Source organism: Notolabrus celidotus, chromosome 6, assembly GCF_009762535.1.
Source record: "Notolabrus celidotus isolate fNotCel1 chromosome 6, fNotCel1.pri, whole genome shotgun sequence".
NCBI lineage: Eukaryota > Metazoa > Chordata > Actinopteri > Labriformes > Labridae > Notolabrus > Notolabrus celidotus.
The window spans coordinates 13,941,260-14,229,617 of NC_048277.1; the positions used below are offsets into that span (position 1 = coordinate 13,941,260).

Consider the following 288,358-nt stretch of genomic DNA (forward strand, 5'->3'; position numbering starts at 1 on the left):
AAAATATTTAACACATCGCCCCTTAGAAATGTATCATAACCTGATTTACAGGCACATTAACAGACTCATCATGTCGATCTGCTTAATGGTTCAGCTATCCTACAACACCTGACCCTACATTCAGTACATTACATACTAATAGAGGACCTGCTCTTACAAGCAGTGACCTATCTGTGCCGTAGAGCTGTCAGTTTAAGAGTCCCACACTCAGGGTGAGACATATAGCACCCTTCACTGTAAAGACACCACCCTGGAGTTGGATGATGTCATTGACTGGCACTGGCAGCTGCCACTTCTATGTGTGCGAGTGTAGGTGTAATCTGTGTGTCACAGGGTATCTGTTGTACTGCTATACTTATGAGGACCAAATACAAAAGCACTAAAGTTTGTGTTTTGGTTGAAACTGTGGGTTTACTATAAACATTTATATTGCAGCTTGAGGTTTGTAGAGTTCATTTATTAAAGGAAATATTTTACTTTGGGTTCATGTGTGTGCTTGTGTGTTTCACACAAGGATGTGACTATGTGGCATAGTGGTGAAAGTCCCTGATGCCTCTGTGCATGTGCAGTGAGGTCATCGCTGATCATTTTAGAGATGTGGTCACCTGATCTGCTCACACCCTTATTTCCTTCAATATCAGTGGACCTTAAACACACACACACACACACACACACACACACACACACACACACACACACACACACACACACACACACACACACACACACACACACACACACACACACACACACACACAAACACGCACACATTATGACATTTCTCTGTCCATCTGCTGGTCTGTCCATGTAACACACAAGTAACTGTTGTCTATAAAAAGGACACACATGCCGTAAATCCAGTTAAACCACGTCATTCCCCTCACTCTGTATATAATGAAAGCCATATTTCATATCTGAAAATAATCTATGAATCATACCCTCCATCTTTCATTTAAGTCAATAAATTATAAGTTCATTTCTACATAAACTCCTGCCTCCCAAAGCAGGCCTGTAACTACATACAGCCTGTGACTGTGTGTCTATGTCAAACAGTAGGATCTTTAAAGCAAACAGTGATTCATGCCATGACCTCATCAAGGCAAACACATGACATATCCGGCTCTGCAGAAAACCACTGCCGGCTACAATGTCTTTGTTTTAACTTGGCAAAGGAAAAAATGTGAATGAAACATAGAAGAAAAATCCCTGAGTTGCCCTCTGGGTAATCTGGGAAACAATCCACGCAGTGAGTCATCAGTGAAGTTCTCAGCTCTGCTGCTACTGTCAAGGCAGATGACACTCATGTGTTGCCCCACAATTTGAAATATTGTGCTGAAGTTACTGGAAACCTCTGCGTCCAGAACAATACCATTATGATAACTGCTGGGGGTTTTCCAAATACATGATAAACTGTGTCTCTGCTCTGTGTCTGACACTAAAATAAGCAGCGCATCAGTTTGCCTTTCGTTTTTACAGGAATTCCTGCCCAGGATTCTTCAAAATTATTAATGAATCACACGTCATGTATCATAATTGCCTTCCAAGGAGGGATTCACAGCATGTGGTGCCTCATGAGTGGAACTGATGGGGATCTTCTTCATTGCATAAATGCATTAACTGGTCACGTGCAGTCTCCCCCTGTGCTACGCAGCAAGGCACTCAGCCAGTCCGACCAATTAAGATCACAGACGAGATCACAGAGCCAGCGCCTGGATCTCTCTGCTGCTACATGTCCATTACACTGAACCAAACAACAAGCACAGGGAACTGTATATAAACTGTTCATGAACAGGACTAGTATACTGGTAAAGTACAGCAATAGAAATATCTTTTTGGCAGTTAATAAAGCCATAAGTTTGAACAACTTAAGTATGCGTTTAACACTAAAACTAAACAGAATCAACTTTAGAATGAGGAACAGATCCCTAAAGCACACATACTTCATTTTACCCAAATGGAAACATATATTTCACAACATTGGAACATTGTCATCATTGTTTTTTTAGCAGACACAGTATGTCCATAGGGACACTATTCTGAAGGTTTGATTGTGGATCACACTGAAAACCAGAGCCACTTATTTTGTGTCATTATACTAATTTAACAATTTTGAGTTCATATCAAAAAAGCCAAATCACTGTCATATTTATGACTTTTTGATGTTCTCTACCATGAAAATAATTTACAAAGCTAATGCCTCTAGGATCTGAACCAAGCTCATGGTTATAAATATTTAACATCCACTGACAGCTTGTAAGAGTGATGTCAGTAACTAGGCTGCTGGATCTCATTCATCAGAGCTCTGGCAGGACGGTGCTTCCCCTGGCTAGTTTCTGGTAGTGAAAACCTCTGGTCCATCTGTCAGGCCCGCCCGGCCGGCTGGCCCTACCACAGCAGCAGGGATTAGCCGGGCTTAAGCCAAGAAACCAGTCGCCTGCCCTCCAGCCTGTCAGAAAAGGCATGAGGAAGCCCTGTTTCCCAACTAAGCCTGTGCCATCGCTCTCCCAGCAGAGGTCCACAACCAGCTAACCTACTGTATCCAGCTCCATCTGACCTACATTAATAGAGAGCTTTAATAAAGAGGTTATGATGGGATGGAATGTGAAAGAGAGAAGAAAGAGGACACCATTTTGATTGTTGCAGCGCTGGTCATGGATGTTCATTCAGCTCTGCTAACTGAAGCATTAGAAGCTACTATGAAAGAGGGTGAGCGCAGCGCCTTGGGGGATGCAGGCTATTAGTGCTCAATGGGATGTGAGGCGTGAGGCAGTCAGGGAGGAGGCGGTGGAGGCAGCCCATCCATGAATACCCTTAGCTCTGCTCTCCCGCTTCCTGCATTCACTTCCCCAACAAAGAGCCACAATAGTGTCCTTTGCTGTCTTGGCTTGGCTGAGGCAGCTCCTGGTGATGCTCAGAGCCATGTGGGGGGTAGATGATGTATATGTGTGTATCTGTGCGTGTGTGTGAAGGGTGAGGTGAGGGAGGGGGAACTATTGGAAGCCGGCTTTAACACCACACAGCCAGTCTGCACGTGCCCAGCCTGCGGCCTGCCAGTGGACGCACAAAAAGGATGATGTCATGCTTAGCCAATAACAAAGGAGTCTGGGTTTGTCAGGCCCTCCTCCCTCACACGGCTGGTTCGAGCTTTATCCAGCCTAGCATTAATCGCAAGCCTTATCCTCTTTACTTGGGGTGGGGAATGGATAATAACAAACCAGCAATGGGGCAACACCAGATATAGGGAGAGGAAGAAAAAAGAAAAAATGAATAAATGAAGAAGGAACGGCTGCATGGTGGGAAGCTGGAGGCGCTGGTTCTGGAGGACGTACAGACGGATGGACAAAGCTGTCAGGAGATAGAAAGTGAGAGGAATCAGGAGGTAACACGGCTCTATGGGGGGCCACAGTGTGAGATCTGCCAACCTCAGGACCCCACACAGAGATGGATCCAATAGACCTAGCATAAAACACACTCAGACCGGCTGCACTGAATAAAATAACGAAACTGGAAGTCTTTGGAAGACCTCCTCAGATTTCACAGTTGCTTATTCAGCCTCTTCCACTTCAATTGAGGTCTGTTTTTAACAGATTTTTTTACCCTGTCTAAATCTGTAGACTGCAATAGTAGGTCATGCATCATCATAACATCCTAAAAATAAAACCATTATCCGAGGATAACTGGAACTTTTGGTCGGGATGAGTCATGAGATGCAGGATCTCCTGTGTGCCCTTCAGACTGGTGGAACGCACCAACACAAGAGGTGTTATACAAGATCCTTGTCCAGTTAATAGAAGTTCATTTTGAGTGAGAAGAAAAGCATGTGGGTTTGACTGCCAGAAGGCCTTGCAATGAAGCTGAATTTGAACTAATTGGTGTAACAGAGTGTCGGTGAGAAACTGCACAAGCACAGAGACTCTCTGCCAACGTAGCAATTACACAGACGCTATTAGCTGAACTGAAGGTCATTTTACATGAGAAAGTAACAATAATACACAGTTCTCCTTCATTTACCATAGGGCCATAAGGAGAGTGTCAGTCACCTACAAGTTTCAGCTGTTGTAAACCAACAAGAGCCGCAAAGCAATAATCCAAAGCAATGATGTGTAATTATCTCTAATTTAGTGGGCAGGGCAGGTTTTTCATTGAATCATGTTCTCTTAATGAGCATCATATGGAAATATAGAGCCAGTATGTTTCTCTAGAACCAGATCTGATGCAGTCACTATATGGGGCATACTATGGAAGCAGGCAATACATCACATTCACACATACAGGTTCAACAGAGTGAGATGTGTCACAGGTCAGACTGACTTACATGCCCCTGGTAACAAGGAAGTAAAAGAAGAAAAACAGAAACAACAGCATTTTATGGACAGCCATCTAAACCCCATGTGTCACACCTAAGAAAAAATTCCAGTCACCTGTTACGTGTCATCAGCCTTTGTGAATCAGCGGTTTAGTGCCCTGGTTGTACCAGGCTAAAGAGTTAAATTAAGACCTAAAAATAACATTCTGAGAAAGAGAGCAACCAGGAAATGGAATTTCATGTGTCATCTCTACCGCTTTATTAATGTGTTGCTGTTAGGCGATGAATGCACATAACTACAGTACAGGAGGGCACAAACCAACTCCCACACACTGAAACGCACAACCCCCTGCCCTACTGCTTAGGTTTCCCCTCTCAGAGTTCCTTAAGTTTCACACAGTGACTAAAAATACAGGAGTCAGCATGCCGCGAGTGGATGGGCCATGGAAAAAAGGCTGTCATATTCACAGGAGAAGTCATGGAAAACGCAAGGATCCAATTTCAGGGCCACTGATAAGCAACAAACATACAGTACGGCTGCATGCCCTCCAATTATAGCACCCACTGATGTGCTGCAGGCTCAGTGTAGCACTGAGGAGGCCAGCAAAGATTCACAGTGGTGCAAGGGTCAGACTGTCTGAAGTGCTTGGGGACACCCATGAAGATGTCAGGGAGTAAGTGCCATGCTCATGGACGCTTCAGCAGGATGATTAACTGCTGAAAGGGAAACCTGAATCTGAGTCCTCAGGTTTGGGGGAAGTTCTTGCTCCCACTTGCTCTGACGGCTGCCTGGAAGAGGCAGAGTACTGTTCCCTTACACTTCATCTCTAAATCATAGAGCTGCAGACCATCATATTGCCTCCGTCTCTTTACACAAGGAAGTTCTCCACAGGATAGTTTGACAGAAAAGTCCCTGTTGAAAACATATTTTTCATTCTTATTAAACAAGTTAGATAATGCTGACTTGTCCAACTGCAATACAGCACAAATGATCTGTTTCAAATCACGGCCAAGGTATCCAAGAAGACCAATTAAAAACATTTATATTTGTATGGAAAGGAAAATCTTGCACAATAAATAGCAGTTTTGTTGTTATTGCAAAATGAGCATTCGCAAATAATATAAATATCTGAATTTATCAATTAAATAAATAAATTGGAGAAAAAAGAAAGCTATCAAATGAAATAGGCCTGAGTTTAATGGCTATGCTTTCACACCAATTTGATGTAGTCAGATAAAGCATGAGCTAGCTATCAGCTACCCTATGATTACTGTAAGATTTGGTGTATAAGACACCCATTCAATATCTTTCTTGTCAAATAAAAAGTGAGCTGTGTTCCATACACTGGTGTCACCAACGCACCAGAATAAAATGCAGAGAGGTATTTAATGTGTAATAGTATTTTACATGAAGCTGTTGCTCGAAGAAGCAAGCAGCAAAGCATTCTGGATGTGTGGGGCAGTCCAGTCTAGCCATGCCACTTTTTAATGCTTTTCTCCTTCATTAGGTCTTAATCTTTCATTTAAAGAAAACAGTGGTATGCTATTGAGTAAATATACCTTGTGGAGTTAGGTTTGATTGAAAAGACTCAAGTGCTCAGTGGAGGGGGGATAGCGCAGGTCTCTGTAATTTGCTTGCAAGCAGTGGCTACGTCCATACCTGACAACTATCAGTGTCACTGTGCTTAACTACCTGGTTCAGTATGATTTGAAAAAAGCGCTTTCTTGATTTATTTTGATTGTCGGAAGGGCATGTTGCGAATGTTGGAATAGTTTTGGACATACAGAACAATAGATAGACAGATAATGTAAGTTATGGCTAATATGCACTGTTTCTCCTAGTTAATGTATGTGTCACACTTCCTTTCATAAACGCAATAGGAAAGACATATTTTCTGGTATTGTGCAGGGCTGGTATGCACCTAAAAAACACACTGCATTTGTTTCATGTATAGTATAAATCTTTTTTTTCATATAACCATATATATAACCAAAATAATAGATGTCGCAATGTCAGTTTTCCCCAATATTGTGCAGCCCTATTGGAAATCCCTAAGCCTATCAAGTGTCCCACCTATGTGAGTGCAGTCAATATATGGCCCAAACTAGCGGCCACTCTGCTTATCTTGGCTGAGCACTAAAACAGAGTGTAAAAATGACAATTTGCTTTTTTAAAGGGATTTTGTGGAGGATTACTGCGATAGAAGGGATCCATTTTTCTCCTCATCAGCCAGATAGAAACATTTCATTCAAACACTTTCATTCTAGGCTAGCACTTACCGCAAAGACTCTCTAATCACTGTGACCCACCACTCAAAAAGCATCTACCCGGAGATATGCTGAGCTTTCACTCACCTTCACCTTCCCGTTGGGCTGCAGCAGCTCAGTGACCGACACTTTGTCCTGCTGCAGTCGCCTCTTCACCAGCTTGGAGCAGCAGACGTTGACAGCACCTTGCACGTGTGAGGCGTTGTACTCAGAAAACGTCCGGCTGTCGATCACCAGCAAACGGCCAGTCCCTCTCTGGATGAGGCTCGCCAGGCGCTTGATGTCCATGGCGCTACGCTTGGTCGGCCCTTTCTCACCTGCCATGATGAAGGAGGGGTGGAGTGGTTGCAGATGTGAGGTAGTGAGGTATGGGGTGTGGTAGAGGGGAAGCTGAGTGAGGTAAAGGTGGGGGAAGTGATGGGGAGGAAGAGGAGGAGGAGGTAAGGTCAGTGGAGGAGGGGTACCACAGGGGCTGGCGCTGACTGATTCATGGTGCCTGAAAAAGAAGAAATAGAGAGCAAATGGTTTCATTTAATTGTAGCAATATATTATTCCAAAACTGCAACTGTTTAAGACGTTATACTGATCAGACGTTTGCAGCAGGATCACCTCTCGCCCTCAGCTTCAGCCAGCTCTAGCCCATGCAAATAAATCAATAAAAATTAAATAGAATCATTTAATCTCCACTGATGCAAAGCAACAATGACAGATCATTTCCCAATATTTTCCAAACAGTCAGGTGCAGTGTATTTTTATGCTTCTGTATCATCTTTTATTGGCTGGCTTTGAGCATCTTTAAAGTTAAAAATAGCCACAATGCTAAACATGAGTATAAAAGTTATTTAAAGGCTTAAAAGCCAGCTGGATGATCCATTGGGATTTATCACTACTTAGATCTGAAGCAATGTCACACATCCAGATACAAAGCCAAGACTTTAGCCAGACATGCACCACAATAAAATGTGTGTGCGTGTCTGCCTTAAGTGTGTGTGAAGGTTGGTTGTTGTTGATCGAGGGTCTCTTGTAGGGTAGCTCATGAAACAGGAAACTGAGGGCGTGAGATAAATTAAGCTAGGGGAATTCAGAGAGCAGGTCTGGACACAGGCAAACAGCCTGTGCGACATCCTGTGCATGTGCGTATGTGTGTGTGTTTGTTTGTGTGAATGTATGTGTGCTCACACACAGAGAGCCATCCATAAACTTGATGAACTGCCTCCTGCTATCTATCACAACTAATCACACTGAACTCCTCCATGCTCATGTTCACCACAGCACCTACACGTTTAATGTGAGACACACACACACACACACACACACACACGAGATCATTTATCAGGGATGAAAGATCAATGACAACACGTGTGAGAAAAAGAGTGCTAGGCTAAATTTGACTATTCAATGTCTAAAAGAACTTTCAGTATTAAAAAAATGTGTAGGTTGAAGACCAGTGTGTTGGTCAACTAGGTGTCATGCGACAAGTGAGAAGGTCAGAATGTGACTGCAGTCATGTTGTTTTATTCATTCACAGGCACGCGGTATCATGAAAAATGAATGGGCCTCCTCTCATTTACCCCAAAGCCTAAATGCAGGTTTAAAGCTTGGTTGAAAAGGGAGAGTAGGACAAACAGAGGTGCAGAAACAGATAGTGGAAGGATATCATTAAAAACTTTAACCTCCATTAAATTTTTTCATTCCAGCAACATATGCAAACTTTGAATAGAAAGGGGAGGCTAAATAGCAAAAGACTAACATTAAGAAATACATTCATGCATGATATAAGGTCCAAAAAAATGCAATGGAATGTCCATATGAAGAAAAACAGTTTGCACACCACTGTGGTGGTGAGGAGAGAGAGAGGAGACATGCAGAAAAGCTGTATCTTTGTATCAGTAAGACGTCTTTAATAGTCTGCTCTGCAACTTTTCACCTCTGCTCTCTGACACCAATGGTGCGGAGGGAGGGGAAGAGAAAAGAGAGGAGGGGAGAGGTATAGAAGATGTGAGTCAGCGAAGATCTCTCCAGCCTAGCAACTCGTGCAGCTCAAGGTAAGAGAGGGGACAGTCATGGACAATGGACAAAGAGGAGAGAGATAAAGAGTAAAGAACTGCTTAAGAAGGAGGGAAAGGCTGAGAAACACAAAATGCTAAATTGCAATCAAAAGCACTGAACTGAACGGCGTGGATAGCGAGTATAACATACCATTTAGCAAATTGGTACAGAACAGCAAAGCCTCATCATCATCTCTCATCAGCTTCAATATGCATCCTATAGGCTGCTGGCCAAGCATGAACATAGATATACAAATGCTGTTGCTGCCTGGCAACCTGCCTGATGCAAGAGTAGCAGAACAGGAACATAGAGGATCATCTACATATAGACTGTAAACACTGTCAACCTGCTGCTGTATTAGTGTGTGTGCGGACACAAGGGACACATTTTGGTGAAATAAAATGTCTAAAACTGAAAATAGTGCCTGCAGTACTTTGCACAAACATGATGCAGCATATAACGAGGACGCAACACAGACAAATAAAGCTAATCCAGTTAATCTACTCTTGGGTGCCTGCTTGTGTCATCCTGATGAGTGAAGGTGGATCTCTGCATGAAGCAAAGTACAACGTAGTGACCTGCAGGGACACAACAACACACAACACAACTGACATGGTGACATTTCCCACTTTTCCCATGATGTGCGCCCCTGCAGCCATACTGCAGAAATACTCAGCGTAGCTACAATACCAGCACCTCCCATCCCACAAACAGCCCCCCCGCCACATTACGACCTGCCCCATCACCTGTTATACCATACCTTATTTGGCACCAAGCCCTTTAGCCAAGCAGCTAACAACACAGCTTCCAGGGGTGTGAATCTTTCTCTCTCTTTTCCTGTTTCCCTGTTGCTGAGCACAACATCTGATGCTAATGTCTAATGGCGACCGCTCTCCCACCCGCCCAGCCTCTCTCACTTTTTCACTCTGAATCCCTCCTTCGTCCTCTATCACTCTCTTTCTCGCTCTTGTGCAATGAACAGGGATGGGGAGGGGAGGTTTGCATGTGTGGCAGTAGTGAGAGGGAGACTTGGTGCTCTGCATCTTTTTATGCCGCCAGACATTCATTCTATGGTAACCCCGCTCTCAGTGGACCCCGTCTGTGTGGACCAGAGTGGGGGAGAAAAGATGAGATTATAGGGTACATAAATGCTAAAAACCTGAGACAGAGATATAAGATTATGATTGATACAGAAGGAAAGCTCAAAACTAGGCACTGTAACCACAGCCTCAACCCCTTATGCAAGATGAACTTTCTTCCTCCATCTTGCACCCAGCAGGAAACAATAGGGAGGATAAACAAACAAGCCCCTCAGACTTAAAATAGGTAGCAGCCAGGAGCTCGCTATGAGGCTGTGGCTGAACAGAGCAGAATAAGCCGAGAGGAGAGAAAGCGAGGAGACAGAGGCAGTGTGTACAGGCCTGGAGCAGATTCTGTTGTTGCCATAGAAACAGCCCGACTGGGGTGAGCAGGGGGCACAGGGAGGGTGATGGTGATGGGATGCTACTGGTGCTGACGCTGGATCATGATACGAGAGTGGAGAGAGCTCAAACTGACAGTGCTACATATACTCAGACTTTCATGTATAAATAGATTCTCCAAACATAAGCTTGTGCGGCTTTGAATAACGAAGGATAAGACTTTTACATTAAGGTTGTCTACAACAAATATCTTACAAATTATATCTTACAAAATATTACTAATATACTTCTGAGATGTGTTCTCTGCTGTTTAAGTCTCACTGAGATAGCTGATTTAGCACATCTTTGTTTCTATCGTGTATCTGCTTTGAGCTGGTTGGACCACACTCTCTGACCACATCTTCACTAACCTAGTCAAAGGATGTTGGCAAACAAGAATATGCACCTCCTAAATGTTGCGGTAAAGCAGTTACACCTTCACTACAGGCTGAAGCCAGAAGAACCTGATCAACTGGTCTATTCTGGAGGTTCTTTCTGGAGCTTGTCTGGGATTTTGAATACCTTAAAGTACCTATACAGACCCTTTGAAGTGCTCTGACTCTGAGGTTGTGTGAACCATTAGAAGCATCAGTATTCAGACAGACTTAACCTTGTATGTATACAACACAGCAAAAGAAACTGTGAATCTGTCCCTTCTAGCCTGCTGTTTAAAATGATACAGAAAACTGATTGTTATAAAATCTGTTATTAGAAAAATGAACTGCCAAATATGTTTGAATTGGCTTGAATGAATTGATTGGATTTTTTTTAAGTAAAAATGTCAAAGCAGCACATCCTCACATACAAGAAGCTGGGACCAATCAAATGAGAGAGTTCTAATTAGCTTATTCCAACTGATTATATTAACAATCATACAATTTTCTCAACTACCCTGATGATCAAAACAACAGCTAGTTACACATTTAAAGGCCTGTATGTTGAAAATTAACAGCTTTTTTTTCAGACATTTTCTTGGTTGTAAAGCAGAAAACAGTCTCACAAATCATCAACAGACTTTACTGTCACTCTTTACAGCTGATAACAAAGACTGATAATAAAACGAGGATTCTGTCTACTGGGTCAATGAAACAAGGTTGAGGAAGTAAGTTGATCTCCATAAAAAGGGTAATTCATGCAGACATAGTCATACAAAAACATGAGTTAAGCATGATGGGCCAGCTCTAAAATGTCATATCAGACATCAGGAAGAGAGGCAAACACAAAGAGAGCAACTGGAGGGCAACAAGCGCTGATGTAATACCATCCAGGTTATTCATTAACTCCCTGCATAACGTCACCTGTGGCCAGAGCCTTGACTACACTGATATAAAGCTGCTCTTAGCCTCATACAAAGTCAGGCATGACTTGTTTGTTTGGACCACAAACAATGACATCATCAGAACATCTCACGGCCTTTGCTCCAAGCCACAGGCGCTCTCACGGACTCAAAGTTTGCATCCGTGTGTGCTTACATGCTGTCTCTTAGGAGTGTTTGCGTCATGTGTACCACCAAAATAAGGGACTCAAGCAACACTGTAAACACTGTGCTAAAGCAGGTTCATCAAATTATAGAGAAGAATGTTATAAGAGATCATGTTTGATAACACTGACTTGGCTTCAAAGCGCAGATAGGTTAATAGTTACTTAAAAACAGTCTGATCACAATATTTGTGACCTATTTCCTTTCTGTTGTGTTAGACCATTTGATTTCTAATACAAAATAGACTATAAGCCTAAAGAAACCAAGGATGTAATTATGAATATTTTGTTGATCATATATGAAAATAAGTAAAATTGTTTTAAAAAAATTGTTTTTATTACATCTAAATTTCTTGTTTCAAATTTCCAATTCATTTGTGAAGTTATACGTGTCTTTTTTGTCTGAATTATGGTCCAAAACATATGACAACTGCTCTGACCCTCCAACATTCAAATCTCTATTAAAAACTCACCTTTTTAAGTTAGCTTTTAATTTGTAATTGTGCTTTTGTTTTATTTTATTTTATTTGGATTGACTTGTGTTCATTGCTTGTATTGATTTTAACAGTTCTACAGTGTCTTTGAGTCTTTTAAAAGCGCTATATAAATAAAATGTATTATTATTATTATTATTATTAAGATAATTTTACATTGATTTTATGTCAACAAAAAGATCAATCCCTTCAGAAATACTGTAGTGTTTTAACAAACACTTGATCCAAATAACCAGTAAGCTACCTGTCCTGTCAGTGCTTCTACCGCACATCTCCATTGATAAGATTATAACATCTAAATCCAGTGTATGCTCATCTTAAATATAGGAAATCACTTATTTACATATTCATTACATGAGGTTGTTGGTGCAAGAAATAAATGTGTATATCACAAATAGCGTCAATGAGGTGGATAGCCTGTTTTTTAAATGTATACCAATGGCACCAGAATAACAGGCTAAAACATCAGTGCTGGTACAGTGAACATGTAAATTGGAAAAATCTATTTCTGCTTGGCCTTGGTGGAGCAGGAGCATCATCATACTGTAAACAACATAACCAAGTATAAAGCCTACGGGTGCCCTTTAATCAATACCCTCCCAGTTGGCTGCTGCAAATTGCGGGGTCGAATAACAAAGTGGGGCTACCCCGGACTTCACCACAACAATAATCATGACATGGATACTGAAGCAATGCATATTAAGGATACCTAAAATAAAATACATCATGTGGCCTATAAATGCTGTATGAATAATCATGCAGACAATCTTTCTTCAAGAACTAAGTCAATACAATGAGGAGAAAGGGCGCACAATGAAATAAATAGGACATTGTGGCGTGTTTGATAACGTTAATAACAATGATGGAGGGAGCGCTGCCGTAGCGCACTATAATAAACCAACCTACATTGACATTAAGACGAGGAGACAATGCAGACAGCCGCCATTGCTTTTTAAAACGTTGCATAATTAGCGCAAAATATTCTTTAATGAAAAAAGTCCACCTCGTATCGTTTGTGTAGGAAACCTGTCCAGTGTTGTTATGACGCGTGGATATGTCCGCATGCGAAAATGAAGCACTCCATTGATCTCACAGAATGTACTGATGAAATGCTGCACCGCGCTAAACGATAAGAAAACACAAATAGAGACGTGTTCTACCTACCTCGAATAGTCGGCCAATAAGAGATCAGGTGTTTTTCGTAATTGCAGAGTGGATAACTTCAAAATAGACCGGTTTAATTTCCATTATAAGACGGGCGCGCACATAAAGAGGAGGTGGGAGCGCGCGCTGACAGACTCGCTGCAGAGGAGGGGGGAGGGGGGGGGGGGGGGGGGGAAGCTTTGAGCACGAGCGCAGATAACGAAAGCGAGCTCTGTGAGTATAGCAACGCACTTGATAACATAATATCTCATTAATTCAGGTACACCATACTCACCCCTGGCTCCACGCGACTCCTGTTTGTTATTCAACTGTGTGTCCTCCATGTGTGAAGGGACGGTGGCGCGGTCTTCATGGGGCAGCCTGGTGTTTACCTGTGTGTCGGGGGACAGGACAGCTGACAGAGGGTGACAGCGCCAGGAACAAACGAGACATGAGAGCGCGGTTACAGGCTGCAACACACCGCTCCTCCAGCCCTCTATGAGGCCGGGATACGGTGTTGGATCGTGGAGGGATAGATTAGGTTAAAGCTGAAACTAGTAGTGTGTAAGTGTGTGTGGGGAAGGGAGGGGGTTAGTTACGGAAGGTGCACTTTAGCACTGTCTTGAACTAAAGCGATGAGGTCATGGTTCAGCAGGGAGAGGAGAAAAAAAAATATGAGGTTGACGTCACCGTTAGCCAATCAGCACAGGCGGCTCAGGGAATAGATGACGTCGGCGGTCTGATCCGCGGATTAAAGGGACAGTCCAGCTTTTTAAAGGAGACGTGCTTCTGAAGGATGCAGCCACGGGTCTTCCGTAGCTACTGACAGGTACAGGGAAGCATGAATAGGAGTAAAGATTGAGCTGAACATTTTAAGGGAGTATGGGCAGTATAGGCAAATTCTAGGGGCGCCAGCCATCCAAAGTGGGCGCCACTAAATTAGGAAGAACATTTGGAGACAATAGGAAAAACAATATTGTTTTATCTAATTTAATTTTGGATTAAATTGCGGAATGATGACAGTGAACATTTAAAAGCTTGTGATTCGCTTTTGGTTTTTAAAATAATGGCATGCAAATCAGTTTTTGAAGTGTTCATGATTTACTTTTTTTGTTTTGTTGTTGTTTTCTTTACACTTTGGAAGCTGTTAGCTTAATTAGATAGAAAACGTAGACTAGGCTTAAATAAGCATTTTGCTTCTGCCTTTTCAGTCATCACTTAATACAGTACTTTTGCTTTGTTTAAAGTGTCTGCACTGTGAAAATGATTGTGTTATATAATGACTGAATAAATTCTACTACTATTACACTATACATTTTGAAATTGTATAATTATTTTCCTGCTAAATATCAGTGTTATTACACTTTTATTAATCCTTTTAGAGGTCTTTTTTTTTTTTTTTTTTTTAAACAAAGGAAACCTGTAAAACATAAAGCTTTATGTACGTTGTCTTTCAGTGTATATATCCGATGTGATTGTGTTTGAGTTAGTTACAATACAAGGGGCAGCAGTTAAAATCTTGCCTAGAGCACCAAATCGGTTAGGGCCGGCTCTGGACAAAGACCTTAGGATAAATTTGACTCCCGTCCAAACATTTCAGATGGCTATCTGTTTTGGGTTTATCTCAAATAATAGGCTTATTTCTAAATTCCCCCATATATATGTTATTACAATGATTTGCTGAGTTAAGCTATTCATTTGTTTCTCAATTGCTAAGACAACCTTCAATCTTTATTTTCTCACAGTTCCTGCAAAAAAAGAAAGAAAAATAAAAAATCCTTGCAATTCAAACATGGTGATAACAATGTGGAATTTGGAATTATGGGTTTGGAACTTGTTGGTTTGGCTCACTTTGACTGTTTTTTGTTGTTGTCGTTGTGCTTTTGCATTGTTTCATAACTGCATTTCATCACTTTTTCCCTCCACAAATAAGAGGAATCTCAATAATTCTGTAGGCTCCAAAAAATTTGATGCTGATGATTTGACCATTGCTGTTTGTTTTTTGAACACCACCAGCATATGCTGCAACCTAATATTACAAGAAAACAACAAATTAGTTGAATTAAAATTATTATGGCACTTTCATTTTCTGATGCAAATGACATTGTTTATTTACTTGGTGTATCAGCACTGTTGGGCTGTTATTTTTTCATCAGGTTAACCAGATAAGATGTAAAGTAGCCTGCATCACGGTACATTTTATGGAACTGTTACCTATATTTCAATGTATTTCTCGCTTACATTGTTTTAATAACTAATTTGAACATAAATCACCTACTGGCCGAAACCCTTGCTTTATCAGACAAATTAAGTTATGTTTGCATAATGTTTGTGCAGACTTTTTTCATTCAGGCTCCATGTCAAAGACAGCTAGTTTAGCTAAGCATGGAGGGTGAAAATGAGAAGAGGCCTTTTCCTTCATAACACCTCTTTTATCAAACCAGCATATAAAAATGTCTTTACTGTGTTAGAAATTCCTTTTTGTCCAGATATAGTCAACAAAGAGTGGTATTCTCTTTCCAAACGGTAAATTTCTCTCTTTTTTTTTGCTCCTTTTATAGAGAAAGTCATCCCTTAGTAACAAGAATATCTGTAACTCTGTCTGTCCATGCCTTGGGGTTTGGATGTTTTGGTTACCATTTCTCTTCTTGCTTTTATTTATAAAAAGTACACAGTGTATCTATCTGTCTTTATTCATTATAATGTTCGCTTTTATTACACCAGGCTACAAGACCGTAACATCAGGGCATATGAATTCTGTCTCTCCAAATGTGTTTCCCAGAAAGTTTTTTTTTGGACATGACACACACTTGTTGAACTGAGACTGCAGACCTCTGTGGTGTATACAAAAATATAATTTTTACTTTGAACTTTTGGATGAATGTTGTGTGCTCCACACATGACCAATCCTCCTTTAATATTTCAGCAAAAAGATTGTTTATTTTCATAACTTCACTATTTTATCTACAGTATTATTCCCTTTCTGCTTCTTATGAAGTTCATGAATGATTTTCATGCTGCTCTGTTTGTGCACTTAAGTCAGGTTTCTACCACACCATCCCATTCCTCATATCTGTTTTTATATATTAAATTGTTAGATGTGAAGTATCTACATAAATCTTTGTCTTATCTTTGTCCCCCTGTAGAAGTGCTTGGAAGACATTTTTGAAATGTGGTACAACAATTTAGAGTCCCTTGATGTGATGAGTTGAGTTTGGCCTCAGCCGTTATTTGCATTTCAAGCTTATTTTTAAACAAAGATATTGACCATAGTTAACTTTTCACCTGCTTAATATTAGCATTTAGCTGGCTGACATTAGCCTCTACCCTAAAACTCTGCTGGGCCTAAATTTATACAGAGCATTCTTAACTCTTCCTGACCATGTATTCATGTGTTTCATGGTAATCATTACAATGAGGTTACAGAGAAATACAATGCAGTTTATTTGTTTTCAATCACGGACAACACAGAAACAAAGTAAAGAAGAACATTAAAATACAGATTTAAGGATGCTGTTTCTGTTTGCAGCAAATCCTCCAGTGTAAGAGTCATTCTGCCGGAAAGCATGGCTGGCTCTGCTCGCCTTGAAGGCAGTCCATCGAGCATACTGCTCCTCAGCCTTCTGCTTCTTCTTCTCATCCTTTTTCTCTTTATGGTCCTGGTATCTGCCCATCCAGTACTGGACCTTCAGTATGTCTGGCAGCCACTGCTTGGGCTCTTTGGGTTTGAGTGATTGCTTGTCTGTTTTTTCTGAAGTCAAAAGAAGATCAAAGTTCACATTTTACTCACAGGACAAATAAATATGGATCCAAGAGTTTATTACTGATTTAAAAAGTTAAATCAATAAATATTTAATGAGATTTTATAAAACACAGACGTATTTTCAAATCAAAATCCAAATGATATAAAACCCCATGAAATCCATGAAAATACGACTTCTTAACACAATTTTTGTAAGCTAATTCAGGTTTTTTTAATATATACTAAGTTCAAAAATGATTTCAGAATGAATAAATCTTAGTATAACTTAAAAACTTGAAGACCTCACAGGTGCAGTAATTAAAATCTTTGATCAAACAATGATAAAAACCTTCAGACTGCGGGGCCTTCTTTGCAGCAATGGTGGAGTTGACTGGGTCGGGCTTCTCTCTGACAGGCTTGCTGTCTGTCTTTGGCTCTCCAACCCAGTTATTCATCAGGGTTTTCTTTTTACCCTGATGTTTGGGAGCCTTCAGGTCAGAGGTCAGGCGATCATGGCTGGCTCTGTCTCTCCCCCTCTGTGAGCGGTAAAGCTCAGCCTCCTCCTGACTCTCCTGCTGCTCCTCTTTCAGAGCACAGGTTGTGTACCTGGGCCTTTTGCTTGGCTCCTCCACCTGCATCACTTTTTTCCAGCGAAGCTTCTCTTGCTTCAGCTTCTCTTGTCCTGCTTTCTGCAGGGCCTTCAGTTCATTGGCCTTTCTCTCCTCCTCCTCTCTCTGTTTGGCCTCCTGTATCTTCCTCTCGTCCAGATACTTCTCTCTCTGTCTTCTCACTCTTTCTTCCTGTTCTTCTCTTTCCTCTCTTTCCATCTTGAGCTGGATCATGGCACGCTCTCTGCGCTCTATCTCCACAGCTCTCAGCTCCTCATACATCCTTCTCCTGACCTCCTTCTTCCTGTCCTCTGGAGTCAGTTTCATGAAGCTCTTAACAAGCTCCATTTGGGCGATGAGGGAACTATTTTGTTTTGCAAACATGGTTGCTGGTTGTTCTGAGTTAGTATCAGTTGGTAAACTGTACTTGTGTCGGTCGGTTTAGATAATTTCTGTCACTGGCTCACTGAGATGCAATCTCTTCAAAAGGTTTGTGTGAAATGATCCTCACAAACTGGGGACTATAGTCTAACTTCTGATGGAACTCCATTCATGCATCACAACTACCACTGTTAACTCGGAACATTTCAACTATGATCAGTGTTCTATTGAACACCATGGTTTTTTAAAATTTATTTAACCTTCACTCCACCAGGAAAAATTACAGTTGAATTAAAAAAATCTCTTTTCAAGAGTGTCCTGACTATAATTGGCAGAGGAACATTTACAATTGACAGACAATGAGCAGCCATGCATACGGACATAATGCAAGATACTTGACCAAGTATTTGTATAAACAGAAAAATAAAAAATAAATGTATACACAAAACAAGTTACTCCAATGGGATACACGTAAACGTGTAAAATGTATTACATGCATTCTTCAAAATGCATTAAAGGCCCCACACCTCCACACATACATTTTAAATTAGCCTGGCTGATAAGACCTCTAATAGGAGGCAGTTGGGACCCATGCAGGGGAATATATCAACCATATCACAAAATTGAATAAACTCTAAAATTAAAATCAAAAACAGGAGAGCAGTATGAGATGTCACTCAAGTTCTTGGAGCAAACAATAGAGGAGGAATACCTGTCTGGATGTAATGATATGTAGGTGCTTCAAAGGAAGTACCTACATTTTGAATATACTTTTTAATGTATTTTGATATGTGTTTCCATTATTAACACTAAAAAATCCACAGTATCATATTCTTTCTACCAACCACAGAACAAAGCAGCTGAAATAAGTGGATATTGGATGTCAGTGTCATGAATTCTCTTTTGTTTGATTGAAAGCCTTTGTTCTCTTGCTCTGCCATCAAAATGTCTTGGTGAGTAAGCAGAAGAGCGCAGGGTGATGAAGCGCTTGAAAGTTAAGTGCAATTGCACTGTATATACTGACACCTAGTGGCTCAATGGTGAAACTGTACTCTCAGAGAATATTTGCAGCAGGTTTAAAGGTTATAGGGGCTGATGTCAAATCTCCCAGAGTTTTCAATTTAAGAGATCTGATTTGTTGCAATTTCTTGTAAAGTCATACACTTTACTTATTCTCTGGTTTGTTATTGAAAGACAGAAAATCAGTGAGACAGCAAAACAGTTTCATGAAAATCTACCTTTATTTGGATGCAAAAACTCACAACTTAAAGCGGTACTGTAGCAGAGGAGAGGAATACTGATGCTGGTTGGTTGTATGTCTGACTGTTTGGCTATTTCATTGTCCCCATTTTGATCATCAGTAGATGACCAGGTAAGCATTGAAATAAGCACTCAAAATAATAGTCTTTCAGTCAGGTACATTGGCCATTATCAGAGGATTCAAAGTCTGACAATAGATTTTAGCTTTTCTCATCGTAGTCCGTGTTTCCTGCAAAAGGTAATTGTGGCAGTTTAATTTGCTAAATGATTTGATGTTTGTAAATTGGTCCGCGTCCACACAAGTAATTCTGTCCTCTGATAATGTCCATGACTGTTGATCTGACGCTTCAAGGTAGAAGTTTTTTGAGTGTATTTTTGTTACATACAAAACTGTCTTCACTGTTTTAGCTGCCTTTACACGTAGCAATTATATCTCATGTTGTCAACTGAGAAGGGCCGAAGAGTCACAGATGGAATTGAGTGGGGACTGCGTAAAAAGTCAGTCTGAGGTAAAATTCTCCAATAAAAACCATAAGAACATACACAGAAAGCAAAGCATATTAAAGCAAAGCCTAAAGGCATAAAGTAATGATACCGAGGACTGAACATAATCTATTTATTCTCTGTTCTGTAAGGTAACTCAGGTAGTTGTCACATTTTTGTTCCGTCAAATCTTGCAATAAAAACCGATGGTTTGATCCACAGTATGAGCTACATTCCATCATGGTGTAAACGGAAATATACACAAGGCATCTACTCGAAAGGATTGTATCAAAATGTTCTAAAAATATCTCTGGTTGGTTTCACAAAAGCAAACTGTATCAAAAGCATTGGCCGAGAGCAAGCAATAAATATATATAATATATATATATATAATGGGCTTTGAACCCTTTTACACAACAAAAAGCAGGACAACCAATCACGTCGCTTTGATTTTGGACCAATGGAGTCCCATACAGCACATGCAATCCATTAAACTCAACACAATCAAAACACAATACATAAAGAAAGAGAACTGTTACAGCTGAACATCAGAGACAACCTCGGTGTGTCTATTTGTGCTTCATACAGATTAGGCCTGGCCTGTCTATACAATAATCAGGGGCTTCTTACTTCACAGATGTGTTCAAGCTACTGTTGAAATCAGAGGCATTACAGAATGGGAAACACTTAGGGGGATAAACTTAATGATACAAATTAATTAGAATATTAACTGTCTGTTTTACTTCCCTGTGCATTGCACTTCCCTGTGTGTATACACCAGATTCTTCACAGCTTTGGTGGTGGTTTGCATTGATTTTTCAGATGGTCTGATGCTATTTCTGGCTTCTGTCCCCTCAGTGTTGCCTTCACTGTGATGCCTCTGAGTGTTTGTCTATGTGGCCTTAATGCAGTTGAGTTGTTGACTGTAAACATCATGGGGCCATGAGGACTGCACAGGCAGCATGGTAAAAACTTTAATACTGTAGCACAGAAATCCTAATTAGTTAATTAATAACCTAACTGTAATACATTCCTATGTTCCATAACATTGCACATGCCTTTAATGAACACTTAGCACCATGCAACCTGAAGATGAGGTGGCTCCTGAATGCATCACAAGTAGAAACAGGCCTTCTGTGATGATGTCTTTTTACAGTAAAAGTCAATGAGAGTCAATGAGAAAAGATGTTAACTTATAATTCATGTGAAGTTTGAAATCTGTATACTCTTTAGTATTAGGCTGGTATTTGATCATTCTTGTAAATTGAGATTATGCTGGCACTTATGCAGTAAAGGGCCCTTACTTTTTAACACTAACTTTGGGCAGCTGATCTTGAATGTCCTCTACCCAGCAATCTGATATCGCTGCAGGTAATATGATAATGCTTTAGCTCTTTTGATAACTGTACATACAGTATAAGACAGGGGTATTTCAGAGTAAGAACTAAAGGAGGCTTTGATGACTTAGACTCATATACAGTAACTTGATAAAAACCACAGCAGTGCAAATGATAGAGCAGGGTGGATCATTTTAGACCTGACTGACTCTGTGGATTGACAACAGCAAAGTGTCTGATCAGATCTCTCCTCCTTTTGTTGTTCAGCTTAAAGATAAACAATAACCAAATATTTCACATCTTCTCAAGCCTGTCATGGGTGAAGTGATCAACATGGTTTGAGCGTGTTAAAGGGTGAGATTGAGATGATGCTAGATACAGTGGTGCGTACCACCAGAGGTGGTACAGTGTACAGTGGTGTGTCTCGGTCTGGGTGTGTCCGTAGGGCTCACTCTACTCCTCAGCAGTGTGAGACAGCTGCTTCTCGTACAGGCTGAGGACATGATGCACAAACTGGTACTGCTCACTTGTCTGGATCATCCCACCCCTGAGAAGCACAAAGAAGCGCCATATTTCAGATAAGAAGAAACAGAAAGCTTATTTTCTTCTTTCTTTTTTTGCTGGCTCATTACGTGTTTCTGGAAGATACACCAAACAAAGATTCACAATCTTTTAACAGCAGTCATCAAAAGCCCTGCAAATAAAGCCTGTTGTACAATTGTCTGTCATTCTCTTGTCATGTTAGATGATCACTCACAATAACACTATGAATGAATTTCTTGATATCAGTATTTTAAACAGAGAATAAAATCAGACATCAATATTTTGCAACCAGAGGCTAAGTTATATGATTGTTTTTGGATTTCAACTTCAGCTTTCAGCAAAATCTATATCTGTTTTAGAGTCAGTCGTGTCTATAAAAATGTTACACTTACTGTAGTTGCTAGTTGCTCATATTAAAATAGAACTGATGTGTCATGCATTGAATTAGCCCTCATGTTTTTCTTTGGCTCCCTCAGCAACACATTTTTTTTAGCATGTTTTCTAAAACAGCAAGAATGTCCATGCAACTCAATGAAAAAGGACATTTTGACATGTCAAATTAAAGTGTGACAAACAGTAACACATACACTTTTCAATACAGGCTCATATCTTTATTTTAACACTTAAATGAGACAAAGCTATAAACCATTTATCATTACCTCTATATCCTGCTATTACAATACACATGTTTTCAAATTATACTTAGAAAGAGATTAGTCAGCCATTTCTGGTTTTCAAAAGTATAAGAGGAAGAACTCGTTAAGTTCTTTTGCAAAAACCACATGAATTGTTTTAATCCTGTAACATGTCAGTATAGTCTTTTAAACACTACGGATTTTTTTTCCTGATAAAACATTCAATCTTAACTTCAGAGCGACTTACTGTACCTCATGACTTGGCACCGTTTCATGTGCATTCAAAATCAGCAAGCCTCCTTTCCTTAAACAAATAATGATGCAAGAGGCTAAAAATAGTCATGTAGGAACAGCAAGGACTGACAGTATCTCACCTGTCCAGACGGAGCTGGCAGGTGGTTCTCAGGATGTCAACCACGCCCTCAGTCCTCAGCTGCTTGCACAGGATGGAGGTGGCAATAAAGCAGCCGGTTCGACCAATTCCAGCACTGGGGACAAAATTTTAAAATGATAGAGCAGAGACAAAGAATAATCATGAATTGATCGGAATTAATGTAACTAATTTTGTTTATGCCAAATCCTCCCAGGGGAATTCAGACACCTGAGAATTTACAGATGACAAATGCTGTGTTTTATCAAATGTTTTTTTTTTAAATCGTAACAATCAGCATTAAAACAGAGTTTCCTTCTAAGATAAACTTGTTTATTTTTCCTGTGGGTTTTTGTTACCTGCAGTGGACAATAGTAGGACCACTGGAGGGCGGGGCTTCCTCTCGCGCCCTCTCCACTTCCTGCACCAGCTCCAGGAGAGGTGGAGCTTTGTCTGGAGTCTTCTGATCTGGCCACGAGGTGTACCAGTACTGCTGCAGACTGCGCTCTTCTCCCTCACACTGTAGAACAAACACACACACACACACACACACACACACACACACACACACACACACACACACACACACACACACACACACACACACACACACACACAGAGGAACATAGAGATATGTGTCCATGCATGAAATTAGAATGTGTTCATGTTACACGCTCATTCATGTAGACTGACGCTGATTTGTGATACACCTGTTGCTCTGCACGCAAATCCAAACTGGTACCTTGGTGTTAGTTGCTACGACAACAATGAACGCAGAGCAACACAGCAAAAAAAGAGTGAGTGTAATCAGAAAGAGTCTACTACTCTGTTGCCTTTGGTGTAACATAATCAGATCCTTCAGCCACCTGTTTTCCCAGAGGGTCTGACAGTGATCATTAATCCAACAGACAGACAACATTAACTAGAGGGGCTGAATAAACAACAAGCTTTTAACTCAAAGCACAGTTATATAATGATCCCCTGCTGATTAGTAATCAGATAGAGGCAGTATTTACTGAATTATCATGTTTGGCTTGCTAAGTGCCAATGCGACCAAGACCCCAATTACATACAAGGCACCCATTATGAACACACGAATGGAACTGAAAGTACAGCTACAACAGGAACTTTTAATTAACCACCGCTCAACAGAGTCTGCACCATGACAGTCTGATATAAACATTTACCTGGTCTGTTAAGAACCCAGAATCACTGTCATGTTTGATGCCTGGTCCGTCCACATTACAATACTTTTATCACAGTTGATGATGACTACAACGACCTGCTCATATTTGCCTGTTAGACCAAAGGGCCCCCTATTGCCGATAGGAATTACATGTTTGACAAACTCATATACTTCTCTTACGACACTGAACATCAGTTTTTGTTGAAGGGCAACACACTTCAATGTGTCACCATGAAAGAGGAAGGTTTGATGACAGTTTCAGCCTTAACAGATCTATATACTGTACAGCAAAGCATCATCTATTGGAAACAATTTGTAATCATTTATTTTCAGGGTTAGGGTTAGGATGACTGCCTCTCATGTACAGTGTTCAGTTTGATTTAAAAGTCCCATGAATGCTAACAGTCTCTGAACATATTTTTGGGTAAATTTGAGTCATGCTGGTAGCACCACCCACTGGTGTGCAGTTGCAGCTGATGCACAACCCGCTGTTGCGACACACACCGACATGCACAGAGGAGCGATGGCCCATTAATCACCACTTGCAGCTTTTATTGTCCTTTTTATTAATCTCATACTTTAGTCAATGACCAAATACCTGCAAAACTAATGACATGTTCCGTTCTAATTTTTAGCATGCTAACAGAAAAATATGTTATACATGATAAATGCTGTGTTAGCATTGTTATTTTTGGCCAAATTATCAGTCTTAAAAATAGTATATTTTGCAATGTGTTCAATCTGACACCTTCACTTATGTCGAGTGATATTTTGCACTGTGTTCACCTTACGTGTTTAACAGACTGCCGTTTTTTCTGTATCATACCTTCAAAGTAAACACCCTTAGACTGTAGTCATCCTCCTGGGTTACAGAGACGACAGTGATTTCGATGCCCTCATGGGTTACAGTGTCCTCAGGCCAGTACTCTGCACATTTCTGCAAGACATAATGGACAGAGAAGTTGATAGTTTACTTATCAAATTCAATCAGCTGTCTGAAATTACATCTATTTATCTGTCATTATCATGATTTGTATTATTCTGTACAGACCTCATTTTTCTCTTCTAGGTTGGTGATCATCACTATGATCGGGCACTTCTCCTGCCACACCATTCTCCAGAAGTCGCCCACAGTATTCACAGTGGGACCCTGGGTGGCGATGTATGCTCGCTCCTCATCCCCATAGCCCTGAAAACACACATATGAGCAGAGTACACAAGATTCAGTAGCAATATTTCACTGGGCTCCTTGCTTATCAAAGCTCACGATTTAACTCACTTTGAGATAATTAGCATTGATGTAGGTAGTGAGGAAATCCTCTTCATCCAGCGACTGTAAGATCACTCTGCTGTGTGTGTCTGGAGGTGGATAGAGAGAGAGTATCATGAGAAACAGAGACAGATGGGTTGTCATTTAAGTTTCAGCAGAAGAAGACTGGAATAATATTCACTGTATTTACTGTATTACGTCTTACAAATCTGCTTCTCATTAGGTTGTGTCTCTCTGCATGCCACTGTAAGTATCAACACTCTGGTGCTACCAAGCATCCTTTAATGAAAATACATCAGCTAAAATGTATTGAGTGCACCGAATTATCAAATAGAGGCAGTGAGAAAAACATTATATAACAATAAAAATGCATCTCTTTCTTGTCTGTTCCCGAGCTTGTTGCAGCTGCACTCACTGGGTAAGATGGTTTTGTAGCGGTTCTTTCTCACCAGCCCGGGGTAGTTGTACTCCTTAGGGTCTACAAAGTTCATGGGAGTTTCCTGCGGGTGGACACAGAACAATGAGTGCAACGAGACAATTAGTCCTCACAGAAATAAGGAGTAAATCCTGCCTTTTAAAGCTGTGTTTATAACAACAATGTTGAAGACATTCAGTCCCAGGAGCTACTTTTCAAGGGGTGAAGAGTCCCTTCATCTGTTGTCTGAGTTTAAATCAAGGTCTAAAACCTGTTAAGATTTCTCAAATTAGGCAGCTGAGGTCTAAATATCCTACTACTTCCTGAAAGCACTGGTGAGACTATTCTTGTTTATATACAGTAATATCTCAGGAACTTTTTTTAAACACTGGTCCTAAAGTGAAAACTAACTCAGTGCCAAAGTTATTCAAGTAGGTTCCAGGAGTGAAAATGCGTCTTAAATGGCAACAAGATTTTATGAAACAAAAACAATTAATAGAAAAGGCATTTCAACATCCCACTTAACTGTTGTTGTCTATGTGTAAGTGATTTCAATTCTGTTGCCAATTCATTTATGATCTTGAACGCTCATCTTTCTGCCTAGCAGACACTAGAATCCACAGTGGGGTTTTGTATGCAAATATGCCTGCATCCATCCTGCCTTCGCCCACTAACAGACAGTGGAAAAGCTTACGGGTGAGTACAGTGCTCCACTGGGTGTGTGTGTGTGTGTGTGTGTGTGGGTGTGTGGGTGTGTGCATTTGTGTGCATTTGTGTCTCTGTGTTTATGTGTATGTGTCATTGCATGTCTCTCTCAGTGAGCCTCTTCTCATCCCTGTTAATCTAAAGCATGTAGGTGGGTGCAGTTGCTGCACTCACATAAAACTCAGCCTGCAGGTTCTCGTCGTCCATGGCCCGTGTGTGTAACATGGCTGGGGTCAGGTTGTGTGTTCCCTGCCGGAGGTACTCCTTGGCCGTCTGGTCTCGGGGGGATAGCTGAGCTCCATAGCCGTAGGGCTCAGTGCAGCCCGGTGTGCACATGTCCAAAGTCAGTGAGACGTTAGAGCCCCTCCTGTGAGATACAGATTCAATTATTCATCATGATTATCTTTTACACAGTAATCTGAAAGGGAGGAAATCAAAGCTTCAATTAATAGTTTGATAACTGTAGTGACATGATAAAGAAGTAATAGAGGCAGATCCAGATCTAGATATAAGTGCATACAAATACGGCTCTAGCCATTCAGTTTCCCTTTCCCCTTGTCTCATTTCCAAAGACACTTCCTCTGCTGCACACTCTCACCTCTCCTGAAGCCCCACAGGTGTGACAGTGAGGGTTACAGCGTCTCCCTCTGCCCTGATGTCAGTGCCTATGTCAAAGACCGGCGTCTGGGGAACAGGGTCCAGGTCCAGCAGGTCCTCCTGAGCATCAGTCCACTCTGAGAGGGTGAAGGAGGGCTGGCGGCTCACAGACTGACGCCGATCACCAACATCATGCAAAACTGTTTCTGATGACCATAAACTGGTTCCGTAACGCCATTTCCAGACCATGTGGACAACCTGAGGAAAGTGGAGAGGTAGTTAGAACAATGCAGATTGTTTTCTGTCCATTTAAAGTAAATGAGCCACAGGTTCTATGATCTACCAGTTTTCTTTGAGGCAGCTGAGTTTCTTTATGGTTGAAAAGTACAAACACACAAACTCATCCAATCCCTACAACTTTGATTAAGGCAACGCAACTTTGACAGATCACAGCAACTTTCCGCAAATTTGACCAATATCCTCTTTCACAAAAATCAAGCATTGTAGGCGACAACAGTCAGAGAAAGAGCCTTTGAAATCCAGAGGAAATGATTCATGCAGAAACACAATCAGAACTTCAGGAATGGAACAGTCTGTCCAGTGTTTTACCATGATAACACAGATGGCCACACCAACGCCTGCAGTCCCATTGACGATCCAGTTGTGCTGCGTGGTGTCCAACACCTCCCTCATCAACACCGTGGACTGCCCAGAGCAGAAAGAGAGAGAGAGAAAACAGGAAGAGTAAGACAGCTTCAACACTAGATTCATGATATCCACAAGGTTTTCTTTTACAGCCTCCGTCCAAAAACAACAGCTCTACAGGTCAGATTGCAGGGCCAACACTTACATCCATTCCAAAAATTGGGTGACAAGGCAAGATGAAGCTCAGATAGAAATCGATGGCCTGCAGGGCTTTGTAGATGGAGGAGAGCGGTCCATTTCCCTCCACCACAAAAAATACCCAGTACCCCTGTGAGGAGAGAGAGGGGGAGGCAGATTGTCACAGTGCACTCTTCAGTCATTCATGCAGCAGTAATAAGGCAGCACTGCTCGCAGGTGAGAAGTGAATAGAGAAGAAAAAAGGCTCTTCTGCAATGAATCAAGAAAGATAGCAAATAGAAGAGAGAGGAAGTGTCCAATTTTCTCCCCCAAAGTTTGCCTTAGTAAAAAAGATTGTTTAAATAGTCTGTCAATAAAATGACACACATGAGGAGGAAATCTTCTGCAGAAAGAAAGGGTCAAGTTGAGAGAATACCTAGTGCTTATTTGTAAATTGCATCACTCATGTTGCAATAACAGTGCTGCAGACTTTACAAACAAGCTCACATTTTAATCTGATCTGACAAGCTTGTGCATTTAGTTAATCTAACTTTGAGCTATTCAAAGTATTAATTTCAGTAAAAATCTACTGGAGTAACTCACATTCACATTACTTTTCTGGTCTCTGCTGTGCAATCACGTACCGTGACTTGAGAGACAACAAACAGTGCGGCCCAGCAGTGGATTTCCACTACCAGCGCGTACACTTTGTGCATGAACACCACTTCCCCCTGTGGCTTTTGGCCTCCTGGAGGTCCAGCTTTGCAGTTTGGGAATAGGTCTTTTTTAGGGTTTCTCTCACGAATTTTTTCTGTCTTTGTTGGCTCGTCCAGCCAGACGGGGTCCTCGTCAGGCCTCAGGAAGATGGAGTCCTCAGTATGGGAACGGGTCGAGCTGCTCAATCGGCGGGTCATGGTTCCCCTATAAAGCAAAGCGTCCTCTTGTTAGAGGTATTTGATCATGAGAGTTTATTCCATCTAATATGGGCATTTAGTAACATTTTCTGGGATTGCTATGTATGTTATCTGAAAATCCCCAAAAAGTATTAGAAGACTAGAAGCATGTGATTTCCAAGAATGTCAAAAAACAATAGTTTATGTGAAAAAAGTAATGTGTTCCTACCACAACTTTTGCTAAGTTATCTTGGTAATTAATCAACTTTTCATGTTTTTGTCTATCCCCGATCATAAACACAGACATGAGAAACTTGAAGCAAGCAACAAATAATTGTCCAGAGTATTTGAGTGCTAGCTGCGAGTGTTTGTTGCTCTGATTGTGTGTATTTTTGTAAGGGACAAAGAGGGTTGCATTTATTCCACAGGCCTATTCAGATGTATAGATAAGCAGCTTGGAGTGGCTCTCATTTGGAGATCCTCGTGTCTCCATCAGATTGGACACTATTGTGAAACGTGTGTGTGTGTATGTTTGTGTGTGTGTGTGTGTGTGTGTGTGTGTGTGTGTGTGTGTGTGTGTGTGTGTGTGTGTGTGAGAGAGAGAGGGATTCTATTGTGGAGAGATGAGTCAGGGGTAGCATGTTTACAGCCCTGTCCGTTGCCATGGCAACAGAGTGGCTCTCATCCCTCTCATCTATCCTGAGCATTAGCGCACACACACACAAACACACATGCACGTGCGTAAACACACACACACACATTCACACACCTGCACACACACACACAGAGACACATACTCGCATGCATGCACACACACGTCAGACACGCACACACAGCCTCTCTGTATCAGTCAGCAGTGAATTCAGAGCCCCTTCCCGCCCTGCTCCTTGTCCTTCAGCCGTTAATAAAGGTGTTTTGTACATTTGGCTGATTACTGCCACATGGTGGGAGAGGATGTGTGAATGCGGGGGCCTGTGAGAGAGGTGGTGTGCTGTTTGCGCACATATCACTTTTGTCTGAATGTGTTGCTGATGGCTAAATTTGTTCCAAGTAAATTTGGAACAAATTTTCATCAATGACAACAGACGTACAATGAAGAGGAGAGGATTTCCATTTAGCTAACGACAGGGCCATCAAATCAAAAGTATGTATTAACATGAAAACAGCGCCACACGTGACTCACCTATAAAAGACAGCAGGGAATTTAAGAGTCAGTCAGCAATCACATGATCAAGTCAAATCCTGTATCCTGGGGCAACCAGCCGCTGTTAGCCATTGTCAGGCAGTCAAATCTGAAGGACAGAAAAATGCAAACCATTAGGCTAAATCTCACGCGTTCAACATTCAAAAATATAGAAAAGGGTTTTAAATGAAGGTCATTTAAGTAGAAGAAATGGTGGAAGTGTAATAGTAATGCCCCAATCTGGTCAGCATCAACATTTACTTCCCACCAAAGTTTGAGTTGGAGAAGACAACAAAATTTAAGTTACAAACATTTCATACTAAACAAGTAAGAAGCACAACAAGACAAAACCAATGATTTCAACATTTTCAAAAGTTTATTTTGTTTAATATTATATTTATCAAGTTTTTCAATGCAAAAAATTGTTCCACACTGTTTTGATTGCTCATCAAATCTATCTCACATGCTGACTCTCCTGCATCATATTTGTGCTTGTCATGTTTTCTGTTTGAGAATTCTTACTACACAACATGATTACAGTTTGACAGTCAGTCTTTTGTGTTTTATGCATCTGTGTATTTCAGTAGCTCCTGTGAAGGACTTTAGGCTGGTATCAATTTTAGCACCCCCTGTGGACAAGCATTGAGCTGTAGGAATTATAAACAAAGTGTGCTATATCTTTCATACAATCTGTTTTATAAGATGCACTTTTAACATCTTTTTTTGGCATCTAAAAGGTTAGCTGCGTCCTATTCACCTTGCAGAGAGGTGTATTCGATTGTGTTAGGTTATTTTACCCTAAAGATGGTGCTTGGCCCTTGAAGAGGCATACGACGGCTTCAATGTGTACTCGGAGTGACACTTTTTATGCTTCACTCTGTCATTACGTTTTAATCACCCATTTAAAGAGAACGGTAGTATACTATTAAGTAAATAAACCATGAGGAATGCTGGTTTGATTGAAATGACACCTCAGTTTAAGACAACCAGTGACCAACAGAGGAGGGTGGTGCAAGTCTCTGCACAACGGTCACAAGCAGTGTTTCTGTCCATATCTCAAAACTATGAATACCATAGGCTGTGCTCAACCACAGCTATGGTAGCTGGCAGATTGACGATAACAGATGGTACTAGATGATTTATGCAGAAACACAATCAGATTGTGCAGAGCTACGCATCTGTATATAAAATGCATATTGTTGAACGCAATGTAAGTCTTCACTCTGGAAGTCAGTTTAAACCTTTTACCTTCATGGAGTCCCCCCAAAACAGACTATGGCTGTTTTCGAAACCGCCTACTATACTAGCAGTATTTACTGATTTGGCCAAAATTTGTACTCGCGTACTGTTTCCCATAATGCACATCAACTGTTCCGCTTTTTATTTTCTCCTCTTTTTTTGACGGGGGAACTCAGTTTTTAGGTGCTGTAAAAATTATTAAATTCCATATAAACCACTTCTTAACTTTTTAAATCATAAGTGATGCTAAAGAAGCAGTTTCGCTATCAGCTTGGCCGTTGTTTACTTCCGCTTTCAGAAATCGGAAATTCAGTGACGTCTGGCCCAGCATACTGCAGACCAAACCCAACAGAACAGATATACTACCTTAGTAGGTAGTATGTAGCAGGCCGTTTCGAAAACAGCCTGTGTCTTATGTAGCTAACCAGTGCAAATTATAATTGAGATTTTTGCCTGACAGCAGTTATAGGCATAAACATATAACTATACATAAATGATTCATGGTGTAGGCTACTTAATGTTTTTGGTTGATATTTCTGGTTATAAATAGACAAAATATATGTTGTTTGGTAATAGTCCAGTTGATTTACAGTTGTTACACGTGTCTTCTTCAATTTGATAATATAATTAGTATTCAATTTGTAAACATCAAAATCTTGACTGTGTCCCAAAATCTAGAAAACAGCATAAGGAAGAGGCACCTGTGACTCATTCTAGGAAATTTGGTAATCTAGCTTCCTCCTGGGAGGGATTGCAGTAGCACCCATGTGACCCCCCAGCTGAGCGGAGGATGGTGATGTAAGGTGACACACTAAACTGTCAATATTTCTCCCCCTCTCTTTCTCTGTCTCTCTCCTGCAAAAGGAGGCACAGATGATTGGAGGCAGACTCCCTCAGGAATACATTCAGATTGCTCTCAACCAATCAGTACGCATCAAATCAAAGCTCCTCTCTCTGCTCTCTCTCTTTCCTTTTCTCCTGTGCCATCAGACCCTATTGAACAAACCAGTCGAGCTCAGCGGAATATGAGACCACAACAGTGTCAGGAACTTTTTGTGTGTGTGTGTGTGTGTGTGGGTGTGTGTGTGTGTGTGTGTGTGTGTGTGTGTGTGTGTGTGTGTGTGTGTGTGGTGTGTGTGTATGTGTAAGAGAGAGCGATGGAGACCAAGTACAGGTGTTAAACAGAGGGGAGCAGCTTTCAGTCCTTCACTATCTCCCTTTGCTTGATGAGAAGGTGGTTTTGAAGCGATGACGCCAGCTAGCCCGCCAGTAGCCATGGCAACATGCATACATACAATGTACACACACATATGAAGCATACAAACATTCACACACACACACTTGGATTGTGTTGTATAAGATACACTGCTTCCGTTGTGAAACAATAGCTGGACAGGTAGATGAGCGGATGGAGGGATGAATGGGAGGAAGAGCAGCTCTTTTTTTAGTGAAGGTTGTCTGAGGCAGTGACGCAGTGTGGTTGGCGTTTTGGTAACTGTGGCAACCATCATACTGTAGCGTGCCATGCACACACTAAAAATCGAGGTGAGATGAAAAAAAAACATCTGCACCGGGAGAGAAATGACAATATTCAGGGTTGTCTTCAAAATTCTGCCTCTCTTTGCTTTCCCTCCACGAGGTAAATATCTGTGTTTTGCTCTCACTGGCTACTTTGGCTGCTCAACGTTTGCTTGGTGACTTGTTTGGTTCATTTGATCAGGGCTGTAGCTTCAGTTAGACATCATGAGGTCAGTTTTCCCCATCTCCAAAAATGTAGACCAGAAATTAAAACAAACTACCAAACTGTTAACAGAGTCATCTTAAATTAAAACTGTGAGCTGTCCCCAAAAACTGGTGTCCAACAAATATCAATACCATTGTAATTTAGGGGAATGGACAATCATTACAGCAGTAAACATAATTTATTTCTGTCTATTATCAAGCTGTGTGAAATACTTCATTTGGGTCAGAACCACATAACAACGGTGATTCAGCCTCAACAGCGAAAGTGATGCATCCTGATCACACACGTCATTTCAAATTAACAGTGTAACAGAGTCTGACTCATTCCACTTTAGCCTGTTGACACGGTGGCAAAAAGAGTTTCTGTTAGCATTGTAAATCACATAAACATGGTAGCAAAGACATTATTTTCCATCCTGGGAAATAATGACATATACCGGGCACAGTTGTGAGAGCAGCCTGAGTAGCTACTGTGTTGAGGAAAGTCCTGTACTTGGATCATGCGTCACAGCCTTGCTCACTCTGAAGGGATTCTAATTTGCACTTCAATTTAACAGTTTTATATCTTAAACTCTAGCATTAAAGTGGTTTGCCAGATACAATATTTATTACAATTAGTTTTATATCTTACAGTACTCGTATGAACCTATGTATGTTTGTGTGTGTATATACACATTTTCTGCCATAATAGATAATTACCAAACCAAATGTTGTGATAGTTGACATGCTATTTATCTTAACCACTAAGTACTTTTTGCTTGTTGCTAAATGCTGCTAATTTCTGACTAATGCACTTCCTTTGATGTTATAGTGTGATGTTTACAGTCTTGGCTAGGGAGACCATGTTGAGGCGATTTCAAATATTTTAATTTAAGTTGCAAATTATTCAACAATGAAAGTATTTTGTCGTTGCAAGGAATTCTGGCAATGTTTGTACTTATGTGTGGGTGGTAGAGTGTACATAGAGTATTATATAAAAGGATGGAGTCAGGATATACTGTGTGGCATCCCTCAGTGTCAGGTATACACCAAGGACACAACCTCAGTGTCCTCAGTGGTACAGTGCCGTATTTAACCTTTTATCAACCTCCTTTTTGTCTTTAATTTCTACATTTGAGCTCTGAGATACATCAAGCTCCTGGGAGAAATTTTTAACTGGTGACAAAACAAATTATAATTACAATCCCATTTCCAGAAAAATTTGGAACGCAGAGTAAAATGTTGATAAAAATAGATTTTGATGGTTTGAAAATCAATCTAAATTCATATTTCAACTGAAAATAGAACAAAGACAAGATATTAAGTGTTGAAAAATGCCAGCAAAATGTTTCAAAAAAAGTTGGGACATGGGTATGTATACCATTTTGTTGCATCACTGCTTCTTTTAACAACACCCTGTTAACGTCTGGGATCCAAGGAGACCAGTTTCTGGGGGTTAGAAAGCATGTGCTGTCCCATTGTTGCCTGATATGGATTTCGGCTGCACAGTTTGGGGTCTCCTTGATCTTTTTTTTGGTTGTACGATGCTCCAAATATTTTAAATTGGTGACAAGTCAGGACTGCAGGCTAGCTAGTTTACCACCTGGACTCTTCTACAACGGAGCCATGCTGTTGTAATACATGCAGATTGTAGTTTGGTAGTCTTGCTGAAATATCTAAAGTCCTCCCTGAAAAGGCATCGTCCACATAGCAGCATGTTTCTCCAAAACCTTAATACTGTTAATATTGTTCAGCATTAATGGAGCCTTCCCCGATGTGTAAGCTACCCATGCAATGGCACTTATGATTTCCTGTACCGTCACAGATGCTGATGTTTGACCTATGCGCTGATGAAAAGAGGAGAGGTGTGACTTTTTTATTGTCAAACAATTATACTAATACTATGTTTGTGCAGAATAAGAACAGACAAAAGATCAGAGGTACAGCTTTGTCCTCAGAGGGCGCCAAAACCAACACAAACAGGGTGTCCCTCACAGGAGCTTTAACAGTCATTTTAGATTTAATTATATATTTCAGCTCTGACTTATAATTTATCATTGTCTGTACAACACCATGACTTTTAAAATTCACAAGCTTCTCCAAACAAATTATCCCCAGTAAGAATAATGAAGTTGTTTAAAATGAATTACAATGAGTCAAATCAAATCTGTCTAGTAAGCCATGGCCTCTGTCCCAGGAGAACAGAGGGAGCAGGTGACTGTCTGCTGAAACATGTGTAAATCTCTACTCCCGCACTCACAAACAAGGGGAAATTAATGCAGTCCCGTTTTTTCCCTATAGTGACAGCTGGCTCCTGTTTTTATGGACACCCCTAGCGCTCCCAGTGTCTCCGTCTGGACAAATTCTGTGCACAAGTCTTTTTTTTTCTACTCTGATTTTTTGTTTGCTATATCTGCTATCATTACGAATAGATCTCAATCACAGTACTTCCTCTTTCCAAGGGTATCGAGCGCGTTGTTGAAGTGCTGAATGTGGTGGGAGACGAGGTAAGAGGAAGCTCTTATTGAAAGTGATGATGTTATGGTAACATGAGATGAAGTCACGAGGGCCAAGATCTGCCTCATCAACCTTTCGTTGTCACACACACACACACACACACACACACACACACACACACACACACACACACACACACACACACACACACACACACACACAAACACACACACACACACACACACACACACACACACACAAACACACACATACTTGCACTGATAAAATCCTGATTTTAAAGCATGCATGAGCTCTCGTTGACCTTAAAAACAAGCACACAGCTCGCCTGCAGGTTCCTCCTCTATATAACACAGACAGATAATCAATCATTTCCACTGTTTACATACACTCCTACAATCTCTTGCTGCAGCTCCAGGGGCATTTGAAAGAGAAATTTCATTAGCAAATGTATTAACTTACACTTCAGCCTAAGCTATACTGTATGAATAATTAAAATGTGCAGCTCAGATAATTGATTTACATTCTTCTGGAGATAAATTTGGATTCCAAAAGATTGTGTTACATGTACTGCATCAAAACAGCGGTGCAAGAGAAGCTTTCATATCATATGCAGTCATTCATGCTAAGACAACACATCATTCATATCACATACATGACTACGGTGAGCCAGAGCGACCACACAGTGCAGAGCTGCATGGATTAGTAATGAATCACCCGGGGAGGTGGACTGTTGCTTCTCTCTCTCTGGTGACTCCCACACTGTCACAGAGAAATGACACAACTGAGAGGAAATCAAGCTCTGACTGATGAAAGATGAGAGAGGAAACACAGAAATAAAATAAAATAAAGGGAGGATCAACCTGTTGGCAAATTATCAACTTGAAGAGATCTGAAAATAAACACACACACACACACACACACACACACACACACACACACACACACACACACACACACACACACACACACGCACACACGCACACACACAAACACACTGAGGCTACAGCAAAGATCCCTACCTTTTACAGCCAGGAGAGCATAGCAGCCATATGCCTTGTTGGGGCTTTGCTGAGGAATTGGTATTCACCTCATGTCGCACAGGGGAGAGAGGGAGAGACAGAGGGAGTAGAAAGGAGGAGGAGGAGGAGGCGGTGCTGGAACAGTCACTCACCCACAGCCTTAAGTCTGGTTAGGATAAGTCCTCTTACCTGGCTGAGCCCGTCTTCACATCGCCATCTGCCACTCTGCTCCCTCCGAGCCAAAGACCAGGAGCCAAAAACCGACAACCACGCCAATCTCCTTACTGCTCCTCTTTCTGCAGGAAGAAGGAGAGTGTTTGCAAGAAGGAGCAAGGCGACAGTGAGAGGAAGCGGAGGTGTGTGTGGGGGTTAGAGTAGGAAGATTCTGCCAATTTAGGAGTATGTGTGTGTGTGTGTGGTGTGGTGTGCGTCGTGTCGTGTTTTGAAAGGCGCAAGAGGTTTTAAAGTCTGATGGGTTTTCTTTGTTTGTATCCTGGAGGAGAGAGCGATCCACAGGCGGCAGCTTCGTCTAGGTGTATGCAGCAATGAGGCTTGTGCGGTAGCCTTGGCAACAGCGCCAGAATGAGGGAGGGCCGACGAGCAGAGCAGAGGAGAGAGGAGAGACGAGGAGAGCGAGAGAGAGGCAGAGAGATGGAGAGAAGAGGAGAAGGAGAGAGAGGATGAGAGAGAGAGAGAGGAGAAGAGCGAGAAGATACGGGAGAGAGAGATAGGATGAGATGAGGAGAGAAGAGGAGAGGAAGATAGGGAGAGAGAGAGAGAGAGAGAGAGGAGAGAGATAGGGAGAGAGAGAGAGAGAGAGAGAGAGAGAGAGAGAGAGAGAGAGAGAGAGAGAGAGAGAGAGAGTATTAATCACATTGTGGCACATAAATCTGTTCATGCAGTGACATTACATGGACTCACCGCCAAAAGATGGTTCCCACTTCCCTCATGGTAAACCACTGAACTCAAATATTCAAAGATAACGCTTGCCAATGCTTAATTATTTACACCATCACATATCAAATGCAAACTAACTAGAACTTCCCCTACTGACAATTATTACATCACTAAAGCCTCAAGTAGCTTACTTCTTAGTGGTAAAGCCCCATTGTTGAAAGAAAGGTGGTAGAAAAACACCAAAATCCAAAAAGCTTCAACTTATTTCAACCAAGCCTTGTTTCTATTACACAAATAATTTATTCCTGACAGAACCTCTATGATATCTGATGTGCGTGTGCAATTCTTCCCCTCTGTATTATTTTGGCCCAGAATCTGTGTTTAAAAACAACTTAAGCTGTGGATTTCGGAGACATAACACCACAGTGAGCTAGTTTAGCTAACAAGATATTAACTAGCCTATAGGATGTTTCCTTAATTCAGCTGCTTCTGTTAAATGTCATGTAAGATTCTATGACTTAAAATATTTTTTTTTTTGTTTGAACACATCTGAGTCATGCTATTCTGCTAAAATAGGGTTATACATAACAGTCAGACTGTCTTTATCACAAAATTAGCCTCTCCCTCATTGCACTGCCTTGGATTGGACTCCATAGGCATCATCCGTTTATTAACAGATCTATGGACACCAGTCACATATGTCAGTGGAAACGAGGCGTCTGTCCCAACTATACCATGCTGATGTCCCAGATCCACAGTAACTGTACATTGGATGGTTATTATTCCACAACTGATACAACAAATACCTTACGTGTTTGTAATTTCAGCTACAAATGACAGTGTCCGGTTGTTCCAGTAAACATTTTGCCTTCCAAAACCCCCCCATTTTTTACAAGAGGCATCTTTAGCGCTACAGTATGTCTATCTCACTTAAAAAAGAAAATCTAGATATTTGACTGCCTCTATTAATGAATGTAATTCACTAATATGTCCTTCTTAATAATACCAAGAACATGTTTTGTGTGTTTGTGTTTGTGTGTGTATAATCATAAGATCATAACACATCGCAGAGCACTGAGCTTCCGTTGCTATCACCTCCTCTGCTTCTCTCATCTTACTCTTCTTCCGGTGTCCATCGTTTTTTGTCATCCCTACTGCTCTCTCCCTCTCGTGTTCCCTCCCACCGCCTACGCTCCCCCTCCCCTGTGTATCTCTCTCTCTCTCTCTCTCTCTCTCTCTCTCTCTCTCTCTCTCTCTCTCTCTCTCTCTCTCCTTCCTGTCTCGCCATATGGTAGCCCTTGCTTGTCGGCTCTCTGAGCTCACCAGCAGGAAACAGCCACTATCAACATAAATAGACCTGCTGGGGAACACAAACACTTCTCAATCTTTTTTAGAAATTTAAATAAGCTTTAATGGCATGGTGATCACACAGCTTTGCCAGGACATCTAAAGTAAGTTGGATCATTATTAACAGGGTTGTTTAAGGTCACACTGAAAATTAGCTGGCTCAAAGTTCATTTCATACAGATTAGAATAAACAAGTACGTGTATATTTCTTCGTTTTGCATTTTGAACAAATCCACTGTCCAAACAATGGACTTATTCATATTATTTTTTTAGCTTCACCTAGCTTCTCTCTTTCAGTAGTCTTCTATGATTTAGGCTTATGCTTTGTCCGCAATCACTGACATTTTTAACTAAATGAATGGCTGTATGCTTCTTAGAATCACAGACATATATTAAGTTTAAAAGCCAAATCAGCGAATCAGCTGCGCTCATGCATGTGAGCGGGGGCGTCGTTTTGGAGGAGCTCCGAGGGGAGGGGGGAAGGGGTTAGATGGTGTCCTGAGGAAATGCTACATTCAAATTCATGCTAGTTTTCCTTGACTACCAACCCTAGCTTTAAGCCACCTTGAGAATACATACCATTACAAGCCACATGTAGCCACCTGCGGCAGCTAAACATTGGTAAATTCACCATCTTTTGACTTCATATGGTGAGCTATTTTTTATCTATAATCATGCAAGGCATTGAACACTATATTGGTCCTGATGGCATAACCAGAGGCACGCATATGCTTATGGATGGGATCAGGTAATACTGATGGGCACTTAACATAGCATCCTCTGCCATCAGTGTATCTCTTTGGATGTGATATGCATTGTAAAGCACTATATACGCCATGTACAGTCCATTCATGGGCCCACAACTGCAGACCTACATTGGCACTCAATAAAAGTAATGTTTATGGTCCTTTGATGAGTCTCTTTTTGAGATTCACCAACCCCTGATTAAAACCATTGGTCTCCTCAGTTGGTATGCATCCTGAGAAGAGTCATAAAAGCAATATTCCCCACTTCATAAATAACCAGAGACAGACTGCAGGAAGCTGGCGCAGGCTGTTGGTTTTATGAGTAAAGCTCATACAAAGGTTTCTTAAACCTGATTTTTAAAAATGACCAGCAGGTAGAAATTCCACTGATATAAAAATCATATCTGCTCGAATTCAGATAAAAATGACCCAACCTCTCACTTGAATTTTTGCCTCTGTGAACATTGTTCTGATGACTTTATGCTGTCAATAGCAACCCGTTGTTTTTTTGTGCATGTCTGCCAAGTCGCTATGACAACCTGTGCACTATGATAGATGTGTTACAGTTTTTACCCACTCTGTCATCCCAAAATGGTCACTTCTGAGTCTTAAATCCAAGATATGGTTGGTTAAAAGTGGAACACATTCCACTGTGGTTTTGCCACAAGTGTATAACCTGATGCTTATTAAGATGGATTCTCTCTTGGTCTCTTGAATCTAACTGTCTAGCAAGTTCAGGCAAACGTCTGTAGATCTCTGTGAGTTTCTGAGAAGTTTCAAATTATATTTAGCTAGCAATAACAAATGGCAGAAGATGTGGGCACCACCAGTTACCAGAAACCAAGACAGACTGACCACTGAGGCTGGTGGACAAAGAAAACCTGTCAAACAGACTGCACCGTGCAAGAGGTAGATAACTTTCTTCACACTACAGCTTGAAGAGTAAAGTTCTCTGAATAAATAAAACACAAATAGCAAAAGACTCACTTTGACTCACTTTGGCACAAAATGAAATATTTGCTCAGGGACATGAACATTTAAAGGTGACATATCACGCTTTTTTCATCAATATATATTGGTCTAAGAGATCCCCAAAACATGGCTTTAAAGTTTATGCTCAAAAAAACACTTTGAAATCAGATTTGACATGCCTGAAAAGCCCTCTTCTTCAGTCCTCCTCAGAACACTCTGTTTTCTCTCTGACCACGCCCCCTCAGGAAGTGGATGTGGTCTCGGCTCTCCAGCACGATGATCTAATGTTTACATGTTGGCTGAATAAACACGGCTGCTCAGAGATCGCGTTACTTCAACCCTCTGAATCTGATCCTGACGGAGAGGCGCCTGTAGCAGGACCTTTCGGAACGATTGGTCATAGTTTTAGTGTTTCTTGTTGTTTTATTTATCAGTATGTTGACGTGTGTCTTGGTACACAGCTACAAACATGTAGCTATGTGGCTATGCTAACTAGCGCTAGCACGTATCCATGATAAATAAAAATCATCCACTAGATCTTCAAATCTGCAGGCCTGGGGAGTAAAACCGACCTCTGCCAGAAAGGCAGCACGACCTTTATGAAGGATTGGTCACAGATTTAGTGTTTCTTGTTGTTTTATTTGTCAGTATGTCGACGTGTGTCTTGGTACACAGCTACAGCTATGAACATGTAGCTATGTGGCTATGCTAATTAGCTCTAGCACTTATCCATGACAAATAAAAAAACATCCACTAGATCTTCAAATCTGCAGACGTGGGGAGTAAAACCGACCTCTGCCAGAAAGGCAGCGGGACCTTTTATGAAGGATTGGTCACAGATTCTGTGTTTCTTGTTGTTGTATTTGTCAGTATGTCGACGTGTGTCTTGGTACACAGCTACAGCTATGAACATGTAGCTATGTGGCTATGCTAATTAGCTCTAGCACTTATCTATGATAAATAAAAATCATCCACTAGATCTTCAAATCTGCAGACGTGGGGAGTAAACCGACCTCTGCCAGAAAGGCAGCGGGACCTTTTATGAAGGATTGGTCACAGATTTGTGTTTCTTGTTGTTGTATTTGTCAGTATGTCGACGTGTGTCTTGGTACACAGCTACAGCTATGAACATGTAGCTATGTAGCTATGCTAACTAGCACTAGCACTTATCCATGACAAATAAAAATCATCCACTATATCTTCAAATCTGCAGACGTGGGAAGTAAAACCGACCTTTGTGTTTATTAAGACAGCCTACAACTAGTATGCCTCCCTCCTAATCTCCTTGTTAGCACACATTTGTGCAGGTAATGAAAAACGGAGGGGGGATTCAGTATTATTTTATACAGTCTATGGGCTGAACAAGCTCCGATCTCTGACTCCGTGACAGACCGGATATTGTTGTGACGTAACAAAAACACGGAAGTCTGAAACGGCTCGTTTTAAACACATTTACTGAAAGGGGGAGAAATCAAAACAGGGGCAGAATGGATTTTTTTCATTCTCGGGGGGTTTGTAGACATGCCAGGGAAACATATTTCAGGTAGAGAAACATTAAAAAGTCCATTTTGCATGATATGTCACCTTTAATACACAAGACAATAACTCTGTACAGGAGACTCAGTGCTATGAGGTGGGTTTTCACATGATAGGAAATGTATTTTTCTCACAAAAAATTGGATGAGAGGACTGACTCCACCATACTGTATGTGTATGCTGAATACACACATTGTAGCTAACACCAGCAGCCACTTATCTCCACTCAAAAACTGGCTGGAAACGTCTAGTCGGCTAAAAATAACTAGCCTGCCACAGAGCCCTGGAGAACAAATGTATTATTTTTACCTTGTGGTGAGTAAACAACAGAAAAAAAGATATGGTGAGCAGAAACAACCTCACCTGCTCAATTGAGATAATCTATAATGAATTATTTCTTGATTTTGTTCACATGAAAGAAATTGAGCTTAGTCAGATGGGACAGCCTGATGGTACAACTGACCATACACCAAACTATATTAGTTGTAAGACTGCATGAAAAAAATGACAAAAAGACACCAGCAATACTAACACAGCTGAGGGGTTAAATTTAGTGACTGAATTATTTGATTGGACAACTAGCAGCAAACACTTAAAGAAATCATGCCCCCAATCGTGCAATAGTTGAAGCCTTAGCAGATCATAATGTAAAGTTTACTGTAAATTCATCCTTCTTGAAGAGAAGATATTCATACAGATCAAAGCTTTGTATATGTGCAACAATGGAGATTATTACCTGCTTTCTTTCTACTCACTTGGCTGGGTTGAATACTTGAATCTGATTGGTCAAAACCCCTAATCAAAGTTATCAAGGATAACTAAGTCGGACCAGCAAGAGTGAAGCTGGATTACACATGTCACATCAAATGAATCCAGAAAATAAGTCTGAGCACTGTTCTAATGTTTTCACTTTAGATTTCATCTCTTCCTGTTGACAATGTGGCAAAAATGTTAGTTACCGGTAGCATCGGTAAACAACAGGGGTGATTCTAGGATCGGATGTTTAGGGGTGCTGAGCTAGGCAAGATCAATTTCACTGTTTTGTTCCTTTGTAATGCAATTTCATTCCCACATTTGTGAAAGAAAAGTATAACACTTTTTGGGAAAGTCTGTGACTAAACCATCAAATCTGATAAAGGTTATTCAAATGCTGAGCCACAGCAAAAGAGAAATGGATTGTAATCATAAAAGAAACATATGGTAACCCTAATTTCTGGGGAAAGACAACTCATTTTGAAACAGCAGCTCCTCAACATATACATAAACAGTATGTATGTTTCAAGAGTAAACCAGCCCCCTAAAGTGAGTTCCAAAAATACCAAAAATGACACTGGAGTTATTTATTGGACTTTCATTTGAAATGCAATGCACAACATGTAAAACACGGTGAGGCTGCTGTACTTTTGTTGTTAAAATATTACGTTTCAACCCAGTACTGTATGGTTTTGAAAGTTTTCTAGCTTGTTAAAAAGGACATGCATTAAAAAAAAAAAAAAAATCTCTAAATTTAGGGGTGCTGGGATTCAATTTAAAGGTGCTTCAGCACCCCCCAAAAATGGGCTAGAAATGCCTATGCTAAACAATATGAGGACATTGTTTATATCAGTACCCTCAATTCATTTGAGAGCGCAAAACTCTATATTTATGGTCAATGGCTGACTGGTTAACAGCTGAAAAAAGAAGACAAGAGGAGGAAACGTATTAGGGATGTTAAAACACATAAAGAGCTGACTGACAGAGACGTCGACCAAATTGAAGAAAACAGGTACGAAGAAAACTGCAGCACAGAATGGGCTTTGGCAGCGTTGAGATGGTGTGCGAGCAGAAGAGTTTCAGGCAGGAGGACCTTATAGAGGTGCTGCTGTTATACCATGCATCTCTTAAAAAACAGAAACAGAAAAATGATAATGTTTTGACTTCACCTTAAATAAAAATGTTAAGTTCAATTTCCGTTCAACCCAAGTCGGCTGATATGAAGACTGTTGCTATGGAAACACAACTAGCACAACCTCAGCTTTACGTCAGGGTCTTGTCTCACCATGTCGGGATTCTATTTTGCATAATGACCCACTCATTATACAGCATTATACATTGTACCCCACATTTAGCTCACTTTGGAGCTAGCCTCAAGTGGCCACTCAAAGAACTGCAGGTTTTGACACAGACTTAAATATAGACTATATAAATTATGGACGTAGGATCCGTGACATCACCCATCTGTTTCTGAAGCGCTGTTTTGAGGACAATCGTCGGTGGCAGCCATATTGCTGCTGTCCAGCGATTGTGACATAAACAGGCAGACTTTGAGCCTCCTAGCCAACAGCTACAGTGTTCCCGCCTGTCAATCAAGTCAGCTGTGCCTCTCATTGGAAGACTCGTAATCTTAATATCTTCGAAATTGCCGCGTTAGAAAAAAATTCACCCCCCTACAGTGTGTTCCGATCGAGAAATGAGCTGTCCAGACTAAACTCGTCTTTTGTACCAGACTGTAAACATGTTTATTTCAGCTGTAAAGATCGTATTTTTTTAATTGATGTGAACCTGGTTTCCGGTACTTCCGGAGCCAGCCTCAAGCATATCCTTAATGAACTGCAGTTTTCAGCACTTCCGCATTGGACTCATATTTTTAGACCGTAGGTTGATGCTTGCTGCTAAACTAAAACATTATACTGTTACAACACAACACAATTTCCTCTTGCTCGTGATACAAATTGACACTGCATCTTACCAAAGCCTGCTCTGTAAAATATTTGAATGTGCATGTTTCATAGTGGGAGGTAACAGATGTAACATACGATTACTTCCTGGAAAACTAAAGTTAAAAAGATGTTGTTCAAGTATAATCATGACAGACAGACAGTACCAACATCACTGATGTGAATTTGTAAAAATCAGAATGAAAATGATAAATAATAAAAAGTCTCAGTTTATGTCAATGACAGTGGGTGAGTAGAATTCTACTGGTGATCAACAGAGGCATCTAGTGGTCTGAATGGTACACTGTGGTTGTTTTTTTGAGTATCTAATAACTAGCTGAGTCTGTGCATTCATATAATCTTCTGGATTGTGGAAATTAGAGTGGTGGGTTAAACAAGCAAATTAGGGTTAAAGGGTTATTTGTTGGTTAAAAAACCAAGACCAATGCCAGATTAAATTTTAGTATCACACCCAGATGAAGATAGCAGCTTCCAGTCTGCCTATCTGAAGCCATAAAACACCTTGTACTGGCTTATCTGGTCGGATATTTGCATTGGTGGGAATCAGAGAGCTGTTACATCTTCATTTGACCGCAGCCTGCTGTAGTCTGCTTGTTTTTCCTATAGACACACCATGCAATTACAGCCACAGGTTCAAGGGAAACCAAAAACAGGTGTCAAATTAAAGGGAAATCGGCCATACATTGTCTATTCACAAACCTTCACAATACATTACAATAGTATTAAAGTGGAAATTATTCTATACAAAAAAAGATCAGGTCTGGTTATGGGAAGGTGTACTTGAGGCAGAAAGGGTCTAACAATCATGTTGCAATATGGGAAATATAGGATCAGATTCACAAAGTTTTGTTCTCTACTGCTTAAAATTCCTTTTAAATCTGCCTCCTGTGAGTTTACAAACTTCACTGAAGATTATTACCACTCATCGCAAGTGTTCACACTAAATTAAAAGCTGACTCATACCTCTGAATAACTGATGATATCTTTTATTTCTAGAGGCAGGTGCTGGTCAATTTGAAAGGATAACCTGAAGCTGACACAAAATACACAAGAATAACTTAACTGCTTAAAACTGTGTTTTTGTTACAGATCAATATTACACCCTGATTAATTCACACCTGTATTGAGACCTGTGGTCTAAGGCTGGGCACACTCTGTTGTATTGTATAAATGTTGTGGTAGAATGTCAACTAACACTGTCGAGTTAATCATTAACAACGCACAACCAGAGCTGAAGTTGAATGTGCTCACATGCACCGTTGGTTCATGTAGCTGTTAAATGGACTGAATCAAGTTGGTCATTATGTCAGGGCTGATCAGTGTATATCTACGTGTATTCAGATGTCCACGTTATGTTGGGTGCCGCCATGGTGCTATCAGTCTACCTCTTATAGAATCAGTACTTGGCCCTGCTATCACTGTGTGAGAGTACCAAGTGGCCAGTTTCTTTGTTGAGAAATGACGCATTTGGAAAAGTGCAAAAATAACTGCAGTTCCTTCAGTGTTGACCCTGGGGTTGGCTGCAAAAGCCAAGGAATCCCCATCTGGTCCCATAAAAACACCCATATTCACAACAACATTAAACATGTTTATAGCCTGGTTCAAAAAGCAGTTTTTGGTGTGTAGCTTATTTATTCATTTATTTAATATATACCAGTCAATTGAGGTCACACTGTTAACTGTATCAATACAGTTCTCACTCCTGGGTTATTCAGTCTGTGTTATATTTTCTTTTCATTGGTCAGCAGTGAGTTTGCACTGGGAAGGTCGGGGGTTTGATCCCATGTGTCCTCATGCCGAGGTGTCCTTGGGCAAGACACTTAACCCCAAACTACCTTTGGTGGCTGTACCATCAGTGTGTGAGTGGGATTAGTTGAACTGATGGGCACTTAACAAAGCAGCCTCTGTTATCAGTGTTTGAATGGGGTGGGGAGCATTACATAAACACAGTCCATTTACATTTTACCATTTACACGTTCCTTTGTAAAACTTCCTCAGAGCAAAATATTTCAAAATTATTTCAAAATTTAGTAATGTAAAATGAGACCCCTCTTAAAAAGAGACATTCTTTTAAGTTTGGGATTCTGTTTTTAACTAAATGAACTAGCTGTGAAAGTCCTTTGTTTGAAAAAAAGAAAAAAAGTGAATTTGAATGCATTGTAAAAAAAGTGATACCCAATATACACTTTTAATGACATACCCGACTATCACAGTTAAGGAGGTGAGCTAAGTAAAATAATTATTGATTGTGTGACTCAAATAGTTGTACTATTTACTCCAGTCTGCTCACTAAAGAGTGATACATGAGTTTGTGTGATGGCATGAGTGGATAAAAAAGTTGACCTGTGTTTATCTGATGTTGTATTTTACACAGTGTTTTGTGTGTTCGTCTGAATCTGTGTGTGCTTTAGACCTTGACTTTGTGGACAGAAAGTGCGACATTTACAGGAACTAAACAATGTATTTTACCTGAAAGCATTAGTTTTGGTAACAGACAAAGGACAGTTAATAGCGGGCTAATCTGGCAGTCAAAAAACATTGAGAAATCACGTGTTTAATTTTTCATTGGAATTTGCAGTGAAAACATCTCTCCAGTGAATCTCCGCCCTTCATAACCTCTTTCCAACATTGTGCAGTCCCACAGAGAGACGTGACATCAGATTGGACCGTTTGAAACGCTAGATTAGAAGCCTTTGTTTACTCCGAAGTTGAAATCTAAACAAAAATGTAAACACACATGTTCATAGGTCACAACAGCAATTATGACCATTTGCTGAAGATAAACAAATAAATGAGAGAGAGTCGTGCAGATGGAGTGATGAGCAGAGGTACAGTAGGAAAATATTGCTCTGATACTGTAACAAAGTGTTTTCCTCCAAACTCCAAACACAGATTTAAAGGGAAACACCCTCGTGGCCCTCTGTTGTACTGTCAAACAGAAAGAGTGTGATGTGTTCTTTCGTCAAATGTGAAGCCTCTGTGGTTTAGTGGCATAAAGAGACTGAAAGGTATCAATAGTGTCTGACTCTTATTATTCTGTAATTGTTTGTAAATTCTTTTTAAGCTTTAGCAATGATTATGTATGTTTTCCATGCTAATAAAGCCCTTTGAATTGAAAATTGAATTGAAATTGAGAGAGAGAGAGAGAGAGAGAGAGAGAGAGAGAGAGAGAGAGAGAGAGAGAGAGAGTATTAATCACATAGAGAGAAACGATGGATTGTTGTGTGGAGAGAAGCAGGAAAAGTTTATTTGCATCCCATTGGGTGGAGTAACTGATGTGGGAGTAGAAACATGCACATGGTTATGTACTGCAGGATTGCAGTACACAGGATGCTGTTCACTGTTCATTACTCATACTATGTTGCAGTCACTCCTTTGTGCATGCCCAGTCATTCTTTCCTGAGGTCATCAGCTCTTCTTATTACCTGGTGACACCAATAGCACTGTAACACACCCTCATTATTAGCCTATGATACCACTTTTTTCTTAACTACAGCTTTCTTTTCCTTAAGTTCAGTCATGCCAGAGTTACATGTGACCCTCTATCCCTTTCAATGTCTTTTCAGTGTCATCACTCTCTTCATCTCTTCAGCCTCAGATGATATCATCTCCAACACCTCCACCACCAGTGTGTGGACTCCATGGGGGAAGAGATTTCGCTGCTGTTCAGGGCATACACCCTTCGATCACCTTGTCTCTCAGAGTTGAGGCGCCAAGGAGACTCTGGCAATAGTTCAATATCACATCATCTCTGTATATTAATGTGTATCTTTCATTCATTCTCTCCTGATTGAAATGTCAATTTCTACAGCTGTATTGAAGCCTGTGTCCATCGAGCATCAGATAAAATACAGTTGTTTTTATTTGCGTATGAAAAATTGGTCATTAAAGGGTAAATGTTCTATACATGAACTGATATTTAGTATGTAAATAAAGGACTGGAGCTGGATATAAATCAGGTATGGTTGAAATATGATTAATACAACAATTTTATAGAAGTTTATTAATGTGGACCTTTTTGTCCCTCAACATTATGAGTGTTGACTTTTTACTGTAAACAAATGCATCAGATTGAAATTCATTGCTAATCATAGACATGTTCTACACTTTGATCATCAAAAATAACAATGTCCTCATTGCATTTGGTACGTTGAATAGAAGTCACTTTTTGTTTCAGTTTATTTTTTCCCCTCAAAGTATCTGATTTCACAGATTAATTCTAAAATGAGTCAATATTTGACATTTCTGAAGAGAGCTGAAGCTGGTGATGAGATCTGATTCACTGAAGCATTCAGCAGTTTTTTCTATGTGGACTTATTGTTCCTTAAGGTAGTGAGCAGATTTGTTTTTATATATAAAACACAAAATTAAACATTTCTACTGCTGATTATTGACTTGTTAAATGTGTGTTTCCATAAAAACAAACACCCCCTACATTTATATATTTAAAGCTGTGTTTTTTAAAGGATAGAATTCTAAACGTGAGTTAATAGTTGATATTCATGAAAAGAGCCTGAGCTTGTGAAACAATTTGATCTACTGAAAGTACAAAATATAATTATTATTTCATCATGTTTTAACCGTTTTTAGATGAGGCCATTTTTAATAAGGAGGCATGAGGGATAATCCAAAAATCTAAAGAAATATCACATTTGGAAAAATGCCAACTTCAGTTTGGTCTACAAGAACACATACTCTCATTCCCTCCTCTGTTGTGTGGAACCCAGACACAGTAGTGCTTGAAACTGCCCTTTATTATTTAGTATTATTTCAAGATCACAAGTCAGTTTATGTTTTTTCTACATAAACAAAAGACAGATTTTTCAACATAACTGGATTAAATCAAGATTTTTTTTCCAATTATAGAGAGCTTAAAAAAGAGTGTCAGGTTCAAAGTTATTAACAGTCTTTTTGTGTTTGCCGTGGTTATGTTAAACAACATTAAACAGATTATTTATTGGGTATTTCCTTGGATGCCTCCCAACAATCATCTGTTGGTAGCAAATTGTGCTAGCAAACCTGAAATAATGATTTTTCTAAAACTCTGTCAAATTTCACATTTCCAAAAGCAGAGATGATGTATATCAGATAGCTGTTGTTTTATCTTACAGACGGCAAAGGAAAAGGTGAGGGTACCGTATTCAAACAGGAGTCTGCAAAAGGCAACCAATGTAGAAGTTTGGCTTCTTTTTCTAAGTTTACAAAACCCTATATGCCCCAAACAGCCAACAATCAGCAATACTTATTGTTATTCAGTTTTAGCTGGAACATTTCTTTATCTCTGATAATCACAGCCAGTTTGCGTTTATGGCTGACTCACAATGAATATAACCCTCTTGGATTAATGAGGAAATTCCTCCATTGTCTTCATTATTTGGTCTGGAGCTAGAAAAGCTTTCATTTCTTTCCTGGTTCTAACGTCTTTCAAACAGAACAAACACTCAGAGGATAACCTCTAGTGACTGATGTTTGAACTCGCACAGAGACACAATGTGCTGTTCGTTCTATTCTTTGAGCTCTTTCCAGCACATAGTAGAATATGTTTTTTTATAATATACAGTCCATCATATTGAGGACACGATCCACTGTAATCAAGCCCCTGATCTCTTCTGTCTTTTCCTTTGTTCTTTGATTATAACTAAATGGCTGTCCTGATGCTTCCCAAACATGTCATCTGTTAAAAAGCAGGTTGCAATAAAGTAAGTTCCCATACAACATAATTTACATAGAGAAGTTGGACATTGCCTCTTCATGGAAATGATACACTGTGTCAAATCATCCCTATGAAGATATAAATGGAGACTCTTGTCTGTCAAACACAGAGAAAGACTAAAGAAAGCAACCATTTGCATTTACTTTGCATTATATGAACAAAGTTTCTGTTTTATGTTTGTTTTGCGCAATGTGAGCTTTGTATAATTAGACTGTAAATGCAGACATGACAAACATGTTCACCTGCAGTTATAACTATACAGCTGTATACCTGAGTACTAAAGGGATAATCAAAAATATTTAGAAAACAGCAGCTACACATAGTTTCTTGTTTGCTGATAGTGAAACAAAAGGGAGTTGTGTCTCTCTGTATTCAGTCTTTATTCTTCACTGACCAGATGCTGTTTTAAGTCTCAAATTTGGAAGCCATATTGTTGTGGATCTGTTTTATAATACCTGGATAAGCACAGTTAATGGCTATTCGGTTACAGTAGGAAAAACTGTCCTGCGTGCAGCACATCACAATGGGTTCTTTGCAGTCTGATGATGTAACAGATGACTAAATGCAGTAAAAATGTGGATGATAGCTGTTTTTGAAGTTTGAGCTGTCCTGTAAACAGTTTTACAGATATCACTCTATTATGGTTGCATTTTGGAAATAAAGCTTTTGGTATGCAGGATAACTTTTAGCTATTATACTGCAGGTCGCCATTGACTTGGAAGCCTTTCAGAGTGCCATATGTTACGGGTGTGAGGGTGAACCCAAAAGCAGCACACTGGAGCCCGGAGGAAACAGCAGGTAACAGTCTTGAAGCTGGTTTCGCTGTGTGGAGGATGAGGCTGGAAACAGACGAGGAGCAGGCAAATCTCTTGGTCGGGGACAGAAGGCTGAGGTAGTTACCAGGGCAGAAACGAGGAAGGAAGGTCGGGGACAGGCAGGGTCGAAACCGGGAGATCAGTCCGAGGAAAAGTGCTGGAGAGTCTTGCATTTGCAGTGAGAACAATCTGGCACTGAGTGAGCTGAAACCGGGACTTAAATACTGGCAGCAGGTAATGAGAAACAGGTGATTTGTGTTGGCTTAATGAGGGGAGTGTGGTTCAGGTAAACGAAGGGGAGTGGAAATGTAGTGGGCTGAGAGGCTGAGCAGGTGTGGCAGGTGATAACTGTGACACCATATCCAGATACTGATAACATATATGGTCTTAATGTATCACAGTGGTATCAATCTTATCTTGAACAGTATTACCTAAAATATAGATAGTAGTGTATGATTCAACACAAAAAAGTTTTCCACTAACATGGCCAACATTTCTCTAAGCAAACATTGGATTGGCATTTTGGTTTATGACCAAGTGACATTAAAATTCTCACCATAAACTTCTGCTGTACATTGAAGTGAAACATTTTTATGTTAAATTATTCATTATTTCATATTAAACTGAGGTGGTTAACATTATACCAGCTTTTTACCCAGCTGATGTTTTAACTGGATGTCAAACTGAAATGTCCAGTTTGATATTAACTTGTCCTGCAGGAAGGCTGCTCAGGATTTGTTGCCAAGGAAAAGTTGCCAATTATGGTATCAAAATAAATGGAGCGCCGCCTGCAAGCTAGTTCAGGCAGACAACTCGAGCTGCGCTCATTCATACTGACACGTCATCATCCTCCCTATCAGCTGATCTCAACATCCTCACTTGGCGGTCTATTTAAGCTGCAAGTCTCCCCGTTTCTGTCTCTGCCTCTGCTTTGCAAGTGCTCCTGCTGTCCTGCTCAGTGCTGTGTGCAAACTTAATACCCACCTCCTCCCCGGCATCCACCTGCAGGCTCCGAGGGGGTTAGTCCTATCTCATTGCTCCTAAATGTATGCATTTAAATAATCTATGCTGAGTAATGAGGTTCGGAGCCCATATGCCAAACACAATACTGTATGCTGCAATAAACTTTATCTTAAGTAAACGTGAGTTGTCGTACTGAACTGTATTTATTTTTAGAGCTGGATAAATGAAGCGTTTTTACATCAATAAAATCATCCTCAAATCATTATTTAGTTGGTAGCTGGGCAATAAGCGGGACTGAAGGTGAGAATTGCCATTTGCACCATGTCCTTGTGAGTATCTGGCTAAAGCTAGAGTTGATGCAACAGGTTCCTGTTTGTTGCACCTAAAGCTTGACAGTGTGCTCTTAATGCTTAATGCTGAGAGCTTTTCTCAAAACCAAGGTAGGACATGATCAATATGATTGCACACTACACTAAAACCATGTGGTTTCATATATCACCAGTCACCAAAACCATTCATACAAGGAAGTTTCTTTTGGTTAAACACGAATCATCACACCTAGCTCTGCAAATTTGGTCTGATCTACACGACTGATAAACTGTAGACTTTTATTGGGACATGATTGTTTTTGTATTTCCTTTGCATAATTTATCTTGGCTCATTTAGTTTCATTGATATCAGGACATTGAGTTTGTTATGAATTTTGACACAACACACTGCATGCATTTCACAAATTCATATGTAAAGAAAGCATGTCCTCTGCAACAGCTGATATAAATGAGAGAGTGAGAGGAGTAAAAGAGACGGATCAGAGGGATTTCACTGTGGATTAAATGCCACCAGGATGTGTGGAGTGCTCAATGGAGCAGTACCAAATGATGCTCAACATTTTTGGAACAGGGTCATTGACATTTTGCAGAGCACTGTTGGAAATCAAGCGGCCAGCTGCACTACTAAGTGTAGCTGATCAGAAGTGTAGGCCTCAAGGCCTCTGTCTGAAAAGGTTCAAGTGGTCAACTAAATCCGACCAGGTGAGTGTAAGAATGGTTTGTGTCAATTTATCATAAAAGTCCTGAAACAGTCTCATGCAGATAAAGTTTTTATCTGATGTGACTTGTCACATAGCCTCTAATGTATTGCATTCGAAAGGATACCAACCATAGACCAACCACCAGTGCTGCCATTGCAATGGTATTAATATCAGACTGCCTGGGGGTCAAACATTCCACCTAATATTTTCATTCACAATAAAGTCAAAACATTTGCTTTTTTTCCGTTGGCATTCTTAACAGCTGCAGAAAATAACAGCAGCACCTAAAAGGTCCTCTTCCCCGTATCTTTTCCATTTGCTTCTCACTCAAACACTGCTAGAGCCCAAACCGTATTGTGGTTTGAGAATGCTTTGTCTGTTTTTTCAACTTAGTCGACGCCACTTTCACTCAGCTCAGAGTGTTTTAACATTTCTCTCTACTCTGCACATATTCCCTCCTCTTTTTTTTCTCTTCCCTGCTGTTGACTTGTTAGTCGTTAAGCATTAATCTAAAGTTTTGTGCTCTCCAAATACATTCAGAATAATACCAAAAACATCCTTCATGTTGTCAACTTACTCTATCGGAAAGCAAGGTTTTTGCCACATTGTCAACAGGAAGAGATGTAGTCCTTAACTTTATAAATGTACCGTACTCTTCTCTGCGGATTGATTTGATATGTCGTGTGTGAGATTTGGTTTTCTTTGACGTGGCGCTGGCTATGCAGAATTAATAGTTGCTATCATGGTTTTTGACCAATCAGATTCAAGCAGGGAAATAAGTTGTGTAAAACCAGAAATGTTGATGCGTCTGTATTAATTTTATTCTTTCTATGACCATAATGTAACTTCAGTACACTGGGATGTTGAGGTCTGTGGTTTAAATGATCCTAATGATGTTTATGAAGACTTTTAGATAACATAACATTCCTGAGAGTCCCTGTGCTCACAAACTATCTACATCATCTAAAACATACAACGAGTTGACTCTTGATGTCCTGACAGAGGAAAGCGAGACAAACTTATACTCTATATGGCAACAACAGCACAAATGAAAGAGCCAGCCTGCAGAAAAAAACAGACAAACATGCAGAAACTGTCCCTCAAGGATTATATAACATTCCCTTGGGACTGGTGGGTCACAGTGACCACTTTGAATCAGCTCTATCTCCATTAGCCATCATTGTCAGCAGGCCTCTTTCAACAGCTCATAGTAACATATCTGTCACAGAGCAGTATCTTTAGAAAAGCAACAAGAATTAGGAGGTGTTAATGTTTCAGGAACACTTCAGAATATTCACAGATACACGAGCTGCCATGCTGCTAGTACATACTACTAATACTTCATGGTACTTACTGTGGTTCTACAATTTTTTGGACAGCTAAAGAGAGACAGAACATGCATCAACCCTGTTTAACTTTTGAACTGTGCAAACTTTGGTGGCCCACATAAAGAGTGAAAGATCTTGATCAGCCTTTTGTGTGCTTTTGTTTTCTAAATGTAAATATTTCCAAGATACAAAGCCTTGATGTAATTTAACTCATATGTATCATATACCTCTTTGCTGGTCCTGTAGCTAAAGTTCTTCAAATCAAATTATAGTAAAAACTTAAAAAGTATGACTTGATGTAAATAACCCAAAATAAAGTAAAAGTTCTAAAGCCAGGAAAATAGAAATGTAATTGTGCACAGCCGTGTGTTTGAATGTATTTCGCAAAAAAATGAAAGAGGCATATTACGTACCTGACTTTGGAGAGGGGTGTAAATTCAGGATTGGTCTCTTACTAATGTTGATTTGGTCCTTTGCCGTGCCTTTCTTCAGTCTACAAACTTAATTATTTACTTTTATTTTTCTTTACTAACCCTGCCCTGTAAGCATGATGTCTCCACTTAAGAAAAATATCGTTCTGCTTCCTTTAAACTGGATAATATACTTCTCTGGGAATTTTTCTCAGAAAATGCAAATACAGGCTCTTCAGTCTGCTGACGTAAGTGGCTTTATCAGAATCAAACATGCTGACAGCAGTGACAACAATAACTGCTTAGAAATAGTCAATCTTGTTGCTGATGGTCTGGTCTGCTTTCTTTCAGTCTTAAAGAGACATGAGTATTGAACTGAGTCTGTAGAGAGTTGAAAAGTACTTACAGTAGTTACAGTTTAAATATTTTTACTACCTGATGAAGGCTCAAAGCGTACAGCTTTACTTGAATATTTTTCACAACATGAATTAATGCACTGTTTACATTTATTTGTTCAATCAAACATTAAGTAGATACACTCATGACATGGAACCAGGCTAACAGCCAACTTTTCCCTCAAGGTTTAAAAACAGAGTTTGAAGGCAGCTAGTTTTTACTAACTGAAGTTAGTTCACAGTTTCAAAGTGTCTCTTATGAGCCATGAACTACAAAAGACTGCAGATGACAATTAATTTGTATTTACCTACATAAACCCATATTCTCACAAATTAATAGGAAGAAGCAACAAGGTCAGTGAATCGAACCATCAGAAGGACAGACCCTGAGTCACCCAACAGTTTGACAGTTAAATCTTTGCACCTGTTTAGCTGCCTTTTTGTACCAAAGGCACTGCAGGAGCAACAGGCAGGCAGATTGTATACCTTTCCTTAGAGTGATCCCTCAATGTTTAGAGTTGACTTAATTATCAAACAGTTCCTCTTCTCAAAAACTGATTCTCTGACATTTTCAGATGTAGATGTCAGTGACTGCTTGTTTTAATGTTTTACAGGGAAACATATTATCCTAATAATTGCTGTCCTTAGACCTAAGACCTACAACGGTTGAAAAACTAAATGTGACAGTCATACGTGAAAGAGAGAGGATTTTGTTTTTATTAATGTAGAGTTGTATGAGGTACTTGTCAATAAGAAGGGCTTTACCCACACAGCTTGGCCTCTTTAATGAGAAACCCTTTATTGCGAACGAGCAAGGAGGCTAGGCTACAGACAGCCTCACATGGGGTCATTTGTACCACATAGTTAAGCTAATTTTAAGAAAGTCAGACCCAAACAATAATGGCATTCTGTGGTGTAAGAGTGCACTATAGGGAGACTTCTCAGTGCTTTACTTAGCCATCAGAAAGCCACTTTTTTGGCACTATTTTTCAGCTGTTCAGGTCTGCAGGCTTTGAAAGTGACAACACATATAACCAAACTAAAAAGTGAGTAATTTGACAGAAATTTCATACATTTTGCCGTGGATACAAGAGGATACCTTTTTGTTTAGATTGACATTTTTTGAAATTGTGTGGTACAAAAAGCCCTGTCTGCAGGGGTGCTCAGCCTAGCTTACATGCTGACACCTTGACATCCGCTGTGGGTAATATGCATATACTATTTACGAGTGCCTTAAACAGCCCCACCTAAAGAAAAAAGGAACTTACACTTCAAGAAATGGGTGTCTTTTTGGCACTTCTCATAAGGACGTTGTGCTTCTTCTAATCCTAGTTCAGCTTTATTCTCTCTTGCCTCCCTTTCAGATGACTAAAATCCTTCAGGAATTGTTTTTATGTGTTGCAAAGATTGGGCAAACATGAAGTACTGATGACTCTATCAGGTAAAACACAAGGCTTGTGTTCACAAAAAAAATTTGGAAGCTTTTAATTATATAGCCAAATCTAAATTCACTGACAAAGCTATGAGTTGAGTACTCAGCTCTTTGTTTAACATTTAAATATCAGCACTGCTTCTTGTAATTGCATCTTTTTTCTTGCTGTGTTCACAGCACCATCAACATGAACTGGCTGCTATTTCCTGTACAGCCCTCTGTGACGAAGCTGATAAAAATGCTCTATAAATAAACTTTACATAAGCTCATATCACACATGCTACTTCTTAGTAATGAACTGAAAGGAGAAGTAGAAAGAGCAGGATGAAAATCACCTCTCCACCTCTCTGAGATGTCCTTTTAGTTTTTTTAAGCAGGCTCTGAAGCTTCACTACTTTTCTTTTTTTTTTTTACTGTGCTTTTATTTGGACTATGTTTGGGTACCAGATTAGTATACTTGAAGTGTTGACTGAGCCCCAAAGTTTCTTAAATTAAAATTCCTATTGTCTATTTCAGTGCACTTGTTAATGTATGCTGTCAGTGAATGGATGTGGTGTGAATGGGTGAATCTGACATGTAATGTACTATTGCTTTGAGTGGTCAGCAGACTAGAGACAGAGCTTAATTCAGTGTTGACAAGAGCTGATTTTGACAACAGCACTCTTAAATTCGTTTTTCAGGCTTTTTGCCTTTAATCGATAGGACAGCTTAAAAGAGACAGGTGGGAAAGGGAAATATGGGGAGAGGGAGGGGGATTGACCAAATAAATCCAGTTAATCCTATGACAAGAGTGACAAGAACTGTAGCCTCTGGATATGGGGCGCCACAGCTAGAATTAGCTGTTCTGCAGTGACAAAGAAAAAGTTTAACTTTGTGTCGTAAATGTATCAGTAACTCATTTGACAAACATTGTTTTGATTCTTAATAACAACAGATAGCAAACAATAACCCAGGTAAATTAGGAATCTGTGCATGTAGTTTCACTAACTTGACTGACATTTCATGCCATAAAAATTCACAGAACATATCTGCTGGTTTTAGGCTCTGGTTTTGCTTTTCCATTAAGTGCGCCCCATGTACAGAGGCCTGTTCGGCTCCCTGCCTCCACCCTTTGCCGAATGGCTCCCCCCACACAGTCTCTCTCTGTCAGTACTTCCTACATCCAATCTGATAAAGGCAAACCCCCCCCCCCCGAAAAGAAAATATATGTATACAGTCAAAAACATAATATTTTACTGAATCCAACATTACTCTGCATTCAATTACACACACACAAACAATCTCAACAATTTTGTTGCTGCATTTGACATGTCACAACTTGATACTGAAACTTTCCTGAGTTTTAGTTTAGCTTAGTTTAACCCTACTGTTATGTTGTGGGTCAAATTGACCCTTTTAAAAGTCTATTTTAGGCAATACATGCCTTCCAAACCAGCTAAATGCAGCATAAAAATCTGGGCAGCATGTGACAGAAGAGGTGTCGTGTTAATTTATCAACATCACTACACACAAAAAAAAAAGAAAATTCAAAATGTAAAATAAAATAAACAAAAATCTATTTCATGTAAAACTATTGTATTTATATTTAGGGCTTTCCAATTTACAGTAAAAAAAGTTTCAACATATCATGAAAAACGAGTGAGTTATCCTCATTGAAACATGATCTGAGAATTAAAGAACACCAATGGACTAAATCTTGATTTAAATGGTTAGTGATGGAGTTAAGTATTTGATTTAAAAAAATGTGTATTGGGATTTTTTGGGGTTCTGACACTTGGATAATTGGATGTGCCCCGGGTCAAATTGACCCAGGAACATTATTGCTGTTCCAGAGAAACGAACATAACAGGAGGGTTAAAACACAATTTATCACAATGATTGTTAGTCAATTTTGCTATCACTTGTATCAGGTGAAAATAAGAGCAATAAATGACACCAGTTACTATTAATGTATCCCAAAATAGTTTCAAAGTGAAACGCAAAACTAAGGCATCTTTCAGTTTTGAACTGTTTGTGAGATAATAAAGCCGTGATGATTTTGCTGGATTCAAATTTATTTCAATTACTCTATATGAAGTAACATCTATGTAGCTGATCTAAGTTGCATGAAGTGCATCATAAAAGTCTGGTGGCACCACATGACAAGCCCAAACACATCACTAGCTCCACTTCTTTGAGACCCATAATTCCTTTGGGGGGCTGGCATCACCTGTAGGAAGCAGTGAAACAGGGCTGATAACTTCAGCTAAGTTTCTGAAACTCATTTGTATTAGCTGTTTGTCTTTGTGCTGTGATAGAAGAGGGATTAACCGCGGATGCATTCCTTCAGCCAGTGTGACCGAGTTATTGGAAGAATGTAGGGTGACTCTTCCTCGTTTCTGCTTGACCGGGCAGCCCCCTCTTCTAAGTCCACAGATCAGACTGCCGAAGCTGTGACACATCGGCGGTGATATGTACCGAACTACGAGGAAGAATACTAGCGGGCAACGATTTTAAAGAGGCAGAATCAGAGTGGGGTGAAATGATGATAAGAGGAGTGGCAAGTTTTATTAAAAACTTCCCTGATCGACGCGCCGAGCTGCCGCTCCTCCCCGTGAACAGCGAGGAGGACAAAAGTTTTTGCTCTCATTTTCAACTCCCCTGATGTAGCTGCAGTCTGACTCTGACGGAGTACTTTAGGAGAAGGCTTACATTTTTTACTTTTGAGAAAGTTTGAACTTTGAGCATGAGAGCACTCAACTGGTAGAACAGTCAGTTGAATCTTTCCCCCTTTCGTGCGGCATCATGACGCTGCTGGTGCGCCTCAGCGTCTCCCTGCTGCTCCTCTGTGCTCTCCTCAAGGTAAGAAGGCTTTCTTTCATTAACTTTGGGCACACAATTAAAAGAGGCACTGTTGCTTTACTCATGTACTCATATGGAAAGACAAGAGGGCGCTTTGTTTGGATGCTGAAGGCCAGTTCTTACCTTGTACACGGGGTGTGACTGCACCTGTTGCGCAGGTGGTTGCTCCAGGATAACTCACTTTACCGTACGTTTGGTGCAGCTCATTTCTGAGGGAAAAATAACAAAGAATAGAGAAAAGTTTTAACTGGTCGAAGGCAAAAAAACCCCTAAGGGGCAGGTAGATGATGTGTCAGTTCACTTTGAGAGGAATGGTGATCCTCTTACTGGATCTGGATTCAGGTGCATGTTTATAAGTAATCACATTTTTATCTTTTAGAGAACATATTAAGTCTTACGATGTCGAATTTTGGAAAGATTTTGCTTAATATCATTCTTGTTTAAAAACAGAAATGTTCAGAGAAATGTCAACTGATTGTCAGTTGGACATTATTCGTCCAGGATTGCACAGGTCGGATTCCGAGGGGTTAACCTGTACTGTGAGATGTGTTAAACATGCATCACACCAACAAAGATTACATAACTCACTGTGTCCAGCAGCTACAGACCCACCTGTCCTTGTCCCACTGGTCTTTCTGGAGATAGAGAGAGAGGGTTAGAGAGGTTGAGAATGGCATGTGAGGATGTGTGTGGCTAACACAAAGGGGTCAGGAATGGAATGAGGTGCAGCTCAGTGTCCCTGTCACTCCTGCAGATCTCTATGAACCAGCGAATTACACCAACATACCAGATTAATGAGGAGACAGTATGGGAGGTGTGTGCTGTCCACTGGTTACTTTGGAGACTGTATGGGGTGGAGATGTTACAGTGGACTAGGGTGATGAATTTCAAAGAAAAATGCAAAAAAAGTTTATAACTTCACATGTAAGATGTGAGGGAGGGTGGACTTTGGGCTTTCGTGCCACTAATGACAATGTTCTTGTTTGCTGTGCAATAAATATACAGGGAGGTCTTTTTACAGGATGCTCAAATTGATCTCAATCCAGGGGCGAGTCCAGTCTTTTTTGTAGAGTGGCCCAACAAGGACACTGACTAGTAGAAGAAGTGTAAACAAACACATCCATCCATCCATCCATCCATCCATCCATCATCTTCACCATTTATCCCAATCAGAGTCGCAGGAACCTGTCCCAGCTGTCATTGGGCAAGAGGCAGGGTTCACCGGTCGCCAGTCCATCACAGGGCTAACAAGTAGAGACAAATAACCATCCACACACATCTACAGCCAATTTAGAGTGACCAATCAACCTGGCAGGCATGTCTTCAGACTGTGGGAGGAACAGAGTAGCTGGAGAGAACCCATGCGTGCACAGGGAGAACATGCAAACTCCACACGGAAATGCACCTGCCGGGGAACCAGTAACCTTCTTGCTGTGAAGAAACACTGTTAACCATGCAGTCGCAAATTGATACCATTTTTTTTTATCCTTTCTAACTCGTCTTCGAATATCCACTTTGATTGCTAAAATTCCAGTATCTTGAAGAGATTGTTTGGCTGCGTATATTTTTTAACTTTGAAAAGACACAAAACAGAGTTGCAACAAATAAATCTTATTAGCTTGATTCTTTATGGATTTAAAAAGAAGAGGTTTGTCCACAGTCACAATTTTAAGTCCTCAAAAACTGTAAGCAAACTCCTGAACATTGTCTAACTCTTAAAAATACATTTATTGATGATGGACTCCTACACACCTGTGCTTTGAAATAGATCTGTGAAGTATTTTTCAATAGTGTAAAGTGCAGACAAAAGACATATATATACAGAAAAATGTTAGCAACATGTTGCAACATAGTCCAAAATAGTGGATTTTGGCATTGGAAAATAGTCAGTAATAGCGTAGGATGTTGGCGTGCCGTGTCAGATTTTAAGGGGGGCCCATGCTACTCCTGATCACCCCTCTGCACACACCCCTGTCATTTTCTCAATACCCTGTCTTTATTTCCAACACTTGAAACCAGTACACCTCACACTACATTATTTATTTTGAGAGTTTTGGAAGCAGGGTGCAGTTTCTATTGAAAACAAAATAGTTGTAATTGATCCACTAAACGGGATCAGTATGGAAGAGGTGCAAATCTGAGGAAGATATTTTTTATATTGTCTGGTTTAATGACTATTTGCACTATAATTGTGTATACACACCTCACTATGAAAAAAAAAAAAGCCTGAGACACTTTTTTCTGGGTAAACCAGGGTGGTCTTTTGCAGTCTTAAGTGTTAGCTCTTTTTTTTTTAGTACTAAACCTCTAAAGGAGGATGATTGGGTGGACAATTTTGCCTACAAAGTGTAAAATGTTTGACTTTGACACCAGATGCAGCATTTCTTGTAACTTCTGCAGTTAATGGGTACAGTTAGCCGCAACTTATTTTCGCACTAACCCCAACAAACCAACCAGAACTTTGCCAGACGTCTACAGAGTGCTGACAAACACTCAGCTGTTAGGTTTGAGGTCTGAATAATGTACCAAGATTTTATTTCTTTCTAGTTTTCACAGAAGCCTTGTTTTCAATAATAGACTGCCGATATCTGCAAATTCAACCCTGGGATCAACAGATTTGTATCCTAAAGTTACACAGAATAAATTTTCAATCAGTAAAATGTTATTAAACACCTGATTTAGTTTAGTGGATTCTGGGCTCAAAGTTGGAGGAGGTTGAATAGTAGGTCAAAAATGTGTCATAATTTGTGTCTTTCTGTACCCTCTGTTACTTATGCAGTTTACCACCATGGTGTTATGTGTGAGGTCAATGTAGTTTTAATTGTCCTATTTTTTTTTTCTGATGCTGCTTTAGTTTGCCCTAAACATTATTTTGATCAGAGGATCATAATGAAAACATGAGTCGACAGTATTTACTGGTGTAGGAAATTAAAGGCCTTTAATCATTGATCTTTTGTAAATCACTCAGATATTTAGTTACCAATTTTCATGAAACCTTCACTGTTTTATTGAGGAAGTAAAAGTGCAGTGGCTCGTAAACTTAGTCAACTTCTATGAAGAGTATACATGTTTAGCAGAGATGAACACAGGCTGCGCATAGTTCACATGCAAATGTTAAGCAGCCCCTGAGAGACGGTTCTAACACAAAGGCAGGTTCTGATGGTTGGTTCCTGTGCATATTTAAAACACATTTGTATAATGGTACAGGAATATAAGACTAATGAAAACATATTTTGAAGGATTATTATAAATGAAGCTTTTAAAGCTCCTGTAAGGAACTTTTATATTGTGTTAGTTTCGGCACCCCCTGTGGTCAAAACAGTGCCTCTCTTTGCTTATGTTGGCCGGTAGATTTGTACTGTTTTAAAAACTGATCTTGTCTTTCTTTTAACAGTCAAATTCATCACTTATCCAGAATTTTTGACATGGAAACTGAATAAAAATGCTGTTTCTGCAGCACGCAATAAATTACTTTTTCTGACGCCTCCCCTGCTGCAGCATTTTCAAGCACTAAAGATAACTTTTCAGAAGTATTTCATCTTTCTGCTGATAGTCCTGTTTACTTTTGTAGTCGATAAAGAGGCATCAATATAGCTCTCAGTCTGTTTTATGACCCTCTAAAACCTTGTTTTAGCTGAAACAGAGGAAGAAGCTTTTAGGTATTAAAAAATGTTTTCTTATTCTGCAAGATTTTGATAATTGAGTCAAAAGTTGTGATCAGAAATAACTCTGAAGTTGAAGGCACAACAGTCAGAAGTTACACATGTAGAGATAACACCTGCTGCTCTTACAGCATCTTTCAGAATGACAACAATAAATGGCCTTAACTTTTCCTTCGCAGCCTTTGAACCCTTAAAGTCTGCCTTTGATGACAAGTATGGCATTTCAGTTTTTTGTAACTTTCAAGCAGTTTATGTGCTGATTCCGATGTTTAGCATTTTTCTAGTGACGCCACCTGTTTGTTTCAAGCCTTCAGTACTTACAGCTCTGACTTTATTGAGGAAAGGAGTTATGGGACATTATGTCATATAAACAATATTTATTACCAGGAAAAAGTGATGGGCCACAGCAATTTGGCTCTCATTTGGTTTAATCTCCTCAGTTAATTATGAGTTGGATTCAGTTTCTGCCACAGTCTGCTTTTAAAACATGGAAATGTTGAAACCTGTTCTGGGTAAGTGCAAATGGGAAGTTAACAGAAAAAGGAAACAACACGCTTCCCTGAAAAGGTATTCATTTTCATTTTTGGGGGAGTTTCTTCACTGTACACCATCAAAGCATCAACTCTGTTTATCTGAACATCAAAGTTTGTGCATGAACTACCTGTTAAAAGTAAATAGTAGGGCATGTAGTTGTTATGTTTAGTTTCTGTTGAAGTTTCATTTCCCTTTTAAAACTTCTGTTGTCACGGATGGATACATTTTACATGATGATTGTCAAAGGCCTGTGGCAAAGACTGTGTCTCACAGTATCATCACCTTCACTCCAATGATGCTATAACAAACTCACTGAACACTTGATATGCTTTGAAAGTGTCAAAGGGCAGTTCAGCTGAGGTTATTGGGCTTTTTAGCTTTAATTCTACACTTTTCATTTGAACAGCAAACCTTTTCTTTGTGAAAACACCTTTAGTGTTGAAAAATAAAGCCAATGTTGAGTGCAAAAAATGTGCAGGTCTTGAAGTGTCCAGTTGAGGCTGACTTCAAAAGCCCCCAACAAATCCACATTGGGCCACACATCAAAAGGCCCCTTTTAACAGCAGTCACTGAAGTTGGCCATATAGTGTTGTTGGCTTTTGGCACCATGCAGAAATGGGTCAAATTGTTCGACTGTCTGTGTGGTGTATGGCATCAACGTTCAAGAAGTCTGCTCAGACTTTGGTGAGCTAAATTCTATTATACTATCGTATTGATATTCATACATTGTTAGTATTTAATGTCTATCATGCTATGAGATAATTTATGGGGTTTCTTAAAAACAACTCCACTGCTTGAAATGTGTTATGTGACATATTTAGTCAGATACTTTTTCATACATTTGTATGACACCATCATACACACAACTGGAAAACCTTTTCAAATGTGATTGAAATGGTTTGTTAGGAGCAGCTTATGGAATGTGCGTGCAAACTCACAGCTTGACCCTCAGTCATGGCTGACCCAGGAAAAGTACATCACTTTGCATGAGTTTTATCATGGTATTGAACCTTTCCCATCCACTGTGTCTGATTCTCATTCTGTCTCTGCCTCTGCCTGTGGCCTCCTCTCAATATGAGAGAGCACAGTGACACTACTATCTGTGGGAAGCATCTTGGTACACGGAAATGTGACGTTTTAAAATCACTTACAAGAACAGGCCTGTCTGTGTGATGGACTCTTTCTTAGTGGCTAGCTTCTAAGCTAATGCCGTACATTGCTCTGAAATAGATGATGACGTGAGAGGAGCTGATGACGTCTGATGTAGATTCAAACACAAGCGTCCCTCTCCTCTGTGTATCTAAATTAAAAGCACTAGCTTCATTATCTTCTGCATCTCATTGATGCTCAAAGAGCAAAAGTCACAAGTCAAGTCCTCCTTTTGTTAAATGCTGTCCCCTCCTCCCACTCTCAACCCTCCTTCAGCTGTATTGAGACAGTCTAGTATCAAGTATGCGTCTCCAAACATGCTGCTTTGGACCATGGTTGCAACTGGAAGCTCAGCATTTACAACATGAATTACAAAGAGTCACAGTTCCCCAGAACATGTAAATGAGACACTGGCTCCTCTCTCCGCCTCAAAGGCCTTATTGTCAGCAGATAGATATCATTCTACCAGTGGCAGGTCGTGGCTGTGGAGATGAAAATTAATATTTTTCCCTTTTTTAACATGGGCAATGTTATCACTGTTAGACTTTTTACAGTCCTATAAGCATGCAAATAACCACATCACTAGATGGCTAGATCACAATCACAGCTGGAGGTGTTCAGGTGTTTTTAAGCTGTAAATCAAATTAACAGATCTATAGCCTCTATTCAATATATGTATATAGAACCAAGTCAAATTTGTGTACAAAATCACACATTTTTTAAAAGAGAGAGAGATTTTACATAATACACATTATAGTGCTTGAGAAATATAACAAGCTTCTTTATGAGAACCTGTTCCAATTTTTTTCTTAAACTATCAAACTTACACACGTTTTTATGTTTAGTGTTAAACTGAACCTGTAACAGCTAGAGTTTTCAACTGACACCTGAAAGTGCCTTTGAACTTTACATACTTCAGTGTCTTTTGATGAGCCGAAAAAGCAAGGTGAAACTTTGCACTGAGCACAATCATGCTAGCTGGGACTGATATTCTAAACTACTATGGACTAATGGACTGCCATATAATTTTTGTACAGGCATTCATGGTCCCCAAGGAGGTATCTCATATGATTTTATGGATCTTCTGACTTTAAACTGTTAAAAAGAGTCTTGAAATTCCTCAGCAACCACAGTAGCTTTTTTTTTATACAGATATTCATGCTCCCTCCAGGGTAACCAAGGGTAGGAACCTTTCATACGTTGTTCTTTACACTCTGGATTTTAAAGGCGTATGATAAGTATAGTCATGATGAGTTATAGTCATGATCAGTTAGTCTGTTATCAAACACTTGAATGTGGCACAAAGAATCTAAAAATATAAAGGGTGCTGTAGGTTTTGCTCTGCCTTCCCCACAGACGAGCACACATAACACCCTACGCTTCACTTTCACACATTTCATACATCACGCTGACCACACTTCTATGTGCATGTTCCTCCTAGTATTAGGAGGAAGCTCTAATGGTGGGTGCATTGTACTCAGATGTGTATCTACAGCCGGCAGCTCAGCACTGCACAGAGCTGGCTACAGTAGACGACTACGTCACTCATTTCCATAGACTCTGATGTGGCCTGTGATAGCAGTGGCAGGACTGTGGTGTGGGAGGCGGATACCTGGAGACAAACATACTCAGAGCTAAAGCAGTGTTGCACTGGAAGCATTTGCATGCAGCGGATTTTTTTAGATAAAGTTTCAGCATTTTTCGTTTATTTATGTTCCTATACGAAGTACTCCACAAGAGGAATTGGGGAAAAATGTGCCATTTTTGACATAATGCTTTAAAATGTGTATAATAAAGAGAGCAAGGGAGGTACCAGCATTTAAAGAAGTGTTTAAGTGGTCCAAATTACAAGATTGAATCAATACAAGAACACAGATAGTTGAGTTAAGATCAATCTGATAACATTAATCTCTGCAAGTGTGAAAATAAAAACATTAAGCTCTTTTGAATCAAAATCAGCATCTAAACTATCACTAGCAATAAAAAGTCAAATAAAAAGAGTCCCATGAAAAAACAAGCAGAGTGCTTTTTTGATATTACATCTATTTGTTTCCGGTAAAAGGAAAACTCCAGCATGTAATTGATTAGGTTTATTTTGGTCTGTGTCAGCAACCAACACGTCCCTCCAAAACATAGGAGCCATGTAAAAATTACAAATAAAAGCAAAAAACAAAATAATTACTGAGGGATTCATCAATATATATAGAGTCCAGCATATACATACACACACATATCGATCTGTACAAGCATATGTACACATACACATGCATACATACACAAGTACATTCATGCATACATATAAACATTCATACGCATCCACATATATTTTGGCCAATTCCGTGCTGACCAAAAAAGGTGTAGGCTGAAGCCAAGGCTTATCCTGCCCACACTTTAACATTAACAACTTACACCTTATAGGCAACATTGTGCAAGTAATTATGTTGCTTTATAACAAAGCACAATGTGTGAGGGTTATTGACTGGTGTTTAAAGGAGCCAAAAACTCCCTCGTCACATTTTGAGCAAATTAATAGGCAAAATTTGTTTAATCCTTAACTTGCAGGTCATCAACAAAAAGCTGGTATGTGCATCATGCTTCTAACTCTTTCTGCTTGTGTGAGTCTACTCTATATTAACAAACAAAGTTCTATTCTTTCTAATATATATACAAACTCAAAAAGGATCATCAAGCGTAGGCAGCTAACCTGATGGCTAGATTTTGCTCACCAAATGGTTCCTGGCAAAATGTATAGTAATGGTGAAGGGATATAAACATTGAAGAAAGCCCACCCACTTAAAGGTATGATCAGGTTTCCCCTTGCATTGCTTTTGTTGTTGAGAGATAATTATAATTGTTAAAGGGTTATAACCAATCAGAATCAAGTATTTCGGACAGCATTTCTGAGACATGCCTGTTTTGCTGAGCCATCTGCTGGCATACAGATGACAACAAACGCAAGAAACAGATTAAAAACCTTGAACATCTCTTTTAATTTAATGTTTATTTTTAAGTAAGTGTACTTTTAATTATATATGTGTATCTTCTAAATAAAATTGGCAGTTTGACTCATTTGTGTGATATATATTAGAGGAAAATTAAATGTTTTGTATTTAGTGTAGATGGTCACATGTGTTTTGCTGTGGTGTCAAATGCATATATACCAGGAGCTTAAATGGGGTCAGAGGTCAATGGTTACATTTTTTTATTTATCAAATAAAGCAATCTTAATGTAAATTGGTACACAACAGCTATGGGTAATGTTTACTCTTGTGCTTATAGAAAATGTAATAATTAAACCACCTGACTGAATTTACTTTGCTTTACCAAAAATCAAACATTGTGAAAATAATCCAGGGAAACGTCTATTGTACAAATGAGCTACAAAAACATGTTGATGATGGAAAACAAACCCAGAAGTACAGACTGGCGTCAGATAATTACATATTGCACTCTACAAAAAATAACAGTAAGAGTTTGTTGTATGATGTTTTGGCACCAGCAGCTCTCTAATACAAGCATTGATTTATGAGCTAATATTGTTTAGTTCTTTTCTTCCGTTATTTGACCTTAATGAGCGGAAGTCATGAAGAGCTGCTCAATGCAAAACTGAAAAGGTCTTTTATTTTGTTCAAATGTGTTATCAGGGATCTCCGGGTGGGATAAGGACGTACCAGGAAGTTATTTTAGAACAGAAACAATTGAATCACAAAGGTAATGAACAAGCTGCCAAGAATCAAATCTGTAGCTTTTCTTAAAGCACACTTGATTTGTGACTCAGGAGATGAAGCTCTGCGTTTATCATTTATTGATTTTAATAGAAACTATTTTCATTTTATGAAACATTCTGTAAACTCAGACTTTAAGATAAACACATCAAGAAATGTCACCAGATGCTTAATGTACAGTATGTTAACATTCATACACTATCATGTTTTCGTTTTCACTTGGTGACAGTTGTTCTTATTGACACACCCAACCTCATCCAGACTTCAAACCATGTTGTTAATTTCCGCATTATTTTCAATTGTCTGTTTTCTCCTTTGCCCTTTTGAAGCACACCTATAAGAAGATGGAGGACAGTTGAAGACAGTTTATTTTTTCTGACATGAGAGGTTAACATCAAGCACACTCTATACACACTCGTACAGCAGGTGTTCAATGAATTGTCAATAAATGCAGCGGCACCTACAAATGCAAAAACACACGAATAAGATGCAGCATTTCAACACACTTTTTACATCACAAGGATACAGTTACTCGTATATCTACAGGTTTGCATGTGTGTTATGTATATTGCATGTATAGTGGGGCAAAAAAGGAGTTAGTCAGCCACTGATTTTGCAAGTTCTCCCACTTAGAAAGATGAGAGAGGTCTGTAATTTTCCTCAGAGGTACACTTCAACTATGAGAGACAAAATGAGAAAAAAATCCAGGAATTCCCATGTAGGATTTAAAAAATATATATTTGTAAATTATGGTGGAAAATAAGTATTTGGTCAATAACAAAAGTTCAACTCAATACTTTGTAACATAACCTTTGTTGTCAATGACAGAGGTCAAACGTTTCTTGTAAGTCTTCACCAGGTTTGCACACACTGTAGCTGGTATTTTGGCCCATTCCTCCATGCAGATCTCCTCTAGAGCAGTGATGTTTTTGGGCTGTCGCTGGGCAACACGGACTTTCAACTCCCTCCACAAATTTTCTATGGGGTTGAGGTCTGGAGACTGGCTAGGCCACTCCAAGACCTTGAAATGCTTTTTACGGAGCCACTCCTTCGTTGCCCGAGCAGTGTGTTTGAGATCATTGTCATGCTGGAAGACCCAGCCAAGTTCCATCTTCAATGCTCTCACTGATGGAGGGAGGTTTTGGCTAAAAATCTCACGATACATGGCCCTGTTCATTCTTCCCTTAACAAGGATCAGTCGTCCTGTCCCATTTGCAGAAAAACAGCCCCAAAGCATGAGGTTTCCACAAAGCATGAGGTTTCCACCCCCATGCTTCACAGTAGGTATGGTGTTCTTGGGATGCAACTCAGCATTCTTCTTCCTCCAAACACGACGAGTTGAGTTTTTACTAAAAAGTTCTATTATGGTTTCATCTGACCACATGATAATCTCCCAGTCCTCTTCTGGATCATCCATATGCTCTCTGGCAAACTTCAGACGGGCCTGGACATGTACTGGCTTAAGCAGGGGGACACGCTTGGCGCTGCAGGATTTGAGTCCCTCTCGGCGTAGTGTGTTACTGATGGTAGCCTTTTTTACGTTGGTCCCAGCTCTCTGCAGGTCATTCATCCGGTCCCTCCGTGCAGTTCTGGGATTTTTGCTCACCGTTCTCATGATCATTTTGACCCCACGGGATGAGATCTTGCGTGGGGCCCCAGATCGAGGGAGATTATCAATGGTCTTGTATGTCTTCCATTTTCTTACTATTGCTCCCACAGTTGATTTATTCACACCAACCTGCTTGCCTATTGTAGATTCACTCTTCCCAGCCTGGTGCAGGTCCACAATTTTCTTCCTGGTGTCCTTCGACAGCTCTTTGGTCTTGGCCATGGTTGAGTTTGGAGTCTTGACTGTTTGAGGCTGTGGACAGGTGTCTTTTATACAGATAACAAGTTCAAACACGTGCCATTAATACAGGTAACGAGTGGAGGACAGAAGAGCTTCTTAAAGAAAAGAGAAGAGTTACAGGTCTGTGAGAGACAGAAATCTTGCTTGTTTGTTATTGACCAAATACTTATTTTCCACCATAATTTACAAATAAATTCTTTAAAAATCCTACAATGTGATTTCCTGGAATTTTTTTTCTCATTTTGTCTCTCATAGTTGAAGTGTACCTCTGAGGAAAATTACAGACCTCTCATCTTTCTAAGTGGGATAACTTGCAAAATCAGTGGCTGACTAAATACTTTTTTGCCCCACTGTATCTATTTGTCCTCTGTGTTCTTTTTTCTATGATTAAAAAGTCCTTGGATAAAGAAAATATTAAGCATACAGAGCAATTTAAAACAGAAAAAAACACCAAAGGAAGTGGTTTTAGGGGACACAGTCCCTTAAAAAGTTAAATACTATGGTGTCAAGATTTAAAGACATGGACCACTAAGTTGCTAAAGGTCAGCTTGCTTAGAGCTGGTTGATTATTTGACACTTAAAGGTTGTGAAACGTGACTCTAGCATCCACAAAAAGACGTTCCCAAATCTACAACATCAAAAATTTAACTTGCTTGTGCTTTCATCTGTTACAACAAAATCAGTTTGAGGACTGGACACAGGGAGACTGAAATACTGCAAGAAGAGAAAAGAATACAGGGGGAAGAGTTATTGGCACTGACATAAACCGGTTAAATCAAAAGAAAGTAAAGAAGAAATAAAACTTGAGAAACCATCAACAGTTATGTGAGTTTCTCCATCCTCCTCAACAGCCTTCGGGGTTTCAAGCTAAAGACAAACATACACACATAGACACACAAAAACAGACACATTGATTTTTGTGTTCTTAGTCAGATAACATGATTTTGCAGAAACTCCCATTTCAGAGGACTCCACTTTCTCCACTCAGCAAGTCAACAAGGGCACCACGACCGATGCTCTTGTGCAACCAGGCGTAATTCAAGGAGCAATGATTTTTTTTTTTCTTTGTGATTTTGTTCCAAGTTATCAGATTATAAGGAGCTACGGTTCAATGGGCTGATCCCTGAGCAAACAGCTTTTAAGGTGATTTCTTGATTGTTTTGGGTCTGAGTGTTATTATTGAGGAAGGAAGCAGGGTGTTATCATGAGGCAGGCTGTGAGGAATGAAAGGGAATGAAGAGAGTGGCGGGCGGACTGCCTTCAGGGTTGATGTAATGTTTATATAGTGGTCAGAACAGCCATTTCCTCCTCCCCCCTGCAGACAGGCTCAGTCAAAGGGCACAGATACAGAACACAGGGCAAAGGGGTCATGGGCTGAGTCCCTGCCAACTTTGTTTCAACATGAACATTCAAGTCCACTTTTGAACTACTCTGCTTTTATATTTAAAGTTCTGATATCTACAATAAGAAGTGTTTCATGGATTTATGTCCCCAGAAACATCTTAAGATAGTTTTCCATCTCTTCTTTGAGTACCACGCCTGATGAAAAAGCAGTCTGCATTAACATGAGCCAAACAGACATTTGAAAATAGCTACTCAAACCTCAATGGGGAGTCTAATGGCTGGAAAAGTTATCCTGAAGTAGAGATGTTCTGAAGCAACACATTTCCCAGACGTCTAAACGGAAGTATACATTTTGACCAACTGATGGGTCTAGAGGTATGTCAAATCGGTTTGCTAAGTGTGGCTAACATTAGCAGAGCTAGCATCACTAGCCTTTGGTCCTCTTTGCAGGTTAATGTCCACATTGCCTATGCTTGGTACACATTGCTGGGGTCGAGTGCCAGTTTAACCACACACACCCTTCACACAACTTTATTTCCATTTCCTAGATCTAAAGACTGCCATGGTAGAGCATCAAAGTATTATGGCAGTAGCCATTTACTGTAGCTACAGACCCATCTACTGGCAGGTGGCTGTGCTGCAGCTTAGACACAATATATGACCAACATTTGGGCCTATATAAGTAAAAATGCTAATACTTTGATCTACCAACCAGTAATCCTTGGGCCAACATGCAAGGGTGACTGCATTTAATCATTTAGATGAATAGATGCACATCCCAACCTTAGAAAAGGTTAGAAATTAACATTATGTTTCTCTTTTTGAGCTGTGCGTAACAACACATTTTCCCTAGAAGGGACTACAACATTAACAAGATACGTTTGACCAATTTTTACAAAATGTAGTTGTTTGACGATTGGTCCTGCTCATCCTCGGCCTTGTGGCAATGTTTAAGCAGGGAATCCAAAGAAGCAGCTGAGCATGATGGACTCCCAAACCTTTAGTTTCTCAAGGCAATGATAATATGAGATCTATCAGAAACAAGCAATTACACATGCTGTTTCACATTAAAATACTAACGGCTTATAGTTTACCTGTTGTGTTCTTGGAGGCAGTGGGAGTGGGTAGCAGGAGTACTGATGTAACCAGAAATTAGCAGCTGGTTGTCGGAGACTGGTAGAGGAATAGAAGAATACTACAGAGTTGACTAAGACCTAAGATGAGTTAGAAACATGGGTCTGAAGGTGTAGAAGTGAGGGGTTCGAGGAGATGATAAGCACCTTATTAAAATAAAAACCATAAAAGACATGGCTTCCAAATTTAGACCAACTTCACAGAGCAGGGCTCAGTGGTGTAACAGTAACTTTGATCAACCAAACTACAGGAAACTTGTTGAAGTGGTTGTGGTAGTGTCAGAAACTGTTTCATAATGACCAACAACATTAGAGATTTAAAGGGTGTTATGCTTCATACAGCCCTGGAGAGATTCCTTGAATTTATCTTCAGACTTCTCGCTGTACGTACCAAAACCTTTTTTTCCGCAGGCTTTAGTCTAATGATAAGCTGCTTCTGCTTTTGTGTCACAAAAAACAGTGACATTTTGTGAGAACAAGAACATATCCAACCTATCAGTATCATCATGGCAAGCTGACAGTTAAAGCTTACAGGGGGAGGATGTAGTGATGACTGGAGCTATGGATTTACATTACAACAATTACATCCATTATTTGAACTTCAGTATTTCAAGGGCAGTATTTCCCATATGGGACTTTGGGCTTGGGCTATTTCTGCTCTCTGAGTCACTGCCAAGGCGTAATGGTTTGAGGCGCTGTTTTGTTTATTCAGTCAGGAGAAAATAAGTGATACTTAAGAAGAGCACCAAGGGAAATAAAGCATTTAAAAATCATGGCTCAGAGAAGTCACAGGCCCAGAGGTCAGGTTAAGAGGAATATTTGTTTAAAAAAATACAAGATTGTCATAGCAATAAGATGTTGCTTTCATGTACTGGTATGTGACTTTTGTCACATTTTTGTGAAGCTTGAAAAAGTTGAGTTGATCATATTCTGAGAGCAGTTTTTCATGTGTAGCCACCAACAGCTCTGCTTAAGTTAAAACTTAGTGTACTTCTTATTTGTTCACCCTACACTACATTAAAATGCCTTTCACCACACAAACTATTTTAAATAGAACTTACTAAATATAAACAGCTACCAAATCTGTTGTTGAGGTTTTGAGTTATTGACCTCACCAGCAGCGGACGAGGAAACAGTCTTACGGCAGGGCCCTTTTGATGCTTTTCTAAAGCGATTCACCATGTCCAGTGATTGCATGTGGTAGATGGGGTTTACCAGTTTGATGCAAAATTTCTGTGATTTTTTTTAAATCATAAAAATTATAAGGGTCTTATAAGATTTATGTTCAATTAAAAACTGATGTTCAAAGTTCAATGTATGTTTTGATGTTGTGTTCAATTTTTACAAGAAGACTAGAAAAATCCAGCATTGAAAGACCCCAAAATCTGATTGAGTTGTGATAATAGCCTTACCTTACAGATTTATTGATAGCCTTAAAGATTTATATAAAATCTAATTCATAATAATTGAAAACTTTGTTTTTTATATCATGGAGCCTGTCACTGAGAGTCCAGGTGAGCTAGCAAGGCTTTATGTTTTTCCATAGTTAATCTCTATTTACAGATTCTATATAAAAATTCAGAATGTGGGGTTTTGATTTTCAGCATGAGAAGTGTTCTGGTCTCTGTTTGGACGTTGATAGTTCACAGGCTTTGGTGTAAGCAGGATAAACAGTTTGTGTGGAGAGCAAAAGCAGGCTCCCATCAGCAGTAATCTGACAACGATTTATCTGTCTCTATGAATTAATGTCTTCATGCAAGTGCAGCCAAAAAGCTTTTTTAGATAAAAAAAATTCCACTTAAGACATAAACCTGCCTGGTTCTGTGTTGCAAATGCTCATCCGCAGTTAAATTTCCTGACTACCTTGAATGCATCAGAAACAATCAATCTGCTCTTCTATCAACATTTTAAAACTTTCTTTAAAACTAAAATTATCTGTAAATTGTAAGTAAATCACATGAAAATAAGTATCTTTTTTCAGTTTCATATTGCTGAATTAAGCAAGAGAGAAGTGTCTGTTGAAGTGAGACCCATCAGTTCTTTAAACAGATTAAAGAGTGCTATCCTGGGGGATGTAATGGACCAAGAAATGGCAGCATTTATACCTTGCAGACATAAATGCAGCTCAGAAAAAGAACTCTCGGCTGGAAGTAGATTTCAAACCAGCTGGCTAGAACAGACTTTCTGAAATGTTGGCATCTGTTCCATGAGGCACAGATCGCCTCTTGTCATCATACGATGATTGACGATGATTGCTGATGAGTTCTGAAATTGCTTTGTAGTGGATTGAAGGTATCTTTGGTCAGGCTATTTTATTGTTAATTTTGTGTTTAAACCAAACCAACTTTCACTAATGACAATCATCGTCTTGTTCAAGTTTTTTTTTATCTACTGAAGCCTTAGTAGACTTTCACACATTTTATTGAGTCCATTTGCCTTTAATAATGAGTAGGCAGGCATGCACCCAAACATTTTATTTACTCAGTGTTTACTTTAACTCTAATTTCAGTTTTCATTTGATTATAGTAAAACTCTTCTCTGAGGATGTTGATTTATTTTTCCAGATATCTCAAAATAACAAACCTCTTGGCTAGCTATCCTATCTGAAACTTGTAGTTGCACATTAAGTAGGTCCACTGATACAGTACTTTTCCAATCCCTGAGCAGAAAATGACTGCTTGCTTTAACTCCATTATAAATTGGGATAAAGAAAGAAATGAGACTCAGCTGTGGGGACAGAATAGCCTCACAGTCGAAACAGAGCTAGTGACTAAGGTGGATTTCTAAAAGAGGCTATCAGCTATAGCTGCAAAGATTGGGGAATTGTGTTGTTTCATGACAGACAGTGCCATCAGCACATGCACTTAATGCAAATGTTTTTAACCTTTTTCATTTTTAACCACTTTCCTTCTTGTGGTCTGTTGTTTCTAATGGTGAAGTACCTGTAAGTTACATTGGTCGTAACTGGCTGAGACTTCCATGAAATCCAATTTTTTAGTTAACAATTTTGCCAAACAGCACAAGTAATAAGTATTTTATCCTTTAAAATTCATAGTATCCTCAAAGAAAGTCATATTAATTGCCATCACATTTATTTTCAAGTAACCATTTATTCTAGTTATTAAATTTAAGCTTTACATCTTTTCTGGAATCCATTTCATATTCATAATCTAATGTAGATATGGTTCCATGACTGTTGACAGGCACTCACTTTGCAGTGTAGATCTTTACACATAACACGTCAAATTCAAACCTTCTGCAATGTTGGTATATACTCTGACACAGTTTAGTTGTTATAATATAGGAGTGTTTTTTTTAAATAAATGATAAATGTGTTACTTTGAGAGGGCGGGGGAACACCCATTAACACTCTCTCAGTGTGAAGCTCAGCCAAGCTAACACCTTCCACTAAAAGTCAATCTTTCCGATGAATACTTCCTCATACAAACTGTTCCTCCCACGAGCTACAGTATCAACCAGAAATGAAAGTTTTTGTCAAACTACCTGATAATGATTTTAACATTTTGTTGATGTGTGAGCTTTCAAGAAGACTTTCACTGTGTAAAAATCCGAATCCTGACAGGTGATTTATGTTAGATTTAAATGTACTGCAGTACTGACTCTCTCATGCAGTATGTAAAAACCCCTCTCTGGACCCTCGAAGTGTACTGAACCCTTGACCTCCTCACGTACCACTGTGTGGCACCGCTGTACTTCAAAAAGAATAGAGTCCCAGAGGAGTGGCAGGAAGGGAAGGGTCACTGCTGTGAATAGAAAAAGAAAAGTTAAGGAGAGGCCACCAGTCTCAAGGGGACGGGTGGGTGAGAGGGGCAACTTCTAACACAGAGCTAGCCTTTTTCTTCCCTTACTTCCTGGTGGGACCATTTTTAACTGATGCACCTATTGAATTGTACTGTCTCGCAGTTTTCAATTTTTCTTCTCAAACATAATCCTGAAAAGGATCAGTAGAAGTAGTACATGTTGTCAAATGTATTTATTTAACAACTGATGTGAAAGTTTGAAAAAAAAAAAAAATGTACACTTGGCTGCCAAGCATATAGCTTAAAGGTACACTTATCTAAAGCTAATGCTAACACTTCACAATCTGTCAAAACATAAACAAAATGACCCGGCATTTATTTAAAGCAGTTGAGACCCATCACTCAATAAAAAAAACCTGCAACTTTCAGCTCTATTTTTAACACTTTAATAGCCTTAACTTTGAGATCATGTTTTAGTCTGCAGTCTGTGGCACTGTTGAACTTTAATGTATGTTTTTCTAAGTGATGACTTCTATAGTAAGTCTCAACTCTCTTTAAAAAATGTGTTGATAAAATGTATTCATCTGATTCTCTGGATCAGTCTAATCAAAAATGAAAATATGACAACCTTCACATGAATTGCATGGTTTCTGAATTAGAAATGAATTGTATTCTTTTTGGTGGAATTCAATTTGACTTGTTGGTTCTGCATTTTCCCTTCCATACCCTCAGAGAAAATATGTCATCCTGATGGGGTGCTGATTTTGTAATGTAATAGTTCGCTCTAACATGGTCTTATTTCATTAATTTTAAAGAACAACCTGGTGAGATCTTATGACTTTTAAGTTGTTTTGCCATTGTAAGCATAAGTCAATTATTGACTCTACCTCTACCTGTGCACTCTGTGGGGGAAGGAGTGATGCAGGTTTGAGCAATGATGCCATGTGTTTAATGTTTAGCTGTATGGCAAACAGAGTGAAAAGAAAGATGTCAGAGTTTCTCTGGCCTGTTGAAGCTTTGGCTAATAAGTAATATGGAATCAGGTCTATTTGTCCTGACATCATGCTACAGATAATCACAACAGTGAAAACACACAACTGTGATCATGTACACATAAAGAGTTTTATGTAACCATGTCTGAGTTAAGCTTTTTTAGAGGATAAAAAAGAGCATACAGTCAACAAGGTTTCTAACAGACAATTAGCAGCCATATATGCAAACATAATACAAAGTAAATGTCTATAATAAGGGGTGCAATGGTACAAAAAAAATTTGGTTCAGTACGGTTCTTGGTTTTGAAGTCTTGGTTCGATACACTTTCGGTACATTCAGGGAAACAAGCACAATATATTAGTATTTCCTATTAAGAACTGAAAGAACTGTCGAAAGTGCACTATCAACAATTCAGGTTTGTGGGCCCGCTCAGATAAAAAGATTATTATGGAATAAGATATAGAATAATTCAGGGTCTGAAATTTACATTCAAAAAGGCAAAAAATAGAGAACACTCCAACAAATAAACTTCTTAAGGTTCCACACCAAGACTACTGAAATGGTAAGAGAAGTAAGCACACTAAATGTCCTTTAACAACTTTAATCTGGCAAGCGTAGCGTACAGACAAACAACTGACACACTTCACAACAGACTTCCTCCGCATAGAAAACTTTGAGAGAATGTGACATATGAAAGCTCTGTATGTCTTTAAAGGAGCTGAGGAATGAGGAAGAACACTATTTAATATAATTAAACAGAACAAGGCCACACAATGATTACCACTGGCTGGGTATTTCCAGTTTTTATATTAACTTGCATGCAAACAGGATCTTTTTGATCCTGTCTTTCCCACCATAATACTTCACTTTTCTGTTTACATATGCAAAACTGACAAGGAAGTGTTCTGATGAATATTTTTAAATACACACAAGGTACTTGTGCCAGGGGCGGCTTTGGCTTAGTGGTAGAGCTGGTCATCTCTGAATAGGAAGCTTGGCGGTTTGATTTCAGCTCCTGCAGTCACATGACAAAGTGTCCTTGGACAAGACACTGAACCCCAGATTCCAGATTCTGAATGGGATTAGTTAATACTGATGGTCCCCTATTATAAGCATCCTCTGAATGAGGTGTGTAATGTGGTGAATCTGAGGAGGAGTGCGAACATGTTTGGAGTGGTCAGAAACATGCTATATAGTAAAAGTGAAATGAAAAAGATAAGAAATCCATTCCTTTACGGCCTCATACCAATATATATGCTCTACTGATCATTTGTGTAGTCTACTGCATGGCCCCTAATGTCCCCCCGTGACCTAGACATGAAGATGGATGGGGATGGATGGGAAGCGAGAGCCAGTGATATCAAGTGGGCACTTCCTTTCACTGGTGTTTTGTCAAGTTAGGCCCACAACACCTTGGGTAGGCTCAGCAAGCAAAATCCCGCCCCGAACTCCACATACCCACACACTAGTTTTTAGTGAGGAGCCTATAGAGAGGAGTAGAAAGAGAACAGGGAGGGCAGAGCTGGGGTGAGAAGCCTGAGAGATACCGCCCTGTGTGCTTGAGTTGATGGTTATGTGGACCTACTTTTTTGGGCTGCTATAGTTCTGTGTCCCGAGCTGATGTAACACTTAACCTTTGCAAGTCTCTTACAGCATGCATCTGATGTTCTATGACTGAAAGAACTACAGCCCACTACACGAGTGACCCAGAGTTAAACACCTGAAAAATTGTTACTGACATAATTCTTATTCTCTGCACTGTCATTATCTGATGCTCTGTGACACTGAAACCATGTTTGAGTTCCCAGCTGAAAGTTTGAAGTGTTTTAACTCAATGCTGACCTCTGCTGGTGCCTCATGAGTCACTGTGCTTTTCTCTGTCCTCCTTGCAGATCTCTGAAGCAAACTGTGAGGGTAAGTTAACATGGACCATGTCCTTAAATTATCTACATTTCTCTTAAAGGTGACATATCATGCAAAATCGACTTTTTAATGGTTCTCTACCTGAAATATGTGTCCCTGGCATGTCTACAAAACCCCCGAAAATTAAAAACATCCATTCTGCCCCTGTTTTGATTTCTCCACCTTTCTGTAAATGTGTGTGAAGCGAGCCGTTTCAGACTTCCGTATTTTTGTTACGTCACAACAATATCCGGTCTGTCACAGAGTCAGAGCTAGGAGGAGCTTGTTCAGCCCATAGACTGTATAGAATACAACTCAACCCCTCCTCCGTTTTTCATTCCCTGCACACATGTGTGTTAACAAGGAGCTTAGGAGGGAGGCATGCTAGTTGTAGTCTGTCTTAATAACCACAAAGGTCAGTTTTACTCCCCACGTCTGCAGATTTAAAGATCTAGTGGATGATTTTTATTTTCCATGGAAAAGTGCCAGCGCTAGTTAGCATAGCTACATAGGTACATGTCGTATCTGTAGCTGTGTACCAAGACACACGTCTACACACTGACAAATAAAACAACAAGAAACACAAAATCTGTGACCAATCCTTCAGAAAGGTCCTGCTGCCTTTCTGGCAGAGGTCGGTTTTACTCCCCACATCTGCAGATTTGAAGATCTAGTCGTTGATTTTTATTTGTCATGGATAAGTGCTAGTGCTCGTTAGCATAGCCACATAGCTACATTCTCGTAGCTGTGTACCAAGACACACGTCTACATACTGATAAATAAAATAACAAAAAACACTAAATCTGTGACCAATGGTTCAGAAAGGTCCTGCTACAGGCGCCTCTCCGTCAGGATCAGATTCTGGATCAGATTCAGAGGGTTGAAGTAACGCTATCTGTGAGCAGCCGTGTATATTCAGCCAACATGTAAACATTAGATCAACGTGCTGGAGAGCCGAGGCCAAATCCACTTCCTGAGGGGGCGTGGTCAGAGGGAAAACAGACTGTTCTGAGGAGGGCTGAAGAAGAGGGGTTTTCAGGCATGCCAAAATCTGATTTCAAAGTGTTTTTTTGAGCTAAAAACTTTAAAGACATGTTTTTGGGGACCTCTTAGACCAATATATATTGATGAAAAAAGCGTGATATGTCACCTTTAATTTGTATCTGTGTTTTTGAATTAATCTAAGAACTTGTCAAGCAATACTATTTTTAAAATATTTTTTGTATAGAAAGTTATGAATTTTTTTCTCTTTCTTTCTCTTTTCTTGTCTCTTAGAGAACCAATGTGCTGCAGAATTATTAACAGTAGACACAACATCAGTCACGTTTGAATCAAATCCAAGCTGTAACTTATCCATTGGGAATCATACCTTCGAAATGGGTTCAATACCTAACTTGATTTCTGGAGCAGTCCATACAATCTACATCAACTGTTTGAATTGCTGCACAACTGTCACAACAAGTAAGTCTCTTTGTTTTTCTGAATACCTTTAATTCCAACCACACAATGATTTTGCATAGCATAGTGGCAGATCCAGCATGTCTAACCATCTTTTCTAAGCAACCCAAGTATAAAGAACATTTGATATTAAGTTTACTTTGGAAAAACCTCAAGAAGCACAGGTAATGGCTGGTGAGAAACAACAAGAGGATTTTTTCTAACAAAATTCTCTCTCTCTCTCTCTCTCTCTCTCTCTCTCTCTCTCTCTCTCTCTCTCTCTCTCTCTCTCTCTCTCTCTCTCTCTCTCTCTCTCTCTCTCTATCTCCTAGAACCTACAGCTGTCGCTAATCTTAATGTCAATGGTGCCACAACATCCTCCATGTTTCTGACCTGGAATAAACCAGAAGGAAAGAGCTCCAGATACAAAGTAGACTGGACTGATGACGGAACAACTATTAATACTACAAATACACCAGAAACTTCTAAAAGCATCACTGACCTGACTGCTGGGGTTCAGTACAATGTGTCTGTCACTGCAGTAGCAGAGGATAACATTACTGAAGGAGAGAAAGCCACTGTTTCCAGTTACACCAGTAAGTACAAGTTTAATATTGCTGTGCATTATTAAGAAGGATGATGAATTGTTATTGTGACCACACCAGTGTGGGCTTCATTTAGTTGGGTTCCAAACTGCTTTGACAAGAATGGGGTACATATGGGCTTGCGTTAACTTGTGATTGGTGACCCAGGTAGTTATTTGTGTTATTATTCTTTCTAAATATTGACTCTAGTTTTCTTCTACAAGGAGTGCCTCAATGTGACCAACTGAGAGCGGATCTCATGATACAACAACGCAACATGCTTTATTATAGATGTTTTTAAAAACATCTTCTTTGTCCCTATATAATTGGCTGGCTAATCAAGCACATTGATTTAAAGTGGGTTTTGCGCTGTGGGCAGGTAGTGTGTGCTGAACTGGACTGAGAGATACACGTTACTTCCTGTATGAATAGTGATGTACTCAAAGTCCTAATGAACTATTCTCAAATTTCAAAATGTTTTTTTTTAAACTGAAGGCCATTATTATCAAAATTAAAATAGAAAAATGTTTCAAGCATTCTAGTTTAACAGTAACAAGTCTAGAATTGATAGCATTTAAATTTCTTAAAGAATGGGATAAAATATTAAACTTGTATAGAATATTGTAATTTTTTTTACCTGCCCCTTCGTACGACACAGAGGCTACAAAATTTGATAGAAACATTTTTTGCTTGGCTCTCTGCTCACCTCTCTTGTTTATAATGGGCACGCCGACAGTAATTTTGTACTTTGTAACTTTTCTTGGTCAACTGTGCTGTCTTGTTGTGAAGAGTTTTTATGTTTTCAACTAACTATTTTCAATTGCACTAAAGATGTATGTTTTCTCCCTCCGCCTGAATTCATCTTGATCTCACAGAGCCTGAAGTAGTCAGAAATCTTACTGTCATTAATGCCACAACATCCTCAATGTTTGTGGACTGGACTAAACCCGAAGGAGAGAGCTCACTCTATAGAGTGCAGTGGAAAACTAACAATGGAGAAATGAAGGAGGATAATGTGACAGAGACAAATATTAACATCACTGACCTGACTGCTGGTGTTCAGTATGAAATAACTGTTACTGCAGTGGTACCTGGTACTGATGGAAAGAGTATCACTGTTTCTCATTTCACAAGTAAGAATTCTTCAAACAGAGAACAAATTGTCTGGCAGTAAAAAAGCAAGGCTTAGAAACACAAACACGATAGATGTACTTAAGCTTCAAGTCAGCATAAGAGTGAAATACTTTCTAAATATAAATGCATTTAAGACGTTTCTCTTCCCATATAACACCTGTCCACTCACAGAGCCTGAAGTAGTCAGAAATCTTACTGTCATTAATGCCACAACATCCTCAATGTTTGTGGACTGGACTAAACCAGAAGGAGGGAGCTCACTCTATAGAGTGCAGTGGAAAACTAACAATGGAGAAATGAAGGAGGATAATGTGACAGAGACAAATATTAACATCACTGACCTGACTGCTGGTGTTCAGTATGAAATAACTGTTACTGCAGTTGCAGAAGATGGCATTACTGATGGAAAGAGTACCACTGTTTCTCAGTACACAAGTAAGTATGCTTGATATAAGATTGATACTGTCAGGTAGAGAGAGTCAACTGAACACATCTGATGGAGCAAATAACTTTTGGAGATCACCTGTTGCAGTGATCAAATCAGGTTTAAAGACAAAGATTATTTAAAGAATATCTTTACTTGTATGAATGCAGAATCTGTAGACAAGATGATTTATGTTTGTTGACCAAAAAACATTTATCTACAAGGTCTGAGATGGCTTTGGTTGTGGAAAGAGATTCTTGTGCAGAGCAGCATCCGCTGCATGCATTGGCCTAAAATGCATTCTTTGCATTGGCTGTTTACACATCTGGGGAGGCCCTAACTGTTTCCTACTTCTCAGTTTATAATGTACCAGATCCTATTGTTGTTCATGTGAGTGGGGGGCAAACAAGAGGTAGACTTCATGTGACTTCTCCAGGCAGAGTCTGGTTAGGCTGTTTCCATAGATGACAGCCTGGTCACCTGATGCTCACCATTGTGCATAGTCTTGCTTTTTGTAGCCTTGCATGGTGAACTGTACTCTTTTGTACTCAATTATTTTAAACTGCAACAGACAGGTTAGTTATTTTCCATTGCACTAAAATGTTATATGTTCTACCTCACCCTGTATTCATCTTGATCTCACAGAGCCTGAAGTAGTCAGACATCTTGCTGTCATTAATGCCACAACATCCTCAATGTTTGTGGACTGGACTAAACCAGAAGGAGGGAGCTCACTCTATAGAGTGCAGTGGAAAACTAACAATGGAGAAATGAAGGAGGATAATGTGACAGAGACAAATATTAACATCACTGACCTGACTGCTGGTGTTCAGTATGAAATAACTGTTACTGCAGTGGTACCTGGTACTGATGGAAAGAGTATCACTGTTTCTCATTTCACAAGTAAGAATTCTTCAAACAGAGAACAAATTGTCTGGCAGTAAAAAAGCAAGACTTAGAAACACAAACACGATAGATGTACGTAAGCTTCAAGTCAGCATAAGAGTGAAATACTTTTTAAATATAAATGCATTTAAGACATTTCTCTTCCCATATAACACCTGTCCACTCACAGAGCCTGAAGTAGTCAGAAATCTTACTGTCATTAATGCCACAACATCCTCAATGTTTGTGGACTGGACTAAACCAGAAGGAGGGAGCTCACTCTATAGAGTGCAGTGGAAAACTAACAATGGAGAAATGAAGGAGGATAATGTGACAGAGACAAATATTAACATCACTGACCTGACTGCTGGTGTTCAGTATGAAATAACTGTTACTGCAGTTGCAGAAGATGGCATTACTGATGGAAAGAGTACCACTGTTTCTCAGTACACAAGTAAGTATGCTTGATATAAGATTGATACTGTCAGGTAGAGAGAGTCAACTGAACACATCTGATGGAGCAAATAACTTTTGGAGATCACCTGTTGCAGTGATCAAATCAGGTTTAAAGACAAAGATTATTTAAAGAATATCTTAACTTGTATGAATGCAGAATCTGTAGACAAGATGATTTATGTTTGTTGACCAAAAAACATTTATCTACAAGGTCTGAGATGGCTTTGGTTGTGGAAAGAGATTCTTGTGCAGAGCAGCATCCGCTGCATGCATTGGCCTAAAATGCATTCTTTGCATTGGCTGTTTACACATCTGGGGAGGCCCTAACTGTTTCCTACTTCTCAGTTTATAATGTACCAGATCCTATTGTTGTTCATGTGAGTGGGGGGCAAACAAGAGGTAGACTTCATGTGACTTCTCCAGGCAGAGTCTGGTTAGGCTGTTTCCATAGATGACAGCCTGGTCACCTGATGCTCACCATTGTGCATAGTCTTGCTTTTTGTAGCCTTGCATGGTGAACTGTACTCTTTTGTACTCAATTATTTTAAACTGCAACAGACAGGTTAGTTATTTTCCATTGCACTAAAATGTTATATGTTCTACCTCACCCTGTATTCATCTTGATCTCACAGAGCCTGAAGTAGTCAGACATCTTGCTGTCATTAATGCCACAACATCCTCAATGTTTGTGGACTGGACTAAACCAGAAGGAGGGAGCTCACTCTATAGAGTGCAGTGGAAAACTAACAATGGAGAAATGAAGGAGGATAATGTGACAGAGACAAATATTAACATCACTGACCTGACTGCTGGTGTTCAGTATGAAATAACTGTTACTGCAGTGGTACCTGGTACTGATGGAAAGAGTATCACTGTTTCTCATTTCACAAGTAAGAATTCTTCAAACAGAGAACAAATTGTCTGGCAGTAAAAAAGCAAGACTTAGAAACACAAACACGATAGATGTACGTAAGCTTCAAGTCAGCATAAGAGTGAAATACTTTTTAAATATAAATGCATTTAAGACATTTCTCTTCCCATATAACACCTGTCCACTCACAGAGCCTGAAGTAGTCAGAAATCTTACTGTCATTAATGCCACAACATCCTCAATGTTTGTGGACTGGACTAAACCAGAAGGAGGGAGCTCACTCTATAGAGTGCAGTGGAAAACTAACAATGGAGAAATGAAGGAGGATAATGTGACAGAGACAAATATTAACATCACTGACCTGACTGCTGGTGTTCAGTATGAAATAACTGTTACTGCAGTTGCAGAAGATGGCATTACTGATGGAAAGAGTACCACTGTTTCTCAGTACACAAGTAAGTATGCTTGATATAAGATTGATACTGTCAGGTAGAGAGAGTCAACTGAACACATCTGATGGAGCAAATAACTTTTGGAGATCACCTGTTGCAGTGATCAAATCAGGTTTAAAGACAAAGATTATTTAAAGAATATCTTACTTGTATGAATGCAGAATCTGTAGACAAGATGATTTATGTTTGTTGACCAAAAAACATTTATCTACAAGGTCTGAGATGGCTTTGGTTGTGGAAAGAGATTCTTGTGCAGAGCAGCATCCGCTGCATGCATTGGCCTAAAATGCATTCTTTGCATTGGCTGTTTACACATCTGGGGAGGCCCTAACTGTTTCCTACTTCTCAGTTTATAATGTACCAGATCCTATTGTTGTTCATGTGAGTGGGGGGCAAACAAGAGGTAGACTTCATGTGACTTCTCCAGGCAGAGTCTGGTTAGGCTGTTTCCATAGATGACAGCCTGGTCACCTGATGCTCACCATTGTGCATAGTCTTGCTTTTTGTAGCCTTGCATGGTGAACTGTACTCTTTTGTACTCAATTATTTTAAACTGCAACAGACAGGTTAGTTATTTTCCATTGCACTAAAATGTTATATGTTCTACCTCACCCTGTATTCATCTTGATCTCACAGAGCCTGAAGTAGTCAGACATCTTGCTGTCATTAATGCCACAACATCCTCAATGTTTGTGGACTGGACTAAACCAGAAGGAGGGAGCTCACTCTATAGAGTGCAGTGGAAAACTAACAATGGAGAAATGAAGGAGGATAATGTGACAGAGACAAATATTAACATCACTGACCTGACTGCTGGTGTTCAGTATGAAATAACTGTTACTGCAGTGGTACCTGGTACTGATGGAAAGAGTATCACTGTTTCTCATTTCACAAGTAAGAATTCTTCAAACAGAGAACAAATTGTCTGGCAGTAAAAAAGCAAGACTTAGAAACACAAACACGATAGATGTACGTAAGCTTCAAGTCAGCATAAGAGTGAAATACTTTTTAAATATAAATGCATTTAAGACATTTCTCTTCCCATATAACACCTGTCCACTCACAGAGCCTGAAGTAGTCAGAAATCTTACTGTCATTAATGCCACAACATCCTCAATGTTTGTGGACTGGACTAAACCAGAAGGAGGGAGCTCACTCTATAGAGTGCAGTGGAAAACTAACAATGGAGAAATGAAGGAGGATAATGTGACAGAGACAAATATTAACATCACTGACCTGACTGCTGGTGTTCAGTATGAAATAACTGTTACTGCAGTTGCAGAAGATGGCATTACTGATGGAAAGAGTACCACTGTTTCTCAGTACACAAGTAAGTATGCTTGATATAAGATTGATACTGTCAGGTAGAGAGAGTCAACTGAACACATCTGATGGAGCAAATAACTTTTGGAGATCACCTGTTGCAGTGATCAAATCAGGTTTAAAGACAAAGATTATTTAAAGAATATCTTAACTTGTATGAATGCAGAATCTGTAGACAAGATGATTTATGTTTGTTGACCAAAAAACATTTATCTACAAGGTCTGAGATGGCTTTGGTTGTGGAAAGAGATTCTTGTGCAGAGCAGCATCCGCTGCATGCATTGGCCTAAAATGCATTCTTTGCATTGGCTGTTTACACATCTGGGGAGGCCCTAACTGTTTCCTACTTCTCAGTTTATAATGTACCAGATCCTATTGTTGTTCATGTGAGTGGGGGGCAAACAAGAGGTAGACTTCATGTGACTTCTTCAGGCAGAGTCTGGTTAGGCTGTTTCCATAGATGACAGCCTGGTCACCTGATGCTCACCATTGTGCATAGTCTTGCTTTTTGTAGCCTTCACTGGTGAACTGTACTCTTTTGTCATGAAACACTCAGTTGAATTATTTTAAACTGCAACAGTCAGGTTAGTTATTTTCCATTGCACTAAAGTGTTATATGTTCTCCCTCCGCCTGAATTCATCTTGATCTCACAGAGCCTGAAGTAGTCAGAAATCTTGCTGTCATCAATGCCACAACATCCTCAATGTTTGTGGACTGGACTAAACCAGAAGGAGGGAGCTCACTCTATAGAGTGCAGTGGAAAACTAACAATGGAGAAATGAAGGAGGATAATGTGACAGAGACAAATATTAACATCACTGACCTGACTGCTGGTGTTCAGTATGAAATAACTGTTACTGCAGTGGTACCTGGTACTGATGGAAAGAGTATCACTGTTTCTCATTTCACAAGTAAGAATTCTTCAAACAGAGAACAAATTGTCTGGCAGTAAAAAAGCAAGGCTTAGAAACACAAACACGATAGATGTACTTAAGCTTCAAGTCAGCATAAGAGTGAAATACTTTCTAAATATAAATGCATTTAAGACGTTTCTCTTCCCATATAACACCTGTCCACTCACAGAGCCTGAAGTAGTCAGAAATCTTACTGTCATTAATGCCACAACATCCTCAATGTTTGTGGACTGGACTAAACCAGAAGGAGGGAGCTCACTCTATAGAGTGCAGTGGAAAACTAACAATGGAGAAATGAAGGAGGATAATGTGACAGAGACAAATATTAACATCACTGACCTGACTGCTGGTGTTCAGTATGAAATAACTGTTACTGCAGTTGCAGAAGATGGCATTACTGATGGAAAGAGTACCACTGTTTCTCAGTACACAAGTAAGTATGCTTGATATAAGATTGATACTGTCAGGTAGAGAGAGTCAACTGAACACATCTGATGGAGCAAATAACTTTTGGAGATCACTTGTTGCAGTGATCAAATCAGGTTTAAAGAAAAAGATTATTTAAAGAACACCTTTACTTGTATGAAAGCAGAATCTGTAGACAAGATGATTTATGTTTGTTGACCAAAAAACATTTATCTACAAGGTCTGAGATGGCTTTGGTTGTGGAAAGAGATTCTTGTGCAGAGCAGCATCCGCTGCATGCAATGGCCTAAAATGCATTCTTTGCATTGGCTGTTTACACATCTGGGGAGGCCCTAACTGTTTCCTACTTCTCAGTTTATAATGTACCAGATCCTATTGTTGTTAATGTGAGTGGGGGGGCAAACAAGAGGTAGACTTCATGTGACTTCTCCAGTCAGAGTCTGGTTAGGCTGTTTCCATAGATGACAGCCTGGTCACCTGATGCTCACCATTGTGCATAGTCTTGCTTTTTGTAGCCTTCAATGGTGAACTCTACTCTTTTGTCATGAAACATTCAGTTGAATTATTTTAAACTGCAACAGTCAGGTTAGTTATTTTCCATTGCACTAAAATGTTACATGTTCTACCTCACCCTGTATTCATCTTGATCTCACAGAGCCTGAAGTAGTCAGACATCTTGCTGTCATTAATGCCACAACATCCTCAATGTTTGTGGACTGGACTAAACCAGAAGGAGGGAGCTCACTCTATAGAGTGCAGTGGAAAACTAACAATGGAGAAATGAAGGAGGATAATGTGACAGAGACAAATATTAACATCACTGACCTGACTGCTGGTGTTCAGTATGAAATAACTGTTACTGCAGTTGCAGAAGATGGCATTACTGATGGAAAGAGTACCATTGTTTCTCAGTACACAAGTAAGTATGCTTGATATAAGATTGATACTGTCAGGTAGAGAGAGTCAACTGAACACATCTGATGGAGCAAATAACTTTTGGAGATCACCTGTTGCAGTGATCAAATCAGGTTTAAAGAAAAAGATTATTTAAAGAACACCTTTACTTGTATGAAAGCAGAATCTGTAGACAAGATGATTTATGTTTGTTGACCAAAAAACATTTATCTACAAGGTCTGAGATGGCTTTGGTTGTGGAAAGAGATTCTTGTGCAGAGCAGCATCCGCTGCATGCATTGGCCTAAAATGCATTCTTTGCATTGGCTGTTTACACATCTGGGGAGGCCCTAACTGTTTCCTACTTCTCAGTTTATAATGTACCAGATCCTATTGTTGTTCATGTGAGTGGGGGGCAAACAAGAGGTAGACTTCATGTGACTTCTCCAGGCAGAGTCTGGTTAGGCTGTTTCCATAGATGACAGCCTGGTCACCTGATGCTCACCATTGTGCATAGTCTTGCTTTTTGTAGCCTTGCATGGTGAACTGTACTCTTTTGTACTCAATTATTTTAAACTGCAACAGACAGGTTAGTTATTTTCCATTGCACTAAAATGTTATATGTTCTACCTCACCCTGTATTCATCTTGATCTCACAGAGCCTGAAGTAGTCAGACATCTTGCTGTCATTAATGCCACAACATCCTCAATGTTTGTGGACTGGACTAAACCAGAAGGAGGGAGCTCACTCTATAGAGTGCAGTGGAAAACTAACAATGGAGAAATGAAGGAGGATAATGTGACAGAGACAAATATTAACATCACTGACCTGACTGCTGGTGTTCAGTATGAAATAACTGTTACTGCAGTGGTACCTGGTACTGATGGAAAGAGTATCACTGTTTCTCATTTCACAAGTAAGAATTCTTCAAACAGAGAACAAATTGTCTGGCAGTAAAAAAGCAAGACTTAGAAACACAAACACGATAGATGTACGTAAGCTTCAAGTCAGCATAAGAGTGAAATACTTTTTAAATATAAATGCATTTAAGACATTTCTCTTCCCATATAACACCTGTCCACTCACAGAGCCTGAAGTAGTCAGAAATCTTACTGTCATTAATGCCACAACATCCTCAATGTTTGTGGACTGGACTAAACCAGAAGGAGGGAGCTCACTCTATAGAGTGCAGTGGAAAACTAACAATGGAGAAATGAAGGAGGATAATGTGACAGAGACAAATATTAACATCACTGACCTGACTGCTGGTGTTCAGTATGAAATAACTGTTACTGCAGTTGCAGAAGATGGCATTACTGATGGAAAGAGTACCACTGTTTCTCAGTACACAAGTAAGTATGCTTGATATAAGATTGATACTGTCAGGTAGAGAGAGTCAACTGAACACATCTGATGGAGCAAATAACTTTTGGAGATCACCTGTTGCAGTGATCAAATCAGGTTTAAAGACAAAGATTATTTAAAGAATATCTTAACTTGTATGAATGCAGAATCTGTAGACAAGATGATTTATGTTTGTTGACCAAAAAACATTTATCTACAAGGTCTGAGATGGCTTTGGTTGTGGAAAGAGATTCTTGTGCAGAGCAGCATCCGCTGCATGCATTGGCCTAAAATGCATTCTTTGCATTGGCTGTTTACACATCTGGGGAGGCCCTAACTGTTTCCTACTTCTCAGTTTATAATGTACCAGATCCTATTGTTGTTCATGTGAGTGGGGGGCAAACAAGAGGTAGACTTCATGTGACTTCTTCAGGCAGAGTCTGGTTAGGCTGTTTCCATAGATGACAGCCTGGTCACCTGATGCTCACCATTGTGCATAGTCTTGCTTTTTGTAGCCTTCACTGGTGAACTGTACTCTTTTGTCATGAAACACTCAGTTGAATTATTTTAAACTGCAACAGTCAGGTTAGTTATTTTCCATTGCACTAAAGTGTTATATGTTCTCCCTCCGCCTGAATTCATCTTGATCTCACAGAGCCTGAAGTAGTCAGAAATCTTGCTGTCATCAATGCCACAACATCCTCAATGTTTGTGGACTGGACTAAACCAGAAGGAGGGAGCTCACTCTATAGAGTGCAGTGGAAAACTAACAATGGAGAAATGAAGGAGGATAATGTGACAGAGACAAATATTAACATCACTGACCTGACTGCTGGTGTTCAGTATGAAATAACTGTTACTGCAGTGGTACCTGGTACTGATGGAAAGAGTATCACTGTTTCTCATTTCACAAGTAAGAATTCTTCAAACAGAGAACAAATTGTCTGGCAGTAAAAAAGCAAGGCTTAGAAACACAAACACGATAGATGTACTTAAGCTTCAAGTCAGCATAAGAGTGAAATACTTTCTAAATATAAATGCATTTAAGACGTTTCTCTTCCCATATAACACCTGTCCACTCACAGAGCCTGAAGTAGTCAGAAATCTTACTGTCATTAATGCCACAACATCCTCAATGTTTGTGGACTGGACTAAACCAGAAGGAGGGAGCTCACTCTATAGAGTGCAGTGGAAAACTAACAATGGAGAAATGAAGGAGGATAATGTGACAGAGACAAATATTAACATCACTGACCTGACTGCTGGTGTTCAGTATGAAATAACTGTTACTGCAGTTGCAGAAGATGGCATTACTGATGGAAAGAGTACCACTGTTTCTCAGTACACAAGTAAGTATGCTTGATATAAGATTGATACTGTCAGGTAGAGAGAGTCAACTGAACACATCTGATGGAGCAAATAACTTTTGGAGATCACTTGTTGCAGTGATCAAATCAGGTTTAAAGAAAAAGATTATTTAAAGAACACCTTTACTTGTATGAAAGCAGAATCTGTAGACAAGATGATTTATGTTTGTTGACCAAAAAACATTTATCTACAAGGTCTGAGATGGCTTTGGTTGTGGAAAGAGATTCTTGTGCAGAGCAGCATCCGCTGCATGCAATGGCCTAAAATGCATTCTTTGCATTGGCTGTTTACACATCTGGGGAGGCCCTAACTGTTTCCTACTTCTCAGTTTATAATGTACCAGATCCTATTGTTGTTAATGTGAGTGGGGGGGCAAACAAGAGGTAGACTTCATGTGACTTCTCCAGTCAGAGTCTGGTTAGGCTGTTTCCATAGATGACAGCCTGGTCACCTGATGCTCACCATTGTGCATAGTCTTGCTTTTTGTAGCCTTCAATGGTGAACTCTACTCTTTTGTCATGAAACATTCAGTTGAATTATTTTAAACTGCAACAGTCAGGTTAGTTATTTTCCATTGCACTAAAATGTTACATGTTCTACCTCACCCTGTATTCATCTTGATCTCACAGAGCCTGAAGTAGTCAGACATCTTGCTGTCATTAATGCCACAACATCCTCAATGTTTGTGGACTGGACTAAACCAGAAGGAGGGAGCTCACTCTATAGAGTGCAGTGGAAAACTAACAATGGAGAAATGAAGGAGGATAATGTGACAGAGACAAATATTAACATCACTGACCTGACTGCTGGTGTTCAGTATGAAATAACTGTTACTGCAGTTGCAGAAGATGGCATTACTGATGGAAAGAGTACCATTGTTTCTCAGTACACAAGTAAGTATGCTTGATATAAGATTGATACTGTCAGGTAGAGAGAGTCAACTGAACACATCTGATGGAGCAAATAACTTTTGGAGATCACCTGTTGCAGTGATCAAATCAGGTTTAAAGAAAAAGATTATTTAAAGAACACCTTTACTTGTATGAAAGCAGAATCTGTAGACAAGATGATTTATGTTTGTTGACCAAAAAACATTTATCTACAAGGTCTGAGATGGCTTTGGTTGTGGAAAGAGATTCTTGTGCAGAGCAGCATCCGCTGCATGCATTGGCCTAAAATGCATTCTTTGCATTGGCTGTTTACACATCTGGGGAGGCCCTAACTGTTTCCTACTTCTCAGTTTATAATGTACCAGATCCTATTGTTGTTCATGTGAGTGGGGGGCAAACAAGAGGTAGACTTCATGTGACTTCTCCAGGCAGAGTCTGGTTAGGCTGTTTCCATAGATGACAGCCTGGTCACCTGATGCTCACCATTGTGCATAGTCTTGCTTTTTGTAGCCTTGCATGGTGAACTGTACTCTTTTGTACTCAATTATTTTAAACTGCAACAGACAGGTTAGTTATTTTCCATTGCACTAAAATGTTATATGTTCTACCTCACCCTGTATTCATCTTGATCTCACAGAGCCTGAAGTAGTCAGACATCTTGCTGTCATTAATGCCACAACATCCTCAATGTTTGTGGACTGGACTAAACCAGAAGGAGGGAGCTCACTCTATAGAGTGCAGTGGAAAACTAACAATGGAGAAATGAAGGAGGATAATGTGACAGAGACAAATATTAACATCACTGACCTGACTGCTGGTGTTCAGTATGAAATAACTGTTACTGCAGTGGTACCTGGTACTGATGGAAAGAGTATCACTGTTTCTCATTTCACAAGTAAGAATTCTTCAAACAGAGAACAAATTGTCTGGCAGTAAAAAAGCAAGACTTAGAAACACAAACACGATAGATGTACGTAAGCTTCAAGTCAGCATAAGAGTGAAATACTTTTTAAATATAAATGCATTTAAGACATTTCTCTTCCCATATAACACCTGTCCACTCACAGAGCCTGAAGTAGTCAGAAATCTTACTGTCATTAATGCCACAACATCCTCAATGTTTGTGGACTGGACTAAACCAGAAGGAGGGAGCTCACTCTATAGAGTGCAGTGGAAAACTAACAATGGAGAAATGAAGGAGGATAATGTGACAGAGACAAATATTAACATCACTGACCTGACTGCTGGTGTTCAGTATGAAATAACTGTTACTGCAGTTGCAGAAGATGGCATTACTGATGGAAAGAGTACCACTGTTTCTCAGTACACAAGTAAGTATGCTTGATATAAGATTGATACTGTCAGGTAGAGAGAGTCAACTGAACACATCTGATGGAGCAAATAACTTTTGGAGATCACCTGTTGCAGTGATCAAATCAGGTTTAAAGACAAAGATTATTTAAAGAATATCTTAACTTGTATGAATGCAGAATCTGTAGACAAGATGATTTATGTTTGTTGACCAAAAAACATTTATCTACAAGGTCTGAGATGGCTTTGGTTGTGGAAAGAGATTCTTGTGCAGAGCAGCATCCGCTGCATGCATTGGCCTAAAATGCATTCTTTGCATTGGCTGTTTACACATCTGGGGAGGCCCTAACTGTTTCCTACTTCTCAGTTTATAATGTACCAGATCCTATTGTTGTTCATGTGAGTGGGGGGCAAACAAGAGGTAGACTTCATGTGACTTCTTCAGGCAGAGTCTGGTTAGGCTGTTTCCATAGATGACAGCCTGGTCACCTGATGCTCACCATTGTGCATAGTCTTGCTTTTTGTAGCCTTCACTGGTGAACTGTACTCTTTTGTCATGAAACACTCAGTTGAATTATTTTAAACTGCAACAGTCAGGTTAGTTATTTTCCATTGCACTAAAGTGTTATATGTTCTCCCTCCGCCTGAATTCATCTTGATCTCACAGAGCCTGAAGTAGTCAGAAATCTTGCTGTCATCAATGCCACAACATCCTCAATGTTTGTGGACTGGACTAAACCAGAAGGAGGGAGCTCACTCTATAGAGTGCAGTGGAAAACTAACAATGGAGAAATGAAGGAGGATAATGTGACAGAGACAAATATTAACATCACTGACCTGACTGCTGGTGTTCAGTATGAAATAACTGTTACTGCAGTGGTACCTGGTACTGATGGAAAGAGTATCACTGTTTCTCATTTCACAAGTAAGAATTCTTCAAACAGAGAACAAATTGTCTGGCAGTAAAAAAGCAAGGCTTAGAAACACAAACACGATAGATGTACTTAAGCTTCAAGTCAGCATAAGAGTGAAATACTTTCTAAATATAAATGCATTTAAGACGTTTCTCTTCCCATATAACACCTGTCCACTCACAGAGCCTGAAGTAGTCAGAAATCTTACTGTCATTAATGCCACAACATCCTCAATGTTTGTGGACTGGACTAAACCAGAAGGAGGGAGCTCACTCTATAGAGTGCAGTGGAAAACTAACAATGGAGAAATGAAGGAGGATAATGTGACAGAGACAAATATTAACATCACTGACCTGACTGCTGGTGTTCAGTATGAAATAACTGTTACTGCAGTTGCAGAAGATGGCATTACTGATGGAAAGAGTACCACTGTTTCTCAGTACACAAGTAAGTATGCTTGATATAAGATTGATACTGTCAGGTAGAGAGAGTCAACTGAACACATCTGATGGAGCAAATAACTTTTGGAGATCACTTGTTGCAGTGATCAAATCAGGTTTAAAGAAAAAGATTATTTAAAGAACACCTTTACTTGTATGAAAGCAGAATCTGTAGACAAGATGATTTATGTTTGTTGACCAAAAAACATTTATCTACAAGGTCTGAGATGGCTTTGGTTGTGGAAAGAGATTCTTGTGCAGAGCAGCATCCGCTGCATGCAATGGCCTAAAATGCATTCTTTGCATTGGCTGTTTACACATCTGGGGAGGCCCTAACTGTTTCCTACTTCTCAGTTTATAATGTACCAGATCCTATTGTTGTTAATGTGAGTGGGGGGGCAAACAAGAGGTAGACTTCATGTGACTTCTCCAGTCAGAGTCTGGTTAGGCTGTTTCCATAGATGACAGCCTGGTCACCTGATGCTCACCATTGTGCATAGTCTTGCTTTTTGTAGCCTTCAATGGTGAACTCTACTCTTTTGTCATGAAACATTCAGTTGAATTATTTTAAACTGCAACAGTCAGGTTAGTTATTTTCCATTGCACTAAAATGTTACATGTTCTACCTCACCCTGTATTCATCTTGATCTCACAGAGCCTGAAGTAGTCAGACATCTTGCTGTCATTAATGCCACAACATCCTCAATGTTTGTGGACTGGACTAAACCAGAAGGAGGGAGCTCACTCTATAGAGTGCAGTGGAAAACTAACAATGGAGAAATGAAGGAGGATAATGTGACAGAGACAAATATTAACATCACTGACCTGACTGCTGGTGTTCAGTATGAAATAACTGTTACTGCAGTTGCAGAAGATGGCATTACTGATGGAAAGAGTACCATTGTTTCTCAGTACACAAGTAAGTATGCTTGATATAAGATTGATACTGTCAGGTAGAGAGAGTCAACTGAACACATCTGATGGAGCAAATAACTTTTGGAGATCACCTGTTGCAGTGATCAAATCAGGTTTAAAGAAAAAGATTATTTAAAGAACACCTTTACTTGTATGAAAGCAGAATCTGTAGACAAGATGATTTATGTTTGTTGACCAAAAAACATTTATCTACAAGGTCTGAGATGGCTTTGGTTGTGGAAAGAGATTCTTGTGCAGAGCAGCATCCGCTGCATGCAATGGCCTAAAATGCATTCTTTGCATTGGCTGTTTACACATCTGGGGAGGCCCTAACTGTTTCCTACTTCTCAGTTTATAATGTACCAGATCCTATTGTTGTTCATGTGAGTGGGGGGCAAACAAGAGGTAGACTTCATGTGACTTCTCCAGGCAGAGTCTGGTTAGGCTGTTTCCATAGATGACAGCCTGGTCACCTGATGCTCACCATTGTGCATAGTCTTGCTTTTTGTAGCCTTGCATGGTGAACTGTACTCTTTTGTACTCAATTATTTTAAACTGCAACAGACAGGTTAGTTATTTTCCATTGCACTAAAATGTTATATGTTCTACCTCACCCTGTATTCATCTTGATCTCACAGAGCCTGAAGTAGTCAGACATCTTGCTGTCATTAATGCCACAACATCCTCAATGTTTGTGGACTGGACTAAACCAGAAGGAGGGAGCTCACTCTATAGAGTGCAGTGGAAAACTAACAATGGAGAAATGAAGGAGGATAATGTGACAGAGACAAATATTAACATCACTGACCTGACTGCTGGTGTTCAGTATGAAATAACTGTTACTGCAGTGGTACCTGGTACTGATGGAAAGAGTATCACTGTTTCTCATTTCACAAGTAAGAATTCTTCAAACAGAGAACAAATTGTCTGGCAGTAAAAAAGCAAGACTTAGAAACACAAACACGATAGATGTACGTAAGCTTCAAGTCAGCATAAGAGTGAAATACTTTTTAAATATAAATGCATTTAAGACATTTCTCTTCCCATATAACACCTGTCCACTCACAGAGCCTGAAGTAGTCAGAAATCTTACTGTCATTAATGCCACAACATCCTCAATGTTTGTGGACTGGACTAAACCAGAAGGAGGGAGCTCACTCTATAGAGTGCAGTGGAAAACTAACAATGGAGAAATGAAGGAGGATAATGTGACAGAGACAAATATTAACATCACTGACCTGACTGCTGGTGTTCAGTATGAAATAACTGTTACTGCAGTTGCAGAAGATGGCATTACTGATGGAAAGAGTACCACTGTTTCTCAGTACACAAGTAAGTATGCTTGATATAAGATTGATACTGTCAGGTAGAGAGAGTCAACTGAACACATCTGATGGAGTAAATAACTTTTGGAGATCACCTGTTGCAGTGATCAAATCAGGTTTAAAGACAAAGATTATTTAAAGAATATCTTAACTTGTATGAATGCAGAATCTGTAGACAAGATGATTTATGTTTGTTGACCAAAAAACATTTATCTACAAGGTCTGAGATGGCTTTGGTTGTGGAAAGAGATTCTTGTGCAGAGCAGCATCCGCTGCATGCATTGGCCTAAAATGCATTCTTTGCATTGGCTGTTTACACATCTGGGGAGGCCCTAACTGTTTCCTACTTCTCAGTTTATAATGTACCAGATCCTATTGTTGTTCATGTGAGTGGGGGGCAAACAAGAGGTAGACTTCATGTGACTTCTTCAGGCAGAGTCTGGTTAGGCTGTTTCCATAGATGACAGCCTGGTCACCTGATGCTCACCATTGTGCATAGTCTTGCTTTTTGTAGCCTTCACTGGTGAACTGTACTCTTTTGTCATGAAACACTCAGTTGAATTATTTTAAACTGCAACAGTCAGGTTAGTTATTTTCCATTGCACTAAAGTGTTATATGTTCTCCCTCCGCCTGAATTCATCTTGATCTCACAGAGCCTGAAGTAGTCAGAAATCTTGCTGTCATCAATGCCACAACATCCTCAATGTTTGTGGACTGGACTAAACCAGAAGGAGGGAGCTCACTCTATAGAGTGCAGTGGAAAACTAACAATGGAGAAATGAAGGAGGATAATGTGACAGAGACAAATATTAACATCACTGACCTGACTGCTGGTGTTCAGTATGAAATAACTGTTACTGCAGTGGTACCTGGTACTGATGGAAAGAGTATCACTGTTTCTCATTTCACAAGTAAGAATTCTTCAAACAGAGAACAAATTGTCTGGCAGTAAAAAAGCAAGGCTTAGAAACACAAACACGATAGATGTACTTAAGCTTCAAGTCAGCATAAGAGTGAAATACTTTCTAAATATAAATGCATTTAAGACGTTTCTCTTCCCATATAACACCTGTCCACTCACAGAGCCTGAAGTAGTCAGAAATCTTACTGTCATTAATGCCACAACATCCTCAATGTTTGTGGACTGGACTAAACCAGAAGGAGGGAGCTCACTCTATAGAGTGCAGTGGAAAACTAACAATGGAGAAATGAAGGAGGATAATGTGACAGAGACAAATATTAACATCACTGACCTGACTGCTGGTGTTCAGTATGAAATAACTGTTACTGCAGTTGCAGAAGATGGCATTACTGATGGAAAGAGTACCACTGTTTCTCAGTACACAAGTAAGTATGCTTGATATAAGATTGATACTGTCAGGTAGAGAGAGTCAACTGAACACATCTGATGGAGCAAATAACTTTTGGAGATCACTTGTTGCAGTGATCAAATCAGGTTTAAAGAAAAAGATTATTTAAAGAACACCTTTACTTGTATGAAAGCAGAATCTGTAGACAAGATGATTTATGTTTGTTGACCAAAAAACATTTATCTACAAGGTCTGAGATGGCTTTGGTTGTGGAAAGAGATTCTTGTGCAGAGCAGCATCCGCTGCATGCAATGGCCTAAAATGCATTCTTTGCATTGGCTGTTTACACATCTGGGGAGGCCCTAACTGTTTCCTACTTCTCAGTTTATAATGTACCAGATCCTATTGTTGTTAATGTGAGTGGGGGGGCAAACAAGAGGTAGACTTCATGTGACTTCTCCAGTCAGAGTCTGGTTAGGCTGTTTCCATAGATGACAGCCTGGTCACCTGATGCTCACCATTGTGCATAGTCTTGCTTTTTGTAGCCTTCAATGGTGAACTCTACTCTTTTGTCATGAAACATTCAGTTGAATTATTTTAAACTGCAACAGTCAGGTTAGTTATTTTCCATTGCACTAAAATGTTACATGTTCTACCTCACCCTGTATTCATCTTGATCTCACAGAGCCTGAAGTAGTCAGACATCTTGCTGTCATTAATGCCACAACATCCTCAATGTTTGTGGACTGGACTAAACCAGAAGGAGGGAGCTCACTCTATAGAGTGCAGTGGAAAACTAACAATGGAGAAATGAAGGAGGATAATGTGACAGAGACAAATATTAACATCACTGACCTGACTGCTGGTGTTCAGTATGAAATAACTGTTACTGCAGTTGCAGAAGATGGCATTACTGATGGAAAGAGTACCATTGTTTCTCAGTACACAAGTAAGTATGCTTGATATAAGATTGATACTGTCAGGTAGAGAGAGTCAACTGAACACATCTGATGGAGCAAATAACTTTTGGAGATCACCTGTTGCAGTGATCAAATCAGGTTTAAAGAAAAAGATTATTTAAAGAACACCTTTACTTGTATGAAAGCAGAATCTGTAGACAAGATGATTTATGTTTGTTGACCAAAAAACATTTATCTACAAGGTCTGAGATGGCTTTGGTTGTGGAAAGAGATTCTTGTGCAGAGCAGCATCCGCTGCATGCATTGGCCTAAAATGCATTCTTTGCATTGGCTGTTTACACATCTGGGGAGGCCCTAACTGTTTCCTACTTCTCAGTTTATAATGTACCAGATCCTATTGTTGTTCATGTGAGTGGGGGGCAAACAAGAGGTAGACTTCATGTGACTTCTCCAGGCAGAGTCTGGTTAGGCTGTTTCCATAGATGACAGCCTGGTCACCTGATGCTCACCATTGTGCATAGTCTTGCTTTTTGTAGCCTTCAATGGTGAACTCTACTCTTTTGTCATGAAACATTCAGTTGAATTATTTTAAACTGCAACAGTCAGGTTAGTTATTTTCCATTGCACTAAAATGTTACATGTTCTACCTCACCCTGTATTCATCTTGATCTCACAGAGCCTGAAGTAGTCAGACATCTTGCTGTCATTAATGCCACAACATCCTCAATGTTTGTGGACTGGACTAAACCAGAAGGAGGGAGCTCACTCTATAGAGTGCAGTGGAAAACTAACAATGGAGAAATGAAGGAGGATAATGTGACAGAGACAAATATTAACATCACTGACCTGACTGCTGGTGTTCAGTATGAAATAACTGTTACTGCAGTTGCAGAAGATGGCATTACTGATGGAAAGAGTACCACTGTTTCTCAGTACACAAGTAAGTATGCTTGATATAAGATTGATACTGTCAGGTAGAGAGAGTCAACTGAACACATCTGATGGAGCAAATAACTTTTGGAGATCACCTGTTGCAGTGATCAAATCAGGTTTAAAGAAAAAGATTATTTAAAGAATATCTTAACTTGTATGAAAGCAGAATCTGTAGACAAGATGATTTATGTTTGTTGACCAAAAAACATTTATCTACAAGGTCTGAGATGGCTTTGGTTGTGGAAAGAGATTCTTGTGCAGAGCAGCATCCGCTGCATGCAATGGCCTAAAATGCATTCTTTGCATTGGCTGTTTACACATCTGGGGAGGCCCTAACTGTTTCCTACTTCTCAGTTTATAATGTACCAGATCCTATTGTTGTTCATGTGAGTGGGGGGCAAACAAGAGGTAGACTTCATGTGACTTCTCCAGGCAGAGTCTGGTTAGGCTGTTTCCATAGATGACAGCCTGGTCACCTGATGCTCACCATTGTGCATAGTCTTGCTTTTTGTAGCCTTCAATGGTGAACTCTACCACTGTTTCTCAGTACACAAGTAAGTATGCTTGATATAAGATTGATACTGTCAGGTAGAGAGAGTCAACTGAACACATCTGATGGAGCAAATAACTTTTGGAGATCACCTGTTGCAGTGATCAAATCAGGTTTAAAGAAAAAGATTATTTAAAGAACACCTTTACTTGTATGAAAGCAGAATCTGTAGACAAGATGATTTATGTTTGTTGACCAAAAAACATTTATCTACAAGGTCTGAGATGGCTTTGGTTGTGGAAAGAGATTCTTGTGCAGAGCAGCATCCGCTGCATGCATTGGCCTAAAATGCATTCTTTGCATTGGCTGTTTACACATCTGGGGAGGCCCTAACTGTTTCCTACTTCTCAGTTTATAATGTACCAGATCCTATTGTTGTTCATGTGAGTGGGGGGCAAACAAGAGGTAGACTTCATGTGACTTCTTCAGGCAGAGTCTGGTTAGGCTGTTTCCATAGATGACAGCCTGGTCACCTGATGCTCACCATTGTGCATTGTATGGAGAGCATGCCATTAACAAAGCATTGCTATTTCCTTGGTCAACACTGCCTGATCTTCATTGATGAGAGTGATTACATATCCTGTCTGAACTAGGAATGCCTCTGGATCTCAAAAAGGACTCGGAGTACCTTGCCGTGATCAAGTTTTAATATTTGTAGATTGATAACCTTTCATTTCATGTCACAAAACACCTGTTCTCTCACAGAGCCTGAAGTGGTCAGAAACCTCACTGTGATCCACATCACAACCTCCTCAATATTTCTTGAATGGACTGAACCTGAGAGAAAGAGCTCCTTCTTTAAAGTACAGTGGACTAATGGAACAACTAAGAGGAGTATCATTGTCACTGAAACAAAAATCAACGTCACTCAGCTGACGGCTGGAGTGCAGTACCATTTCGCTGTAATAGCAGTGGCTGGAGATAATACAACAGAGAGTGAAATGGCTGAGATTTCTCACTACACCAGTAAGACACTGCTTCACTGTTTTCACTATGACAGTGCTGTTAGTCAGTTTTGGAACTAATTTTTAGCCTTCATGTCTTCCTTGGAAAAAAAGTTAGGGTTACAAACAAACAACTAAACAAACTAACAAGAAAAGATTGGATCAAGTCTCTCAATTTTTCAAAGGTGTGCTTTGGGCATAACATGAATCCAACCAATCAGTGAGTCTTCTCTCATGCCCTTTAAGAGCCAGGTGCGCCTGTAGGAGGCATATCACTATTTACACAGAGGATGTCAGCCTTTGCACTTGAATAGACCAGGGACAGGATGGTATATTTAACTTCACTTCCTTTACTGTGCCTCTAAAAGTGCAGAAAACACAGGCCACTGTACGAGTTATGTCAATACATGGATTGTTGCTTTACCTACTGAAAAAATCCCTCTGAACAAAAAAAACAAAAATAATTCTCCAAACCGACAGAGGCACAGCAGCGTCACTTTATTAATTATTAAAATCTCGAGACACACAGTCAGTATTTGTCAGGATTTGATAACAAATGTCCTGTGTGCTTTACATCGAAGAAAGGTTGGCTGTAAACATACTTCTGCTGGTGGATCACATGGCTGTAATTTGTATTGCATGTGTAACAGATACTGTTTAGTCTCCTTTAATATCTGTGGGCATGATGGTCAGTGCCATTTGTAGCTGGCAGTTGTGTTTTAAGGTTGCATGTGAGCATGTCTGTGCATGTCCGCCTTGGCTCTGATATGCTAATTTTCTAAAAACGTGGGCAAAGAGCATAAGAAAGGTGACTGTATCCCATGGACAACAACATTGACACTTACCCTGCTCACCAAAACATTTGTGCTGGGTGTGCAATTGGGCCCATTATGTTGTAAGTTTTAAAAGTGCCTTGGCTACATTTTTCTTTTATACTAAATTGTTTTTTTTCCCCCTTACCCTGCATGTATCCTGCACTAACAGAACCTGAAGTAGTCAGAAATCTCACTGTCATTGATGTTACCACATCCTCAATGTCTCTAACATGGACTGAACCAGAAGGGGAGAGCTCCATTTACAGAGTACATTGGAACAATGGAGGAATAAATGAGACTGTTAATGTGACAGAAACACATATTAACATTACTAATCTAACTGCTGGTGTTCAGTATGAAATAACTGTTACTGCAGTGGCAGACGATGGCATTACTGAAGGACAGAGTACTACTGTTTCCCAATACACAAGTAAGTGTGCTTCTATGACTCCATGATTTGAAGTCTTTCCACAGCAGTGTTTTTGCTGGATCAGGGTACTTGGTGCAAACCTCCATTGGTGTAACATTTATCTGACCATAGTGCCCGATATTAAGAGTAGTGTTTCAAAATATGTTCTCATTTTGTTTTTTGTTGTTTATTTTCTCTTCTGTCCTTTCTAGAACCCCGTAAAGTTGAGCATTGTAATGTATCTACAAACAGCTCCTCCATTTCTCTGAGCTGGACCAAACCTCCTGATGTGGTGTTCAAGTACAGGATAGACTGGCACAATGGTGGAACAGTGAAGTCCATAGACCCATTTTTTACCTCTGCTGTGCTATCAGACCTGATCCCTGGTACTACCTACACCATCCAAATCTACACTTTGAATGCAGCTAATGAAATAGGAGACCCCTACACATTCACTTCAGACACCAGTAAGCCACACTTCCTCAACTGGACATTATGAGTAAAAACCAGACAGGTTTAATTTCTTTGAAGAAGTTCTCATTTATTGTAAAGCTACAAACAACATTGTTTTTTTTCCCCTCATGTTGTATTTTTTCCTGCATTGACAGAACCTGCTGTGGTCAAGGAGCTCACCATTGTAGAAGTCACAACATCTTCTGTTTCTTTGAAGTGGACTAAACCAGAGGGATATGTTACCTCATATATAGTTCAGTGGACTCAAGGAGGAAAAAGCGGTAACAACATGACCACCAAAACCTCCTTCAACATCACTGAATTAAGCCCTGGGTCCCGGTGCAACATTACAGTGTTTGCTGTCGCTGAAGATCCCACAAACACGGGAGATAGATACTCAGTATTTAACACCACAAGTAGGTGTACCCCAACCAATGTTTTGATGACTATCTGAGAACATGTGTAATTATAACAAAGTTGAGATACAGCCAGCATTTGCTAAAACAGTTCCTGAATAGTTTTATTTTAAAAGCAGGATAAACACTTATTAGCTTTACTGTTACACACTCCAATGCAATTGAAAGCAGAATAATGTGTTTTCTATTCATTCTCCCATGGTGGCATTCATAAAAGTTTTTTTTAGGCTCAACTATGAACTGTTTATAAATGAGCAAAAAAACAAAACTTATAAAATCCCCATTTTAGTGAGTTATAACCCATTTATTAATGACTAATAGAAATTATTAGTGGAAGGACTTAAGGTGTAGTTGTGATGTTCGACTTGTATTTAAATCAGATTTCTGTGGGAAATGGTGTCCATAAAACAAACCTAAAGCAGAATTTTCAAAAATCAAGGTGTTCGCAGCATTGCTCAATTTGATCGTTTTATATCTGGAACAAGTACAAGTTAATTTGCAAGTGACTTTTTCTGGTGAAAAAGTCATTAAAAGTCATTAAAAGTCATAGGAGAAGTCATTTTTCTGCAAAATTCTGAGTATTTCATGACCTTTTCATTTTCTATAATGATTTTAAAGCTCTACATTATTGTGTATTTATTACTAACACTCGGATCATTTTATCATTGATGAAGAAGGCTTTGGTTATGTTGAATGATTTCAAATCTTTATTGTTTAGTTGTTGTAATATTTTCACTTTTGGCACAATTAACAGATGACTTTAAGGGCAACGATATAAACTTTGTTTGTCATGCTATTTCAAAATGTGACATGGCATAAATGAGTAATGTGCTTTTTCTAAGATACAATGATAAGAAAACCAGATAATATTTTACCTCTCTGTTGTAGGACCTAAGAAGCCTGTGAACATTACTGTGAAGGAACCACATGGGACCGATAACTTAGAGATCGACTGGATTCTGCCTGATGGGAGGGTTGATCACTATGTGGTGAAAATCTTAAATGAGGCACTGCATTTTTCTAACAGCAGTACAAGAACAGAGACCAGTTTCCACTTCACTGGTTTAAAACCCGGAAGAGTCTTTAACATCACCGTGACAGCTGTCGCTGGACAATTCAGTCAGACGTCTGACCAGGCTTCATTTGCCACTGGTAAGTCAACAACCTGTATGTCAGCAATCACTACATGTTTCTGTTCAGCTGGAGAATGAAACTTCTCATAATGTTTCTGTTTAGCTGGGTTAAAACATTAAAATTTGAAAAAAAAAAAAAAAAAGATCACAGCTGACTCTGGACAACTTGTAGTTTCTAAAATACCTGATACTTCCCTGTACAACTACTAGTGCTCCTCAGTAACCTGATATTTTGTAGAAAAGCCATACAAACAAAATGCTCTTAAATCGTTTTGTTAATTCTGTTTGTGTATGTTAAGTTTATTTTGTTGACTTATCCCACATAAAAAAAAATATTTTGTTTCCACCTGTTGTCCATACTTGTTAGCTCCCACACCTCCTGGTCCCATCGTCATCAGTGACAGGACAAACTCTTCACTTCAGATTGGGTGGACTGCTCCTACTTTGATGGAAGATGCTCCAGACATCAGCTACCATATCACCTGCATCTCACCTGAGGATGTTGAAGTACTAAATAAAAGCACCGCAGACTACAATGCAGAGCTGTCTCCGTTGTCATCTGGAACTCTGTACAATATATCTGTGCAAACAGTTGGTCCCCAGAAGTTAAAGAGCTCGGAGGTTCATATTTTTACTTACACCTGTAAGTATGAGATTTAGTTTTATTTTATCAGTAGTATAATTACTTTTCATTTTGAACAATGACCCAATGTATTTCACAGAATATGACGTAACATTAAGAAATCTAAAGCATGTGGCATGTGATGGCCCTGTCACACCTTGAAGATGTAGCCAGCATTTTCCCGACGTATTAAAATGGCTCTAAATCGCTGACACACGCTGATGTTTTTTTTCTTCAGTTTTTGGTGTATAACTTATGCCCAAATATAGTCCACTTGTGCAAAGTGTGCAGCAGTATGATAACGCCGAATAAGTGTATAAAAAAGGCTGGAGCTCGTTAATGACAATGTATAAGTTTTGAAGTTTGATGCACTTGCATTGGTGATTAAAAAACTTGTGTGTTATTAAAAATAAGAACATGACGAGCTGTGGAGAGTGTCAGAGGAGTTAAACCAGCAGGAACACAGCCTCTGGTCTTTACAAGAAGTTACACTTATTGACTGCGCTTTCAAAAACTTCATATAATTCAACAACAGCAGCTTTATTGTTGAACACCACCAGACTCCAACATGCTGGCTTCAGCTTCTGTATCAGAGGCTCTGCTATTTGACACTGAGTGAGGGCTCCAAGGCTTCTCACACTCACACACACGCAGACACAGCGCTACGTGTGTGAAGGTGTGTCAACGATCGCATAACTTACCTATAACTTATGGCAGGCGTATGCTGGACGTATGATCCATATGCTGCATACTTAAAAATGTTTTAGACTTACTCGATGTACTGCGGCGTATACCAGCGTGCTTCAGTTTGCTCTTAACTTATACAAAACTTACCTAATAACTTATGCGACATAAGCCAGCGTACTCGCCAATTTTTTTTATACCCTGGCATACACTGGCTAAATTGTCAAGGTGTGACAGGGCCATTCAAAAAATGTCTTATTTTGAAATGACTCTTTGATAACATCTCCTGCATTTATCATCTTCGTAGCACCGAACCCAGTTTTGAACCTTGTATCCGTGCCAAAGTCCACCACCTCTGTAGAAGTGAAATGGTCAGAACCACTGGGACTCCTGGACTATTACGAATACTCAGTTAAAGCCGTCAGTCCCACAGGAAAAATAATCAACCGAACAGTCAGCACTGACCGCTTTGATGTACCAAACCTAGAGCCAGGAACAGGATACAACATCAGCGTGAGGACGATAGCAGCACCAGGAATTGAATCAACTGATGAATACACCTTCAGCTACACCTGTAAGGCATCACTTCTAACACTTTAAAGTTTCAAGTATCCCGTCTCTTAATGAAATACCTTTATTAATTTATTATTACTGTGATCTTCAGTCTTAAATTGCCCTCTGCTGTGTTTTCTGCAGTGCCCATAGCTGTGTCCAACCTCACAGTGGTGAATGTGACCACCACAACTATTCAGCTGTCGTGGCTGAGGCAGAGTGATCACAAGTCGTCCTACTCCTACTGGGTGCTAGCTTACCAGGAAGCCATGCTGGTTAAAAATGATTCAACCAAGGATGAGATGTATACCTTCCTCGATCTGTGCCCTGGAAGTTTTTACACATTTACAGTGATGCCAGTTGTTGAAGGAGTCATGGCTGCGGAGACACACACATCGAGTCACACATGTATGTCTCTGAAGCCTCTGATTTCTTTTTTTGTATGTTTTATTTAGATTTATTACATTTCAGTGGCACAAAAGATGACCTGATAAATATTGCAATCAGCACCATAATCTGCGGGACACCATTGCTAAGCTTAATATTGATGATTACTTTAAAAAAATACTTTAATTTAATGATGTACTGTCTGAAGGCTGGGAGTGATATAAAACTCTCTTTTTAAGATCAGTCAGGGTTTAATCATCATGAAGATCTGTAATAAGACAAAATACATTTGTTAATGTGACAAACTAAATATCTGCAGCACACTTTTTTATTTTTTACAAGAAGTTTATATTTTATTTTTGGTGAAATTATGAACTTAATGTATAGTATTCAATCACCGATTTTTCTGAGTTTCTGAGCAAAATAATTCCTTACTCTCTGCAAAATCCAGATCTTTAATGTCCGATTCCAAACAATATCTTAACCACTGACTGTATATTAAGAAGCATCAATTGCCTCATTTTGTAAAGAAATGAAGCTAATATATTTCCCTGATGGTTACTGCCATTATGCGCTTGTAACACTTTTGAAGCCGAGGCATGTGCAGCAGCAATCTGTCAGGTGGAGCAGCGGAATAGACATCACACCTCTCCTGCTAAGGATTTAACTGCCAAACTACCAACAAACATTTAATCCATACCTTAAAAGATCCCTCAGTTCAGCACAGTCCACAGCAGAACAGATTCTTGTGTTGATCTGAAGTGGACATTCACAGTTATGGAAAGTTCAATGACTGTTAATCTGCTACAGAACGCTGCTTGTCACCAGAGCAGTCATGATGTTGCATCCCTTCTTTTTAGCGTCGAATAATGAATTAAAACTTAACTTTGCTGAGAAATTGATAAGCACAATAAGAGCAGACTGTCATGACAGACAGCATGTTTCAGAAAAATGTTTTGAAGAGTAATTTTATAATTTGACTCATGTTCTATCCTTATAATGGAGGGGGCAGGCTTGAAGACCTGCACTAATGCCTGTCATCTAAAAGTTTTGCCTTCATTATGGGGGAGCTCTTGTGTTAATACAGAATTTAATCAGGACCTTCTGGTATATTTAATATGTATTTTAATCTAATGGACAAAAGTCATAAAAATGTTTGCTCAGGCATTCTATTCAGGAGGGAATAACAAATGCTGTAGATAAATTGTAGAGGCACTGCTAAGCATTTATTCAGTCATTTTAAGATTTTGAATGACTTACAAATAAATTTTGATCTAATAACAGAATTGTGTTATTAAAAGTATATAGTTCACTCAGATATCACTTTTTTCTCAAAGATATGTTTGACTGGAACTAGAACATATAGCAGTCTTACTACCCTTATACTTAAATCAACCGTTCTTTTCTTTAAATTAAGGTTATGTGTGCTCAAAAGCTCATGAAGAGTTTAACTAAGGATCTTCTAGAAGTAACTTACAATAATTGTTGTTGTTTTTTTTACAGGGCCAGCAGCAGTTTCTATCATTTCAGTCTTAGGAAACACAACCAGCCTATCAGTGAGCTGGACACCAGCAGAGTGTCAGGTGGACTCATACACCGTCCTGCTGCATGAAAACGGGGAGCATGAGGGAAGCAACTCAGACCTGAGTAATACATCCGCCAACAGACTGTTTAAGAACCTAAAACCAGGAGTGCAGTACTGTGGGGAGGTGGTCACTAAAAGTGGTCCCTTTGAGAATAAAAGTTCAAGTGTTTGCAATGCAACCTGTGAGTTACAATGACTTTACATTTAAACCTGTGAAAACAATATTTACCATACAAACAATATGTAGTATCCTGTTTTTTTTATACTTGGAAACCCATTTTATGACGTATCGAAAACAATTGACAAAGTTTTCCTTCTGCTATTCAGTTCCCACCTCTCCTGGCCCCATCATGGTGGACTCCCAGACTGTGGACTCCATTAACTTCACCTGGTCTTCACCTGAGGACATGGACCACAGGCAGTATAACTTCAGTGTGTCCATCTCTAAAGGCTCCGTCCTCACTGCAAACACCTGGTTCGTGCTGGAAAATCTGAAGTCTGGAAACCTGTACAATATCTCTGTCGTTACTGTGGGTGCAATGGACTATGAAAGTGAAGCAGCTACAGCAGAAAACTACACAAGTGAGTATAAGAAACATACAACAATGCACAAAGGTTATTACTGTGGATTTTATTCAAATACTCTTTGGTATGTTTTATATGTATGAAAATGTTGGTGTCGGTTTGTCCTTTTAAAAAAAAATAACTCTTTCGGAAAGCCTTTTTAACTTTTGGCCTTTTTTTGTGATCTAAATTTTTTATTTTTCTACATTCCAATGTTGATTTTAGATTTGCTATATTGACAGCAAATTAGATAATGTGCACATCACAAAAAGCAGTATTTGCAAAAAAAAAATGCTTTTAGAAAAAAACATGTATGTTATAAAACTCCACAGCCAGTATCAAGTAAAGGTATTGAAAAAAAATCTTTGATATTGAGAAAGCCTTCAATTTCAAATGTATTTATGATAAAAAAAAAATCATTCATACAAAAACACAACATTTTATGAAAAGACAGTTGCTTTATTTTTACCCAATCATCGTCGCCCTTAAGCATCAAATTACCCTTGTGCACAAACTGTAATTACCACAGCATGTTGACTCCCAAAAAAAAATTTTTTGTCATTGTTTATGCCTGTTATGATCCTAACTCCTTTTCCTATTGTTTTCTATACCTGCTCCATATAACTGCTATGTTTCATCTGTCTGGTTTTCTCAGGACCATTTCCTGTAAACCTGCTAGCAGAAAAGACTCAAATCACCACAAACACAGTGAAGATCTTTTGGGACCAGCAGGAGAGAAAATCTCACTACTCGTATGTGGTGCAGGTCTCTAACAATGCTCAAGCTGAAACAGTCACCATCACCGAAAAGATGATCAGTGGTCTTCTCTCTGGGAGTAACTACAGCTTCACTGTGACTACACAGACAGAAGATGGCACCCAGGCAACTCCGGTGACTGTGTCATATTTTACACGTATGTATGAACAGCTTGCTGTTAAAGCTACTGTCCCTACATCTGGGAGGTCAAGTGTAAAATGAGCATATCAACCAAAGTAGTGTAGCAATAGTAGCTTATTTGGATATGTATTACCAGAGTTACATAAAAATCCTGAATACATTATACACATTATACAATCTCTGGGCGATCTGATCTGACAGTATATGAAGGATTTTTTGTTTCTTGTTGACTGGTAAGAAAATATTTGTGCTTTTTTTTTTAGGGCCGTATGGTATCAGAGAGTTGAAGGCTGACACCTTAAACACAACTAATATACATCTGGTTTGGACTGAACCTCTGGAGTACAAGCCAGAATATACTTTCCGGGTTGAGACTGCAGATTGTGGCTCCCACATGAACCAAACCCTCACAGAGAAAAACACACAGATCTCTGAGCTCACTCCTGGGACCAAATGCACCTTCTGTGTTGCTGTCAGAGCAGCAGACGGCATTGAGGGAGAAGCAAACTGCACCTATCAGTACACCAGTAAGACTCATATTTATCATTTCTTGATTATATGTGGATTATGAGCTTTAATAACTCCTCCTCTGCATATTAACATTACAGAGCCTGAAACAGTGCAGCCCAGTATCTCCAATCAGCACTCGAACAGTTCAGTCCTGGTGTCGTGGACCAAACCTGCGGGGAGAGTGGAGCATTATAAAGTTAATCTAAACAGCACCAATGAGACTCATGTAGGGGTGCTGAACTCCACAACATCCTTTGTGTTTGAGGACCTGAATGCTGGAAGGATTTACTCTGCCATGGTTATAACAAGTAGTGGACCCTTCAATGAACCATCTGGACATGTTAATGTTGCAACTTGTAAGAATGATTAATTTGTTTTTTCAATTCTAAATTCAGTTATTATTGCATATCGTGTCAAACAAGTGCTTAAGCATATTAAACATGTCACTTACTTTCTGTATATAAAAAAGTAGCGTTGTTTTCCAAAGCTTTGAAGCGCTGCGTATTTGTTATAACTCACACCTGTGGCCAGAGAGGGGGTTATGACTTCAGATGTTGAGTCATCAGCTTTAAAATATTTCACCCAATCAAGAACATCCAATTTTTTATTTCAGTCAGACAGGACATAATTTGCAAAATGTTCTGGTGCCAGATATTAACATAGAGCTGAGTGTCGTTTGTGTAATAATGCAGAATTTGCACTGGGGGAAGCATTTAAACAATTGATGAAAGAGGACCCAAAATAGACACCTGGGGGACCCCACAAGAGAAAGGAGCACAGGAGAAGGAGGCATTTCCTTGCATTACAGAAAAAGAGCGGTTTGACAGATAGGAAATTGACCAGTCTAGCACCACATTACTGATTCCAACAGAGTATTTCAGACAGCTGATTAAGCATTTACGTGAAAGAATTGGAGATTCTGATTGGCATGTTTATCTATTTGCAAAGTTAACTTTATGTAATTTCTCCTCAGTACCTAACCCTCCAGGACAGATAGAGGTGCTGAAAAAGACGACCAGTTCCATTCACATTAAGTGGGACGAAGCTCCTCTGATGCATGGTGCGTCATTCTTCTACCAGCTGATGAACATAACCACACAGGGAGGAGATAACATCTCTGCCATCAACACCACTCACACTTTTACCTCCCTGCTTTCTGGGACCTCCTATAATATCTCAGTGGCAACAGTGGGTGCTTTGGCTTTACAGAGTGAGAGGGTTCAGATCAGCATGGTCACCACAAGTAAGACTTTTATTCAGTTTCTTTCATTAAGCTGAAAATCTGTCTTGGTTCTGTTTGCGAACATTAATGCCAAAATTTTAAAATCTCATTCTAAAACCAACAGGACCATTCCATGTGACATCGCTAGTTTTTTCTGAAGATGAGAAACACATCAAAATCGAATGGGTCCAACCTCAGCAATACAAGAAAAGCTACTTTTTCAACGTGACCCTGCAAAGCCAAGATAGGCTACTAAGTGACATAACTAAGGATAACAAATCCAGTTTTGATAAGCTGAATCCTGGCAGCCCCTACAACATCAGTGTCACCACACAGACTGCTGATGGAACGCAGGGTGACCCGGCACAGAGAGCAACCTGCACGAGTAAGATCATAACAATCTGATTAAATTCCTGAAGAAATGTTATTTAATCCTCATCTTTAATTATGAATAAATTTTTCCATCCCTGTTTGATTCTTCAGAGGCGAGCTCTGTGACAAATGTTATATGTCAAAGTTCAAATAAAACAGAAGCAGAGCTCTTCCTTAACTGGGACTGTCCCCCCGGAGGTTACACGGGCTTCCAGGTCTCTGTAGACGATGTCAATACCATCAACCAAACATACGGACACTGTAATCGCACTGTGCCCAACCTTCATCACTACACTAAGTACAAAATAACTGTGGTGACCCAGAGCTGTGGTCAACCCAGCAACCCTGAGACTATTCACTGCTGGACAGAAATCTCAGGTAGGAGATCATATGTCAGAGGTCAAAACTAAAAGTGTTTTTAAACATGTTTCACTTCAAAATGGCTTATAAAGGTATATTATTCAGGACATGTTTTTTGTTAGTTGTCTGCTTAAATGTCTGCCTGATCTAAAAGAGGACGTACATGACAAGAGAGGATGTGGCGACTCACCTCATTTTTCTGAGTCCTTGTTTTCTTACTTAACTGAAGTTTTTTCAACATTAAAAACAAGTGCAGAGCATTAAGCTCATGTTAATAACCTTTGTGTAAAAATTAAAGAAAGAGAAAAAGTAAAAATATGACAGCCACTGCCATGATGAAAGGGCTAATCAGGTTGAGCAAGGAATTACAGACACACACTTCTCATATAGCATCTGTTAAGATATGGATCAAATACAATGTTTAAACTGGAAGATTTAAGATCATCGATATGGGTAATATGGGTCCTCTATGTTCATTTTTCTCTGTGCTCTGTTCCTGTCATTCACAGGAACATTTTTGCTCTCCTTTTATTTAGGCATTATAATGCAAAAAAATGCGGGGAAAAATTAGATTCCCATGCAAGCCCACACACTCAAATGAGATCATGCAAGATGGAGAGGAGCCAGCTCACACAAATCAAACTGCCATGCACATATACCACTTTTTCTAGCGCTTTCATAGCACAAATATGCTACCTTTAGTAGCCTGCGATATTCTGCACAAGCAGAGAAAAGTTGCCCACTAGTGATGTGAAAGTGCTCATACATGTTGCACAGGTGTTTGATTTGTGTATGCAGCTTTTCTAAATTCCCCGCAAGAATCTAATTTGCTCCTATGAGTTTTGGTGGTGTTTGGTAGCTCTCATTACCATTTCAACAAGCTAACTGTGTTTATTTGAACCACCAGATCACGCTACTACTAGGCTACCAAGACATAAAGACATAAAAAATACATAAATCAATTATAGGGTTGAATATATTTCCTTAGTGCAGGGATGTCATTGACAAATAGTATTGCTGAAATAAAATTAAATGCTTGATGTTAGCAATATCTCTATGATCTATGATGTAAAAACAGTTGCCTTTTTGGGGTCTTTTGCTTAGATCCTCCAGCTCCAAAGAACGATAACTCACTGGTGACGATAAAGGAGACGCTACACTACAAGTTCTCCCTTCAGCTTAACTCCAGTCTGCTGAACAACACCAACGGGCCAGTCACACATGTCGGGGTGCTGGTGACAGAGCACAATCCTGGTGTGTTTGTTTTTCTTTTCTGAATGTCAGCACGTGTTTTAAACAATGCCATCATAATCCTTCTCATGAAAATTTGAGTATTTTAATTTACCAATGCTAGTCTCAGTATTTTGTAGCTGCAGTTTATCTGTTTAATGAGATTGTAAACTTTTCTGCACAAGGCCCAATAACTGATTCACTGATTCCTGTTCCTTTTCAAGACACCTCTTCTTTCAGAGATTACTTGGGGAAAACATACGATGAGTGGAAGGAGGAGAAAACTCCTGCATACTTAGCAACGGTCAAAGAGGTGGACTCTCCGTCCCGGAGTGGGGACACTTATATAAACATAGATGTGGGAGATAAGTCTGTATGGAAAGGCTACAGTAATGGTGTCCTGCAGGCCAATGGAAACTACAAGTAAGAACTCAAGTCACGTCAAGTTTTCAAATATGTGCATCAGCCACAGCAGATAGAAAACAGTTAAGAATTTGTCTCTGTGGGTTATTGCTGTATTATTCTAAAGTCTTCAGTACAAAAACTCTACGAGCATAAGCCATGTGCAAGGAAACATTACTTGGTGTCTCATTTGTTTTCTCCTGCAGATTTGCTATTGTGCTTTTCACAAAACTAAAACTAAAACTGCAAAACAAGCTTGTGAACGGTGCAGGGTCACTGGTCTCAACTTCACAGTTCTCTGATAACATCCATCTTCCAGCTAACACAGGTATGAAATCTAAACTTTTTGACATGCTCCATTAATGTGAAGAGATGCTCATAAAGGCCTCATTGTTTGTCTTTCATTTAAAATCTATGTCAACATTTAGCTATGATTGGCCTTGCTGTCGGGGCAACATTGGGTATTTTCTGCATTCTCTTCATCGTCCTCGTTGGCTTCATCATCTACTGGAGGAGGTAAGTCATGATAATCATTGATAAATAAAATACTTGAAAGTCACTTTGTGTTGGAGTGACCTCAGATTCCACTGTGTAAACACTATAGGGTATCCAACAAGGAGTCGCCAGACATCCAGATTCATTCTATGAGGTAAGGACATCATTTTGACCATGCTGTAAATTAACAGTAAATAGAAAACAATGCTTTTCTACAGCTGTTGGTCAATGTTGCTTTGTCTTCTTTTTATTTCTCTAGATCTAATTCGTAAGTATAAATTATTTGAATCATGACCAGCTCCAATTTTAGGCATATGTCAGGAACAAACTGAGTTACTGATATCCCAACACATAGCAGTTTTCTCTGAATAAAGCTCATGACTCCTCTCTGACCCCTCAGTGCGGTTGTGACGGTGGAGGATTTTGAAGCTCACTACAGGAAGCAGAAAGCAGACTCCAACTGTGGCTTCGCTGAAGAGTTTGAGGTAACATGTAAACTCAATATTGAAATGTCCAGATGCAAAAATCAAGATTCTTATTACTAGAGAATTATTAAAAATACTTATGTCATTATTGGGGCCAAAACTAAATGATGTAAAAATCCTCTGTAGTTGATTTTGGATAAATATAATCAAGCTTTTTAGTACTTATGATCAATTTATGAATTAAAACGTACTTGTAAAAATGACCCATCATTTATTAAATGCTTATCACTCACTACTTTTGCATTTTTACTTTTGTTACATTCAGAAGTTGTACAAAAGTGTTATTTGACTGACACAGCAGTAGATTGAGCAGCAAAGGCAAGCATGAGGAGATTAATTCCTGTAGAAAGCCAAAAGGCAAACATTGTTTACACTATGATGCCAAAAAAAAAAATCAGCATTTGTGCTATATTGTTTAGAAATGATTGGTAATGGTTTGGGAATAAATCAGTCTTTCCCTTTTCTCCAGATGTTTCACTTGAAAACGATACAGGCCTTGGGATCACAAAGAACATATCAGTTTTTTCACAGGCATTTGCGTAGAACAATATTTATGCCATTAAGTGAGCCATGCAGTTCATTATCCCCCTTTTCTCTTTTCTTTTTTCTTTTAAAGGACCTGAAAGTTGTTGGCACAGGACAGTTGAAAACAAATGCCCTGACCTTGGAGAACAAGCCGAAGAACCGCTACAACAATGTGCTTCCCTGTGAGTCACCTTAATAAAACCCTCCTCTGCTGCTTTCAGATATAACAATCATCTCTCTTTAAACCATGTCATTACTTATCATACCGTATCCACCACCATTATCCCATTTTAATTTGGACATTAGCTCTAAATTATCATCTGAACACTCTTCTCTCACCTCCTAGATGACTCCTCTAGGGTGAAACTCTCTGTTATCCATGGAAGTCCATGTGATGACTACATCAATGCTAACTACATGCCGGTGCGTACTGACAACATAACTGCTAATTTCTTTGCTTGATGCTACTCCAACCATTGCACCTTCAGTCATATTCATGTTTGATGGACTTTAGGAATCTCATATCAAACTGAGCAGGATGACAGTTTATGTCCTGCAGCTGGGCTCATAATTCTTTGGGGTTTTTTTAATGCAGGGTTACAACTCCAGGAAGGAGTTTATTGCAGCTCAGGGTCCTCTGCCGCAAACAGTCAACGAGTTCTGGAGGATGATCTGGGAGAAGAACGTACAGACTCTGGTCATGCTGACACGCTGCAATGAGCAGGGACGAGTGAGTGCAAAGAACAATCACGGAGCTTTTCAGCCACATGATTGCTTATGACTTCCCTTGACATAGCTGCAATTCTGCTGGGCCCATCTCATCCCCAAAGTAATAGAAAGATAGAGGGATAAACAGATCAAGGATAAGATTGTCATAGCAGCCATTGGAATTTAAATTAACAATAAAAAGACTAACAAGAAGAGACAGGACATAAATACACACATAAGAAGACAGATGCAAAGTTATATCAAGAACCAAGCATAGCAGGCAGACAATAACAAGACATCACACACTTTTTTAGCTTTTCTATCTTTGCTCTATCTGAGAACCTTACTAGTATGGTCATCTCTTTCAAGTGTATACTGATGGCACAGTTGTCCAATATTTTTAACCCTCCGCTTGTCTATGTCCTTAAAATGAAGATTGTGTGGATGGTGGCTGCTTCTAATTAGTTGTTTATCATGTTTAAGTTGTTAATATCAGTATGCAGGATTTATAGAGAGAAAAACATGCATGTCATGGATAATGTATGGTGAGCAGGAGGTAATTCAAATTAGAATCCTGATAAGGTGAGAAAGACACCAATATGAAGCAGAGTATTTTGCCCCACCCTCTCTTGATTCTAATTCACATAACCACCTGCTCACTATACATATCCCTCTTATTACCCAGCTAACAACAACAGCACACAAGTTGACACAAAATATTGATTTAAAAAGATTATTTTATTGATAGTAAAAGGATTTCTGTGTACGGTTGAACAGATTCTTATCAGCCTCCTATACTTACCATTCGTTAAAACTGGTCTGTTTTGTGTCTTTTCAAGGTGAAATGTGAGCAGTACTGGGCACCTGGCACCAAGCACTTTGAAAACATCATCGTGACAACAACTTCTGAAATACCACTCAAAGACTGGACCATCAGGGACTTTGATATAAAAAATGTAAGTGTAAATATGTCACAAGTAACAAAGAAAACATATTCTTATGATTGTTAAAAAACGAAACAAAACAATGGAAACGCCAACTCCAGTTTAAGGCCTAAGCCAACTGCTTTGTAACCTACTTTCTTTTTTTAGCCAAGGACCTGTCAGCTAACATCTCAAATAATGGGAAAATCTGTGTCCCAATATATGGACTAATTATACATTGAGTAAATGTTTTGACTGTTCAGACACACTGATTTCTCAGCAATGACTGTTGAATTTATGTAAGTGTTTGTTCTTCAGGTGAAAACTGCAGAGACCCGAACAGTACGTCACTTCCACTTCACAGCCTGGCCCGATCATGGGGTGCCAGAAACCACTGAGCTCCTGATCAGCTTCAGACATTTGGTTAGAGAGCACATGGACCAGAACCCCAGAAACTCTCCTACTGTGGTCCACTGCAGGTCTGACAAACACACACACACACCTGTTCACAAACCTCATCTTGCAGAAGGGTTTTAGAGTTGTATTGACTTGATACTCTGCTATATTGTCTTCAGTGCTGGTGTGGGACGGACTGGCACCTTCATAGCCATTGACCATCTCATCATCCAGATTGAGAGGGAAAGTGTGGTAGACGTGTACGGCATTGTCTATGATCTGCGCATGCACAGGCCCCTCATGGTGCAAACAGAGGTAGGGCATACTCTGTGTTTTCTGTTGTCTTTCCAGAGTGTGTGGCAGCGCAGTGAACGTTTGTATCTTACCTCCTTGCAGGACCAGTATGTGTTCTTAAACCAGTGTGCCATGGACATCATCAGATCAAGAACTGGAACCAATGTGGATCTAATCTACCAAAACACAGCTGCACTCTCTATTTATGAGAACGTGGATCCAAAGAAAGGTTTTCCCAGAAACGGGTATGGCAATGAATAAGCCAGAGAAACCCCTCTGGTCTGCTTCCTCTACCTTTACACTCATTAAGAATCGGAGTTCACATTTGCAAAGGGAACACCCTTATGAGATTGTGTTGTTGATATTCTTTTTACCTGCCATGCCTCTGCAGAGCAAATTGTTGCTTTTAAGATTAAAACCTATTTTTTATGGTATTTATTTTATTACGAAGCTTGAAAGTTTGATTAAATAAGGACATGTGTTGAGAGAATAAATAGTCAAAAAGAATCATTGACTGATATTTGGAATTTATGGAGAGTCACATGTTTTTGTTTCTTTATTTTTGCCTTTCTACTACTGTTTATGACCTGCTTATGATGCATATTTTTCTCAGGTAATATTTTGGATGCTGTACATATTTAATGATTGAAACTTTTGATGAAGAAATGCTTTCCTTGTTTAAAAAGTATATTATTGTTATGAACACCATGTGCCTTTCAAAACCTGTATACTTTCTTACCACTAGAGGGCACTGTATGCATTTTAAAGTGAAGAAGACACAGGACAGTCTCTGTTATTTCAGGAATCCATTATGTTACTTAAAATAACATCTTTTCTCAAGTTTTTGCCAATTATCCAGCCACAGTTTTTGCACCTTTAAAGTCAATTTGAAATGTGTAACGCTTTGAAGAGATTTTGTTGTTTCTTACATAATGTATATGTTTGCATTTGTTTGTATATGCACTGTAGCAAATTATGCACTGGATGCATTTGTCTTTCTACACTGTCCACTTTTTTAATCTTAAGAGATATATATTTTTTAAATAAGTGCTAATGTTAATTTGGCCAGTGCTTTGTGAAACTGTTTGGAACATTTTGCTTTTCATGCCAACATATGATTGTTGCAATTTTACTGTGATTACATTTTTAAGAATAAAAGATGGTTCACATCAAACGCAAACTCAGGACAAAAAAAGGGATATTTAGCTTTTACTTAAACATAGCACCCTTTAAAGAATCCAAACTGCAGCAGTGTGTAGTGTACTTAAAGTATTTGAAGATCAAATGTGTTGTTTTAGTTTTGTTGATTTCCTTTTTCGCCACCGTATGTTCTCCAAGGAATCCACATCGTCACTTCTGCTGGATATTACTTCCATTTATGGACATTTCCTGTGATGTTAAACACACTCGAGGAGCATGGGCTTTATTTTCAGCTTTCAAAGGGCAGAAGTTTCCATGATGCGAGTACATTTAAGATCATGGATATGTGTGGTCTGCCTGTACTTAGTGGGTCTGTGCTTCCTTACTATTGTATTAGAATGTATGGTAGCCCTGAAGGTCAAAACACAAGATTTTTTTGCAGAAAACACAACATTTCACAATACATACGACATTTTAAGATCTATAGATTTGTGTTGTGTAACATTTTTTTAAATGTATTGGCGAAATATTTTAGCTGTCTCTGTAATATTGTCAAGTGATATGTTGTATTTGACCTTTTGGGCCACTGTATTACTGCACTATAAGAAAGAGCCCTTGTCTTTTTTGAAAAAAAAATGAAATAGCTTATCGTCACAATGCTTGCAGGTTCAATGCAAAAAGTATAAAATGAGCTTTAATTTAATTTTTAAACATCCAACTATATAACACAAACAAATTAAAGATGTTATTACACCCCACCCCATATGTTTGTGACTCTGTGTTGTAGAATTGCTTTGAGGAGGCCCATGTGTGTGAGTGAATACAGCTCAAGCCCAACAGCTTTAAAGCAAGAGGTTTATCTCAAACCTGCAAGCTTTTTTGACTCAAAAATGCACGTTTTTGCGCTGTGTAACACTTAATAAGCATTTCTAATTTAGAACAAACCTTGTACTGTGCCTGTGAGACAATTATTTTTGACTCTGTATGGCTGATTATGCAAAGTATTTGCTGAATTGTGTCCATCTAAGAGAGAGATCAAAAGAAGCAAACAACAGAATAAACTGCATACTGCAGAGGAGGTCTGAGCTGGTACACCTCTGCATTATTCAGAGCAACTTTGAGGGTGCATGTAGCTAAGTGCACCCTCAAAGGATGAATAAATAATGCCATTTCTTTATGAGGGAAAGCTTTTTACACTCAAAAAAGTTCTAATTTTACAGCTCACATCAGGGGTACACTCAGGGGATTTTGCAGTATATGGTGGTGTTTTGAAAGGCAATCATTTTCACACAGCACAGGGCACTCTTGGTAAGGTGGGAATAAAAGATTTTGTTGGTGTGTCGGATTCAATTCGCCTGATATTTCTCACATCTTATACAGTTTGCCCTCCACCCACCCCCACTTCCGTCATTCCACCATCTCTGCCCTCCACTCCTCCTCACCATTTTATTTCATGTCTCTCAGGTGCTAAAAAAAGATTTTGTATTTAAACGCCTCTTTCTAGTCTCCCATATTGTACCAAGCAAGGGCTGTTCTGACGGCAAAACAACCTGCAATTACAAATTAAAATAGGACAAAAGATAACTGGGTGATCCAAATTTAATGATGGGCTCAGATGCTTATGCACTGGTAAATCCACCATAATGGATTACACCAGGATATTTAAGCTTCTGATTGAAGCCATATTAGTTTTTTGTTTTTTTTTGCTGTTTTTTCAAAATACAGAGCTGTCTGAAATCAGGATTGGTGCCCTATTTAAGTCAGATTTTAAAGGGTTTGGCCTGACCTTTTTTTAAGTTAGTGAGACTTGACTGCACAAATTTACATGTAGCCGCTGATGCCTGGTCCATGGTGCAATTTGTTACACCAAATAAATATAGTGCAAAACTACAGTTTCTTTATTTTTATTAAGACTGCATGGTGTTTCTTCAACTTAATTCTTCCACTTGAAAACTTAAAAGACAATATTTCTTCTCTTCCAGCACAGGGATCTGACATATTCTACAGAAGCCCTAAGTAAACATGCATCTGTTTTACTCACTAAGTTTCCTTTTATAAGTTAATTTTAGCGCTGAAAAAGCATAATACAAACATAGAAATAGGCCTCACTTACCTCATGAGTGTGGGCAGCCGCAGCATGGCACATCCTGGTCTAGCCTATTGCTGTGACTAGCCTGTTATTTTCTACATCACCAGAAAATGATCTTGATATCACACAAAACATTATCTTAAGATGATGGTTTGGATGATATTATAATGGGAATTCTGAGGTAACAAGATGATAATTTTGTATCTTGTGAAATCACAGAAAATTGATTAAGTATGGATTTATGTCTGCTAAGGGCTTCTGTATCATTTCCGTATGAAACAAATGAGCGACTTAAAGCTGCTGTTGGTAGTGGTGATATAAACCTCAGTTCTGAGAGATTTTGAATGTTAACACTACCCCTCCCCTCTCTGTTGTCGTAACCCCGCCCACAAAAGATTGTTGTGCACATAGACATATAAAGAGTAGACGCCTTATTGGCTACTGGGGAGCAAGAAATATGGCCGCCATCTTGGTCCTGTCATCCTACCCATGATCCTACCTGCAGCAGAGACTTCAAGATGCCAGAGAACTGTGTGGCAAAATACCTATCATACATCACATATATCACATATCAGAATATTCTATTACTGTTAAGCCCACTATGAATATTAAAATACGCCAAACCATGTGTCCTGTATCATACCTACATGTATGATGTTTGCAGAACCCCCCCCCCCCCGCATGAAAATCAGATTAGTACTCAGCGGGTTATGATTGATTAAATGCACTGACACTAAATTGTGTCTGCCAAACAGATTACACCGAGAGGAGCGGGTGACTGAACCAAGATGGCGGCCCCACGGCTCGTCAGCACCAATAGGTAGTAGTGGTTAAGGCGGCGTCTACTCTTTATATGTCTATGGTTGTGCGTGTTCTATGAGGAAGTAGTGGCTAGTTGGGGAGTAGCTCTGATTGGTCCGTGATAACGGGAACGGGGGAATAATAACATTGCTTATTACCCGGCTTTCTTACTGATCTTCCGGTTGTGTAAGAAGCTTGATTCTGATTGGTCAAAACCCCTTGACAACACCTTGACAGCGGTTATTAACATTCATTAACATGAGCAACACCAGAGTCAAACTGATCGCATGCATTCATGTCAAAACAATCCATTGAAAAGAGGTCCGTCACGCAGCCGTAGTAATTTCTCCTCAAATAATATTTTAATCAATGTTTTTGACAACTTGTTTGTATTTTAAGTTAGTAGGTGGGTAATAAGCAGGATAATGTATGGTTAGCAGGTTGTTATGGGAAAAAGAATCCCGACATTGTGAGACAAGACACCGACACGAAGCCAACATAACAACCTGCTAACCATACATTATCCCTTATGTAGAGAATATGGTTGTTTTGGGCTTTTTTTTGTTTTTTTTTTACAAATCTTTATTTTGAAAACGTGAATACAAATGTTGTACAGATATTAATATAATGGTATTGATGGGGTATGAAGATTTAGACTTCTCGAAATAAATCCAAAATTAACACATCGTGATACAACCTGCTAACAATACACTATTCCTTACTTGATACAAAGGCATTGGAAAACACAAAGATTTTGCCATAATCTCAAAATACTTCACCTACAGATGAGTACCGATGGGCATTATGACCTTTTCTCCAAACCCAGCAGAAAAAAAGTACAGTTTGTTTACACCATTCCTACCAACAGCAGCTTTAGGACATATACAGTCAAAACCTACTTATTTATTTCAATGTGATTAGCAATGGCATGGTTCGACTAAAGGTTCTTTTTTTCTAACATCACTTTACATGTATTTTGCTGATAGCACTTTACAACAATATTATTTATTGTACTGTTTAAAAAAAAAAAAAAACATAGGTATGTGTATGGGTCCGTGAATGTATGTACAAATATACCTTTCCTTTAAACATTAGGCACACTGTTGTGTTTGTATTTCATATGAATACTCATGTGAAGGTGTCTATGTATTTTTATGTAAGTATGCAGTTCTCTTAACCCTCCTGGTATTCTCCGGGTCAAATTGACCCTTTAATGTCTATTTTAGGTAATATATGCCTTCCAAACCAGCTAAATGCAGCATCAAAATCTGGGCAGCACGTGACAGAAGAGGTGTTGTGTTAATTTATCAACATCACTACACAAAAATGACAAAATTTAAAATAAAATAAAGAAACATCTATGTCATGTAAAACTATTGTATTTATATTTAGGCCTTTCCAATGTACATTAAAACAAATGTTTAACATGGATTTCAAGGAAAAACAAGTGAGTTATCCTCATTGAACCATGATCTGTGAGAATTAAAGAACACCAATGGACCAAATCTTGATTTAAATGGTCAGTAATGGAGTTAAAAATTTTATTTTAAAAAATGTGTATTGGGATTTTTGGGGGGTTCTGACACTTTTGGATAATTGAATATGGCCCGGGTCAAATTGACCCATGAACATTGTTGCTGTTCCAGAGAAACGAACATAACAGGAGGGTTAATGTCTAAAGTATGAAAGAAGAGTACTGAGTTGGGTTTGTGGAGGGGGGAGGGAGGGGAGAAAATGTTATATCTTTTTATAGCACTTCGTAAATTACCTCTTTTTTTCTGAAAATAAAAAAGTTGAAACAATAAAAAAAACAAAAAAGGTGTATTTTTTGGGCCTCGTTCTGCTCTACAGTACCATGCAGCAGGTGTCGTGCGCTGCTGCGGCCACAGGTGTCGCCTGGGCTGCCCGTTCAGCGGCAGCAGCAGCAGCGGCAGCAGCCAGATGAACCGCAGCAGGAGGATCCAGTCCACTCCACTCTCTCCATGTTGAAACGGAGCAACTTCTCCTTCAGCAGACTCAGACCGTCCGCCTCAGCCTGCGTGCTGCTCCCACAACCCCGCTGTCTCTCCGCTCAGCTCCGTGCTATGATGCTGGACTGGAAAGGGAGCTCGGAAACAACTGCATGAACGACTCACTGGTCGACACAGAGTAAGTTTACATGTTTCTACTGTCTTACTACACCACGCCAACACGGTGAGGAAAATAAGTTGCTATTTATAGCCGAGGTTTCTCAAACTAGTGTATGTTTAATGTGCTAACTTACGCTACCAGCTAACGAGGCTGTGGTAGCACTAAATGGAAGCTGATTTCGCTTTAATATGGTCGGTAGTTTTCCACATTTAAACGCCTCAACAGTGTAAGGAATGTGATCAGTGGTAGTGTTAACGTTATCGGTGTCTTTTGGTGTGTCGCCTGGCTGGGTAGTGGCTAACGTGTCAAGCTAGCTCCATAAAGTGAGCCCACATCTCCACGTTAGCAGACCGAGCCCCATGCGGCCGTTGCGGCTCGGTTGTCACTCGTTTGCATGGCAACCGTGGAGCTTATCGATGTGTAGGGTGGTGACAAGCAGCGGCAGGTAGGACTCCTCTGTGGGATCGATTTACCTTCCTGACACTTAATGGACTCACTTAATAGATGACATTACGTCTTATGACAGCGCATGTGAAAGAGCTGTTATTATAGGAGAATAACCAAAGGTACTTACTGTACAAACGACCTCCATTACACCAATGATTCATAATGCACCTACAAGCATGCAGGGCAGGGCATGTTGCATCCACTATGTAACCTTAAGACACATGTTGAACTGTGTAATACAAATGATCCAAAGGTACATGCTGTATTTATATATAGTCTGCAGTGCAGGCCATCCTCTGCATGCCTTCAACGCCTGTGTTGTCATTGTAAAGCCATGGCTGTAACCTTTGACATTTGTTCACTCCCAGCAAATTATGACTGTCAACAAAAGCCTTTTCCACAGAGACCTGTCTTATTAAGAATTATGAGGTGTTTTGTTATCATAGATGGGACCAAATTAAGAAAAGTATGGTATCTTTCAGTGTCATTAATGGGATCAAAATGTTCTTTACCCCAAATTAAGTTTGCTTGTGATGAGAACTAGCATGATAAATCAGTCAAAAATATGCAGGACGATATATCAATCAATCAATCAATCAATCAATCAATCAATCAATCAATCAATCAATCTTTATTTGTATAGCACCAAATCACAACAAATGTTATCTCAAGACGCTTTTACAAACATAGGAGGTCTAGACCACTCTATGTCAAATTATGAACAGAGACCCAACTTCAAGACAGGGTAAGACTCAGTCTGACCCCACCTTAATCCATCATGAGCATTGCACATCTCAGTATTTAGCTCGTTACAGTGGCGAGGAAAAACTTCCTTTTAACAGGCAGAAACCTCAGGCAGAACCAGACTCATGTTAGACAGCCATCATGCCTCAACCGAGTTGGGTCTGGAAAGACAGATAGAGGGGAGTAAAGGCTGATTTATACTTCTGCGTTGAATCAACGGCGTACCCTACGCCGGGGGTCCGCGTAGCTCCCGTACCTACGCACGTAGCTGACGTGCACCTCCTCCAAAATGTAACTCCCCGTAGAGCCGACGCGGACCGCAAGCTCTGTGATTGGTCCACTCGGCGGCTTTGTCTTTCCCGCATTTACAACACTTCCAGGATCCCGGACATCGGCCGTGTATTTCATCTCCTCCTCTCTATTCTTCATGTAATCATGTCTGTATGATAAACAGCAACATGTATCAGCTGTAGATTAACATAACACGCTCTGAAACTCTGTGGAAAAGTAAACAGAGATCGTAGCGGGACCGGAAGCAGGCGGCCGGCTATCAGAGAGACCGCACTGCCCTCAGGCGTTTCAGCGGAGAATTGCTGCGCGACACAGACACACCGACGCACAAGTATGTGGGGCTCATGTCCGCGTCAGCCCCTGCTGCGTAGGGGAGACGCAGAAGTATAAATCAGCCTTAAGAGAGAGAAGTGATAGTGATGAGACGAGTAGTAGAAGCTGTTGCCTCTGGAGTCCAGCACGTCCGTATCAGCAGCGTATATGAAAGTGTACACCTGAAAGTACAGAGTATTTGGTTCTGATTGCACAATGTGTTGCTTCATATATAACTGTGTCAGTACCACTATAAACAGTTTATTCAAGGGATCTTTGTGTGATATGACAAATCTATCCTGACAGTTTTTATGAGCTTCTCCAACACTGACATTTGTGTCAGCATGGTTAGTCCAGTACGGGTTGGTCTGTACTTGTGATATTCGATCTTGGTGACTAAATGTGAAGATTGTTCAGTGCCACTTCACCCCATCCATGTTCAGTGCTAATCCTAGTGCAGACAAAGATAGAGGTGCTCATCGTCTGTAATCTCTGTGGCATTGTGTGGAGTTAGCGAACAACACCGAAATGCACTTTACGTTTTAAAGGGTTACTGGCATGTGTCGCTTGTATTTGGGAACAAAAAATCTTAACGGAGAGCAAAGTGAGCACAAGAGGAAATGATTACCAGAGTGCTAGATGTGAAAGTGAGCTGATATTTTGGAGAGAGAAAAGTCTCTGTTATTCCCTACTTGTCAAAGCCCTGCAAAGTACCATGCTTTACAGTTTCTGGATTTCTGCGGTGCGTCTACACTCTTACTTGACTCCATTCATCACTCTGGGACGTACATAATCATAGAGGTCTTTATCCCCGTTACGATTCTCTATCAGCTGGCACTGTACAACAATTGATCTCATATTGAATGACCGCACAATGCCTGTCTGTCTGCGAGGGGAGTTAGCAGCCCGGATGGTAACATATAGGCATGAGAAGGTCAATGATGTGTGTGGCCACTTGAAATAGGTCATAGGAGAAATAACTACGGACACTGCTCCTACACTAGAGCATCCCTGGTTTTCAACGCGTCTGCGGGGCTTTTAATGCCCTTTGTAATGCTCTTCATTAGACCGAGCCTTAATCCTCTGAATCAGGACAATCAACATCAATGCAATGTTTTCTAGAGTTTTCTAGCTTAGCTTTTACAACGATGGGAGGCACAGTTCTGTGCTGATCTGTTAACACCCTGGGTCTGCTCGTGCCATGTGACAAGTCTACCTCACACTAATCAGGTGGAGATATTTAATGGTGTTGGTTCTAAGCCTATCAACTGCAACTGTGGCTTTGCTCTGCCCTCAATGACAAGTTAGTGAGAGTAGTCGTGGGGGAATGAGAGAGAGAAGGGTGGTGTGAGTGTGAAGAGCTGTTGGAGCTGATTCTGTGGGTGGTTAGTGGCGTTTTTTTTAATTTATTTATTTTTTTAATCGCTGCTTTTTAGCAAGAAGGAAAAACAACAGATGTCCCAACTTTCATGCTGTGCTTCAAACAGTGTTTTAAGACACTGTTGAAGCATGCATTGCTTCTCTACTCTTTTGACCCCTAAAAGTGATTAACACTTTCTGTCACATTCACCCATTCACAAACACATCATTACTCTGAAGGCTGCCATGCAAGGTGCCAACCTGGGGGTGTTGGATAATGATCTTCACCCTGTGGTTTTCACAGATCAGATTTATTGTCTGTGAAAACCATGCAGCTGAGATTGTTTGGCTTCTGATATTATGTAATAGGGGGCTGCTGGGCCAGCATCTTGTGATAGTTAAATCATCAATCGTTACACATATTTCTACAAATGTGAGGGTAAAGAGCATGAGGCTCAGACGTTTTTTTTTTCTTCACAGACACTGGTAACTTCTTGATCATTATATGTACCTGAGCTGTCTCACTTAAACTCTGGTTAACTTTCAGTTGATCCTCAGTTTTGTACCTGTATTTTAGTAATCATTAAGTAAATGTTTTCTTTCATTTCATGACGCTATAGAAATATAATCACCTCTTTAAATAGTGACCTTTTAAACAACTAAATGTTCAAATTTAAATTAAACTTAGCCACTTTAAAGTGAATCATAATTTTGTCTTTGCAATTTACTAGCCACTTTATTTATTTATTTATTATTATTGTTTTTAACATTAAGCTTATACCTGGTGCTAGCAGAGTAGGGATTTTAAGCCAAAATACTGTTTGGTAATCACTGGCATTTATTCAGCGATTATTCGTAATCAAGTGGGACAAGGTTCTGCTAGTAGCCGGCACTGGCAACGTCCGTCTCAGCCTTTATGCCAGTGTTTTTGGGACGCAGCAGCATGGCGTTAACATTTTACAGCCCGCCCAGTCCCTGCACTTATCTCCGTTTCTGAATCTCACAGCACTACACACGTATTTCAAGCGACTGTCGCTAATATTTTTGACTTCTTTCGCTATTTAATGCAGTTAGCATTCTTCTTCTTCTTCTTCTTCTTCTTCTTCTTCTTCTTCTTCTTCTTCTTCTTCTTCTTCTTCTTCTTCTTCTTCTTCTTCTTCTGTTATTTAACAAACTGCTCTAGCTAGCCACGGTCTGGTGGGAATATCCTATTACAACTGGGGATGGGAATTTACCGTAATCCTTGTAATCGATTACTCGAATTTCCTAATGAACGATTACTTGAGTACTCGCAATTATTATTATTTTTTTTAACCATAAACAAAAATAAATAAATAAAAGTCTGTTGGACACGGACCTACCAGACCAAAATTGTAGTAAGTTCTGCTGCCTTTTCTTCATACCTCTGTTCCACTCTTGTAGTTGTTGTTCTCCGTGATGGTAGCTTGTACTCCGGCTCGACTAACGCGATCAGCTCTTTGAAGCCTTCTCCTTCCACAAAACTTAATGGGAGCATATCTCCAGTCACCATTTTGGTTATTATCAGGCTAATCTTCTCCGCTCTGGTTTCATCACAACGACGTGTGATAACAGGGCGAGCAAAAGACGTGATGCGAGACTGCCTGTTATCCGTCTCCGCTGTTTTCTCCTTGTGCTTTAAGCGTATGTGGTTAAGAATCAAACTAGTGTTTCTATGGTATGTAAGTTTAACGCCACATATCTTGCACTGCACATTAACTTCATCGTTTTTTCGAAGCACTTCCATACATTACTTTTTATAACTGACATGTCTCAGGTGTCGCAGACGGTTCAGTGTTTGTTGTGCTTTCGCTTTCGGTTGAAAAACGTGTCCCTAGAGCGTTGCCGTAGCTGCCGTAAAACAGTTGTTTTTGCTGAAATCTGGCTCGATGTGTTCTAATACTGAAACCATGGCCAAAGAAGTCAAACGTTTATATCCCGGTAATTATTTTCCTACCTAGTATATTCTTTTAGGCGAAAACAAAAAGCACATGGTCACACATGTAACGCTGTATGATTATCTTGCCAGGTGCGCGAATAACAAAATGCTATTCGAATAATGGGGTCAACGGCGAGTACTCGAGTACTGGAGTAATCGTACCCATCCATAATTACAACCAGGCACTGGTGAAAACGATGAAAATAGTAATTTCGAAATAAGATAATATTCACATTAACTCTTCCATTTGTAATAAGTGAATATTTGAGCCTTCGAAAATCATGTTCCATCCCTAATACAGAGGAAGAGAATGAAAGCACAGGTGTAGTAGTGGTATGTGTTTCACGGCTTGCTCCCTAAAACCATTCATCCCCAGATTCCCAGCCAGTTTGAACGTAACTGTTGGGATGTGTTTTATCCATAGACTGTATAATTAATGGACGTAGTATCTGTGACCTAACTGCTTTCAAGCTAGTGTGATGTAAGATGGCGGGCTTTGAGCCTCCTAGTTGACAGCTACAGTGTTCCCGCCTGTCAATCAAGTCAGGTGTGCCTCTCGTAATGGAAAACTTGTCATCTTAATATCTTCTGCTGCGTTATGAAAAAATTCACCCCAGGTACAGTGTGTGCCGATTGAGAAATGCGCTATCCAGACTCCATTCGTTTTTTGTTCCAGGCTGTAAACATTTTTGTTTCTGCTGTAAAGATCTGCTTTTTAAATTTGTGTGTATGTGGTTTTTGGTACTTACTGTTATCGAACAGTATTTTGGCCAACCTAGAGTGGACACTCAAAAAAACTGTTTTTTAACACTTCCGCATTGGCTTTAATTCTTGCGCCCGGATGTTGCCGCTCGATTTTATCCCCAGAACAGCAGGTGCATGTATGCTGTCGCTAGTATACAGGAGTGTATTCTGGTGCAGGAGTACATCGATTGACTGTAGACACAAAGGTTACATTGAAACTTAGAGGTGAGCAGAGACATGAGCCATGGGGGGAATTTTAAAATACCAAATACTCAGAGAGTGTAAGGTTGAAAAAATGTAGTGAATGCACTCGGGGCAGGCTGTATGTCAGAGAGGTAGTGACACTTCTGAGGTTGACTTGATGGCAGCATGTGATAACTGTGAAAATTCCACCTTTTATTACTTCTCCAAATAATACAGAGCCTTATACACAAAAAGTTTGACTACTCTCAACAATGGAAGTTTCCCTTTCGCAGGTTTGATAAGTGGCTCAGCACTGCACCAGCTCCCCTGAGGTGTAAATGCTTTCCCCGACATCTAGTGGGGGAATCTGGACTAAAACTGCTCCATATTGAATCTGTCTCTCTTCCCCCAGAGAGCGAACGCACTTTTAGCAGCCTCCTCTGTGCCAAGACTCCTTTTCCCTCCTTAGTTTTTCTTTTGTTCCAAGTTTCTTTACACTTGTAAGATGGCCTTTATGTCAACTGAATTAATTTTTTTTTATTCTTTCCATGGAACACAGCAGTACTGACATTTCCAAGGTTACAGTATGGCATCATTAGATTGATAAAAAACAGAGTGTTTCTTAAAGGCACAGTGTAGTGCCATTTAGCAGAACAGACTTGATATAAATGTTATATGATATCCATTAATAGGTTTAAATGATGTAATAACTTGAATATAAAAGTAGTTTTTTTGTTTTTTAACATTTTCAATCTATTTAAAGAGCCGGTCCCTTTCCATGGAGGCTGTCACCTTGCACCGCCATGTTTCTGCAGTAACACAGAACCATAGACTGTATAAATGATGGACATATTATCTGTGACGTCACCCATCTGTTTTTGAAGCGTTGTTTTGAAGCCAATCGTCGGCGGGAGCCATATTGGAAATGCTGAACTCAAAACTAACTGCTGTCAAGCTAGTGTGAGGTAAACAGGCGGGCTCTGAGCCTTCTTGCCAACAGTGTTCCCGCCTGTCAATCAAGTCAGCTGTGCCTCTCATAATGGAAAACTGGTCATCTTAATATCTTTGACTGCGTTATGAAAAAATTCACCCCCCCTGTACAGAGTGTGCCGATCCAGAAATGAGCTTTCGAGACTACTCTAGTTTTTTGTACCAGGCAGTAAACATGTTTATTTTTGCTGTAAAGATCGGCTATTTTGTATTTGTGTGTATGTGGTAGGGCTGAACAATTAATCGAATTCAAACCGACATCGCAATTATCAAATCGCAAAGGCTGCGATAAAAAAAAAAAAAAAAAGTTTCATGTACACAGACGCAGCCTTACGTGACATGCATGCAGTAGGTGGCCGTAAAGCGCCTTTCAGCTGATTTGCCGACGGCAAAAAAACTCAGAAGAATGAGACACGTGTGAGCGGGGGATGAAGAAAACAACTTAAGCCACGCTAAGTTTTGATTTGTTGTTTTGTTAAAAATGGCCTCAGCAGAAGAACCGATCATATTGGGACGTACAAAGTAATCAACACGCTGAATATCAACATGTGGAGCAGGCTTATAAATAATCTCCGCAGACGCAGAGTCAGTGAAGACCCAGACAACATGTGGATTTACTGCAACAGGACAACTGAACAGAATCATATTTAAGACTCACAGTGTCCAGTTTTCTGTCTACTGGTTCCTATTGAGAAAAATAAGCATGTTTACGTGGTCAGGTGTCAGTCAGGAGCGCAACTGGGTCAGAATCAGTCCGGCAGCGGAGGAAAAAGAGACCTGTCACTCAGCCGCAAACCCCAGCTGAGCGTCTCCGCTGTGAGCAACACCTTCAGTCGGCTGGTTCACATCCAAACATGCTTTAAACTGAAAACACCTGTTTGGCAGAATTTTGTTAATTAGTTGTGGTGAACGCTTACAAGACTGCAAGTCAAAGGATTCAGTAAGTTTACAACTGTAATTGAAGTAGATAAATAAACCGTCTTTCATATTAATTCATGCTTCATTTTCCTTTATCTTAACAGAAGTCTAGCCTATGAGAAAGAACAGTTTGTGTATAATAAATCTGATATTGTTTATTATAATACAGATTGATTTATTACTTGTGTTTGTTGAAAAATACACGAAGAGGACCTTGAAAAAATAATCGTATACTAAATCGCAATCGCAATATTAAGGAAAATAATCGCAATTAGATTATTTTCCAAAATCGTTCAGCCCTAGTAGGTGGTTTCCGGTACTTCCGGAGCCAGCCTCAAGTGGACACTCGATGAACTGCAGTTTTTAAAACTTCCGCATTGGCTTCAATTCTCTCGTCCGGAGGTTGCCGCTTGCACAGAACAGAGGACTTGAAAGGGACATAAACGTTTGTATCTATCTCGTGAGTAGCTGCCAGAAATGCAAAGTTTGGAAGAAGGACAGCTTCTTGTCCTCAAAGGCCACCGTTGCTTCTAGAGCCTTGACGACAGGAGGGATGATGAAGAGAGTGTTTCAATTTAGAATCTGAGAGCAAGATACCTTGAAATACCCACATCTCTACACACTGTGTTTAAAAGCAAAGTATACTGCATGTTGTGTGGTAATTTGTTTTCACGTTAGATATTTTATACATTATTTTTGCAGATATCACACAGTTAAAGCTACATTACATCATTGAAAATTTGGGTGTGTCAATCTGTAAGATGCAAATCCTTCCTGGCCCAGTTTTTACTGCGGTAATGTCAGCTGCTCTCCATGACACCAGCATTATAACACCCTGTAGTATAAACAGATCTGAATCTGAGGAAGCAGGTTTTTCATTGTTCTTTGCCAAAGTCAGAAAAAGATTAGGTTTTTTTTTTTTTGTCAGACATCTGAAACCGTTTTTATGAGTCAGCTAAATTTATACTATACAACTTGAAACTTGATTCATATGAGATGTGAATATAGCTTCCGGTGTACTCATTATGTTTCTTGCTCAGGTTTGTAGTACTTGTTGACTAATCTTTTGTATGTCCATTTCTTCCTTTGAAATCTGTATTCAGCAGCGTACATCAGGCTGTCACGATGTGTCCTCAGTGTTGTTTTGGTGTGAACCCAACAACCTTTTCCTTTTTGTCACAATTAGTTGCGAACCATTTGATGCATGTCTGTTCTTGTAGCTTAAAAAAACAGTACCTCATGAATCCTCATTCTTTGTCTCTCTGTTTCTAACAATATCCAGCACTGTCACATGCACACACACTCCCATTTATCATTTGAGTCTAACTTCTTGACCACTTGGTGTTGGCTTTCATTCTGCTATGGAGTTGGTGTGAGTATTTATAAAGTATAGGTTAGACTCTTCAGATCCACAGCTCTTCTTTTTACAGAAGCAGTGGCAGCCTAAGTGTTCTCACAGTATCTAGCGCCCCTGCAATCGATATCCACCTCTCACTCATCTCTAGCTTAATGTATAGAGCTGCTGCTGCTGACGCTGTAAATGCAACTTGGGCAGGCAGGGTTCCCACGCGTCCTAGAAAACCTGGAAAACCTGGAAAACAGTTGACCAGTTTTCCAGTACTGGAAAACACCTGGAAAATGGGAGAAAAAGTAAAATGTCCTGGAAAATCACATATAGTCCTGAAAAATTATTCCAACATGGCTGCGTTCGACCTGACCCTATTAACAAAACACATCCCCATTCATTGAAAGTTGAGTGCACGCTGTGCTGGAAAAGACAGCGACACTGCGCAACTTTTTTCACATCTTTTCTCCTTCACTTCATAATCATGCATTCACAGAAAACGGGGGTATAAATATTGTTTATGTTTTATGGTACATTTGGCTTAATTACCGTACTCTAGCTTAGTTGTTCTCAAAGTGGGGTCCTGGGACCCCTGGGGGTCCGCGAACCATAGCGTGGGGGTCCGTGAAATAATTTGAATACATTTCTAGTAAATCATAAAATTGTGCTGTGTCATTACAAAACAGCATATACCATTGTTATGATACCATTTGATGGCTTGAAGGGATATGTGAGTCTTGTTACTGTTAATTTTCTGAAAGCGTTTAAGATCAATTACTTGAAAAGTATAAATGCTGTCATGTTGAGTCCACAAGAAATGAAATTACCCTGGGTTAGGATTAGGGTTAGGGTTATGATTATGGTTAGGGTTAGGGTTAGGGTTAGGGTTAGGATTAGGGTTAGGGTTAGGATTAGGGTTAGGGTTAGGATTAGGGTTAGGGTTAGGATTAGGGTTAGGGTTAGGGTTAAGGTTAGGGTTAGGGTTAGGATTAGGTTTAGGGTTAGGGTTAGGGTTAGGGTTAGGGTTAGGTTTAGGGTTAGGATTAGGGTTATGATTATGATTATGATTAGGGTTAAGGTTAGGGTTAGGGTTAGGATTAGGTTTAGGGTTAGGGTTAGGGTTAGGGTTAGGTTTAGGGTTAGGGTTATGTTTAGGGTTAGGGTTTTGTTTAGGGTTAGGGTTAGCGTTAGGATTAGGGTTAGGATTAGGGTTAGGGTTATGTTTAGGGTTAGGTTTAGGGTTAGGGTTAGGATTAGGGTTAGGGTTAGGGGTATGTTTAGGGTTAGGGTTTTGTTTAGGGTTAGGGTTAGGATTAGGGTTAGGATTAGGGTTAAGGTTAGGGTTAGGGTTAGGATTAGGGTTAGGGTTAGGATTAGGGTTAGGGTTAGCGTTAGGATTAGGGTTAGAATTAGGGTTAGGATTAGGGTTAGGGTTATGTTTAGGGTAAGGTTTAGGGTTAGGGTTAGGATTAGGGTTAGGGTTATGTTTAGGGTTAGGGTTTTGTTTAGGGTTAGGGTTAGGCTTAGCGTTAGGTTTAGGGTTAGGATTAGGGTTAGGGTTAGGGTTAGGATTAGGGTTAGGGTTAGGGTTAGGGTTAGGATTAGGATTAGGGTTAGGGTTAGGATTAGGGTTAGGTTTAGGGTTAGGGTTAGGATTAGGGTTAGGGTTAGGGTTAGGGTTAGGGTTAGGGTTAGGATTAGGATTAGGGTTAGGGTTAGGATTAGGGTTAGGTTTAGGGTTAGGGTTAGGGTTAGGGTTAGGGTTAGGATTAGGGTTAGGGTTAGGGTTTTGTTTAGGGTTAGGGTTAGGTTTAGGGTTAGGGTTAGGATTAGGGTTAGATTTAGAACCAGAACTAAACTAAAGCATACAGAACCAGAACCGAACCTGAACCGAACCTGAACCGAACCTGAACCGAATCAGAACCGAACCAGAACCAGACCAGACCTGAACCAGGACCAAACGAGAGCCCTACCAGAACCGAATCAGAACCGAACCAGAACCAGACCCGAACCAGAGCCAGACCCGAACCAGACCCGAACCAGAACCAGACCCGAACCAGAACCGAACTAGAACCGAACTAGAACCGTACCAGAACTGAACCAGAACCGGAACCGAACCAGAACCGAACCAGAATCGGAACCGAACCAGAACCGAACCAGAACCGTACCAGACTTGAAACAGAACCGAACCAGAACCGAACTGAACCAGAACTGAACCAGAACCGAACCAGAACCGAACCAGAATCGAACCAGAACAGAACGGTACCAGAACCATACCAGAACAGAACCAGAACCGAACCAGAACCGAACTTAAGCAAAGTGAACCAAAACCAGAACCAAACTCAAGCAAACAGAACCAGAACCAACTCAGGTAAACAGAAACAGAACCAACTCAAGCAAACATAACCAGAACCAAACTCGAGCAAACAGAACCAGAACCAACCCAAGCAAACCGAACCAGAACCAACTCAAGCAAACAGAACCAGAACCAACTCAAGCAAACATAACCAGAACCAAACTCGAGCAAACAGAACCAGAACCAGAACCAAACTCGAGCAAACAGAACCAGAACCAGAACCAAACTCAAGCAAACAGAACCATAACCAAACTCAAGCAAACATTATTAATGTCCTGTGAGCAGCGAAAGGAAAAAACTGGGAGCCGGCTCTCTCTTGATGCGAGCCGGCTCTTCTGATTCACTATAAAGCATCGGCTCTCAGAGCCGCAGCTTTTGATCATGACACATCACTAATGTGCTTAATCTGTGTTACAATTATGAGGGGGCCATGGACAATTTTCTCACCTGTAAGGGGTCCCTGGCTCCAAAAAGTTTGAGAACCCCTGCTCTAGCTAGCAGGACTGCAAACTCCCGATAGTGAAAACAAATGGAACAAAAAGAGCGACACAGCTGCACAGAAACTCCACGTTGTAGACATCGCTGATCATAATAGACATCGCCATGCAGGAAGACAGTTTACATTTTTTAATTCTCTGAGAGATCTTTAAATACAGAGTGCGTCTTTACACCGGTGCGATTTTTTCAGAGTTTACGGTAACTCAAATAAAAGAACGTGACATTTGCTTTGTTTTATATCGACCACTTAGCAGGATGAATATCAGGATGAAGCAGGTATATTTTGAGTTTGAGTTGAGTTGAGAAACATTTGTGGCCATTTTTGTCATTCAGATCTATTTAGGTCATTAATGCACTGATCCTCTGATTATTATTATTATTTAATTATTTCAGTAAGGCAGCTTCCTGATTCCTTTGCAGGCTCTTTTGTTTTTTTCTTAGCTCATTTTATATTTTTTGAGAAAAGAGAAAGCTAAGATGAGAGTTGCCCATCATTGTTACTTGGTTGCACTAATAAAGTGAAGTGCTGTACATCTGTGGTTGCATTATTCTATTATCAATTTGCCATAATTTTTCGTATGTAAGAGATGATTTCATTGATAGCCATAGACTACATGTCTTTCAATGTAGACTTACACTGAGAGGAACATATCAGACTATTTAGGAACTAAATTAGGAACTAAATTTAGACGGTCATACCAGCTTGATCATCAATGAAAATGTCCTGGAAATGTCCTGGAAAATGATCTCTGGAAAAGAGTGGGAACCCTGGGCAGGAGCCATTGTTTTGATTCCTGCTAATCTTGGCTCAGTTGCAAAACTAAACAAAAAAGAAAACACTGAAAAACTATACAATGTTGTGTATGATTCATACTATATCTTGTTAATGGAAAGGTTTTATTATTAGTTTAAAATAGGTCTGTCAAATGATACATTTTCAAAATCAAAATCCTGAATTTCAACATTTAAAAGCAATTAATCACATTTTAAATTGCTTGTCTAAAATTCCATTATTACACACTCTAAAACACTTTTTATTAATGATATAAAGCAATACATGGACCAGAATCTTTCACAATGTTGACCGGCCTGTAGTCAGTTGTGACTCATTTAACAAGCACTGTAGTTAATTTCTTTGGTTTAGTTTTATCCACAGGTCTGTGGCTTCTCACACAGTCAAAACTTGTGCACTGCTGGATTTGGTGTTGCGGTTGCCAGCTGACACAAGTCTGATTAGCTGTGTATGCTTGTTCGTGGGTGGTATCTCATGGTGCTGACCCACTAACAGGCCCCAAAAAACAAGCGCCCAACAAAGTTTATTTACCAAACAGTATACTTCCTTTTTCTTTGTATGGATGATTTTGACAAAACGATGGAGAAAAACTGTTAAACACTTGCTAGCCAGCTAATGCCTGGCACACACTACAGGATTCTTCAAACTTTCACATTTAGAGACCACACACTTGATGACAACAAAAGACAAATCGCACAAGATCTCTCTCTTCTGATCTTATAGTGTGTGGTGTGCACTATGGAGCACACCACACACTGACCGATTCTTCAGCAGAGTATCAGGTTCTTCATGCTCAATATTCAAAATCTTGCATAGTAAAACGTGACTTTGGGGCAAACAAACATGCCGGATGAGCAGGAGGAAGCAATGATGTTTGCTTTTCGGCCGCTTACTTTCCGAAGAAACACACAAAAGCGAAAAACGATTATGCAAAAATTAACGGAGACGGCAGGTATGTGCGCTGTATGCATTACAGAGCGAGTTGTATTCATTACAGCGGTGAGTTTTTGCCGGCACCATGTTTTTGTTTCCATCAGTCAGCTGAGTCAGCTCGCGTCTTGATTGGCTTTTACTCCGGTACATGTGACATTACACACTGTGCATGCTCGGCTCCGCTCGGAGCATCACCCACACACTACAGGATTTCAAGTCGCAAATATTAAACATGTTCATTATTTACGATCTCTCCTTCTGAGGCCTTCCGAACGTCTCCAAGCGTACAAAATCACTCTTAAAACACCACAGGAAAATCAGACTCAATGTCGTTTACAAATATCAGACAATCGGGCCTTTGCTGGCTTTGATCGCAAGAGGGAGGTCGACAAAAATCAGCCTGATTATCCTGTAGTGTGTACCCGCTTTAAGCTTGCATAGGTATCCCATACAAAATACACAGTGAATGGCAGCACATTTTCAGCAGTGCCACACTGCCTGCACTGACTCTTTTCTTGAACTCGAAGTAATTTGGTGATATTTTAACTCTACTAATTCCAAAATCCTTCCTTTAAAATAATAAAGAAGTATTAGAACTGAGGATTGATGCTTCCTGTCTGTGGTGTTCTTGTTTTGTTGTGTATATTTTGTTTTGATGAATCTCTATGCTTTACAAACAGTTTTCATACTCAAAGCACAAGTAAGAGGCAGTGGCCCTGTACAATATGTCAATGTGATGATCAACATTTGTTTGGAAGCTGTTTCTGAGTGGCAGGCCGCTCGCAAGCACTCGCTTCCATCCCTGATATGATTGGCACTGCGAATTCCCCATGTCAAATGCTGATAATCTGCAGTTTCAAGGGATAAGCTGCAGTGTTTGTGTTGAGTTCACAGCAGGCTTGTTGCAGATTGGCATACATTTTGTATATTTATTATGAAAGAGGTTTCTGAGATGCTTGATTATGTCACAGTTTTATCACTGGCTTGTGAAAGCCGTCTTTGCAGGGTCACCGTGTTGCTCTGTGCAGTGTGTCAGATGGCTTTCATTTTTGGCGTCTACCTGCTGTTGTAGTGTCAGGGCCTCTTAATTGGCCAAACACAATTAGTTAATTACTTTAGAAGTACTAACACCACATCTGTTCTGCTGTAGAGAAAGAAGAGTGCAGTGTCAACAACATGGTATTAATCAGGCTGTGTTGAGAGTGTTTGTTTCTCTAAAGGAAGAAGTCAGGGGAGATGAAAAAGCAGGTCAACTTGTAGTGAAGTCAGCTGTGCAGGTCAGTAAAAAACTGTCAGCTGACGGAAACGAGACCAGAATCTGAGGAATTTGACACTAACAGCCACCTTTAGAGCACAGCAGTGTCCCAACAGCAACAAAGAGTCATGAAAACAGGGGGAGGGGATGTTTGAAAACTATTTGAACACTTTTATGGATCAAAGAGATCCATGTTGTTTAGAACAAACTTAGTGATGTTCAATACTTAATGTGTTGTGATCAAAATGTTAAAATGTTCTAATACATTTCACGAGTAGAGCTTCAAATAAGGCTTAAATGTTTAACCCCAAGCACCAAATGTTTGAAAAACAGATTATTCAACAATAAGTTAAAAGCATTTCATAGTCTTATAGTTTTAAACATTCAAAACCAGGGTTTTTCAAATGCATTAGCTTGTATTTGTTGTGTTTTTCACGTTTGCTTCTAACCCCCCTGCACACAGGCACACAATTATTTTTTCCTAAGTCTCTGAGAATAACTTTTCTACCAAAATAAATAAAACTTTGAATTTTTAGTGGAACTGCTAATATTTTGCCACTGCTTTTGCTGCTTCATATCTTTCTTTTAATTGATCAGTTTCTATTTCTGTTAGTAATTTCCATACACAGCCAACAAGTAAGTGAGCAGTTATACACAGATCGATGCTTCAGTGGCTGCGCCTCAATCCTACTCTGAAACAGTCATTCAAATTGAGAGAGTCCGTCAATAGGTAAAGGCAAACATTATGTTTTACACAACATTTGGGCATCATGACATTGCCTTCAATAATACAAATATCAATAATTCATTAAGCTGATTAGTCATTTTGGTGCCGACTAGTGACAATGACATCATTCAATTGTTTAGTAGACGGAACATAAACATCACTGTGAAGCTAGCAAATATTGACCAAATTGTTAACCATTCTGATCAGGTTAGCAGGTACAAACGCATCATGTGTTTCCTGTATTGGAAAGGTTTCACGGTCTTCTGGCAGACTATAACTCTTAAGCAGGTGCTTCAAGTCTGTACATTTTATGAACAACCTGCAGATCTTGTCTTCACCTTAATAGCCCACCACCCAAAGCTACATCTCACTAATGAAGATAATTAGCCATTTGTTTTTAAGATCGTTAATTATGCAGAACATTTGGCATTCATGAAGAAAAAGACTCATGGCTATGGACCTTAAGTTGAACGCTTTTTGCTATTGTGTCTTCATTAAAATCTTAACTATTTTACTTTCCTATAGTTATTTATTATTTTTAAGGGCACAGGTGTTTATTCCAAACAGAGGATTATGAAATGAGGCAAACATTTGATATTTAATGATGGGCTCTTTTTTTTAAGTTATATTTTTGGGCTTGCCTTCATTAAATAGGACAGCTGAAGAGAGACAGGAAAAGTGGGGAGCAGAAAGTGGGGGAAGACATGCAGCAAGTGGTCGTGGCCAGGAGTCGAACTGGCGACCTGTGCGATGAGGGATATAGCCTCTGCATATGGGGCTCACTTAGACCGCTAGGCCACAGGTGCCTCAATGATGGGGTCATTTTAGGGGATCCCATAGATCAGTTTCTTACCAGCTTGCTCTGCCAATCCCCAGGCAAAGACAACAGGCCGCAGGATAGGAGTTTATTGTATTAATGTATAAGGCACATGTTGGCTTAATGTTGAGAGCCTTTAGACTGACCCCCTCTCCTATTAAGTCCAATCAGCTGTTTAGGCAGAGCACTCACTTCGGGTCTTGTGTATCTGAATTCAGATTTTTCTAAGTTCATGCAGCGAGATAGACTACGTTTTTGGTCTATTTGTCTGTGTGCAACAGCTTAACTAGACAAACAATCCCTGCACCCCCTGAGGGTCCTTGTAAATATTAGCCGCCATTATCCACTTGAATTAGAATCTCAGATCCGGGAGCTGATGGATGATTTAGTCAAATAATCATTTAATCCCAAATTCTTACTCTCTGAACAGACACTGACTAGCAGGTCAGCGGACAACCCCACTCCTCAGTTAATTTATTTTTATCAGTAACATGCTTTAATGAGTTTTTGGAATCAGAAGCTAAGTTCAAGTCTTCCTTCAAACCAAATGAAGTATATCTTGTAGATCATAGTCCCATTTAGAGTGATAGAGATGTTAAACTGTCTGAACTGAAGGGCTGGCTTCCTTTGATTGACAAGCAACTATAACGTCTGCCTGTCAACCAGGATACAGACAATGTATGTATCCACCCTCTTGTCCAAATAGATGAGGTAAAATGATCATAACCTTTAGTAGAGTAAACACACACTTAAGGAGTATAATCATGATTAAATAACAAAGGAGATGGACTAATGTGGATTTGCACGAACTTCATGTATCACAGTGATATTCTGAGTGTAGATTAATTTGATACAAATCAATAACCGTACCTCAGAGTAATATCTGGTTGTTCTCTGTTATCAGCTTTGCCTCTGTCTCTCCACTACTATACCCTCAGTTGGAGCTCCTGCTTCTAGCTTCCAGTTATTATTCACACCCTTCCTATTGTTTTCCTTAATTGAGCCAGAGACACAACTATAAATCAGTGGGCTGGACAGGATCTGGCCCAGACCCCTCCTATGAGTCAGTCTTGGCTCTCTACTGGGAAAGTTGGCGAGCTCTCAGTGTTCTTATGTAAATGTTACTTAGCTGTATGCTTGCAAGAAAGCATGCAGAGTGCTGGTTATACAATATTCATGTGGCAGTTTTTCACCAGTGTATGACCATATACTTCAAATGCTGGGCAGTGTGGGTAAATGACAGAGTCACTCTTTGGAGACTCGTTGGAGAATTTTTAAGTATAAGACTTTAACAGAGCCACACAAAACTACTACTGAGTGATAGCATTGTAACTGAATGACACATATACAGACCATCAAAGTATATTTGAGAGTGATGTATCAAGGTCTTAAGTCCAGCAACTTCAAGCGTGTTATATCATTTTATTATGGGTAGAGTTGGTGTGTTATTTAACATCATGTAGTTGAGAGAGGTAATGCATTGAAAACAGTCATATGTTCCTTTAGCATAACTTTAGCATTGCATGTCGTTGATTTTGTGGCACTCTGAATCAGTCAGGAGAACAGATACTTAACTGCCTCTGGTCTGGATGAGAGAATGTAGGACAGCTTAGAGAAAGAAGTGCATTTCTGGAGCCCTTCCATCCAAACCATGCCACATTCTGGGTCACAGCGTCTTCCTTCATGTCTCTCTTTTTTCAACGAGAACACTTTGTACGTTTCACCATTCTGGACCAACGTTCTGCATGTCAAACAATACTTACCTTTGTGTCAGACAGAATAAATCCATGTTTAGAAATGATCAATGTTGGCTTGTTTTGGGGGGATGTGTTTACCCTCTGAGATGATCCTAAAGTACCCTTCCCTCTTCTCCATGTCTTTCTGTTTTCCCTGAGTCGCTGTCTGTGTTTGGCTCACATCTCTTTTGCCCTGCCTCCACCCTTTGTCTTCGTCCCTTAAGCGCTGTCAGCTTAGGGATTCTCTCTCAGTTCACTTCTTATTTAGGTTAGAAGTACTTTGATGTTGTGGCTTCCTCTTTTGCTAAGTGATGGGATTCAGGGACAAATACTGTAGTGGCCTTACCCTTCTTCTCTTTTTACACATGATGTTTTGTCTGCTTTATCTGCAACACTGTGTTGATTTCATTTGCAGGTTTTTCACTGAAGCCTTGATAATGAAATCAAGTGTTAGAGATGATGATGATGTGTAATTTTCAGGCAATTATATTCTCCCATCCGATAAATGGAAAACATACAACAAAAACAACTCTGTCTGTGGATGTGAACTCTGGTGAAAAAGATAGTACAAATGTCACTTAGACGAATATCTACTATGCCAGTGATAAATCCGGCCTGCTTTAAAGTGGAGCGTATTGAATAGCCCTTCAATTTGATGAAGTTATTCTCATTTTATGATTTGCCTTTATCACACATGCCAGCTGTTGGAGAATTCATTGTTCTTTGTACTGGCAGGATTAAGAGGCATTTCAAGGAAACACCAAAGTCAGATCATAATAGGGTGTTGAAAGCAGCCGTTAAACTGTCAACAATACTGAACACAGAGTTCATCAAGTACAACCAATTAAAATGAGTCGATATCAAATCAAAATAAGAATTTGGTTTGTGAAGAAAACACAATATTGTCTGCTGAAATAAGATTCCTCAAGTCCTCCTGGATTCACATCCTAGTGTCTTATTTGTCTTGTGTAAGAATGGTAGTCATCTATGATGGTGTGTGTTTGAGAATTGTTTGCTGTAATTGCTGCAGTGCTAGTGTGGACTGAGTAAACACAACCTGAATGAAATCCTGTATCCTGAATCCTGTGAGTATTGAGTGCTGTCAGTCATTCTGTTTCCTTTAGTACAAGTTTTATTTTATGGATCGGCTCTGTGGTTGACTGCTCTTTTTTTTTTTATTTGCCCCAGAGCTCATTAGCTGGCTTCTGGCTGTTACAGACTGACAGTGGTGTGTGCGTGTGTGTGTGAGTGTGCAGGTGGCACACAGACTGTGCATTCTACCCAGAGAGACGTCGGTGGCTCCCTCAGGACTGGGACCTGGTGGGTTAGGGCTCCGCCTTCCATAGCACTAACATAGTGGTGTGACCAGGCGGAGAATGGAAAGGAGAGACACGAGGCAGTTTGTCTGTTTGTAATGTCAGAGTAAAAGTGAAACCTTACTCTAACTTTTGTATCTCTGCAGGTGAGACAGGCTGCTCCCACAAAGGCCTCTGGATGCAGTGTCTCCTGCGGCTCAGGTGAAAGGTAAGCTGAGCTCTCACATGCTTGCCCTCTCTTTAATGTTTTAATAATGCATATGCTAAGGTAGATTGACTGGCTATCTGTTTTAGCCTCAATTAATCAAATGGTTTGCATACTCTATTCAAGTGTTACAGTCCAAGAATAAGGTTTAATTTGTTTCCTCCCAGGCAGCAGTCTACTTTCAAAGTCTGACACAAATCAGAGTTCATTTTTACCCAGTGTTGCCAGAGGACATAACTCACTTCTTTGAGCTAAACAGAGAATCAGGGCATGTTCTGTGACGTGTGAAATGGGTATGCATTCTTTCTTGGTGCTGTGTATTTGTCCTTGTTTAATTACTTCTTCATTTCCATGTTAGAAATTGTGTGTCAGTGTTTAAGCACAGTCTAGCACTGACAGAAAAGGGACTGTTTGGCTGAACTGGAATCAGTAGCTTACAGGGTGTGTCAGATTCATTTGGGTTAGAAGGGAGTAAATGTTTGGGGTTGGACAAGGACAGCTGGCTACAGAACTATACTGCAGGGAGATACAAAGCCTTCAAACAGGCAGTATGCCTGGAGGACATGTTGATCTTTCATACGGTGGCTCAGAAAATGTAATGACTAGTTACTCTTTCCTTTTCTAGCCTCCTATACTTAGTGCACTGTGTATTTTGGGGTCCCCTTGAAGGTTGAGTGAATGAGCATCTTTATGGGGGTTAGTTTTATAAACAGTTGTGGAGACAGTCAGCTGTTCTACACATCTGTTCGTGGAAACCATTACTACATTTACTGAAAATAACCCTTTTACTGTAAAAAAAAAAAAAAAAAAAATCTTTGTGGCATTGAGAAATCAAATTGCTAGAACTGACACAGATATTTCCCGTCTCTACTTAAAATCCAGAAATGGTGTTGTGGTTCTCTGTCAAATAGGAATTTTGCCGTGCTAGTTTGTACAGCCTTCAGATTGTGGCAGACTGTTTGTAGTTGCGAAAAAAAAACACCACTTGCCCGCTCATATCAGTCAGGAAGCTTTTGGACTCAGCCTTGCCCAAGCTGTTTATCTTGGCATGTGCTTGTAGCACATAGACGTACGAGATTTAACAGCAAATTAAACATTAACCAGGAAAAAATATCTGAACCTGTGCACTGCAGCTTAAACACAGGCTACTCCTGTATATTTTTTTATGGCTGCCTAAAAAGCCACAAACACTCAGGCTTTCTTTACAACATAGAGATAAAGAGAGAGGTACTTTATGGTGCATATTTCTGTGAACTGACTGGTTATATAGTTCTCATATCTTTTCTGCTCTCTGTTCATAGATTTAGTTGTGTTCACACTATGTAGTGTGCATTAGTAGTTTGAGCCATATAATACAAGCAGAAACAATTATCCAACTAATCAGATATTGAATTGCACAATTACTTAATGGTTCTTCTTTAACTAACAGCTTTTTAATTTAACATTACTCTTTTAATCTCTAAACATGCTTCTAAATATGTTCAATCATGTAAGAGAATCAATTTAGTTTGAATGAGTAGCGTGGTAAAAGTTTGCTCCGCTGTTTTGTGGTAGGAGAGAAGGAAGAACAAGAGATGAGAAGGAGAACAAAACAAAGTGTTATGAGGTACAGATTTTAAGTTTAGGGACTAGAATATGAAATTCACAAAGTGTGGCTTTCACTGTGGATGAGATATAATAGGTTGTAGGGCGGGGCAGTGGAAAAACAGAAGCCAAACTGTGGCTTACCCTAATGAAAGATACAACTACAGTAGATGCGGATTATGTGTAAGTTGTAGGGGGGAATGTGTAAAGCTTGATTAATAGTAAACTAATCTCTAGTAAGAGGTACTATAGAGGCTAATGAAAAGAACAACAGATGGAAAATGCAAACACGTGTCATATGTAACTGAAAATGTAACGATTACTTCATCTTTGAAGTAAAAACTCCATTATATAATTTTTTTTTATTCATGATGTGGATAATCAGAACATCTCTGATTGTTGTTAACTGTTTGTGAAAATCAAACCCTGAACAAGAACTTTCTAATTGAATTGAGACAGGCGTATAAGTGGATCACAATGGCTGTGCAGTCATCAGATCTATAGAGCAGGTCTAGCCTCATTACATTAATGTAGCTCTTGAGCTGGCTTGTGACAAGACTATCAAGTGACTGCTTGGACAAAAGGCAGAACTTGTATTCTTAGCAGGCTGACCCAGTTACCTCTCATTCATTATTGTTGCAGTACCCTTTCATCTCAGGATGAGGACAGCCAGGAGTCCAGCACTGATTGGTCAGACAACATGTTTTTGCTGAGGTGTACATTTCAGATATATGAGCGAATTTAGTAACTAGTGGTGTGAAGCTGACTTGTTGCCCTCTTTTTATGCTGTATTGACAACCTGCTTCAGGCTCTCATGTCTGAAAGGTGCGTCCTGAAATAATTATGATGCTTGGTTGGAGGATAAACAAACATGGACACTGTGAAAGAGATCATGTGAGTGATAAAATAAATTGTCAAGGACTTGCTGGCACATTTAAAGTTCAATTGAAGAAGGCACAGGAGATGTATTTTTAACAGTGGGTTTACATAAGACCTGGTTGTAGGTTTAAAGTTTGGCCTGAAGAAGTAGTGCTATTATTTGGTCTGTTATTATATTTCAGGCCAAAGTTGTTTTTTCTATGAACTGACAATCCTCTGCAAATAGACGTCAAGCATCAAGCAATAATGCCGTGTGCTAAATTTGCCTCTGTAGGTGTATGATTGCTGTGAGTCATTTCAAAGCTCACCAGGAGCTCTGGTCTATTTCTTGTTTTACCTTCAATCCTCTGTTCTGCCTCTAGTGTGTTCATTCATAAAGTTCTGTAGCTGTAGCAGAGACTGAAATATTTCCTGAAGTCTAATACTGAGGCTTTGCACCACAGTTTAGCTGGCTAAGCAGTTTTATATTTATAGCCTGAGTATTCCTCATTCAGTTTTAAAGATGTTCTGTCAGTGTTTTGTTCTGTTGCCAGTTTAGGAGCCAATGGGAGGGAAGAAAAGGGGGGTTTCTGTTGCCAAGCAGAGATGTGCAGAATCCATGACAATGGGACAAATGTACAGAGTGTTCTCAGTTAAAATGCACCTATGAGATTTTATTTAATGTCAGATATGATCCATAATTTAATCAGTTTTGGCAGCTGGTCATTGTTTAATGGTACATTATAGTCTGAAAGTGAGTCTGTTATAGGCTGCCTCCCTTTGCCTCCCACGTGGCTGCTCTTTACTTTAGCATCATTAATTTAAGTCATCTATCCAACACCTTGTCATCAACCATCCCTGGCTTAATGACCCTCCTTCTGTCCAGTCGGAACAGGCAGGACCAGGTCTCTGCCGACAGACATCTTCCTCCCAGCCTCTCACACCTCCTTCTCTCTCCTGCAGACAGACCAGAGATCCCCAGAGGGACTACACTTTGCCCTGCCCTTCCCCTTCGCTGCCTTAATCAGACACAGGCTCATTATCTGCTCCTTTTTCTGTGTCTGCTTCTTTGTCCAAGCACCCTCCACAGCTTATTATTTCCTCTCCTGCCACAGAGGCTTTCAGCTCTATAAAAAGGCCTTGTCATAATGTAATAAGGCCCTGAAATTGCTGCAGCAACTTCAAGTAGAGCACAAGAAAGAAACCAATTTGCATAGCCTTTAAATATAACTCAAGGTGCAGTTTGAAAAGTACAATTGGGTAATACATTTCCTTTTATGCCTTTGCTTTTCTGTTTTGGGATTAGGAATGAGGGAGTGGCATTTTTAGAGCTGAGGAGATATGGATAACAGGGGATGCTTTATAGTGACTTGATTCTGATAAAGGGATATTTTTTTGTAATTAACGGCTCTTGGGCATATAAGCACAATCTTGTGCCAGCATGACATTTTTTTAAGTTTTAGCTTGATGTAACCTTAGAAGGATTTTGTAACACATCCTGTCTTTAGCACAGTCATGCTATGCTCTTAGATAGGAACTGAGTGAAAGACAAATGAGGTCTGGTTGTGGATGCAACGTAAATTGCTGTTTGCTCCTGCTTCTTTTTTGCCTCAATTTAGGATGAAGTTTATTTGTGGAGGGCTCTGTAAGAAAATAGAGTGGGCAGAGAGAGGGTTAACCATGTTCCACTTTCAATCACATCCTCCCAGCCAGGCAGGAGACTCATCTCTGATGTCTCCAGCCCTTTTCCCCCACACTAGTTATGAAGCTTTTAGAAATAGTTTTTCAGTCCTTTTCTCAAGAGTTGTCTTAACAATCGTCTCTTTTCAGTCCTACGCCAACAGTAGTAAAATGAGAATTGAAGGTCATTGGCTTAATTTGAACTTGCATATGCCAAAGGTATTTCACAAAATGAATTATGAATAAAACTAAATCAATTATAAATAAACTAATTCTTTCATTATGTTTACATCATTTAATTAAACAGCATGCTCGTCTCATAGTTAATGGTTGAGACTTATGCTGCGTGTATCTGACAAATGTTAGATATACTGTACATAAATATCAAGTATTATCATGTAAAAAGATTTTGTGTAACCCCTAATCATCATGTTATAATGACGAGGGCCTACTTAAATTCTCTTACAGTTACTTTAATCCAAAAAGTACTCCTAAAATAGGTAAACTGTCTTATTGATGGGTGCAGCTCTACAATGTTTGATGTGGTGTCTACGGCCTTGCCTCACCCTGTCAGGATTCAATATTGCATCACCACCAGCTAACTATGAATCATCCTTTATTTAACTCTTCCATTACTAGCCTTTAATAAGGATGTCACAAATCCCAACTACTGGATCGAAGCTGACCTACAAAGAAATGTGCTGCAAAAATAAAGCTGCCTTCATTTGACTGCCATGGCTTTGGTGCCTGGTGTAGATGACTTCTGTTCCTGAGTTATTGGAAATCTCTTCTAGTGTGCTTTAGTGTCTGATTCTCACACAGCAAGTTCTTTTACATCTGCTTCAGTCGTAGGTTTCTTTCAACTCACACTGTGATGATCTGACATGGTTTTATTCTGGCACTGTCCAATAGGCCTGTCCTTGATGCTCCAACAGAGAGAACACAGTAAAAACCAAAGCAGGGGAAGAGGTGTCAGTGCAGATTATACTTAACTCTACAGCCTCTAAAAGAATTGAGATCATCTGATCATTTGAATATTAAGGTAGTTTATCTTTCTCTCTGTTTACATGTGAAAATGCATTCGTATGCAAACACAAGAGCAATGCTTGGCACCCCTGCATTCATCAACTCCGCCTGGCTCAGTCTGCCCAAGGCTGGTTCTCACACTCAGCCTCCTCTGGCCTTGATTCAACCATATAGATGGCCAGCTGGCTCAGTCTGTGTACCAGGTCAAACATGGTCCCTGTGTGTGTGTGTGTGTGTGTGTGTGTGTGTGTGTGTGTGTGTGTGTGTGTGTGTGTGTGTGTGTGTGTGTGTGTGTGTGTGTGTGTGTGTGTGTGTGTGTGTGTGTGTGTGTCTGTGTGTGTGTGTCTGTGTGTGTGTGTGTGTGTGTGTGTGTGGAGCCACGGTAGAGGTTTAAGATGGAGAGTTCGCATTTGAAATGTAAACTTTGAATAGCTCTGGTATTTATTTGGTCTGGAATGGATATTTTGCGTGATGCGTAGCTTCAGGAAGCTAAAGGCTCAAAGTAGATACACAACCAGGAAAGTTCACAAACAAACAATTAGAAGAAGGAAAGAAAGATAGTTTCCTTTTGATAGACAGAATTTGTTTTGGAACTGTGCTTATGTTTTCATGTAACCACGCCCAAACTTGTTTCTGTGCTCTTTACCCATCTCCTACCTTGGTTTAATTTCCAGAAATGTCTGTATTTAATGGGAAGTGACTGAAGCACAGGGCGTAGGGCGCCCTGTGCTTCAGTCAATAAATCCTGCCTCCCCAATAGCAAGCACTCAAGTGACTTCTGACAACTTTTTGAACTGTCAGAGAGGCACATGCTAGGTTTAGGTTGAGGACCACCACAACCCCCACACAACAAAGGGGGTTTCCTATTTTAAGAAAGATCAAATGTGAAGTCTGGCTGGAAGGAATTTTCTCCATGTGAGCGCCTTAAAATATACCTGCACCCTCCCACAAGTCTTTGAATAGAAGAACTGTACCACACATCCTCCCACAGTGACACAAAATTAGCCTCCCGTGTCTCCCTTTAAAAACTGTAACAGCAGAACTTGTTCTGCTTTCTCCTTATCCTCTTATACAATAGTAAGTTGCTGACTATTTTCTTCAGATCTGAAGATGTTTTCAACGTTTCTGTGTGCAGGCTGCTTCTCTCATTTTGCACTCAGGACAGCAGTTGTCACCACTTGATGAAGCACAGTCTAAATATTGCTTAAGCTTGATGAAGCATTAGTGCCAAATGACTGAGGGCCAGTGTTATTAAAATTGGATTGAATAGATTAACATGAATGAACAGTCATACTGGTGGTGGTGGTGGTGCTTGTCAACGTCTTGATCACATTTCTGAATTACTTAAAACATTTGTCATCAGTGCACATTTAGAATTTGCAGTTATTTTCATGCTTTGTGCAACATTTAAGTCAGATCAAGGGATGTACACAATTAATCGATTAATTGATTGTAAAGAACTTACTCGAAACACGCATTTCTGTTTTAAATTTTCTGTCACGTGGAACAAACATCATGTGGTCTCATATTACACTCAGCTATCAGGGAGGTGTTTCAAGTTTAAAGCATGTTTCAATGGGATTCAGCTGTTAAAGGTGTTGTGAACAGCGGAGACGCTCAGCTGATGGCTGCCGTTGTACGTCAGGTCGCGATTTTTAAAGAGGATCAATGCGCAACTGCTGCCAACAACGATACAGACACGAAGGTTCACAACTTTAAACAGGACATTTACCCACCTTGGGATACAAAGAAAACAGACTGGTTAGATTTGCAAGTGCCCTATTTTAGCAGACCAGCAAAATTACAATGTTCTGATGTTTTTAGAGGAATAATAAAAGCAAATGAATATTTTTAGGATGGAAATAATGTCTGGGATCAATTCAGCACCATTGTTTGAAAAAGCAGTATGCACGGCACATGAAGGGACTAATGCCTGTACATCCTGCTTGTGTTTGCATGGCCGCACCCTCTATTTAACCACTGAAAAAAAACAAGTAGCTTCTCTGCTACATTATGTTCCTTGATGATGTACTTACTGTATGGCAGCAGCCTATTGGTGTATATCTAGGTCATATGGCCTTCCATTAGTCCTGTCGTCACTGGAGACAGGGGTTAACAGGGTTGGGGGGTGCTGTAGGCAGCACAGATGGAAGGATGCGGAGAGTGTCTGGACTTAATCTGTGCCATCATAGTAGCAACAGCTGGCTTCATGACGGCTGTAACACTCTCACACATTTAAGCTGAGTATAATACTGTTGTAAGCGCATATAGGCAGACACACATTTACAAAAACACACAGCTGCAAGATAGAGGCTCCTTTTGGGGTAATTCAAAGTCTGGTATTGAACCAAAATTAATATACTGAAATTCCCCTTGACTATACCAGCTTTCTTTATATTTAACTTTATTAATCATATGTTGCTTTTGTGAGCAGCTGTCATTGGTTGAAAGTAAGGACGGTGTTTAGTACGTGTTTTCATATTTTGATTGGGAATGTTTATGTATTTGTTCTCATTTGTGCAGTACGTCAGAGAGAAAGTGTCATTGTGTTGTTGCCTCAGTACTTCACACACTCCTGATGTAAAATCACTCGGCCAGCAGTTTGCTGAAAAATTTAGGAAAGTGCTTTAGTCAGGCCAGTACTTGTTGAATTATTAATATGCATAATATTATCTCATATAGCTCCTGGCACAGCTGTAACAAATGACTGTGCTCACTGAAGATGTGTTACAAACTTGCCTGAACCGTTTTGTATCACAGATCATTAATATGGGTCCACATTATTTCGGACTTACAGGCACAGTATGTCTAACATTGAAGAGGTCAGCGCCACATTTAGGTTTCTGTCTCTAAAGAAAGTGTCCAGCTTCCTCAAACTCTCAACACTTTGTTTATTTGCTAATGTTTACTAGCTAATGGCTACAGTCATAGCTTCATGTAAAATAGTTTTGTCTGGTCAGAACTGACCTTTTGCCGTCTCAGACTCAGGGCCTCTTTGCTGTAGGTATGTATGTTCGTGTGTGTGTAAAGCTGCAGGGAGTTGGGGGGGAAATGACAGCAGGGACAGAGGGTGAAGGGCCAGCATGAGTGCTAAATCGGGGAACTTAAACTCCATATGACATTTCCTGCTGTAAATAGCTGAAGTGTTGACAGATTGAGTGAAGCTGTATAATTTAAGATTAGTGGACATTGTCAACTAAAAAACTACATTCTTTTCACTCTGAGCTGAACTAGTGAAAGAAACACTATGTCACCACTGATAAAAAAAAAAGTTCCACTTCACACACAGACTCAGCCTGGTTACACAGCTTAGTCTCAGTGGATAAGTCACAATTGTTCTCTGAGGTTCAAGATAATCAGCCTCAGAGTATTTATACTCTCATTTATGTTGACACTTTTTTCTTGCCATATAAAAACATGATTTTGTTGAATTAAAAACCTTCCAAATACTCTAACCTGCAGTAGCCATTATATTAATCTGTACAATGTTTGTTAAATGATACGTTAATAAAAAAGCTACATATGCACAGTGTCTTTAGCTTAATTTATATTGGAAAATTCTAGCAACCACAGGTGGACAATGCAAATTTTGTGTCCAAACGTTACAGGTATTTACTATCAAACTGTCTGTGAACGCAAATTTTAAGAATTTGGAAATTGCTTTTTTCCCTTCACAGAAATATGAGACCGCTGTTTTCAGATCCTTTCAGAGCAATTACTTCCCTCTAAATCAGTGTTTGGATGTAAAAACTGGTACATAGTGTGAACAAATGTGCTTCCTCTTGGTATCTTGTGTCCTCCTGTTCTAATGTGCTATCGTATTGTATATGTGCACTCAGTTAAAAGAGTTTCTGCCACATTCACTGCTCTAAAAGGAATCAAGAGGTTTGATTTGGTTAGCAAGAAACTGAGCAAAATATGACACTTCTACTACTATGGAGCATCTCAGCTCATAAGTTGTCTCCCTAAGGGAGACTGAGATTCATGTTAGTTAAATCAGTCAGGCATAATAACTTTATACAGGTTAGAACATGTTTGCGTGTTCCCTTACCGTGAACTCCCTCACTTTTCCTACCAGTTGGTGTAATGATTACTAAAAACAAGCATGCCCCACGTGACGGCAAAACGAATGCTTTTACCTTGACAGGGTAACTGTGGGTCAGACGTTTTGTTGTTGTTGTTGTTATATCTGGCCTTCTTCTCGTTACTCAAGGTTAATGTCTAACACAGGAATGTGTGTTATTGACTGGCCGTACTGTTATCTTTTCCACAAGATGTTCCTATCACTGGGTAAATATTAGCCTTACGCCTGTGTAGCCAGTGGTAGGTGGAGATATTGTACGACTAGAGTAGTAGAATTGTGCATGGTTGCATGTTGTGTTTAACTGTAATAGATGTTCAGTAAGAGGGTGTACAGCTGTGCAGAACTTAGACTATGTGGATAGATTTTCTCACATTTTCTCCCTTTAGACAATAGAAACTAATTTAGTGGAAATAAAAAAAGGTACAACTCCATTGGATGAAACCAAAGCAGAGCTCATTCTGTTTGAGTTTCTCCTAGCCAGGTCATGCAAGGTAGAATGTCATTAATGAGGGCTTAAACTTATATGTCTATTATGCTGCTGCAGTCCATGTTCAGACCCCCCAACCCCCAGTAGCACTATCTCTATTACACAGGCTGTGCCTTTTTTTAAAGGAAAAAGCTGAACTTCAGATGATACATCAGTGAAACCTTTTCTTTATACAACTCTTCAGTGTGTTTCCATATAGTTACAAAATAATAATCTCTGTCCTAAACTCTAAATCTTAATATCAGTGATATACTATTGTTTTGATTGGCTGCAAGGTGTCACTTAATTTAAACATCAATGGACAGCTACAAAGCAATTCTGACATGTGTTTACAACAATGGGGACTTCAACATGTTTAGGATCTAGCTAATGAAAGAGAAACTGGGTAGTGAAAGTAGACAACTTTTTGTGTTTACAACACTGAGTGCAGTCATTTTGTGTAGGGCTGGGTGTTGTCAGGGATGTCAGGTTAAAACATGTCATAATATCATGGACTTGATATGGTACTAAGAATTAATAGTATGGATTTTCTTAAGCTGAAACAGGTAACCAGTAATTACCTGCTTCTGACAAGAATAATGATTTCTAAAGAAATATATACATTTCTCTTTTTGAGAATGTGTAGTTTGTGCACACCTGAGGGTATGAAAGGCTGAGATGTAATGAGCAAAGATGCATATATTAGTTTATATTATTAACAATGTCTAACTGAAATGTAATCTTTGATCTCATCTCAGCACATATTTGCTTTTGGCTTAGGTTGCAGGAACCATGACCAGTTTTGTCTTGGTGAAAATTTGGATTTCGATTGAACAACGTTGTTGATTATTGTTTTTGTTTTGTCTTATTGTTTAACACACTGTCAAATTATATTTACTCTGTTAAAGAGGCAATCTTAATGACTCTTGCCAACATAATACACCTCCAGAGCTGAGCAGTAGTGCTCTATGAGCTGCTCAACAGACGTGAAATACCTCCCTAATGCTAAGAGGCAGCATTTTCTCTGTCCCTCTCTGGCGCTACATCACAGGCATGCGTAATTCTCCTTCAGTCTGCATCAACAAGGCAGATACAACCACAGTCACGTATGCACATCCACACACTCATTTACTCACTTACGTCATCCGCACAAACACACACCATTGGAATGGCCCTCATTTATGCTCAACTGACAGGCCCACACGCAGCACATTAAGTATGTGTGGATTCCACACCCATGCTCAGTCTAGACTGCGTAATATGCTCAGACGCACAGTCTTTCTCTCAACCAATCACACCATGCAGCTGTGAGAACCAGCTGTGATTGGTTTGTCCTGTCAGTCTACATGTCTGTCCCACATCTTGACCCGCCTCAGGGCCCTGCACTGTAAGTGAAATTAATTCTCTTCGTGCATCTGTCCCAGTACAATTTGGCAGCTCATTGTGTTCAGCGTTGTGTAATGCTAAAGCGTCATGCTCTTTTCCATGCAGCATGCAGCGCACTCAGGGTTCAGCACTGCACTACATATGTATACATGCACTGCAGCAGTGGAATGCTATTAATAGAGCTCCTCCATACAGACAAATAAGGCTTCTCTTCAAGAGGAATACATTTACCTTTCACTCACATCTCAGGCCCTTATAGCTGCCTGATTTAAAGGACAAAGGAGCAGGGGCAGAAAGAAGAAATGCTCCATAAGCGATCAGAAATGAGAAGAGAGTCAGGAGGTTAAAGAGATGAGTCACAGAGGCAGGGGTAAAAACGGATGGAAGCAGGGAGTGGTGTGATGAGAATAAGGATGTGAGTGTATTTTTAATACGTGTATATATGAAAAGGGAGGGTGCACTTTGTTAAATGCCAAGACACCTTAAGTAGCACATGTGCTTTCTGATTTTCTAGTTGAAGATGTTGTTAGCCCACAGGTTTTTGCCTCTGTTACTTTCCACTGTGACACGCTGATATAGCGCACTTCTCTCAAATACATGAGTGCAATAACAATTGAATGATGTGGGAGAGTTCTAAAGATGAATCAGACTTTGAAAACATTCTATGAATGAGTTTTATGTAACACGCTGTTCTTGGAGGTTGTAATGGAGGGCTTGTAGGCGAGACTGCTCTGTAGGCTGGAAGTCAGAGGGTATGCTTGTCTACTGTATGTGTTTTTGCTCTGAAGGAAATTGAATGGGATCATATTGATCTGAACACAACAACAGTGTGGCTGTCCAGACAGACCCAGGTGGTAACAGCTACGCTCCATTTACCTCAATGCTGTACCGTCAGTTCTGATTTGCTGTGACCAACTCGCCACCCGTTTGAACATGCACAGTGATCCGTCTGGAAACAGCAGTGACCTTAGGCGGTTGTTAATAACATGCTATTAATAGTTTGGTACTTGTCAATAGTTACTGAGTGCGGTAGAGGAAAAAACATGGTGTGCGAGCAAGGAGAGCACAGGCACAGCGAGACCAAGTCCCACATTGTTTCACCCTTTAAAAAGAAGAAAAACATGTCTTTCAAGAAATCCACAGGAGTCACTGAAGGTGGAAAGTCTTGACACAGTTCTTTCCTTACACATGGTACAGTGTTTTGTTATATAGCTTCTTGTATGTGCTTGTTTTCCAGTTTTTTTCTACGCAGGCAGTGTGCCCTAACAATACGGCTTAGTCCTTCACAGCTGTAAATTAACAATAGCACAATGACAGCATAAGGCTGCAGAGCCACAGCCTGATCCTGCACAAATCTGCAGCAGCTACATTTGTCCCAGTTTGTGTGCAGAGATGTGCATCTCATTAGTAGTTTGGTTCACTGTGAATATTACAGGAATAATGAAAGAAGCAGCGTTATTAATAGGAAAGCAACATTGATGCAGGCAAACAGGGAGGACTGAGGAGCAATGGTAATGGTGGTGTGGGTGATAATGGACAGTGGGTCTCTGTGGGCAGAGTGACTGAAGTTTGTTGGAGTCACTATCCGTCACACGTAGACTCACAATGTGGAGTCTGAATTGCTTGACACTGCCATGCACAGTGCTGCTATGTGGAAAGGCTGACATATCCTAGTACAGTTGGTCTTTGTTGGTGTTAGAAAGAGGGGAGAAATTGAAGGTCAGAACAGACAGATATACACTCAGAGATGGAGACTGGATTAAGTTCAGGAGTTTAGAGTCAGTGAGAGAGGGAGAAACAACAAGTAAGTTCATGCCGAAAGACAGGATCACGTCAATCTCTCCAAATGCAAAACGTGGATAAACAAATGCATGCATGTAAAAATCTTTTGTTACATTTAATCAAATAATAATGATCTTTTCTCCACTATTTTCTCCTTCCTTCCACATCTCCCCCTCCCCTCCTTTCCTCCCTCCCTGCTTCTCCACCTGCAGAGGACGAGCAGGTTGTCAGCATGAAGGAGGAGAATCTATTCCAGCGGAGGTTTTCACTTTGCCCCAATGCCACCTCCCCGCCCAAAATTGACCCCCGCTCCCTCACCCGGAACCTGTCTTATGGAGGAGACAACGACCTCTGTAACCTCAGCCCAGGTAAGAAGCCAAGAGTTAAAAGCTGACACATGTAATGTAAATATGACATATATGATATTTGCAACATGTGCTGTGGGATTAGAGTTGCTTAAATGATTGCATACTGATCTCTGCTGTAATTCTTTCATACAGCTCTTGCTGCTTGATAACTGCTTTTAGAGCTGCTGTGCCGTAATTGTTTGTCTCCAGGTGTATTCACAGAGTTCATTTGTATGTGACTAAGTGTTGTGGGTTCCCATCAGGCAGTGACACAGACAGGAACGGCCTCTCCATGCTGAGTAATGAACTTAGTCCTGCCCAATCACCAGGCAGCAAGGTAAGAACACAGCTCCTGATTGGGCCTCTCTTTATAGATTCACTGTGACCGCCTCATTTGAATATGCCAACAGTCCTTGCATTTTACATGAACAGTAATTTATTGTCTTCTGATAGCTTACAATATCAGCAGACTTTAACAGTTCACTTGTTGAGGCCTTTTTTCTTTAAGAAAGTCAAGTAATATTTGGGTAATTTAAAAACATATCATGAAATATATAAAATTGTGATTTCTGCTTTGTGAAATTGAAACCAGAGAAAAAAAATCTGAGCAGTGAAGAAAAAATGACGAGCTGTGGAGTCCTGAGCTATGATGGGAACTGCGTTGATGAATAATGCTATTTATCGGCAACCCAGACTTTTATCGTCTTGATGCTGCCAATCTTACCTCTTTAGTATTATCCTCCATTCCACTCTATTATAAAAGGTATTGGAAGTGGACAATTGTGTCTGTGTGCTTAATTGCAACCTGGTAGTTGCATCTTGTCTTGTCTCCACTGCTCTCTTGCTTTGCCTTATGTCACAATATTGCACAGGAAGATATGGAATGATTGCAGATGCAGCTGCCTCTTTGGCCTTTTTCCTTTCTTACATCCTGGAATCCCTTAAGGAACAACAGGATCCAGTGTATAGCCTTGCACAAGCATGCTGTCTTGCATACAGGATGATAATAATGCACTATTCTTTCAGAAGAATAGATAAGTCTGAGCCCTGTGTGGGCTCACTAAATAATATTTTGAGTAATTTTGGCTCAGATCATACCAAACAGGTGGTTATGTAATAACAGTGAAATTAGAGCATAATTAAGCACTAACATTCTTATCAACTTACTGATGTGTGGAGGCCATCAAACATTAAGTGCCTTTTACTGTCTAACTGAGGAAGTCAGTGGGTTTGTGGTCACAACACCACATCTGACTGCCTTTTCAGCTCTCCTGCTGGTTGAGAGGACCACCCACCTGCTTCATACAAAGTTGTGGTAGATTAAATCAACTAAAAAATGGACCAAATAAATAATGTGTCCAAAGTCAAACAAAATATGTTGTTTAACTCTTGTGGCAGTGCATTAGACAAATACCTGCTGTGTGTTGTTTGCCTGTGTTTTCCCAAAACATGATTGCTCATCATTGATTAAATCAGTCAAACTAAAATAGTATTAAAGTTGCAAGTGTTTGACTTAAGTTAGATATTTCAAAATACTAAGTTGCAACAGGTAGAAGGTTGTCTTAAGCTAGAAATGTCTTCCCTATCCCATATTTGTCCTAACCGGCTGTCACCTCCCTCCTTCTCCAGTCTGAGTCCAGGATGTTTAATGGAGTTGAGAAGGACTGCCCCTCCCCAACAGAGAAGCTGGCCAGGAAGGAGTCTCTTAAGGTACACATCCCTTCCTTGCTTGTGAAAGTTCAATGTTCAGCATTACTACACATTGTGATCCACCATAAAATTCTGTCTAGTATTTCTGTACGTCTAAGATCAAAGGGTTAACTATTTGGTAACATTTTATAGTGTCTTCTTCTTTTTCAAATGTGTGCCATTTTGTTTGTTTTTGTATCATCAACAGTGAAAGTAGGTAATGGTATTCAGAGACAGCAGTATGTGTGACTCTGCTTCCACCTAGTGTTAGTCCTGTCAGATCAGTCCTCTGACCTAGAAGACTGATGACTCATTCATGTGTTGTTGTTTCAGGTCCAAAAGCAGAATTACAGGCAAGAGAAGAAACGGGCTGCCAAGGAGCTGTTTAGCGCACTGAAGGACCCCAGTGTTGTCATTATGGCTAACTGGCTAAAGGTGTGGAGATGTGTCTGTTCATATATTTACTACAGCACTCAGCATATTGACATCTCATCAGCTATTCAGATTTTCTTTTACACCTTCCACAATTTACAACCTGCTGATACAAATAGTAGCTGCTCTGAACATTTTTACTATTTAGTTTGCATCACATGAAGTTGACAATATGTCCACATCGTTTGTAAATCCTCTAATTTATTTTTATTAAATACATCATTCTTACTTGATTACTTCTAATGTTCCAACAAGGACAGTAAAACCATTTCATTTTTTTATCGCAAATAATCGCATGATTGTCAAGAGTTAACTTACAAAACGTACTTAACTTACTTTTCATCTATTCAAAATGTACCTTAATTTAATACTAGTTTTTAATACATCCATCAACATGGGAGTAGACAAATATGCTTGCCTTATGCAAATATATGTTTATTGTTATTGCAACTAGCTGCAAGGTGGTGCAGTGGTTAGTGCTTTTGCCTCATAGCAAGAATGTTTCTGGTTCAAATCCCTGGCCGGGCAGGTTCTGGGTAGTCCAGGCAGAATTCATAAGTGGTGAATCTAAATTGCCTGTGAGTGTGTGCGTGAATGGTTGTATGTCTCTACGTGTAAGCCCTATGATGGATTGACGACCTGTCTTCCCTAAAGACATCTGGGATAGGCTCTAGCCCCACTGCGACCCCAAACGGGTTAAGCAGTAAAATATGATCATGGATGTTATTGCAACAATTCAAAACAATGACAAACACTGTCCAGAAATTATCCAGAATAATCTCAAAGGTACTGTGTATTTAACAGATATGCTGAAAGCAGAACATGGCAAACTCAAGCCCAACAAGCAACAGCAGATGGGTATATTGACCTGAATGTAACATTACTCAGTTATACTAACACAATTTAGTGTCCAACTTTTAAAGGTCACCTTAACTCCCCCTGTTTTTAAGCAGCTCAACACAAAACAATTGACGTCATGCATCACAACAACAGACTCTATATATCAAGTAGCCTACATTGGTCAGTTACATTTTCCATTACTCAAACACCATTCTTTGGATCCTTCACACTTTAAGGAAATAATCCCACACAATGTGACAATGTCTAACCTCACATGGAGGAAATCAAAGGCAGCTCTGAATAGTTTGTTACTGAGATGCCTGGACAACTTTGGCAAGGAGCATTGCTCTCTGCAACAGGTGTGAGCTTTGCCAGCAATTTGTATTTGAGACTCGACTTACTCTGTTGTTAATTCAACTCCCATCAACAGTAAATGCAAACAGCTTTGTTGTTGCCAAGACAATCATCTGGCAGGGCTTTAAAGCCGATTTAAAAGACCTGTTTCTTTATCCATTTCTGCTCAAAGAGGTTTGTTTCTGCTTGCCATCCATAACATTACTGCTGCATCACTTCCTGATATCCCACGGGGCAGGCAGAGGGTCGTTAGCACAAAATGCGCATTCGTCATTAAAATTATGACATTGAAAGAAATTTGCATTATTGCGATAACTCTGACAGCCCTGTTTCTAGCTCTAATATTTCCTCATATTTCGTTCTATTTCTTGTATAGATTCGTGGCTCTCTAAAAAGTTGGACCAAGCTATGGTGTGCCCTGAAGCCTGGAGTTCTTTTGATCTATAAGACCCCAAAAACAGACCACTGGGTTGGCACCATCCTGCTCAGTGCATGCAAGCTGATTGAGAGACCCTCAAAGAAGGACGGCTTCTGCTTCAAGCTCTTCCACCCGCTCGACAAATCCATCTGGGCAGTCAAGGTCAGACATGTTTGTAGGCTCATTGGCTTTTTAAGAAACCGAGCAACAACAAATGATTAAAAAGTATTCAGGAATGAAAGTGAGAACAACCAATGCGCTCATTGTTCTATTTACACCGTTCACTTAGTTTATTTTTTTTAGTTTATGCTTTATTGAAAGAGGACGGTGGAGAGAATTGTAAACTAGGAAGAGATAGTGGGAAGTGGCATGGCAAAGGTACATGGGTCAGACCCTGGCTGCTTTGCCTCTTTCTATGGGGCATGCATTTTAACCGCGGAAAAAAACGTGAAATGCTAATATCATTTAATTCTAATATTTTTTGATGACGCCAATACAAGCACTGAACATGTCTACCTGATATAAAAGATCTGACAAGTGTAAAAGCTGTTGTAAACATGTTTTTGGTGCATTGTTTTTCCTTTATACTGAAGGTGTGGATTAGATTAATAATAAGTCATTTCAAAACATTGAGAATTAATGATAAGTTCATATTCTCTGAAGGTTTTAAATAAAAGCCTTTTTTTCATGGTTTGACATTCAGAATTTAATTGTTTATATTAGTTTAAATGTTCCATTGTGTTCTGTTCAGTGCTCCATTATGCTTACAGCCCTTGAGAGAGCCATTTGTTTCTGTTGGTACAACATGGTTAAAGATGCATAAAGAGTGACTCACTGCTTCATCCATATGCTCAGGGTCCCAAAGGAGAGAACGTTGGCTCCATCACGCAGCCTCTACCCAGCAACTACCTGATCTTCAGAGCAGCATCTGAGTCTGACGGTGAGGATTTTGTGTATTTGTTTCAGTTGGAAGCATAACACACTTGTCCTTTTAATGCATTATGAGGCTGTTTCTTCCCGTCACTAAAAATCTGCTGTCTCTCCAGGTCGGTGCTGGATGGATGCCCTGGAGCTGGCTCTCAGCTGCTCCAGTCTGTACAAGCTGACAGCCAAAGCAGGGAGAGAGGCAGATATCAGCACGTCTTCAGAGTCATCCCATATACTCCACCTGCTGCAGTCCACCCAGCTCACCGAATCAGAGCTGTTACAGTAAGTGTTACACTCATTTATCTGCACACCGAGAGCCTCTCACACATCAATTTCACCATCTTACATTTGCAACCTGTTGTTCTTTTATGATCCTCACTTTTCTGCCAATTCACACACAAGGCTGTTGGCATTTATATCAAAGTCAATTATGCTGTTATGCTTATGCGGAAGTCAGACATTCCCAGATGCTAGTTCTCTAAAACAGTCTTAATATCTCGAGTGATCCACTCAGAAAAACAGCTGAAACAGCACTGACTACCAAAATAGTTCCTTCCAAGACTTGCAAGGCAACAGAGCTGTTTCTGCTCATGTACAGAGGCTCAACCATTCAAGATTTTTGTTACATTATATTATAGTTTCACATGTGATTTGAGGTAATACTGCCATACCTTGCCCCAAAAATTTACTTGGGTTCATTTAGAAAGGATAACAATAATAAATTATTTAAACTGTATGTATAGTATGCTAATTTTATGACATTATATAAGAAAACTGGTTAAATCATTTAAATTGTGCATATTTTAAGAAATTATATAAGAAAACTGGATGAACCACGGTTTCATAATCTAAGCCGGGTTCAATCTTTGATCACTGAAAATGCTAAACTTTGTTCCAAAAGCGTTAGCAGACAAAATACTAAGTTTTACATGAATTACGAAAAAAAAAGAAAAGAAAAAAGGAGACACTAATTCGGATTTCAGATGTTGAAATGTGAAATCATAAAACCCTGTTGTTAGACGCAGATATACTTCTCCATGGCGGTTATGGAGAAGAGAGGGTTGTATTTAGAGAAGAGGAAGTACCTACGACTGGATTTGGACCGTTGTAAAATAGTCTTGGTGCCCCTGTTGAAAACCATGTTTCCTGTCTTACAAATAATAAGCTATATTCCTTTCCATTGATGCACAATGGAAAGCTACAAACTTTTCAAACTTGGCTGATAAAAACAGAAAATGCAGTAAATCAACATTGCATGCTCCTCACTTTACAATAGAAATGAATCGAAATAACCTTACATCCTCCACAACAAAAAGCAATATTAAGCCTTTACATTTTGCACAACTGTCTCTGTGCCTGAATCTGTAGGTGGGTGTTGCTGAAGCCACTCCGGCTGTTGTAGTTAATTTATCCTTTAAATTCTGTTTTTCTGTCTGTGGATTCTAAATGTAGAGTCTGTGTGATACATTCAGCCTGTTACTGTTTTATATTGCTTTGTTCTCAAAGATAAGCCCCTTTTGAATACAATTATTGTATGTGTTGGCCTACCTGTATTTAAATACTCAATATGGCTGTGCATATATGAGTGTCTGTGTCATGCATTGAGAGTGAGAGGAGACCTAACAATGTGGTGCTTTTTGTGGTGTGTCATTTGTCATAGCTGAATTGTGGCGTGTAATTACAATGTGACTCTTCTCCTGCCATAATGTCAGGCATAATGCAGTTGCTGTCTTGTGTTCTGTCTCTTGTGCATCAGCATATTTCATTTTAACATTTGGGCCATAAACCTGGAGTCAACATGTTTGCTTTGCTGACTGTGTAAAGAACCTTGTGTCTCTAAAAGCTGCTGTATTGGACAAAATGTTTATTGTTCTCTGAGGACAGAAAAGCCTTTGATGGGTGTGGAAATGTCTGTAAAACAAGGATTTATATGATCTATAAAATATCCAATATAGAGCTTTAAGGGACCTTGGTTTAGATTATTTCTCGACGCAGCAGGCTCAGGTTAGGCTGCCACACTTGACTTCCCCTAATCTCTAAGCATCTCCTGTCTCGCTTCATCTGTCTTATTTGGGCAGAATGACCTTAAAAAATCTTTAACAACAAAAGTTCCAGGTGTAATATATATATTAATGTAAAGTGTTTTAGGAACAGTTTGATAGAGATGTTGAATATGTAAATGCTCTTGAAGTATCATAGAGTGACACAAAAATTAATTTGAGTAAATGAATCTCAAGGAGAACAGGTAAGTTAGAAATCTTTGCATGTATGTGCTCCAGTCTGGCAGTGCATTAGCTGTTGTGTAAGTGTAACAAAAAGCTGTTCAACAGGTTTTATGCCATAGCCCTGTAGCCAGTATTTGTATGTTATTTCTCTTTCTTCATCTATTTAGCAAAGCTTCTTTTTTGTTTAACTTCTTACATTCACATCCAATCATTTTTAGTTGTTGTTCATATTTCACACACATGTACATTATAGTTTAATAAAGACAAACGCTGAAACAGTGTTGTATTGATAAATCACATCGATATTTACAAACTGTGCTGCTATCTTAAGGGATTCATGTAAGTCATCCCTTATACATGTTGGTACTTTTCCATCAGAGGTTTTTTTCCACCTCTTCCTGAAAGCGTGTGTCCCTCTTCACATACTGTTTCTATCCAACATTAGACATCCCTTTCCTCCCCACCCCCCTCCTACCTATACCTCCTCTGTGGCTGAACCCTCCTTCAGCTATCCACCACCAGCTCCCCCCCCCTTCTTCCCCTCCCCCAGCCAATCACAGCAGCCTGTATGATCACATGACTGACAGAGGAGCAGGAAGATGGAATAGAATGAAAGCCATACACCGCCCAGAGAGAGAGAGAGAGAGAGACGGCAGCAACCAGGCCGTCGAACACAAACAGATAACACACACACACATTGGCACACGGTCAGCGATACACACACACAGACTCACATTCAGGAAGCAGGCGTGCTGGAGTCAAGAAAACAGAACTGCACCTTTAAGTGACTAGATAAAAATATACACGCAGAGAGAGGAGAGGAGATAAGGGCAGACTGAGCCTGTGTTTGGATTTGATGTAACATCATCTGTTTGATTCCTGAGGAAGAGTTTGTCTTTGCTGTTTGTCTCTGAGGTAAGAAGAGCTGCCACTGTTACAGGGCGTGTTTGGGTTAATGGATAACACCACTGTTTGGTCGGTGTCTCACACAGTCTGCAGGAATGTGATCTTTCTACTCTGTCGTGCCCCCAGGCATTATGAAAATTGAACTCCTTTCCATTTGGTGTCTCAGAGTAATAGCTTTTTCCTTGTTTTCCGTGACTGTAATGCCTGAGAGCTTATGACAAACTATAATCGTCTTCCCCTTTTTTAAAGTGTATGTATGTTTTCCTTTAGGATTCTAGTGTGGGGCATTTGTGAAACGTCTGTTTTAGACCTTAGAGTATGCCTGAATGTGTCTGAGCATGCCCATTCCCTATTTGAATATTAAGTCTGTTTGGGGTTGCATGGGAACACAGACGTCCACTGTCTGACTCGGGGAATAGCTCTTAGATTGGAACCACGATGTCCCCTTTAAGTTATTGATTTGTACCCCCCACCCTTCAAAATCACGCTGTCCTCTTCCCCCTCTCTCGGTCTCGCTTCCCTCTATTCTTTTCATTTAGAAACTGATGCGTGACTTTCCTCAGATTGTTCTCTTTTTTTCTCTCAACTTTGTTCTGGTTATTAGAGTGCTGACAGATCAGGGTTTGATGTGTCCAGACTGAGAACTCCACATTGAGGAAGTGATAAATCAGCACAGGATGCATTTTGAATTGGTTATCTCTCAACTTGTGCCTATACTGCATGCACAAATAGGTGTATGTTAAGTCCATGCAAATCAGGCTAGCACGATATTGGAAAAATACTGACATTGCAGCCTTGCTGTTTATCTTTTATTTAATCTGGGATATATATATCCTGCAGTATCAAAAATACAGCCTCCATTTTTGTTACTTATCATCAACCATTTCTTCTGATGTTTAAAGCCACATTTAATCCGCTTGATCAGCCCCATAAGCTACAGTTATTTATAAACAAATGAAAGCTCTTGTACTCCATATGATTCATACAGCTCTTCACAGTATGTGCGCTGCAGGTGTTGCTGGTAAAAAGTGACACTCAACAAGACGTGAGCTCCTCTCAGGTATATATAACCACAGTGTAAATCAACGATGGTGTGATTTACACATCTGATAACAGAAGTACTCTCACTTAAAATCCACTCTGCTAACTGAACATCTGCCTCCAGCTTCATACCAGGGTATCTGATGGCAGCAGCATTGGGTTGCATGTCCACATTTTACTGTCATATGGCACATGGACTCGGCATGCACAGCGGTCAGTTCAGTCGTGATGTGGTGAGCGGCTTCACTAATGTGATATAGACTGACTTTTCTTGTAGATCAGTCTGGAAAACGAGTAGCTGCGTTTTTTGTAGGAGCATGATGTGTTTCAGGTCATATGATTGACATCACAAATCCTGTAACTGTTGCACATGTACAATATATTGTTTAAACACCATATTGTTGGTTAAACAGCATATTGTATGGTCCTAAAGTAAATACATACAGCCCTGTTTGTGTAACCTGACTGTAGCTGACAGTCGAACAGAAGGTTGGATTTGAGAAAGGATAAGAATTCAAATACATGCAGACCCTCCGAGTAAGCCAGGATTTTAAAGTGGATAGTCTCTAATGCAGCAGGCTTATAAATCATACTGTTGGGAGAAGGCCTTCACTGATTCAACACATTTAAATGTTCAAATGAGATGCCCTAAGAAAGCCCAAGTGATGATTTCAGTTTTTCTTGGATGCTGCTGGAGTGGTTTTTAGATTCATTGCTCAAGAGGCAATCAGTAAAGCTTCGCCTGAAATGAAGTAAAATGATATATCATGTTTCTAATGCTGTAAGACACTACCCGTCTTAAAATGCCTTATCATGTTCATTAGTAGTTCCTCAAGCTTTCACACTCAGTTAAATTATCCCTGTTAACGACTGTCTGGTGATATGAAAGTAAATTATGACACATGTTTAAGCTCTGTTAAGCTATAGCCATTAGATAGATACATAAAGAAAATAATTAAAATGCTTAGATATTAAGATTTATTTATATATTTCTAACCCTGCTGTTCTCTTCTCCTCTGTCAGGTTGAATGAAACAGTGCTGCTGGGCAATCACCACATGGAGCATGACGGTTTTTCTGACAAATCAGAGCGGGAGGCTCATGATGACTGGGACACTACGGCTAACGAGAACGGTGGAAGGCTGACAGAGGAGAGCGACATGGACCAATCAGACGAGCTGTCGCCCGGCCCACAGGCCACAGCCTATGTAGAGCAGAGCACAGAGGAGATGGCTGAGGTGAAGTACAAACAAATACACCCTTATGTTCAACATTTAAGAACTGTGCCTTGTTCTGATCTAAGAGCTCTTTCTGCTCGCCTTTGGGGAAACCTTAATTAAAGTCTCTGACCAGAAAGCAAAAGCTTTGAGAATCAATCTTCTCTGCTAGCTTCACCCGTGATCTCTTTTCTCTGCTCAGGCTGGGGAGGCGTCTCAGGTAGAGACGGTGTCAGAGGAGAACAAGGGTCTGATCTGGAGCTTGCTGAAGCAGCTTCGGCCGGGTATGGACCTTTCCAAGGTGGTGCTGCCCACCTTCATCCTGGAGCCTCGCTCTTTCCTTGACAAGCTGTCTGACTACTACTACCATGCCGACCTTCTCTCACAGTCAGTACTTAAACATCACAATACAGAGTGTGAACACAACAGTCTGCACTTTGAGATATTTTCCCTCAAACTCAGAGAAAGACTTGAGTCATGATCTGTCAGCCTCTGATAAATGTGTTTCTCTCTTTCTTTCCTGCTGCAGAGCTGCACTGGAGGAGAGTGCATATGGTCGGATAAAGCAGGTGTTGAGATGGTACTTGTCTGGTTTCTACAAGAAGCCTAAGGTATGACTTAGTTACTGTTGTGTCAGATGGCTTATTGTTATCACAGTTGGTCAAATGATTAAAAGATTAAGGACCTGTTTTTGGACCAAGACTTGAAGAAGACGATAGATGTGGAGCATTTCCTTGTATTCAAAGTAATGTGAAATAAAAATATAACTAATTGTGAAAACAAAAAAAGTAAGGCAGACTTTTTCTAACAAGTGGTAGCATTAGATGCAAAACAGTAAACATAAATTATTAAATCTTAGTGATTTTCAAATATAATTAATCTTAAAACATTTGCTCCCTTTCAAGCAGTGATTGATTTGGAAGTGCTTGCAGTGTTTCAAATGATCTTTTTAATATTTACTGAACTACCTTTCTTCAAACACAAAGTTATTTGTCTATGTATTCCTTAGCTGTGTGACAAATGACCCAGTCCTTCATCTTTCCTGCTGTAGAAACAGCAGAGACACTCGCCTCACTTGTTACAACTTTATTTTCTCAGTGACAGTATGTCAGCCATCAGATAATGCTTGTAGATTGCTAACGCTTGCTCAACACTTTTTTGGGCTGACTACCACAAGGATACTTCATGTTGATGGATGGGTTGAAACCTGATAACCTTTAATTATCTATAGGAGTGTGTCTTATACTCTGTGCAGTACTTTCTGCTGAATTATTGAGCCCGGTCATGTGGTAATGTGGTCCACATGGTTGCTTTCTATTTGTGACTTGTTGGATATCATTGATGAGGCCAGTTTGTTTCAGAGATGATCTGCAAAACATAAATATTGTCTGACATTTACAAACAAAAAAACCCTCATGTTTCTACATCAATCCAAAAGAGAGGATCTGCTTGTGTCAGGAGTGGTCTGCATTCATATGATCGAACATACGACCTCATTTGTTTGTATTTTCCAGGGTCTGAAGAAACCTTACAACCCGATCCTTGGAGAAACATTTCGCTGCTGCTGGCTTCATCCTGAAACTGACAGCTGCACATTCTACATAGCTGAACAGGTGAAGTCAGATTCATTGCTAGAACTAGTAAACGCACTCGACATGATTCATCTTGCATAACCTATTTTGTAATATTGATGAATACCTGTGAGCTGGTTTCTCATACCTTTCACTCTCTCTGTGCTACTCTAATGACTGTCTCTGTCCTCTGCCAGGTGTCCCACCATCCACCCATCTCTGCCTTTTATATCTGCAATAGAAAAGATGGTTTCTCCATCAGTGGGAGCATCCTGGCCAAGTCAAAATTCTACGGTACATTTCATACCATTAGATTTAGTCACACCTAACTATCAGAAGAAGATCAACAGATCTGTCTAAACTTTCATGTTTAGACAGGATGAATGGCTGTCTTGCTGTTTTTTTTTGTTAATGTTATCTTACAAGAAAAATTAAATGCACATTTCCTAAGTGAAGTGCTTCTCCATCTTGTAGGTAACTCTCTGTCAGCCATTCTGGATGGAAAAGCTAGGCTGCTGTTCCTGAGCAGGGATGAGGAGTATGTCATCACTATGCCCTACGCCCACTGCAAAGGTAAAACATCTGCACCAAATGAAGGTCATCTAATAAATCCCACTATGTCCTTGTTGCTAGTTTAACATTGGCATGAGCTTTCTTTTGTCACCATTACACTGCATAATCTGCTTGAATTAGTCAACTGTTCTATGGATTTCATTGACTTAAAGCATTCAGACAATGTTATAACAATTTTGATACTGGAGTTTGTGTCTCTGTAATGCAGTTTAGTTTATAACTGAAAGTCATCTTAACCATCCCCAGAAATGCTGCTGGATCTGTTGCCACCTATTTTACGTGATAAGAATATATGAGGTTTGGTTATGTGGATGATCTTAATACAGTTTAATTAAGTCAGTAATATCCAGGGCAGGGGCTCCTGTTTGGCCATTTTAGAGCATGCGCCCCATTTACAGAGGATATAGTCCTCATTGCAGCTGTTGCTGGTCTACAACCTTTTGCTGCTTGTCATCCACCAACCCCACTCCCAAGATTTCCTGTCTCTCTTAAGCTGTCCCATTTAATAAAGGAGAAATGCCCCATAAATATCTATAAAAAAATAACCAGGACAAACAATGACACTGATATTACAAATGCTGTGAACCACAGAAAGGAGGAGAGAAGATAAGGGTTTTCCAGGTCACTCAGTGTTCTCTAAAGGCTGGATAGGATATCATGAGGAAATACATAAACAGGTGTATGTGGACTTAGTGGTTCTATGAAGTGCCTAATTTCTAAAAGGCATCTTGTCATAATGTTCACTTGAAATAAACCCTGTGAAGTTTCCTTTTTTAAACTCTCATGCTGTCTGGTAACACTGAACATGATACACCTGTTGTTCTAAACATCTCATTAAGGGACTATTTACTTTTTACCTCAGTTCAAACTTCATGCCTCATCAGGCTGTTTGTTTAAAGCTCCTCTGCAGTTTAACAGGTTAATATACCAAAACTGATACTCTGAAATCCACTGTGACCAATCTTGTGTGGGCAGTGAGTTTTGATTGCTTCCACTGGAGCCAATTTGAGTTTGAACGTTTTTCAGTTTATTCTCTGATGGTTATGCATGACTACTTACCTTTTTCTGTTTTTGATCCTAAATGCTGTATCTGTGCATCCTGCAGGTATCCTGTACGGCACCATGACACTAGAGCTAGGAGGGAAGGTTACTATTGAGTGTGAGAAGACAAAGTGTTTCACTGAGTTAGAGTTCAAACTCAAGGTATTCTTAACACATTGTTTATGTTTTTAAACATTATATGATATTTTTAAGGTGTTTTTTGTTGTAACACTAAGCTAGTCAGCAGTTGTTACTGTGTAATCTGAGAAGGCAGCAGATTGTAGTAAAGGTGTTATATTCACTCTGTTCATTGCAGCCTTTCCTTGGAGGCCCCTGCTCTGTGAATCAGATCAGTGGGAAGATTTATGTTGGAGAGGAGCTGCTGGCTACAGTTGATGGACACTGGGTGAGCGCTTTAATCTCTTTGTCTCTGCCTCAACCTTCATCTGAAGTTCATCTTTTTTTGTCTCTTATTCTCAATTAATATCTTTTTTTCTGTAATATGAGACAGAATTGGTAATAAGAACAATGGGGTTGCTTTTAAAGCAAGCGTATGATCTATCAATCAAGCTTTATTACTATAGCACCAGTTCACAACAAGTGTTATCTCATGCTTTACCAAACAAGCAGGTCTAGTTTACACTCAACAAAGACCAATGAGATAAGATCCAATACCATCTAATTTTAAGATTCAATCTTAGAGCACTTAGCAAGTTGCAGTAGCAAGGAAAAACTTCCTTTTTAACAGGCAGAAACCTCAAGCAGAACCATACTCATGTTGAGCAGCCATCTGCTGTGTCTGTGGTGGGATAGGTCAAGGGGATAGTGGGGGACAAAGACAGAAAAACCTATACAGTATGGGAAGGTTTTAAGATGAACACATTTTTTCTTTCTATGGGTCAGTTTTTTAAAGGAAAGGAGATTTCCATTCTCACAGTTATCAAGAAGTCTGTGTTTGGACTGATGATGTCACCGTCACTGAGCATTTTGTCGTCTCCCTGTCTTCAGGACAGTGAAGTGTTCATACACGAGAAACGTTCGGGCCAGCAGGAGACGTTGTGGAACCCGAGCTCTGACATTCGCAGCAGCCGACTCAAAAGACAAGTGGTACAAGTAGAACAGCAGGGAGAGTTTGAGTCTGAAAGGTAATTCATTTGTCACAACGTTAAGAAAGCTATTTATTTTGATGCATCAAGATGACATCCCATGTCCCTGTTGTCAGATGAAGATTAAAAACATTTACCTTAATGGCATAAATCCACTGTACTCCATATTAATGTTGATATTGTTTTTCAGACTGTGGCAGCATGTAACCAGTGCCATCATGGACCGGGACCAGCTAAGGGCCACCCAGGAGAAGTTTGTGCTAGAGGAAGCTCAGCGGAGAGAGTCCAGGGAGAGAGGAGACAAACCCTGGACCTCCAAACTTTTCCAACAGGACCTCGTCACCTCTGAGTGGACCTACAGGCACATGGAGTAAGAACACACACACACACACACGCACACACGCACACGCACACACACACACACACACACACACACACACACACACACACACACACACACACACACACACACACACACACAGATGCAAATTTTTTCGAGTAATGTAACAAGGGGTCAGTGGAGTTAAAACATTGAAACAATGACATATTCAGGTTGAACTTATGCTGTGTCAGAAGTTTTGATATAACGTCTTGTTTTGCAGCTTGCAGCCGTGGGACCCTGAGCGCTCTCTGGTTCAGTTTGAGAAGGACGGAGTGATTCAGACGCAAGAGAAGAGCCAGAGGCAGCACATTGGACTCTCCTACAGCCACAGCTGGACCAGCCAACAGAAGGTGAGCAGCACCAACCACACACCTCTAAACTAAAGCTGCAATGATCAGGGTAACATCTATAGAGAGTGGAGAATACTTTGCGCTACTGTTTTGCTGATGATGGCCTGAACAGTTGCTGATACATTCTTAATTTCATAGGTCAACAGAGCAAGTATCAACTGTTACCAATACTTAGCCTTTTTATCAGTCCCTCCCGACCAGATATATTATTGATAGGATGTTTCAGTTACATTTCCTGGAATTGAAAGCTGTCCTGTTCTCTGTCAAACCAGGATACCTCAGATAATTGAATGCTTAAATATAGCTATTGAGCAGGATCAGCTCTTTACTCTCTCACTAGTTATTCGCTGCAGGGATGCCCTACAGAAAAACGCCATCTTTTACCATCTGTCAGCATGTATTGTCAGCCAGCAGTTCCGTTTATCTACAGTGGAGTTTCACTAACTTTTCAATACTCACCTTCTTCCTCTTCGTCCTCCAATTTACCCCTTAGGCTGAGGTGAATGGGAAACGCAGAAAGGCGAGCAGCCAGCCGTCCAGCTGCAGCCAGAACACGGAGAGCAGTAGCACCACACCGGAGCCCACACACGAGTCCTCGGACAATGAAGGTGAGACACGTACACACTAAAGAACCTTTAAAAGGCTAACTGAGATAAAATTGTGGAATCTACATCTAAATGGTCTTTCTTTATGTGCCCAGGGTTCTCTAACCAGTGTGCACGGTGCAGTAAAGAGACGAAGGACATCGCTCTGATTGAGGCCTCAATCACATCCATACAGAAGACACAGCAGGACATCCAGAGGTGAAAATTACATGTTTACACTCGTAAACACATTTATAGGGAGTAATGGGGAGGTATAGTGTCTCAAGAGGACAGAGAGACCAAGTTCAGTCAGCCTAACAGAAGAAAATCCTTCATACAGATGAAAGGAAACAAAATGAAACTGTTTATTTAAACATTTTATTCATATTAAAGAAGAATATTTTGTTTAATTTAGGATGGGTTCTTGGTTCAACAAAAACATCCAATAACTAGTTATTTGACGTAATGAGGTTGATAAAATGTTCTTTTATTATTTCACATTGTTTAACACATGTAAACTCTCCTCACAGGAACCTGGTTGCTCTGAGTCGTCAGATGGCACGTCAGAGGGCGTCAGAGGATGGGGTCTCATTGACAGGCCGTCACTGTCTTATCCTCTGCGTCGTCCTCCTCTCACAGTTACTCCTCAACTACGTCTTCACCTGAGCCCGCTCCTCAAGAAGAGTTCCCCTCCGACACTGATCTGTCACAACATCCCTCCAAAAAGCACAGACTCCAATCAGCAGACGAGGGCAGAAACCTCAGATCAGTGCTAGGAGGGCACATTTTTCCTCTTTGTTTCCTCTGGGAGGGGAGGAACACGGACATTTAAAGCAATAAACACAGCCACAGCCGCCGCCTGTCAGTCATCTGCAGAGAGGAATGGCATCCCCTAGTGTAGCCAGACTGAAACAGCACCGGCACCCATGCACTTTGGACAGGAAGAGGAAGGATGAGTGACCAGCACGGCTCAAAAGTTTCAAAATAAAAGATGAAATGAATGACAGTGATGAAGAATGATTTTGCAAAAAGAAATGACAGATAGGATGTCTCACCATTCCTTAGTGTCTTTTTTTATATTGCCCTGCAATACTTTTGTGTCTGTTTGTGTGCCTGTATGTGTGTTTTCTTCGAACCTGCAGCACATTAGGCCCTATAGGTGCAGGCAGAACCCCACCTGGATGTCTCCTACACCCCATCCGCTCCAGATTTCTGGGCCTTAACGCTAAAGCCAAAAAAGAAGAAGAAGAAAAACAAACAGAAGGAAAATCTTCCAACAGTGCAATTCTGTGTGTTTTGTATCACGTACGCTTGAACACACACTGTCTCGTCTTTTAATGATGATAACTTTACCAAAACAGTATTTATAATCTGGGAGGACAAAGAGTACTTGTTTACAGGGAGCACTGTGTGTGTTTGTAGTGACACATAAGAAGAGAGGAGGCAGGGCAGAGAGCCAAACAGAGTGTCTTTGTATTTGTGTGCCTGTAGTGCTGTAACTGAACGGATAATAGCTTAGCACTGCTGTGGTGTAGACCATGACACTAGTGTGTACAATCAGTTACGTACAGAAGCAACAAGAGGAGGGAGAGATGGAGGAAAGAGTGAAAACAAGAAGACAAAAATGAGTACTTTGGTCTAATGGAATGAGGTTGTGTGTGTATCTTGGTCCACACCGTGTTTAAGTGACTGTTTAAAGATGTAAACACTTAGCAACGAGTTGTTTGTTTTGTCTTTTAATCAAACTGTATATATTTGTCTGAACTTCTGTGTTTCAAAAAGAGATTTCAGAATGTATTTATTGGGTGATTAACCTTGACTTTCCTAATCTGATTCAGCTTGGAGGATGGAGACCAGGGCTGACAATCGCTCTCCCAGTGATGTGTGTGTTAGTTGTATTTGTGTGTGCGAGTGTGTGTGTGTGTGTGAGTGTAAGGGAGCACATGTGTGCGAGTAAGCCATTATGGTTGAGCTATAAAAAAAAAAAGCCAGATCTGTGATCTTGGCTTTTACCAGTATGTAACCCTTGAGTTTCAGTCTCCATTGCCAGTCTCTCTGATTGAGAGAGGTGAACACAAGAAGGAAGTCGACTCTTTGAATGCTTTTATTTACACTTCAATTTGTTCATTCTTTCATTCTTTTCCTGTTTTTCTACTCTACTGCCATGTTGTGGGACTGTACATGCCAGATATTTTGTCATGATACTACAGAAAACATGAACATTTTAACCCTGCTGCTGTCTCTGGCTCTCATTTGTCTTATGATAGAACATTGTGTCCACTGGTGTTACATTTTCTCTCTCTGAGGTCAGACATTCTCCACTAGAGGGAGACGTTGATGCACGTTTTACTACGGTCTCTAATCTGGGACTGGGATTCCCCTTTGCATAGCTGGACTACACCAGGCAAGCTCAGAGATATTTCAGGCATTGGTTCTGAATGAAAGAATGTTAGACTAGCCTTAACTAAAGGTGACAATTCCTTCTTTAATACAACAAAGACAGTAGCCCACACAATAGACTTATCGACGGTGGCAACAACAACACTGCATGAGAATTTAGTCAGTGCCCTAACAGAGTTGAACCTGAGCAGGTGAAAAGCTCTCTGCAGACGCCACAAGGATCAACATCTCTGCCACACACACAGATTTAAGTCCAGAGAAGACAACCAGAATTTGATTATGTCTCTCCCCACTGCATGAAGAGTAACTGACAACCAACTACAATGATAATACAATGCTTAGCAGACATTTTTAGCAGATGTAAAATAAACTGAGTGTACGAATAAGTTAGTCAAAGCTTCTTAGAAAGGAGAAGGTACTTTTTCAGGCTAAATAAAAGTATGCTAATGACTTTATTCAATATAACAGAGAAAATCTCCCAAATGCTTTAAACAGGGACTAAAGTCAGTGTACAAATATCTGTGTCTTATCTGTGACAGATTTGCTCAGTGAATAATAGGAAGGGGATTAATGATTAAAAAAAATCAACCAACAATATTATTTGTATTTAGAGTAAGATACTATAAGAATATCATCTGGGATAAGAATGGATAAGGTGTCACAATTTGAATCCCATATTAAGTTTCTACTGTCACAGTCCCCTTGCTTTTATGTGAGTTGATGGCACCTCACCGTCTTGTCCAAACCTCTCATACATGAAAGCCTTTGATGTGCGATGAGGTGAATACCTGACAAAGCACAGTGTCAAGTTTGTCCAAACAGATTAAACTGCAGAAGTGGAACATGTTTGTGGTTTCGTGCTCACTGTAGCTATGGCTCAACCTGACCTGAACTCCATTTCTGTTACTACAAACATTCACTTGTTGGAGCTGACAACCTTGTATTATACCAAATACTATAATAATACATGACATGAATAAAGCCTGCAGCTCTGTAAGGATTTGGTTTCATGCTCAAGACACACGATTATTAGTCACATGCTTTGTTTTCTATTGAAATAAGATTTCTATTGGAGCAGCAGAGTAGGCAGATTGGTAGCAGGGTAAAGATCAAGGGGGAAAATCCTCCTTCATCGCTTGTTTCTCTCCATTTCACTGCACACTGGACCATTGTATTATCTGACTGTATGTGTGGGCTTGACGGAAGGAGCCATGGCCCAAATTAGGCCACAGACGTGTGTGTGTGTGTTTAATTTCAAGGGAGTAAGCACTCCATCAAAGGAGTTTCCCTGCTTGGAATTACTCTTTTTCTCCATATCCTCCTCATGTGTTTATTTCTCCTGGCACTAAAGAGCAGAGGGTGTAAACTTCTCCCTGTTTAAACACAATGTCTCACACACTGCCAGCTTCAGCCAGCACACTGTGGGCTCAGTCAAAACACGTTGAAAAGCACATTAAAAAGAACTAAAATTAGTTTTATTTTTAAAATGTTAGTGAAAATACTTCTAATATTTCCTAGAAAATTATTGACAGTCTGTGTTTAAGACATTTCTGAGTGATACTCTTCAGAAATAGTTTTATATTTTGAGACAGCTTGATTTTGTGCCTTAGTTAAGGTGTTTTTACACAGGCATGGGTTAGGATTTTTTTCTGGACAGAGAGGGTTGCAAATTGTAGGTAGATCTAACAAATTACTTTGAACATGCTCAAAATTAGCTTTACAATGCTACAATGTGGATTTTCATTAACTTCGGACAAAGCTATGCTAGCATTTAATCTAAATATGGGCTAGACTAGGTTAAAGAGCTGCTAGCTGCGTATGCTTAAAAGTTAGCGTGCAGACATGATAGTGGTTAAAATATTTTTCCTTTCAATGCAGTCAAGCTACCTGCTTATCCTTTTATCTATGCTTATGCTAGGTCAAGCTAAACAGCTGCTAAATGCAGATTCATATTTAGAATCAAGACTTGGAATAGATATCAATATTTTTACTTTGGACGCATTCAAGCCAGCAGTTTATCTTTGTATTGATCTTTATACTAGGTCATGCTACACTGCTTCTAAATGTACCTCAAATTTAGCAGACATAACAGAGGTTTCAGTATTTTCATCTCAAGAGCTCATGATACCTAAATTAATGGACTGTTTATTTTAATGAAGTTAAGGTGTTAACTTAAATTCAGGAGGAGGACCACGCCAAAACCACACCCTCTTAAACGTAGCCAGCCTACTCCAACTGTTTGTCTGAGATTCTTCAGCCCACCCTCCCTCACCTTTCTCTACTCCACTTAACCTTTTTCCTTATACCCTTCTACTCAGCTGCTCGCTTCTTCTATGCCTTTGTCTACGTCCAGGTACAACCTGGGTCAAGATCAGCTCGGCAGGATAACGCTGAGGCGGAACCCCCATTCTGAGTCCCCTTCTGTTGGGTCACACTAGGCACAAATAGTTCATTAAATGTTCAAACTTATATCCTTGTGTGGTGTGGTCCTTGCTACTGAAATGTGAGCTAAGGTTTAATAGATCATACCATGTTAAATCAGAAATGAGATTTAGTAAAAAAAAAAACACAAAAACCCCCGGATGTTCAGTGTTTTCCATAATTAACTTTTTTTCAGAAATCATTATGAGCTGTCATGTTTTTTTTTTTTGTTTGTTTTTTTTAGCTTTTATCTCCACCTTTAATCACAAATGAGCCACACTTATAAATAAATCCCTTTATTATCTGTCTATGATCCATGGCCTCCCGCCCTCTCCTCCTCAGTATTTCTCCCCAGGTGAGACAAGCCAGCTGCAGCGAGGTGTGTTTTGCTTGTTTTGGCTGCGGGGCAGAAGAAGTTAAGTCGGGATGTTTGCTCTGTGGGCTGCCTCTTTGCTGCAGATCAGGCCCGTCCTGAGCAGAGCCAGATACAGGGGACTTGTCTGGGCTTGCCCTACAAAGAGCAGAGGGGAGGAAGAAGCAGAGAGGGAGGGAGTCTGTCGGTCTGGTGCAGCCTGCAGGCAGTGTGTGTCATGTGTGTCATGTGTCTGTTTCTTTATCTTTGCCACTTGGGATAAGAGGCTGTCAGATTGACTTTACTGAGTAAACCAGAAAATCACTGCTGAGTGAAATAGGGATTTGAGCCTCTTGTGTAGAAATCTAAGCTCCGTAATAACTCTCTCTGCCCTTAGTATGCTACTGGAAGGAAGAAACGGGAGACCCAAAGTAATTGATGCTGATTGAACCTGAACTCGGGAATCTCTCACTTTATACTTATAGAATATAGTTGTCAAACAAAGTACACTTAAATGATTGTGTAGCTTTGGAGCCTTACACATGGTCTTTATCTGAAATTGTTAGCCCAGTTGACATTAGACACTGAATGTTCCAACCTCTCATCTCTCTGAGCACCTTTGGTACGCCTCATGATTGTTGGCTCTGTTATAAACACACAGTTCAAGGTCCAGCTATACTGCTGCTTTAATGTCAGTCTTCTTTACGTTATCGTACTCCACTGAATTCCTGGAGGAAAAATCTTAACTATTCTAATTTTTCTGAGAGCTAGGAATGAGCATCTGTAAGACAATTTCAAGAACTCAAACAATGAGACTGAACCTACATAATCAGATAAATTTAAGAGCTTGCACTTGTCTCTCATTTCTTTTAAGTGCAATCTATGAATGGACTGTAATACAACAGTACGAAATATTGGAGTCACTGTGAGACTGAACAATGTTTATTTCTTATGGGTTACAAGTTAGAACAGTGAAAACATGTACAAAATCTCCCTTTGGTCTTGATAAGTACTCATTTTTATTTAGGAGACATAGGTCAGACATAAATATGATCTCATACTGATCTTACTTTGATATTGAATGTACTGTATCAGCCCTTTATTTTTTTACAAAAAGAAAAAGACCAAAATGGTAAAATGGTATGAGTTATGAGTCCTGATATATCATAGTTCATAGGTCAATTAACATGGAAGTATTTTGAGGCCCATTGTCTAGACTTTCTGAGCAATAATGACATTGACTTAAGACAAGGTCAGTTTACAGATGAAAGTGTTGTTGTTGTTGTTTTTTTTGTTGTTGTTGTTTTTTACCAATGTGAGCATTCAAAGGTACCTGTATGGTTTCCTTCTAGACATGAATCAAATGATTTAATATTATCAAACTGTGTCAACCAAACCAAACTATGAATCAGGAGGTTTTAAGCGTTGATGCTCTGTTTCATATCCTGTAGACAGTAGTCAGTGTTGTAAACTAGAGCAGAGTACAGTGGCCCTGAAGGGCAAAACACAACAACATTTCACAAAACAACAATTATATTTGGATTACTGGATTTTAATGCAGGCATCCTGGGTTCATCGTAGGAGAAGAATTTAATACACTTTCCTCACACTGTAGTTTGGACTGTGCTTTTGAAGTACAATACCCAAATCAACGAATGAAAGATCTACAAAAGAAAACTCAGTGAAGCAGCCCGTTGGTGTTGTTGTTGTTGAGGATAGTCCTACCACCTTTCAATCTAATGGTTATGTGCTCAAATCCCACTGTGGGCTTCCAATGTGAGATGGAAAAGAAACACTTTCTCACTAAGTGGTTGTACTCTGCTTTTAAACTAATACAACACAATAGTGAACTGAAAAGACCAACAAAAAGCATGCACGGCCAAGCATCTCTGTGGTTTGGTGTGGTGTGGTGTGGTGTGGTGTGGTGTGGTGTGGTGTGGTGTGGTGGGCAGGGCTGCTGCCTTACAATGCAAGGGTCCTAGGATTGAATCCTGGCCATGGGAGATGGAAACTAAACACTTTCCTCACAAAGTGGGTTGTACTGTGCTTTTAAACTACTACAACAAAAAGGTGGAATGAAAAGACCAAAAGAAGAATGCACTGCCAAGCAGCTCTGTTTTTGTAACGAGTCCATGGCAGCCTGGTTATATTGTGTCAGTGTGTCATGATCTGACAAACTCATGTTGTATTTTCTGCGCCAGACTACTCGACTTTCTTTAATGAAACAACGAAACCAAACCAGACTCCAACTTTTGGTTTCCATCTAAATCATGTCGTTAAAAGTGGCCTTTATGATTCAAAGGATGAATCATATAATTTCACTATAAAAGGAAAAGCTGAGTACAGACATGTTAGCTGCAGCCCTAGCACTGCCCTGCCTGTCTGTTGTCTTTCCAACCACCCACCTCATCTAAAGTCAGGAAAGCAAAAAGAAAGCAGGTGGTCTTCTTGTGCCGACATGTAGATTCAACCTCTAAAACCAGACAGAGAAGGAACCTTTGACATCCCAGAATGCAACACTTCAGCCACAAGTTTGGTAATATTAACAACTCTTTAAATCTTACAAGGAGCAAATCACCATCAACAAGTATATCACCTTCAAGTACAGGTTTTACAAACTCTGTGGTGGTGCTGTCTGGTTTGTTACCATGGCGACATCACTTCTCACCTGTGGGGTTTCCATGTTTAGCTCCTGCTCTTGTTGAGTCTTGTCCCGAAGCACCCAGCCCATCCCACAGTTTCACTATACAACACTCACCCTGAGGGGATTTGTCACGACACACTCCAGCTTGATTTAACTTCAAACCACAAAAAAGAGAGTGCATATCTCCTGACGAGAGAGGAATCCATCATTTACCACGTTTTGATAATTTATGGATTGTGGTGTTACCTTTTGACCTTTTCAGCATGACTGAAATTCAGGCGCTGTATGGGGATGTACGGGATCTAAAAATATTCATGACATTTATGCATGTAGAGTGGTGCCAAGATGTTGTTTGTGTTTGATTCTGTTGCTCTGTAAGGTTTCAGACTGCATGACCTCAGATCTGCTTCAAATTGTCAACATGTCTCTTCTTTCAGGTGTCTTCCCCCAGGCCATGAAGAACAATTTAGATGCATCAGAAATGAACAACTATAGGCCGATATCAAACCTCCCTTTTTTAAGTAAAATTATTGAAAAAGCTGTTTTTCAACAATTGAACAATTATCTAATGATAAATGACTGTTTTGATGTCTTCCAATCAGGATTCCGATCACATCACAGCACAGAGACCGCTCTAGTCAAGGTCCTCAATGATATTCATTTAAACACAGACAATGGCAAAATTTCAGTTTTGGTATCACTTGATCTCAGTGCTGCTTTTGAAACAGTTGACCACAAGATACTACTGGACAGACTTGAAAACTGGGTGGGACTCTCTGGTGCAGTACTAAATTGGCTTAAGTCCTATTTAAATGACCAGGACTATTTTGTGTCTATAGGTAAATACACATCTGAGTGGATGAAAATTGTATGTGGAGTACCTCAGGGATCCATTCTGGGGCCTCTGCTATTCAACATCTACATGCTCCCCTTAGGTCAGATAACAAGAAACAACCAAATAAAATACCATAGCTATGCAGATGACACACACATTTACATCACCATATCACCAGGGGATTATAGTCCCATACAAACACTGAGTAAATGCATTGAACAAATCAATGACTGGACGAGCCGGAATTTTCTTCAGTTAAACAAAGAAAAAACTGAAATGATTTTTTTTGGAGCCAAGGAAGAAAGGTTAAAGGTTACTGCTCAGCTCCAATCTGCACAGATGAAATGTTCAAACCAAGCCAGAAACCTTGGTTTAGTCATAGACTCAGACCTTAATTTCAGCAGCCACATTAAGACAATTACAAAGTCTGCCTACTATCACCTTAAGAATATATCAAGGATTAAAGGACTTATGTCTCAGCAGGATGCAGAAAAACTGGTCCATGCATTTATCTTTAGCAGACTAGACTACTGTAACGGGGTCTTTACAGGACTCCCTAAAAAGTCCATCAGACGGCTGCAGCTCATACAGAATGCTGCTGCTCGAGTCCTAACAAGGACCAAAAAAGTAGACCACATCACTCCAGTTCTTAGATCTCTACACTGGCTTCCTGTCTGTTAGAGAATAGACTTTAAAATCCTGCTGATGGTTTATAAAGCACTGAATGGTTTAGGCCCAAAATACATTGCTGATCTGCTGCTACTATATGAACCACCTCGACCTCTGAGATCATCAGGTACTGGTCTGCTTTCAGTCCCTAGAGTCAGAACGAAACATGGTGAAGCAGCGTTTAGTCATTATGCACCACATATCTGGAACACACTCCCTGAAAGCTGCAGGTCTGCTCCAACTCTCACCTCTTTTAAATCAAAGATTAAGACTTTTTTATTTGCCACTGCCTTCCTATCTTAGATTATTTTAACCCACTTTAAATTAAAATTTTAATTCCATTTTTAATATATTTCAAATTTTCCTTTTCTTTTCTGTTTTATCATATTTGTCATTTTAATTGTGTTCTTTTATGCTTGTCTGAATGTCTCCAATGCTTTTAATGTTTTAATGTAAAGCACATTGAGTTGCCCTCGTGTATGAAATGCGCTATACAAATAAAGTTGCCTTGCCTTGCCTTGCCTTATTTACACATAGTAGCTTAAAAGCTCCCGTTGACTGATCTCTACCCACTGCTTCCTGTCTGTTTCTCTTTGTTTTTGCTGTCCAATTGACCCAGGGGGCGTCTGATTGTTTTGCTAACCCTCTGATTTGCTTTCATGCCACTTTGTTCTCATTTTCAGCCACCAGTCACTCAGTTGTCTGTGATCTAATAAACAGGAGAGTGAAAGCTGCAGCATGAGATCACAGCTGGTGTTTGTGTGTGTGTGTGTGTGTGTGTGTGTGTGTGTGTGTGTGTGTGTGTGTGTGTGTGTGTGTGTGTGTGTGTGTGTGTGTGTGTGTGTGTGTGTTTGAAATTCTATACGGACGTTATACTTGTTACCAGCATCAACACAGAATTTACAGAGATGTGACATAAGGGAGGTTGTTGCCAGCAGGGTTGATTTTTTTTTTTTCAAACACTCCAATATCTTTTGTGAAGAGACAGGTTGAAGCCAGATGAAGTGAAGTTTCAATGAGGCGGCTCCAGGGAACTAAATATTAGAGTTGTTCTAACTCAAGGGCTATCGTCTCACAATGATAAGTATATGCCTCTGAGAGCAATGGCCAACTTCTTTCAGGTGTAGCCAGAGGTCAGTGATTTTTTGCGTGTGTGTGCACTACATTATTTACAGTCCAATTACCACGTTCAGTACAGACTGTATTTAGATCAAAGCTAATTTCACCCTTCTGGTTATATCTGCAAAGTAAACACTGTCATTTCTTGATTCATCACATCCCCTAGAGAAGAGTCATCTGTTTCTGAGTCTCAGCTTCAGTGTAAGTAGTAAGTTAAACAGAGGCTTTGCTCTAGCTTTCTACAGCAGTATAACCCCAAAAATAAACCATCTTTCAAGTGATTTACTTGCAATTACAGGATCTTAAGTTTTCTGAAATAACTGCATCATATTGCAGATTTTGTAAAGAGTAAAATGCAAGCTTTGTCAGGTCCATCCTCAAGAGGAGACACAAAAACAACAACCTTGAAATTGTGTGTTTGTTGAATGGTGGTTGCATAAATAATTAATGTTGCATTCCAGCGAATAAGGAAATCTAAACATTAATTTGCTATGACCTTACAGTGTCAAACAAATTGTTCAAGTTGCCATTTTTCACCTAAAACAACTTTTTGGCGGCACTTGCATGCAAATATCTGATTTTATTGGAGCCCTTGAAGGAACATGGAGAACAAAATTTTTCAGGTTGTTCCTGAGAAGATTTTGCACACATTTTTCTTTCAGGTGAATTTCTAATGTAGGTCAGTTTCAAGAGTATATTCACAGTGTCCTGTGCCAATCACACATCAGCATAATACTGATTTTACAAAACTGACACCTCTTTTCTACCACTATAAGCAAAGAGTTGCTACTATGCCCAGTCTCAGGGCAGCATGTGGACAAGGTAATTACAACCCGATTTTCATTAGTATGAGCCGTCATCTGAGCTGAATGACTTAGAGTGGCTGCTAAGCATTGTCGGCCATGGCTCAAATACGCAGGGATCATCTACAAGCTATTTCATAGAGAGACAGCGAGATTGAAAAGTTGCGCATGTCATGCTACAAAGCGGACTCGCCATATGCCGGTAGTTCTGAGGCAGATGCTGGTAGTGCCGCATGTCACTGGTCACTCGAGCAGTGTGTCAGTCCCCTCAGGGATATGCCACCAGTGTGGCACTACTACTTTTTGTATTTATTGACAACATAAATGCAAGATAGTGATATATATAATGGAATACATGTTCTTTTGCCTTTCATGTGTATTCAAAGTATGACTGTATGGTACCTCCATGATGAAATGAAAGTACTATAGCATTAATTGTTGGCTAGCCTGTCAACCATAGTCTCCGTAGTTAGTCAAAGTAATCAATAGCAGATAAACTGGGTTTCCACATTCCACACCAGTAAAAACAGCTACTCTGCAATGATGGCAGCAGATTATCCATTTGAAGTATTTCCTCAAAGGGAAGGTTTCCATGAGGTGGGATGGCAGTTTATCGGCTATCAACTACCCTGGCTGGCTATGAAGGGCAGGCTAACAGGCTAGCCACCAAGTAAGGATCATTTATATTGTGTTATAACAGAGGTACCAAACAACCATACTTAAGATACACCTGAAGACATACAAGAGAAACATGCATAACTTATGTACATCACTATAATGCAAAAGTTGTCAACGAAGACCAAAAGTAGTATTGCCATAAGACCAAGGGAACTGACACATGGACCGTGACATGGTGCAGAACCACTGGTATATTCTGCAGAACTAGCTGCGTATGGCAAGTCCATTTCGCAGTTTGATGTAGCCAATGGGTGTTAGCGAATGGTCTATACATTGTCATTCAACAGAAGAGATGATGCATAAATATTCAAGAACTTAACCCATGATAGGTGTCATCAAGCACGGATTGTAGAAGCTAGGAGCGACGTAACAATTCCCGGTGGCCGGAGGTCTATTTGGCCTGCTGTGAGAAGCAAGCGTGAGTGACAACACCTCAACTCACTCTTCCATCACTCTTACAAAATCAAACCTATCCCTCTCCTCCTCTTTGTTCCCACACTCAGTCACATTCATGTTTTACTTATTTTAATCTGAGTAGTATCAGAGGGGTACTCAGTATAGGACAATAGTTTCATATCAATATCAGGAAGGAAAATACTGTATCAGTATACTTGTACAGACACACAAGCAGCAGTTTGTCAGTGTCTATTAGCTCTCTATAGAAAGATAATATATTACAAACATACTTACTCAAAGAACAGACAAGTGCACACTGAACATACACCCTTTAGACAGTCTACAGTAGGGATCTTTGTTGCAGGGGGCACATCCTCTGTGGTGAGATCCTGACCCTAGTTAGAGAGACAAGAAATGTGTGTGTACTTGTCTGTGTGTGTGTGTGTGTGTGTGTGTGTGTGTGTGTGTGTGTGTGTGTGTGTGTGTGTGTGTGTGTTTTGTGTGCTGTCATCCATGTGTATGCACACTGTATGTGTCCTGCCCACTCAGCTCTTCCATACAGGCCCAGATTCCAGCAGACCTCCCTGCTCTGGTGTTGGAGGGGGTGCTGGGGCTGGAGAGCAGACTTTGAAGGAGGCTCCAGTGACTCATTACCCAACAATCCACCCACCCTCCATGTCCTCCACTGGCCCTCCAAACATCTCCACCCTCGCCCCGGACCCTGCCCCTATCCCCCTATTCTCGCCTCTTGTCCTTTAGTACAGTCAGTCCACACAAACACACACACACACACACACACACACACACACACACACACACACACACACACACACACACACACTCGTCGATCATTGTCCAAAGAAAAGGGATTCTGTTTCAGTGGGATGGGGAGTGTGTGGACCGAACCTCTCTGAAAGGCTCCTCTGTGTGTGTTTGTGTGTCTGTGTGTGTATGAGTCTAGAAGTTGCACAGTATGGCTGCATGTCGACATCCGTACACACACACACACACACACACACACACACACACACACACACACACACACACACACACACACACACACACACACACACACACACACACACACACACAGCACTACTTTATCTAAGATGTCTCACTTTCAGCAGGAGCGAGTATTATCCAACATATTTAATGTTCCAACTCGTCATGACTAAATCAGACATCTTAATCTCTGTCTCCGTCTCTGCTGGACTCATTTCTTCATGTTTCCTTTGGGGAGGTTGTGTAAACCTACACCACAAACTCCTGTTCCCACAGCTCACACAGGGCTCACCCCCACCTTATACTGGTGTGAACACACATCTGTGTACCTCGTGGGGACAAAGCCAGACATCCGCACCCGTGTTTTTCGCAAGTGGATCAAGACATATGTATGATTTTCACACACTGCTGCATGTCTGTGTTCAGTGTGTTGATTAAAACTGACATCCAGAAGAGGTGACATCATTGGACTTCCTGTCTGGAGCACAAAGAGCAAAATTACATTTTTAAATCCATATGGCTGAAGAATAATGGGTTCATGGTAAATGAGCCTGAAATATGGTTTTAAACTCATGTCTCACAGTGGTGTGAATTTCAAACAGGGAGAGAACAAGACTTGTCTTAAAGACTGCTGGTGCAGAGTTTTAAACTTCTAACTGAACAAAAACGCACAATCCTTTTAAACTTGTTGTAAAATGACATGGTCTAATAAATACCTCTACTCTGGGAGTAAATTCTTCTTACTTCTTGACTACTAATAAAACAACCTTGTGATGCAGGTAATTATGAAAGATCAAGAGAAGGCTGGCCCACACTGGAAGACTTTTAAAATCTTAACAGATGTTGAAAATGTGAGAGTGCCCACACATGACGGCAGATTAAACAGCTCTGTTCTTAAAGTGTGAGAGGTGAAGAGGTATGACCAAGCACACCACATTCTCACAGATTCCCAACTCTCAAAACTGGAAATCTCTCGTGATCACTCGCAAGTTTAGACTGATCAAACATATCAGGCAACGACAGCTATGACAATCATCAGGCCAAGAATGTTCCTGATTGCTTAGCTACCTAACATCCATTGTGGTAGCAATTTTATTCAACTTCTCTTCTGGGCTTGTTGTGCTTCCTACTTCAGTCAGCTTTCTTACTGTTAAATCACAGTTAACATATCTCACGCCACAGAACAATCTGGCAACATTAGAACCATTACAAAATCTGCACTAGGTTACACCAGCTCCGTGTAAGTTAAAACATAGTCCATTTTGAACGTAGTTTCTAATTAAGGATTGAGTTCACACTCCACTGTTCACATTTTAGAGGTTGCACCTCTGAGATAGTTCCATCACAGGCAGATGTTACAACTTAAATTCTATACCTAGCTCTGACAGGTGTGAAATCCCGAGCTGTTTTGTAACATGTATAATGAAAAATCAATCAATCAATCAATCTTTATTTGTATAGCGCCAAATCACAGCAAACGTTATCTCAAGACGCTTTTACAAACATAGGAGGTCTAGACCACTCTATGTCAAATTATAAACAGAGACCCAACTTCAAGACAGGGTAAGACTCAGTCTGACCCCACCTTAATCCATCATGAGCATTGCACATCGCAGTATTTAGCTAGTTACAGTGGTGAGGAAAAACTTCCTTTTAACAGGCAGAAACCTCAGGCAGAACCAGACTCATGTTAGACAGCCATCATGCCTCGACTGAGTTGGGTCTGGAAAGACAGATAGAGGGGAGTAAGAGAGAGAGGTGATAGTGATGAGACGAGTAGCAGAAGCTGTTGCCGCTGGAGTCCAGCACGTCCGTATCAGCTGGAGTCCAGAACGTCCGCAGCAGGAGGACGTCTACGGCAGCTCAGAGGAATCTACGAGACAATGGAGCTCAGGGATTCATGAACTGGACTCCAACATAGCTGATAGCTTCACTCAGCTTCCTCCTCTGGTGTTTTAAATCTCAACACAAGCCTCTGATCCGCAGTGAAAGTACTCAGAGACTCAGTGCACAAACACTGGGAACCAAAATCTATGATGACTTGATCTGTGCTCACTCTTTCATTTAGAGTACCACTAAATACGGCAGTTATTTGCAGCAATCAGCCTGTTCAGAGGCAATCACGAGAGACAGCACATAAACAAACACCCTGTTAAGAAAATAGCTTTTCACTGATTGGCTGAAGTGACAGCGTCATTTCTGAGACACTTCTACAGAGGTCGCTGGACTTTGCTTACTTTTGTCGGAAGAGGGGAATCAAACTCGAAATCAGCCAGATTATCTAGTATTGTGTACCCCGCTTAAGATGCTCCTGGATGAGGTCCCTGATATCTTTAGGTATATCAGTTCCATGCAGATGTATTCAGTGTAAAATGCTTCTGTTTACATAGCTAAATGTGCTTGTGCTGCATTTTAAGGGTGCTGTCTGATTTGATTAATACTGACCTCCAATACAAGTGTAGTCTTTTTGGCAAAAGGTTGCCACTGTGCTCAGTCTTGGGGCAGCGTGTGGACAGAGGGGACCATTGTGCTCTTTGGGAAAGACCCTTGAGCCATGACAAACAGGATTTCCTCTTTTTTCAGTCTCCCCCTGTCCTTCTATAGGGGGGTTATAAAGCACTACTTACAGCTCTGTGAACCACATTAATTCAGTCTAATTCAGTTTAATGAGGCCAGCCTATAACTGTGTCTTGTGATACAGTTCAAGTTATTTTTGCTATTCTGGTTTTTCTACAGAAGTCCCGTTAATGTTAACCATTATAAGTATGTACTTTTGACATTTCATACCTTACATAGCATATTGGTACACAGTATGAAGGTTTAATTGAACCATTGTTAAGGGAATCACTTCCACTGCGCACTGCAGACCAAGCAACAAAGTCTGACACATAAAGTAGCTGTATGGTAAACCAAGTAGAGCATTAACTGACAGATAATTCTTAGAGGTGATGGTTGGGACCAAAACAGAGATAAAAGAAGAGTTAACATTGAGCCTACATTTGAAAGCTGCCAGGAAACATGTTGTTCTATCTTCTGTATGTGTGTATAGTTGTGTTTCCTAATAGCGTATCCACATAAGTTTTATTTAAAGCTGCTGTGAGGAACTTCTGGTGTGTATCGATTCTGGCGCCCCCTTGTGCACAAAGTGATACCTCTTATCTCTTGTCATAAACATGCAAAAGTAGTGTTTTCAACAAAAACCTCATCCTGTTGTCTTTTAACAGTCAACTTTATCAGGCAATGTGATTAGTTTCCATGAAAACAGTCAAATAAAGGCTGTTCCTGAAGCAAGATGTCCATCATCTGGTCTGACACCTACCCCCTCAGGGCGGTTTCAGGCATTAAAAATGACAGCAGAGAAGGTGCCAGTGTTGCTGCTGATGGTCTTGTTTGCTATTGAAGGTCATAAAGAGGCATCAGTATCATTTTCATTCTGTTTCTCAGCCAGTTCAAAACTCCTCACAGGGCCTTTAAGAAAAATCAATGTTGTGTTTGAAGCTGGTTGTGCTGCCCCTGAGTTATAAAAGAGCAAACTGCTACTGCAACTGTTTCTACAATTCTGAAATGTGACATAATATAGCAACATCACCTGATTGTCATCTGCAAGACTTATCACTCAAGTGAATCAAAGGGTTGGTATAAAGGACTTGATATATCCCAGACTGTAGCAACCTCTCTTGCTCTTTCAGGTCTTATTACAATAATAGACTGGACTCCCAATATTAAGTGTTGCAAAGTTTACAGCAAATGTTCTCCTGAGAAAGTACATTTTTCTTTCTCCAATAGACTGGTAGGCTGTCAGGTAGGTTACCTAACAGTCATCTCCAGTCAATCTCCAAAAGAACAGTCCCATGTTAGTCAATTGTAGAGCAGAAACCTTCGGACTGGAACACTAAATCCTTCTAATTAGTCTACATATCACTAAATGCTACTTCACTGCTAATATGAAGTAACAATTTAATCCTCAGCTATCCAACAACTCAAGGGGTGTTACTCTACTTGTCACATTCATTCCACTCACTCACAGCATTCACTCACAGCAGAGGGTGTTGACCTGCCCATCCAGATCTATTCTGACTAATTCATTCACACACAATCACACACCCATGGTAATGACTTACAGGGCAATTTTAGGATTAGTCCCTTGCTAAAGGACACCTTGATACAGCGACTAGAGGTAGGACTGAATAACTAGTCTTCAGATAAATCAGGGATCTTACTGCCTCTAGAGCCACAGAGACCCACACTGATGTGACTGGGGATAACTTGTCTATATCATGACTGTGAAAGTAAATCCTATCCAGCTATTCTTACTTCTATTACTTTACCAATATACTCAAAAACACAAACTTAATTTTTATTCCAACTAATAATATTTTTGTGTCTTTGGACTCTTCTGCTGCCGCATTTCAAGTAGGACTTGTCTTTGGTGAGAGCAGTACTTTAAAAACCAATGATGTGACATCATGTGCAAAGTTTTCTGTTCAAGAGAGTAAAATGAAAAAGAGAAGCTCATTTGAAACTTTGTGTTTCTGTGGATTTCTCTGCTTTCTTTGCTTTGGCCCTCGGTCCAGCCGTCCATTCACAAACCCACCCATGCAGGCGTCCTACTCCTGGGTGTCTGCAGGGAGATCACATCACCTCACCAAAGGTATGCACAATTGGAAACATGCGCCCACACCCTGATCAGCAGAGTTTAAACACCCGCTGCTATGCCTTTGAACAATACACCTCTGTTGTGTCCTGCTATGATTGATGGAGACATTTGTTGGTGGGTCAATACTTCACCACTGAGGTGATGGAGCCAAGCAAAGAAACAATAGGATGTGGGACTGCAAGAATGCATTGTGGGGGAGTCTTGTTAAGGGACTTTCCACTTTTTCCGTCCTGGACCTTGAGGTTCTATCATACAGTAAAATACATTTCCAGATACAGCTTTTCCAGATAGAGATTTCCCAAATCAATTTTACTTCAAGGAAAAAAAAAGTGGAAAAGTGGGACTATGGTAGAGCAGGGCAAATAAAGTATCAGTCAAATTACTTGTAAAAATGTTGCAAAGAGGCACAGAAGAAAAAATAGTAAATTATCAAATCAAAGACAAAATAATTAAAATCCTTTAAATTGATCACAAAAGACCTCTTGCAGGTCTTCTGTGATATGTTTAAGGACCACTTTAGCGCTGCAAACCCTACTTAAGGTTCTTTCACATTGTAGCTTGTTTGCTTTGCTCATATTCAGATGATAGCAATAGTAATTTTTTAGAATGAAAATAATTAATTTGAGAATTAAAAACATAAAACATTTATGATGAGGAACTGATACATTATTGCATTATTCCCCCTGTGTGTTTGTGTTGTTCTGCGCAATCTCAGCTTACTTGTTTTGCTTTACATCAGAGTGCAATTTCTGTGTTCAAATACAGTATGTTCAAAATAACTTGTCCAAGGAGGAAAAAAACCCTGTTTCCAAACAACTTCTTCAAACGATCCAGGTGTCAATGCCATGGTCAATGCACTCTCAAGGAATCACTGCTCAAAAGGAATGTTAACTTAGAAATGTTTCCAATTGAAAACGGTAAACTATCTGAAATTTTTTGGAAAATGCTACAACTTGTAAACGGACAATTTTCGGATCCTCTAATATCGTTGACATCACAGTTCCATTCGCAGATTGATGTGTATTATATTCCCAGTCAAACAACAGCAATCACCTGCCAGTGAAAATGAACATGAGCTTGCTGATGGGTCTGGTGAAGCCAGGCTGGTAAAAATACCTCTCGTAAAGATTTATTGTTCTTCATAATGTGTGTTGTTTTATTTGTTTGTATTTACCAAACCATTTCCTCAGTGTAAAGACGTGTGAAAATGGATTAAGTTATAAAGCAGGCTATTTGTGCATGGTGCTGTATCCCTGTTCAATTAGTCGTACCTGGCGTGTTGTTGTCTTTGTTGTGGCACAGGGAAAATCCTTCATCCGTTTTCCCCTCTCAGTGAATAATAATCTGTTCACTGTGATATTCTCTGTGCTGGTATTTCTCCTCGCTCCTTTAATGCCCTCATATATTTCCCTTTTTTTCCTCTTGTGTAATATCTACCATGGACTCATTTCCTGATAACAGCTGTGGACCCGGGGTCATCATTACAGGTTATTACAGCCATTTATCCCACCTCCACTTTCATGCTCTGAAGTTGATTGTCTTGCAACAATCTGATGTAACTCAGTGCTACTCATGTGGGTGCAATCAGCCACTGTTGAGTTTAAGCAGCATCTTGAAGAAATCACACAGCTTTCAAACAGTGCAACCAGCACTTTTCCATCAGAGCTCCTGTCTTTTATCCTGCTTTCCAGTTTGTTCGGCATATTTAACTATTTCTGTCTATGTTAATTAGCATTTTCTTCACAAATAAAATACTATCAAAAGCTTTATCGAACCAGGTGAAACTGACCAAATAAACATAATGGAGATAGAATCTGCAGAAAATGATAGCTAAGACTGTGATGAAGCTTCAGTCACACTGTGTCTATACAGATGATTAAAACAGTCATACGATAGACAAAGTAAAGCAAATATTAATGATTTAAGTTCTAAAAAATGTCTTACATTACACTTCTAGGCTGGGAAATGTAGGGATGTTATTGTAATCTGTTCTTGTTCATCTCTTCACACACCCACTCAGGCAGGTGCTGGAAACTGAACACCCCCTCAGGAGCCCAGTTTCAGCAGATCAGACTCCTGAACCCCAGCTGCTCCTCTGCTCATGGTCCCATCATACACTGTGACCCTCATCGCTTTGTTATTGACAACTTAAAGGATTGGTTTCCAGTCACACAGATATTCCTCCCTCAACCAAGACAACTAATCCTTAGGGCTTTGGTGAACCTGACATTTCAGAATTTCACTCAGTTCATGCAAAACTAATGACTTTTACATGAGCCTCAGCTACACTTTGTGTTATATGAAAAGCAAATACTGGCATGCTAATGTTCTAAACTGAGATGTCAAACTAGTTTTAAAATGATCATATACAGTATACACTTTAGCTTGTCAGCATGCTGATACTTTGAGCATGGCTGTAGACTCTGATGATGTGATCATTTTAGAACATCAGATTGTATGTGAGACTTACTAGAATGTTGAGACCTTTGAATGAAATTAATAATGAAAAATATAGTACAGTCGGCAATCACTAATGCTACATTGTATTTAACAAAATTGACAAAGATTTGGCTCATTGTCAAATAACACTAAAGTTGATGTGTAAGTATCATATGGACCTTTCAACTATAGGTGAAATAAGATATATTGATATATTTTCCAATGAGATAGGATGATACATTATTGTTTACATTTTCATTGTTTATATAATAATGCATTAGGAAAATGCAATATAATTGCTGCTTCTCTCCCTCTGAACAAAATCAAAACTCAAAACCTGCCCCTTCCTCCAGCTCACTCACAACAGCAAGTCCTGTATGCAGCTACAACATGGGGTCAGATAAGGAGGGAATAAATGCTACAGGAGCTGGTTGGTAGAACGGAAAGTACTGGCTTGATTTTTGGGACATGGTTTCAAATTTCAGACGAGTGGTAGGATAATGTGTTATGTAGAGAATGCTGAAAACAGGTAACGACATAAAGATTTGCACAGTGGTTAAAAACGTAACCCTTCATGTGACTTGGTTATGTCCAGCCTTTTTGTGAAATTTAGTCAAACTTTTTATGAAATCACTTCTAGACATAAAGTTTAAACGTGACAAACCTATTTCCACCATTAAGATGGCGCTACAAAGTACTAAACAGAAACTGTGTAAAACTGTGTGGTGCAACCCAGAACATGAAGCATTCGCAGCCTTCTACACCAAAACAGTCCAGTTGCTAATATGTACACTGAAGTCAGAGAGAGCCTCACCACTCGGCTAGCAGAAGTGTCTCACTTTGTGCTGACCACTCATGAGTGGTCCAATAAGATCTTTGAATAGCGAGAGTGTCTGTCTGAACTTTGGATATCTTCAACACTGTTAACATTTCACTGCCTCCAGACTACCCAGCTACTGAAAAGACAATGAATAGTGACAATCAGGAGGAAAAGCAGATCATACTTCAAGGTAAAATGGCAAATTTGACAACCTGTTAACTGCTGTTAGACAACTGCTAATGTTAGCATTCAGCCACTGGCTAGCTAAGGCTTTTTGATTACCTTTTTATAAGAATGAGATTCTAACATTACAAAACAATTCCCACCTTTCACATTGTATCATGTCATACTATCAAAACGTATAGCCCTAGCTTGGAAGTGGTTAAAAGCTAACATTAGTGTCAAACAATGCTTCAGGCAAAAACGTCTTTGGCGTTTTAAGCGTATGCCTCATATACTGTATAGAGGCTGTGGTCCTTGTGGGGTTCACTGGTTAGATTGCTGGCTGCGGCATTTGTCCCATGTCTTCCCCCACTCTCTGCTTGTCTAGTAAAGACAAGAACTCCCAGAAAATAGCTTGACTTTGTTTATGGCCACTGTTGCAAAGATGTTCAAAAATGGCTCAAAGTTCATGTCTGTGTTAAGACCAAGCGGTAACCTCCGGTCTAAAAATATGAGTCAATGCGGAAGTGTTAAAAGCTGCAGTTCATCGAGGATCCGCTTGAGGCTGGCCCCAGAAGTACCGGAAGTCACATACACATGAATGGGAAAAAGACGATCTTTACAGCAGAAATAAACATGTTTACAGCCTGGTACAAAAGACGAGTGTAGTCTGAATAGCTCATTTCTCGATGTCCTCTCACTGTGAGGGGGGTGAATTTTTTTCTAAAGTGGCAATTGAGGAGATATTGAGATTACTAGTCTTCCAATGAGAGGCACAGCTGCCTGCAGGAACACTGCAGCTGTTGGCTAGGAGGCTCAAAGCCCGCCTCTTTACGTCACACTGGCTCGACAGAAGCAATATGGCTGCTGCTGCCGATTGGCTTCAAAACAGCGTTCAGAGTTTAACAGATGGATGACGTCACGGATACTACGTCCATATTTTATACAGTCTATGGTTTAGGCAGATATTAGATATTCCACTGGAAAAACCTGCTTCTGTCACAAAACTCATCACACATATTAATACCAGTTTTGAAGTTGCATCTTATGAATATAGTTTGGCTAAAGTTATTGTGAAAGTACTGAGAACTGAACACATGACACTTTCATTGGAAGCCTTGTTCTGATCACTGTTAGGTAGCATCCATGGGTTTTTGTTGCATTCATAGTCGGAGTTGCCCGGACTAAGGGCCTAGGTTTTGAGTCTTGGAACCTTCTTGTTAACATCACACAGCCCTTAAAGTGCAATATTCAAGTTTTTGTATGAAAATTTGTTGAAATGACATGTTTCCATAGACTTGGTTTCAATCACGCTGAAAAATGTGCTTTGGCGAAATTTAGTTTAAAAGAATAATTTCAGTTCAACGTAAGGATGAATAATGTAAACACAAAATTGTGTTTCAAGTCATTTTGATGTAGTTGTATTTTGCTAGTTTATTTTGTTTATGTAATTAGGTGTAAGACCTGATTTCAACCTGATTTCAACCCAATTTCAGCTCTGAAATCCTGGTTACTGAAAGTAACTGCCCACAGTACAGCTCTCACCGCTTAACTGATGATTACTCAACAGGTTCAAGTTACAAGCAGCAAGTTGTAGGTTAAGCTACAGCTCTGTGAATGCTAACCACACATTTACAACATTTCCTTTAAAGCTGTGATGACTGTGTTGGAATCATAGACTGTATAAAATATGGACGTAGGATCTGTGACGTCACCCATCTGTTTCTGAAGAGCTGTTTTGAGGCCACTCGTCGACGGGAGCCATATTGTTTCTGTCAACTGATTGTGACGTAAAGAGGCGGGCTTTGAGCCTCTTAGCCAACAGCTACAGTGTTCAAGCAGTCAGCTGTGCCTCTCATTGGAAGACTCGTAATCTCAATATCTTGGAAATTGCCTCGTTAGATGGAGAAATGAGCTATCCAGACTACACTCGTCTTTTGTACCAGGCTGTAAACATGTTTATTTCTGCTGTGAAGATCGTCTTTTTTGAATTGGTGTGTATATGGTTTCCGGTATTTCCGGAGCCAGCTTCAAGCGGATCCTCGATGAACTGCAGTTTTTAGCACTTCTGCATTGGACTCATATCTTTAGACAGAGGTTGCCGCTTGGTTTGAATCCACAGGGCTACAACTAAATGTTAAAGCTGTGAAGAGATGAACTGGTATTGTAAACTATTTTCTTCTTGTTTTTGAAGGTTTTTAGCCCTCTCTTTCTCATTGTTGTTAGCATTTTCTTCCCTTCTCAGGCCACAGAGTGCACATGGAGCCCTCTGATCCATCCACCCCCTCGCTGCCCTGCAGACATTCCTGACAGCGTCTCCTCTCTCTGTCTGAGGCTTCTCTGGGAACAGCTGGCTCTGAAGCAACATGATCCCCGCTCAGCAGCTCAGCCCCTGCCGACTCTTTGTGTGTATATATTCAGCATGTCATGTGTGTGGTTGTGTATATCCAATACATACGCATGTCTTAGATATGAGAGGTGCTACATTCATGGGATTCTCATTGAAGAAAACAGCCCCACAAAGAGGGAGAGTGTCTATACTTGGGGAAATATCACCTTACTCTGACATATGTTCAGTTGGCTTGTTGTTGCAGACTTTTTTCCTAGTCATTTGAGAAGAAGCGGATGTGGTTTGGACATGGAAAGCTATGAATTTCATCAGGGGAATGTGTCACAAACAAAAACATCAAGCCAGCCCTCTGCTGAGGTTTCTGTGGCATAACCTCAGAAAAGTGTCAGTGATTCCTTTTGGGAAGTGTTACAAACCCTTCAGCCTTGGTGTATGTGATACTGCCTGTAAATCCCCATCACCTTCCTTCAGTGCTGTCCTCTGTCCTCTGAGGTTATCTGAGGTAGAGATTTGAAACAATCGCAGCCTACGGCTGAGCAGAAAGAGCTGAAGATGCGGATCCTGGGAGTTCTTTCCTCATGACTCAGCACAGAGAAATGGATCTCCAATTAAACACAAACACTGTTGTTATGGATACAGACGATTAGGAGAATGACGCCTTTGTGGATAAGATGAGGGAGGGTAGGGGGAGGTTTGCCAATCTGGAACTTGGGAATCAGATAACCTTTATTGGGTGGAGGAATGATAAATGGGAAACAGCAGGGGACCATGAGGGCTCCAATTATTTGCCATGTATTGCAGCCAAATTTAAACTCCAAAGAAGTTACCTTTACTGAGAAAAATGTTTCTTTAAAAATACCTCCGCCAATGCCCAAGGGTGTGTGTCTGCGCTGCTTTAGCTAAGGCATGAACTCAGGTATGCACTCACCTGAGCAATGCGTCACCAACTGAAATTCCTGTAGAGGTTACTTCCAGTAAAACAAGCCTGTGAATACCTCAGCTCTGAGACAATCCCATTCATACAGTTTCACCAAACAAAGCTCAGGTAGAGCAGTGACGGCTGCAGACTTTGAAGCCCATCAGAAAGACCTGTGACACAGATATTTGAGCTTGTTCGTAATCAGGCTGTTCCCTGAAGCCTTGCCTAATATCCTCTGACTGTTTGGGTTTGAGGAGGCTTTTATTTACATGAAGCACTCATGTTGTGTCCTACTGGCGTCAGATTAAACTCTGACGGGAAAGAGGGTGTGAGGAAATAACACAGCCAGTTAAAGTGAAACAAAGATACGGGTTCGTGCCCAACAGTGGTCCTCAGGAAGCAGTGACGCTCTCATTGAGAACCGAGCAGTGACGTGGATGTGAGGGAACCGTAAGTTATGCTGGAAAGTGAAGTGGTCTTAACATGTCATCAACCCTCGAGTGCTTTCACTCTCTGAAATGCCTAGACAAGATTTAATGAGTGTGAGCCCACACAAGATGAGATTCATGAAGAAACAGGTTGGCATTACAGCTTTTCTATATTTAGAGTCTATAAAACTAAGGTCTTTTCATTTTCCAGTCTGGAGGAAGACGTTTTTGACATAATCTCTCATCTTTTTGCATTCAAGTAAATAGATCTCTTTAGGCCACATTCGATTTTTAAAGGCATTTAACAACTGTAAAAATCTGCTGAAGAGACATACTTATTAAGGCTTGGGCCAGCTTTTGTCATGCTGCTATAGGCCTAGACTGCTGGGGGAACTGGCACACTGACACACTGGGATCCTAGCTCACCCCCTTCCCCCCAACCCCCTCATCACTTACTTTAACTCTACCTGTCCCATTAAAGTCACTAACCATAGACCTTTCTGGAGTCCCTGAACTCCATTGTCTCATAGATTCCTCTGAGCTGCCGTAGACGTCCTCCTGCTGTGGACGTTCTGGACTCCAGCTGATACGGACGTGCTGGACTCCAGCGGCAACAGCTTCTACTACTCGTCTCATCACTATCACTTCTCTCTCTTACTCCCCTCTATCTGTCTTTCCAGACCCAACTCGGTCGAGGCATGATGGCTGTCTAACATGAGTCTGGTTCTGCCTGAGGTTTCTGCCTGTTAAAAGGAAGTTTTTCTTCACCACTGTAACTAGCTAAATACTGCGATGTGCAATGCTCATGATGGATTAAGGTGGGGTCAGACTGAGTCTTACCCTGTCTTGAAGTTGGATCTCTGTTCATAATTTGACATAGTGTGGTCTAGACCTCCTATGTTTGTAAAAGCGTCTTGAGATAACGTTTGTTGTGATATACAAATAAAGATTGATTGATTGATTAAATCTTTTTTTGTCATCTGAAATGGAGGCTGCATCCTCAACACTGCTGCGACCAATACACCAGTATAAAACGCAGAGAGGTTTTTATTTTGTTACAGTTTTTTTCTAAGGAGATGGCCCTGGAAAAAGAAACACATTATACAAAATGGGAAAAATACAAACAAACACAACTACAGAGAAAAAAACAGCCGAACAAAGAGAAAAAACAAACTGCCAGCCTTCCAAAGAAAAACAAACAAGTGTCCCTGTCAGTCCAAATGATCATTCCAGAGTCCTCACTTCAGTTGAAGGTCACTGATAGAGTCTATGAAATCAAGACTGAGCAAGGTGAAGAGAGGGTCAAGGCAGAGGCTGAAGTGGTTCAGAACAGTACAAGCTTTTCTCCCTCACTATCGAACATTTAAGGAAAACAGTGGTATACTACTGAGTAAATACACCTTGTGGAGTGCAGGTTTGATTATCAAGACTTCTTCATTCAAGACAAGAAGTGATCAACAGATCTTTTCTTACATCTTAAACTCTTCTTTGTCACATGGACTGAGTAGCTGTCATGAGATCCAATTTTCTGTCACATGATAACAAGAATGGAGGTTGATTAAAAGCTTTTAAACTGAGTAAGTGTACCACAGAGCTCAAAATATATGGATACACACTGACCTGGGATACGCCTTCATTCTTGATAGAGTAGTTTAGTGGAAGGCCTGGGACAAAAGGGCTTAAGCCAAGATTTCATATCACAACCACCTTTCCAAAAAGTTTCAAAACTCCAACAGTTGGTGTCCAGTGGCTTACTGGGTACTGTTCAAAGAAGAGGTGATGCAACAGAGAGGTAAACATGCCCCTGTTTCAAAGTTTTTGAATGTGTTGCTGGCATCAGATTTAAAATGAGCATGTGATTTTCTAAAAACAAAGACATTTCTGTTTCAATATTTGGTATGTTATCTATGTGCTATTTTCAGTTTTAGGTTTCAATATTCTGCAAATCATCACATTCTGTTAATATTTATGTAAAGAAAAAAACAAATGTTATCCTGTGTCTTAAAAATGTCAACCTAGAGAGCCAAATAATTGTAATTTTGATGCCACATCCTGTCAGCTTCACTCAATCGGCCCCGTTGTTAACGCCTTAAGACACGACCACAGTGTCCTCATAGATGAAACAAGTGCCCTGCATGTGAAGGAAATTAATAATTAATAACCAGAAGAAACCTATTTCACCTTTTCATTTTATCTCTGACTTGTCCAGGGATGTTATTTTCTCCACAGAGAGCCTCAATTATCATGCACATTTTCTAAAGTGCTGCTAATTTTGCCTTTTAAGTAGTTTTCTTCCAGGTTAGCCCTGGTCTCCTCACAGACTCCTCCATGAAGCTGACGATTTAAAGATTTATTCCTTCAAACCAGCACAGATAACTGTTCTGACATAATGTGTAGTTGAGGCTTTAAATGTTGTGACAGGAGTTTGGAGTGTCTGTTAGCCTCAAATGATGAAATGGAGTGAGACATGTTTCCTCTGGCCTTCACCTCATAGCACCCTGCTCAGCTGTGTCACTACACACACACACACACACACACACACACACACACACACACACACACACACACACACACACACCGTCACACACACACACACACACACACACACACACACACACACACACACACACACACACACACACACACACACCTACACACACACACACACACACACAGCTTCAGCTCTCGTGATTTCTGTAGATGTCTGAATCAGACATTTCATCCTGCTCGATTTAAAAACTGAAGATAAGTTGTGGGTGTGTGTTTGGGTCATGATCCTGTACGCACTAGTTTCACATCCTCTCTAGTTATTACATTTTTTTCTCCTCTGGGATGAAACAATGTGTTCAGTGTTGCTCATCCGGGCTCCGTCCTCATAATGATGGCCTATGGAGTGATGACGCCAACACTGCAAGTATGGTCTGTGTGTGCGTACGCTGCATCACAGGATGTTTATAAGACCCAGTGTGTACGCTTCTGCTTGGTGGTTAGCTCGGAAGTAACAAAGTCAGCCTCATATTTTGTGGCCAAAAGCACAGATTGAGATGTCTTTAATCAGCCTCTAAAAACACTACTTTCAGTCATCTCATGTTTTTCTTCTGGAGTTGCTTACAGAAGAAACACCTCTAAGCTTTTTAAAAAAAGAAAAATGTGCTGGTGTCACATCCCCTGTGTGGCCAAAGATGTGTGTGGAGTGTGAGATTAAAATGGTGCCAATTTGTGAAGCAGTATTTTTAGTACAGAGGCTGCAGTAATACACTCCTCAGATCCGCCTTTGATGCGCTCATTGTAGTGTGATCCCACTTCAAAGCTGCACACAGGCACGGGACGGAACGGGACGGGACAGAGAGGGGTGTGAGTTCACTACACACTTCATTACTGCAGGCCCCCAGATTCAGCTTTCTGTGACCATTGACCTCTGAGAATTTGTGCTCACAACAGACTTCCACTCTGTAAGACCTACAACTGGAGGTATTTCTGTGCTGGAGAGCTCAAAGGTTTTGTTTTAATGCCCACACAGCATGTGGGAGTATTTTTCCTGTCCTCACTTTGAGGTTAGGTTTTACATTTTAAGTCCCCAAAAACTTGTTTCACTTGTCAGTTTAGTGGCTCTGTGTCCCATTTATTACATTTCACTTCATTGAATCAGACCATTCTCACACATTCTTGTATCAAATGTTGTTAAAATGTGTGTGAATTAACCTTGTGACTCTGATTTTTCAGGTGCTAAATTAAGTTTTGTCATATTAACTTATTCAAAACATCAAAAGCTAATTTTTTTAGTTAAAAAATGACAATATCTAACACCAAATTTGAGACAAATCCATTAAAAGCACCTTTAAATTATGTGTTTATACTTAAGATACATACATTTTAAACATATGACTAGATATATCAGTAACCAACATCGGTCATACATTACAGCTACCTTAGAAGCTACTTTCATTTAACTTCAAATGACCTCATAAGGTTTCCTAAATATGACAAAAGCATGGCTCACTAGGTTTATAACAGTCATTACATAGGTGTGTACCTTGTGACACATTATACACACTGTGACAGCCTTTCCTTAATGATAACAGGGCTGTAAAGTGAACTTCTAGTATTTGCTCTACCTTGTAAAGAACAGCGGCGCCTGATAAGAAGGCTGTGAAGGAGTTTGTCATCTAAAGACGTTTACAAACTGTCTCATCATCCTCCAAAGCCAAGTTCAACTTTCCTGAAGCTGAAAACCACAAATGCCACAAATACATCATTAAAATATCAGTTTCTGAATGATACTTTTTCATTATTTAAACCACAAAAGCAAATAAGACCGTTGCACCACGCCTCAGGAGCAGCTTAGGTGTGTTCAAAGGCTCCACTGAGTCTTTCAACTGTCCCGTGCTGATGACTAAATCTGTCCTCCTTATCAGCTCTGACTCAGACCTGAAACCCTCCCAGTGACAATAAAGAGTCACATTCCACCTGACAGCACAGAGGAAGGGGAATTTCCTGTCTTCTACTCCCTTTTTACTGCTGCATGTGTGGAATTTATTGAGAAATGCTGATGGAGAAAAGTGTCCAAGTGTTAAATCTACTCTCTAAAATGACACCATCTGACTTCAAAACCAAGAAGAAATTAAAAAAAATGAACTTAGAATAAGCAATAAAAGTAGAAAAGACGTAAGTTATGTCAAAGGCATGAATATTTATTCAAATAAATACACACTCAACACACATGGAAATAGTAAATAATTTAAACAATACGCTGTTTGCCAGTAAAACAATATCCTGGAAACAAATAAATTAACATCATGGTTTTAGGAGTCATTCCTCCCAGGAGAGTAAACTTGAAATAGTTTTGACAATTCAAGGGTTCAGTCCTGTTTGTGGATCACTGTTTGACTGTCTGTCTTCTCTCTCTGAGAGCTCAGTCCCGAACAATCCTTCATCTCTGGACCGGATGACCTCGTCTTCCTTTTGGTCCGCGGAACATTTCTGTATGGTCCATAGTGACTCTAAACAGTGATCAAAGTAAAACATGTCATTAGTTTCAAGATCTGAGAACTGCATTTAGTTTATTTAAAACCATTTATAGTACACAACATGTCAGTCATGGTCACAGGGCGTCTCTCACCATATTTGGAGTGGATAAGTGCCGGAGTCCTCGTGCGCTCAGGGCGCCCTCGCCATGCGTCTTTCCTGCTGTCCGGGTGACGCGCTCTCGTTGTCCTGCCGCGTTTTAAAGTCCTGGATGGCCTTTCTGTTCTGGTAATCGATCAGGGCCATGGTGATCACAGCGTTCCAGCAGTTCTCCTCCCCGGAGCACCGGAAATCGATCTCCTTATTGTCTGTAGTTACGATGGTAAAATAGACGAACTTGCCGGTGCGCTCCACGCAGTCCACTTTCTTTATGGACTGCAGCTTCAGCTCCTTGCCCTTTGAGCGCTTCTGCGTGTCGGCATAAATGTTGAGGCTGTCTGTGGTCAGGACGCACGTTTTCCTCTTCCAGAACTGGAGCAGGTTGTCGCTCCTCTTCTCCAGCTCTCCCTCCTTGAGGACCTGACTGATCTCTTCCGCTGACATTCTCATAGTCCACACGGGCAGGTTTGTGAAATCCCTGCTTTCCTTTCCCGAGGAGGGGGCTTCTCGGTCAAAGCTTGTAGTATCCAGAGTGACGTTGTGAATGAAACCGAGTCGCAGAGGAGCTTTATAGCTCTCTCTAGTCTGAGCCCTGCCCACTTGACGTCAGATGATCGGGGAATTCATCAACAGTTGCCAGTGGAGTAATTCAGGGCTGAGTGGGCGGAAGCCTTTGCGCAGGAGGGTTATAGGGCGGAGGAAGTCCTAACGTGGAGCTTAATTACACTGCAAGCATGTTAATTACTAATCCACATCCTGCTGTGGAGATTAGTCCAAATATTTGCTCATTCTGCAGACACTGATTCAGGCGTATATGTTTGATTATGAGGGCTGAGGGAGCTGAGCACGTGCAGTATCAAAGTAAACCTGTTAAACTAACATTTATTTAGAGGGATTTCTGAATTATCTGATACAGTTTATGATCCAGACTTTTTCCATGACAGTCTGGTAAATCATTTCCTTTGTAACCTTTCACTCTGTCTCCCTCTCTCCCTTAAAACGGTAAGACTTTAGACTAAACTTGTTCCATGTCAGTGCTATTTTACACAAAGTCTACTATTCCTGTCCCTGGATGTCAAAGAAACCATACAGCCCACGCGCAGTTTCTACTCAGTGAGCAGAGGAGTCATTAGACTGTAGGGAGGCAGCTACTTAAAGAGAGGTTAAAAAGTTTAGCATCAGGAGTCATAATTTCATCAGCAGAAAAATGATGTAACACAAACTGCAAGAAACTGGGTTTCTTGGGCACTTCTGCAGATTGTCAAGATGTTCCTGCTATTGCTTCAAAAATGTTAGTTGAAGCTCCTGTGTGTGTTTTTTGACAATCATAAAACAGGTTGACATGAAGAGTGTCGCCTGATGATGGCCGACAACAGCAAATCAGACCATTGGCAATAAGATTGAAAATGTCTCTGTTGTACTTTTAATACATGTAACCACTGTGAAGAGGTAAGTGCCAGACGGGATTGTTTAAAGCCTTTTACATTTCTATTTATTAATTTGTTTATTGTTTTTTTCTATGGCAAATAATCACAGTAAGTGATATGTCTCACTGTAAGAGGGAGCAGGATAAGATGTTTTGTCACAAAACGGTTTTTACACATTTATAGGACAAATTGACAAAGATGTTACTGCTTTGTCCACAGGGGGGGCCAAAATCAACACAAACACAAAGTTCCTTACAAAAGCTTTAACTGACTCCAACTCAGTGGCTTTGTTGAAAATTGAACATGTTTTACATCTGGAAGACTCCTTTCTTTATTCTACCAAAAAAAAAAACGAAATCAAATTAAACTAAATAATAAAACAATTAATTTCATTAAATCAAATGAAAAAATAAGAAAATTAAATTAAAGTGTGAGACCAGATACTGAAATTGACACCAATCTTATCAAACACATTTAAGCTGGCTTTAGCTTCATTTTATTGTGAATAAAACAAACGTTTCAATGACAAGTATAATTATGTCTAAGCTTCAATCTACTTTAATTAAATTAGAAAAAAAATACCAGGAAGTTTTCAAAATGTTAATCTTGCTCGAAGGAAAACTTTATTTTGTGTTGGGTGTTTAAAAAAATCTTTATATAAAATTAATTAAAAAAAACAAGTATTGTATAATTACTTTTAACAATAAAGTATTAGTTCATTCAACTACACCTCTAACCTTTTTACAATAAAGAATGGATTAAGTAGGAAAAGGGAAAGGTCAGCTTTAGTCATGTCCTGGTTTTACAGTCACATGATTCAGACCTTACATGAGGTGTCATGACAGAAATGAAAGCTTTTCTGAATGAGTCAGATGCCCTTTGATATCCCTGAAAGGTGTGTCCAGTCTCATAAACTCTTACATCTGCTGCTTTGACCACAGTGTTATACGACCCACTCATTTAAAAGGACAGACGCAGGCTTTACATGCGCTTCACTGAGATCCTGGATTCTAGATCCTCAAAGTATCAGAACACAAAGTCTGCTTCTGAATCATAAGTCTGCTGTTAATAGCATCATTACATTAAACCCAGATGTTTTGGTATCTCCAAGCCTTCCCTTGTGTGAGTCTACAGGAAAAGGTGGTAAGAAGGCAGATGTCATTTCCTCCCCATCATCGTCCTCACAAACATGACCCTGACCCTCTGACGCTGAGTTCAAATGCACCAACCAGGGTGACTCGTGGCCAACGTGCATCAGGCACCCACTTCAGGCTCTGCTGTCTGCCTCACTATCAGTCTCCCCTCAGACATTCTGGAAACTTCGCCAGTCTAGCTTCCCTCAGGGGGAGAAAGGTCACACATACACACACACATACACAGAGGCAAGCAAATTCTCCATAGTTCTCCTGTGACTGTGAAAAAATAAGTGAATAAGACTAAGAGCGATCCCCCATAAGTCTTCACACATCAACACTACTACAACCCTACAGCCAGTCAAAGGGTGTTATCATGGTGACTAACTTTAAACATTTCATCGAGCAGTCTGCCGAGCACCCCTGCATTAGAACCGACACAGGAGCAGGATGTTTGCAGCCGGTTTAATACTCTGATTACAAAGAAAAGGAAGCCGCATGCATGTGTGTGGCTGCTGTTGAGTAATGAGATACCTCCTCTTGAGGGACTTTTCTCTTTGTTGCCAAGATGTGTGTGTGTGTGTGTGTGTGTGTGTGTGTGTGTGTGTGTGTGTGTGTGTGTGTGTGTGTGTGTGTGTGTGTGTGTGTGTGAGTGAGTGAGTGTAGTGCACACACGCATTCATATATGGGATTTTGTTTGGAGGAGTATTGCCGTGGAGACAAGCCTGGGCGGTGACTCAGTGTGTGGTGGGGTGCCTTACTTTGGAAGAAGTTTGCCAAAGGAAGGGCCAGGTGTGTGTAAGACAAAGTGTTTGCGCGTTTGTGTATGGATGAATACACTGGGTTTGTCCATGCGTAAGGATTAAGGTTTGTTTTTGCATGAAGAGATTTGGAAAATAATTAGGAAATAAAATGTCAAAAAAAGGAAACCAGAAAAATAAAGTCTGAAGATAAAAATACATGTGGTTCATATCCAATCAGTACATCTAATTGTATTATTTTGACCCACTTAATGAGCTCACTGCATATCACAGGCAGTAGAAACTTATATCATGGGAATAAGCTACTTCATCAGCTGTGGTTGAACCCGAGTGTTTCTCTGTTTTTCAAGCTCGTGGGAAGGTACAACTATCTCTTGAGGGCATCACACTGTGCGTGTGACGGATCTCAGGAGATGTGTTGTGACAGCCTTGGGCTCAAATCAGCACCCTGTGGTTCTCATTGTGTCCTTACAGACAAAACAGAACCTTAAATACACACACACACACACACACACACACACACATAGAACGGGAGGAAGTAAAATATCTACAACAACCAGGAAGAATTTGGTTTCATCTGGACTGATACTGAGAATGAGGGGAAAAAAATATCGCCTTTGTGTTTTATTTCACTTAGTTTATTTGAATGTGATGGAGTTTGCAGCCGTGGGCACATGGGTGTGACAAACAGCAGGTGGAAGGAACAGAAAAGAGTTTGGTTGTCGTGTCGGGGCATGAAGTTGCAAAGTGTTTACTGTGAGTCACAACACAGGAGAAGTCTTCGTGCTGAATCCTGCAAGAATCAACTTGCTTTGGTTGAATGTTATGTGTTAGAGATTAATACTCTATTTATATAAACAAAAAACAACAAAAACTGAAGTTGCATAATACAGAAACACATTTAATTACTTTGGTTTTCATCCAGGAAATCTAATGATAAATCCACAGGGTGTGTTTTTAAGGATCTCATGGGAGTTAATTAGAAAGTTTAAATGCACTCTAAATAAAAAAATTTATTTCACTCTGCATACTTAGCATTGTTACATCTTTGTATTTATCATCCTAGCTTTGATGGTGAACCATGCAGAACATTTTGATGACATTCATTTTTCTATTACCCAGCTTCCTATTCAATCACCTGGCTTTGTTGAATACTTGACTCTGATTGGTTGAAACCCCATAACAATGGTAATTAGTTCTCAATAGCAAAGGCAGTGCCAGGAACAACCTGATCACACACGTCACATAGAATCAATCTTCAAACAGGTGTCCTGCGTAATTCAACTCTGCCTGTTGACACTGTGGAAGAAACATAGTCTCCATTATCCTGTATTGAAATCCAGGCAAGGGCCACAGAGCTGGTGAGTGCATCACTGAGTTACTGATTCCTACAAAAAACTCAAACTATAAGCGGTCATAATGACAACAATGTTGATAGTTGTGACATTTGCCTCATTTATTTTTAAAGGTGCAAAGCTCTGAGAAGATGATGAGCTGAGTGAAGACAGACATGTCAACATACATTTTCCTGCAGAAGTCCTGTTTACCTTCAGCTGAAATGTTCTATTTTATGTAATTTATTAAAAATGCAGGCTGATTTATCTTGACTGTTAATCGCATACTTAAGTTTAATATTTATTTGTTCCACTATGAGGCTGATAAGAATCCGTCTATATATATCATCTACAAATCAATAAAATAATCCTTGAATTAATATTTTCTGTCAATCTTTTTGGGGACAAGACCTTTCTGCCTCAGGGTCATGCTCAACCTGTTGGGATTTTAATTTGCATAACCACCTGTTCACCACACTTTATCCCTTACTTGGAAGCCACCTGATGAATACTAGTCCATCTCTGATACGCCTTACTGCTCTGTTTGCTCTCCAAATACTGCTGTTGGTGATGTCCAACAGTAGTTCTGAAGTGTTCACTGTAGTTGCTTAAGCTGACAGTCTATTGTTTTTGTTCTGTGAGAGTCAGTTTACTAATTTATTTTATTCCTAGCAGCAGTTGCTACAGCTAAAAGTAATGCAAGAGTAGCTATAACAAAAGAGAACAGACTGAAAATCCAGTAAATGAGCTGAAAAGCTTAAACAGTGCAGAACTGAGAGGCGCAGGAGTAATTTGTGGATAATTGATTTGTTCCATCCATTACTGATTTGGACCACAGATTATAACTGCTTTAACCTTTGTAAATGGTCTAATTAAGTTTTACCATCTCTGTTGAAAGAGTGGCCCGGCCAGAACTTCCTCAATAAAGAGTCATTAAAGGTGTGGAATTTAACCGTCACACCCAGCAGTTAGCCAAATGACACACTGAGGTCAACGGCTACAGTTTACCAGAATATCCAGGCTGACGTATAAGAAGTGTTTAAGTTTACATATACTGTACTCATTACTTAAAAAAAGTGGGTGAATATTTTCCTCCAATAAAAACCCATTATTGTTTACCACCCCTTTGCATTTCAATCATTTCATCAGATTATTGCAGTCAAATTAGTATTGCACTGTGTATTTGTGTACATTGTGCTTAGGTACATTGAAGCCTCTGCCGGACAGTGAACTAAACATAGTCAGTGTAACAATGGGGAGCAGTATGGATGAGCTGCCTGTGATGGGCCGCTGACAAGTACAGCAGAGCCCGCAGGTAACAGCTGCATACTGTGACACTTTTATGTCTTTGGCCTGTCACTCTTACACACACACACACACACACACACACACACACACACACACACACACACACACACACACACGCACGCACGCACACACACATGCACACACAAACACACACATGCACACACAAACACACACACACAAACATCCTACTCTATGGTGACATGCCCTTGTGATGAGCCTCGGCAGCTATTTGAGGCATTGTTCTGATAAGCCCTGTGTGTGTGTGTCTGTGGCTGCACTGGCATTCAGCAGCGTGGGAAAAAGAACAAATGGCTGATGAGGGCAGCGCACAGTCAAACACAAAGCTGCAGGAGGAACCGCTGCACAACAATGAATACGACATGGTTGACATACACTATGTGAGGAACTATGAGGAAATGGACTGTCATTGTATAATAGCACAGTTAAAGACAGCAGAGAGGCTGAAATCTGTGTCACAGTTTTTAACCAGCTAGATGTGTAGGAATGTAACAAAAAATTATCAAATAACTATATTCAAATGCAATACAAGTTGCATGACGAGAATATAACACATACGTTTTTTGTTTCATTTTTGTAGCAACAAATCAAAACTAAGTTATAAGACACTTAACTGAGTGAGCATTCATACTCTCTTTTTAACCCTCATGTTATGTTGCCGGTCAAATTGACCCTTTATGAAGTTCAAAAGTCTAAAAAAAAATGTTAAAAGTATTTTTTCGGTATGAGACGTCTTCTGCTTGGCTTAATAGGTCAAATCAATTTATAAAATTAAAATAGTTCATTTCACATTTTAGGCAATATATGCCTTCCGAGCCAACTTAAAACAGCCTAAAAATCTGGACAGCATGTGTAAGAAGAGGTGTATTGTGTTAATTTATCAACATCACTTCATAAAAAAAAGTAAAATACTAAATGAAATAAACAAAAATCTATGTCATGTAAAACTATTGTATTTATATTCAAGTCTTTCCAATGTACATTTTAAAAAGTTTTAACATGAATTTTCCCTAAAAACAAGCGAGACATCCTCATTAAACTATTATCTGTGATGATTAAAAAACACCATTGCACTTAACATTAGTTAGTATTGGAGTTGACAATGAGATTAAAAAAATGTTTATTGGAATTTTTTTGGGTTCTGACACTTAATATAATGCCCCTGGGTCAAATTGACCCAGGAACATTATTGCTGTTCCTGAGAAACGAACATAACAGGAGGGTTAAAAAGACCCAATATCAATCCTTTTTGAACGAGCATTTTACAGCAATGGGAAAGGGAAAATAGTTCAACAGGCAGAAACTTTCAGTAGAACATGACACATTTGGGAACAGCTATCTGCCACGAATGAGTTGGCCAAAACAGTTGAGGAAGAGGAAGAAAGAGATGGTAAAAGACAAATTGAAAATCTTGAAGACTGAGATACATACACATGGCAACAAAAACAACAACAGTTTATTATGTAGAAGAGCATGGAGGCCCTTAGTGGACTTGAAGCAAAAAAAAAAACATTATTTACATATGTTTTCCTGTGATAATGAGTGAATATTAGTTGTTTTCATGAGGTCAAATGAGGTTAAATGGCCCTGTGACTAGTTAACTATGGCTGTTTTAAATAATTGACTCAGATTGGTCAGTACCACATAACAATGATGATTAATCCTCACTAGCAAAAGTAACACCAGGGACATCCTGTCATATAATGTCAATCCATGGATGGAGTCCCGTTGCCATTCAGGCAAAAACGTTAGTTTCCATCTCAGGCGGGTCTTGAAACTATAAATAATGACAGTAACTGGGCACAGATGTGAGAGCAGCCCGAGGAGCTACTGGGCCCCAACCATCACTGATTCGGAAAAGTAGAGCAAGGTTCTGTCCTTCAATCCTGGCAACAGCATTTTTTCATCCCATGTTTAAAATTGTTTTATCGTTTTTTTCTCCAGTTCTCCAGACGTCCAGAAAAAACCCAACAACAACCATAAATGACTCATTGTCAGGGGTTATGCATGTTCGCTTAGGGACATGGTAAAATAGCCGTTTTAAGAATATTATATTTTTTAACCCAATAATAATGTTTTAGTCAACATATAAGTAGCAGTCTAATATTATAAAATAATTATCCAAGAAAAAGTAAATACATCTGTTTAATACAAGGGACAAAACGTATCTTAAATGTACTTAATGAAGAGCACATGCAGAACTGTTAAAGCACTAGGTGCATGTTACTGGATTGTTCTAGCATACTTGAGTAAAAGCATTCAGTCACATTCCTTCAGTGGCTTCATTACTCTCTTAAATATTTGCAGAATGTTGTTCATGCAGAGAAGACAATGCCATAAATGTCATTGCATATTAGAAGACTCTAATGGCTGTGTCCAACTATCATTAACACATACCTCAACTCAAAGGTGTGTGAACCATGAAGTGTGTGATAACCACACTTCCTTCACACTCTACATAAGCATGGTGAAGAGACTCAGTGAAGAGAAGTGATCCAGTCACAGAGTCCAGCAGGGCCTCATTCTTGACTTTGCAGAGTATGGCAGGTATGTAGGTCTGTTATCCCTCTTCCTGCCAGGAATGTAGCGTTCACTGTGCTGGCTGCATAGTTTCAGTACGGCTTATATCATAAACCTAGAGCCTTTCTAGAGAACTGCAACTAATCTGTGAGGGGAGCGGGGTCATGGGCTGAGCTTTAAGCTTGTTGGTTTAAAATCTTTTTGTCCTGTGCTTCCTGTGACCCCATGACTAAAATGTTAGTCGTAATTCATCCATTTTAATGTACAGAAACAATGTGAACTTGTGTTTGAGCACTCAATGTCAGATAATTCACATAAGGCAAAGACAGGCGGGTGAAAGGATGATGAATTAGTCAGGAAATGATGAAATGATGTTTGCTCTGTCTGGCAGCAGTGACTCAGGAAGTCTACGTTTGACTGAAGTTATCAATCAAAATCAGTTTTTAGATTAAAGTCATATTTGAATTTAGTTTTCCATGTGATTTTAAGACTACTTATGATTGCAGCAAAGCCTCTATGAATACAGAACCTATCAAGATAAGTTATATCATGGCGCTCATTTCTACCTTGAAACAAATCAGAGCATGACACAGCATGCAACATTTACATATATTCAAACCAGTTCGGCCTCAGATTTTTCCCTTGACTACTTTATGTAACATCTCACCTGTTCATGTGGTTCAGGTCTGACAGTCATGACTATCTGTGCTCACAGGCCGTGCAGCGTGATTCAGGTTAAACGTGCCGCACCCAGTTCCCTGTTCATTCACAGATTCATTCATAAATCCAGACAGAGGTGTGCTCTCCTGCCAGCTTTCTCACACACACTAAGCAGGTAGGGCAGGGCTGGTGGTAAAGCTGTAAAGCCAATAAGATACGCTTTGTTACAGTGATCATTGTTTACAGTAATTTATGTTAAGCACACAAAGATTAACTAATAAACCAAGTGTGTCTGGTTGACATGACATTTTAATAAGGCAGCTAATGGAGACGTTTCCAATAGTTTTGTATGTGATTGTCTTTCAAATATAGAATTGATTTAACACTTTGAATTACATTTTTAACCCTCAAAGTGTAGCCTTAAAGAAATACTGACTTGCTAAGAAAGAAAGAAAGAAAGAAAGAAAGAAAGAAAGAAAGAAAGAAAGAAAGAAAGAAAGAAAGAAAGAAAGAGAAAAATGAAAGGGAATACATGGATGAGTCTTTGCCAACAGCTGTCAACCCCCCCCCCCACCACATTTCCATCAGTCGATGAGATTTAATGGAAAGATGGTCTGGGACTGTGGAACACATGATGTGAAAGTGTTACTCTAGGGCAAAGTTTGGTCTAAACGCCGGCTGAGATTATGCTCAATTCTCCCAACAATGCTCCTTTGTCTGGAGAGTTCCCCATGAGCCGTCTGCAGTACCAGGCTGGTTTTGTTATTTCACTGCAGGTTCTTTCAGGATAGGTGACTTATGACCTTTGATATAAATGCTACTCAAGAAATTCCCTCAACATCTGCCCCCACAGCCAGGAGTGTGCCTCAGGGGTGCCTGGGGTGGCATTGGCCCACCTTGAAATCGGATTGGTTAAGTCAGGAGACACCCCAAAATCCAAAATATGGTTGGTATATTGAGTTGTCAGAGGCAGGACTTCAACTTTTTAGACTGTGCTTCAACTGCTTGCTATTATCATTATTGTTTTTACAGCATCAGCCTGTAGGTCAAGCATCAATGTATATATGCCAGGGTTGGCCATAAGGCTAATTTTAACCCGTAGTCCATGGCAGGTCAAAACAGACTTCATAACAAAGGATAAAGATAAATAACAGATGGAAACAGTGCATGATAGCATGACAGTGAAAACAACACTGTTGTACGTGTTCTTTGGTTCATACTTGAGTTGAAGAAAAATTCCTCAACCCATCAGAAATTGCAGTCAAACTCCTACACACTGTATGTCTGTATATCTAACTTGCAAAACACTTTTTAATTTTAAATGTCAGCAAATGTTTCTTGGTTTTTAGGCTGGAGATAGCTCACAGTTTTATCACATACCTTATATTGTGACTTTGAATCTTAATCTTTTTTTATAGACCTTAAAGAATTAAGCTCAGAAGATTTGAATGTTGCCACTGTGTTGTTACTTTTTAAAGTTATACAAATTATACAGAGGAATATAACATCTATATGATACTTATTTGATTTGATGATGATGCTGATATTAAAATTACTGGTTGAAGTAGGTATGATTAGTGGAGACAGAAATTATAAATCAATTACAGTGAATTCAGTTGTGTGTGAAAACCTACTACATGCCACTGCTGTATGGCCACCCCACTCAAAGAAAATTTAGACATGCCCCTTCCCATGTCAAGGTTTCTAGTCACTTTTAAAAATGCTCCAAAATACATGGTTAAACAAAAAGCTCTAACAGTATGTCTCACCTAAATACTGGCATGCTCACAGATGCTTACTTCACCACTCTACTTCAGTGTGCTTGGATTCTAACATTTACTAAATGACTCACAAAGAATAGCAGAGGCAGGTGGAAATGTCACTATTGTTCACAGTTTGTTCTTATGCCAAAATCTTGTATTAAGTTGATTATTGTTTGGACAAAATGTAATGCATTGTATCAAGTTGTTGAGAACATTTAGTCTTGGCCAAAGAGATGCACCCACTGACTGATGTTACCATTCATACAGCCGTACCACTACTGTAACATCTCAAACAAGGAGATATTAACTTGAGTCTCCACTTCCTGCATCAGTTGATAAACTCAGAGATGGTACTAAATGTGTGCAAAACCTTGTGTTCTTGTATATCAGACATCAGTAACATTATCAGGTCTAAGAGGTTGGGCTTTTTATTCAGTGTCACTTTAACTCATTTAGTTCTGCACACAAACTGGCATCAGTCACATAAAGAACCTCTTTATCCCCTCTTTTACTTTAACTCGATCTGGCTCGTATCACTTCCGACCAGGAGGCGATGATACAAAAGACTCCACACAGACAAACTCATTCATGCACACTCATGTGTGCTCACATAGGCAAAGAGTTTGTGCCAGCAGCACCTTAAGGCCAAGAGTAGGACAGAGGGTACAGCTGTGCGGAGACTGCACCCTCACACGTCTGCAGGATGAGGATAAGATGATGGCAGAAAGCTTAATTGAGTCTAAGTCTAAATACTCCTCGTTCTGCCACCACACGACTTCTGTATCTTTTTTTGATAAATGTATTTAAAAAATCTCTGTCCATCAAAATACAGGAGTAAACTTCACATTGCTGAGAACTGAGTGGGGTTGATTTCAAAGGCAGCACAGAGGATTAAGCTTCGATGTATCTTTCTGTCTCATTTTCTTTCCTTCCTTCCGTCTTTCAACTCAAGCTAGTGAGTTAACTTTAGCTGCAGGGGGTGACTGCTGCTACACCTGGGTTATATGTCGTCTATATGCAGACAGAAGCTAATAAGCATACCAACAGGGGGTGGAAATACCTATCCCTTCACTGATATAGTTTCCTTTACGATAATGGGTTCAACGGTACTATTTCTCAGTGGTAGAAGATGTTCTCAAACTGTAATGGGTAAAAGAAGCAAAATGTCGAAAAATAGTTTCAAGTTTAGACCTGTAATTGTAATATCATAGCAATAATAAAATGTACTAGTATCAAAATAGGATACCGAAAGGAAAGCTCCAACACCACAGTGCAGCACTATTCCCTCGGACTTGTTACAGAAAGCACAGATATGAGTGTCAGACACAATCGTCCTCCTTGTTACAAAGCAGCAATCCTAAAACCCCCACATAGCAGCTTAGCATGAATAGAGTCTTTTTCCCCAGTCTGCAGAGCAAGATCCCTAAAGTTGAAGACATATTTTGGTTTCTACTTTCTTTGTTGGTTGTAGAGGACTGGTGCTATAGCTTCTCCTCCTCACCCCTCGTACATTTTATTAGCAGAACAAATTAATTAACGGGTTAAGTATTGACTGTGGCCCTTGAACCTGATCTAATCCAGACTTTTGTTTTCTCACTTTCACAGATTGTCACCTCTTGTTTCCATCACGTCAGAAGCACAAATACACATAGCTGGAAGCGTTCCTGGATGAGCTGACAGGATAGGAAATCTCCTGTCTCTCAGCACACAGCAGAAAACCTGGGTTGCTAGGACACAGACCATCCCGCCTCCTCCAGAAAGTTCAGAACACTCAGCCCACAAAAGATAATCTCCCACAGTGCATTACAAGGGTCTCTCAGAGGAGCGTGCATACTCTCTCTATCTGGAATACAGAATTCCAGACATTCTGGTTGTCTTGCCTGATGTTTGGCAGGCTGTTAGCAAATTCCTGCAGCCTGGAAATCACCAGGCTGGTACAAAGTCACCACGGTGAAAGAGAGGAAGGAAAGGGTCCTGCTGGCTGAGGCTCTGACTGGAAATTGTTCCCTAGGCTCCTGCTAACCATTTGCATATCATCAACTGATGCCAAAAAGTGAAGTTAACGTGTGTGGCCATTGAGTGTGCAGCCATATCGTGCTTTCAACAGCAACCTCATAACAACAGGGAAAGTTATACAAGCACAAAGTCTCTGCAGTGAATGAAATACTGAGTCGGCTGGTAATCGTAAATACTTGTCATGCTGCAAACGCTTACATCAGATGAAATGTGTTGATATGTCCGAAAGGTAAAAGCACAAACGATCAAATGAATAACTGCTGAATTCCATCTAGCTTCAGTTTCAGGGACCTTGTATCATGAATCACTGCAAACTTTCAAACAAGAACCAGGCTACCTGAACACAACACACATTGTTTCTGCTTCCTAGAGTATGAGAATTAGGGATGTTGAATGTGAGCAAAGCCTGTAGGTCAATTAAATTTTTGAAGATTTCATTTTATTTTAATTTCATTTATTATCATTTGGCTCTTTTTTTCTTTATATTTGACCTCCTCCGCACCTGGTCATTCATTCTCCAGCTCCCACTGCACAAAAACTTTGTAACAAAGGAGAAAATGCTGACTTCCTCCATGTTTACGTTTGTGAAACAGCTGCATGTGACATCATCGTTACTGTTCTTCATGCGGGGCAGTTCAAAGCCACAAATAGTTCACACTGGAATCGGATACAGGTCACATTATAGATGGTAATTTAAACAGGCAAACAAAAAATCGGAATTGAGCATTAAGCCTTGCAGTGTGAAGTTGTGAACGCAGCCTTTGACACGCTGACCAGTAAGGAGGGTCTTCAAAGATCATTGTTAAGACATAAAAAGTGAGAAAGTAACCCCACAGTACTGGTGAATCCACTTTGCCATATATTTAGAAAGAAAGAGGTCACACAGATGTCCATGTCGCACAACTTTAATAGAATATTTTAACTAACTCTGTACAAATTAAAAAGAAATATTGCGCAAGTAACAAATTGTGAATAAGAACCAGTTAAGGCCATTGCTAGCACACGGTCCAATGTGGTAGATCTGAAGAAGTCAACCGTGGCTCTGAGAGATCTGTCAAGGTTTACAATCGTTCTTTTAAAAAGAGAGAAGGGATAGGTACTGATTTTCACTGTAATTGCTGTCGCTGACCAGTAACCACACATCCAAAATCCAAGTGCAGTATATAAAATACATTGGCAACCTCTTCTTTTTATTCCCACAGACATTCTACTGAATCATTATACAATAACAGAAATATTTATATATTCTTTAACAACTTTAAACGCTGAATAAGATTACACTGTGTTAATGACAATTGGCAAACAATTTCATAAAAGTGGACGGTTTGTATAGTCGTTTTGGCTTGTTGGCAATTTACATTTATTCCAAAGTTCCTGCACCCTTTCCCCATCACTGACTTCAAATGACGTTTGTTCTGAACTAGATACATACCAGTGGTGATATCTGCAGGTTGAGGGATGTTATTTTAGGCTGGGAAATTCCAAAAGACTGAGAACAACCATTGAGGAGACCCAATTCTTTTCAAATGTTTAAGTATAATCATTTTTCTATTTGTCTCATTAAACAACGTTTCAGAGCTGCGGGGCAAACAAGGAATAAATCTATATGACAGATTTGTGGTAGCCCACATGTCAGTCACACAGTTATGCGTCTATTCAAATGCTCAGTTTAAATGCTTGTTTGGCCCAATACAGCTGGGCAGAACTCTTTCATGTTTTTATTTCACTTTGATAATGAAAAAGAAACATGGCTTGGCAGTATTCATGTTTTGTTAGCCTGCTAAGCCCCAAGTAAGCTTTGGGACAATGAGAATGAGCCTATTACTGCGGCTGGACCTCAAGAGTTCCCAAAATGCACCACTTCATACAGCTGCATGACACCAGAATAAATAGTCTAATGACATGACAATGAACATTTAAAAAAAGTAAATTAAATTCAAAAATGATACATTGTATGTCTCTTAAAAAAAAAACACCTTAACAAAAGAGAAACACTGCAGCAACCCCAGTGAAAGATTAAGTCAAACTTGTTCAGCAGTTTCCTGGTAAACTTGCACGTCGCTAGTTGGCATTAAAAAACCCTGAGTAACTGATTTATTTCCATGAAAACTAAAGTTGGGATCCGTTCCTTTCCTATCTTTTTTCAAATGATGATGCTCTGAGTTTCTTGGCAGTCATAACCCTCTCCACCTTCCCTATGCGATGCCATGGTATTTTAATCCAAGTCATGTCACTTCCTGCTTTTGAGTTTGAATGAAGCCAAATAAAAAAGGGTGAGATGGGCGCAAGACAAAAGAAAAATAAGTCATGCACATAGTAAAAACGCAGTTTGGTGTGCGTTCTATTGCGTTCAGATGAAAGTTCATAAAAGGGCGGAGCCTGCAAGAGTAGGAGGACTTGCTGATTGGCTAAGAACTGATTTGATGGACAGCAGGTCTCCATCTCTCCTGTTCACCACGGTTACTGCTGTTTGCATTCGGCAGGCTGGGGCTGTTCTTTCTGTGGGAGGAGAGAAACCAGTTTAAAAACAGGAAAACAGACGGCTAATGAAGCTGACCAGGAAAGGATAGAAAAAGAGATAGATGCACGAGAGAGAGAGAGAGAGAGAGAGAGAGAGAGAGAGAGAGAGAGAGAGAGAGAGAGAGAGAGAGAGAGAGAGAGAGAGAGAGAGAGAGATTCTTCTTAAACAGGTTTGTTATAGCAAAGGTAAAAATGTTAAGAAACCTGGGATGGGATGATAGGAGGAAAAATGACTGAAGGTGTAGGGGGTCAGGGAGAAAAAATAGTATCTACCCAGATGTGAGTTAAGAATCTTAAAAACTTGAGACTAATTGGAGATTCAAGTATGTAGTGGAGAGAGAGGCAGCCAGAATCAGAAATGAAAGCCTACTGCAACAGTGAATAATTTATGAGCGACGCCATCCTCACTTCTCCCTTACCTAGAAATGCATGGGGTGAGAATGATTGATTATGCCTGTAATGGAGGGGAATCCAGGGGAGGGAGAGACAACAACATGCACAAGTTTAATCATCACATTCAGATATGACATAGTGAGCAGTGAGACATTGCTGGGGTTGGTGAATGAGCAGACTGAACAAGTGATGAGCTCACAGCAGATACCTTGAGAGCTGCTTCAGTAACTCATTCACAGACAAAGCATCATTGTTGATCACTTCTGAAAAACTGCTTACAGGGCAGGGTATGCACTTAATCACTATCAGACTGGAATAACTCATAGCTGAGGGTAGTCTACCAAATAAAAGCCCTCTCACATGCGATCATTACATAACACTTTGCAACCAAATGGTCTGAGAGTGAGAGAGTGCAGAAGGGAAAAAAAGCCTCTTAAAAAGTGATTGTGTGCAGGATAAACTGCATGTCTGAGCTGATGCTGGAGACCGGAGATGCAATAAAGACCTGACATGGCTCTCAAGTGAAGAATAGAAAGAGTAAACACTGTAGTTTCAGATGTTAGGTAAAGGTGGATGTGCAGTACAAGATCAGATATAGATATCGAATAGATGGCGGCCGCTCCAGGCAATCAGACAAAACCCTGAGCTGTTAGGGACAGATTGTAGTATTACCCCTGAACATAAGTCCATCCATCTATCTCAGTTAAACCATGCTAGGTCAAGGAATTGCTGGAGTCTTGTAAACCCAATGAGGGTTGTACACATTGCGTATATGACACATATATAAAATATGATCAATAAAGCAACATATATAAAGTAAAAGCACGTTGCATTACATTAAAATGATAAGATTATATCTGATGTATGTAAGCAAAGTAATAATGTGTAACTGAACTGATAATCCAGCACTCTGAATGCACCTTTAACACATTAAAGATGGTTCTTGTGGTGGCTCTTATGTGGCCGCTTGCATAGTGAACACGTTAAGGTAACAATTAATTGGAAAATCTTCAATAAGACAAACCTTCAATAAGTCTTACTGACCTTGGGATCAAAGTCTCCCTCATCATCATCATCGTCACCCTCCTCATCTTGCTCCTGAGACACAAAAACAAGATGGTTTTAAAATATTCAAAGATCCACGTTTTCAATGAATAAATACCAAGACTGCCATGATTGAATGGTTTTGCAGTGACTGAGTGCAGAACACTCATCAGCAGTCTAGCATATCAAATCAAAACAGAAGTTTGTGAGTAAAAATAGGTTAACCAACCTCTTCATCTCCCTCTTCCAGCTCCTCCTCTTCAAACTGTATTACAAAAATCAAGTTGAGAGCGTCAACACAAATGGTGCAACAGCAAGAACGAGTTCAACTATACGTCTCTTTCCAGATTCTTTTACGGCATGTAAACATCCAATATAGTGGCTTCTTGCTGCTTAGTTCAATTATGTGTGTATGTGTGTGCATGTATGTGTCTATGTGCACACATGCGTGAACATGTCGAACAGAAAAGGACTCACACTCTCGTCCTCCTCCAGGGCCTCTCCAGTGAAATACAGCACTGCTCTGGGAACTATTCTCTCGCGGAAGAAGTGACCGATCTCAAAGTCTGTTGCTAGGGTGAACTCAGAGTCTTCGTCCTATTAAAAACAAGAACACAGAGAAACCATTTTTACTCAGCAGTGAATGCTTACGATTGATGGTTATGGGATATGCAATAAAATGGGTGGTGATTTTATGAAGAATAAGTTAACATTTCACTCACCATTTCCCCGTCTGGAGAAACTGAAAGGAAATAAAACATATCAGTTTGGCAAAAATCACCGCTTCACAGTGTTTTACACTGACTGTACAAGACAAACAGTGTTGTGATTAACCTTGAAAGATGGGATTTTAAAAGGCATGTTTGTTACGCAAAACAGTCACAGTGTATGATACATTTTCTGTGTAACGGTTATTGTAGCTTTGGGATCAGCTGTGATTCAATCAGGATCTAAAAGCCCATTTAAGGTGACAACTATGCTTAATATCAGTGACATCATGACATGAACAGAAAGCCACAACACCAATAGAAGGTGAAAGGCTGTTGGCAAACAGCTGTGCTCCACCTCTCTGACAAAAACTGACTAAAGGTGACATCATTTCACCGCCCTCTTTCTTGAAATAATACCACAAGGGGTAACGCTGTGTGAGCAACACAGTACAAGCGTCACAACCAACAATATATTCAACGTGAACTGTTGTCTTTTTCAATCAAACATTTTTCTAAAGATTCCTCAAAGTTTTTCTGTATTTTAGAGAGCTGCTGATATTGTACCTTGAGTGAACAAGACACTTTGGAGCAAAAAACCAACGTATGCAACCGACACACCACTTTATGCAAGAGGCAATTATCTGTCCAGAGATTCATAACTCTTCTTCTACTCTCAATGGAGGATTCCAGTGACAAAAAATAAATAGTTTTCAATAGAAGTAAAAGAATAACATACATTTAGTATTTTGTATCCTGACAAAAGAGGTGCAACGGATTGCAAAAACTACAATCCCTCTGGGGGCAGATGCAGATATGCCATGCTCACAATTCTAGGATCTTGGATGACAAACAAGTATCTATAGACAGCACAGGCAGAGACCTATGTGCTTTGGTGGATGTTCACATTATCAGTGAAAGATGCCTTTTTCATCAATATATTGCAACCTAAGAGCTTCACACCTGAACACACTGAACAGAGAGCTATTTATATTCACAGCTTATATACTGAGGCAGTGACTGAACCAGTCAGACGAATATTCACTCAGCCAATGGGTGATCAGGTCAACTTGTCAAAGTCTGAATAAGTCCAGGCTTGTCTGTAAGGTGGAGAGAGGATCCAGTCATTAAAATAAAGGTGTCTGCTGCTTTATTATTGATGCTTTGAGAGAGGAAGATGAGTTGAAATATTTGATCTGACCATTTTAAACCACTACTGACATAGAGACTCATCTTAATCTCACCTGTGATCCGTTCATTATGCCACTATGCGATTATTCCAAATTCTAATAAGCAAAAACAATTGAAACAAGTGAGCAACAAACTTTAAAGGCATTCCCTCTACTGTGTCTGAAGCACTGTGTTCATGGTTACCTGCCTTTAGTTTTTTATTGTTTTAAAGTTCTCTTTAAGGAGTAATATACACTGTCTTCTGTGATGTAGATAGTCAATGAGTGACTTAAAGTATGAAGCGAAAGGTCAAAAAGAAAATCTGTTTACTGCCAAAAAAAACTCTTTAACTTTGAAAGCTGGAAAATAATGGTAAGCCCGAGTTGATGTAAAAGCTCTACAGTCCAGTGAGTACAGCCACATGTTCAAGATCACTGAACAACAGAAAAGTTCTGTTACACAGCAGAGCCACTGCACAATCTGACAAGAGTCTGGCGCCACTTGCTGTTGGAGTCCGCTCAATGCAGGGACAAATGGTGAAACCACATGACCTGTGAGCTAATGCGCTGCCACCCCGCCTGCGGGCGATCACAGACATATTGACTTTCAAGCAGTTTGTTTGAGCTTTCAGTGATTCAGGGTTTGCTTAAGCAGGTGTGTGTGCAGCATTCGCACACGTTTAACAGCAGAGCTCTGATTTAAAAGGGTTGATGTTATGAGAGAAACAAGAAGGACTGAAGACAAGCCGGAGAGATTTTTACATTTAGACCTTAAGACAACGTGTGTGTGTGTGTGTGTGTGTGTGTGTGTGTGTGTGTGTGTGTGTGTGTGTGTGTGTGTGTGTGTGTGTGTGTGTGTGTGTGTGTGTGTGTGTGTGTGTGTGTGTGTGTATATGTGTATCTGTGTTCTTACCTTTCACAGGATTAAAGAAGTTGAAGAACGAGTCGTTGGGGACCTGTTTGGTGATGGTGCGGACAGTGCCGCGGCCTTTATGCTTCTGCTTCTTCTTTAAAGTTTTGACTGTCACATCCTTCCCCTTGTGCCAGTCTATCTGACAGCTAGAGAGGAGAAGCAAAAAGAAGTGAGAAGTGGAGGAAAGTAAGGACACAAAAGGTAAATTTTGGAAGAAGCGCCAAGAGGAGGCTGATGTGTGGGATGCTAAATCAGGAGATATTAATATAAAAAGTGTGAAGAGGAATGTGTTCCAAACCACACAACTTCTATTTTTTCTCAAACCTCGGCTTCATATGAGTCAAAGCTACAGTTCGACAAACACACGTGTTTTTGAGTTCTCACCCTTCACAATCAATAATCTCGGGACCCTCGAATGAAAAGGGTTCTGAGGCATCAGGCTCTGACTTCATCTTGTAGACTTTAGTGAGGACTGCGTTGTTGAAGTAGCCATTAGGCTCAAAGTGAAACTCTAATGTGAAACTCTGAAGAAAGACCAAAAGGGTTTGTTTCACTCAGCAATCAATCTCTAGCTTGTTTATCTGAAATGATATATATTCAGCAAAGCAGTTTGTTAATACAGACCATTGGCTGGTCTGGTTCAGAGAACTTGACTTGGATATCTTTCAGGTGCTTTAGGATGGGTTCATCATGTTCCTGTTGGTACATTAAAAGCCCAGTTAGAGACATACAATACTAAACTGTTTATCAGACTCAAAGAGTGATCCTTTAAAGTTACCTGGAGCATGTCACTGAGCATGTCCACACTCTTGAATATGGTGAGCCAGAACTCTGGGATGCCTTTGGGGTCTTCCTGTGGTGTGGCTTCCTCTTTCTTTGAGTCCTCAATAACAGCTTTTTCCTTTATGTCCTCCTACAAAGAGGGGGTAAAGCACTCATCAAAACTGAATGATGACAACAAAGACGGGACCTTTAATAGGAAACATTGTTTCTGTGCGGAGAACTCAGATACTATACAGGTCACATTAGGACTTGAAACAACCGCTGTGGGAAAACAACTTTCTGTTGAACACAACCCACTGGCCTGTTGCACAAATCTGCCTTTTTTCTGTATTTGCCGAACTCATGAGGAGGAAGATTTTGAAAAACTATTTTCACACTTGGGCTTCAACCCATTTGTTTAACATACCATGGAGGGAAAAGCTATGTGTGTTCATGCCTTTGTTTTCTAAACATTCTGTTTCTTACAGCTCCTGTGAGGAACTTTCTGTATGTATGGATCTTGGTGATAAAGCTGCACATTTTTTTCTCTTTGAGATCTCATCTTTCAAGTGTTTCAGAAATGTTTACTGTTAAAAGTCTCATCCTGCCTCCTTTTAATAATCTCCCCAGGCGGCAACCTCCGGTCTCAAACTATGAAGCCCATGCCGAAGTGTTATAAACTGCAACACATCGAGAATCCGCTTGAGGCAGGCTGCAGAAATACCGGAAATTACATACACACCAATTCAAAAAAGCTGATCTTTGCAGCATTAATAAACATGTTTACAGCCTGGTTCAAAAAACGGCTTGGGTCTAAAGTAGCTAATTTCTCTATCGGCACACACTGTAAGGGGATGATTTATTTTTTCTAACGCGACGGTTCAGAAGAGATTAAGATTACAAGTTTTTGCCCAAATAAGGACATGACTGACTTGACTCCCGGACGGGAACACATAGCTGTTGGCTAAGAGGCTAAAACTCTGCCTCTTTACATCACACTCTGCCTGGTTGAGTTCCACATTTCCAATATGGCTGCCGCCGCCAATTGGCTTCAAAACAGCACTCAGGAACAGATGGGTGACGTCATGGAAGCAACGTCCATATTTTATACAGTCTATGAGTCTCACTCACAGTGAGCCTTCCCCGTGGAAAATGTAAAAAAATAAAAAATAAAAAAAAACTTGACACTAAACTAAAATTCATTTTCTTTTGATGAAGAAAAAGTAGTTGTCAAGTTATAAGGCTCTTATCACAAACAAATCAAACTTGTACTTACAGCTAGCTCCTCCTCTTCCTCTCTGTCACTGTGCCATTCGCACTCTTCATCTGTGGGTTCCACTGTTCCTGTGACTATATCTCTTCTCTTTTACACACACACACACACACACACACACACACACACACACACACACACAGTTAAGCATTTACAGAGAGAGATTTGGGAATATTAGCGTGAAATATTTTTAGATTAACAAGCATTTGTTTGAAAGACTGAAATATTTCCAGTGAGCAGGCTGAAATCAACACCATTTCAAACAGACCTACACACCATCACTGACACATATATGCACACAGGCACACATGGACAGGTGCAGTTGGATTACAGCTGTCAATCTTCACTGCAACTAAGAATGGTTGAGTTCTTGTCACTCGCTCTGGAAATAGCCTTGACTGACAAAAGAACAGTTGACTACTCGTTGTAGCAGTTTTCAATATAGCACCAATGATGCGTCCCTACTGACCTCAGATCAGGCCAGAGAGACATACTTAGCTATCCATTAGTGCAGGAAACAAGGCAAATCATTCTTAAATACAAATACGAGACATTTTTTGATGTCTTAGTTTTCTCATCTATGCTCTGTTTGCCATAAAATAAAATAAGCAGGCTGGGGTGAAAGCCACACAAAGCAAAAGAAAGCTCTTTTTTAACATTATATCAAAACAACAGCGTATACAGTACCTTCTCATACAGTGGGTGATAGAGGGCAGCATACTTCCTCTCTAGCTCATGGACTTCCTCATAGAACTTAGCCTCTATGTTGGCATACTGCACTTGTAGCCTTTTCAAGGCATGCACTCGCCTCTTCACTACTTTGGGAAGCATGCTACAGGGGGAAAAAAAAGAAAAATGACATTGATATTAAATATTTATGGTAAACATAGTATGCCAATTATATATTTATATATATATATATATATTTTTTTTTTTTTTTACTAGTACAACTGTTACCTTGAAACAATTCTAACAGTCCTCAATGAGTACTCATGCAGCAACAATGCTTTTGTTCCAGAGTGTAATAACTATAATAACAAATTGTCATCTTGCTGTTATAACCCATAAAAATAGTTGACAGAATTGAACCTACATTGGATAGTTTTTAATGTGTTGAATTTTGATCAAGTTTGGTTAAATAGTTTAAGTTAATAAGTATGTGCTAAGTGCAAAAACTATCATATGGAAGGACAAGATCCTACATTAGATCAAAATCATAAATCAAAAACTATGATCAAAAGCGCTCTTCACCACTATTACCTCCTTGAACAGAGAGTCTCGTGTTCAAGTTATTTGGATATTGGTGTGCTTGCATCATTTTGGCAGTCAAGTGCAACTTGTAGCTGGTTTGACACATCTCTAAACTATGGCTGTTAGTATCAAGCAAGAAGAATTTCAATAAAAACAGTGGCACTCAAATACAGAATGATGACCAAACAAAGTTATCTGTCCAGTTGTAATTAAAATTTCTTTAGCAACGTATGTGAACAATTGTCATAGCCACGACACCTTAAACTTGCGCCTCACTCAACGCAAACATAGTAAACCATTTGCACTGACCTTTCCAAGAAGTGGAAGCTGACAGGTTTGTCCATCTGCCCACCTGGATTCTGCATCCCTTGATCTCCTTTACCTGCTAAACCAACAAAGATGAATTAATGCAGGTACCAACATTACAGGTTTCACTTAATGTGTTCCTATTTTCTACACAGAATATATTTAAGCTAATGTAAGTAAGACGAATCATCTCTAACTATTCTAAAAGTAGTTTGTATTCATTTTGTGTGGTTGGGTTAGCTTCAGAATACCTTTGTCTTTACCTTTAGTGGCATCCATTACTGAGTGGCAACTCCTTCCTGTGATAGAAAATATTAATTGTATTAAACATTTAATTATACTGACTTACAGACAGTGGAAGTGTTAACAACAAAACAATCAGTGACAGAGTGACAGGAGTAAACTGCATGTCGATTGTGTTTCATTAACTTGCATGGATTTCTGTTTGCGATCGAATTTGTACCCTTGGTCAATCGGTATCCAATATCCCCAAAAACATCTGGGGTTCAATTACTGACTGTAAACCAAAAGGTACAAACTGACGCATCGGTTTACAATAACAGAGTGACAGGAGGACCAGGAGGACTAGAAGGACCAGGATAACTAGTTAAGTTCACTTTGACTGGTCAACACAGAAATATTTTTTTTTTTTTTTTTTTTTTGCAGTAACACATAAATCAAGTGAAGACAGTTTAAGTAATATAAACATATCATACATACAGAAAACAGGACAACAATACAACATAAATATATATATACAAAGTAAATACACTCATGACAACAACAAAAACGAAAAAAGTATACAAAAATATGTAAATAATTGTTAACCTAAGAGTCTCAGGGAAACAGGTGTTACAATAGTTCATGAATTTGATGCATTTTTTGTCATTGACTAAAATAAATGATTTAATAAGGGACTTGAACTGAAGTGACTTTGCAAATTTCTGTTTGAGAATGAAAAATTTGGCATACAGTATAATGAAGTTTAAGATATATTTGAGAGCAATATTTTCCATGCTTTCATTGTAACAAACAACATCTTTGAGTTTAAGAGAATAAACATACTTAGCAGCAGAGAAAAAGTGAGACTCAATGTCTTTCCAGAATCTTTTGGATAGTTCACATTAAAAAAAAAGGTGAGACATTGTTTCTGTATTGTTTTTAAAAAAGTTGCACTAAATCTCAATATCTGTAAAATTAGCAATGAGGCTGTTAACAGGGTACATTTTATGTAGTATTTTGAAGTGTACCGTCTTAGCTCTGTTTGTGATACAGCATCTATAAGGTAAAAGCCAGGCCCTCCCCCAGTTTGTTTCAATAAACACAGAACTGATGCTGCGCATGCGCGGGCCGATGACGCACTGACATGCTAGTGGCAGCTGGGCAAGGTTGACAACCAAGTTAGCATCCTTCCATTTACATGAATAAAAATGACAAACACTGACTCTGACAGCCAAAGAGCCCCCCAGATACATCAATGTTGACTCAGGCTATACGCTAATAAAGGTTCAAAGCCAGGCACACGCTGATAAGCTCCGTGAGGGCGGCGCCAACATTCTGACAGCAGCTAACCGGGCTACAAAGTTAGCAACAAACTACGAGCCAACGTGCTGTGAACAATGCTTTAGCCGACAGTTAGTGCAAAGGTTGGAGTTACACACGAACCTGTCCCATTAAACACACACAAACTGTCATGATAAATGTTGTTTATGGGTTGCTAACGCTATGGTGCTCTGCCTTTTGATTTCACAGTTTAACCGAGCGTGAGGCTGAATGTTACAGCTACTAGCCTCCTGCTAGCCGCACTGACAAGCTAACATCAGCTAACCACGGTTATAAAAGCAACAAGAGTCAAAGTGTCTCTAAGACAGTTCACTAACACTTCGTCAGGTTAGTAACAGAAGTCCTTAAGACCCTTACGCTCCAGAAACTACTCGTATATTGAAGTGTTTTCGCGGACTAGCTTGTTTAGCAGTCTTACCTTCTAGCCGAGCGGAATCCGAGCTGGTCGCGTCGCTCACGCGTCTTCGCTTCAACACCCACGCGCGAGCGACACACGCGCTCTCTCATCCTGGGTCGGTTTTCATTGGACAGCTGCTGACGGGGCGTATGACGCTACATTCACTACTGTGGTTGCGAACATGTCATTCCAGGAGACACTTATTGCTCAACAGTGGTGGACAAAGTACACAGCTTCATTACTTAAGTCATAGTATAGATACTCCATGTCAAATATTACTCCAATACATGTGGAAGTTGTTCAGTCAAATTATTACTTGAGTTAAAATACTGGAGTACTTGCTTTTAAAAATACTGAAGTATTCAAAGTACTTCTTAAAAAATCTCAAAATGTTGTATTTTCACAAAGCATGATGAGAATACATAGGAGTACATCTGGTTACATTATGTTTATTTAGAAACCATTACTTGAAATCTCTAAAAACTATACCATGGAATAAAAACAGCAACTAAGTTACTAAAGCTTTTACTCCCCTACAAACCTGGTCGCAGTCCTCTGGCAGTGCTCTGCCAGCTGTTCCAAGGACCCAACTGAAAACCAAACGGGACAGGTCTTTTTCAGTCAGGGCTCCTACACTCTGGAACAGCCTGCCAGAGGAGATCAGACTTGCAGAGTCAGTCCATGTCATTACTTTACTTTTCAAAGTTCAAAAATAAAAATAAAAATAGTTAAAAGTGTTTTTTCGTTATGAAACTTATTCTACTTGCCTTAATTAGCGTAATCAACATATAAAATAAAAATGGTTCCTTTCAAATATTTGCAACCCCCCCCGCATGTCTATATTGCATAGATACTGTTTGTGGGTCAATTTGACCCGGCAGTCAAAGTGGAGGCCAAAAGGAATCAGAAGTGTCAAATACTATTTGTTTCTTTGCAACTGTGTAACATATTTCCCCCCAATCACGCACACACACACACACACACACACACACACACACGCATGCACACACGCATGCACACACGCACACCCTCTCCCTATCTCTTGACCTCATCTGTAAATTGCGAGAATGCAGGTGTTAGCTTGCACTAAATATTGATTTAAATGGTTAGTAATAGAGTTAATAATTAGATTAAAAAATGTTTATTGGGATTCTTTTGAGTTCTGACACTTCTGGATCATTAAATATGCCCCTGGTCAAGTTGACCCACAAACATTATTGTTGTCCCTAAGAAACAAACATAACAGGAGGGTCAAGCCTTTATTCATTTTATTTTCTATAGCTTCATTTTGCTTTGCACTTCTTCTTGTTTTTATTGCCCACTGTAAAGCACTTTGCTACCTGTATTGTGCTATATAAATAAAGTATTATTATTATTATTATTATTATTATTATTATTATTATTATTATTATTATTATTAAAAGATAGAAAACTTAGTTTAAGATGTTCATCTGGAATGAAACAAATGTTATGTGGCTCAACAAGATTTCTTCGGTTGGACAGTGAATTTTTGGGCAGAGTGGGAAACAGTGTGAACATTTCAAATGATACATATCATTCTTCATTTCAAAAACTTCTAACACGGGCTGAATATATGGACATGGATGCTCAGGTGGAGAATTATAGCCATCATTACCACCTCTACATTAACTGCCTGATCTGAGTGAAATTTGCTTTGAGTTTGCTCCTCATTCAACCGTGGAGACGCACAATATACAGGTATGGCTAAAACACTGAGTCAAACAGAACTACACAAACACATTTTACTGCCTTAGGGATCAGATTTCAGAAAAGAGAAGGAAATTCATGAACTGACTTCAAAGCAAAAGTAGTGAGTAACTAGAGCATTGGAGTAAAAGTAATATGTTTCCCCAAAAAATAATACTCAAGTAAAGTACAGATACTCAAAAAATTTACTTAAGTACAGTACCTAGGTAAATTTACTCTGTTTACTGTCCACCATTGCAAATAAACATAAAGGACGACAGGAAATATAAAAAGATAAACAATCTAATTTTAATTCCTCTTCCATGTCTTTGTAGTGATCATGTATGGCATTACTTTGAATGATAAAATAACATTTATTGAATAGATGTGAATTCTGTGAGATTCATACAGAGCTACATTATACAACTTTTACATTTGGAGAGCTTTTGTTCCATATCTGGGAGAAGGAAGAATTGCCAAAACATCTGCAAACCCGTGGTTAGCCATGGATGACATGGCTTTTCCTTAAAATCAGATTGGCCACTCCATAATCCTTAACTTGATTCGATATTTGTTAGAGGCATTTTATCAAAATCAGCTGTCATGACTGTAATGCAACAGGCTAGTAGCCTTTGTGTTTCAAAACAGCAAATTTCATGTTTTATAATTCGAAATGACTAATTTGAACATGCATCTTATTAAAGTAAAATAATTGTGCACGGGTTTTAAAAATGAGCGATACTTCAGTGTTTGCAGTTGAAAAATATATGATTAGTGTTGACAGAGGGTACATTAATGCTATTCATTCATATGTATATGCCCCCATAAGCTTACTTTATGCCAACCCTGCTTTAGTCAGTGCCCTAGTTGGTCCACCCCATTCCAAAAAGTCTTGAGATGCCCCTGTCAACCCCCCTCAGTGCATATGGGATTAGAGCAACAAACAACTAATTTGACTGATTTAGATTGACAGTTCAATGCTTTGTGCTTTGATTCTGCTTTACTACATCTATTGAGACACTTTGTGTCTATTATATCAAAAACATTCAGAGTCAGGAATGTTTATGTTTAGACCACAAGAGGGCTTCATGCGCCCATGCTTTATAGGAGACGGTGACTCTACTTGTGTGTCTGTATACTGCAAAAGGCTGTCATCTTGCCAAGTGCTCTATGACAGGGTTGACAGGTGATGTGACTGTTGTTTTTAGTCTGTTATGCAAAAGTGCTTGTGATACTTCTCAGACAAAGATGACTCTCCCGAAGGTGCCCTAGAGATTAAACAGGAACAAGTAAGATGCAGATCACATTTCTTAGGTAAGCTTACATAGCCCTTTGTTAATTTCCATGGCTGTAAGACATGGTCAGACTCAAATAGCTATGTTTGAACACACCACAGTAAGGTTAAAAGAAAATACCTTCTACCTTGCTTGTACTGTATAGTGAAAATGGTAAGACAAATAGCCCAACTGAGAGTTATGTTAAATTTCCGGATTTTTTAACTTTTTATTCATGCCCTATAGCTTATTTTTGTATTGAAACAACAAGGACCATAAAACAAGAGCCTTGTTTGAAAAAAAAAACATTGAAAAGATGGTAGTTATTTTGTGTTTTAGTAAGACAGCAGGACAAGAGCTATTATTTACCTGCTCTGTCAGATACCTTCAATGTTTTAACTTGATCAAAGGGAGGATACTGAAGGATCATTTTATATATGTGACAGAGCTGTACTACAGTAGGAATTGGTCACCGCTTTGAGTCATTTTTGGATGGACAGACATGTTTGCTTTTCTTCTCTTTTTACAACTTGTGTTTTTTTTTTTTTTATGTAAATGTTGATTTTTAATTGTTTGGTAACAAGTCAACACAGTAAAAAAATGCTTGTGATCATCTGTTCACATACAGTATGAAATTAATCTAGCTTGAAGACTTTATTCCTGTTTGAAATGTGCTTTGAAAATAGCTCATTGACCAACAGACGTACAAAAAAAATGAAAAAAGCCACTAATATCTGACTTTATTTCTGTTTTGTATCAACCACTGTGTAGTCTGCACACTTGAGAGGAAGTGACAGCACCAGAGCCCCTCAGGGCCCGATTGTGGTGAGCAGGCTTTGTGCCTGTCACAGTGTGACATTTACCAGCAGGGTTTATATCCACAGAAGAAGAAATTAAATGTGATTGTGTAGCATTTAGAAGCAGCTAGACATCATGAAAAAGTGTATAGTAATGGCTAATTTTGGAAATGCAACATTGACTTTTCGTCTTTTGTTCTTGGTAACTGGCTTAAAATGCACTAAAGCACAGTCAACATCACAGTCTCTAAATATGAAGTTGCTATAAATCAAAGAGCAAAAATAAATCTAAATCCAGTCATCTGATAGCATCTGACAGTTTCTCAACCCCCTGTGGAAGTCTTTACTGTTAAGACAATCGTAACACCTGCAGCTGTTGCACAAAGCACTTAACAGCTTCAGCCCAAGCTTGACAGAGTGTCCCAGACCCCGAGGTTAACTCTTGCCCCTTCTGACTATTGTACCATACCCTTCTAAGTGAGCAGATGAACACACCTGGCGCTCAGAATGTTATGTGTGCTGCTGCATCTCCACTTTTAGAGCCAATCCCAGCTGTGGGTGCACACATTATTGAGTTATAACACTGTGTTCACCTAACATGTAAAGCAGATAGAAGATAAAGTGTTAGAGCACTGGCCTCTACTCTGTCTGTCTGATGGCTGCCAGAGAGTTTCGAGCATTATATATATCATTGCTATCATACCTGTTAATTAATGTAGAAGCACTAAAAAGTGAATGTTAAAAGATAATGCCACAACTCCATTCTGTACCTCTTTTGTCTTGGATAGCAGGTTGGAGATTGGAGGAAGGGCAGTAAACTTCAGAGATACTAACGTGCATGACTTCGATGCCTTGGTGATGTAATCATAAATGTAGCCCAAAGGCAAATGTGCCTTCTCCCTGACCTGAACCTGTACAGGTCAAAAGCATGTCATCTGTCACTCAGAGGAGCACTAACTGTCTCCTCTGTCTTCTCACTGTATCCTCTCTCTATTTATTTCTGCTTTTGTCTTCCTAACTTAGCATTCACACCGTAGTTCATATTTGTTTGTGTAAACAGCATGTGTGCAGGCTGGCTTGTCTACAGAATTTTCTGTTCCTTTGCATAATAATCTATATGATTCAACTTCTGTCTTCACAAGACACATTTGCTCTGAAAAAATGTGTCCCTCCCTGCTGTGTCTTTCTTCTGGTTTTATCAGTTAAGCATCTTTCTTATTCCATAACAGATTGTAGATAAAGGGATGATATATGTTGTAATGATAATGATATAATCTTGGAGACATATATTTGATTTTGTGTTATCTAAACCAAATTGACTACACTGTAAAAGGCTGCCTTTATATAATGAGATTTTGCATCATTTATTTAATTTCTTCTTGGTTCCTTGAAGTTTAAACATCATTGGAGGGATTTTATTAATGTTTAAAATCCTATGATAAAAACTGTACATTTTATGAATGCTACAGTCTTGAATCCTGAGCATTGTCTGACTTTGTTTGTTCTTGCTATCTTTCCTTTTATTTGTCTTAGTTAATTTCTGCACTGCAAAGATAAATGATAATATGCAGGTATAAATCTGTTTGTATAATCAACTTATCAAATCATGAAGAAGTTGGGTCTTTGTCCTTTGACACTGACATGCTTGCATAGCCCTGTGACCATGAATAGAAATTAGTATGTTTAGAAAATAAACTAATATTTGAATTTCAGTGTATAATTTTCATCACTTTGTGAAACATTGATGAATCAATTTTCCAGCATTGATAGGTTCAATGTGGACATCTGGTGTAGGCAGACCAAGAGAACATCAGGTTGTCATTTGAAGCTCTAATCAATATTTCTGTCTTTGACAGAAAGGTCTACATTAAGTTTCCTGAATTGGTCGTGGTCTGGAATAATAGTTCTCTAGACTCAAAAAGATTGCTGTTGTAATTTAATGTTCTTTGTCTTTTCTTTTTCACGTCATTGTTTCTCACTCTCACAAACACAGGTGCCCATAAAAAAAGAAGTGGTGTCTCGAAGTGGGTGTCCTGATAGCCCTGGTCTTTTTTCATTTGATTCAACACGTAACAGCAGCATCTACGCGGCTCTTCTCATCCCACTGGGGTATTGGTTTTGTGAATGAAGTGGCCAAACTCCCAGATGGCAGTATTGATAAGGCAGTGAGGAGAGCGTGGTGTGCAAAAGCCACCCTGCCCTTGCATCCTCTGTGGTCCATTAAGCCCCTCTCCTTCTAACGCATGGGTAATGGCCTATTTGTACACCATAATCAGACAGACACACACACAAACACTGACTGTAAAAAGCCATCAAAATAAGTCACACAAACAAAGGCACACACAGCCAGCAGCCACATCGACACAGCTGCAGTCATTATTCACAGGAGGAGGTGTTGGGTGGGGAGAGAGGGATGAAAAATGGCAGGCGGAACTAGTTTATCTGCTCCGAGGTGGCTGCGTCAGAAGGCCCTGGGTGCATAACAAATTCAGCGGATCCATTGATCCAACTTATGCCAGGCTGACGCTTTACGCAATTTGAGTGCAATTTACTTTCATCTGCATCGATAAGCAATATCTGTCATGACATCTTGTGTGTTTGTTTTTGCAATCTGTTGTCCTCTGCTGTCTCAATCATTCAGATTCTGCAAGGACAGTCAAATCTTTTATCCACGAACAAAGACCTGACACCTATGATCACAAATACAGACGTATATGCACAATCATAGATTTTTTTACGTGTAAAATTGAGAATGTCTGTTTTCCCTCTATAATTTAGTTATCAAAATTATGACAAGAAAAGGGGTCTACTCAGATTCTGGAAGTAAAGGTACTTTTGGTCAAGGGCCCACTGACTTTCATCATATACATTGCCCAAAAAATAAGCCTGTAAGGGCCTGATCCAAAGGTTTGCGTGTATAAAAACACGTGCAAACTTGACAGCGCGCGCAAAGCTGATGTACTGACCCGGTGCACTGAGTATTGCGTCTGTCAAATGAGCAAAATAGCACACGAAATCCATTTAGTGTGTTTGCCTTCATGAACATGCAGAATATATGCAGATTATCAGAATGCGCAGAATACTGGGAGGAGGAGATGCAAATGTAATTATTTAGCACACGCAGTGTGATTTATCAAACCTGAAACAGATAGCGGGTGTTGTTTTGGCGTCTATGTTTAGCACGATTGAAAGGCAGGTGCAAACTGGCAAAGCGTCACGCACAAATGGCTGCGGTCATTGTGGTGAGAAGGAGGCATAGGTGCAATGACAGACGACGGAGAGAGAGAATCTTCCGTGTGCGTGTCAACATATTTGGACTGTCAGAAATAAAAATAGTAGACATATCGTCTATCCAGCAATACCATTTTTGAGCTGCAGGATGACCTAAGGGCTGATTTGGAGCCAGTCACAGAAAGGAGCCATGCCATATCTCCTATGGAAAAACTCCTTGCAACACTGCATTTTCTTGTATCTGGATCATTCCAGCGTCCCATTGCAGTTAGTGCTGGAATCTCCCAGTGTTCACTCGTGCGTAATGAACGTTCATCTCCTGTGCTCTCCCCTCCCTTTGCCGGCAGCTCGGTTGAAGGACCACTGCCACTGAATGACCTCCCAACTGTGCCAGGGCATTGACGGCCATTGTCAGCCCAGACACAGCACTGACCAGCTGCCTCGTGTGCGCCACGATGGTCCGAGTGTCACGGTGGAGGTGCGCCCCACATTGGACACAGCTCTCACCTCCTGTGCAATGGCCTGTAACCCATCTGTCTGATTTCTTTGTTGCTGCAGCAACTCCCGATCAATGTCATCATAACAATCTGGATGCCTTCGGGGCTCTGCTGAGGTGTTTTCTGGTCTGAGCTGAATTGAGGAGTGCGGCGGGGATTGTCAGACATCTGATGAAAATTTTCCATTTAAGAAAAAAGAGATTTAAATTTTTTTACGGTCATGACGGACAACTCACAAAAACACTTTTCAAATAATGAAATCACTTTTTTCCATTCTCCGAAATAGCGTTTCTTCTGGTAATGCTGAGACGTCTCTGCTGGAGTTCACCAGTGTGATTATTTGCCTCCTCCACCAAGACATCCAACTCCATGTTTCGTTTACAGCCACTCTGCTCTCCCAAACTCTCCATGGTGACAGCCAGAAGCACACGCAAAATCCTCATTTAAATAGGGCAGTCCGCACCACTTTTGCACCTCTTATCAATTGCGCACGCAATCATAGTATTTTGCCCACACCACGGCCATTAATAGCACGGGCAATTTTTTTGTTTGCACACGCAATTTAGCGCTCGTTCTACTTATGCACCTTGAATGATGAGGCAACATTTATTTTTGCAAACACCTAAAATGTTTACAAAACTAATAAAAAACGTTTTTTTTCTTGCATGTCATCCTGTGCTTTAAAACAGTTATACACAGTAAAACCATACAACCCCCCAATCCCTTTTCTTGCCTGTGTGGTAGCCAGCACAACACACAGTTACTATTATAGACCTTATATAATGCTGGTATATCTCACTGCAGCACAATGATATATTATGCAGTACTCATGCACGATTAAGTAGTATGTTTGGTGTGCAGCTCATATGATGCATAGCTGGAAAGAGATTAGGTTCTTGGACCAAAAACTAGGTGAAAACACAGACTCAATCTCATCCTTTGGCCAACAAAAAGACGCATAATTATACATATATTTGGCACAAAAAGCAGTGGTAAAACTACAGGTATAGGGTGCAGCTGAGCTCTAGCTGCTTGATTTTATGTCATGAGCTGCAATAGCTTGGCCCTCCAGGCTGCTGAATGACAGGGCCCATTAGGGATTAATCTGATTAGGAGTCTCTCCAGCCACAGAGCTGTGTGCCGCTGCTTGAGGGGGCAATGTTACAACGTCATTATGCTGCTCCTGTGACCCCAGTGCAGGGCAAAATGGTTGGATAAGAGTTTAACATGGTGCTCAGACCACTTATGTAGCAGCAGGTTTGTGTTTCAGGACATTCAGGTGGGTCAGAGAGGAGAAGTGCTGAGTCATAGACTTTTATTTAAGAGAACACTGAAAGAAATCTTGTGTATATCCTGAGTGTAAGTTTGTGCGTTTCTGTATGGAAATGGATGCTTTTCTTAAATTGGACATTAAATATTTCCACACTTGAGAAGACATCAAATTGAAGCTGGATTTTTCATCATCATGCATTGAAGCCTGTAAGCCAGAAGAAAACGTTTTTGTGCTATTTGTGATCAGAACGTTTTCGAATTACTTACAAGGTTTGATGGAAATCAATGTGGCATGGCTTAATGTGAATTTGCATCCTGCTGGCTATATTTGACATGACACACAGAGTAGTTATGTAGTAACATCCGGACTGCAATCAGACTTATCAGATATGACATTTAGAACTGCTGAGACTGCTTCAGAAACAAAGAGCGAGAGATAAGTGCCCAATGCTCTGAAATTAAAAGAAAGAGAAACATTTAATCTTATAAAAAAGTTAAAGTAGCAGCATCTCTTTGTGTGTCGTCTGCATAAACTGGAAGAAGTTGGAAAATGCTCTTCAATTTGATATCTCTCTTTTTTTCCCCCAATATATCATCAGTTCCTTTTGCTACATGAGCAAAAGTGCAGCATTTGGAAGGAATTATTATGATTAAGGAGAGAAGATCTGTTCACTCTGTCATTGATTTAAAATAATCTAAGATTAACTTTGTTTATACTTTAAAGGTTAGGTAGCCCTTGAGGACTAAATAAATAATAGCTTATTTGAAGTATAAATGTTAAATTTCCAGTGGTGACATGCTAAACCCAAGGATCACAGCAACATGTCAGTATTGTTAGTATTGTCTGAGGTTGTGTCACTGCTGTAGATACAGACCACTGTGTTACCGGCGTGGTGACGGCAGTCAGTATGGACCATTGAGCATCCATTTTCCCACCCAATAAACACTTTATGCCGCCACTGTCAAATTACACACGTAGACAGCAGCACTCTCTGTGATTAGTCATTCCACTTGGCAGCTGTATTTTGACACATGCAAAAACAATCACAGTCATTGTCGGTCACAGATGCTCAGATGCTGTAAAAAAGAGAAAGGGGAATGGAGAGAGTTTAGAGAAATCTAAAAACAATCTAGAAATCCTGACTGAATATCATTGTATTGGCTAAAATCATAACACTCAGTTTTACTAAGTTTGTGAAGCAACAGTTTGATTGTAAATCAAAAATCATACATGCAAGGTGCTTATAGGGTTTCAGTACATGAAAACCTTCATTATAGCTTTTACACATGCAAATTCAGAAAATCTAGGGTTGTATCCTTCAAAAAAGATATTACTCCATGTTTGAATGAAAGTGTGAAGAAAGCAGAATAAAAGGGAGACAAAGACTTCCAGTGGTGTTCCACGGGGGCCTGGTGAATGAAGACCAAAGACAATGATTTATAATTCAACAGGCGTTTTGGGAGTTTCTGACCACTGCTCAGTCTGAACAGTGTTTCACATGTGTGAGTCCTCAGATTGTTGGTTTTTTTTGTATGGACCACAGATTGTATATAATGGACCCTAATCCTAAAAGCTTCCTGAAAGTCAAGCCAAAATACTTAGGGCTCCTCAGGTGATTTTTCTAAATCATGCTTTCTGTCAAAGCAGTTATTTTTTATCATACTGATTCATGTGCAGGTCTTTACTTCTCATAGGACTTTAGTTTTCACTTATTATTGTTCTATAAAGAGGGGCGTCAAGATTGACAGCTCTTCTTGCAAATGAGGCTCATACAGAGCTCTTTACAGATTAGCAGAGTAAAGGATGAATAGCTGGACAAGATGTTCCAGACACTGACACAAGAGTCAAGTGAATTGAGTTATTTCTCTTTTTTTAATTTAATGAGAGGAGTTGGAGGCATGATGTCCTATATACAGTCATTGGTTTATGCATTTGTGCATCCTCAAACAGATTTAAGTTACAAATTCCTGTCAATATTTACAAACTCTTCCACTGATCAACAAGTGGAGGTGGTGTGAAAAGAAACAATGAATTGGTACTGCGAAAAAAAACAACCCAAAAAACATGGTTGTTTGTACTGACAGGTATTGCATAACACTCAGTTTTACTAAGTTTGTGAAGCAACAGTTTGATTGTAAATCAAAAATCATACATGCAAGGTGCTTATAGGGTTTCAGTACATGAAAACCTTCATTATAGCTTTTACACCTGCAAATTCAGAAAATCTAGGGTTATATCCTTCAAAAAAGATATTACTCCATGTTTGAATGATAGTGTGAAGAAAGCAGAATAAAAGGGAGACAAAGACTTCCAGTGGTGTTCCACAGGGGCCTGGTGAATGAAGACCAAAGACAATGATTTATAATTCAACAGGCGTTTTGGGAGTTTCTGACCACTGCTCAGTCTGAACAGTGTTTCACATGTGTGAGTCCTCAGATTGTTTTTTTTTTTTGTATGGACCACAGATTGTATATAATGGAGCCTAATCCTAAAAGCTTCCTGAAAGTCAAGCCAAAATATTTAGGGCTCCTCAGGTGATTTTTCTAAATCATGCTTTCTGTCAAAGCAGTTATTTGTTATCATACTGATTCATGTGCAGGTCTTTACTTCTCATAGGACTTTAGTTTTCACATATTATTGTTCTATAAAGAGGGGCGTCAAGATTGACAGCTCTTCTTGCAAATGAGGCTCATACAGAGCTCTTTACTGATTAGCAGAGTAAAGGATGAATGGCTGGACAAGATGTTCCAAACACTGACACAAGAGTCAAGTGAATTGAGTTATTTCTCTTTTTTTAATTTAATGAGAGGAGTTGGAGGCATGATGTCCTATATACAGTCATTGGTTTATGCATTTGTGCATCCTCAAACAGATTTAAGTTACAAATTCCTGTCAATATTTACAAACTCTTCCACTGATCAACAAGTGGAGGTGATGTGAAAAGAAACAATGAATTGGTACTGCAAAAAAAAAAAAAACATGGTTGTTTGTACTGACAGGTATTGCAATGGAAAAAATGCTTTGCATTTAAAAGTGAAAATCAAATATACAGGTTTACAGGTTTTTGGACCAAAAGGATACATAATAAATATTTCTTTGAGGTTGTGGCAGATTGCTGTTCAGTAAAGAGTCTGGTCCTGTCTGAGGTTTCTGCCTGACTGTCTAGTTTTTCTTTGCTATGGTTGCCAAGTGCTTGCCCAGGGTGGATTATATTTTCACCCACATATAAATGTACAATAGTACAATCTAAGGCTCATTTGTACTTGTTATGTGATTGCTTTCTTTGATATTCTTTGCCATTTAACTATAAAGTGTTTGGTTGAATTCACTTTGTTATCTTTGAGCCATCAATTGTGTCACTGGCTTGTCACTTATTGTATCTTTTTGTCACAACCGGTTTGATTAGCTTAAATGGCAAACACATAATTTTCAAACTGCATACAAAGAAATTATAAGCCATATTTCTGAACAAGAAACATTACATCTTTCAATCGTACTCTATTTCTTACTCACATGAGCCCCTCTGACTTTCACTTATCCAGTAAGACTGAGATAACATCCACACAAACCACCTGACAGCTCTGAGCAGACTGTTCTGTGGACAATACCCGATAGGTGAGAGCATTCACTCCCAACAGCCATAATGCATTTTGATGCAAATATAAGTGAGATATACCCGCATACACTGTTATGAGTGTATGTGGGTACAGTTGTGATAATCACCACCGGAACTCTACTACTGAGCGCAAATGCAAATTTCTAAGCTGTTTACCCGACATTATTGCGATTAATAGGACACTTATTTTGCGTTTCTTTTTCCCTTCATCAACTAGATGAGTCTAATGACCCCCACAAAGGTGACCAGTATTGTTCAGCAGACCAGGAAAGAAAAGAAATGTGGAGGATGATGTATAATAGCCCAGCTGGTCGCGTTAGCTGCAATTAGCCCGTCTGAAGTCCCACAATTATGCGGGCAATGGCTGACACTCACAATGCCACAATGCTGCCGCTGAATCAATACATAATTGTAATAATTATCGTGCCGGTGTCATTTGGTGGATACGTCCAACACTTCCAGAAAAGAAGATGGAATTGGATAAACACAGAGGGGTGAATGGCAGACAGATATTGCCTCTTCAAGTGCAACATTTTACACAAAAGGTAACCTCGGTACCTCGTATGAACAATGATGGGGTGGACTCAGTGATGACGATGAGTCAGCCGCTAGAAAGGTCTCTGCAACCCCTGTGCAGCTCCACTGTACACCCAATCAAAAGTCAAGAACAGTCTTTCATTGAGAATGTTTCTGCTTATGCATAGCACAGATTTAAAGACAAAAACTGTTACCATAGCATCGGACTGTTGCCACCTAAGACATCTTGTATAAATGACATGGTGACCATTGCAGGGCTTTTTTTCTACATGCCCTGTCTCCTGAGACCTCATCGTCAAGAAACTTTTAGTAGTGCAAACGTGATAAAGGCTTTACTTACTAGCTTGTAGTCAATGAAACAAAGTCATGCACACTGTTAGGCATGGCTCCACTCATCTGTGGCTGAATGTGGATGGTAAGATGTTGGTGTTGACCTTTAAGAACCACCAATTGAAAGTCATGGAATCTCCTACCTCTCCTCCAGCCATGGTTTCCAAGGCCAATGTCTTTCTTAGATCGCATCTTGGATCGTATCTTGACATTATGCTATGTAGAGCTCACATCGCCTGTTATAGCATTATAGTTTCAAGCACACCTTTATTTCCAGAGTTACTTTTACCAAACCCTTGTTATATCAAACAAAATGCTGCTCTATGCTGTACATTGTATCCAGGAGCTTAGAGTTCAACTGAATTAGAGAAATGAATTAGACATTTATCATTTGGTTTGGAAATACTACTGTATGCCCGAGGAAGGCTTATTTGCTTTAGGAAGTAATAAAAGTAAAGAGCATAGATGTCCCGGAAATATTCCTCTTTACATGTTTTTTTAAAGAACCAGCCACAGGCTATGGTCTCGATAAAGTGGGCTAACAAAGCATGGCAGACATTGGGAGGGAGGAGACAAATTAATAACAGTTTATCTTGATCCTAATTCAGCTGGTTGCTCCACTGCTCTTTGTCAGACAAACAAATCTGTTGAACCTCAATAAGCCTGACCTGCTGCACAATCATTGAATCTACTGTCGTTCAGAAAACTATTTTTGTCCAGGATTAACTCAGTGAAGATGCACAATTTTGTAAAAAAAAAGAAAAGAAAAAAAAGGAAGAATCAGAGTAATAATAAATAATGATTTTATGTTTTAGACACCTCATAGTTTGTTGTCTGTTTTAGCATCAGTTCTGAGAGGCTACACCATTTGCAAAAAAGTAACTTCAAAATCTCCATCAAGCCAAGGAGCCGTGTGTAAGATTTATCATTGCTTCAAAAAAACAGTCCGCAAGAGCAACATAGATGGAAGGAAAAAAACATAAAATTGATAATTGTTCCTGTCTTTGAATAAAGGTCAAGATGCTGCCTGTTGTTCAGTCTTTATGTAATACCGCTTTCAAAAAAGGTCAATACAATGAAAAAAAGGCAACTTTGCTGTTGATCCACCAATTTCCTCTGTTTTCATGCAGAAAATAGACTTATTGTCTCTTTACTTCATGTTTCTTTTTACATACTCACTCTGTCATCCCCCAATAAAGGACAGATCTGCTGTTGTCTGTGCCCGAGGCTACATCAGTGCTCTTTAGCATTTGCAGCTTGTGTGCTCAGGTTGGGAGAAGAGTCACACTGGGGCCAATTTGCCTCCTCTGCACCAGTGTGAGGTTGATGCTGTGGCAGCATGTGGCCAGAGGTCCACGGATAATCCTTTTAGCTCTTCTTGCCTTTGGGCACTGTACATCACTCCACAATCACGTTACCACCAAAGTCCAAAGACAAAAGCATATTTACTTGATGTGCTTGTTGGTAAGGTAAGAAGCAGACAGAGTGGCCCTCACAGGAAAACGTGTTGTTCTTTCTCTCCTTGTTGTGTGAGCCTACCCCACAATCAAATCAAATTAATGGAGAGCTGTGGGGATTTGATTGTGCTGATAAAGTGACTTAATTTTCCACAGTTGACTTTTCTGTGCTCTAACCTTTATGTAAAGCCTCAGGGACAAAGCTTTAATTTAACATTAAAGATGACTATGAAATTGGTGGTTAGAACCAAACCACTTGGCTCTTCTGAAGTAATATTCATGAAATTAACATGAAATGAATACAACAATTGAAAATATATTCATTTATTGTCCAACATTTAACAGTTTAAAAAACTTCTAAACCAGAACTTGTAACTTGAAAATGTAAATGAAGAATGCTTTAAATTCAGCAGGCTTTACAAAAGGTCACATATATTCTAAATTGGAGACGGCTCCAGGTTGTATGCGTCTGACTGCCTCAGTGCATTGATTGATCAGAGCGGAATTACCGTGTCTGACGTCAGAAACTGCAAACAAATTACCCCATAAAAGGTGGAACCTGTCTGAAAAAAAGAAAGCCCTGGGCGCACAGCACAACCGCGCTGTCCTTTCACGCACATAGAGAACACAAAGCCCTCTGCGCGTAAAGATGCCGCTTTCCACCAGCTCCACGTCCTCCACCAAAAGCATCCGCAGAGCAGCATCCGAGCTGGAGAGATCTGACTCCATCACGGTAAGAAGTTTAGATTATTTTTTGGTTTATATTTTGATTATAATCAGGGGAACAAATGGACACATCGCGCGTAAAGCTTGGATAAGAGACAATTACGCAGCTGCTGATGCGCACTTAATTATAGCATGTAAAAAATAAAGTTAGCAAAATGCATAACTTCCACTTAATCTGTGCTGTGGCAGCTACTTAGTTTAGCTATGTCGTAGGTTTACCTCGACTGCATTGGTGTTCTAATGCGCATTTGGAGATGCAAAGCGCTCCCATCAAATATCAAAAGAGATAACCAAAAGGTAAGAAACCAAGGCGTATCCTTCTTCTTCCGAGTGCTAAGTCTTTGTGTCCTGGCGACTCTAGAAACAACTACAGTTCACAACCTTTGATGTCTCTTTTGACAGTCTCAAAGGTTCCTCGGCAGGCGGCAGAGCTTGATCGAGGACGCGCGGAAAGAGAGAGAAGCCGCTGTCGCAGCGGCAGAGGCGGCAGAGGCCAGCGAGCAGATCGTGTTTGAGGAGGACGATGGCAGAGCACTGCTCAACATCTACTTCTTTTTAAGAAGCTCAAAGACTCCTGCACTGTCACGGACGCTCAAAGTTTTCGAGGTAATACGACAGAATCTGTCATTTTAAATCAATTCATGAAACTGAGTATTGGAGATAAGAATTTTGGCCAAAGACAAAAAAAGAAAAAGAAAAAACAAAGCAGGTAGCGGCTGTATACATTGTCATTGCTGGCCCTTAACAAGTTAATGTTATAACTCGTGGCCTAAATGGTGGTATAGCACGTCGTTTATTGAATAACATTTAAAACTGTATATTGAATATTGATTGTAATTATGCATACATAGTAATAAATCATATTTTATTACTTTCTCTGTGATGAGTTATGAACTCTCCTTTACAGAAAAGATTATTAGAACCTGACACCCAACAACATCTCTTTTTTAACAGATGATGTATTGAGCACTTCTAAATGCTGTCCAAATTTAAGAAAAGAGGTGCAAAAAGGGTTTTGTAAAATACACCTGCGTAGAAATAATCTACGATGGACATACTGACAGTTTTGAAAGTGAATGACGACTGTCCCCAGAGTCACAGATAAAAGCAATAATCTAAAGCACAGATTCCTGGGAGCAGAGATCAATGCAGAAACAGTGCATATGAATCTATACAGATAATTGACCAACTGAATGTCGAAACAGATTTTAACACTTTTTGAAAAACACAAGCTGATTCTGCAGAGTGTGGACAGGTCATTCCACAATAGGATTATTCTGAATCTGAATGAACAAGATGACTTCTAAAGCTCACTCAAATTGAACCTGATACTATCTGTAATAACAAAAGTGTTTGTAAATATAGGCATGTTTTATCTTTGGCATTTGGCTAAAATCATGCTAATGGCTTCTCTAAAAACTGTTTGGTTTGGAGTGAAAGAAATTGTCCACATGTAAAATTAACCTTATTTTGCCAAAGGGGAGGAACCTTTTTTTAATCAAATATTAAATATTGAGAATGAATAAATCCACCTAAACCTTTATTGCAGTCCAGCACTGCTGCAGCTGCATTCAAGTGCTTGATGACTGTGTTTCAGACATTTGAGGCTAAGATCCATCATTTGGAGACTCGACCACACCGGATACTCAAGGATAACCTGGAAGGCCTGGAGTACTTTGTCCGCTGTGAGGTTCATCTCTCAGACGTCAGCACTCTTGTCAGCTCCATCAAGAGGAACGCAGAGGACGTGAAAACCACCAAAGAAGTCAAATGTAATGTCCTTTACTGCTTTCATTTTCTTTTGAAAAAGGTCAATTATTTTTGCAGGTCTGATTTTTGACCATTTGTTTGCCTTTCTCTACAGTTCATTGGTTCCCAAAGAAAATAGCAGACTTGGACAAATGTCATCATCTTGTAACAAAATTTGATCCAGACTTGGATCAAGACCATCCTGTGAGTAACAACTTTTTGGTAACAATACAACAAGTAGAAACAATTCTTGTTACCAGGCTTTGTTTTTTGAAATGTACATCAAGACCCAAAAAATGTAATCAGAGTATTAAATATTTAATCAAACAGGGCTACACGGACCCTGCTTACAGACAGAGGAGGAAGATGATTGGAGACATCGCCTTCAGATACAGACAGTGAGATACATTTGTTTCTCTGACATCTGCAGAAACCCATATCCACTTAAAAAATAAAGAAACAGGTTACTTGATAATCCCAGATGCATTTGTTGTATCTGTCTGTTCTCAGCGGAGAGACAATTCAAAGAATGGATTACACTGAGGAGGAGATCAGCACATGGTAAGAGCTCCATGCACATTTGAAATGCTGTTTCATTACTCTGAACATCCTTAAGCATAAAAATCAACATTTACGCTGAATATAAACTCTCGTCCTCCGAACAAGCACGTCGAATTTCCTTCAGTTCATTATTTGGCCGTCTTTGTGCCTGTTCACTGCCTGCTGCCTGAGTTTCATGTTGTTGTCAAATAGATGTGATGTGTCTGTCTGGTAAATCAAGGGAGCTTGAAATATGTCACAGCTTTTGCTTTTCTGAGCCCAACTAATCAGTAAGTGACAAATGACTGACAAATACTTCAGAGGATTTTCACTTTATTCAAATGTATTAATTTATCTTAAGTAAGTTTGATTTGGTAATTTGAAACAAAAGAAAAGTAACAAACTGAATGTGGATCAAATCTCAGGTAGCAATGTTTCCTGTTTCTGTTTTTAATTAACCTATCAGGTTAAGCTATGATACTTTTCAACAATGAGGCAAAAGCAAGAGCAAGGCAATTGATCATCTTTTTAACATCAGATAACTAACCAAAACTTAACTTCTTCTTCTGCTACTTCTTCTTCTAAACTTCTTAACATAAATCTGCATAAGAACTAACTGCTATGACAGAAAGCATGTTTGAGAATAATGTATTTGACGTATATTTAATTTTCTAGTTTGACCCATGTTAAGCATGCTATTATGGAGGGGGTGTGCTTTATGGCCAGTACTGCAGCCAGTCACTAGGGGGGAGCTCTAAATATTTTGGCTCCACTCACACACATAATAGCTGCGGTTCTTTCTAAGGTTGTAATATATGAAAGGCACATATACATGGTTCATTGCTTGTTTTTTTCTTGCTATCTGATGAACATTGCTGTGGATTTAAGTGTCTGCTAAATGGACGAGACTAGATTTAGACAAGATTTGTTGAAGCTCCTGTGCTACTGTGGTGAGCTGTTTTTGTTGCGTGAGATGATGTTCACAAAATCGTATTAACCCAGTGAGCATGTCAGACCACCACTAGTCCATGCAATTCTCTTAGTCCACATTACACCCCACAGTTTGCCGAGCAGGAGATTTCTAGGGTTTGGTGACAAAAGCTGGCACCACATATGTCACCAGCCCCCAGATCAGCCAAAAATTAAATTTCAGTATCCAGGTTTCAACCTGTGGAGGGCAGTCACTATATCACATTTTTAACACAATATAAGGAATTTCAATATACTCAAATGTTGGGCTCAAGACCGGAATTGATCTGGAAGGTCCTACAATTAAAAGTATAGATATTGTCATTTGTCACCTTAGTCTCATTGTTTTTTGAACATATTTTTAAGCTTGAGAGGGACCAAAGAAAGACTTCAAAAAAATGAAAAACAATAATTATGCTATCATATGTCTTATTAGGAGGGAAGTCTACTCCACCCTGAGGGACTTGTACACCACCCATGCCTGCACTGAATACCTCACGGCCTTCCGTCTGCTGGAAAGGCATTGTGGATACAGTCCAGATAACATCCCTCAGCTGGAAGATGTGTCACGCTTCCTCAAAGGTAAAGACAGGATGAGAAATGCTGAAAAGCATGATAATGAAACACTCATAGTGATCAAATGTTCAGTTTATGCATACATCGTAAGTGTGATTTTCTCTCTCTATCTCTCTGTCTCTCTCTATCCTTCCCCCTTAACACACGCACACACAGAGCGAACAGGGTTCATTCTACGTCCAGTAGCGGGTCTCCTCTCAGCCAGAGATTTCCTGGCCAGTTTGGCGTTCAGGGTGTTCCAGTGCACCCAATACATCCGACATGCCTCCTCTCCTATGCACTCCCCAGAGCCGTGAGTACTGTGACTCCTTACATCAAATCCTGATGCACATTTTGTTCTAATAGATCCAGAGTTTGTTATTGTAAGCATCACATCCTTTATTATCTTATCTAGCATTGCCCTTCACTCAATCTGTGACTCAGTTCAAAATGATAAAACTACTTTATGCCATTTTAATCAGGAAAGACAGATTTAAGATTCAAATGTTATTTATTTCATCAAATTGAAGTAGTGAGACTTGACATAAGGTCTTTGGTGTGTGGACTCTGAGGATTGGCGTGTGGATTTTGAGATTGTGGGATGTCTGATCAGAGCAGTAGCAGAAAAATCCCCCAAGGGGTCTGGACACTGGTGGTGGTCGAGGCTGATGACTTGTTAGGACCGGATGGATGGTGACTGTGGAGACCAAGCAGTGATGGAATAAAGGAATTAGAGGCAGAAAATCACCTTTTAAAAAAAGAGTAGAAAAGTGATAGGCTGACAATGAGGGTGTGCATCCGTGTTATTGGATGAAGAGACTACAGATCAAACAGCTGATTGACCAATGACAGCCCCAGACAATGACAGCTGGAAAAACTGAGTGAGCATTTGTGAGGGGGAAGAGGAGAATTAGGCTTCTATGTGAATGCAAATAAAGTCTTCCTGAGTGAACTTTTTCTTTAGTTGAAATTGAGACAAAACATGTGTGACACACAATGAATCAAAATAATACTACAAGCATACGATGTGACAAACAGTGAAAATATAACGCAAAGAGAAATCTCTAACTAACCTAAATTATGTCAGAAAAACTCTTTGATCCAGAAAATTACTATTACTGTTTTAAGAAGTCTTAACAAGCTCAATTCTTGAGAGAAAAAAAGAAAGGAATGTTTGGATGTTTGAAAGAAAATGCAAGTTTGACCTTTAATTTTCTGCAAAAAAGTTATCCTCTGTATTCACTTTTCATCTTTCATGCAAAATCTGCACCAAGTTTTTAACTTGGGAACAAATATGGTTCCAGCTGAACTTTTCATTTACATCTTTCCCTTCAGAGACTGTGTCCATGAGCTGTTGGGCCACGTTCCCATGCTGGCAGATCGCACCTTTGCCCAGTTTTCACAGGTGAGAAATGTGGCTAGAGCAGATTTACAGGTTATCATTCACAGTACTGTGCTATTATGTAACATGGTGACCTTATATTGTTTTTTTAACTGCAGAACCTTGGACTTGCGTCACTTGGAGCATCAGAAGGAGATATAGAGAAACTTTCAACAGTAAGACTCAAGTCCTCAAACACCAACAGAATTTTACAGATAGCACATAAACTCTTGAATTAACATTAAAAGAAATTAGAGCATTCCAGTTGCTTTCTATTTTTCACGGCTTGTAACTATTTCGCTTGCATTTTGGCTTTTCTCAAAGTTAAGTGTAAAATTAAAGGGATGCAATTCTAGCTTGTTAAAGTAAGACACACCTCAGTGGTCCATGACACTCAGAAATACATTTTAGGGACATTAAATATCAATAAAACCTTCACTTTGTGTTCTCCAGATCATCATACAAGAAATGACTCACTAAATCTGAAACATGGGACAATAAATCACACTAGAGCACCCCCTGCTGGTTGTAACACAAGAGCATACAGCCAAAATGGAAAGCAACAATAAGCATTCAATTGATCACAATTACAATCCATATAAATGTTACAGTATTTATAACAGTGCCTCACACATGCCCAAATGATTGAATAGGTTGAGCAACAGGCACAGCTGGTTCACATTGTAAAACTCTCATATTGTTTTATCTACTCTGTTAAGTCGGGAAAAGATCATGTTTCAGCTAAAAATAACATTAGTAGGGTCAATTATGTTGCCTATGGAAGTGATGTTACCATGTGACATATAGTCAGCAGTGACTTTTGGTAACTGGGTTGAAAGTCGTGTGTCCCTCCCTCACGGTTTTTGTACATACATGATTTTTGAAAAAAATGATGAACTGATTGGGCAGCCCCCTATAGCCTTCATGTTTTAAGCATCTCTCTCCATGTTTTTCCTCATCAGCTGTATTGGTTCACAGTGGAGTATGGCTTATGTAAACAGAATGGAGAGGTGAGGGCGTATGGGGCTGGATTGCTGTCCTCTTACGGAGAACTTGTGGTGCGTTCAAGCATGTTTCTATTTGATAATCTTTCTCTGAATATGAAGAGTCAAAACTGAAAAACTGATTCTAAGTCCTGTACTTTTAAATTTGTATTATCAGCATTCACTCTCTGATGAACCGGAGACAAGGGAGTTTGATCCAGAGGCTGCTGCATTGCAGCCCTACCAGGACCAGACATACCAGCCTGTCTACTTTATCTCTGAGAGTTTCTCAGATGCCAAGGAGAAATTCAGGTACTGAACCACACATGCTTTCTCTCTTATTTGGACCCCACACAACAAATATAACAAATACACAAGAATAGACTGAGGCAGAGATAAGAAGAAGAAAAGAAAACAACAAAAAGGAAGGGTTATGCAAGGACAAGGTCAGAGAACAGCTAGACAGCCCCTGAGGCCACAAACTTTTGTAGGTCAGCCATAGCAGCTAGAAGACAGCTGTTACTAATGTAGTCTTTCTTACCAGGTCAAAACACTGGAGTTTTATCTGGCAAACAGATCAAATGATGCCTGCAAAACAAGTGGTTTAGTGAGTGTTTTGGTATCGAGAACAATACAGAACATTACATCCCTGCTGCATTGAGAAAATATCACAGGAATGTTTGTAATGTGTGGAAAAAGAACATGAAGAACTTTAGAGTGTATTTCTGATAGGGTGCTGATACAGGCAGAAGTTCACAGTCTCAATACAGTATATACCTACAAAAAGTCCAATTTTGATCTGTCAATCACAAAGTCAGTTTTATTTATAAAGCCCTAAATCACAGCATGAGTTTTATTTCTCTACTTTAAGTTTAGAGCATGCATTCTTTGTTGTATTATTTAAAGAGCTGCAGCATTAATCCACCATGAGAAAGCACTCAGCATTTGGTGACAGTGGCAAAGAAAAACTTATTTTAAACAGGCAGAAACTTCCAGCAGAACCAGACTCATGAACAACCCTCTACTGAGAAGGGACGGGCTAGAAGATAGAGGCAGAGGCAGAAACAGAGAGGAGGATTGAGACAGACAGACAGACAGACAGACAGACAGACAGACAGACAGACAGACAGACAGACAGACAGACAGACAGACAGAGGTCAACAGCAGCGACATTCAAAAGCAACAGTCTGTAATGTGCATTAATAGGACATGAATGCATACAGATCAAGAGAGAGGGGATAAGAGTGGAGCTTGCATTCATTACAAAGGCAGTCTCAGCATATAGCATCATAACTAGGGCTAGTGCAAGGCAAGCTTGAGCCAGCCCTAACTATAAGCTTTAACAAAAGGATAACTTTAAGCTTACTCTCAAAAGCAATGAGGGTTAAGTATCTGCCTGTCAGACTGACGCAGACCTGCTTCCTGGGAGCATATTGTTCTAAAGAGATATAGGCACTATGAGCTCTTAAAGATATGATATCTCACCATTACAGTTTCATAAATTGAGAAAGATGACTTGAAGTTTGTTTATCGATTCTTTTGGGTGTCAGTGGAGAGAACCTTATACAAGCCATGACAACTGGGAGGACTTAGTTGTAGGGAGCTTGCACTAATCTCACCATTAAAAGGACTTTATTCACTAAACCTGTTATATCTTTGACAAGGGCATACATGGCAGGTATCAAGCGCCCCTTCTCTGTGAGGTTTGACCCATACACCGACAGCATGGAGGTGCTGGACAACCCGCTGAAGATTCAAGGCTGCCTGGAAAATGTGAAGGATGAGCTGAAGATGTTAACAGATGCCCTCAGTGTTTTGTCATGATTACGCACCCTGCCTGTGAACACCCCACTCTTTTTGCCTCCTCTGCTGCGTTCTGTGATCTCTACATCAGTGTGTTCCTGTTTCTGTGCTGTTTTCCTCCAGTATGATGCTGTTTCTAATCAGTTGTTGCTTGCTATTGCTGGCTGATTGGCCAACAAGGTAAAATAAAAATAAAAACCTCATCAAGTGGGGGTACAGGCAACATTTCCAAAGATGTTGAAGGCCTCGCTGGGGTAGTGAAATGATGGGATCACTAACATTTATTCTTATAAAGCAACGTGTTGTTTGAGAAATGTGTCAAAATCTGAACCAAAAGTAAAGAGAAGCGTGATGATGAATGTATCAAAGATAAATAAATGTTCATGATATAATTATTGTAAAATATAAGAAACTTTATTGTTAAGTAAAGAAAACATGTATATTCAAAACACATTTACTTTATTTAGATAAAAGATAATTTCTTTATTACACACTGCTGTGTTTCCTTTACATAATTCAGCATTTGTTTAGAAACATATTGATTTAATTGGTTTGATGCTGTCTTTGTCTTGCAGTGTAAATGCATAAAAAGATATATTAACACATAGTTTCCATGCAATGTACTCTTGATAACTATCTGCATAAAGGAATCTGTCAAATAAAGAATTGCAAGTCAACATCCTGCTGTCCTATGTAAGAGGACAGATAAAGTTTTCAGTCCTGTAATTCTTGGAGATCAGACCAAACTTTTAATGATGTGTGTGGTTTACGTTTGTCTGCCACAAGAGGGGGCTGTCCAGCAGCCTGTACCTGTCTGATTTTACTTGAATGTTACAAAAGATCCATATTGAGCCCATTACTATAATCACTGTCCATTATGATCTGCCCTCAGCCACACTGGGATATTTTGCAATGTTTTAGGATTTATAAAAACAGATATTTGAACAGTAAATTCCTCTTCATATGACATAGATTATCAGAAATGACATAGACATTAAGACACTGAAATCAAATTGGTATTTAACACCATTAAAAAAAAGTGTTGCATAATCACCTAAACGAAAAGTACCTAAGCTAGTGGCTGAATCCAACCAAACACATTTAGCCTACTTCATGAATGATATCTGAGACGATGGAGAATATGGAACTAATGAAGCTAATTATCCTGAAAGGAACCCTGCCCAGACAAACTTGAGTTGTCTGGACAGAGCTCCTGGTGGTCAGGTAAGAGGCTGTGAATCAGCACAATAGAGCCCTCTTACCCTGCTGAAATCAGAGACAAACAAACGGAGGTTCACTACTTTGACCATTAGGTGTCAGTCTCAGCCTGGTGAGTTATCAACATCCTAACCTTCTGAACGGGCCACACTTACATAAAGGGACCCTGACTCAAATGTATGAAGAAAAACTCACCTATTGGGGTTTTATAATTCATTTTTCGAACTTATCGTATTTTGCGGACAGTAAACTTGCACATAAAACATGGATAAACCTTTAATGCCCGACTTGTGAGGGACAAGAGTTCAATTTCTGTCCTCCACGCTGTGACTCTTAGTGTATTATCAATATCATTTTTGAGTTACCACATGAAATATATTTACAATAATTTAATCATGCAGCTTTACTATGGCGCAGCATATGCACTTACAACATATGCAGATTTTTTTGTCGAGCAGTCACTGGTGATGCTGCAGCATCCTCCTCTCCCACAGTATCAACCCCAAATCATGCCCACCCTCAGGTGGGGAAAGACCAACCTTCCGTCCCAGGTCAGATATGTCTTGCTACCGTGTCTACATCTCCACCTGAGTCACAAGAGAGCTGACCACACTGCTCCCACTCTGACTGTTAATCTTAATTACAGTAGAGCGGAGACTTTGACATTTTTCTTGAAGTCTGAGGAATTACGTCTATTCTTGTTCAGTCTGCGCCCTGTGTGTAAACATTGTGATTGTAGGTTACCGCGCGTAAACGTGGAAAATGCCTATGGAATTGTTCCATATTTTGTGACTCTTACTCTCCCCCTTTCCCTCTTTTTCTCTTTTTGCTTTTTCTCCCTTTAAGCACTTTTCCATAAAACCTCTCTGGACCGTTTCTCTTTTTTTTTCTTACCAGCCGTGAAGAGGAGGAGCAAGGGGTAGGTTGTGGGCGTGTTTTAGTATATAATACTTCAAATCGACAAGTTTTGCCTGTCGCCTGCCGCCTGGTCTCTGGACAGCATACATCATCCCTTCTAGCCGCCCCAACTGGGAAACTAACTCACCTGCAATCTTTTCAACCAAATAACCCCACAACGTTTTTGACTACTGCCATCTGACATGGAGACCCAGCAAAGACACGGACACCACTCACTTTGCCACACCTGCCGGAGAACGGAGGGCAGCAGAATGAAGGTAACGAGACGGAGAGAAATACTTTTATACTAACCGGTTTTGCTGTGCGGTTGTTGATAGACCTTTGGCAGGGTTGTTACGGTTTTTTTCTTGGCTTAAGACTCGCGAAAACCGCTTCGGGCGCAGCAAGATGCATTGAACACATAATTTTGTGCAGGAAAAGCAACCGGACAAATCTTAACTAGCATGCAACGAATAAAGTTCAATATGCATGAATGACATGGGGAGATCCTTTAGCCTTAATGCATCTGTGCAACAGGTTACCTTATAGAATAGAGGAATAACAGTTGAGATGTATTATAAGCTTCCTTTTCTGGATGGGGCATCCCGTTCGCAGGACTTGGAGAAAACAGCTGGTCCATTTATCGGCAGATAGGGGGCGGTAGTTTCTGAGGGTCAGTGAGCTCATCTCAGGGTGAGCAAGGGGAAAATATATGCTGAGTCTGGCTTTTCAGATAGTTAACTATCGAGCAGCCGGTCTTGCAACTTTTGCAGAGTTGTGTAAGAGCGAGAAAGACAGAGATACTGTCTCTTTTTTTCCTCCAGAATAAGCACTTCTTCCAGGTGCGTCGCTGTGACAGCGACTGATACCGGTCTAAATGGGGTTGAGGGACATAGTATGTCTCACGCAATAAGCTCGTTCTGAGTTACTAGGTCAATACAAAGAAGCCGCATATAACGCTGGGTATCGTACATGTTGTACAAGGCTGGAAGTGAGTGCGTAAAAAGTGGATCCTCTTATATCACTCTGAAAGGCAACATCTGGCTGTCATCTGTTTTTTTTTTTTTTTAGAGAATTGCTATGTGTCATCACATCATTCATGTGTGTCTGAGTGCATTTGTTGATCACGTATTCTAACATGTGTGTTCTTGTCTGAAGGTCCAGAGGATGTCTTCGTCCAGTCGAGCGCTGCTCATTGCATTGGCTCTGGCGCTCTACTTTGTGGAAATGTCCTCGGCGGAGACGCTGTGTGGGGGAGAGCTGGTGGATGCGCTGCAGTTCGTCTGTGAAGACAGGGGCTTCTATTTCAGTACGTTTCAAAGAGGTACAAGTTCTCACAAAGGGCTGGGCGAATGTTATTTGGCTGTTTTTTGTCCCACCATCGAGTCTCACATCTGTTTTGATAGCTGAGACTATCGCTCTGTCTGAGGCTGTGCGGTATGCGTGTTTGGTATTTGTCTTTCTCACACGCACACAAACACACTCAGAAAGCGAGAGAGTGTTAGAGGGAGATTATAGCCAGCTGTGTGTCTCAAGACCTGGTCCAGGCTGCTCTGCTGAGTGTGCGCATTCTGCCTGCAGCCCATACCTCTCATTGCATATGAAAGGCCGGCGAGCTGTGAAGGCACACACGACCCCGCGAGACACAATGGGCCGCTTGTTTACCAGTAAAGTAATAGCACCCCAAGAGGCATACCAGTCACCTCAGCACCAGTGTTCCCAGGCCAGGCGACCACACTGATGACTTGGGGGGGGGGGGGGGGGGGGGGGGGGTAGGAGGAGGGGTGTGTGTTTTTGATGTCAGGTTAAGAGGACGGATCATTAACATCAATTCTGATCATTGCTTCCATTGTGGTGATGATGGGAATAGCTGTAAAGCATTATGGGAATGCATTGTGGTGGCTGTTAATCCTCAAATGGATAAGCTTCTGTTTGCACAGTCTTTGCCACAATCGTACCTTGTCTTTGCATGGGGAAAGCACTTTCTTCTTAAACATACAAAAAGATACTCACTATGTCCCACCCCTGTCTTTTTTGACAGACAGGGAATTTTTTGTTTGCTTTTTTCACCTCAGAAGCTGCGCTCTCATTAGAACGATCATTATCCAATTTAAGGAAACATCAGTGTGCTCAATCTCCTCTTCTTTGACTTCTCCCTCCTGGATCACCCTCTCTCATGTTCTCCTCCTGCAACCAAATCTCGCCTTCTCTCCCATGAGATTTCTGCAACATTATGTGAGGCACAGGACTTCAAACAAGGCACAGATAGTTTTCACTGCATTCTTCTTCACCTTTTTTTTTCTTTTGTCTTTACTCTCTTCTTTTTTTTTGCATTCTTGGCCCTAACACACCCTCTCCCTCTCTCTGCACTGATCCCCTTTCTACTGTTTTCTCCACCTCTGCCCTTTCTCCCTCTCCTACCCTCCTCATCCTCTTTATTATCTCTGCTGACTCGACAAAGGACAAGGTCAAAGAAGAGTTTCCATTTTATGTATTTGCTCTTTCAAAGGTCTGTCTGAGAGCTCAGCTGTCCGTCTCGTTGGTGTCTACGGCGCAGCATGTTTACTCGTGTATTCACTCATTAAAGGACTTCCAGATAACCCTAATCAGATTATCCTCTACAAACAAAAAGATTTGTTGCAGTCGGTCATAGATTTCCTTTTATCCTCTTTGCCCAGTGGGCCTCTACATTTATCAAAGTAATCCTGGAAAAACAACCCAGATTCATAACTGTTGCTTGTGTTGTGGCCTTCCTCATCCCTTGTTGTCTTCTTCCTCAGGTAGGCCAACCACCAGGGGAAGCAACCGACGCCCCCAGAACCGTGGGATTGTAGAGGAGTGTTGTTTCCGTAGCTGTGACCTCAACCTGCTCGAGCAGTACTGTGCCAAACCCGCCAAGTCTGAAAGGGACGTGTCGGCCACCTCTCTACAGGTCATACCGGTGATACCCGCACTAAAGCAGGTACGTCTCATCAACAACAACACGCCAGTATGGGAAATGCTGCTAATCCGCGTCTCTATCTGTCCTGACATCTCCTGCACCTCTATTCACCTCTGAGCCTCACCCACATGTCCCCGACACCATGTACACACTGAGACCCACGCAGAGACAGGTTTATCTCGTTAAATGGCCATTGCTAAGCAGTTACCTTCCATGTAAAGTGCTGACCGCCGTGGAAATTATCGAGACAGCCATAGCACGTTGTACTCAGGAAAAGGCAGAGTCATACTTACACACTGAGACAGTGTCTCTCTGTGTGTGTGTGTGTGTGTGTGTGTGTGTGTGTGTGTGTGTGTGTGTGTGTGTGTGTGTGTGTGTGTGTGTGTGTGTGTGTGTGTGTGTGTATGCTTGTGTGTGTGTGTGTGCGTGTTTGTGAGAAAGTCTGTCAGATGGTGAAGACTGCTGGGCCAAACAAAACAGTGTGTTCTGAGTGTGTGATTATTTGTCACGGAACAGCAAGCTCTCTGAAACTGGCATCCATTTTGGTCCATTCGGCCTAAACACCTGAACTGGACAGTAGAACTTCTTAAAATTATGTCACCATCATGCAGAGAACTAGCAGAGCGTTTCAGGCTTTTTCACTGCAGTCACAAGACTGAGCTGTGGCTGCTTTCCAGGTATCCTCCAGACTGTCTTTAAGACAGGACAAGGAAGATGTTTTTGATGTTTCTGGTTTGACATGTTAGTAAAGCCCAGGGCTTGAAAGATTACACAAACAAGGCAAATGTCACTAGAAACGTAATGCATATCTACTGAAATGCAAGAAAAGAGGCTGTGGGGGAATTAGTTGGGGCATGTCCCTAGTTATTCTGAGCAGGGAGAGTGGATGGGTACAGGCTGCTCTCAGGGCCAGCTGTTCTTAAGGCTATTGAGCAGGCCTGCAGTGAAAGAAGGGGGGTAAACACTCCTGAAGTGGCAGGACCAAAACAAGCCATTCACATGGAGCACTGGCTACTCGCGCATAAATTCTAGCCTTGCTTCTACCACCCCCACTTTGCCTCAATCTCTGGTGCTCAGCTAACATCTAACTCTGTTTAAGAGCTGTGTGTTTTTAATTTATAATGTGTGTATGTGGTTTCATTCTGTGGAGGTTAGTCAGTTCAGCGCGTCGTTTGCTCCTCATATGTATATGAGGCGGGTGGCCGCCCTTCCCTTTGACAGTATGTTAAAAAGGCTGAACTAAGCACTTGTTGACAGCTTCTCTCAGTTGAGGAAACCAAAACAAGGGCCAGTCGGAGGCAGGGCGAGTCTGTTATGACGCTTAGCGCTGTAAGAATGACATTTGATTTCCATTTGACCAGCCTAACAATGACTGAATGTTTTCACTAAACAAACAAGGCTTTTCTCCATTGTAACAAGTACATGCACAGCATCTTATCACTGCTAATGAACTGACTCCCTCTTTTCCCTTTTTCCCTCCATTTTTGCCTGCACGCCACAATAGGAAGTCCCAAGAAAGCCGCATGTGACCGTGAAGTATTCCAAATACGAGGTGTGGCAGAGGAAGGCGGCCCAGCGGCTCCGGAGGGGCGTCCCCTCCATCCTGAGGGCCAAAAAGTTTCGAAGGCATGCGGAGACGATCAAAGCCCAGGAGCAGGCGATCTTCCACAGGCCACTGATCAGCCTGCCCAGCAAACTGCCGCCCGTTTTGCTCGCCACGGACAACTATGTCAACCACAAATGAGCCCGCTGCCAGCCCTTTGCACAGACAAGAGTTTGGAGGGAGAAAAAAAGACTAGGGGATTATAGCTTTGTCTCTGACGTCATTTCTGTGGCAGTCCTCTTTGACCTCCCCTGCCCTGTCCGAGCCCACCAATCCCTCCCCCCATGCTCTCATCCACTACTTCTTGACCCCCTCGCCCTATTCTAATGCCTCCCCCTCAACCCAACCCACCAACCCTCCTCTGGCACACAAACATGCCTTCACATTCTTCCCGTCTGAACTCCATCTCTCTTTCAGTCACTGACACAAAAGGCACAAACACAAACGATGAACAAAAAGTTAACAATTCGGCTGAATGCAATTCAGGTGGATCCTTAAGCAAAAGAGAAACGGGAAAAGGAGAAAAGAAGATGAAAGAGATCTGGGGTTTGCAAGTGTCAAGAGGACACCCAGAGGAATGTTTTTTGTCCTTGTGGAAGACAACTGAAAGTGAAGAGCAGCTTGCATGAAAGAATCCATTCCACGTCATCTTTCCTGAGGCAAAAACGAAAATCTGTTAGTTCTTTTTCTTATTAGTTTGCACCTCTACCTATAAAGGGACTTCCACACTGTAAGGAATTATTTTGTAAAATTAGATTCCTGTTCCAGCACCTTTTGATCACAAACAAAAAGCAGAAAAGAGTCTGCAAAATTGCACATTGCCACGGATTACGTCAAAGTAAAGAAAAAAATGGCACTATTTTTTTATGAACAATGAACGTGTAGCTTAAAAAAATGTCATGGTGCTAGCTTTGGGAATGGACTCAAAGAAGAGGTTGAAAAGCACGTTTTTTTTTCTTTGAATGAATATTAAAACTTTCCGTTTTAAGGAAAGTGTGACTTTAAAAGAGAAAAAAAGGATTTGGGGGAGCTCCTGACAGTGGCAATGTCAAGGGGGGAAGTGTCACTGAGAAAAATATATGGGCTGTGTCGGCGTCTCGGCTCACAGTGAGTGCTAGCGGCTGCTCATCACTAGCTTGCCAGTGCAAGCGGACAAGAGGGACCTGCGACCCGGTCCCTGTCTCTTCTGTCCCTCTGAGGCTGCCACACGCAGGGAGCAGTGTGGGGACACATAAGGGACACTGTGGACCGCCTGGATTGGGACAGTACTACAGTTCTGGGACAGTCCTTTCTGTTTGCCATGGCTTTGCAGACTGCTCTGACAGGAAGTAACATGGCATGGACAAAGAGGAAGTGGGATAATGATGATTTTATTTTATTTTGTCTTTTTTTCTGTTCTCTTTTCATATCAATGTTTCAATGAAAAAAGGAAAACCCTGTCAGTTTCTGGTACCGTGACATTCCTGTTTTTCCAAGTTAGGCTTTTTTTGTTTCCATGGTTATTGTTCTGAGGTTATTTTACAGTTCTAAAGAAAGGCACAAAATTACAATTCAAAGGGAAAAAAACAGCAATAATGTCAACTAACATTTTATTTTTATTGTATATCAGTAGTATTCACATGCTTTTGCCTGAAAACAAATACTTGAATATATATATATACATCTATATATATATATATACATATATATATATAAATATAGATATATAATTAGTTTCCAGGGACGTTGTGTTATTTTCCTTTAGTCTGAGCTGTATCTTGCGTAATGAGCCGCCAAGCTTTTTTGTTTGTTTGTTGAAATACAAATAAGGGCACTGTATAAAGGCATTATTTATTTTGTTATAAAATATATTTGAAAAATTGGTCCAAATAATATACGTAGCACTGATGCTCAACTGACGGTTTTACTTTGTTTGATCTCTGTTTTCCAATTGGAGTTGTAAGGCTTTTTTGTAGATGCTTTGTACCAAAAATAATGTCTTTTTTTTCTTCCTTTTTTCGTCTGCCATAGTTACTTCAAATTAATATTTTAACAGCAGCATAGCCTGGATAGCTTTGGCATGTTATGTCACAGAAATAGGCACATACTCTGAATATGTTGGTCTGCATGGAAGTCCGGAAGCCTGTCAGGGTGATCTGTGAACAAGGAAAGCATCAATGAGTGAAAAATAACTGTTTAACATTGATTGTACTCAAACCCACTATGTTTTAAAGTCACTTTAGTATTGATGGTGGGAGGGGAGGTTGGGTTGGGGTGGGGGTGATCAGTTCTTCATTAAATCATGTCTTTGTAATTGTGCACGGTGTCCTATGATCTTCTAAGGAGCATCCTGCCCATGTGACAGTGCCACTCATGTTGTTGTCGGTTTGGCTCACACAGCCATTAATGTCCGGTCAGTTTGTAGATTTAGGGGTTGAGCTTACATGTGTCTTACACAAGTTATTATGTTGATGCCTTAATTGAAGGTTAGGATGTTGCTGTGATGCCATCAAAGGTCACCTAAAGGTCTTTGTGTTTCAAAGAGAAAGTGTATCATCGTACCACCTCACTGTACCACTCTCTCTCTCTCTCTCTCTCTCTCTCTCTCTCTCTCTCTCTCTCTCTCTCTCTCTCTCTCTCTCTCTCTCTCTCTCTCTCTCTCTCTCTCTCTCTATCTATCGCTGATCTTATGCATCAACACTATGTTTCTGTATTTGCATGGCGAGGGAAAGGAATTAGGGTTGTTAGCCCGCCATTCACCCCTCAACAATCTTCCAATTATCCATCCATTATGCATTTGAAGAAGGGCTATCACGCTAAACCATTTCTGGAGCACTCAGGAACTAAAAAAGAAGAGACAAAAACAAGCTATGCTCTCTAAGATGTGGAGTACATGCTGAGTGTAAGTGATAATCTTGTTGTGGAAGGGTTAGCACACCTGCCCACAATGATACAGCTGTCCGTGACAAACCACTGAAGCCCATGTCAGAAACAAGGTCATTTAGTGCCACATCATGCTTCCTCCTCATGCCATGTATCACCCATGAAATGGAGACTTAATGGATACTTGCCCTGCTGTGGTGAATACTTTTATCTTCTTTCTGTCAGAAAGATCTCAATTATCACAGCTGCGTCCTGTCTCTGATTATATTCTACTTCAGTTGTGCAACAAAGCAGGCAGTGCAATTGCTATTATAATTATATTATATTATTATTATAATTAATATTATTGTTATTATATTGTTTTCTATTTTATTCTATATTTTCCTGCTAGGACTGCATTCATTCACCATTGTAATGTTCAAACAGGCGACTCTAGTGTTCCTATGAATGGCGTGAAAGACAACCACTTCTTTTTGCTGAATATGAAGAGATATCTTGCCGAGCAATGGCAACTTTTTCTGTGTCAGTAGCTCACTCAGCCTGTGTGTATTTTATTGATTTAACCTCTGCACGCTAGAACGTCCGAAATGCACAATTCATGTACTTTCATTTTTAATATCAATAAAAAAACATTTTATCAAACATACAGAGTCTTAAAGGTTGAGTGCTTTTCATTCATCCTGTGTTTGATGTGTGTTAACACTTTCTGGTGTGAGTTTAGAGCCATTTTTGAGAGTTTTTTTTCTATCATTAATCCCTATGTGCTCTGTAAATGATTTATTACATCTTAAGGCCTTGCAAAGAGTTGCTTTTAGCACCCTCTCTCCTCCTCTCACCCACTCTACCCCTACATCTATGCCTGTGTCCTGTCTGTCTGTCTCCTGCTCTGTGATATAGCAAAGTAGAAATCAGCATGCCACTCTCCTGTTCTCACTGCCTCTGAAGCACCCATCTGTCGCCCCATCTCTCCATCCTCCAGCGGCTCGCTAACTACTAGAGCAAGCTTCACTTCAGCGGCTAAGTTTAGAAACTAACATGTCTCAAATTATTCCATGCATATTCCAAAAATGGCTCGGCCTTTCTTTGTTGACATGCATGCACACACCCACTCATGGGAATGTTGTTACCGGGCAGATTTACAGTTTAGTGTCTTTGTTCCCAGAATAAAGCAGTTTTGGCCTCTGGGGTTTTCTTAGTGCAGCAGAGTTTACTGTAGCTCTCTGTTGTGTTTTTAGGTTGGCATCAAACAGATTGAACTCTACTAGTAGGAGAGACAAAAATCTCCTTTTTTGGCTCTTGTGCAACATTCTGCTTTTCAGTAATGAAATGAATCACTTTTTTTCTTCCAAAGTAGAGATCAGTTTTCTGTCCTTGTAAATGAGCTACATTTCTGGTCATAAATTCTTTGATTGAATCACCTTTGTCTGTCCCATTAAACCTCAGTGGCCTACTAAGGGGTCTTATCCCCTGAGAGAAGGAAAAAACATGCTGTTAGAAGAAACAATCAAGATTTTTTTGTTTCTCAAAGATGTTTATAAGCTGCACATGTTCACACCAAACAATGCAAAAACTTAACATGCACCAACATGTTTTACTGATAACCTCTTTCTGATAAATTCATTATAAGTTCAGTGTTGTTCAGTTGTCATTCCTAACTAAACACTTGCCACTTCCTTACTATTTTGAATGTACTTGCAGTTGCGTGTGTGCATGTGTGTATGTTTGTGTGTGTGTGTGTGTGTGTGTGTGTGTGTGTGTGTGTGTGTGTGTGTGTGTGTGTGTGTGTGTGTGTGTGTGTATGTTGTGCTTTGGGACTGTGCCTGTTCCCTGCAGGTGTTTATACATAGAATAATTCTCCAGAGTTTGGTAATGAGATCAGGGACTCTCTGTCCCTCAGGTCTCATCACGTCACTACTGTGCCTGATGGAGCATCGGCTGGCACGACACAAGTCAACCAAAACAAGCCGAACCGGCCCCAAAGCGCCAAATCATCACTTGTTTTCCCGGGTGGTGAGTGAGTGTGATAGATGTGTTGGAAGGATCTTGTCAAGATGATCAAAGCTGATATTGTGTGGGTGTTCTTAACAGAGCTGAACAATGTTGAAGTTCAAGTGCTTATCTAGGTGCATGAAATTCTAGTTTTCATCTATATTTAGAATGTCAGCACGGAAATCACTTGAAGGTTATCCTTAATAAGTGGAAGTACAATGCCACCTTACACTAACATGGAGGAGGCAAATTAACCGTAAACCAAAACCCACGCATCTATCCCCATCAGAGAGGCCTCCTGAACTGTGGAGCAGGGTGTAGATGTGGGTGGCACAACTCTCCCAGGCCTGACATTGGAAACTGCCAAAGAGCACACTAGAGTTAGTTGTGGTTGGCCGGATGCACGGGATGCATGTAAGGCCAGGCCAACTATTGAGGCACAAGGTTTGGCAAGCCCAGACCATCACAGCCCAGCGTGGCCACACAGGCCAATTAAGACGGTCCTTCTCCTCTGCTTTCTTCTCCTCCCCCTCCTCTTGTGTGTCTCTCTCATCTCTCCCTCTCTCTTTATCTCTCACTTTCTCCCTTGTACTCCCTCTCTCTTTCTACCGATCCTCACAAAGCGTGCTCACACATTCCTCTTCTCCCACTTTGCCTCCCTAATTGCCATGGACTGAAAAGAGGGATGGAGTGAGGGGAGTGAGATTGAGAGAAAGAGACAGAGAGAGGGAGAATCAAAGGGAAAGGGGGTCACACCAGAGAACCGCTACAGCCAGGACAAACTGTACTGTCCCCCGGGAGTAGTCAAAACTCCAATGTGTGGTGCGTTTGCCCCCCAGCACTCTCTTTCTCTCATTAATTACACCAAAACATAATCATTTGGCTAATTTCCGCTAAAGTGCTTAACTTCATAAAGTAAAATATGACTCAATCTGCATCCCTTTAGAGCTCCGAGGTGGTTACAGCAGAGCCAGAGTATAAAGAGGGGATTGTGTTTCTTCAGTGCCCCACAAAACTATCTAATTGTTGATTCCTAATCAACCAGGATCGGCTAGGAGGCTTTCCTAATTATGTAACCGTAGGTTCTGACACATTAACAATAAAGTGGAAGTTTTTGTGGGTTTTAAAAGCATGCTTAAACTGTGTTAGGAGAAAAGACGAAGATTTGCTTTTAGTCCATTCATACACAAGAACTCCTGCAAGTTCTTTAAAACCATAGGACATTCTGGTCCTGATGTTTTCCAGACTTTCTCCTTCAACACATTCCCTCACAGCATGGTGAAAAGTGTCTCTCAGAACTCAAAATATTCAGTTTGGTTTAGGTGGATAGAGAGAAAAGTGGGGGGTGGGGTGCAGAGTGCTCAGGTACAATGTGCAAAAGGAGAAACCTGGACACACTGACCATGATTCAGATTAGGAATTTGGTTGGAAACAGGGTGAAGTTAGGTCTGACAACAAAGACCGAATTTCAACCTTTTGTCAACCAGATAAGAAAGGGTTACAAAATAAACACGTCAACACATAATTTGGTCTTGTACTACTGAGAAGTTGTTTATTTTTTGGTTCAAAGAAGGAGAGAAATTATTATTGTGAAGGTAATTCTTCAAAGTAGTCCAGTGAACATTTTCCTGTTGAAAATAAGTAGAAAACTGGTTCAAAAGTGAAGTTCAACATTTTTTTTTCAGTTTCTATTTGCAGAAATTGATCAAGCATTTATGTCTGGTACAGATTTCATCAGGAAATCTGCTTCTGATTCATCACACATTCACAAAAAACGGTATTAGGTATTAACCTACCTGTTCCAAAAAGCATACCACACATGACCTATCCCCCCGCCCCACCTCTGTCCCTGTTTTGTTTGTTTTTATTTATGTGTTTTATTTTCTTTCTTTGGTTTTCATCTTATGTAAAGCGACTTTGAGTACTAAGAAAAGTGCTATATAAATTCTATGAATTATTATTATTATTATTATTATTATTATTATTATTATTATTATTATTATTATTATTATTATTATTATTATTATTATTATTAACAGTAGTAGGTGATTGTTAAGCCGCATCTTCCAGCGAGAAGTTGCAGTGAGGAACTTTCTGTTTGGGACAATTTTGGTGCCCCCTGTGAGCAAAGATATCCATCTTTTAACTTTGCTGATTTTAATCTGTTCATAGAAAGGTAGAATTTTGGGACTTTTTTTTTCTTTTACTGGTTGAATGTGTCACATATTGTATCTGCTGTTACAAATGTAAAGAAAGGCATGTTGTCCAATATCTGCCCCGCCACCCTTGCAGCAGTTTCTGGCATTTAAAATTTAAATATTTAAGATTGTTGATCATATACATGTAGCTGCTGTTCTTGCTTGCTTTTGTAGGTCATAAAGAGGCATCAGCATCAAATTTAATCTGTTTCACAATGCGTTAAAAACTCCTCACAGGGGATTTAAGTGAATATATTTCAGTTCATCACAGCTGCCAATAAAAAAAAACTAGCAAGGGGCCAGGCCACAATCTTATAACCTCAGCCTGCAACCCTCCACTGGCAACTACTAATTTCTTCACATTATAGTACCAACATCAACACCTCTATCCATCTCTAACCTTCTACCTTCATAGCTCAGCCTAGGTGCCTGTGCATGCACAGTTGTCTTCTTTTTTCTGATCTATGGTGTCTCTGGATCTTCTTATTAACATCACACAGCCCAGAATGTGCTTTAGTTGGGATTTTGTATGACAAATACAATGTGTGGACATTATGAGTTTGTGAAGACTATAGACTATTGCTGGAAGATCACTTTAGAGAAATGCTATAACAGTAATTGTTTCTTTCCTCCTTTTAGCCAAGAGATAATTAATAGAATCAATTAATTTCAAAATCAAATGTGGTTTCTGACACGTTCATGTTTTTGTACTTAATTTATGCATGGGCTGCCAGGAGAAAGTCCAAATTTCACCACTTGTGCCTGCTGATACACCCCATTGGGACAATACATTGAATTTTCTAGAAGTGCATGTTTGAAGTGTTTTTTTCAAATGTTTACATGTCTTGAATTGTCTTCATACTTGAAATATATTTAGAAATGTACATAGCGTATATCACATTTTTATTACAGCTTGGCACCATGAGACAAAAACAAACTATTTGGGCACAGAAAAACAACTTCATAACATCAGTGTTTGTCTGTGGTCTTCGTCCGATAGCATGAGAAGGATCCATGCAGCCTACTCACACACCAAACATGGAGCGATTCAGATGCCACATTTGTAAAGTTTTGCAATTTTGAGGCTTTTGGTGTTTTCGTCAACACAGCAGTGAAAGGTCAGAAACAGGAGAAAAAACAACAGTGCGATGTGGATGTGACAAGATGTGTGGGGTAGACTTTATTCTGGAGGGGCCAGAAGAAGGGAAATGAGGTGGTTAAACCATACAAAATCATAACAAAAGGGGAAGTGGTTTTTGGTGTGGTCACTGGGTCATTGCACGACAATTTCCTTTTACTGGAAAACAAGGGGGTCACAGCTTTACACTGAAATATACTCTGTGTGTGGTGCACAGACCGCCTGGGCTAGATTTTTCACAGGGGTCAAATGTTACACTCAGGGACTAATCATTATGAAGATTTTTAATCTGTGCCCGTAATTTCCTCCAAACTGAAACACCAAATGTCCGATCCTGTTACTGACATTTTCTAGCAGAGCTGATCTGTGTCTCTTTTGGTCTTTCTGAATTATTCATGGGTTTGTTAGAGGCTAAATTTAATTGGAGGTGTTGCAGCAGGAGTGAAGTGGGTGGCAATAAATGTTTAAAAGCAGAACGCTGCACTTAATTAAACAAGGAGGTCAGCATCTTGTAACGTTTAAGGTTTCTGAGTTATTCACTCTAACATTATCCAGGTGTGTCCTTACTTCACTCTATCAGGGCATTCATCATTGCTGCACGTCAGTGTCACTATGTGGAGGTCACCGGGGCACAACCTGGAACTACACACACCACACACACACTTTGAAAACACTCACTCTGCTTTCCAACTATCATCAATTAGAGGTGAGACAGTGAAGGTGTAAAACTGTGGCAACCAAACAAATCTGGTGGGTAGAAACACTTTTTTTTGTTAATGGAAAACTACAAAGAATCAAAAAGTTTAAGTGGCTGATGCTGGCACTTGTTGTGGTGGTAAAGCAGGCTGCACAATAACCAGGGACACTCCCCTCTATGTTTGAACAACATATAATTACAGATCAGGGTAGAAGAGCCCATTCTTTGGGGAAAATAGCAATCTCTCCTAATTACAAGGCAGGCCATGATCCATACCTATCCGTCACTTCAAATACCTCGCTGTTGGAGAGGCTGGTGATATTATTCTTGTTCAGGTAGAGATAAACAAAACCAGGGGTGCTGAAAGAGACATCAGCTGAACTGAAATCTACAGCAATATAATAATAAATTCAGCTGGAAAAAACATGTTACAAGATTTATAAGTTTTGGAAGTTGGTAAACTGTGACAGTAATTAAAATACTTGATCAAATACAGAAGAAAATAAAACAACAGAGATTAGAGAAACCACATTCACAGACTTCTGTTCGGCATGTTTTCTCACTCTTATGAACCATACACACATCCCTGTGGATGTTATTATGTGCTTTTGATTGACAAGTGTTGAGTTGGACTTTTGTGCAACAGTTGAGCAAGTGCCAGTGTGTGTGTCCAGCTGTCATGTTCACAGCACACACACTCACACACACAGGCCTCAGTCTGTAGTCTTCAGTGTCAGCTCACAGTGATAGTGGAGGTTACTCTCTCTCTCTCTCTCTCTCTCCTCTCTCTCTCTCTCTCTCTCTCTCTCTCTCTCTCTCTCTCTCTCTCTCCTCTCTCTCTCTCTCTCTCTCTCTCTGGCCAGATGAGCATTCTAGTTATCTTCCCCACATAAACAAGATAAGCTCCTTTTCTTTAGTCCTTGCCAGGGCCTGGGGGTTACAGGGTTCTTTCCTTCTATCACTCTTTCTATGTTCCTCTCTCTGACCTTTTCCTCCTTGTTTTCCCTGCAACTTCTGTTTCCTGCACAATTCAGGCCAAAGCTTCTCAATCATAGTTTAAAAAAAAAGTATCATCTGGTAATAGAATACCAGAATTCCCAAAGTAATTTTACTGGGAAAGATTTAATAATTACACTTTACTCTAGCGTGGAAAAGAACTACCTTCCTAAGAATGACAGTCATTTCAGCTTCGGTTGTAGCCGAGGCATTAAGACAAGCAAACACACACACACACACACTCACACACAAACACAACACAGGAGAGAAAATATTTGTGAGGAACATGCTCCAGAAGAACCTTGCCACTGTGCCATTTGGCTGCCCCAAACCATTGTCCACTGAGACTTGCCATGGTGGCTGGCAGCAGTTGTTCGTGTCTGCTGTGCCATCCTTCAACCCAAGACTGTCAATTTCATTCTCATGCTTCAGTAACATGGATGGGATGGTGTCCAGAAATGCGTCAACAAAACAAAAATGTATATACATGTTGTGTGTTTGTGTGTGTGTTTGTGTGTGTGTGTGTGTGTGTGTGTGTGTGTGTGTGTGTGTGTGTGTGTGTGTGTGTGTGTGTGTGTGTGTGTGTGTGTGTGTGTGTGCATGCATTTAAATATAATGGCCATGCAACCAGTCTGGCACAGACACGATGAAAACATGTTCTCCGTGCAAACCCATGCAGAACACAAACATAAACAAACAATCATGTATACACAAATATACATGACGGCACACGTGCAAATTTGCACACATCTAAAAATGAGCACAGGCACACTCATACGAACCTACACACGTATTTGTGTTCATGGAGTCCCTGCTAATGATGGGTGGCAGGATGATGTTTGTGTGTGTTCCAAAAGAATTGGCATTAGTTCTTGGGCCAAATCAGCAGCCAACAGCAGCAGGCTATTAACAAAACTGTTTCTTTGTTTGCTTTTTTTTCCTTTTTTTTCTTGAGAGGCGCCAAGCAATTAATGGTCTGCCTATGGGAGAGCAGTAAACTGTACCACAGTACCGAACATATGCACACTGATGCAAGACATGACAGAGAAGAATAGATGATGTTATGATTGGACAGCATTCATCAATCTGATCTTTGTTACCAAAGAAGGCTCATGGTATGATGTCAAAAATGGGCCAAAATCACTTCTAAACATCCTGGCAAGTCCTACACAGTCTGAAGCCTCCAAGAGCGAACGAGGAGGAGAAACTGTGGTTTTTTGTGTGTACATTTGTGTGTGTGTGTGTGTGTGTGTGTGTGTGTGTGTGTGTGTGTGTGTGTGTGTGTGTGTGTGTGTGTGTGTGTGTGTGGAGGGAGGTAGGATTACAATGTTGAATGAGTCCCCTTGAAGTTTTTGTAAAAAAAAAAGGAAGCTTGGAGCCGACAGTTTGTTACTTCTTTCTCAGCCAGGTCTTTCTAGGAAAAGTGTAATTTTTTATCCTGGTGGTGCAGCATTTGGTTTCCATGATGGTCAAATAAAACTAACAAAAGTAAGGAAGAGGGAGGGAGAACGAGGCTCCTCACATGACTTGTGGTGGTAAAACTGCGGCATTCAAATGTAAACAACTTCTGTTGAAGAGCTTTTATCTGCTGTTATATTGTACCACTTAAACAAAGGTGATAAGAGGTGAAGATATCAAGACCAGGAAGTGAAGAACATTAAAGACATTTATTTATCTTTCTAGATTCATCAAGGTTATGACTTTTGTCTATTCTTATATGTTAAAGAAGATAATTTTGATATTTTGTTGTGCTTCTTAACTATTTTTTTCCATGACAATAATATAAGCTTGTGTAAATTATTATTTTTGTTTGATGAAATGTGGGATTTATTGTGCAGCTGCATTGGATCAAAGTAAGTCTTCATAAAAGTGGCTGAGATGTCAGGTATAGTTGTGAATTTGCAAGTTAATCTGTGACTTCTATACTCATGTCCTTCTTATGAAAACCTTTTAATTTATATAATGAACGTGCAAAGTCTCCCGTCCTTTTCTTTCCCTTCATGCACCTGCACACATTGCACTAGAAAGCACTCAGGGCAAACGGCCAGGGTATCGGCTGGACACCAGTCCATGGTTCACACCTTAATCCAATAGTTCAAAAATCACTTCCACTTGCTGTTGTGCGGAGACAAGCAAAGAGAGATAACTGGGGTAAATGTCGAAAGAGGATGGGCCTGATTAATGATCAGCCAGGTGATGCTAAAAAAGAGGATATTGCTGTATTATTACTGAGCCATAAAAGTGACTGAGTCAGATAATGATGTGGATTTACGGACCTACGGTGAGATTGAGAACACAATATCATGTGACCATTAGGTGAGTTTTGTAGGCTTCACACAAACATTTGATTCATGTGAGGAGCATTTGTGTAACTATGCCCATGCTGCATTAAGGCAACCCAAGGAACACCTGAAAAACAAAGTTAACTCCAAAATATCTGTTCACAATTTATATGTGTGAATTTTGTGGGTAATTGAAGTAAAATTTCAAGGCCCCTACAAGTCAACAAAAAACAATATGTTTTATCTAATGCTGATATGGACCATGTGTCTTAAATAAAACGCATATACTTCTTGTATATGTATTTCACTAAAAGACTAATTTGATATTTATTCACTCCAGGGGACAACAACCAGCTCATAGCCTGCTCGTTGAATGTGTGAGAGCTGAGGCTTTAGTACTTACAGTCAGCTGCCTTTATTACAAGAGAGTCATAAAGCTAGATGTAAAAAGGAACAAAAACACCCCAAAATTGCCTTTGTTTTATTGTCAATTAACGCAGAACATCATCAGTGATTTCCTGTTACTCACTGCGTGCATCAACCCTCAGGGATTTTAAATGACCCCTTTAGATGAGGTAACAGCAGCGGTTTTACCTTAACTGCATATTTCTGGGCAGGAAAATTAGCTGCAAATCCACATTTGGCTCCCTCTACATGTTAGGCTAATTCATATGTGCAGTGTATGCATGTCCTTAAATGCATGTCTGTGCACATGTTTTCATAACCATCAGAGGTTTTTTTTTTTGGTGTATGTGTTATGAGTGTGTTTCTGAGAAGTGGCTGCGACAGGTAACCAGGAATTATCCTGTGGCTCGCTCTCCAGACAGACAGTGTGCGTACGCTGTGTGCCAGGCTAGTAATTGTGGGATGGGAGAGAGAGAGGCTATACCATGTTAGCCGTATTATTATCATTAAAGCGAGAGTTAACCGGCTGTCTGAGGCCAGGTTCAACAGGGAGATGCTTCTCCAGACAAACTGATGCTTACAATCTGTCTGTTTGTCCAACTAGTGCCCGGTGAATCAACCACTGCTAGTAGCAATTACTGCAAGGCCATTGCTGAAAAATAACAATTTGTCTTTATAAGACATCCACACTGAAAACAGATCCAACATTTTTGATAGCTAAAGAAATCTCTCTCCTGCAGCAGTGCGTTGAGAGTTAATTAATATTGTCAGTCATTAGGCTGGTAACCACCTGCAGCCGCATGCTCTGATGAACAACGAGAGCTGCTCAGCTCACAGCGCTCTGAAACACCTGTAAGTGTGTGTGTGTGTGTGTGTGTGTGTGTGTGTGTGTGTGTGTGTGACCACTGTACCTGTGCAAGAGAGAGCTTATTTAACAGCTGCTCAGCTGTGTGGCTGTATTAAGAGACAGAGTCAGGGTGGGCTTTTCCTTTATAGATCGTTTTCTTTAAGATTACAATTTCTTTGATAAACTGCTCCTGAACCAGGTATGTTTGAATGACATTAGATACCTGGTGATAATTGCATAAAAAGTTGCAGGAAAGAAAAGGAAATCTGGAATGCAGATGCAGTATTCAAGAGAGTAATATTTTTTTAAAAACAGGATATAAAAAGACACAGCTAACAGAAGTTGTAATTTTTTTGTGATTAAATAAAAAAAAATGTATTCATCAACAAAAGCATAACTTTATGCATGTGAGAAGAAGATGGGACATTATAATAATTAAATGAAAAAAAAATAAGAAAGAAAGATGGGGAACTCCATCCCAGGCCATGCAACATCCACAAACAGGCTTTGTGGATGGTGCCCCCCCTAGATACTGGCCTCTGGAGAGCATTCCCAGAAGTGTGAAAAAGTTTTTTTTTATTACATCAAGCTTTCATGGTGATAAATATTGCTTTGAACAAAGTTATAAAGTATTTGCTGGTGTTTCTGGATGTTAACAGAATATTTTCCCAGACTTTAACTATACCAAATGTAGATTCCAAGTCATGGATATCGGTCCTCCTTAAGCCATATAATGCCAGGGGTCTGTACACGCTCTGTAACATAAAGTAATTGTACTGAAATATTTGAGAGATTTTGCATACATTTTAGACTATTAGAGGAGAAAACATGAATGCTTTCCTTTAAAAATGTCCCCATTTATTACATTTTTTAAAAAGGTTTTCAAAAAAAGTGATGGATGAGTGAGAGCTGAGGGAAAAGAAAGATTAAGCAACAAGTGAAGATCCTCAAATTATGTTAAAAATCCTCATGTCATAACTGAAACTGGGAACATCCTGTTTTATTTTCTGCTTTCATTTTATAAATTCCTGTAATTAGTCCTTAAAAACAAAACCTGTTTTCTGTAAAAACAAAGATATAATCAGTTTTACTATTATGTATCTTCCACAACTCTAGAAGGAACAGAGTTCTTGCTGCGGACTGGCAAACCAAACAAGAAAGCGAGCAAAACAGCCCCGCACAAGAGACAAAGTTTTATCAATAAAGATGTTCTTTCTGTGAAAATAATCTCAGCGGCCAAACCAAACATGGCGCAGGATCCAGAGAAGTCTGCCAGCAGACACTCATGTAGGAAACTGTGCAGCAAAAGGGGACATAGATGATGCCACAGGGCCCTTTCCACATAAATGTCCCCCTCCACCTGTCCTGCTCCACATTCCTGCAGTATGACCTGCTCATCTGTGTTCCCTGCAGGGGCAGTCCGGAGGGTCCAGGGGTCTTTCCAGCAGTCTGATAATAAGGGATGATGTGTCTGCCGGCTCAGCTCCCATGTGTCATAGAGTGGGGGAGGGGAGGGGGAACAACAGCAGAAAAACAGAGAGATTAAGGAGCAGAATAACACTTTTTTATCATTTGCTATGTCCAGTCTTCATGTGAAAGTGACACGACCCAAAGACCCTCAATAACAACACTAGAGGAAAATAACACCCAGGGGTCACTTTGTTTTTGTCCTTTTGGTTGTTCCCTGGTCCTCCTTTGTACAAGAAGTTCACAGGAGAAATATAAAGAAAGAGGTGTTTTTATCCATGCTCTTTAGATCCTCTGGAAGCTAAAAATAGAAAAAAAAATTAAGTACTGGAAAAATATGATAAAATATGACCTCAGCTCAGGAGTGATAAAAGACTTATACTCAAAAACTCAGTAGTGGTCTTCAAGATAGGAATGGAAAGAATTCGATTTTTCCAATTTATTAATAGCACATGGCTCAGAAGAAGTGTGTGGGTGTGTGTGTGCAGTGTGTGTGTGTGTGTGTGTGTGTGTGTGTGCATTGAGCAAACAACAGGTGCCAAGCATAACAGACAAGACGAGAAAAACATGGTGGGGTTAGCTCACAGCCGGGCTTCCCGCTAACACCGTGTCACAAACAAAAATGGGACGGTGCGTAAGTTTGAGTGAGCTGGTGCGATTTTGTGACTATGTGTAATGTTATTCGGTCATGTGTGTGTGTGTGTGTGTGTGTGTGTGTTTGTGTGTGTGTGTGTGTGTGTGTGTGTGTGTGTATTCCTCATAGATAGTGTGCCTGAGAGGATGCACATGTGTGAGTGAGAGTATTTTTTTCCATGTGTGTCTGCAGCTGTACGTGTGCAATGAGCAAAAACAGTACGGGGAAATGAATGAGGTATGTGTAATGGCTTGCTGCTCTGCTATGTTCATTAGCCTAGCGCCTGTGTGTGTCAGTATTTGTGTGAAGTGTGTTTGCTTTACTTAAACACAAATTCCTGGGAAACAGTAGGAGGTATGGAAAGTGTTCCCTTTGCAGCGTTTGAGGTTGCCTTGTCAACATTGTCAGTAAAACATCAGTGACAGAAACAAACGAGACAGATGCTGACACTGTAGCGGATTACCCTACATTTGTTTGGCTCGCTTCACTGATAGATCACATTTCTCATTTCTCCACTGCCTCTGAGGAGAATGACATAAATTTTGGGCCTTGCTTGTTTTGTGGTGAAAATAGGAGTGGGAGCCAGCGTTTCCTTTCAAAACGTCTTCACTGTGCTGCAAAAATGTGCTACAACCTCACATAGTGTATACTGTGTGTGGGTCTTTCTTCCAATATTCAGAGTATGCAGTATATTTTCCCCAGCATAGAAACTCTGGAGGCTTCCTTAAATCTATTTGGCTCCAGAAAGCTTATTTTTTGAGACCTGGTATATCACTTCACTCCTCAATATTACCTGCTCCTACACACGTAATCATAAAGTGTGTTCAAGGTAATGAGAGATATATTATCCGTGTGCACTTTATAGTTCGGGAGAGCTGTAGCAGAACAATGATTAAAACATACTTCACAACAGAACAATACTTTTCCCAGAAGATAAAGTGGACATAAATAAGATCCTAATCCACTGAGACAGATTTGGCAACGCTTGTTGCATATACAAAACATATATTTCCACAGAATAAGCACAGGCGCACTCTTTGGATTGCCTTAAAAAACACTGTCTTCAGTGCCAGATCATATAATAAACACCCTTTTTATGGCCTCAGAACCAGGTCGTCCCAACATCGTTAAATGTATGGTCCTTGTTAGTGAATATGGTGATGTTGTGGGAGTTGTTTTTCATACGCGGCTGTACATTTCCCAACGTACCCCCGGCTGTCCTCATATGGCTGCGCTGAGCTGGCTGACCCCCAGCACAGTTTACTGGGAGTTTCACTTCTTCAGCGGTTCCCAAAAAGCTTACCACATAGACACAGCCTTACAGCTGGCCCCCCTATAGCTGACATTTACAGCAACCTCTCATCTGACCATGATTCACAGCACATGTATACAGAAACTCTCAAGCAGCAAGATGAACTATAGAACAACAACCAAGACATCACTGATGAAATATGTCACACTGAGCAGGTGAAGAGGTCAATCGGCTCGAAAGGCCGCAGGGGATTTGTTTTCTTTTCTGCTCAGCTCTACATTCAGGCTGACAGTAAATTTAAAGCTCTTTTTAATTTCAAATAAAGGACTGCAGATGCCAGTTTTCTCACTTTTACCATAGGTCTGATGTCATCTATACTGGAGGATCAAATACAAACTTTAATTTCATAAAACAAGATGTTGATAAAAGCCAATGCTGTAATATTATATCTGTATCTAAGGTGAAGCAACTAATTAAAAAAAACGTACAGAGAGCAGGATGCTTTTCAACTTTGGTCTTTTCATTTCTGTATAACAACCCTCACTTCCAGTCTCTGCCTTGGAACATTGCTACTTACTCAAGAAATTAATAAACTGACCCAAACTTTTGACATTGCTTTGATTTTAACACGTCAAAAATCGTATTCATTCTTCTGCTAAATTAATAGTTTCTCATGTCTATGGTTAGAACTGGTTTTATTGGAATTGTAAACCCTGAAGCCTTCCTAAATTCAGTCTAGTTGGCTGTTAAATGTGCATTAAACTTAACATCTTTTAAAGTGAGACAAAGTAAGCAGAACCTCACGAGTCACAACAACGCTGCACCGTGGTTTTCTGCCTTGTAACTATGAAAGTTTGGTGACAATTTTAGTCTTTTTTACATGGTTACGTAACCGAAACTCTTCTGTTTAAAATTTACTTGAGACAGCATCCGGCTCGTGCCATCATGGCATTTACAGGTCAGGTGCATTAGCTACGTATTGGCTGCGTGTGTTGCTGTTGTCCGCGTTGTCTTTCCCATCAATTTTACAAACTAAGGCCATAAAGTACCTGTTATTAAAATGTCAGAAGTCATCAGGATTGATTCTTAACAGGAAACTGAGAGGATGCATTTGATTACATATGGATATAACTCATACATGTAAATAAAATATATGTATTTCAATGACTTGCCATACGTGTGGTTTCTGGGGTTAAGCTTTTAGAAAACAAACTAATTTACCATTAAAACCTTTCCTTGATTTACATTTGGAATACTATTAGCTGTGTGCACAGATACAGTGATAGAGAGAGAGGGGGTACATTGTATTGGAATATATTTCTTATCTGTTCAAACATTTCCAGTAACCTGATGATGTATAATAATAAACATAGCTGACCTGTGGCCAACATGATTTAGGGGATGCTGACTGGCATGAAAATGTTCTGTTCTTTATTGCTATGGTCTGCTGCACAAAAATGACAGAACTCAGAATGGCTTAATGGACCAACCAGGATCAAGTATTGAAAACAATCTTGTAATAAAGTAATATAACTGTAAAGAGGACAACTGGCTTCAATCATTTACAACTGGTTTGTTTACCAGTCTGCAGGTGAGTCTGCAGTCAACATTAATGAGAGCCTTTAGGCCATGGGATCCCTGGATTCTGTTAAAGTCACATTTTTCACATTTTTTTGTGCAGACTGACCCTTGGCACCATAATTTGCATGAAAGAACTTGTGCTGCTTAATCTGATAGTGCTGTATCAGTGTGAATGATTAGCAGAGAAGTTGTTGCTGGCAGCAAATTGTTTTAAGTAGCCTTAGCATATGAGCAAATACTTCGGCTACAGAAACTTTTCCTCCCCCTGGCCAGGAGAGGATCAGTGTGTGTGTGTGTGTGTGTGTGTGTGTGTGTGTGTGTGAGAGAGAGAGAGAGAGAGAGAGAGAGAGAGAGAGAGAGAGAGAGAGAGAGGGAGAGAGAGAGAGAGAGAGAGGAGAGAGAGAGAGAGAGAGAGAGAGAGAGAGAGTGTATTGGGGAATAGTGTAAGGTGGGATTGCAAATAAAAAGTCCTGACCCCAGGCCATGGAATTCCAGGGTCGGCTTTCGAGGAACATGCCCAGCCCTAAGAGAAGGCGAGCCCAAATCCCCCTCTGGGTAACTTCAGCTTTACACAACATGTCTGCAACACTCACACAAGCACTCTCTTTCACACACACACACACACACACACGCACACACACACACACACACACACACACACACACACACACACACACACACACACACACACACACACACACACACACATACACACAATAAGCAGACAGTCCCCTACCCCCTTCCTTTTGTTGTTGTTGTTTTTCTCCTCTCCCCCTCTCACAATGGAAAGGCATCTCCTCTCTGTAAGAGGCCTCAGTGAGAGATCTGCTCAGTAGCAGAACAATAAACAGAATATTTTCTGGCTTCACTCTGTGCCTACTTTGGACTTTAGTCAGACAACTGATTTCTGAGATACAAGGCCTAGATAAGAAACCGGCATGTATGCTCCAGGAGGAGCAGCAAAATACATAAAACCCTCCCTTTCGCTGATAAAACCACTTACAGGCTGCTACTAACAACATCAAGCTCCCAGGACGAGGACGGTCTGAGGCCCCAGTGGCACTGAAGCGCTCGGTGAGTTGCTGTCAATACAAAGCTCCTTTGAGCTTGAGCATTGTCTCCTCCCTGGCTTGTTCTCTATGATTAGTCAGCAATCTGCTATCATACAAGGCCCTGGCCTACTTCTGCACAGGAATTCGACCTATGACATCAGTCTGGTACAAAGAGGCCAAAGTCTGTCCACCGTAGGTCTTATAAAGCCCAGGTGGAACTTTTCAGAAAATTTTGCCTGTTTTGAATATCATTTTTGAGTGATCAGCCCCTTTTCTATGAATCATGTATTAACACACCAAAAGAGCACGAGGATGAAAGAAACGACTCCAGGATTTTCATTAATCATCATAAAAGTAAAGAAAAGCCTTCAAGATGATGTTACAGAGAAGCATGACTAAAACAGAGGCAAAGTGTTGTTGTGTTAAGTTTTTCTAGTTTAACTCTGAAAAACAGCCCAGAACCCCTTACCACAACCCTAACCATAATTCTTAATCATACAGAGATCTGTTTTAGTTTCGACCCTTAGCCAAACCTCTAACTGTTCAAACCTCACTCCAACCTGAACCATTAGGTAACCATTTATCTGATCAAGACAAGATGTCAAATGTTCGCTTACATCATGTTATCTCATTTGTGACAGAGAACTCTACCTTTGACAACACATTATTTTCATGTCAGACCTTCTGCTAATTTAGCTTAATTTCAGGCACACATACACACTCCCTTCATGTGTGTGCACACACATGAAGGGATAAAAAGACACTGATGGAGGACGGATTAGAGGGAAGGAAAACACAAAACGTGAGAACAGAAATGGGTAAGAAAGAGTGATTAATCCTCCCTTTGGTGGTGTTCTCAAGTTGTTTGATTCAACCCCACACGCCCCCCTCCCCAACCTGTCTACTCCTCTGTGAGGTGGTTTGATGTTTCATTCTTCCTTATCAATAGCACCTTTGCATCAATTACCCAACAAAAACATCCTTCAAGGGAAAGGGGATAGGGGAGGGCATGGGGGGGTGTGGGGGGGTCTTCTCTGAGGGAGTGTGGGAGAAAACCTCCTTGTAGCACATTCCAGGCTTTTGTCATCCCTGGGAATTTGTTTCCTGTCAACGTTATAAGCCAATAGATAATACGTTATCAGAGATGAGAGAGGCCTCGGACCTCAGCCAACGATGAGGGAATAAAATATATATGAGGAAATGCCTTTTAAGTGAATGGTCTTTTTTTGTGACAAATGTTTGCTTTTTGTGAGGCAGTAAAATTAAAACAAAATGAATAAGTTTAATGTATGTAGAGAGGATCTAAAGCACTAAAACAAAGAAAGAGAGTAGAGAGGGGAGAGGAAAGACTTTATAGTCCCCCTCCTCCGTTTGTAAATTAGTTATGAAAAAACTGATAAAGCATGGCAGCTGCCAGGTTCTTGCTTTAAGTGACATAAAAGATGTTTACAGATCTCTCTCTCTGTCTCTAATATGGATGTTTTGGGGTAATATTTCATAGCTATTTGGCCTAATTTATGAGGTACTCCACACATGAGCTCGTTGGGTTTTATGGCCCTGTGTTTCCCAGTGTCTGCAAAGAGATGTGTGTGCCCTCCAGACGGTCGGCCTGGGGCCAGTAAACCTCACTCTGTACAGGCAACCACAACCATTCTCTCTAAATTACATCACCTTTCCAGATTCCAACAGTGAAACCAACGCTCAGCTGCTGCTGGGTCTGCCTCTCATTTTGTCCTTTTTGTACTTTCTCCTCACCTTCTTATTTAATTATTGGCTTCCCAGGTTAGGTACAAAATAATGGGTTCTTTTTTTTTGGTTTCATGTTTTCAATCAATCCTTTCTTATACAACCCTAATTCCATAAAAGGTTGGAGCATTGTGTAAAATGTTGCGCGAACAAAACAACAGAGGGTTAGCAAACATTTAAAAACCTTATAATTAATAAAAGTGGTGCAAAGACAACACATCAAATGTTGAAACTGCAGGAAAAAAATATTGTATGTTTTTGGTGTTCATTTAAAAAAAAATTGCACAGGGGCGTGTTAGTTATAAACCCTGTTAACCTCAAAAAACCACAAGTAACAGACCTTAACTCCAGGTGTGAATACTCATTAATGCCTGCAGGGATCCAAATCCTCAGTCCACTAACAGAGGTGGTCAGGGAAGGATTTGTTCACATTGGTCTGGTAGTGTATATGCCCAGGTGTGCTGGGCCACATGAGGGATCGCCCACTCTCCCTGTATCCATGTGGAGCAACAGGTAACATGGCCTATGTTTGAAGACATTGTTTATGGCTCTGCAAAATAATGAGAACTATTTATTCAGTGAGGAAGACTTTGCTTCTTTTTTTCAAAAAATCTGTCTGTTGTGAATGCTATGTCTCTTGCTGAGTGTGATGTGATCTGTCCTGTATTTCAATGCACACCCTGATATAATGCATAATCAATGCCTCAACGTGCTGTGAATGATTGGAGGTGAGCTGAACAATGAGTTATCAAAGTTTGCTAAAATCAGAGTTCAGTCTGATGTCTTGTCTGCATGGCAGGGTATGTTGCTCCAGTTTTCTACTTCACTTCAGTCCATCGAATTGATTCCAGAGAATTTGTCAGCATTTCTGGATGATGTATATGATTTCCTCTTTGCATGGTGCAGTTTAAAAGCTGCTTTTTGTGAATGCACCTGTGTTTAGAGACAATGGTTTTTGCAATGTTTTTCCTACCAACTATTTAAGTGTTTTGCTGTCTCTCTCACATTATTGAATAATGCTGCTGGCATCATATGTAAAATGAGCACATATAATGTTGTAAAACAATATATTTGTCAGTGTTAACATTTAATGTGTTTTCTGTGCTCTAGTTTCAATTCGATTTTAGGGTTGAAATCATTTGCAAACCATCAGAATGGGTATTTTAGTTAACATTTTACACAACTTTCCAACTTTCTAGGAATTGGGGTTGTATATATTTTTTGCTAAATCATAACATATTTCATAGAGCAGGTCTAGACCTATTCTTTGTTTGGAGTGAGCCAACATTTATCCAATAAGTAAGCACTTCGCAAAAGTGTCAAGAAAAAAACTCCCTATTATGAGGCAGAGACCTCTTATGTCACAACCGGCAGATTTTACCCCCTTGTGCCAAACATTGTCCTCTCTTTTGACATCCCTTCTCCCTTTCATCCCGCTCCATCTCTGAGACCGACTGGGAAGGAAGTGACTGTGGGTCAGTGGTATGTCTGCAGAGTAAACAGTGGCCAACAGAGGCCTGGACCAGGCTTATCAGGTCGCGTCTGTCTGATTGACCCTCCACTCCTTCTTTGTTTAGACGTCCTGACAGGCGGGTCAGCACTCAACATCCTCCTCCACCTCCGCTCCATTATTCCCACAATTTCATGTTGTAAAAGTGAAAGGCCATGTTTTACTTCTTTACTTGAAGGGCAAACAAGCAGCCGGAGGTGCTTTTGGGGGAAACCAAACACTGCAATAAAGGGACTATGGCTGCCACCTGAGGCTCTGCGGTTCACGATGCTTAGACAGGCATCTGTGATATGTGGCTCATTCTGCAGAAACAGTAGGGAAAGGTAAAGGCATGCTGAGGACCATTGACAAATATTTACGGCTCGCTTGGACAACAGAAGGAATGCAGGAGAATGTCTCTATCTGAGGGTGCTAGCCCCCCTCCCTACCTTCCTCTTTTCCCTCTGTGTGTGTTCTTCAGCTGTTCCCCAGGTCTGTCTGAGGCCACTGCGGCCTGTCAGCCTGTCAGATTAAAGCTTCGCTCTCCCAGTCTTCCTTAAATGCCACACGCTTTGTTTTCATTGAGGAGGGGTGCAGAATGCGTGTGATCTCTTGTCGGCCTCCTTCTCATCCATCTCTGCCAGAAGCCGAGGGGGCAGAGGGGGTTAAAGGGGTTCAGGCGGGGGCAAGGGGCAGGGTCACACAGGGGGAAGAGTGGGGTCAGAGGTTAAGCTAGGTTACCCCCAGCCTTTGCAGTAGAGCGGTGAGGACCTGAAGAGAGGGCTACCAGACACACAATCATACTCGAACACACACACTTCTCTGCCCACCAGTAATGAAGCCTTCCACTGACATTTCGCTCATGTCTGCAACACTGCCGTTATTCATGCAGAGCATGGCCTGTTATTGAGTGCAGATGTGGGGCTGTAATGAGCAGCGGCTCTGGCTCTGACTAACCAGAGATGAACAGAGAGCTGCGCTGTGCCCGACGTGGAAGAAGAGAAACTAAGATGGACGAAGAGGGTGAAATTGATGAACTAAATGAGATGGGTCTTTTGTGTAAGATGCTGGGCAGATGAAGAGTGTTTGGGGGTTTTGCAGGTGCAGAACTTGTTGTTCACAGTCAGCTGTGAGCTTTCAGTGGAGCTGTGTTATTGCATCTTCACTGGTAATGCCTGACAACCATCAACAGTAAGTTTGCAATGCAGCTGGGTACTTTGTCTTGCATGTTACTTCTCATCTTCTCTCCCTGATTACCTGTCATCTACTGGTTAGAAAAGGATAAAATGTCCCAAAAATATAATTCAAGATTCTGCAGGTAAATTTATATGAAACTTTTCAGCCAGGGACGGATTTGCAATGTGCTTCAGTCATCAATACTTAAAAGCATCACTGGTGTAAGAGCAATCAACAGATTAGATAAATGAGGAAGATAAAAGCAGGATTGAAGAGAAAAGAGGAAGACAAAAACAGGGAGGGCAAAAGGAAAGGAGAGAAAAGTGGATTCAAAGAGAAATCAACCCTGTGAGAGCTTGTTGTGATGACAGTTTGTATTGTTTTTCCTCTGGACTGATGTGGTCCATAGTTGAGTGAACATTGGTCGAGTCTAGGACTTACTCAATCTGTTGCTATCAAGTTTAAGGGTTCACAGAACTTAACAGGAAATGTATAGCACAGGTCAGCCACATCAAAATGACATAATCATGTTTTTCAAATGTACAAACATTTATGTTTGACACCTTTTTAAATGTTTCTCTAAACTAAAACACCATTGCTTGAAAAAACTCTTTTTTTTCTCAAAGCACATGAAGCCACGAGTGTCCTGTTCCCATGTGAGGATATCCTCTTTTTTTACTTTGTAACTGCACTTTTTAATTTGTGTGATCAGCAAAGCGAAGCTCTTGCAGAATTTCCTCAGAGAGTGACACTATTGGGAAACTATTGAAAGTGTTTTCACTTCCTCAAAAGTGTTGCACTGGTGCAAGTTATGAAGCTAAAGATAGCATTCATCATCCAGCGATTCATCATGTGAGAATATGAAATTCATCCTGTTGTTTTCCGATTTCATCCATCTCTGTTTTGATTTGGAGTTGGGGGGTTTTTTCATTGAATTCGAGACAACACGTACAATTCTCAGTTTCTATGTTTAGAAAGTCCATGAAGTCACTAGACTGTTTAAATGAAAGCAAATAAAAGCAATTTGGGCCAGAAACTTTGGCCTGATGGAGAGCTTAGCAAACAACAGGCAGGGATGGACCGGTGTTCAGAATAAATATCTTATCTCTGTCTGTCTGACTGCCTGGGAAATGTGAACATTACCCCCCTTGGTGCAATGAGGCACACATTCTTGAGGTCAACACATGCAATATTGAACCTCAGTTATGGAAGACTTGTATAATCATATATGTTGATGTTAATTGCACAAGAATAATATTTAGTGTTGTAAGACAGTCTTTGAGTTTTTTTCCTTCGTGTGAGCACAGCACCACTGTGCCTGCAGATTCACACTCCCCTTCATTTAATCACCTATCATGACATCAGTGATGATGGTGATGAGGAGGAGGGGAAGAGGGAGGTTTTAGCAGCAGAACAGCCAATAGCAGACTGTGCACTTGTCTGAGCCTCTGTCCATGGTCCTGATCCACTCATCTACACCATAGACCTATAGCACATAGAACAGCCTGACAGGGTGGTTTGTGTAAATGCCCAGTTGCTCAGTACTTCAGTTCAATAAAGACAAAGGCAAGCACACAGAAAAGACAGACAAAAGGCAGACATTTTTTTGTATTAATGGTGGAATGGCCTTTTTGTAAATCTTACAGATGTTGCACATAGTTGGAAAAAAATAGGAAAAACACAGAACTGCATGTGTTTCTGCTGTATGAAAGAGTGACACATATTTACATCTCAAACTCTAAAGGGAAAAAGAAATGCAGGCTTCTGTATACCAGAGCATAGCCTCCAGCTCCAAGACGTGCAGATTCACTTCAAATCTCATGAAAAATTTAAAATCTATTAAAAGTTTTAAAGGTTGAAAGTATAACGTAAACAGAGCAAGCTATCTCCTAGACAACTCCCCAGAGGCTCGAGTCCCTTTCCCTTGCCTGAGCATGCCATCCTGCTCCGTTTTCACCTCCTCATGCGCTCTCCGGAGATGTCAAAGAAGAAAGTGTTGCTGGGAAGAACAGAGCACTCACCTCATATGGCGTCCCCTCACATAATGCTTGAGGGAACATCCTCAACAAAAAAACACAACAGGAAGTGTCTGAACTACGAAACATCCTGCTTTTTCTACGTTAAATGACACGCAGTAAATAAGCTGTCTTTCTAGTAGGTTCCTGTGTGTATGACTACTACAAATATGAGCTAGCAGGGTGCAGTGTATGCAGACACAAGATGTTACACTGAATCTTTTAATTAGACACATTTCTCTCTGTTTTAAAGAGTGTTGATGCTGACAGGGTGCCTGTGACTCGCTGCGGATGTGCGTATGTGTCTTGCTCACCTCAAGCCACAGACCATAAACCCAGGGAGATCCCGCTGTGAGCTGCTGACCTTACACCCCCATAATGTCCACCTCACTTAGACTCACTCCTCCTGTCTACAACTAACTCATACACGCCCGATTGTCATTGTACAGTCGTATTAGCGGTTGCCTATTTACCTTGTAATACAGTCAAATTCTACAATTTCATCAGGAGAGACTAATTGGAAAAATAAATTCACATTTACATGGAAGAATGTACAGTAGAATAGATTAAGAAGTTCTGTATGTCAAAGTCTTTTTGGACGTGACGTCGTCATCATCAACAGCGTTGCCCCCAAACAGAACTGTTCATGTTCCAGCGATAAAGCCCTCTAGTGACCATTGGCATTATGACTCTTGTCCACTGGGAGCAAAGGAGGAAGTAGAGTTACGCTGTTGGAGAGCCACAAAGTCCACAGAAGTGGGAGGTCAGGGTGGATTTACAGGTCAATGAACTGTTGGACTTAACCACACAAGAGGAGTCCAACGTCATTTACAGTTTTTTAGTTCTAGGCTTTTTAATATACTTTTTTTTTTTTTAACAATGACTATGGTTGATTGTTTTTATAACCAAGTCACTATTGTATTCATGATGATACAACTTCTCTGACCTCAAAGACTAGTAAAGACTCCAACACCAACCATTATATCAAAGCTTACCAGCCAGTTGAAGTAGGTGGCTTACCACCAATGAATCTGGTTCTGCTTGAGTTTTCTGCCAGCTAAAATAAGTTTTTTTCATGCTGCTTTTGCTAAGTGTATGCTTGATCAATTAATGTTGGGTCTCCTAAAATGATATTGTTATATTAAGGACACATTTCAAAAAGAACATCACACCATCAGCCTTACAGATATTTTACCCTGATGAAGTCTTTATATTGGGGGTAAAGAAAGAGCCAAAACATGCCTACGACTTAAGATTTAATAGCAGATGTTTTGGAGCAAGATTCCTAAAGACCTCACTGTCAAAGGTTCTGTTGAAATCTGATTGGCCAAACTGTACATTGACTTTGACTCAGTCTATTGTCCTGCGATAGGGTTCAAATTCCTGCTACTCTTTGAACATCTGCATGTCATAGATTTCCGAATAAACCTGATAGCACCTTTGCTATCTGGGACTAAGTATCACCCAAGATGACAGTAGATTGTGCTCTTTTAAGCTGTCAAATGACTTTTTCTTAAATTGCGAATAATTGCAAAATTGCAACAGTTAATCACAATAAATCACATTTTGTAATAAAGATTAAAATGCCAAATTTTGCTTTTAAAAAACAGTTTTGATGCCCATATTAGCAATGTAAAGCATTGAAATGTACTTTATGATCTTGACTTTTTGACTATTATTTACTGTTTTGCTACACCAGTGTGGTCTGAAACCATGACCTGGAGGTAGGACATAGCTTCAACGGTGTTGATTTGAATAACAATAATAAAAGAATAACACTGTTAAACATTAAGAAATATGAGGGTGTGCATGCACAAAATGGCCAATCAGTATGTGCAGTTATTCTGAGATATTTCTGCTATGATCAGTTTCATACAGGTCCTACTTGGTACAGATGAAACTACTGTTCCCTACAATGGTTAGGCGTATGACTGGTTACAAAATGCCAACCTGGGGACATCCCTTAGATCAGAGCCACACTTTTGTGGGGATTCCCACACTCCAAAACAGTGCTCAACTGGCTTTTGTGATGTGGTTGCGTTCTGACATCAGTCAGATTAGGTGCACCTGTATGCTTAGCTCCTAAGAGGTAGCTCAAACTCGAGGTACTTCAGTGATAATTTAATTCCGTTTGACACAATGTGCTTATTATTTTCGCATTATTTATTCTTGTCAATTGAGCCATCTTAGAGTTTGTGTGCTATTCAAAAGCACAGTGGTGTGTGTTTTTTTCCCCGGTGGCTGCAAGAGTCCTAGTGTAACTATGGTGTGCAGAAAGGGACAAAAAAGATCTATGTGCTAATTTCAGACCTCAACGCAAATTCCATGCATGTAATGAAGATATCTGCAATTTTTTTCAATGTAAATTGACCTTTTGCCATGCAAGAATGAAAAGTTTGGAAGATAAACAGGGTCTGAAGTCTGCACATGTCTTGTAAATGAACAATGAATTGCAGATTTGGAAAACAGGAAGTCTAATGATGTCCCTGAAATCTACTGCTGCTTCTTATTGCTGTTGTTCTCCATATCTATTTGTCTTTTCTTTCCATACATCTTCAGTGTTCTCTTCTGTTGCTTACATTTTCTCTTCATTACAATAAATTATGTAAATGCAAATTAATGCACTCTTTTATATGCATAAAACCGTAATAGAAAACCATGTCAATAATAAAACCTGATCATACAGTTGACTTCAGCAGAATTTTGTGTTTGGTATAGCTTGGTTCAGTGGGCCCTTGACTTCAGATGGAGATACATGCACATGTTCACATGAGGAATTTCTCAGGATCAACCAAACACTTCCTGCCAAGAAATCAGCTGAATTTAATGGTATTTGAGGAACAATGATATGCTGGCTACATGCTCAGCACTGACCCTTCCGATATGAAGAGCTCCAACATGCTGTGTCCGTTGGAGCTTAATCAGGTCAATGATTAACCAGAGTCTTGATAAGATCTGTTAGCCGAGCTGATAAGGACTCTTGTGTCAAACACTGGGGAAGATCATTGACACTCGCTCAGCATTATGAAACACTAATGCTTCAGCAGCAACCCTTCTTTTCGCAGAAGCAGAAGTTGATTAATCCATTCTGTTCTCTGTGCGTTGAAATGTGCTCCCTGACCATTGACCTCCCTTTTAATCCTTATGAGAAAATTCTACCAAGATACAACTGGAACCTTGTTTTGAGGAAATTCTGCAAACTCAAAGCATTAATTTTATAGTTTCTGAGAAACAACATGGACAAAGAAGACATGACCAACCATGATCTAGTATAAACATAAGGTAGTTTTTGTCATAGAGATCTGCTTGGTTAGGTTTGCATGTTTTCAATGAGTCAATACAACTAGTAAC

At 40.0% G+C, this 288,358-nt stretch overlaps 9 protein-coding genes across 32 annotated transcripts in view; 4 read left to right on the top strand and 5 right to left on the bottom strand.

Moving 5' to 3' along the window:
• The window catches only part of LOC117813841 (dual specificity protein phosphatase 8-like), a 21,898-nt gene extending 8,020 nt beyond the window's left edge, over positions 1-13,878 (bottom strand). Inside the window, exons 1-2 of the mRNA XM_034684879.1 lie at positions 13,495-13,878; positions 6,662-7,070 (exon numbers count right to left, since the gene is read on the bottom strand). Coding sequence (XP_034540770.1) covers positions 6,662-6,898 — 237 coding nt within the window. The 5' untranslated portion in view covers positions 6,899-7,070; positions 13,495-13,878. The remainder of the gene's footprint in view (positions 1-6,661; positions 7,071-13,494) is intronic.
• Positions 13,879-16,619: 2,741 nt separating this feature from the next.
• On the bottom strand, positions 16,620-18,064 carry LOC117814651 (trichohyalin-like). Its single transcript, XM_034686110.1, has 2 exons — positions 17,291-18,064; positions 16,620-16,950 (listed from the first exon to the last, which is right to left on the bottom strand). The coding sequence occupies exons 1-2, from the start codon at positions 17,931-17,933 to the stop codon at positions 16,691-16,693; spliced, it is 903 nt and encodes a 300-aa protein (XP_034542001.1). The 5' UTR covers positions 17,934-18,064; the 3' UTR covers positions 16,620-16,690.
• A 1,088-nt stretch (positions 18,065-19,152) lies between these two features.
• On the bottom strand, positions 19,153-37,095 carry LOC117813873 (tyrosine-protein phosphatase non-receptor type 5-like). 3 transcript variants are annotated; one of them, XM_034684922.1, is made up of 15 exons: positions 37,009-37,095; positions 36,277-36,383; positions 29,630-29,738; positions 28,198-28,474; positions 27,582-27,704; positions 27,341-27,436; positions 26,733-26,989; positions 26,309-26,501; positions 25,430-25,514; positions 25,024-25,103; positions 24,796-24,933; positions 24,571-24,681; positions 22,918-23,078; positions 22,563-22,676; positions 19,153-21,557 (listed from the first exon to the last, which is right to left on the bottom strand). In XM_034684922.1, the coding sequence occupies exons 4-15, from the start codon at positions 28,465-28,467 to the stop codon at positions 21,464-21,466; spliced, it is 1,722 nt and encodes a 573-aa protein (XP_034540813.1). In that variant the 5' UTR covers positions 28,468-28,474; positions 29,630-29,738; positions 36,277-36,383; positions 37,009-37,095; the 3' UTR covers positions 19,153-21,463. The 3 variants fall into 3 exon arrangements, with proteins under 3 accessions (XP_034540813.1, XP_034540812.1, XP_034540814.1); XM_034684921.1 differs by lacking the exon at positions 37,009-37,095 and adding an exon at positions 35,721-35,827 and having other exon boundaries at positions 36,277-36,642; XM_034684923.1 differs by lacking the exon at positions 37,009-37,095 and having other exon boundaries at positions 28,198-28,493; positions 36,277-36,642.
• Positions 37,096-58,597: 21,502 nt separating this feature from the next.
• LOC117815065 (tenascin-X-like) lies at positions 58,598-121,172 on the top strand. 9 transcript variants are annotated; one of them, XM_034686724.1, is made up of 61 exons: positions 58,598-59,229; positions 79,272-79,293; positions 80,557-80,742; positions 81,051-81,314; positions 82,178-82,435; positions 82,608-82,871; positions 83,506-83,763; positions 83,936-84,199; positions 84,834-85,091; positions 85,264-85,527; positions 86,161-86,418; positions 86,591-86,854; positions 87,502-87,759; positions 87,932-88,195; positions 88,844-89,107; positions 89,742-89,999; positions 90,172-90,435; positions 91,083-91,340; positions 91,513-91,776; positions 92,425-92,688; positions 93,323-93,580; positions 93,753-94,016; positions 94,664-94,921; positions 95,094-95,357; positions 96,006-96,269; positions 96,904-97,161; positions 97,334-97,597; positions 98,245-98,502; positions 98,675-98,938; positions 99,587-99,850; positions 100,498-100,761; positions 102,010-102,270; positions 103,233-103,493; positions 103,685-103,939; positions 104,081-104,341; positions 105,230-105,493; positions 105,842-106,117; positions 107,088-107,354; positions 107,477-107,740; positions 109,223-109,486; positions 109,632-109,886; positions 110,524-110,781; positions 111,029-111,292; positions 111,374-111,631; positions 112,249-112,518; positions 112,622-112,882; positions 112,981-113,247; positions 114,334-114,483; positions 114,684-114,882; positions 115,068-115,189; positions 115,290-115,377; positions 115,466-115,510; positions 115,616-115,624; positions 115,757-115,841; positions 116,458-116,548; positions 116,713-116,789; positions 116,962-117,096; positions 117,914-118,030; positions 118,316-118,476; positions 118,573-118,708; positions 118,790-121,172. In XM_034686724.1, the coding sequence occupies exons 1-61, from the start codon at positions 59,173-59,175 to the stop codon at positions 118,946-118,948; spliced, it is 13,371 nt and encodes a 4,456-aa protein (XP_034542615.1). In that variant the 5' UTR covers positions 58,598-59,172; the 3' UTR covers positions 118,949-121,172. The 9 variants fall into 9 exon arrangements, with proteins under 9 accessions (XP_034542615.1, XP_034542616.1, XP_034542620.1 ...); XM_034686725.1 differs by lacking the exon at positions 115,616-115,624; XM_034686729.1 differs by lacking the exon at positions 98,245-98,502.
• Positions 121,173-124,591: 3,419 nt separating this feature from the next.
• On the top strand, positions 124,592-175,874 carry osbpl5 (oxysterol binding protein-like 5). Of its 3 annotated transcripts, none has more exons than XM_034685440.1 (23): positions 124,592-124,865; positions 144,715-144,776; positions 157,852-158,007; positions 158,250-158,323; positions 159,616-159,696; positions 160,009-160,110; positions 161,678-161,881; positions 162,575-162,659; positions 162,766-162,928; positions 167,842-168,055; positions 168,237-168,421; positions 168,564-168,645; positions 169,549-169,647; positions 169,803-169,899; positions 170,080-170,178; positions 171,284-171,381; positions 171,536-171,625; positions 172,228-172,364; positions 172,516-172,695; positions 172,928-173,057; positions 173,551-173,665; positions 173,758-173,860; positions 174,172-175,874. In XM_034685440.1, exons 3-23 carry the CDS (start codon positions 157,872-157,874, stop codon positions 174,305-174,307), a joined length of 2,610 nt encoding a protein of 869 aa, XP_034541331.1. In that variant the 5' UTR covers positions 124,592-124,865; positions 144,715-144,776; positions 157,852-157,871; the 3' UTR covers positions 174,308-175,874. The 3 variants fall into 3 exon arrangements, with proteins under 3 accessions (XP_034541331.1, XP_034541332.1, XP_034541333.1); XM_034685441.1 differs by lacking the exon at positions 124,592-124,865 and adding an exon at positions 124,960-125,292; XM_034685442.1 differs by lacking the exon at positions 124,592-124,865 and adding an exon at positions 125,265-125,413.
• A 27,531-nt stretch (positions 175,875-203,405) lies between these two features.
• Positions 203,406-204,460, bottom strand: phlda2 (pleckstrin homology-like domain, family A, member 2). Its single transcript, XM_034685652.1, has 2 exons — positions 203,855-204,460; positions 203,406-203,735 (listed from the first exon to the last, which is right to left on the bottom strand). The coding sequence occupies exon 1, from the start codon at positions 204,307-204,309 to the stop codon at positions 203,893-203,895; it is 417 nt and encodes a 138-aa protein (XP_034541543.1). The 5' UTR covers positions 204,310-204,460; the 3' UTR covers positions 203,406-203,735; positions 203,855-203,892.
• A 13,228-nt stretch (positions 204,461-217,688) lies between these two features.
• On the bottom strand, positions 217,689-229,226 carry nap1l4a (nucleosome assembly protein 1-like 4a). Of its 8 annotated transcripts, none has more exons than XM_034685301.1 (15): positions 229,119-229,226; positions 227,401-227,436; positions 227,141-227,216; positions 226,268-226,412; positions 225,584-225,670; positions 224,324-224,458; positions 224,170-224,241; positions 223,930-224,069; positions 223,546-223,691; positions 221,479-221,498; positions 221,234-221,353; positions 220,986-221,021; positions 220,757-220,810; positions 219,739-219,773; positions 217,689-219,298 (listed from the first exon to the last, which is right to left on the bottom strand). In XM_034685301.1, exons 2-14 carry the CDS (start codon positions 227,414-227,416, stop codon positions 219,768-219,770), a joined length of 1,053 nt encoding a protein of 350 aa, XP_034541192.1. In that variant the 5' UTR covers positions 227,417-227,436; positions 229,119-229,226; the 3' UTR covers positions 217,689-219,298; positions 219,739-219,767. The 8 variants fall into 8 exon arrangements, with proteins under 8 accessions (XP_034541192.1, XP_034541193.1, XP_034541191.1 ...); XM_034685302.1 differs by having other exon boundaries at positions 227,141-227,213; positions 229,119-229,219; XM_034685300.1 differs by having other exon boundaries at positions 227,389-227,436; positions 229,119-229,219.
• Positions 229,227-244,186: 14,960 nt separating this feature from the next.
• Positions 244,187-253,199, top strand: th (tyrosine hydroxylase). 3 transcript variants are annotated; one of them, XM_034686271.1, is made up of 14 exons: positions 244,187-244,549; positions 244,756-244,839; positions 244,945-245,148; positions 246,140-246,314; positions 246,407-246,495; positions 246,622-246,689; positions 246,802-246,852; positions 248,237-248,382; positions 248,533-248,668; positions 249,691-249,760; positions 249,856-249,912; positions 250,699-250,794; positions 250,898-251,031; positions 252,384-253,199. In XM_034686271.1, the coding sequence occupies exons 1-14, from the start codon at positions 244,466-244,468 to the stop codon at positions 252,541-252,543; spliced, it is 1,554 nt and encodes a 517-aa protein (XP_034542162.1). In that variant the 5' UTR covers positions 244,187-244,465; the 3' UTR covers positions 252,544-253,199. The 3 variants fall into 3 exon arrangements, with proteins under 3 accessions (XP_034542162.1, XP_034542163.1, XP_034542164.1); XM_034686272.1 differs by lacking the exon at positions 244,756-244,839; XM_034686273.1 differs by lacking the exons at positions 244,756-244,839; positions 244,945-245,148.
• Positions 253,200-254,631: 1,432 nt separating this feature from the next.
• On the top strand, positions 254,632-262,689 carry igf2b (insulin-like growth factor 2b). 3 transcript variants are annotated; one of them, XM_034686275.1, is made up of 4 exons: positions 254,632-254,915; positions 255,796-255,961; positions 257,418-257,599; positions 259,083-262,689. In XM_034686275.1, exons 1-4 carry the CDS (start codon positions 254,841-254,843, stop codon positions 259,320-259,322), a joined length of 663 nt encoding a protein of 220 aa, XP_034542166.1. In that variant the 5' UTR covers positions 254,632-254,840; the 3' UTR covers positions 259,323-262,689. The 3 variants fall into 3 exon arrangements, with proteins under 3 accessions (XP_034542166.1, XP_034542167.1, XP_034542168.1); XM_034686276.1 differs by having other exon boundaries at positions 255,796-255,946; XM_034686277.1 differs by lacking the exon at positions 254,632-254,915 and adding an exon at positions 255,207-255,628.
• The last annotated feature ends 25,669 nt before the right edge of the window (positions 262,690-288,358 follow it).

Bases quoted from the DNA above. Each gene is read 5' to 3' on its own strand.
- LOC117814651 (XM_034686110.1), bottom strand. From the start codon at position 17,933: ATGTTTGCAAAACAAAATAGTTCCCTCATCGCCCAAATGGAGCTTGTT. The intron at 16,951-17,290 runs GTTTTTATCATT...TTTTGACTTCAG, and splicing joins GAAGGCCCCGCAGTCTGAAG to AAAAAACAGACAAGCAATCA.
- LOC117813873 (XM_034684922.1), bottom strand. From the start codon at position 28,467: ATGACCCGCCGATTGAGCAGCTCGACCCGTTCCCATACTGAGGACTCC. The intron at 25,515-26,308 runs GTGAGTGCAGCA...GTCCACCCGCAG, and splicing joins ACCTGCAGGCTGAGTTTTAT to GAAACTCCCATGAACTTTGT. The intron at 25,104-25,429 runs GTGAGTGCAGCT...ATCCACCTCCAG, and splicing joins CTACAAAACCATCTTACCCA to ACACACACAGCAGAGTGATC.
- LOC117815065 (XM_034686724.1), top strand. From the start codon at position 59,173: ATGACGCTGCTGGTGCGCCTCAGCGTCTCCCTGCTGCTCCTCTGTGCT. The intron at 88,196-88,843 runs GTAAGTATGCTT...TTGATCTCACAG, and splicing joins CACTGTTTCTCAGTACACAA to AGCCTGAAGTAGTCAGACAT. The intron at 97,162-97,333 runs GTAAGAATTCTT...GTCCACTCACAG, and splicing joins CACTGTTTCTCATTTCACAA to AGCCTGAAGTAGTCAGAAAT.
- osbpl5 (XM_034685440.1), top strand. From the start codon at position 157,872: ATGAAGGAGGAGAATCTATTCCAGCGGAGGTTTTCACTTTGCCCCAAT. The intron at 172,365-172,515 runs GTAATTCATTTG...ATTGTTTTTCAG, and splicing joins GGAGAGTTTGAGTCTGAAAG to ACTGTGGCAGCATGTAACCA. The intron at 172,696-172,927 runs GTAAGAACACAC...CTTGTTTTGCAG, and splicing joins TGGACCTACAGGCACATGGA to CTTGCAGCCGTGGGACCCTG.
- phlda2 (XM_034685652.1), bottom strand. From the start codon at position 204,309: ATGAGAATGTCAGCGGAAGAGATCAGTCAGGTCCTCAAGGAGGGAGAG.
- nap1l4a (XM_034685295.1), bottom strand. From the start codon at position 227,416: ATGGATGCCACTAAAGGTAAAGACAAAG. The intron at 224,070-224,169 runs GTCTGTATTAAC...GTCTTTCTTCAG, and splicing joins CTGAACCAGACCAGCCAATG to AGTTTCACATTAGAGTTTCA. The intron at 223,692-223,929 runs GTGAGAACTCAA...TCTCCTCTCTAG, and splicing joins GAGATTATTGATTGTGAAGG to CTGTCAGATAGACTGGCACA.
- th (XM_034686271.1), top strand. From the start codon at position 244,466: ATGCCGCTTTCCACCAGCTCCACGTCCTCCACCAAAAGCATCCGCAGA. The intron at 244,550-244,755 runs GTAAGAAGTTTA...GCTATGTCGTAG, and splicing joins AGAGATCTGACTCCATCACG to GTTTACCTCGACTGCATTGG. The intron at 249,761-249,855 runs GTGAGAAATGTG...TTTTAACTGCAG, and splicing joins CCTTTGCCCAGTTTTCACAG to AACCTTGGACTTGCGTCACT.
- igf2b (XM_034686275.1), top strand. From the start codon at position 254,841: ATGGAGACCCAGCAAAGACACGGACACCACTCACTTTGCCACACCTGC. The intron at 255,962-257,417 runs GTACAAGTTCTC...CTTCTTCCTCAG, and splicing joins TTTCAGTACGTTTCAAAGAG to GTAGGCCAACCACCAGGGGA. The intron at 257,600-259,082 runs GTACGTCTCATC...ACGCCACAATAG, and splicing joins TGATACCCGCACTAAAGCAG to GAAGTCCCAAGAAAGCCGCA.